Source organism: Chrysemys picta, chromosome 7 (assembly GCF_011386835.1).
Source record: "Chrysemys picta bellii isolate R12L10 chromosome 7, ASM1138683v2, whole genome shotgun sequence".
In the NCBI taxonomy this organism is placed as follows: Eukaryota; Metazoa; Chordata; order Testudines; family Emydidae; genus Chrysemys; species Chrysemys picta.
This window is the reverse complement of record NC_088797.1, coordinates 118,708,566-118,996,923: the sequence shown is the minus strand read 5'-3', so window position 1 is coordinate 118,996,923 and position 288,358 is coordinate 118,708,566. Positions and strand designations below refer to the sequence as shown.

The window sequence follows — 288,358 nt, the reverse complement described above, 5'->3', positions numbered from 1 at the left end:
ACAGCCCTCGTTGTTACCCCCACTACAGCAGTGACTGGCCTGCTGTGACAGCAATTAACCCCTGAACAGGAATGAAGACAACTGTAACATGGGGATTATGAGTCATAGACTCACTTAGGTCAATGAAGGAAGGGAGGAAGTCCACAGAGCTGGTTATGCCTATACAGGAGTCTAAACTGACTTGCATAAGAGCTGGGGATTAGCTTTATAGTTCCTTAACCTCATTTTGGTTTAAACTATTTAGCTCCTTCCACCTTTCCAGGTCCTTTCCCCCCATTCCCCACCCATCCCTCTCTCTTGTATGGACTTTTTGTTTGCATAATTTTAACTATTAAAGCCAATATGCAATTTTGCATTCCCTGGTGAGTCCTAAGTAAGGGGCCGCATCCCTGAATACAAACAAAAAACTAGAGAACTGAATGGTGCAACCCACCCCTTTACACTGAATTCCAGTGGGTCCACACTACAGTAGGTCAAACATTTTCCAACAGAACACGTTTCCATCTGAAAATCTGACTTTACTAAATCTAAATGTTTTGTGGGAACGTACTGATTTTGTATGTTAAAAAAATTGATGGGAAATGATCAAAACAGAATAGTGATAAGGTGACAATGTTTTCTTTTGACTTAATTGTGCTATAATTTATAGCAAGAATAAATACAAAACATTTTGATAAGGTAGAAATGAAACATTTCAGAATATTTCCAAACAATTCCAAATTTGGGACTACACCAAAATTTGAAATCTTGAATTTCCCTCAGGATGGAAATTCTGGTGTCTCCCCCCCCCCCCCCCCCACAAGCTCTTGTGCACATGCACACAAAAGAAACAGGTATTGTTGGTAGGGGATATATATCTTTGTAGGTTTTTCTATAATGCCTATAACTCTGTCCTCATCCCAGCAGTCTATTAAATTTGAGTGTGTAAAAAGATTTTAAATTTATTCCCATTAAGTTGGTGTTGAGTTTCCTGGCCCTACTGAAATCTGTGAGAGTTTTGCCATTCATATCTATGGAGCCAGGATTTTATCCCCTGAATTTGGGATAAGTGCTTAAGAAAGGAAAGGAAATAAATCATTTCACCCATTTTTGGGACAGAACAAAACAGCTGACTGACAGTGCATAACAGAACTACACAATAGCTTAAAGATAAGTTAAGCTGAATACTGTGTCTAAATAAAACTGCAGGAGGAATTTAGAGAGGCTGACTTGGAATTTGGCCAGGATTCTGGGGTGAAACACAGGCTCAGCTTTATGAAGAGACCCATGTGGTCTTCAATTATAAGCATGCAGGACCTTGGATTAGCATCTCCTCAAGATACAATGGGTGAAGTCCTGGCCCCAATTAATTCAATGGGAGTTGTGTTACTGACTTCTGTAGAGTCAGGATTTCATCCAACACCTTGCAGCAAAGCAATGTCCCCAGTGCCGTACTAGAGCATGGCTTTTGTACTTACAGGGAGCAAGGCTTTTCTTTCAGGTCTGCTTTCCAAATGCTGAGCACGCTCCAATCGGCAGATCATGGGGGAGGGCGAAGGGTGCATGTCACTCAAGCTGTGTCGATTGTAGACACATGATTGAGCTTCAGAATTAGTCAAACGGTCTATGCCTCTTAAAACCACAGGAAAAGTCTCAGCCTCAGTACTACAATAAGTCACCAAGTGAGAGAAAAGCTCTTAGATTAATTATTTCTGCTTTGTGACTTTAGATCAACAAATTTGCCAAGCCTAGAAGACAGGGTTGATTTTCACAGCTGTTCTAGGCTGAAGGTTTCTTTTACATGATGGATGTAGTCAACGTGGGAGCTGATGGGTTGTCAGCTGTAGAAAATAAACCTTAATTTCTTTCAAGACTAGACATAGCGTGTGCTGCTACCATCTCCATGACAGTAATTTACAGTCACCTCTTTGAGGTACTTCTATTTTCTATGCTCATTAATTCACCAGGGATTCTTTTTGGAGGAAAAGCACTTAAAATCAGACAAATTATAAGGTCTATTCTAGCAAAAGTGGCTAATTATAGTTATTGTCAAACCTTCTATTACAAGCAGTTACAGTACAGCTGCTTGTTAAATGGCAAAAATGCTTTTTGGTTAACTATTTTCTATTAAAACACTTTCCAAAATATATTACTTTGCAATGTAATCATTTTTATTGTCGTGTAGTATAAGCATAATAGTATTCTCTAGAGGTACCAGCCTTTGTTCCTATTGTGCTAGCCACTGTACACATGTATACACACACACACAGCTAGCCCCGACACAAAGAACTAAGCAAACAAGACAAAGGAAATACCATCATCCCCATTTTACAGAGGGGGAAACAAATACAGCAAGATTAAGTGACTTAATCAAGGACACACATGAAATCTATGGAAGAGCAGAGAATTTAACTCAGATCTCCTGAATCCCAATCATCAAGCCAATCCTCCTTCCTTCATTTTTTGTTTGTTCATTTTGTTCGTTTCAAAAGGAGCACTAGAGCTAGTAATTTTTGTAGCACTAATATAGTTGTTTCACTAATTAGTCCTTTATCAACATTTCCTTTTGCTCTCTCATTACCGGAAGCCTCCCACTAAAACTTTTGTTACATCCCACAGAAATACAGCTTCACACAGCAGAACAGATTCAGAGTCAAGCTGTTCATATGGTCTGTCAAAAGCAGAGAAACTATATAAATCAGTACTAGGAATATTCTTTTTTAAATATTTTGACTCAATACATGCTTCAAGGCTAAAGGATATGTACACTAACTTCTTAGGTATTTGTAAATGAGTTAGGCTGCCAAATCTACAGTATCTGTCCCTAGTGTGATTGAACTGATACTTCAATTGCCTCTATATGCCCTGTATCCACCTAAGACAATCCTTTCCAATATACAGACATGGCCAGTGAGTGGGGCTGGATTCCGATCACAGGAGTCTCTTAAAACCTCTGCCTTGAAATAACAGCCCGGCAATGGCAAAGGCTTAAATAAAAAACAAAACAAACAAAAGCCCTCTGCCTAGGCAAGGCTTCACTTGTGAATGGACTTATTATAGATGAAATCTCAGGCGAAATGGCTGAGAAATGAATTCAAAGCAGCATGATCAATAGTAAAATTGCCAATTTGTGCCTTGCCCATTCTGTCGTTAGGATGACTGAAAGTAGTAACAACGTGTGGCACAGGGAAACATGCAGCAAAGATGCCAGGAACCATTCATTTGAATTGCAAACCGGGGCCTACTGCCGGCACACACACATCACGTTGTTCACCCATCTTTTCTATTTTATTTTAAAGGCTGCAGTTCTGCCGCTCATGGTGTAAGTCACTGGGGGGCCTGATTGTGATCTCCCCTTACACTGATTCTAAACCACTGTGGTTCCATTAGTTCCACTTTTAACAGAGCCACTTAATTTACAATCACGTTCTCCATTCATCATCATTCGTCCAGTGTTACACCAGAGATTTAATTCAGTCCCCTCTATTTATTACTAATACTAGTTGAGGTGGACATGTGTTGTTCTACTTAAACAGACCTCAGTTCAGCAAAGCACTTAAACATGTGCCTAACTTTAAGCATGTAAGTAATCCCGCTAAAACCCAGGAGACTACTCACCTGCTTAGATGTAGGCACATGCTTAAGTGCTTTGCTGAATCAGGGTGATATCACCCATCTTCTACAGATGGGTCAGATAATCTGCATTGCCCCTCCAGGCTTTGCAAAGGCTTTTCCTTCATTCGCTAATACTGAATTCTATCAGAAGCAACCACCAGTTTTTGTCTTCCTGAGCCCATGATGCTAATTGCTCTTGGCGCTAGCACATGTTTAATGCATTTTTTTCTCTCAGCATTTGTTCCTTTAAAAATAAATGCCAGGGAAGAGGTTAGCTTTGTCAGACAGCAATAGTCAGCATAGAAAACTCAGCATTACATTTGCTTTTCTCCAACATGATGAGACTGGCCCAGTTTTCCATGACTTTACAGGAACAATCATCAGTGGGACAGTTAGTTTGCCAAGTCCCTTAGGATGGTTATCATCCAGATAAGCCCAGGAGTGCCAGCCTGTGCAACCCTACCAGTGACCTTCACATCCATCAGTTCAGCACCAACTGCAGGTCCTCTCCGTGTGTGTGTGTGTGGGGGGGGGAATAAATCTCATAAAGGAAATCACTAAGTGCAATGCTCTGCTTTTTCTCCAGTCCCATTGCATTCCATCCTAAGTGTCACAATTTAACACCTTGAAACCACAGCTACCATTGCAAATAAACACTTTATGAGAGCATTATTTTAAGGCACTGCAGCAGTCTCTCTCTCTCTCCTGCTGCTGCTACCAGTCAGCTAGCAAAGCTCACAACCCGACTGGCCTTCCTCAGACTTTAGTGGAAAGCAATCAGCATCTTCCAACTTTTTCCCCATAGGCCAAAGCTTGAGGCCCTCATTCAGTTTTTAGCTCTATCTTTACTCATGCAGGGAACCCCCCCCCCCCCATTTACTTCAGTACAGTTGCCTCATTAAAAGCGGAGTAAAAATTGAACCAAGAGCTCAGCACGACAGCGACAGGGCTTCTGACTAGTGACTGTATTGACGTACTCTGCATAACTGAGGGCAGGTCTTCACTATGGAGGGAGTCAATTTAAGATACGCAAATTCAGCTACGCGAATAGCGTAGCTGAATTCGACGTATCGGAGCCGACTTACCCCGCTGTGAGGACGGCGGCAAAATCGACCTCCGCGGCTCCCCATCAACGGCGCTTACTCCCACCTCCGCTGGTGGAGTAAGAGCGTCGATTTGGGGATCGATTGTCGCGTCCCGAAGAGACGCGATAATTCGATCCCCGAGAGATCGATTTCTACCCGCCGATTCAGGCGGGTAGTGTAGACCTAGCCTGAGTCTACCTACTCCTGTGATTTGAGACAGGCTCCCAGCTCAAGCTGCTTTAGTGCAGAGCGGCTCTCTTCTCCTCACGGAGTAGGCGAGGGGCTCACTTTTGGCTTTCTTAGAGTAGGCCAGTGCCTATGGACCACAAGGGTTCTGGTTTGAACTTTGGCGGTGGTAAAGAGCAGGATGGGAATTCACCCTCTACAGAGGGGATTGTGCTAATCTGTTTAGAGCGTTCTGGTGTCCAGCCACCCGTGTATGAGTGCAGAGTGTGGTGGAAGGACACCCATGTGTAAGAGGAATTTTTGCAATCAAAAAGAGCCAGAAACAGGTGGGGGAAGGGGGCGGGGGAGTACATCTGGTTGGCAGGGCTTCTGATACTAATTTGACAAAGTTAGATTTCACCTCAGGTAGTGAAAAATGAGGGGCTGTAAAACTAATGAATTAGAAGCAAGTGAAACTTAGGCAGGCCTGCATTTCACTTGTAAAAACAAAAAACCCATTATAGGAAAAAATAATAGTCATGAGCAACAACATCATTCTTGGAGTTAGGCTCAGTTGCAGCTGCGTCACTGTAGCGCTTTAGTGAAGACGCTGCCTACCACAATGGGAGGGGTTCTCCGGTCAGCATAGGTAATCCACTTCCCCGAGAGGCAGTAGCTAGGTCGACGGGAGAATTCTCCTGTCAACCTAGCGCTGTTTACACCAGGGGTTAGGTCAATCTAACTGCGTTATTCAGGGATGTGGATTTTTTCACAGCTGACCGACAGTTATACTAGCCTAATTTCTTAGTGTAGACCAGGCCTTAGACCCATGAATTAAAACCTGATACAAATGGCCATCAAAGTAGCACAGAAACGCTACATAAAACCAGCGCCATGCAGGTATTCATTGCAATCATCCTTGTGACACACTTGGCACAACAGCCTCTAGATCTTGGGTTTTTTTTTCCCCTATCCTCATTCAGCCAAAAGAAAGTAAAAGAAAATTAATGATTCTCGTTGCACCTTCTCCCTGCTCATTTGACGAGATGTCCCATTTCATTCTCCGTCTGCACTGTTGCAACATGAGAAATGCGTCCTTTCCTAGATAAGCAGAATAGACTCAAGAAACTAAGCCAGTTATACCCATAAGGACATAATACATCCTGATCTTATTTTATATGTCCTGTCTCATTTCCAGGTTTGTAATGGAGCAATTTACAACCACTTACATTTTTCCTGAAGTTTAAAGTGGATAAGGTATTAGTCTTCTCTTTGGTACTGAAAGATTGTGCAGTGTTGCAGTGTACTGGGACAGCTCTCATTAGGGAGGAAGCAGTCTCTCTCTATATATTTCCAATTAAAAAAAAAAAAAAAAAAAAGCCACACACCCCACCCTCCATAAACTTACAGCCAAAATTGCTCTGGTGTTTTTCTTTGCAATAATGCAAACACTAAAATGCAAGGAACAATGCTAAGACAACACTCAGAAAATACAATGCCAATCTTCAAATATCGACTCACTACCATTTGAACACAGGAATACCTTCATGGGACCTTTCCTATCTTCAAATCAGATTCTGCCACTCTTACTCAGGCTGGGTGGTACCTAATGGGGCAGCTTGAGGAGTCGGGTGGGTACTATTCAACCTGCATAAGGGTGGCAGTATCTGACTCCTAACTTTTTTTTTTTTTTATTATTACAAGGTGTCATGGATCTACAGGATCTGGTCTATGCCCAGCCAGGAACCAGTCCCTTGGGAGTGACCCCTTTAGTGCAACAGGCCCCAAAGAGCACACAGTTGCACAGGGACAGACCCTGACCTTCAAGTGTTTGAAACTGAGCCTTCAGGCACCAGCAATCCTTGTCTCTCTCCATGGCTCCCCGCAACGACGCTAGCCAAGCCAGACACCTGCAGAAGGCTGGTGCTGTACCCCTTAAGGGCACTGTGCTCTCAGTAAGCATTTGCAGTGACACCAGGCACCCTTTCCTTAACTAGGTAACAATTAGTCACCCGGGACACAGATTCTGAAAGTCCTTAGGTTAGTGCAGAGAGGCAAAGGTTAAGACAGAGTTCAGCCTACCTGGCCAACGCCAGGCCAGGGCTCCTTTGAGCCATGCTGGTATCAAAGTCATGTAGGCATGAACACGCATGTGGTCTCCCAAGACCAGCTCTTAACCCAGCCACCTGACATCTTTCCTCTTTGTTCTCCAGTTCCGGGTCTTTGCTTTGCTTCGCCTTGCAGTGAGAGGGGACAAAAACTCCTTCCTCTTGGATGTTGGTTGTTAGGCGTGAACATCCAGGTCACTGGGGTTCCCATTGTCTTTCTGGACGCTCCATTGATATGGGTTGGTTCCAGCCGGTCTTTAACAGCCCATTCATACCATCCTTTACACACTGCGCATAGCAATGCAAAGCACAGAGGGAAGCTAAGGCATAGATAGGAATCAGAATTATTACTAAAATTCTCTCTGTGTCACACAAGGGACATGCTTGTTGGTACCCCTCCGTCACTCCTAATCCCAACCATTCCAGGGTGCTAAAGAACCAGGTACCAAAATGGAGCTGGTTGAATTTTTTTCATTGGAACTTATTTGATGAAAAATGGGTTTTCAATTAAATGGAAATTTGGGGGAGGGAAGCATTATGTTGACAATTTGTAGATTTTCATTAAAAAAAATCCACAAAACCCGATGTTTCAATGTTCAGCAGCTGAAAAAGAACAATTACTTACCTCACAATAACTGTTGTTCTTAAATCTGTTTTGTCCATGTAAACCCCAGTAACTATGGTTCTTCCAGATGGTCTGTCCACATAAACCCCACTAATAGTGCACGTGTACCAGCAGTGTCTATCAGGGCCATGCCTGCACCCTGCATGGGCTTGTGCCTCCAGCATCCAAGGGCATATAGGACAGAGTGTACTCAAAGATCTCTGTGTTGCTTCTTATTGCCTGTGGTAGCAACAGGGCACGCAGCAGTGGCCACCTGCTCCCCCATAATATCATTTCATCAAATCAATGTTGTACATAGTTGTAATTACTGTAACTAGTTTAGGGACATTTCTGCTTTGTTAGCAGGCCCTCATTCATTTTCTCGAAATAGTCTCTCTCCTTCCTTCATCCAAGTACAGCTTGGCACCTTCCCACCTAATGGTGGAGCCTAAACTCTCTGGCTTCAAGCCATGGCTGTTTTGTGATTGACCTATTCCTTTAATTTATGGACACAGTTCTGTTTGGTCAAGAGCCACATTCCAGTCACATTCCTTCTCCACCAGAACTCGCTGCTCTGGGGATACCCGGCCCAAGCTCCGCCTACTGGAGCAGTCCAGATTCTGAATCGGAGGCTTTCAAAGACATTCCTCTGACTCCAAAACGGGACTCTGCTCCCAGAGATCCCAGTCCTTCAGCGGTCTCTATAAGTAGGGACTCTACACTGAATGCTCCATTTGCCGGTACTCAGAAAGGGTCTGCAACTCAGTCAGCCAGCCATCTTCAGTCTCAAAACAGAGTTTAATTTCCAACTGTTGCCAGGTGCTGGAGATTAGTATCACCTTCACATCAAGGCAGAGCTGAACATCTTTAAGGGCAACTCACCATGCTTATTTTGTTCCCTGGAAAGGTAGACATTAAACAACAAAAATTACCAGTCTCCACACTCTTCTAAACTACAGGCCCAAGGCCATAGCACCCTGGACAGGTTCGCAGGGCTGATTCTTTGCCTCATCCAGCTTCAAGTGGAACTAAGTGCATTCTGGCACCGAAGCCTGGTACCAACAAAAGCTTCTGGGATCCCATTAACAAAGCAATGGTAGAATTTGTAAGCATATCCGTTTGTTAATGTCTGTGATTTTCAAGTCCATGAGAGCTCCATCCATCCAAGCCTCTCTTCAGCCAATGTGAAAACAGACCATAAAAAGCAGATCTCTGTTTTTTGGCAGGAAGACCCAGGTTTCCACATAGTTCTCCCATTCCCTGGCCCAGCATCTGTGTCTCTGGATTTCCTTGGCTAGCTGCAAAGATTTTATTTTTAAATAAAAAGAAGAACAGGAGGACTTGTGGCACCTTAGAGACTAACAAATTTATTAGAGCATAAGCTTTCGTGGACTACAGCCCACTTCTTCTATATGCATCCGAAGAAGTGGGCTGTAGTCCACGAAAGCTTATGCTCTAATAAATTTGTTAGTCTCTAAGGTGCCACAAGTCCTCCTGTTCTTCTTTTTGCGGATACAGACTAACACGGCTGCTACTCTGAAACCTATTTTTAAATGATCATCTACCACCCTCTCCTGGAGGTCACTGCTTGTCCATAGCAGAGCCAAGCAGCAAAAATCAACCCTGAGGATCCAGTCTCTTGTGGAAGCATGATCCTGAGGAGGAGAGAAAGCTGAAGGGGGGTGGGGGGGGGGGGAAGAAAAAAAAAGACAAAAAGAAGGAAAAACTATGTTGTGGGACTCAGATATTGAGATGAAAAGGAGACACAGAGACTGGAACTTTAGAGGGAGGGGGCGGTCCATTACCATCTTGAGGTGAGAAGGACTGAGCTCACCATCTTGAAGGCACAGATGGTAAAGAGGAAAAAATTCCATCCTGCTATCATGCAAATTTTATGCAAATATATGTAGATATTCTCAACCTTTTCTATGACACAGTCTAGGTACCGGTAGGTCTGCTGGAAAGTTGGAAGAGCTCATTAAAGACCAGGGCAGGAAAAATGTTCTGTAGTAATGACAAAAAAAAAAAAATAGAAAGAAGGAAACACTAAAAAGATTTTGGTTTGCACAGTTTCAGTAAACGAGTCACCCTGTCAACAGTAGGACAAACTATAGTTGCATCTGAAGAGCATCCAGGTGAGAAACTGCCTTAGAATCCTCTCAGGTGATGTTGTTCTTGGTTCACTGAGCACGTGTTCTACTCCGGTTCAGGGAAAACAATGCATGCCAGCTTGCGCATTTGTCTGTAATCTTAATTTGCCTTCCGTAGGAAACACAAGTGAAACCCTCAGAAAATATTGAGAAAGATCATCAGTAAAATGCCAGGCAATGCTCTAAATGTTTGCTTCTTGGATCCTTGGGGCCAGATCCTCTGCTAGTGGAAATCAGTGTAGCTTCATTAAATCAAAGGAGCAACATCAGTTTACTCCATCTTAGGATCTGATCCTCCATTTCTGGATCATGTAAGGCCAAATTCAGCCCTGGCATAAGCGGCTGTAACGCCCACTATTTTCAGTGGGAGTTGTGATTGGCCATGCTCAGATGGGCCAAAACATAGTGTAAACCAAAATGCAAAAAAAAAAAAGAAATCCCAATTATATGTACTACTTATACCTTTACATTATATATGGTCATTCGTGGGAATTCATACACTTAAGTGGCACACAAATTTTACAAATAAAGTAAAGTTTGTTTGCGTTCTCCCTCCTTTTTAGAAGTCACTTAGCTCAGTCAACCCAAGATTCTCAAAGCATCAGACACTTTCAAAATAGGCTGTAAATAGCCAGATAAACGCTCTACTGGAGTAACCATGAGAAGCACAAGCCATTATGTTGACTGGTTTTAAATAATAAAAAAAATAATTAATAAATCTCTGCACGTTTCTTCGTTCAGGATTCAGGTGCAGTTATTTGCTATTACGTTGTATATTGGGTTTGTTCAGTCTAGAGAAGAGAAGATTGAGAGGGGGACATGATAACAGTTTTCAAATACATAAAAGGTTGTTACAGGGAGAAGGGAGAAAAATTATTCTCCTTAACCTTTGAGGACAAGAAGCAATGGGCTTAAAATTGCAGCAAGGGAGGTTTAGGTTGGATATTAGAAAAAACTTCCTGTCAGGATGATTAATCACTGGAGTAAGTTGCCAAGGGAGGTTGTGGAATCTCCACCATTAGAGGTTTTTAAGAGCAGGTTGGACAAACACCTGTCAGGGATAGTCTAGCTAATACTTAGTTCTGCCTCTCAAGGTCCCTTCCAGTCCTATGATTCTATGAAACTTAACAGAACAGGTTTGTCAGCGCTATACAAATGCTGCTAGGAACAGTATAACCTGAGGTGTGTCATTTAGCCAACTAGTGATGGAATCTAAGGCCTTGGCTACACTTACCCGCTAGTTCGGCGGCTGGCAATCGAACTTCTGGGTTCGACTTATCGCATCTAGTCTGGACGCGATAAGTCGAACCCGGAAGTGCTCGCCGTCGACTGCGGTACTCCAGCTCGGCGAGAGGAGTACCGCGGAGTTGACGGGGGAGCCTGCCTGCCGAGTGTGGACCAAGGTAAGTTCGAACTAAGGTACTTCGACTTCAGCTACGTTATTCACGTAGCTGAAGTTGCATACCTTAGTTCGAATTAGGGGGGTAGTGTAGACCAAGCCTAAGTGTTTGCACACTCCACCATCTCTTGATATAGTCAGTAACAAATTACTACCATTTGGGAAAAAGGAAAAAATCAGGAGAGGAACTGTGATTCAGAGGCACTATGTCTCCCCCAGGGTGACCCTAGGGGTAGTGCAGCTTTCACACCACACATTGCTCAGGGCTATGCCTACAGTCACAACCCTGAGGTGTTAAATTGCATCTCCGACATGAGCTCACCCAAAGGATTTTTCTCCTGGAGATATAGATATAGATTCCGGAGAGGGCACAACCTGAGCATTATCAAATAAGACTGTGTAGAAGAGGCCAGAAAGATTTAGAGCTTCTACAAAACTGAAACAATAGCAACCAATGATTTGATCAGTCGCACATAATTATTTATTGTTATTAAAAAGAGGATAGTCACCATGGTAACTAGAGCATCTAGTGGTTATGCGCTGTCTGTGAGAGAGAATACCTTATCATGGGATGATACACAGCAAATCAGCAAAATATCAGAGCTTTTCAGTGTTTCCAAGGAAATATTGTCCTCCATTTTTAATTTTAATGCTGAACAAGTTGTGCTTTTGCATGCCAGCTATTGTTCCTAATGACTTCAATTTATTCCCCCCCCCCCCTTTTTAAAGAAAGGACATTATCAAAGGTGGTAGAGCTACAATTAGACCTGCAGCACCAGCTGTGTTTTGGATCGACTCAAAAAATGAGAGAAATTTCAAGTATTTTACATGACTGGCTCCGGATACGACAGACTACCCTAGCCCTAAAAGAGTGTTTTAAGGCTCCTTCTGTAGAATAATTCAGTAGGGTTTTTTTTGTTTTTTTAAGAGGAAAGACATACTGTCTCATTACAGAAAGCCCTACCAACAAAGTGGAACCCAAGAAGCTTAGTACAAGAAGATTAGCTGGCCTAGCCCAAATGGACATTGAAAGACGCCGCTTCCCTACGTAGTAAGGTGTATGCATTTGGGTCTCTGGAATTTGCCTGGAAACCTACCATTTGAAAATTGCAGCAATATAATCAAAATCCGTAAGAAAGTTGTAATAAAGTAGCGTGAATGATTCAGCTCAACCAGACAGATTAAGCCCATGAAGGATCCAGATCAAGCATCATGATGCTTGTCCCTATAACAGAAGCGTTGGATATTAGAGTCTGTTCATTCTATGACCCAGTGACGCTCAGCTAAATCTGCCTATGTTTTAAACCTACAAACGCATATCTAGTCACAGAAACTCTTCTCATGTCACTGTCATCTCATTTTGTAGATGCCAAGCACCTTATAGAGCAGAGGTGGCCAACCTGTGGCTTATGAGCTGCTTGCAGCTCTTTTACAATCAAAGTGCGGCTCGCGGAGCCCACCCCCCATTCTCCACCTACCAGACTTGCCCCCCCCACCCCCCCCGCAGGACTTCTGCCTTGCAGCATTGGTGGGGGGGGGTAGAGGCTTCTGCCCAGCAGGGAGGAGGGGCTCGGGGCTTCAGCAGGAGAAGGGCTGAAGTCCCAAGCTCCGGCAGCCACACCCCGGGTCTCAAACTTCTGAAGATAGTATATATGTCTCAGAGTAGGGGTCGGAAACCTTTCAGAAGTGGTGTGCCGAGTCTTGATTTATTCACTCTAATTTAAGATTCCGCGTGCCAGTAACGTTTTAAGGTCTCTTTCTATAATATATAACTAAACTATTGTTGTATGTAAAGTAAATAAGGTTTTTAAAATGCTTAAGAAGCTTCATTTAAAATTAAATTAAAATGCAGAGCCCCCCGGACCGGTGGCCAGGACCCAGGCAGTACGAGTGCCAGGGTTGCCTGTGGCATGCATAGGTTGCCTACCCGTCTCAAAGGGTCAGTAAGTTTGGCCACCCCGTTATACAGTTTGTAAGATCTCCCTTTTTTGAGACTTACTGTCGTAAGTGAAATCAGGACAACTGAGGAGACTGTAAATCATCTGGCTTTACACCACCTAAACCTACCGTAGTTCAGAGTTATCCCCACTTTGGAATCAGCACCTGCTACAATAATGAGCAATAAGCATGTAGTTTGCTATTGTCATCTGGCTATTTTGGCCCCAAAGACCAGTTCACATAGCGTTAGCAATAGATAATGGTCTTCAAAATGTTCAGTGGTCCAGCAAAGAAAACATCCCAAAGTTTGGGTGCTTATTCAGACAGCCTGAGCTCATGAGCCAAAGAGATCAGATGACATGGCTAGTAATTTCTAACAGGTTATGAGTATCATTAGAACAGCATTTCTGGTGGCGCTTCTGTTTCTCTTGGTGGATGAAGTTAGGAAGGGCACACGGATGTGAAAAGTTCTAGCTGGAACCTCAGAAATGTTCTGGTTCGGTTCAAAATGTGCCTGAAGGTTTAGGATAATCCTTATTTTATCCTGCTCATCAATTAGCTCATTTCTACTGAGCTCATTCAGCCATTTGCTTCTTGTCAGATTTAACAGGAGAGAGGGAGACCTCTTAAAAGGGTGTCCTTGAATTTTTGTCCAACTTTTTAAAAAAACCCTCTCAAAAAAATCTTAAACATTCATTTAGTTTAATGAGAGGAGAGACAGGAGGGATTTTAGTCTCTCTCTGACAAGCAATGACCTTACTTTTCCAGATGTATTTTCAGTGTAAATTACATTATTGATTTAGAGAGACCCAAATGAAGAAATAAGAAGTTCTGAAGGACTGAAATCCATTATTTATTCTTATGGATGAATGGATTCCAGTCTGAAAGGCGCTTTCAGGGGACTAGTATAGGGACAGTAGATCAAACAAAACAATTTTTTGTTATCATCTCCCCCCCCCCCCCGAAAACAAAAAAAACTTTCCATAACTGGTAGGAAACTACAGAGAAGATTGAGAGGATGGGTGCTCGGAAACCAGGCTTCTTTAAAGACATCCAAAGTTGGGCACCCAACATCACTAGTAACTTATGGAAGTCTTGGCCACAGTGTCTTAAGAGATGGAAAGAATTGGTTCCTTCTTCTCTCCCGATTAAGAAATACCTGAGGCTAGCCGAAAGATTAGATGTTCAAGCCATTGCCAACAATGAGAGCCATATACAAACATCACCATCTGCTGCTGGCGTTTTAAGTGACGTGTCATCTCAGGGCTGGCTCCAGGCACCAGCATTCCAAGCAGGTGCTTGGGGCGGCAATCTACAAGGGGCGGCAGTCCATGTGTTTTTGCCCACCCCACCCCCAAGCAGCGCACCAAATTGCCGCCTGTGACAGCTGTGTCCAGCTGAAGACAGAAGCTGCCGCCGAATTGCCGCCGCCACGGAAACGCGCCTGGTGCCCTAACAGCACACAGACTGTCCCCGCTGTCCGCGGTGGCAATTCGGCACGCTGCTTTGGGTGGCAAAAACAGTAGAGCCGGCCCTAGTCATCTAACCCTGCTCAAAAGTGGACATTATTGACATGGTGTTTACAACACCAGTGGCAGATGGCACCCAATCTAGTCTGGGGCTACCAACTTAGGTACCTCCAGAGGAGCTGAACCACTGGTACCAACAATGGGAAATTTTTTCCCAATATCCCCTTAGTGTAGACAGGGCAATAAAGGAATGAGCCAGACTCTACATGAAGACTTGGCAGTACCTTTACACCCCACTGCCGGGGGTTAGTGGTATTGTTTCGTTTCAGCTCTGCAACACAGCAGCAAGTGAAACTTCTGAGTCAACAGAACGGAGGTGTAAATCGGAGGCATGTTTTGAGAACATGTGCTTGAGACATCACTCAAGTCTCAATCACAGAGAAAATGGTTTTATCCTCCAGGATGTTAGAATACGGCATAACACTGATCTGACAGAGGTATCAAGAGAGCATTTTGTCTATTACTCCACCAGGGGAGAGACACTTTTCCTCATTTTTATTTTAAGGACTTGTTGTACCAGGACTGCATCTATTTTTCACATGGGTTATTCCTTTCACTTCACATCTGAAATGTCTTGAGTAAAAAACAACTTCCATGGAAACGACACTTTGATGTCGTGCAACATTTTGCTGTGCCACCTGAGTGTCATTTCCAATCAGTTTGCTGGGGGAAAGAATCTTTCTGGGCTTGGGCCCAAGCCCACACTACAGCCACTTCTGTTTCAGATATCACTCAAAGCAGGAAACGGCCTACTGTCAAAATTGAAAGGGAAAAGCAGCTGTCATGATCTCTGCCTAACAGACTTCATTGATCTCTAGAGCTAGGCAGGGCACCTGTGGTCCACACTCCTTGGCAGATAGTGGCTAAATGCCACATTAGTTAGCAGCTACCTCCGCCATGCCTGATTGTTGTGTATAGGACAACTGGAATCAGGGGTGGCATTAGTCAGTACCACACCTTCCCCTATTGTGACTGGAGAAATAGCAGGGTATGTAAACTCATCATTTAGTGTGCAGTCTACTGAGATCTGTGGGACCAGAGTAACCAGAGCTGATGGCATCACACCAGGCTTCATATAGTGAAGTTCCCAGATCTGGCTCAATCCTGCAAATCCACAAATCTCTGTGGCAGCGCCATGGGTGACGCCAGGTACAGTGACGGTATGAACCCCTGCATGTGTCAATGGACAGTTTGAGAGTATGATGTGCTAGAGTGTTTTTGTCCATCCTGGCAACATAATACCAGAGAGCACGCAAAGCTGCTCCTGAACCTGGTGAGTGATTGGAGGAAGAGTACGGCATTTCACACAAAGTCAAACCACCTGATGGTCAGGATTTGGCACTGACCGCACATATGGAATTTTCGTAGATACTCCAAGTCTGTCTGTAAGAAGCAATACATGCAGTACACCAGTCTGACAGACAAAGTTCAGGATCTATCAAACCAGTCTCGGATGCAAAAACATTTCTGCACTATTAGTTAAGACCTCCCATTTGCTGCAAACATCTGAATTCTGCTTCTTGTGTAGGTAGATAAACACATCAGTGCCCTCCATGCTGCTTGACTCCATCTGCATCAGGGGTTCTGAGGGCCCAGCTTGGAAGTTCTGGACCTTGGTCTTCTGCCACGAAATGTTCAACCTCAGAGTCCAGCCAGAATCTTGGAAATCTTGAAAGACAGAAATAAAATTCTCCGCTTCTCCACAATGAAGGCAGCATTGTTAGCATAGTCTCAGTCAGTGAAGATTTCTTGACTAACCTTGATTCCGACACGCGGAGCGGCAAGTCCTAATATCCAGTTGATAGCTCAACAGAATAGCGCTGAGGTGAAAATGCATCTTATTACACAGTTGACGTTGCAGAGAAACACGAACTAAAACGCAATCTAACACCGGTACCAGGGTGAAGACTGCGCACTAGATTTAGCTGAACATCTGGGCTGCCATCTCCTTTCAGGGCAAGCCAAGATGCTGACCTGTCAACTGAGTCAAAAGCAGAGCCAAATTAACCTTTTGTGGGCCTGGTGCCAAACATATTTGTGGGCCCCTATGGGGAACAAGGGTAAAAGACACGAGATCGACACAGAAGTGGTCTTTGACACAGCACACAGATGCACAGATTTTATTTACAATATTTACAAGTTTAAGTTGCAGATGGAGGTGGCTGCCACTAGGGTACCAGCAATGGCAGCCCAAGGGCAAAAAGAATCCACACAAGTGCACATAAATTATAAAGAGAAAATACAAAATAAAACACAATTGGCAAAAAAAAAAGCTAACAAAAGCCAAAGCCGCCAAACACCAGCTATGTGGTGCTGCCACTAAAAGGGAACCTTCACACTATCTCACCCTTCACATTTCTCATATGAACTACCAGGATTTGAATTAAATTTTTGTATGAAATTGGGGCAGATTTAAAACATTTTTAAAAATAAAAAAAATATGAAAAAACCTTTCATTTTATTTACAGCGTCATTATTCATACTAGCCTTGCTTGTCCTTCCTTCCAGGCAGAGAGGCACAGAAACTAGGATCAGGACCAGCTGTGCCCCCAAAAGACCAGGCCAACCCTCCACATGGGACCAGACCCACATCCCTCTGCAGAACAACCCCTCCCAAACTGGACCAGATCAGCATCTCTCCCCAGACCAAAACCCCCAAGCTGGACCAGGCCCCCTTCCAGCCAGAACCAGATCAGACTCCTCTATGAACTGACCCCTCTTGACCCAAACCTCCCCACTGCCTACCAGAACAGGGCTCCTCCTGAACCTCTGTTCCCAAACCAAAGCGCACCTCCAAATCCCCAGCCAGAGCATTCTTGGGCAACCCACTCCAGAGCCACCCCCTGCAGTTGATCCGCCCCGTTCTCCGAACTGAACTGGGCCAGGCCTCACTTGGCTGCAGCTGGGCCAGGTACACGTCCCAACTGGCCTGGAGCACAGGTGGACTAGGGGAGCTCAGGGAGGCATGGGGCTCAAGTTTTCCCCATGGACATTGGTGGGGGGATGGGGCATGGGGGGATGGAGGAGGCTCAATCTCCCCGTGGGGTGCTGGTGGGGGGAGCTGGAGAGGTCTTGTCTCCCCCAAGGGTGCCGGTGGAGGGGTATGAAACAGGGGAGCTGGGAGAGGTCCAGTCTCACCCAGGGCACTGTGTAGAGGGGGTAGGGGGCACTGGGTCTCTCCCAGGTGTGCTGGTGGGGGAATGGCGCGATGGGGCTCCAGCTGCTTCGCGGGGCCCTGGCCGAGGGGGTTTACCTGGTGCAATGAGCACCCACTGGTCAGGTTGCCAATCTGCCGGGCACCGCAGCCACCTCCTGCCCAGCATGGTCCAGGGCCCCCGTGCTCCGCAGCCTCTGCATTTGTATATTGGTGGGCCCGGGACATGCGCATGGTGTGGTGGAGCCGTGTGCCCAGCACCTTCCTGCCAGTGCTGCCCCAGACCCAGAGGGGGCCCAAGAGCCCAGGGACAAGATGGGGGTCATGGGGGAGCCCAGCTGTCCACACAGCAGCCAGAAACCCCTGAACTGGGCCTGCCAAGCCCCGCCCACCCAGCACTGCCAAGTAGTATGATCTGCTGAGGGGAGGTGGGGCTGGACACACCACGCTGCCTCCCGCTCGCTTCCTCCGCACACCCTGCCTTTAGCTGAGGGACAGACAGCTGCTGCCCTCACCACACACACAACCCAGGATTCCCGAGTGTGGGCCTGGCCCCATGGCGCCATTGTAAACCCAATACTGGTCAAAAGCCACTTTGATGTCAATATGCCACGTGAAATGAATAGTTAAATGCTCAGTGCAGTTCAGCCCGAAGCCAGCAGGTAAGGACAGTGTCCATTGTCAATCGCCCAGTGAAACCTGATTACTGTGGACGACAGTGTTGAGGAGCGGCTGCATTCTACTAAACAGAACATGAGGGAAAAAGCTTTCTAGGGACTGATAGCAATGAGACAGGTCTATACTTGCCACGTTCCATGCAGGATCCTTTCCCTTATACAGTATCTTGAGTAGTTTAGTATCATCTGCAAATTTTGCCACCTCACTGTTTACCCCTTTCTCCAGATCATTTATGAATAAGTTGAATAGGATTGGTCCTAGGACTGACCCTTGGGGAACACCACTAGTTACCCCTCTCTGTTCTGAAAATTTACCATTTATTCCTACCCTTTATTCCCTGTCTTTTAACCAGTTCTCATCCATGAAAGGATCTTCCCTCTTATCCCATGACAACTTAATTTACATAAGAACCTTTGGTGAGGGAGCTTGTCAAAGGCTTTCTGGAAATCTAAGTACACTATATCCACTGGATCCCCCTTGTCTACATGTTTGTTGACCCCTTCAAGGAACTCTAATAGATTAGTATGACATGATTTCCATTTATTGAAACCATGTTGACTTTTGCCCAACAAGTTATGTCCTTCTATTTGTCTGAAAATTTTATTCTTTACGATTGTTTCAACTAATTTGCCCGGTACTGATGTTAGACTTACCGGTCTGTAATTGCCGGGATCACCTCTAGAGCCCTTTTTAAATATTGGCGTTACATTAGCTATCTTCCAGTCATTGGGTACAGAAGCTGATTTAAAGGACAGGTTACAAACCATATAGTTAATAGTTCCGCAAGTTCACATTTGAGTTCTTTCAGAACTCTTGGGTGAATGCCATCTGGTCCTGATGACTTGTTACTGTTAAGTTTATCAATTAATTCCAAAAACTTCCTGTAGTGATGCTTCAATCTGTGATAATTCCTCAGATTTGTCACCTACAAAGGAGGGCTCAGGTTTGGGAATCTCCCTAACATCCTCAGCCATGAAGACTGAAGCAAAGAATTCATTTAGTTTCTCCGCAATGACTATCATCTTTAAGTGCTCCTTTTGTATCTCGATCATCCAGGGGCCCCACTGGTTGTTTAGCAGGCTTCCTGCTTCTGCTGTACTTAAACATTGTTATTACCTTTTGAGTTTTTGGCTAGCTGTTCTTCAAACTCCTTTTTGACATTTCATATTAAATTTTTACACTTCATTTGGCAGTGTTTATGCTCCTTTCTATTTACCTCACTAGGATTTGACTTCCACTTTTTAAAAGATGCCTTTTTAGCTCTCTTTTATCTGCTTCTTTTACATGGTTGTTAAGCCACAGTGGCTTTTTTTTAGTTCTTTTACTGTGTTTTTTAATTTGGGGTATACATTTAAGGTGGGCCTCTATTATGGTGTCTTTGAAAAGTGTCCGTGCAGCTTGCAGGGATTTCATTCTAGTCACTGTACCTTTTAATTTCTGTTTAACTAACGCCCTCATTTTTGCATAGTTCCTGTTTCTGAAATTAAATGCCACAGTGTTGGGTCTGTTGAGGTGTTCTTCCCACCACAGGAATGTTAAATGTTATTATATTATGGTCACTATTTCCAAGTGGTCCTGTTATTATTACCTCTTGGACCAGATCCTGCACTCCACTCAGGACTAAATCTAGAGTTGCCTCTCCCCTTGTGGGTGCTTCTTGGAGCAGCTGATACAGGAAGTCATTTAAAGTATTGAGAAATTTTGTTTCTGCATTTTGTCCTGAGGTGACATGTACCCAGTCAGTATGGGGTTAATTGAAATCCCCCACTATTATCAAGTTTTTTATTTTGATAGCCTCTCTAATCTCCCTTAGCATTTCATTGTCACTATCAGTGTCCTGGTCAGGTGGTCGATAATAGATCCCTATTGTTATATTCTTATTAGAGTATGGAATTACTATCCATAGAGATTCTATGGAACATGTGGATTCATTTAAGAGTTTTACTTCATTTGATTCTACATTTTCTTTCACATATAGTGCTACCCTCCCTCCCCAATCCTCCACACAATCTGTTCTGTCCTTCCAATATATTTTGTACCCTGGAATGATTGTGTCCCATTGATTGTCCCATTGATTGTCCCCACTCCACCATGTTTCTGTGATGCCTATTATATCAATATCCTCCTTTATCACGAGGCTCTCTAGTTCACCCATCTTATTATTTAAACTTCTAGCATTTGTGTACAAACACTTTAAAAACTTGTCACTGTTTATTTGTCTGCCCTTTCTGATGTGTCAGATGCTTTATGTGAATGTTTCTCATCTGATCTGGCCCATACTTTATCCTCTTCCATCCTCTCCTCCTGACTAAAACCTAGAGAATCTCTATCAATAGACTCTCCTCTAAGAGAAGTCTCTGTCCGATCCACATGCTCCTCTGCAGCAATCGACTTTCCCCCCCATCTCTTAGTTTAAGAACTGCTCTGCAACCCTTTTAATGTTAAGTGCCAGCAGTCTGGATCCACTTAGGTTTAGGTGGAGCCCATCCTTCCTGTATAGACTCCCCCCATCCCAAAAGTTTCCCCAGTTCCTAATAAATCTAAACCCCTTCTCTCTACACCATCGTCTCATCCATGCATTGAAACTCTGAAGTTCTGCCTGCCTACCTGGCCCTGCGTGTGGAACTGGAAGCATTTCTGAGAATGCTACCATAGAGGTGCTCAGGTATCGATTCTTTGTCATTCAAATTCAACCTTAGAAATAACCGTCACACAGGGGATTAGTAATTACTGTATTTCTCTGGTGCCTTTTCTTGAAGAGGCAAATCTATAGTTTCCCGCAAAGCCATTTGTGTTTCTAAACTGCAGCATTATCTGCAAGTGCACTAATTTGTCAGTTCTATAAATTATTCCCTAAGCCGATCCGTCTCATACGGTGTCCCTAATCACTGGATGATCATGTTCTGTATTGCATATAATGCCTTCTAATGTTCTTTGATCACAATAACTAAAGTATTGACCAAGCTGGTTTCAAACAAATTATTCCAAAAGGAATTTCAGTTTCACGTTGAGGTAAAACGTACAGGAGATAATCAGAAGCAGAGCTTACAACATTTCAAGAACTGATGGCGAGATGGTTTAGTGTAAACCTGAATTGAGTATTTGTACTATCAATCTGGCTTACCTCACAAACTAAGCAGTATTGGGCTGATCCAGTTCTCACCTGGGAGACTTCAAACAAAAATTGTGTGTCCTGCAAGAAATGGTGTTAGGGACTCATTAGGTGACACTCTCCTGAATCAGTCCAGAACCAGTATCCTCACATGTAACGCATGGGCACCACACTATTAAAAGGTGCTGTCTTTCTGGTGAGATAGCAAACAGGAAACTGAACTTTATGGGGTCATTAAAGACCTCATAGGAGTTTTCAAAAAAAGTAAGGTTGCTAACACGAGTGTCCTGGCCAAACTGCAATGGAGTATCATATTCTATCTACCTAAATCCTAAATGCTCGTTGTGTTGTGTTAAGCAGTTGTTTTAGCTCCCTCAAGACGTGGATGAAGTGACTTAGTTCTAAAGGTTTCAGAGTAGCAGCCGTGTTAGTCTGTATCCGCAATAAGAACAGGAGTACTTGTGGCACCTTAGAGACTAACAAATTTATTTGAGCATAAGCTTTCGTGGTCTACAGCCCACTTCATCAGATGCATAGAATGGAACATATAGTAAGAAATATATATACATACAGAGAACATGAAAAGGTGGGGCTTTGTGATGAATAGCTGGTGGGGTTTGAGCCCTGGGAGGTGCAGATGCTCAGCATCTCTCAGTGTCAGGCCATATCTGAATCGGAGTTGTAAGCACGGAGAGGAAGATGGAGAACATAGAGACTATTCATGCACATGCATTATCTGTGTTTGAGATACATTTCCCTTCTCCCCTCCCCCATGCACTTTTCTTTTCCCTTCTCTATCCAACTCCCCATTTTACCCAGTTGCACTATTGCCACAAAAACTGAACAATGACATTTTGCCATTTTAAAAAGGTGAGAAGTCAGATGCTGGGCTTTAGCTGTAAATGTGTTAAGCAACTAAAGCGTCACTGCTAGGGAACGCATCCCTCACCTTGTGTGTTTTCTGTGCAGAACAAAAATTACAATAGAGGTAGCCCAGTTATTATACTTGCATCACAACAGTCTGCAGCCGCAGTCATGAATAGTTGCCTGCTAATTGTATATGTGCAGCATTTGGGAAGAGACACTACCTTCTATTCCAAATGCACGGCAAATGAACAATCTGGCTGATTGCATCTATCAATCTACTAAGTACGAGCCAGTCTGATATGTTCCATCCAGTAGGGGGCAGTGATATACCTCCCCCTCTAGAGATGGGCAAGCTTGCGTAGAAATATAAACTGAGTATTTTTTCTGAAGCAGTTAGTAAGATATTTTTCTGCACCATTTCCCATGGAGGAAAATAGTAAAGCATATAAATTATATCCAGATTTATACTTGTTAAATAAAGTTTTCATAGTTACCATTTAATAATTGTTTCGTGCTAATTAAAGTATCTTGTGCAGTTTGAGTTGATGTTGCAAATGACACTACACCAAGGACTTCTTAGCAATTCATCATATTGCTGAAATATGCGGGTATGTTTCATCCGTAGAATGGCTCCTTTCTAATTTACAAGTGAATTAGGTGTTGCCGTGCATCTGTGCTCCAAAGATAATTGCAAGACACTCTTTGCTTTCTATGTTTTTAATTCATGATTGCTGCAACAAATTTAATTTCAATAATAACTCTACATGGGATTCTCTAAGGAGCAAACCAGAAGGCAGCTCACACCACCGTGCACCCTAATACTGCTCCTTGTTTGCAGAGGGGATTGAGACATAGAACAAATATGCAATAGGATGTGCTTAAGACCCTTTTGTGAAGGAACATTTCCTTCAGGATGCTAGTCAGAAGAAGGACCGAGTGCTTTGACAGACGCATTGAAGGCAAATTCCTTGGTTAGGAAACAAGAGTGACGCTTGATAGGAATTTTTTTTTTAAACTAATGACTCAGATCAGTTGTCTGCCCAGTGTAGTTTAGATTACTTATGTAAAATTATGTGCATTACCAGGTTGCTTAATTCATTGTCATGTTGCTTAATACATCACTGGAAGGGGCTCAAATAGCACAGTAACAGGTGTGGAATAGGAACCCAACCAGAACAGAAAAGGATAAGAAAAATGTTGGATGGGATTTTCAAAAAAACATTCAGTGTTGGTTAATTTGCTCCCACTAAAACTGAAGGTTTACCATTGGTTTGAATCAGGTTAAAACTCAGCACTTTTGGAAATCCACATATGTAATGCTTAGCACACAAGCCTAAGTTTATATTGGTCATCTGAACCATGTACCTATACTCAGTGATTCACTGGCCTCTATCTGCAGTATGCCTATAATTTTTCCCCACACATGATTATAAAAATATAAATCACTAATAGATACAACAGAAACAGATGCAACAGATTTGTATCAGTATAAGAGCAGAATTTTGCCTGTGTTTTTCCTCATATACATCTGGCCCACAGTATCAAGCTGTGTTTTAATTAAAACAGGACTTGATTAACACCATCAGAACACATTCAGTCACCATAAGAAGTGTTTTCCCTACTAAACTAAAAATTCTGTGCCATGGAGTATATAACTACTTATGGCAGTGTGATAAATGAAGGGGCAGGGAGGTGGAGTACCTCCCTTTTATGAACACACAGCCAGCCAGCTATAAAATCCCTCTTGGTAGCTGTTCTCTACTTGCTATACCTGTAAAGGGTTAAAAAGTCTCACTACTATGCATAGTGCAAAAGAAGTGAGTGGGCACCTGGCCAAAAGAGCCAATGGGAAGGCTAGAACTTTTTAAAAATTGAAACAAGACTCCCCCTTTGTCTGTCTGTGGTTGTCTCACGGAGAGGAGACAGAGCAGCAATGCTTTGATCCAGGTATGGAAAAATCATCAGATCATGCCTAGAAACTACTCTTTTGAAACCCCAGATATGTAAATAGATCACGAAATGTCTAGGAAGATGCAATTCGATTTCTCTCTTTTGTGACTCCTCTGTGCTAAACTCAGATGCTTTTATTTTGCTTGTAACCTTTAAGCTGGACCTCAAGAAAGCTACTCTTGATGCTTAATTCTTGTAATTTTTTTTTAAATCTAGCAGAAAGCCTAAGTTCCAAATGTATTTTCTTTCTTTTTGTGTTTAATAAAATGTACCTTTTTTTAAGAACAGGATTGGATGTGTGTGTCCTAAGAGGTCTGTGCATATGCTGTTTAATTAGCTGGTGGCAATAGCTGATTTCCTTTGTTTTTCTTTCGCAGCTCTTCCCTGGAGGGGTGTGTGTGTGTGTGTGTGTGTGTGTGTGTGTGTGAGAAAGGGCTTGAGGGTACCCCACAGGAAGGAATTCCCAAGTGCACCTTTCTGAGTTCTCCAAAGGGGTTTTTTGCACTTGGGTGGTGGCAGCATCTACTCATCCACGGTCAGAGAAAAGCTGTAACCTTGGGAGTTTAATACAAGCCTGGAATGGCCAGTATTAATTTTTAGAATCCTTGCGGGCCCCCCACCTTCTGCACTCGAATTACCAGAATGGGGAATCAGCCTTGACAGGCAGTGATGGCCGAAGTTCAGAATCCGGAGGTTGATTTTGGAGAAACATTAAGATTCAACGCTCATCTTTGATTTGAACATCTCATTATATCAAGATTTTAAATACCTTTTCCAGTATTTCCTTGGCTTTGGCTAAGCATAGAAAATAATGGAAAGCACCAGACAAGATCTATGAGCCATGGGTATATATCCAGGACAGATAAGTAACCTAACAACTCAATAAAGCACTTCACTGTGAAAGCCCATGATTCTAAACACCATCATTGGCATTTTACACTCTGAAATGCAAGTACTCAGACATGAAAAACATCTCCTCTGACCACAGCAGTCTAATGTAGCTTTACTGTCACCAGGGCAGTGACCACATGGTGAGTCATAGTCCAGTTCCACCCTTTTTGACGTATTTTGTACAAACCAGGTTCTCCCTGACTCTCTCTCTCTTTGCATATCCACCACTTTAGCTCTTTTCTTTCAGCTTGAGATGCTTTATTTTTTTGCAACCATGTAAAAAGCTCCCTCGACTCTAAATAAAAGTGCATCTGCCCAGGCTCTGGCAATGGAGTATCTGAATAATCATATAGCATGTGTGATATAGATGAAAGAAACTAATGAGAAAAGCAAAAACTCTCCTTGTGTTTGTCTTGACTGCACACTCACAGGGGAAAGAACAAGGAGAACAAAGCCCATAGCCAACAGAGGACTATGAGAGAAGCATACATCAAACAAAACCCCCATCAGAGCAGAGAGCAAACTTCACTGCAAACACAGAGACTCACACGCTTTCTGCAAGCTTGAATTGGAACAGACTCCTTATGCACAAGTAAGTACAAACATTTCAAGTCTAGTTAAAGCATATCACGAAAACTAGACAAAACCATAAAGGCTAGGAGAGAACAAAAAAAATTGAGCAGGTATTTGAAAAGCCCATAGCTAAATTTGGAGACATGCTCATGCAGCGCCTATCATGGGGGTTCTCAAACAGGTTCGGGACCCGTCAGGGGTCACAAGGGTATTACATGTAGGGATGTCGCAAGCGGTCAGCCTCCACTCCAAACCCCACTTTGCCTCCAGAATTTATAATGGTGTTAAATATGTAAAGAAGTGTTTTTAATTTAAAAGGGGGGTTGCACACAGAGGCTTGCTAGGTGAAAGGGGTCACCAGTACAAAAGTTTGAGAACTACTGGCCTATCACAACGTAGTCCTGGCCTATGACTAAGGGCAGGTCTTCACTACGGGGAGGGGGGGTCGATTTAAGATACGCAAATTCAGCTACGCGAATAGCGTAGCTGAATTCGACGTATCGCAGCCGACTTACCCCGCTGTAGGGACGGCGGCAAAATCGACCTCTGCGGCTTCCCGTTGACGGCGCTTACTCCCACCTCCGCTGGTGGAGTAAGAGCATCGATTCGGGGATCGATTTATCGCGTCCCAATGGGACGCGATAAATCGATCCCAGAGAGGTCGATTTCTACCCACTGAGTCAGGCGGGTAGTGTAGACCTAGCCTAAGGCTCCTAGGTGGTATAAAAAAAAAAAAAAAAAAAAGATAATAATCAAATAATTCCCATTTCCAAAGAGACATAAAATGTTGGCGTAGACAGGAGATAGTGTGATGGGACCCGGCAAGGGAAAGTAGAAATTGGGGTAAAATGGTTTCATGGCTAATGCAAAGATCCAATTTCTTTTTCCTAGCCCATGACAGACTTCCGTGTGGCCCAGAACAAATCACTTAGCATTTCCGCATCACAGCTGACATGAAAAACTGAATGTGTTCATTTTGATTTGTACATGAATTCCTTCGCTCCAGGTAGAACAAAATTAATTTTGGATGAAACTATTTTTTCATTAAAAAAAGCAGATTCTGGTTGCCCGAAACATAACAAATGTGTGTCATTTTCAGCTAATTGTTTTGGCCAAAACAAAGAAAGAAAATGTTGAAAGTATCAAAATGTACCATTTGGACAGCATTAAAACACATTTTAATTTTTTGGGCTAGATTCACAAAGCGATTGAGGAAGAGGAAAATAAAGTGGTACCCCTTTCCCACTGTTTAGCACAGTCATTAGGGCACTCACCTGGGATGTGAGAGACCCCAGTTTGAGTCCCCACTGTGGAGTAAGGACTTGAATCCAGGCTTCTTGCCTCCCAAGTGAGTGCCCAACCACTCGGATCTGTGGTGGGTCTCAATCTCTCCTTCTGGTTCTAGGACCCTGCAGGGTGGGAGGTTCCCAGAATTCAGGCTGCAGCCCAGGGTGACCAGATGTCCCAATTTTAGGCATGTCCCTACCTCCTGTCTGGTCAGCCTAGCTTACACTATTGCCTGATGGTTAGGGCACTCGCCTGGGTTCAAGTCCCTGCTGTAAAGTGGGAGGAGGAATTGAATCTGGGCCTCCCACATCCCGGGTGAGTTCCCCAGCTGCTGGGCTGTGAGATGGAAGGGGAGTAGCAGCAGCACCAGCGACTTTTCTGTGACTCGAACCCTTCATTACTTTTGCTTTTATTAAAAATACCAAAAACAAAACAGTTGAACTGAGTCAAACACAACATTTTTCCAACTTTTTTCAATTTGCCAATTTTGTTTTGTTTTTATTCAGGTTGAACTGAAGTTATTAGAGAAAGAAGTTAGGATTAATTTAATTTACTGATGGTGATGCACAAGAGGGAAATACTCTAGTGCGACTCTCACAGCTGAGCCAGAATTTGAAGGATTGTCAGCTATTTAAAAAAGGACCATCATTTTACTTCCATACTGGTACAAAACCAGTGAGGCAATAAACATAGAACTCCACAGTTCTATTTTGTATGGTGTCACTTTTCAGAATTTAACATACTTTAGTGAAAAGCCATGCGTACATTTGGGTGTAAACCAGAAAAGTTTGAGAACCTTCAGGACTGCAATAATTGAGTTAATGAAGAAAGGACTTTTCTTAAAGGAAAATGCATTTAAACACATCACAATTGTTAATGCAAAGGAAATATTTATGAGATCCAATATCTGTCTTCAGTGTAACTTACAAGTTTTTCTGGGCATGTTCTCTTTCTTAATGAGGGGAAGCAGTAAAAGAAAAATAGATGGCTATAAGGGTTGAAAATAACCTTCGTTTTTTAATTATACCTCCTGGAAAAAAATATCTATACTTAATTTTTGCTTTAAATAAGACTTAATTACCTTAGAGTGGTGACATATAGGATCACATTATTGTTAGTTGCATAACATTATTACATATAGACTTCAAGAAATTGTTACAGAACTGAATGCTTGCAATCCTTGGACATAGATCTAGAGAGGGAGAGGTCATCAAGAATTAAAAGCTTAGTCCAAGCAGATCCTGGAAAAGTTAGTCAGGGATGCCACAGATAGGGTGGATGAAGTGCCTGGCATACACACAATATGGATGCTTGGTTCAGCTCACCACTTCATGAGCTCATAAACATGCTTACATTACACAATTTCAAAAGGCTAAAAGTAGCTAGCTAGCGACTGCCAGAAGGAAATTACTCTTTACTAACATTCTACTGTCTAAAAGTGTCTGTCAGATAATGGATACCATAAGTGATCTTAAACATCCCTGGTGTGACTCAAAGTCAATCGAGTTACATCACAGCTAACTTTGAATACTTATATTTTAAACCGCTGCACTTCCCCCCTCCAAAAACAAACAAAAACCACATAGCAAAATCATGGGTATAGTTTAGATCTGGCAAAACCACAGCAGTTAAGGATTGGCTTGGATCCAACCTCCCCCAGCTTGTGACAGTCTGTATTCACCTGAACACAGAATAGCTACCTCTACAGAGAGCACATAAAAATTTAAAGTACAGTGTCCTAAAAAAAAAAAAGTTACTGTTTCTCAAACAAAATGGGCCATTTTGATTACCACTACAAAAAGTTTTATTTTCCCCTCTCCTGCTGGTAGTAGCTCACCTTAACTGATCACTCTTGTTATAGTGTGTATGGTAACACCCATTGTTTCATGTCCTCTGTGTGGATAGATAGACAAAGTTCCTCTTCTATCTTGGTGCGTCCTGCACTTATTGGCAGATTTTCTTGCCTCAGAAATTCACCACGTGGGTTTGGGAACAGCCCAGAGACCTTCCCCTCTGGAAGAACCCACAGTCCAGGTCAATTGGGAGGTTTGGGGGGAACCCGGGCCCACCCTCTACTCCAGGTTCCAGCCCCGGGCCCTGTGGACTGCAGCTGTCTATAGTACCTCCTGTAACAGCTGCATGACAGCTACAACTGCCTGGGCTACTTCCCCCTGGCCTCCTCCAACCACCTTCCTTAGTCTCACCACAGGACCTTCCTCCCGGTGTCTGATAACACTTGTGCTCCTCAGTCCTCCAGCAGCACACACTCTCAGCTTCTTACTCCCAGCTCCTCATACTCACACCACAAACTGAAGTGAGCTCCTAACCCAGGTGCCCTGATTAGCCTGCCTTAACTGATTCTAGCAGCTTCTTCTTAATTGGCTCCAGGTGTCCTAATTAGCCTGCCTGCCTTAACTGGTTCTAGCAGGTTCCTGATTACTCTAGTGCAGCCCCTGCTCTGGTCACTCAGGGAACAGAAAACTACTCATCCAGTGACCAGTATATTTGCCCTCTACCAGACTCCTGTACCCCACTGGTCTGGGTCTGTCACAAATATATATATCTATCTTCCTACTGTATTTTCCACTGCATGCATCCGATGAAGTGGGTTTTAGCCCACAAAAGCTTATGCTCAAATAAATTTGTTAGTCCCCAAGGTGCCACAAGTACTCCTGTCCTTTCAACATACACTGACTTTCATCTCAAGTGAATCTTTTCAGATAAGATATCTCTCTTCTTTTCATTGTCCTTTGAATTCACCTGTTTAAACAGAACAGCAGGGAACTGCAAAAACAGTAAAAGAAATCCATTACAAGCATCCTAATTAACCCTCTTTCCATTTTGCCACAGATGTCACTCAACACCTTTTGCAGAGCCCATATAATTGAGGTCTTTTCATAGCTATCCCCATGGCATACATATAGTTCATGGATTCAGATGTAGCATACGTTAAAGGATATACAACCAAGATCCAAATACAAATACTTCAGTGACCGTAAAAGTTGGACTGGGCTCCCCTCATAAAGGGACATTTAACAAAGTCCCTGTACTTTTAGTTAATCAATAGCCAAGGATTCTACTAAACACACTTTCAGTCTCATGGCATGAACAGAGCTATGACAGTAAACACAAGTGGATGACAGCATATTTCCCATGCCATGAGATTAACAAGCAGATGTCTTCTTTCAAAAAGCAGGTCAGGTTGACCTCTTGCTTTGGAGCTCAAAGCAAGAGAGCTACATTTAGTCTAATGTTTCATCCTATGTGCTGCCTAGAAGGTTGTGGGGGATTGCTTTCTTTTTAATTGCTAATTCACTTAACCTGAATCTTTCAGATGCTTTTATATTTCACTTCTGGGCATCATTACTCAAGATATAGCCTCAATCCTGCAATCAGATCCACCAGCATGGATCACGGTGCCCACCCAAGTCCCACTGGAGGAGAAGAGCCTTATATCTAAACATCCATTTTGTGCCTTATGCCTGTAGTATGTTTCATCATCCCCATTGATAAAAGCCTGAAGCCTTCCTCTGGGAATTTTCAGATGAGACTCAATTTGCCCCCCCCCAGTCTTAATAATATCATTTACACATCAACACAGGAACAGTCCAGAAGTTATTATTGTTTAATATTTATACAGTGCCCTGTGTATGGCACTTCACAGAAGCAGAGTGGAGGGAGCTCTCTGTAATGTAAAGTGTAACAGATTCATCTGTGATTTGAGAGACTAGCTTCCAGCATAACAAACTGGTCAGCACATGTGTATCCCTCTGTGCCCACACTCCTCAGATACGAGTCTGTTATAATTCACAGGTTGATTCTTTAACTCCCAATTTGTGAAGACTTATGCTTTTAGCTCTAGAGTCGCTGATTCGATCACTGCTGTGGAGCAACATGGCGGTCATCACATAAGCAACCCGGGGCAGAAAACAGGTCTGCCTTTACGATCGTGTTTTCCTTTTCCAACTATGCAAATGGTACGGAATAAATATTGGATGAAATCCTGGCAAAACTCCCATTGACTTAATAATAATAATAATATATGGAGATATCCCATCCCATCTCCTAGAACTGGAAGGGACCTTGAAAGGTCATCGAGTCCAGCCCCCTGCCTTCACTAGCAGGACCAAGTACTGATTTTGACTTCAACATAGCAAAGATTTTACCCATTGTTTCCATACATAGAGTGTTTAGCTAACAAAGGGAATTGATAGCTTTTATGAAAAAGGTTATGTAATAGTTCTGTGTTATTCAGAAACACTTTAGTTATAAATATATTAAAGATCATGAAGCACTTTGTGATTGTACTGATGAAAAGTATTATATAAGAGCTAGGTATTATTACCCACAAACGATTTCTGCCCCTCAAATTGAGTTAACCCTTCAACTATGAAGAGAATGATCTAAACTACGGAAAGCATATGCTGCACATAAACTAAAAATATTATTTTCTTCCTTGGCAAGCACCTCATGTTATGCCAGCACATATAGTCCTAACTATCTAACAGCTAGGTATTATTATTATTACTAGAGCTGGTGGAAAATGTCAAACATAACAAAAAATATCACTAAATTTTCAAAAATATTTTGGCAGAGAACATTTGGTGTTTTGCAACCAGTTTATGGAGTAGTCAACATCTTCTGAGAAGTCAAAATTTGACAAAATATGGTCATGAAAATTTTCAAAAAGATTTAATTTTTCTGCTCTTTTGACAAACTCTACTTATTACATGTAAACTAGGATTTGCTAATTTAATGGTAATGGAGGAAAAAATTGTGTAGGTCACAATTTTGGGACATCATTTATAAAATCAGAAATATGGATATTAAGAGATAGTGTCAAAATTTATGACCATTGGTAGCTTAAAGTGTATTAGTGATGGGCAGACTTCAGAGGTTCTATTCAGATAAGCATCCAAATGTTTTATTGTTTTAGATGAACCTCAACTGAAATACCCACAGCCACCAGATTTGCAAAATTGGGCTGATCCCAAAAGCAGATTTATTCATGAGAGTTACACTATTTCCTGTTCTGACTGAGCTGAAATACCATGGAAAGACCCATGTATCCCAGTGCCGCCACTGCCAGCTTAAACCAGAAGAAAAAACAAACAAAACAAAGCATCAACATGATTGTTTTCTTTTTAACCTGAGGTTTGCTCAGGGTTTAGCTGATTGCCATACTTGGGGTCGGGAAGGAATTTTCCTCCAGCGCAGATTGGCAGAGGCCCTGGGGGGTTTTCGCCTTCCTCTGCAGCGTGAGGTACGTGTCACTTGCTGGAGGATTCTCTGCACCTTGAAGTCTTTAAACCACAAACTGAGGACTTCAATAGCTCAGACATAGGTTAGGGGTTTGATATAGGAGTGAGTGGGTGAGATTCTGTGGCCTGCGTTGTGCAGGAGGTCAGACTAGATGATCATAATGGTCCCTTCTGATCTTAAAGTCAATGATTCTATGTTATGGTTGAATATTCATTGAAAGTGATGGTTTCTTTAAGGTAAACAATTATAGATCCCAAAGTGCTAATTTTGCACTGATTAACCATTTTAGGAAGATAGCATGGTATAATAGTCTCAGTAATTAACTAAGTAGAGCGACCCATGTTGTCTTCTGGACTGCTCCAGCTTGCTGTGTGACTTTGGACAAGACATTAACCTCTGCTGATGACACACCAGTCATTAATAACAGTGTGTAATTATGTGTTGCATAATGCAGATGGCATGTAAATAGTTGTATGTGCATGCTGGAAATATGTTCCTAAACTAAGTTTTGGGAGCAGACTTGATAAACAAATTTGTCCTAGACAAAGGAATGTTTATTTGCCTGTGTCTTTAATGTAAATTGAACACGGTGATGCCAGAGACAATAGGCAGTTCATTTACATCTAAGATAAACACTAGTTATCTGGAGGATAAGGAAACAGCATGGCTTTCAGCATACAGGAGGACCCTCCACAGTCCCAACGCCAGGGGGGGCCTCCAGACTCTGGAGACAGAAACAACGAACTTCGGGGAGTATAAAGAGAAGCAAAAGGGCATCTGATTGTCCATCACTGAGTGAACAAAAGAGGTCAGTGCTCTTTGCATCTTTGAACAGTGGATCTCCAGCCATCTGAGTTGGTGATGCTGAGAAGTAGCTGTAGGTGAAAAAAAACAAACCCTGCTCTAGACAAAGATTGGAACTTACTAAAGCTATGTGTAGTCTCTTAGGAACATGTTACATTTTTGTTTTATTTGTAACCATTTTCTATTTCTACTCTCTCTGCTCACTATTCCTTAAATCTCGGTTCTTTATTAACAAACATTCTATTTTATTTTAAATTCATCTCAGTGCTGCTACATTAAGTGAGATGGGCATCCCCAGCTGAGCCAGCAGGCTGGTGTGTATTCTAGCTCTTTGGAGACAGCAGACTTGTTAATTTCTGTAAGTGTCTGGTGACCGAGGCTGCATGCTACAGCTCAGCCCGCTTCCAGGGAGCTCTGGAGCAGGGGGCACCATGTGTTACTCGCAAGGCAAGGAAAGGGCTGGCAGAGTCCTGAGGAGTTTATTAGGCTGGCTCACCGAGTGGAGTACCAGGGAGCGGACTCACCATTTAGCAGTAGCAAATGGCTCTCGCTGAGGCAGATGGGTAACAAGGTAGTTTACTGTTCTGGAAGCCCAAAGAAACCATCAGAGGGATAATAATGACCCACTTTTGTAAAGCATGACAATGCTATGCCAGGCCCCGCTTCTGCAGGTTGTTCGATGCTGATGGACCCCTGGGCCAGAGACTTCATTAGGACTCTGCATAGTTTCAGGAGTTTGCCCATGCAAAGCAGCTTGCAGGATCAGCACTTCTGCCGGGGGGTTTTAAACCCTTTACAAATCATGACCTTGCTGTGCTTTTGCTGCATTAAGTATGCAGCACTGCAACTTGACTATGGCCCAATTTAGAAAAGCACTTAAGGACGTGCTTAAAACTGAGCACGTGCTTAAGTCCCATTAAAATCAGCAGGGCTTAAGCATTTGCTTCAGTGCTTTGCTGAATAGGCACGGCTTGGTGACTCAGGGACAAAAGTGGGAGAACAGAATATTTTTTAAGCTAAAGCTGTAGGTTAAAAATTAGAGGTGGAAATATTTACGAGTTCATTAAAAATAGATATTTAACATTCTTCTGCATGAAAAGTGCCACTTCAAAGTGGGAGAGTATCAAAGAAAACTGATGGCTATAAAGACTGAAAAGAAAAGGGTATCAATTATTTATCAATGCTATTATAGTGGGGGTGGGAGGGGCAACCTACATCTGAGGTGTCTTAAATATTTACCCAATTGAATTGTTTTTGAAGAGCTTGATGAATTAGTACATTAAAAGGAGTGAATGTTATTTAGATGCCTTTATGCTGCTGTAGATATCATACTGGTATCTCATTTTTGTTAACTGCTCCATGCAGCTGTAGGAAGTAATGGCCCTAGTGCTTCAGGTGTAGCACTGAATTATAGTTCAAAAATTGATAAGTAAAAACGACAGCAAATCCAGACTGGTCATGCATTCCCTTTAAAGGAGTACATGACACTTGAAACCAGCTGTAAATCTAATCAGGGCCACAGTTGCAAAAAGAGATGCCTAAATTCAATCTATAAAATATGCATGTGTAGGCAAGAATACATCATTGCATATGCAGACACTAACTTGTGCATGCAATCATGGACAGTGTTTCAAGAACAACTTTTACAGGATACCTTCGCCACCTCAAACTCACAATTGTTCCTCTTGTTCTAACAGGATTTAATCCTGCCCACATATACCCTCCCACCCTGTGAGCCACTGGGCTAGATTCATCCCACCATTGACATGAATGGGCATTTGCCAGAGATCAATGTAACCTACTGATTTAATACAATACAGGGGAACATCATAATGGCTATCAGACCAGGGCACTCATCTTGTCCCCCTCTGAACCAGATGCTTCAAAAGAAGATGCAAGAAACACTAGTGGACAATCGTCTCATTAATTAGTGATCAGTTTGTGCTCTAAATTGTGAAGATTTAATTTGTATTTATCCACTGTGAACGTATAATCATGGAAATGTCTAATCTTTTTGAATTCCCAATGAAATATTATGGAAATAACTTCCACAGCCAATCATCCATGGTGCAAAGTAGTATTTTCTTTTATTGCTTTTAAATCGGTTGCCTTTCAATGTCAACAAGGGATCCCTCATTACTGTACTATGGAGAAGGTAAATGGAAGTGCCTGATTTACAGTCTCTATTCCTTTCATTGTTTTATATACCTCTATCCTGGTCCATCTTAGAAGTCTCTCTGTAAACTGAGCTGTCCCAAGCTATTCAGTCTTTCCCCCTCACTAATCCTCTTCCTGGACTGTTTTCAAAACCCCCATCTATTTCTGCTCTTTCGTTTTTGAGCTTGGTTGACCAGAACTGAGTGAAGTATTCTAGGCGATAGTGCAATATACATTCACATAAGGATGGAACACATCCCAAGGAGACCATCTCATCCATTGTGATTGACACCAGGAATAAACTAATCCAGGACATCTGTATATTCTAGACTCTATACTATACTGCCTGTAACATAAGAATATAAGAACATAAGAATGGCCATACTGGGTCAGACCAAAGGTCCATCCAGCCCAGTATCCTGTCTACTGACAGTGACCAATGCCAGGTGTCCCAGAGGGAGTGAACCTAACAGGTAATGATCAAGTGATCTCTCTCCTGCCATCCATCTCCATCCTCTGACAGACGGAGGCTAGGGACACCATTCCTTACCTATCCTGGCTAATAGCCATTAATGGACTTAACCACCATGAATTTATGGACATCCATAACATGTCTGTCCATTGCATCTCATGTTTGCAAAGCACCAAAGCATTCCTGTTGATGCTCAACAAATAACATTTATTATTTTTATGTTTCAGACAAGACACAGGTGTTTATTGGTGGAAGTTAGGCCCTGACCTCCTGAGTTAACTTTCATACGCAAACAGAGGAAGCTGCAGAGCAAGATTAGGCACAACAGAGAGAAAATTGGCCAGTAGAGATCCTTCCACCCTCTCCCTAACTTTATACAATACAATCAGAATAAATGGTTCAGTTTTGATATTAAACCATCAGAGAGGGTCCAGCAAGTCATTCTGACCAGGAGCCACAAAGGAACATGGGTATTGAAATGCTGAGTATGGCAATGGCTAGCTTTTAGGTGTCTTAAAAAAAAAAAAGTCACCAGAACAACACTATGATCCACAAAGCCTGAGTTAGGCACCTAGGCCTCCTGTACAATGAATTGGGAGAGACCGGAATTTTGGAGTACGATCTACAAAAACCAGCATGCTAGGCAGCTCCTTGCCTAAACTAGCCAGCAGGAAATGCCAAAGCCCAAGCCCCACTGCCCCAGGTGTGGGGGACAAAGCCCAAGCCCAAGGGCTTCATCCCCAGCTGTGGGGCTGTAACCTGAGCCCCACAGCCCCGGGCTGAAGACCAGGCCTGAGCCCCGGGCGGTGGGCTTCAGGCCTCAGCCCCAGTGTTGGGCCTCGGGCTTTGGCTTTGGCCCCGGGCTGTTTAACGCCAGCCCTGACACACTTTGGGGTCCCGACCTGCAGTTTGTATAGTGTAGCGGTTCTCAAACAACCAGGTGGGGAAATAGCTGTCTTACCTCCAGCCTCTGAGGTAGGTCACCTCCTGGTGACCTGTCTTCACTCCAAGACTTTAACAACATAATAGTCAGTATTATACATACCTCCTTAAATATTATCTGTACATACGTCTCACAAGGATTATGAGGACCAGTGGGATACTGGCTCTCGGTAGAGAGCGCACATGCCACCCTTCAATGAACTATTATGCATATATCCAACCTGTGATTCCTGTAAAGCCCTATGAACCCCCTGTGCCCTCTGCCAGCTGACACTGAGGGGTCCCTGGATCACACTGCCTTATAACCCTTAACCAAATGATTCAGGCACTCACCTGAGAAATAGCAGATCCCTATCCAAATCCCTTCTCGTCAGACAGAAGGAGGACTTGAACCTGGGATCTCCCACATGATCTCCCATAGGCTAAAGGTTATAAGAGAGGGGCTCCTCTTCCCCAAGGTCTGTTATTTTGTGTGGAGTTGGACATCCTCTGAGCATGCCCATCAGATCAGGCCTGGCACTCAAGAGAGGTGTAGGTGTTCCTCTGCCTATCTTCCCCCAGTTTGTGGATTGTTCTGGGGCATCTGGATGCCTAGAGGGAGACAACAGTGCACACCCCCAGAGGCAGAAACTTAGACACATAGGGAATTTCTACTGAAAAACCTCAGGTATTGAGTTTTGGCACCCACAAAGTTAGGCGGCAGTTGAGCAAGAGTTCGGTGGAGCGCAGTGGTGCCAAACAATGGCACTTAAGTACCTTTGTGGACACAGGCCTCTGTGCCAGCTGGAAACCAGGCAGGTAACCAGGGAGCACCTTTATGTCCCATCACACACACACACACACACACACACACCCACCCCAGAATGATTAAGGTGATAATGATTCACAGCTGTTAGTAACTTTCCCAGTTATCTTTTTCTGTAATGTTGTTTTAGGTCATCTGAGGCTAGTAATTTGGCTTCTTCAGCCCATGCTGATGTCTTCCCATTCAGTTCAGCATGCAAAATTACATATGCTGGATCTCTTTGCGGTTATAGAAGCAGAAATACTTTGTCTACCATCCGCACAGGCTTGCTTTGCTAAGTAATGAGCAATCTGGATGTAGCATTTTAACTGCAATTATAGCTTAATAGCATAATCATGGCTGAGACTCTGCATATTGCCAATAAGATGTTCAAAGGGTTTGTTTTATTAATATTTAAAGGCTATTACGCTGCAGAAATCCTGTGTGGAGCCTGGTCTGAGCGAGTTTAGATTTCCAGCTCCCAGGGAGTTATCCTGAAAACATAATTTTCCAAAGGTGCTGGAACGAGGGGTGCTGTTGCACCCCCTGGCTTGAGGTGGTCTCCATCATATAGCGGGTTTCCAGTTTAGTTCAATGGCTCTCAGCACCCTCACTATACAAGTTGTTCCAGCACCCCTGTAAGGGTCTCCTTTTCAAATGCAAATCATGTGTTCTCCATTAGGATCTGATTTGCAGAGAGGCTAAGAATGTCATTGGGAGCAGTGGACACTCAGCATTTCAGAAAGTTGGGCTCTAAACTTCAGTACCTGAGCTCAGGAACACAGTTCTTTTTTTGGATAAGACAAAAGCAATGAAGCAAGGTTTCCCCAGCTGGTGGGTGTTATAGGCACCTTACACAGTACTTTAAATATGGAGTCAGATCTTTAGCTAGTATAAAAGGTCAGTGCTCCACTGATTTTAAGTGAGCAGCTATCACAATTTACACCAACTGAGGCTCTGTCCCCAATTTTTGGGAGACGATGAAGTCCTGGCCCTATTGAAGGGGAATGGCAACATCCCATTGACTCCAGTGGGACCAGAATTCCACCCAGAATGTTTAGGATTACTTGTGAGAGACTCAGGTGTCCACTGAAGACACCGCCTCTCAGACTAGTCTCTGCTTTAGAGGTCTTATCCCAATCAGCTACCTAGGCAAGAAATGAACCCCTCCTCCCCCATCTGTGGAAGCAGACTTTCCAAAGACAACCTTACCTTGCTGATTTTGCCCCTGAGCCTTGCCCACCTCTCTGGCTCTCCCTCTTCTCTGGGTTTGCCAGCCCAAGCTCCCTCCTCCCAGGGAGTAACTGTAGGCTACTTGCCTCTATCCCCAGAGGCACCACCCTTCTCCCAGAAAGTGACTGCAGACTCCTTCCCTGCAGCCCCTTCTGTTGCCAGCCCTGGCTGATATAGGCCCTGCCTGTTCCCATCCAGCTGACCCTCTTCTAATTAAATCCCTGCTCCCTGTCTCCTTCTCCAGGTGCAGTCCGGGCAGTTCATTGGCTCACGTAGCCATCTTAACCCTTCCAGGCCTTGTGTGGGGTGGACACCCCCTCAGACACATCTTTTTCTTGAAATGGGGTAACGGTAATTGAATTGTGACTCTGAGAAACGGGAGACACATGCAGTGGAAACTTAACCTAGAGGCAAATTTAACCCTTTCATCCACAACCACGGAGAGTCCCTCTGGCAGCCCAGGGATCTTGCACGACAAGATCTGGATAAGCTGCACAACGTGTTACATAGCTCTTGTCCTGCATGGAACCCCTGGAGATAGGTAGGAGTTGGCATGGATGAACTAAAGGAACAATGGGACAAACCCAGAGAGCCTAGATACTCGAGTACTCCCTTCCACTGCTGGAGCAAAAAAGTCCAGGTAGGCTACTCTACCAGCCAAGTTTCTATCCCCATCCCACATATCTGGACCAAGAGCTAGGTTAATATCCCTAACTGTCAGGGTAGTTAAGCACTAGAACAAAGTGCCTAGAAAGGTTGTGGAATCTCCATTGTTGGAGGTTTTTAAGGACAAGATAGACAAACACTTAGGGATGGTCTAGTTATTACATAGTCCTGCCTCGAGTGCAGAGGAATGGACTAGATGACTTACTGATGTCCTTTCCAGTCCTACACTTCTAGGGTTCCTCTTTGCAGCACAGTAAGCCCATGGGAGATTTTTGCTGAACCACTCAGCTTAGCAAGGCCTCCCACTCTTCAAATCTTGCTGAGTGATTAGGTCTTGAGTACATTTTATGGGCATTACTCACATACACTTATATTTTTCCATTAGCAAGAAAGCATATTTTTCACACTGAATTCACCAATCCAGGTGGCTCCAACCCCCACCAACAACACTTTATATTTCTTTATTTAGACCTAAAACAGGATTTTCTTAAGGTCATGCCCAAGGCTTGAGTCTGGTGTGCTTCAGATAATTTGGTGTATCTGTTTTAGAGGTCTACAAACATGTCTTAGGCTAATTACTATTTGATTAAAACCAGTCTCATCACTAGAATCCCTACCCTTTCATAAAATTGGTTCCGCTCCCCACCCTCCCCAAAAAGCAACTGCTCCTTATTAGGGAACAGATCCTATTTCTCTTAAGCCCTAGGTAAGCTTGTTATGTCCTTACAACCCATCCTCCCTCTGCCCAGAATATAGTGTTTCAATATGTTATGTCTAACGTTTAACATATTCCTTTTCATCTAGTAGATATGAATGCATCTGAATGTTTCTAATAACCCAAAACATAATTGAGAAACATATTACATTCTGTTTAAGGGAATTTTTGCTGCAGACAGATAGAAACATTTCACAAATTAGTACAATGGCCAGAGGTTTCTTTTTAACTAACATGTTGAATAGTCAGTTTTTTCTATGTTAAATTAAGGATTCATGAATAAATTGACAAGTTGAGAGGAGAAGGATAACTATATTCAGTACTGTTGAATGTGTTTTCTTGTACGTGTACACTTTGCAAAAAAGATATTCAGTTTTAGCATCTTCTTCTGCTTACATTTGCATGATAAAATTTTTGGCTGTGTTAGTCAAATTTATTCACAATTTTTTTTAAACCAGCAAATATTTCTTGCTTTATAGAAACACTCCAATTTGCCCACTGTGGATATTGCATTCACATAAAATAATTCACAGTCTGACTTTGGAATCAACAAGTTAAGCCGCACAAATCAATTCAGTTCCCCCGGAACCTTCCCAGCCCAAAGCTTGTCCCACATCTTTATCCAGTTTAGTCCAGTGTGAAGTTTTAAAATCAGTTGTAATCTATGTATACTTTGCTCTAAACAGCAAACACTTTTTTAATATAGCAGTCAACACAAGACTCCACTGATCAAGGCCTGGGTGCTACCATACAACAAATAAATAATAATATATCTACTATAGGTTTTACTTTCATTTTTATCTAAGGTTCTCTTCTTATTCTAGTTCCTTTACATTCTTTTCACTTTCCACAAAGTCCTAGAATACTCCTGAAACAGATGAACCACATGTTCTGTGGTCAGACCATTTGACTAAATGCTCAAAAACTGTCCTAGTTAAAATCTCATTTCATTTTGCTAGCCGCTCAAGGAGTTAGTTAGAAAATGGGGCATTTGACATTGGCTGTTTAGAACTCTTAGTTCTCTCATCCACCTGTACATAAAGGATGGAAAGAAAAACAAAACAGACAGATAGTTCCTAAAAAGGACTTGAATGAATAAGATTTTCTTTGGCATATCCCTATAGTTATCCCTCATGCAAACAAATAAAACAAAATTAAAAAAAAAAAAAAAGACACCTTCCAACCCATACCCACCTCCAAGGGAAATAGTGCAGGGTTGTCAGCCCAATGGACTGAAAACTTCTAGGAGAGAATGGATCTTCTCACAAGGATTAAACTGTGAAAGATGTTGGAAATGCAGTTTGTAATTAGAGTTATATTACAGAGTCTCTCGCTGGGGGATTATGAAGAGGATATAAACAGCACAGTCACTGTAACTAAGGAGTTAGATCCGTTAGTTCAAATTATATGGGGCCACAATTCTTAAGGTGAAGACTGAGGGTATAAATCTGACTAGTTATCTACACATTTTTAACTAAAATCGAGAGAGAAAAGTCTCAGCTTCCTACAAAACTCCCCCCTTGCATTCCTGGGGCTTGGTACTGCCGTTTTTATACAGTGAGGGTTTGATCCTGCACCCATTCAAATGCATGGCAAAGCTCCCATGAGAGTGCCTTGATGGCACAGACTGTTCTAGGGCTCCACAGTTGGCAACAAGGACACACTGCTTCTCGTCCACTGTAATCCCCAGGTCCTTTTCTGCAGAACTGCCGCTTAGCCAGTTGGTCCCCAGCCTGTAGCAGTGTATGGGATTCTTCCGTCTTAAGTGCAGGACTCTGCACTTGTTGAACCTCATCAGATTACTTTTGGCCCAATCCTCCAATTTGTCTGGGTCACTCGGGACCCTGCCCCTACCCTCCAGCATATCTACTTCTCTCCCCAGCTTAGTGTCCACCAACTTGCTGAAGATGCAATCCATCCCATCATCCAGGTCATTAATGAAGATGTTGAACAAAACCGGCCTCAGGACCAGCCCCTGAGGCACTCCACTTGATACCAGCTGCCAACTAGACATCAAGCCATTGATCACTACTACTCCTAGTTCAGGGTATGAAACACAATGGACCCTGTGAGCCAAGAATTGAGAGGGAGAAGTAGACACATAGGTTCTTGAAGGAGGCACCATTGGCATAAGAGCTGGAGTTTAAGGTGGCATTTTTAGCAGCTAAGAAGGAGGACGTAGAACAGAAACAATACCATGGGATCAATCACAATTAAGCACCAGATATCATTTGGAGGGGTTAATTTCAAATAGCAAGCCACAGAGTAAACAAAATTCACTTTTAAAAAACATTGAAAAGCTAATGCACTTGACAAATACTTTTTGTGTCTGCCCAATGAAAAGGAAAGTAGCAACATTCACTGGTAATGGTTTTATGAATTAAATAATCAGCTCTAATAATTAGAGAAGCACCGGGGTTGTAGTTTACTTTTTTGTGACACTTATCAGCTGTTAGCACCTCCATTTCTCAATTCCCCTTGTCTCTAGTCTCCCAACAAATCATCAGGGAAGGTTCAAATAACATAATGCTTAAGGAGGATCAGCTTTTTCTAAGGGTACGTCTACACTACCCGCCAGATAGGCAGGTAGTGATCGATCTATCGGGGATCGATTTATCATGTCTCATCTAGACATGATAAATCAATCCCCGAACTCGCTCCCCGTCGATTCTGGAACTCCACCGCTGCGAGAGGCAGAAGCGGAGTCGATGGGGGAGTGGCAGACATCGATCCTGTGCGGCGAGGATGCGAAGTAAGTCAATCTAAGTCAATTTAAGATACGTCGACTTCAGCTACGCTATTCTCGTAGCTGAAGTTGCGTATCTTAGATCGATCCTCCCACCCCCAGTGTAGACCAGACCTAAGATGCCTGGAGAAGCAACACAACAGCAGCTATATATTTCCTTTGCTTTGGTCCTTTATGAAAGAATTTCCAAGCTAAAGAATTTGCAGCCCTGTGGATTTTGCTGTTTTTGCAGAAGTGCTTCACTTAAACTCTCCCGAGACTCTAATTCCAACAGCAGAGCAGGGTTAGAGTTATTTTTCCCCCACGTGTGTGTGAATGTGTTCCATAATGCATAAGTACAAATATAATTTGGGCTCGACTGACAAGAGGGACTTAGGTGCTTACCTGCCACTTTAGATACCTAAATTCAACATTTAAGTGCCAAAAACTCAAAACTTTCTGCAAAATGTTTTCTGACCTACTCCAGTGAGTTTTTTGAACTCCTGAGCCCTGGGAATGGGCAGAAAGAGACTCTGTGCTGGAGATGTAGCAGTGGCAAGGCAAAGTGAGTTACGTCAACACAAAGATTTTTTCCCCTGACACCAAACAAAAACCCATCAGGTTTCTTCTGCCTCACTAGTAAGTACAAAATCGAATGCCCTTGAGTCAAATGTGCTACTGCTCATCTTGTTTCTCAATACACCACATTCCAAATAGTTCTCCATGGAGAAAGGTGGGAGAAAGGGATAGAGGGCCAGATTTCATGCTGTTTACACAAAGGGGGGCATCAGGGAGCTCATTATAGCTCTCATTATCTGCCCTGGCTTGGATGCAAGTTGGAGTAGCCTAGGGGCTGCTCTAGTTTGCAGCAGCTGGCAACAATCCACCAAAGACTGTGGAACTCCATGCCAGGGGTATTCCCAGCTAGGGTTAGTTTGTCTACTTTATAGTGCAGAAGGAGAATCTTGTCCATAGTGTTAGAAAGTCTACAGCACAATAAAACATGGCATTTCTTTTCACTGCTTCTACCAATCTCTTCCCCCCACCCCAACACACATCCCTCCTCTGTTTCTAATGCTGCCCCCATCCCTTTTTAAAAATACTTTCCCTATTAACATGAATAAGTTCTCCCTACACTTGCTGCAGGGCTTACCCCGGTAGTCCACTCTTAGCCCCACATGTGCTTCTTCCTTGTGAATAGCTGACACTAAGAGAAGCGTTAAATGTTTCAGCTGTCGTTTCCAGCCAGAATTCATAGTTTATGTTCTGCACAGTTCTTTCTTTGCCTAATTAAAGAAACAGAAGCTCTACTGTACATTTTTATTGCTGTTTTCAGCTAAATAGCTTTCGGTATTCTATTACCTGGCGAAGGTGTGCTTCACTTAATAACTGTAAAACAAATTTGAGAATTAAAGTGAACTGGCTAAAGCTCCAACAAAACTCATTAACAGCAGTACAGTGACTTATAAATAAAAGTTGTACATCTTATGTACTGACCTGGGATTTTTGCATTTCCTGTTCCTTCTTTATTTTTTTATATATTTTTATTAGTTCTTATTGTTTAAGTTTTAAATAAAACTGAATGTTTCAAAATACATAAATGCATCTGATTGCATTCAAATTTTAGGGGTTGAGGTAGGAGAGGCAACATTGGAACTACAGGCTTCAGAGTAGCAGCCATGTTAGTCTGTATCCGCAAAAAGAACAGGAGTGTGGCACCGTAGACACTAACAAATTTATTTGAGCATAAGCTTTCGTGGGCTACAGCCCACTTCATCGGATGCATAGCATTGGAATTACAAACTCACAGACACCCCAGAATGTTGCATTTGGTCCCTGTTTGTACAGTGGGTCGTACTGTAAACAATGGATCCAAATACACCTGGACTTCGGGGCATTTGATATCCAGATGAAGACTTGAATTTTGCAACTTGAGCCCATTTCTCATAACGACTTCTCAAACCATAGTACATAATCAATCACAGGACAGTGGGGCGTTACTATGGTTCCATTCGCCGCACTGTTTTTCACAAACAAATGCCTAGCATCATCTCAGGCCGCCTTTTTCCTGTCAGAGGCAGATTGGCTGCAGTGATCCACTCATTTGTCACCTCTAAACTTGACTACTGCAATAGCCTGTCTGCTGGGATACATTAAAGCAGCAGCTCTAAATGACATGGCACACAGTAGTCCTTTTAAACAAGCCAAGGCAAGGGGGATGTATCTCTGTGCTCCGTTAACCACACCAGCTCCCAGGCCAGCACTGGAGGCCAGCTTCTCACCTGGTTTAAATCTCCCTTGCTCCATTGATTTTAATGGAATGATACTGATTTACACCAGTGGATAACCTGGCCCTGGTGTAGTCCTGATCTCACATAACATCTCAGGCTACCTCTTGGGGATCACTATCTGCCACAACAGCTGTGTACGTCATGGACACTGGAACTGACTGTGCATATCCATATGTTGAAACTCACAGATACTCAGATGTTAAACTAATCAATTTGTACAGCAAAATCAGGCTAACAAACCTGCAAATCAGCCCAGTTTTGCTGGAAGGTTTGTGACCCTCTCAGTCATTCAGAACTGCAGATATGCCACTGAAATGGAAGGGGAGAGTCCACTGATAGTTCAGGTTTTGAAAACCCAAAACCAGGCTTAGTTTGATTCAGGGACACAGTTGTCTAAATGCTTTTATGTTCAGAGGTGTGGGACATCTTGGATAAATCCAAACAGTTCAGACATCACTGGATTTAGAGATGTATCCCAAGTCACCTTTCTGACTCTGATCACTAGACTTATCTGGAGAATGGAATTTCCATTTAATGGGAAAAATCTGTTGTTTTGACATTTGTTTTCATCCCAAAATGGGACAAATTGAGATACAGAAACATTTCCAGAATAAAAAGTTCAAAGACATTCAAGTTGGTAATGTCAAAACAAAACATTTCAGCATTTCATCTTTGCTTTACAATTTTCCCATTTAAAAAAAAATCAAAACGTTTAATTGTAATTTTTCCACACATACAAAACAATTCTCGTTAGACTAAACCTGATATTTCAGCAGGGAAAATGTCTTGGTGAACAAAAATTTCTACCAGCTCCACTTGTGACTGTGTTTATAATGAAAGTTTATTTCCATGAACCTGACACAAGAATTAACTAGCCTACTATGTCTTGTTCTAAAAAATATACTAGTATTATTAAAAATCACATTTACGTTCACAGGAGACAGTGTGGTCTAGAGGACAAAACACCTGACTGGGGGTAAGGAGATCTTAGTTTTCCTTCTAGCTTTGCCACTGATCTACTAGGTGACCTTGGGCAACTCCCTTTCCCTTTTTTGCCCCTCTTCTCACCTCTCATTTAGTTATAATGTAAGCTCCTATGGGCAGGGTATACTATGTGTTCATAAAGTGTCTAGCCCAAAGGGACCTCAGTCTTGGTAAGGTCTCAGCATTGCTTTAATGCAAATTAATAACTATAATAATGTGCTCTAATTAGGAGGATGTGCTGTAGTTAAAGCTGTCTAAAGGTTCTAAATGAAGACCTTGGACCAGATTAGTCCCTGGTGCAAGAATCACAGAAGTTAAGAAGCTGTTCTCCATCTTTAGGTTACCTAATTCAGCTTCCTAATGCCAATGGTATCAACTTCCATTCATGTCACTGAAACAACATCAGGGATGAATTTGGCTCATTTGTATCTACTAGCCAATTACTTATTTCTCTTCGCCCCTCCCTGCCCAATATTTTTATTTAATGCAATCTAAAACCAATTATTTGTGTCTCTTTCAATAAAATGTGAAATTGTTTTCAGAGGTAATTATCACATTGTGCATAAAGTAGGGATTAGCTGGTGTCTGTATTATAGCAATTTGTACCACATACACATCTCTCTCCCAGAAAACAAGCCTTAACAATTAGCTATAGGATTTGTTTTTGAAACTACCCGCATAAGACATTAAAATGGATTGTGCCAAAATGGATGATGAAGCCTACAGCACAGTACACCAATTAAATGAGCAGTGAGTCAAGTAATTAATCATATATATGAACAAACTGTCATTAAGTTTAAGGCAGCGATTATCTTTCTTGGTTATGAAACAACAAATTGCCTATGGTTATAAAGATACACAGCACAATTCAGACCGCTTCCATGCCCATGGCTTTCCCCTAGATGAAAAATAAATGGGAAGTCAACTCAGAATTACAATAGCTTTTTACAGTTGCAGAGGGGCACCAAGCTAACGTTTGTTTCTCCCTGCAAGCCCGACTCATGATCAAAAGCCACAAGATGGGCTAGAAACAGAGCAGAAGTTCTTTAAAGTCCAAGGAAGCTGCTCAAGGGACTGTATCTGATGCAGGGATAACCTGGCCCGAGGCAAACAATAGAATGTCATGTCTGGAACTATTATTTTCTAACCCTCTCAGTGATAGTCCCAAGGTTCCCAAGGTGTTGCCAGTCATAACAATACAGTGTGACTCTACCCTTTGCTTGACAAAGGAAATGTTAAGGATGATAACATAGCTGAAAAGCTGAAGACAAATGACCTTAAACTTTAGGAACACAGCAACTCTGAGACCACGCTAATATAAAGAAATGTTTGATGTGCTGAAATTTCATCATATGCTGTTTTTTTTAAATATATCAGTAGTGAAAGATAATTAAAAGCAAATTAACCCAGCTAATAGTTCACAAAAGTAGGGAGTCTTCATTTTTCATTGTCTACACTCAATTAGTTCGCCAGTTGACTGAATTATTGTTCATGAGGGTATTTGGATTGATTAGCTCTTGCAATATATTCTGAGCTGCTTGACTCAATGTGCATTAATTACAAGATCTTTAACATAAGACATCATAGAATATTATGTACACAATAGGTAGAATCTTGGAGATCCTCTTTGTAATATATTGTAGGCTCATTTTAATATTTTTCTGGGTACTTCAAGAAACCCCTGTCTGGGTACTTAAGCATCTCCCAGGTTTTTGTGGATTTATCCACCTAAGACCTGTCAAGTATTATCCGATCGTACAGATGAGGAGCTGAGATACAGATATGGTCACACAGGAAGTTGGTCCCAGAGCCATCAATTGAACCCAAGTCCTGTTGCAGTGACTTAACCACAATCGCATCCTTCTTCTCTTATGCTGTAGACTTCGGTAACCTTTAAACCAAGTGTTTTCCTCAGGAAGGTTTGCAAAGTGCAACACCACCTGAGCCAAGCACAACAAAGTGACTACCAGCTTAGTTAGTGTTACCCAGGGTTCTTTCAACCCAAAGCTCTTGGTAACTTTTACTCTATGTGAGGTGGTGTCAGGAAATGGAGATATCCCATCTCCTAGAACTGGAAGGGACCTTGAAAGGTCATGGGTTTAGTAGGCCAATGCTCAAACCACTGAGCTATCCCCCCCCCTTTTTTTTTTTAAAGAAAAATAAATCAGGGGAAACACGGACGTCCAACCGATAGATGGTGGGCACAAACAGGACAACACGAGAGTGCTTTCACTTAAAGCTAAACTTTACTTAGTCTCAAGCACTTACATAGGGTTACCATACGTCCGGATTTTCCCGGACATGTCCGGCTTTTTGGGCTCCAAATCCCCGTCCGGGGGGAAATCCCAAAAAGCCGGACATATCCGGGAAAATCGGGACATGCGGGGCCGGCCGTGCGGGTGCTCGGGGGCCGGGCCGGCAGTGCGGTGCCGGGCCAGGCCGGGGGCTCGGGGGCCGGGCCGGCGGAGCGGTGCCGGGCCGGCCGAGCGGGACCGGGCCAGGGGCTCCAGGGCCGGGCCTGCGGTACGGTGCCGGGCCGGGGGCTCTGGGGCCGGGCCGGCGGTACGGTGCCGGGCCGGGGGCTCTGGGGCCGGGCCGGCGGTACAGTGCAGGGCCGGGGGCTCGGGGGCCGGGCCGACGGTGCCGGGCCGGGCCGGGGGCTCGGGGGCCGGGCCGACGGTGCCGGGCCGGGCCGGGGGCTCGGGGGCCGGGCCGGCGGTGCCAGGCCGGGCCGGGCCAGGGGCTCGGGGGCCGGGCCGGCGGTGCCAGGCCGGGCCGGGCCAGGGGCTCGGGGGCCGGGCCGGCGGTGCCAGGCCGGGCCGGGGGCTCGGGGGCCGGGCCGGCGGTGCCGGGGGCCGGGACAGCGGTGCGGTGCCGAGGGTGCTCGGCCGGGGGCCCAGGGGCCGGGCTGGGGACCGGCAGTGCTGGGCGGGCCGGGGGTGCTCGGCCGGGCCCGGGGCCGGCACCCCAGGGCCCGAGCCGACCCAGGCTGGAAAAGCCGGGGAGGACAGCCTGGGCCACGCCTCCCCCCACACCCCCCCTTACCTGCTTCAGGCTTCCCGCGAATCAAATGTTCGTGGGAAGCAGGGGAGGGGCCGGAGACTTTGGGGAGCGGGCGGAGTTGGGGCGTGGGCGTGGGCGGGGCTGGGGGCGGGGCCGGGGCCCCGTGGAGTGTCCTCCTTTCGGAGGCACTAAATATGGTAACCCTAACTTACACACATCCGCAACAAGATAGTAAAACACCCCCAACCCTTGATAATTACCGAAGCTGAGTGTGGTTCTCCAGTGGCACAGCAGTAGCCCATGTGCTGGTGGGGAACACAAGATGCATCCAGAGGGGGAGTCCAGTCCTGAAGAGTCCCCCTACCTCAAATTCCCCCCCCTTATTTATACATTAGTAATAGAATGCCATGTCCCTTAAAGAAAACTTGTTAAGCAAGTAGTTTCAATGGTCAAGCAAGAGGCTTCCTTCTGATTATTGATTAACCAGGTGTGGGGTTTTCCCAGAGTTTGCGGCCTTTGAGGCACCAGTAGACATTCCTGCTCTTCTAAAATGCATGTATCAGCACTTCAACACAATTCTTATCAGGAAGGACATGGGGTCAAGCTGCCCTTTCTGTGGCACCCAAAACTCCCTCCCCTCCTGCCTTGGTCAAGCTGAGTTTGCTACATAGCCACTTTATGGCCTGCTGACTTGGCTGCTTTTAGCAATAAGCCATAGTGGTTTCAGGCACTTTACTGGTTTGCCAAAATCTCCCCCTACATTAGGGAGGATGCTGAAGGACTGTAAAATCTTGGCTATTTTAAGACAACACCTCCAGTTTCCAGCTCGGAGACGTTGCCAATTGGTTTTGTCCATTCTAATGTGTAGCCATCACTTGTCAGGCACAAAAACATTATCAGAGCTGGTAGACCTATAGTTAGTGAGGATATATAGCCAGGAGACTAGAAGTTAGAATGCCTGGGTTAGTCCTTTTTCTGTCACTGTCTTAATGTGCAGCTGTAGGCAAGACACCTGACTTCTCTGTGTCTCAGTTTCCCAAATACAACACAGGGATAGAAACACTAAAGTTGTGTTGTGAGGCTCAACTAAGGTTTACAAAGCGCTTTGCTATCCTGAAATGAATGGGTGCAAATGAAGTGTCAAGTATTCTTATGCTATTCATTCTTCTCTACTCTGAAATACACAAGAAAGCCAATGTTTTGAGATCTACAGAGGAAAAGTGCTATCTGGAGCTGGGTATTTTTATTAGAGAGGAATTGTTGTACAGTTCCTTGCAATGGGGTTAGTCATCTCACATAATGTTTTGAAGGAGGAAAATCTAGCATTCTAGGATTGTTGTTATAAAGTTCTACAAAGGAGTACTGTAGTTTGAACATTGAATAGGTTCCAATTGTAGGATGGGGGACATTTAAAGTTTTCAGGATCAAGAGGTTGGCGTGCCTAAGAGTGTGCTGGTTTTTTAAAGACAAGGTGGCCATACTTAGGACCTATCAATCATGGCACAATCTTATTTAAGTGCTGGCTTATTCTTCTGTTTTTACTAACAGCACGTCAGATTTGTCAAATACAATAATGGAAACAATTTCACTTTTTATCTGAGAGAAGATCAGTCTGAAATCTGCAGAAACAATTTTTCATAAGAGAAATAAAAGTCTTTCAAGAACGCATGCAAAATATACCTTTAGAAGTACCTATTAAATTGTGTTTCAAACTAGAGGGGAAAACCCACAATTTCTATAGGAAATTACTCAAGATTTGTTCTCCCCTTTTATCTCTGTCTTAGGCTGAGTGTTTTTGAACATGTCTATTTTTCTTGCTTTCTCCAGCAATAGGAAGTCAGATTAGAGGCTATCTATTCAGTTATTCCAGTAAAAGCAGTCATTTTAAATTAACGAGCATGACCATTACTACATTAGAGGGCTTGAAGTATTTAATATTAATTGCTAGAGTCTTTTAGTTGATTATGCAACAGCAACAAGAAAATTGTAATAGGATGTCCAGATATTCCATATTGCAGCTGTCATTCAAAGTTTGGCATTAAATTATAGCCACTGCTTATTACACTTTTTAATTGTCTCATTGTTGCTTCTGCTCCCTCATCTGTGTTATAGTCTCCAGTTATCTCTCATCTCATACTTAGCTTATAATCGGTTTGGGGCAAGGACAGTCTTTTTTGATGTGAGTGAACAGTGTCTAGCATAACAGTGTCCCAAATGCGATTGAGGCCTCCAGCTACGACCACAACACTATGAATGGATTTTACTCATGACACAAGTTCACCAAAGGAAACGTAGCCAGAGATAGGAAAGTAGTTAGAACACCCACCACCATCCTCCAAAATGAATGTATTGGGGTAGAAAGGGGAGTTTTACAAATGAAAAGAAAAATATTTTTAACTTTTCTAGTGTATTAATCAAAGATGTAAGTAACACATGAAAGGATCCTTTGGGTCGGACTCTCAGAGGTGTTGCATTCCCATAACTCTACCTGAAACTCCTCTTGATTTCAGTGGCTTAGCAGCTCTGAAAATTCAGCCTCACACACACACTCATTTAAAAAAAAAAAAAGTGAAACACCTCCACCTATCATCTTCCTTCTTGCCACCTGACTCAGAGATCTTGAAACCCGATAGCTCCTGCCAGCGCTTAACCAAGCATGCCAGACCTGGGCCTTTGTGACAAATTTTGAGCAGTTTAGACAATTGGGATGGGATTTTCAAGCCATGGAGGGATAATTAATTGGCAATTGAATGGCCCAAATACCTTAGGTTGCTTGAATGTTTTAGCCTTTGTTTCAGTTCTTTAAGTGTCTCTTTTAAAGGATAGTTATTGCTAAGAATAGCTGGCTTGAACACTGCTGTCATCTCTCCAGAGAGTTGACACATCACAGGCAGTAGCTGTGCAAGATACCCAGTTAATGTGCCTCAGTCTTGACTCAGTGGGTCTATCAGCAGAAGTGAGAGTGCCAGTGTAGGCTCTCTGGTGAAGGTGATGGTTGTAATGGACACATGCTCATCCGGAACTGTACAGACACCACAAGTTGTTCTTACATAGACTACTGGGAGGTGAAAGACTCTGTACCCTATTATCAATTGCCAGGGGCTATCTGGCACAGGGCTCCTCAAACTTTTTCAGAGTAGTTCACATTCAATAGAGTCTAATGAGCACCTCCACCCCACCACCACTCAGGATCTCCTAGACCTCTTCCCCTTGCATTCCCTATCTCTTAATAGCCCCAATGCATCTACCACACTCACTAAAATGGACATGTAGAATAGAAAGTACTTTGTGCGTATTAAATTCCCTTTAAATGATATTTGGTAGCTGCAAACAGCAAGGGGAAGGAGCAAACACGCGAGCAACCAGCTGTCTTTGAACATCGTGTAATATTTCCATTCTTGTCATTATGGATGATGTGTTAGATATGTGGCATCTTTATCTTTCCAAACCACTCATCAGTATGGGGTTTCAGCAACAATATAAGTCTCCTGATAGCACAAGGATCTCTTCAAGCTAGTTCAGCCTGACAAGTAAAGAAAACAAAAAAAGAGCCAGATGACACACAGAGAGAATAGGCTTTGGAGTTCATGATAAGCCTCTAGGACATGATTAAAGATGTTCTGATGGGACTGGCTGTACTGGCACAGAAAACTCCAGGACGCTTTGTTTATTTTCCCTGAAATTCACATGCTGCCAGCTCACTGAAGACATGGCAAAGCTGGAGCAAAGAAAGGGAGTGGGGGGCAACAGAAGTTCTGTTGTTGGGTTTTTGACAAGTTCTCTTAAGCGTGATGTGCAAAATTCTCATTCCAGTCACTCTAAAATGGAGAACCTGCCTGCTGTGGAGCGTGGCTGTCCATAGCACTGCCACTGCCCCAGCATGGCATTGCCAGTGGTGTGCTCCCTGCCTGAATTCCTTCCACTAGGCGCATCTCCTCAGCTCTCCACATGCCAGTCTGTGTTGGAGGTATGGCTCCGCCCTACAGCCAAGTCACACAAATGTAACCCCTTCCAGGGTAGCAAAAACGTCCAAACTAAAAAGTCCCAACAAACAAAGAGGGTCCTTCTGCCTTCAAGGGCCCTGTGCCCATCCCAGTTCCAGGCCATCTGTGTAAGTCTTTCTGCCTCAAGGATAGGGTGCTAGGCCCCAGGCTGGTTCCCCTGGAATACCATTCTCAGCCCCTTCTGGGCTCTATTCCCTGTTCTGTTACAGAGCACTGGGCCCCCAAGGCTGGTTCCTCTGAAGTACCCAGACTCCTTCAGACCCTAGCTCAGAGAACCTACCTGCTGCCTGCAGTTCCACTCCCAACTGATTTTACTCTCAGTCCTTTTCTAAGGCTCAGGTATTCATGAATCTATCACTGGCCTTAACCCCACCTCAAGCTGGGAAGCAATGACTTAATTGTGGCACAGGTATGGCTGGCCCCAACTTCCCTTAAAGGGCCCAGTAACCCTGTGACACTACCCATAAAGGCAGGAGCCAGGTGTGTGTGATAGGGAGAGCGAGAGAGATGGACACTTCTTAGGGATGGACCAGGATGGGATGGCTCAGATCAAGGGCACATTCATATTGCTGCTCCTTTGCAAGGCAGCAGCAGTTCATGCTCCCTGACATCTTCCTCTCTCAATATCATGTGCCACGGATGCCAGCAAGTGTGCAAGCGTGCTGGGACAGGCTCCACTACCCATCCAGCAGAATAGAGCTGGTCCCCGTCCCCCCCAAAATGTATTTGATGGAACAATTTTCCATTGGAAAATGCAGTCTTTTCAAAATCAAAATATTTCATACCATGTCTGTTCTGATAAAATTGGATGAGAAAAGGTCAAAAATACTTGTTTGGGGTTTCTCATTTTGTTTTGACTTGTTTTATTTAGGCTTCTGTGGTATTAAAATGTCAGTGTTATTATAGCTAATTTTCAGAATTTCCATACCATAGGACATTTCAAAGTTTAAACTTTTCCCTCTCATCCAGAATGGAAACAAATGCATCACAATTTGCCATAGAAATTGGCATGCCGACCAACTCGACAGTACTCCATGCTCTTTTGGGTCCATGATGCTCCAGCCTACATGATAGCAAGTGAGCCATCCGTCTTCCTAGCCCTCTAAATTAGAATGCTGCCCTACTGTTTGTGCAGGAGTGAGTGGGAAAGCCCCCTGTACCCACTGCCCACATTAATGCACCCACATAGCATAAGGCAGGACCTGGCCTTTGGTCTGAGCAATTAAACAATGTGACTTCCTAGAACTCACACTATTTCACTAGGAGCACCGGAATGGGTTACCTAGGGAGGTGGTGGAATCTCCATCCTTAGAGGTTTTTAAGGCCCAGCTTGACAAAGCCCTGGCTGGGATGATTTAGCTGGGAATTGGTCCTGCTTTGAGCAGGGGGTTGGACTAGATGACCTCCTGAGGTCCCTTCCAACCCTGATATTCTATGATTTTAAGTCAGCTGAAAGCATCTGTTTGCATTATGCAAAGGACAGCAGTAATTTTGCCTGGGAAGGTAAGGCATACAGCACAAAGACCAGGGATTGCAGAGGAGGGTAAATCAATGGAGTTTATGGTACAGTACTACTTGCTGTTGAAGAGATTGTATTTATGATTAAGGGGGGTGATTATATTCTAATTTAAAGTCTCATCTAGCTAGCTTTTCTAGTAGGTTTCTTCATTGTACACTTGAGGGCTAGAGAGGACCTATTGTTAAGCATGATTACTACAGCATCTCTCCTGCTTTAATTCTGCACCTTCCAGGGGGGAAAAAAGGATAATTTAAAGGAAACACATGTCCCTGCACCCTCCCCGGGTCACTAATTCCCAAGTTCTCATGCAGTAAATCTGGAATTTTCCAGGCAGAGAACAGCCTGAGGACTTGGTGCTGCACATCCTGGGTAGTTTTATTTAAATATAAATTGCTCCTCCATATAGTGTCTTTAATAAAGCGGGTGCAGAAACTGCACAGCCACAAGAGTAATAAAACCCAAACATTCATCAGGACTGTTCCCTTCCCTTTGTGCCGTTCGTCACAATGTGATTTGAGCGACTGCCACCAGCAAGGAGAAAAAAAAAATACAGGGACAGATCCTCAGCTGGCGTATGTGGGCCCAGCACTAGTTAGTCCACTGGACCTGCACCCATTTACACCCGTGGAGGATCTGGTCCCTGGGCTCTCTCAAGCAGTGCTACCCAGAAAGTATATAAAATGAGTTTTAATAATGAAACTGCAGCCCAGAGTGCCTTGAAGCCAAGGATTTATTGTGTGGTGTTTAGAGCAAAGGCTTGGAATCCAAAGAAACTATTTTGTGAGGCTTTCAGGCTATGTGTGAGGCTAGGGAGAGATGCTGGAAACAGACACAGGAGAACCTGCTCGTGCACATTTAGGGCCTGATTCAAAGTCCACTAAAGTCAACAGGGTTGATGTCCATAGGCTTTGGATCAGGCCCTTAACCCTGAGGATACCAGAGCTGATCATGATTTGATTTGATTTTTTAACAAAATGGTTTTTCCACTGGAAAATGCTGATTTGTCAGAACAAAAAGTTTCCATAGAAGCATCTCACTTTTGTCAGGAAGGTTTCTCAGGTCCAGGATGGAGTTTTTGCCCGATTTTCAGAAGGGACTTCAACCTCTATCTCCCACATCCCAGGTGAGTGCACTAAACAATTGGCTATTCTAATAAGAGGGTGAAGGAATAACCCCCCTAAAAATCACAAGAGGAGGGATTCAAAGACTGCAGGAGTGAGACAAACTCTATAAGGCTAAGGAGTTTAAAAACAGTGAGCCTATGACAAATAGGAAGGCTCCGTTTGTTGCTAAGGTTCACTAAATCCTAAACAAAGAAATTGATGTCCCTGAATCTTCATTTCCCTCCTTTTTTTGCCAGATAAAATGTCTCTAGAAATGAAGCAACTGATGGCACAAACATAGATCACAAATGTGCTTCTCAGAGATGGGCCCAAGCTGCTGCCTTCAGATGTTAATCCAAATGATTCAAAGAGTGTGGGGTTTGGGTGTGGGATTTCATTTTGGCCTATTGTAGGGGCAGGGATTAGCCACAACATTTGCATCAAAATCCAGAACTTCAGGAATGTTTGTTTGGGGAAAGGAGAGAATGGCTGGATCACCAATACTTAGAGACATGGTGGGAGCTCACGAGAATGGTGATGTCTCTAGGAATCCCATTAAAGAGACAGAGAATTCATTTTTCCTTTGTTAATGTAGAACTTTCCAAAGAGCACTGTATTTAAGGAATGGCATTAACACAGGAGTAGACTCATGCCCCATTCTCTGTCTCATGCATATATAGAAAAAGATCTGTCTCGACTCCTATTCTGTTCCTGGATTCATGCATGGGTTTGGAGATTCTCTAATACAGTAACTCCTCACTTAAAGTCGTCCCGGTTAACATTGTTTCATTGCTGATCAATTAGGGAACATGCTCGTTTAAAGTTGTGCAATGCTCCGTTGCTTGCAGGAAGAGCCGCCCCTTGGAACTAGCTGGTGGGGGCTTGTACATCAGGGTGGACTGGCAGCCCCCCATCAGCTCCCCCTATCAGCTCCCCGCTCCCCTAAGTTCCCTATGCTGCAGCTGCCCAGCAGGCTATCAGTTGCCAGCATTGAGCTGTGCCTCCCCCACTGCCATGTTCTGCTCCTGCCCTCTGCATTGGAGCTGCTCCCTGAGACTCCTGCTTGCTGTACGGGGGGAGGGAGGTAGTGGGGGGCTAACGTCAGGGTGTCTCCCTCCCCCCTGCTCCTGCTTACCCCATTTCCATAGAGCAGGGGGTACACACAACAGGGTTCAGGACGGAGGGAGCTTCCAGGCAGAAGCTGCGTCTCAGCAAGCTGATCTAATTAACAAGGCAGTGTACTTAAGCCTGGGGTCAGCTACTCAAAGGGGAAATGTGCATCTCTCACTCTCAGACACACAGTGTGAGTCTGTCTCTGTCTGCTGTGCTCTCTCCCCTCCCTCCATGCCTGCTGCCTTGTAGAGTGAGGCTACATTAACAACCAGTTAACCCTTGAGGGTTCAGCCAAATGCTAGTTCATCATTTAGCAGTAAGGCATTCCCTGGGAAATATCCCACCCTCTGACTCCTCCACCTCAACCAAGCTTCACAATCATCATCGCTGTGTACCAGTATTAAATTGTTTGTTTAAAACTTATACTGCATGTGTGTGTGTGTGTGTGTGTGTGTGTATATATATACACAGTGTGTGTCTGTGTGTATATATATACACATATATATAGTCTTTTGTCTGGTGAAAAAAATTTCCCTGGAACCTAACCTCCTCATTTACATAAAATCATATGGGGAAATTGGATTCGCTTAGCACTGTTTCGCTTAAAGTCACATTTTTCAGGAACATAACTACAACGTTAAGTGAAAAGTTACTGTATTTAAGCAATATTGCAAGAAAAGAAATCCCCACCCTTAAAAAATTCTTAACTACAGACTTATTCTGGAAACTGACCAGAATGATACAGCTGTCCACTTATATAGCAGCTCAGAAGTGCTTGACTAGCCTCATACATCTCTCAGTGGTAGACATTTACAGAGCAAAACTCAGGGAGGTTAAGGGATTTATCCAAAGACACATCAATCCAGCAGCTCAGGTCAGGTATAAAACCCACGTGCTTGACTCCCTGTCCTGTGCAATGGATCACAGGGCCCTCCCTGAATAGGAAGTCGGCTCCTAACTTTGATGTAGCATGAGCCAGTGAAATAAGATAAGCTCTTCTAAGACATTTTATTTTAGATCAGTATTAAAGTCAATGGGCCAAATTCATCCCTGTTATACCATCATAGGCTGGAATGGTCTTACACTATGAATAAATTTGGCCCACTGAGTTTCTCCTCAAAGGCTATTACTATTAATAGGAAGTGGTATGTGTATTTATGCATAATTTTAATTTTAGAATAATGAAACAGCTCTGGTGGTTCTGGGGGCAGAGAAGAAATGAAGCTAAGCAGCAATAAAGGGGTACAAGAACAGCATATTTCTGAGGTTTTAAAAGAAGCCTTAAATCTTTCCTAAAGCCAACAGCGGGTGATCATGCCGCTTTCCAAAAGCTACAGTATGACAATGTTACATCGACAGGTCCCAAGGGGGCACTGTACAATGTGCCAAAAGGGGATTATGTGGGATTGTCTGCTCCTTTGAATACATAAAGGCACCATGTTTCTCTGGTTTGAATGCAGGGCACAACCATACTGTGGAATATTGTCGCTCAGCACAAGGTTTGCATGTTGATTCCTAAAGTACTTTTAAGTAAAAGATTCGCACTACGAACCACTTCTTAGCCTTAAACAAAACCCTCCCGTTTCCAAGAATCGGAATGGGACTCATCAGCTTGTACTAGCTTTAAAATTATTCCTGAAACATATTAGACACTATAGGTTGTATATTACCCTATAGTCATCCTTTGTACTTTCCATACAGGGTGAATTCCCCTGTGCTACTTACCTCATATGGTTGGCCCTGTAATGCAGAGATGGTGCACCAAGAGCCGTAGCCTCTGAACCACTCATCTTCAGAATCAGGCGAGGAGTCCTGCAAGAACATCATGCATGTGTGTCTGCATCTGTCTCACACATATCAGCACTTCTGCTTCCAGGCCCAGACAAAGGCTGGGTCAGAGGGTGCCTGAAAAGGAAAAATAATTCTTAAATTAATTTGAGTATTTTCAAACTGACAGTTTGGGGCTAAGTTGCATTTTGGACATTTTGGGGTCAGTTCTTATTTATCTCTTGGTTGTCTTTCATACCTGAAGATCATTAGATGCTCCAAGAAACCAGTCTTATGTCTGGCAGTCTGGGAGAGAGTCCACAGACATTAAAAATAAACACACATAGGGCCAGATTGTGGGCCAGTTTACATGGCTGCACAATTGAAACGTAAGCCAACCCTTTCCTTCCTGGAGCTGGCTGCCTGATGATCTGTAGAAACACTGGGGAAAGAGTCTGTAAGTGACTAGAAAGAGGTGGAGAATGGGAGAAGCTTTGTACCCTAACTTGCTGACTAACATAGCTATGCTGGTGTGAGGCCCAGGCCTTCGTCAGCTGCTAAGTTGCAATCGGGGGATGAGGAGAAGGGTCAGGAGTGAGCTGGGTCAGGATACCAGGAAGTCACGGTTAGGCCCCAGGTTACAGACAGCAATCAAATAACAAAATCACGGACAAACCATGCTCAGAAGCCAGAATCTAGGGTCTATCACAAGTAGGGTCTGGAGCAGAAGCAGGCTGTCTGTCTGTGCTGTTACTCAAACAGCTCCCCATCATGGCTTTCTGGTTTATATATGGGTACCGACCAATCAGTCGGCTATGAGGGCCTGACACTCAGGCCCTCCTGGGTAGCTCTTCCTGCCAAGCCTCACTTCACAGCGTCCTCCCAGGGACACCTAGCCTAAGTCAGAGGTGTCAGAAGCTTAGGACCCCCATCGTCCCAGGTTCTTACAGCTGGGGGAGGAAGACAGTATGCCGTGCCAGTTATAGGCCTGGTGCAGGATACTTCTCCTGTCAGGGGTGGCTCTATGTATTTTTCTGCCCCAAGCACAGCAGGCAGGCGGCTTTCAGTGGCATGCCTGCGGGAGGTCCGCCGGTCCCGCGGCTTCGGCGTCCCCGCTCCCAAATTGCTGCTGAAACCGCGGGACCGGCGGATCTCCCACAGGCATGCCGCCGAAAGCCGCCTGCCTGCAGCCCTCACAGCGACCGGCAGGCTGCCCCCCACGGCTTGCCACCCCAGGCACACACTTGGTGCGCTGGTGCCTGGAGCCACCCTGTCTCCTGTACAGCCATAGAAAACCAAGAGTTAGATTTTTGACTCTCAGAGCAAAGCTGCTCCAAGGGCTATGCATCGACTCACAGCCCATTGCTCAAGGACCACGAGAGAGCCCACAACAGTTAAAAAACTTGAAATATACCAATTTGTGTGGCCCATCTGTGGCAGGGAGAACAAAGCCTATGACCTTACCCTCCATAAATAAAGCTTGGAGACTTGGAGGAAATATTCCACTGCAATCAGTTTGGGGGCTATTGTGGGAGTTGACTAGGAAGCCGAGGAATTATGCAAGACAGATGCATTCATCTGTAGTTCCTGATGCCCTTCAGTTACTATCTACAGTCTGTATTTTAGGTATTTCTAATGTGCCTTTCACCACAGTGTTTTTTCTTTCCAAGTACTGTCAAAGCAAAAATGCACATAATCAGGAGTGTTGATGCCATTACCAAGAAGCACTCATTACAAAAATCTGTTTTCCACACTTATATAACTGATGCAGTTAGTTTCAAGTATAGTTCACAGGCCTTTTAAATTACTTTGAAAATGTGCCATTCACTTTACAACATCTCCCCACTTGGAAATAAAAAGGATGAATCCATGCTTTTGTTTAGAGGGTACATTAGAATTTTTTCTTGATAACAGAAGAATTTTCATAGCATCTAAAGTGCCATGATCTATGGCAGGGGTAGGCAACCTATGGCACGCGTGCCAAAGGCGGCACGCGAGCTGATTTTCAGTAACAACAAGGAGTCTGGTGGCACCTTAAAGACTAACAGATTTATTTGGGCATAAGCTTTCGTGAGTAAAAACCTCACTTCTTCAGATGCATAGAGTGAAAGTTACAGATGCAGGCATTATATACTGACACATGGAGAGAAGGGAGTTACTTCGCAAGTAGCAAACCAGTGTTGACAGGGCCAATTCAATCAGGGTGGATGTAGTCCACTCCCAATAATAGATGAGGAGGTGTCAATTCTAGGAGAGGAAAAGCTGCTTCTGTAATGAGCCAGCCACTCCCAGTCCCTATTCAAGCCCAGATTAATGGTGTTAAATATGCAAATGAATTTTAGTTCTGCTGTTTCTCTTGGAAGTCTGTTTCTGACGTTTTTTTGTTCAATGATAGTAACTTTTAAATCTGTAATAGAATGACCAGGGAGATTGAAGTGTTCACTTACTGGCTTTTGTATGTTACCATTCCTGATGTCCAATTTGTGTCCATTTATTCTTTGGCCAAACCGGACAGTCCCTTCACAAATGTACATGGCAGAGGGGCATTGCTGGCAGATGATGGCATATATAACATTAGTAGATGTGCAGGTGAATGAGCCCTTGAGAGAGAGCTCTCCCGCTGACAAAAAACTGCCACCCCACAAGAGCAGCAGCAGCTTTGTCGGCAGGAGAGCGCTCCTGCTAACAAAGCACTGTTCACACCGGTGCTTTTCATTCATTGTCTTTCGGGGAGGTGTTTTTTAACACCCCTGAACGACAAAAGTTTTGCCAATGAAGTGCCAGTGTAGACATACCCTTAGTTCACAGCTAGCGCCAGTGTGAATCTATTCCACATCAGCCTGCTGCCCTGTAGCTGTCCTTTCAGAGTGGTAGCCATGTTAGTCTGTATCAGCAAAAACAACCAGGAGTCCTTGTGGCACCTTAGAGACTAACACATTTATTTGGGCATAAGCTTTCGTGAGTAAAAACCTCACTTCTTCAGATGCATAGAGTGAAAGTTACAGATGCAGGCATTATATACTGACACATGGAGAGAAGGGAGTTACTTCGCAAGTAGCAAACCAGTGTTGACAGGGCCAATTCAATCAGGGTGGATGTAGTCCACTCCCAATAATAGATGAGGAGGTGTCAATTCTAGGAGAGGAAAAGCTGCTTCTGTAATGAGCCAGCCACTCCCAGTCCCTATTCAAGCCCAGATTAATGGTGTTAAATATGCAAATGAATTTTAGTTCTGCTGTTTCTCTTGGAAGTCTGTTTCTGACGTTTTTTTGTTCAATGATAGTAACTTTTAAATCTGTAATAGAATGACCAGGGAGATTGAAGTGTTCACTTACTGGCTTTTGTATGTTACCATTCCTGATGTCCAATTTGTGTCCATTTATTCTTTGGCCAAACCGGACAGTCCCTTCACAAATGTACATGGCAGAGGGGCATTGCTGGCAGATGATGGCATATATAACATTAGTAGATGTGCAGGTGAATGAGCCCTTGAGAGAGAGCTCTCCCGCTGACAAAAAACTGCCACCCCACAAGAGCAGCAGCAGCTTTGTCGGCAGGAGAGCGCTCCTGCTAACAAAGCACTGTTCACACCGGTGCTTTTCATTCATTGTCTTTCGGGGAGGTGTTTTTTAACACCCCTGAACGACAAAAGTTTTGCCAATGAAGTGCCAGTGTAGACATACCCTTAGTTCACAGCTAGCGCCAGTGTGAATCTATTCCACATCAGCCTGCTGCCCTGTAGCTGTCCTTTCAGAGTGGTAGCCATGTTAGTCTGTATCAGCAAAAACAACCAGGAGTCCTTGTGGCACCTTAGAGACTAACACATTTATTTGGGCATAAGCTTTCGTGGGCTAGAGCCCACTTCATCAGAAACATGAAGCGAAAAATACAGGAGCAGCTATAAATACATGAAAGGATGGGGGTTGCTTTACCAAGTGTGAGGTCAGTCTAATGAGATAAATCAATTAACAGCAGGATACCAAGGGAGGAAAAATAACTTTTGAAGTGGTAAGAGAGTGGCCCATTTCAGACAGTTGACAAGAAGGTGTGAGTAACAGTAGGGGGAAATTAGTAATGTGGAAATTAAGTTTAGGTTTTGTATTGACCCAATCACTCCCAGTCTTTATTCAGGCCTAATCTGACGGTATCACGTTTGCAAATTAATTCCAGTTCTGCAGTTTCATGTTGGAGTCTGTTTTTGAGCAGGTTGTATAAGATATATGTTGCCATTTTCTTCTATGTTTTATTACCTGCCTAGAGCAGATGAAGGTGTCTGACCTAGCACACTTTACATGTTCTATAGCAAGGCACCTCGTCCATCTCATTTGTGGGATTATGCAGTAGGTACCATACCAGGAGAGGAAATAAATCAGAGTTGAGAAACAGAAGTGAAGTCATCTCAGGCTTAAGCACTCCCTTTTTGTTTTACTTTCAGCTTTATGGTGAATTTGGCCATTTTCTATTTATCCCCAGGACAGGCAGCATGCGCTCCCCTCCATGCTGCCCTGCCATTGTTCCTCCGCCTGTTTCATTGGGAGGCCATTAATGGGTAAGACTAGTTCAGACTGTCTTCTCATTCCATTTTTGATATCCTCGTTGACAGTCTTGGATGGGAGGTCAAATGGTGGCAGTTTTGCGATGTGATCACCCATCCGCAAGGAATTGGACTGAGATTGTTTACTTATCCCACATAGACCAATCAATTATCAGATGGTAATGACATGCAGCCGCTGACCTGTGACATGACCTTGGGGTGAAAGCTCCATTTCCCTTCAAGCCCTTAATCCCCTCAATTACTCTGTTATATGATTGATCAAGCATGCCTGCGCTGGCTTATGGCATAAAGAACATAGAATCATAGAACTGGAAGGGACCTTGAGAGGTCGTCTAGTCCAGTCCCCTGCACTCATGGCAGGATTAAGTATTATCTAGACCATTCCTGACAGGTGTCTGTCTAACCTGCTCTGAAAAATCTCCAATGATGGAGATTCCACCACCACCCTAGGCAATTTATTCCACTGCTTAACCGCCCTGACAGTTAGGAAGTTTTTCCTAATGTCCAACCTAAACCTCCCTTGGTGCAATTTAAGCCCATTGCTTCTTGTCCTATCCTCAGAGGTTAAGAAAAACAATTTTTCTCCCTCCTCCTTGTAACAAGCTTTTACATACTTGAAAACTGTTACCATGTCCCCCCTCAGTCTTCTCTTCTCCAGACTAAACAAATTCAATTTTTTCAATCTTCCCTCATAGGTCATGTTTTCTAGACCTTTAATCATTTTTGTTGCTCTTCTCTGGACTCTCTCCAATTTATCCACATCTTTCCTGAAATGGGGTGTGCAGAACTGGACACAATACTCCAGTTGAGGTCTAAGCAGAGCGGAGTAGAGCAGAAGAATTACTTCTCCTCTCTTGCATAACACTCCTGCTAATACATCCCAGAATGATGTTTGCTTTTTTTGCAACAGCGTTACGTTGACTCATATTTAGCTTATAGTCCACTATGACCCCCAGATCCCTTTCCGCAGTACTCCTTCCTAGGCAGTCATTTCCCATTTTGTATGTGTGCAACTGATTGTTCCTTCCTAAATGAAGTACTTTGCATTTGTCCTTACCGAATTTCATCCTATTTATTTCAGACTATTTCTCCAGTTTGTCCAGTTCATTTTGAATTATAATCCTATCCTCCAAAGCACTTGCAACCCTCCCAGCTTGGTATCATCCACAAACTTTATAAGTGTACTCTGTATGCCATTATCTAAATCATTGAGGACGATATTGAAGAGAACCGGACCCAGAACTGATCCCTGCGGGACTCAACTCGTTGTGCCCTTCCAGCATGACTGTGAAGCACTGATAACTACTCTCTGGGAAGGGTTTTCCAACCAGTTTAGCACCCACCTTATAGTGCTCCATCTAGGTTGCATTTCCCTAGTTTGTTTATAACATTGGTGCAACTGGCTGCTTTCATGAACATCAGAGCGCTACTCTGAAAACAGGCACCATCATGAAACCTAAGGCATCTAGTTATGTTATAGTACGTATCCAGTAAAACACACCGGCTCCCTTTCTGGGCTCCATTCCAATGCCTATATACCACTCTGCTCTGTACATTAGTTGTGAATGTCTGGAGCCACTATTTTAGGTGGCCACTAGTGGGAATATAGCAAGGAATAAGAGTCTGGGTAAATAGGAAATAAAGGCATTCTTGAATTTACACTGACCATAGTGTCCTAGGTCTCTAATCTCTACACAGTGTACAAACAGAATCATACAAACAACCAACAGAACACCCAGGCCAAATGGCGGAAAGGGAAACAGACAAGGAAGCCCTCCAACCCAGCCAGAACAGCCTAAAAGCTGTATAGAGCTAACAGCAAAAGAGGCCGATGCAGGGGAGATCCCTGAGTGGAACAGGGCTGGTGTAATGGCCGTACACCACCTGTCCTAGCAGCCACCGGCCTAGGCATGTGCCAGTGCAGGCCTGAGGGTGGAGACAGAGTATTCTGGATGTTCCAGGCTGATGAGGTGGCCCCTTGGGGACTGTTGTAGTCCAGGTATAAGTTAGCGCAGCCCTTGAGCCTCCTCTAACCGATGATGACCTTGGATAAAGAGAACAGAGAGAGCATAATATGAGGAGAGATTGAAAAAAATATGGGCTGTTTAGGTTACCAGGGAGACGAAAAGCTGCGGATGTGACAGAGGTACGGTATTTAAATCATGAATAGGACAAATTGAAATCAGACACTCCTATTTACCCCTCATTATGGAAGAGCAAGGAGACATCCAATTCAATCGAAAGGGGACCACAGAAAAGAAACTCATTGTCAGAATGCCCCCTGGCAGGTAGGTATAGAGTAGCAGGATCTTCTTTGGCACCTCTGCCACCAGCTGCTCTAGTCCTGAGGTGGCTCATTTCATCAGATGACCCAGCACTCTGGCCAGGTCCTTCTGGGGTAACGTGGGTGAAGCACATCAATAGTCCAGCACACAAGCTCATCAACCTGACCGCAAGCTTTATTAGCCTTCCAGCCCTTGTCTCCAGGGTCTTCACGCCACGGTCCTCGGTAGGATGTAAGGGGGAATCCAGGCGCAGCCCCTGATCAGGGTTCCAATCCAGGGATGCCATAGGAAGCAGCTAAGGTCTGTCTAATCAGACCTAGTGCTGTCTCTCTGGACTGATTCCTACCCCAGCCTGTCTCTTGGCCTTTCTCACAGACCCTTTCCAAGCTCACTCCTCTGCAGATCCCAAAAAGGAGATAGATTAGTTACGGGGAACAAAGCAAATGTAACGGTCATGCAATCCCATGCTCTGGGTGTCCCTAAGCCTCTGACTGCCAGACACTGGGACCAGAAAACAGGGGATGGATCACGATGGTTACCCTGTTCTGTTCATCCCCTTTGAAGCCCCTGGCCCTGGTCCAAGCATCTTCCTTGCAGTCTCTAGGTTTCCCCTGGCCCCAGCGAGTCCTTCCTTCAGTCAGCCCTAGTCAGGCCATCCTTCAAGGGGCTGGCACAAGAGAGCCATTCCTTCTAATCAGCCACTAATGAGCTGGACTTTTCCTTTTTTTAATTCCTCCTTCCAGATTTGACACCTCTTGAAGGTGTCAAGGAGTGGGGTTGACTGAGCCCACAGGCTCTCATGAACCCCACCCCAGCCATCATAGGATTAGCATATCACATCTGCAAACACATTCAAAGTTGATACAAGGAAATGCTTTAAGCACCCCACATAGTTAACACATGAAACGCACTGCCACAGAGTGTCATTCAGGCCAAGTCCTTAGTAGAGTACAAAAAATTGTAAGGGATAAAATTCCTCAAGCTTCAAGGCATAAGCCAAACACTAACTGAGGCTAGGTCTACACTACCCGCCTGAATCGGCGGGTAGAAATCGATCTCTCGGGGATCGAATTATTGCATCTCCACCAGCAGAGGTGGGAGTAAGCGCTGTCGACGGGGAGCCGCGGAGGTTGATTTTGCCGCCGTCCTCACAGCGGGGTAAGTCGGCTCCGATACGTCGAATTCAGCTACGAATTTGCGTATCTTAAATCGACCCACCCCCCACCCCCCGTAGCGAAGACCTGCCCTGAGAGGTTAGGAATACATTGCCTCTATGGACAAGTTATTCTATTACAGGATTTCCTTACATCTTTCTTTCACTAGTGGCCATTCTCAGACAGAGGATATGGGACTGCATAGACCTCAAGTCTGATTCAATCTGGCCATTACTATGTTCTTATAGTTTTTATGAGGAACTATAGTCACATGAGGATTTTTATTTGCTAACCTTGAACTACTAAGTACACTCACACTTTGTTTTCTAACATTGTTTCCAAATGAAAATGTTGGCATTTCTCTCATCTCCTGCAATCCAAACCTTATTCCCTCAAAATTATTTTGCTGTATAAAACGTGACTAAATCTTCTCCAGTGAGGTTGTGTTTGTGCACTGATATCTTTTAAACAGTTTCCTTCCAATTGGTAGTATGTTAACGCAGCCTAAACATGCATCAGGAAATATTTAAGACAGATACACCAGAGAAAGGTGAGAGAGACATTGGCACGCACTAATGATCAATTAACATGTCTTCCCCTTCTTTCTGTGTGAACAGACTGAGGATGCTTGTGCATTGTCTTTGGGGTTCTTGACTGTGACAAGCCCATGACCCCAGTGACAGGGAGACCATAATGGCAAGGTGGTGCCATGCCAATGGGCTATCCCAGCGTGGCCATCACCATGGTAGCAGCTTTTAAAATGGCTCCTACTCCAAGACATTATTGCATTTCAGCTGATCTCTCACGCTAAGCCAATAGTTTACTCTTTTCAGCAGTCCATCTCTCATCAGAACTGAGTGCTTTTATTCCCTTTATCTATTCCCTTATTCCCGGAGTGCTTTTATTTTTACACCCAGTGCCTTGTTTTTTTATTTGAGGGAACTTCTTAGTAGCCGTGTTAGTCTGTATCCACAAAAACAACGAGGAGTCCGGTGGCACCTTAAAGACTAACAGATTTATTTGGGCATAAACTTTCATGGGTAAAAAACCCCACTTCAGCATCAGAAAGAAGTGAGGTTTTTTACCCACAAAAGCTTATGCCCAAATACATCTGTTAGTCTTTCAGGTGCCACCGGACTCCTCGTTGTTTTAGTGTCACAGGCAGTGGGGCCAGAAACAACCACTTGGGCCAGGAATTTATTCTTTACAGAAAAGCTTTGGGCCAAGACACAGCTACTGAAAAGGAGAAAGCAGCTCCTGAACCAAGGGTCGGTAGAACAAGGTCTCCTTCACCCCCCTCACCTTCATCTTTGTCTCATTTTCTAGGTTTACCTCCCTCAGACTTCCCTATGTCTCTTATTTTTCCTCCAGCTTTCTAACCTCGCTCTCGAGAGACCAGCTGTTCATCAACACTCCTGGGCCCTAACTCCCCTGAATTTAACAGCAGTTTTGATTGTGAACTGGATCTGCTTCCAAATTTCCCCACAGGCTCCAACTTAATAAAGAGCTGAACCAAAGCCCCAGAACCACCCTCTTTTCCCTTTGGGGAGTCAACAATCTGAATCCAGATCTGAATTCTGCACCTTGGCCTCTTATAATGACCCATCAGATCAGCGGGGTCTTCAAGACTCTTCTTTTCTTTCCCCCCCAGACAGAAAGGGAGTGAGTCCAGAAGAGCTGGAGAATGGACAGTCCCCTCCATTAACCACTTCTAAGTCCACTCAGGAGACTCTCCCTGTACTTATATTGTGGATCATTTGCTTCGCTAGTGGTCCCCATTGACCTTCTCTATCACGGTCTATCAACAGTCAGACAGCAGCAGAAGCATGGGCTGCTGGCTGCCCCCCTCCACGGCTCAGAGTGACACTCTGACCCTGAGGGGCCCCTAGTGACTGGCCCTGAGAGAACATCCAAGTCAGATGATGTCATCAGAATTTTGCCACCACCCCATTGGAAAACCCAATCCTCTCTACACTGTTGTCCAATAAGATCTTTTGCCTGACTTCACAATTCAAGTTCCAGCCCCTCTCCCTTCTTGCCCCCAGCTCCAACCGCCATTGGGCTCATTCATTCACCTTAGTTCTACTGGTTTCTTTACAGGTAAATTTACCTTCTTCCCCTGGAATCACTGGCCTTTCATTCCAGGCCCTCTATCCCGCCAGCTCCCTGGCTCAGAAAGTGTTGCCTAGCTCTTCTTCAAGCCTCCATTGGGAGCAGGCTAGAAGTATAGGATTTTGACAGTATTTCCCCCTCACCTTTGGGAGGTAATCCACTGCCCCTAGTGAAGTATACACACAGCAAGAGAGCAATATACACATACACACAAGATATAGGGAGACAGAGCCCTACACAACCTATGGTTCTTAAAGGTCCCATTCGACTTTTTGTAAGGCTAAGGGTTTACAACCTGGTGCCACTCTGACCCAAGTATCATCTGACCACTTAAATGCCCCCCCTTAGGTTTCAATTAGAGGCTGTACTCTCATTCACTGAGCTAGAGTAGTTTAGTCCCGCTATGCACTGTTAAACAGCTTCTGGTTCCACTCCAGTGATGGAACTGATGTGAAGTGAAGTGCTAAACAGTGTCTGGTTCCACACCAGTGAAGTGATTCGATATTGGCCTAATTCACCGGAACCTCATGAGATTTTAATTAATATTTATACAGCATTTTAAGATGCTCAGTTAAAATGGATGCTGTTATAAAGCCTCTTCAACACAAGTGCAAAATCTTAAGGATCAATGATGTTTCAAGTGAGTCCAAGACCCACGTCCTTCCCTTATTTTTTCCACAATAATTCTGCCACCTGTGGGCTAAAGGATAGTAACCAATGGCTTCATACTACTAGCACCATACACATTAGTATGGAGTGAGGAAATCCCAGCCAAGGACTACAGGGGACACCTCCTACTCTTACAAAAAGTGGATTTTTTAAAGGAATCTGAATGACACTTATATGATAAACTGCATGGAATTGAATTGCACCCCTCCATCCTTTCTAACAACACTGGATGCTAGTAAGGTGGTCAAGCACAGCTGATGTGGATGAGGCCTGTGCTTCTGAAGCCAGGAGAATTGGTCCTGGGAAGTTCCAAATGGCCATGTTATGCATCAGAGCGACAATAATGAAGACCTTTAGTGGTCACAGATTTGTTACAATTGGGAAATAAAAGCAATCTTTAAAAACAGTATTTTACAGAGTGGGGAAACATGGGCACTAGCATGTATATATTTTTCAAGTCTCATCTAGAATACAGAAAGAAAACACAGAAAAAGAGTGTGTGTGTGTGTGGGGGGGGGAAGGTGTCTGTTCATCTGTACTGGGAAAAAGAAGAAATCCTCCGGAGTGTAGATCTGATTAATGTGCAATGATTTAGCAGCATATGATATAATTCAGCAAACAGCCGGAGGCAAATGCTGAGCACAGAAGCATGGCATTGCTTTCTTATCATACCTCCCTCATATTCCGTAAAGACAAGGTTTTTCAAGTGTGATGCAGAGCTTCCCACAGCAGCCAGCTCCCTGTTGCATGACTGTAATGAACCTTCTACCTACCATGTGGAGTCAAGGGTCTGGAGAAGCTGCTTATAAAACAATAACTTCTACCTTGCTGTTTTTTACAGTTATTTCTAAGTGCATTTGGGAGATGATAAGAAAGCTGATCCCGTTCGATAGTAAGTGCCACATCAAGTATTCCTACAGTCTCAGTGTTCCTGAGTCAGTCCCAAACAAGTCTCAGGGCTGGTCTACACTGGGGGGGGGGAGGGGGAGGAATCGATCCAAGATATGCAACTTCAGCTACGCGAATAGCGTAGCTGAAGTCGAAGTATCTTGGATCGAATTACCTGGGATCCACACGGCGCGGGATCAATGGTCGCAGCTCCCCCGTCGACTGCGCTACCGCCGCTCGCTCTGGTGGAGTTCCGGAGTCGACGGTGGGCGTGTTTGGGGATCGATATATCGCGTCTTAACAAGACGCGATATATCGATCCCGGATAAATCAATTGCTACCTGCCGATACGGCGGGTAGTGAAGACATACCCTCAGAGTGGTAGCCGGGTTACCGGGTATTGTTGAACCATATCAGGGAATTTCTGTATTAGAACCATAAAGTGTATAACAAGTCTGAGGCCAAGAGAGACAAGGGGTAAGACTGAATTGAGTTGAATTCCCCCACACCTTAGGCCTCTTGCTTTTTCCATTTCTGTGTCTCTCCCTCTCTGTGAGAAACATGCAAGGCCAAACTGCTAATTGTGTTCACACATCCTAAGACAGAAAGTCTGTTCTCAAAAAGGAATTAGGCTTTGCAAAAACAACTAATTGTTCTTCAAAACAGAACACAGCTTTTAACTTGTTTGCTCTGTATGTTAAAGTTTAAGTAGGATTTGCCACATCCTGAGAGTTGCTAGAAGTTAAGAAATAGTAAAGTAATAAGTGATAAATGGATGTTAAAATAGAGGATGTATGTGAATGGATGCTTCATTTAGATAAAGGATAAATTGATTTAGATAAAGAATGAATGGTCAAGGAAGTGCCAGCCTAAGAATTACAACTCCAGTCTCGACTGGCTGAAGAATGCGCAGACCGACTAGAGATAACCGGATGACCCCCGGAGGGCAGGCCGGAATCCACCCAAGTGCCCCCCCACCCCCGGATGGATGGCTGAAGACTCGGAAGAGTAAGATAACTCTCAGACATTCAGCCATCAGGGATGTGCCACCTGCTAATTGATAATCACCTCAAACAAACATCAGCAGGATGAAGCAATTCCCATAGACTTGTATAAGGACAAAATCCTATAAGAACAGACTCTAAAGATGGAAAACTTTTGAGTCTGGTTCTGCAACCACCCTCCAGGAGCATCTGACGTGCATCTGACAAGGACTCAGCTCCGCCCTCATGTGCAGGCTACCTGGCCAGTGCTCTGCCACGAGCAACCTCTAGGCTGGTAACTATAACAACTCTGCAGAGCTTGTATGAATGAGTGTGTGAATGAATAAGGAATGGTAGTGAAATAACATTACATTCCATATCCTGATTTCTCGCTCTCTCTCTGTATTTACAATAAACCTGGCATTTTTGCCTCAGCCCTCTGATAAGATCCTGTTGGTATTATTTTTTTAGTGTAACAGTATCAGCAAAAACAACAGGGTTTAGCCCACGAAAGCTTATACCCAAATAAATGTGTTAGTCTCTAAAATCCCAAACAAGCCTCAGCACAGGCTGCTCCACACTGAGCTGTCAGTGTGCCTCAAAGGATCGCTGGGAGAGGGCTCATCATTCTCAATGCTCCTTCAGTACTGGGTTGCTCTCCTGGGGATGGCCAACAATGCTGCCATTAGGACTAACGCTTTCGAGAACTCCTATTTACTTTGGGTACGTCTATACTTACCTCCGGGTTCGGCGGTAAGTAATCGATCTTCTGGGATCGATTTATCGCGTCTTGTCTAGACGCGATAAATCGATCCCGGAAGTGCTCTCCGTCGACACCGGTACTCCTGCTCCATGAGAGGAGTAGGCGGAGTCGACGGGGGAGCCTGCCTGCCTGCCGCGTGTGGACCCGCGGTAAGTACCTTTAAGTTCGAACTAAGGTACTTCAACTTCAGCTACGTTATTCACGTAGCTGAAGTTGCGTATCTTAGTTCGAACTGGGGGGTTAGTGTGGACCAGCCCTCCGGCAAGCTTTGGATCAGGCCCTTGGTGATGTGGACACCTGTCCAAATAAGAACAGGCCGCTAAGCTTTCAGGGAGCCTAGCCCGCACTCCTGCAAACCCTGATGCACATGCTTAGATTTACTCCTGTAAGCAGCCCCATTGAAATTGGGACCCTAGAAGTTAAAGGCTCTGTAATTCATTGTCAGCACCCTGAGCCATCCATAGCTGAGAAATTTGGGCAATTATGTTGCAGCACGTAGCCCAATAGGACCTAAAAAGAAAATCTGTTCGGAAAACAGACTTTTCTCCCTCCTGCTGTTCGTGGAGTGCTAAAGTCATGTCAGAGAGGTCACACTGACTTGTTTTTAGTCTCTAATAATTCTCACTCGGATTGATTTGAAATAACCATCCTCAGCTCAATATTGAAACCAGCAAGAGACAGCCTCAAAGGAAGAAGCGTCCATGTGGCAGCTTGTGCATCCAGGTGACTGATCAGAATCCTGGCAGAAAGACAAGTGGCTTGAACCCAGGCAGGTAGAGGAAACAAAAGGGCATTTGTGCTGCTCTAACGTTAACTGGTTCAGTGCTGCCTTGCTAAAGACTACACCTTAAAAAGTCATTCGGGATCTGAAATTAGTACAGCAGCTGGCTGCCTACTGACTAGATGGCATCCCTCATAGGGAGGGCATTGAACCTGTAGCTGCCAACCGATAACCTTCAAATTTGCCTCCTCCCCTGTGCAATGCCTCTGCAGATGTGATCAGCTCAGCTTTGTAAAACGCCAGCTCCCTCATTGAATGGGAGGGGCCTGGTGGCAGGACACTGCCTTGGGCATTCATTTAGATCTAGTTTGTTTCCCATGCATTTACGGATGACTGTAGAGGAGCCAGGGCTCCAATAGACACTTATTAAACATTTAAATAAACAAATTGGCTCCTTGCACTAGGGAAAACATACACACCTGATGCTTCCCCTGACATCCCTACTGAAATGCCAATGTTTCAACTGAATGCTGGGGCCAAAAAGATATTCCAGCCTCTACAGAGAATGACTGCAAGGTTAATTTTTTTCATTCTTCCACTTCCCCGCTCCTGTGGACCCTCCCCTTTCTCAAATATTTGATTTGGAGTTTGGAGGTTCACTAACATAATTCCTTCGGAAGTGGCCTAATAGCCCTGCCACAGATTCTCGGCTCTCGTTTCCAGAACAAGGGGAAAAGATTAGGAGACTGATCCAAAGGGCACTGAAGTCACCTGCCACCACATGGAATCCACAGCCCTGAGCTGGGCACCCAGGTTCCCACTACAATGCATGGGGAGAGTTAGACGTCTAAGGAAGGGATCCTCAGAAGTCAGCCAGCTAAGCTGCTAATCAGCAGCGAAATGCCAAGGGCAGTGAGCGGGGTGGGGAGAAAAAAGGGGTTTAGGCTCCTACGTGGCTGACCGGCCAGAGACGCACTTCCCTTCATTCAGGATCCTCAACCACCAATCCTTCCTGGAGATCGGCACCTAGAGCTGACCTGGCTTAGGCAGGCCGCACCCTAGGAGACGAAAGCATCTTTGTCTCCTGCTCATGCCTGGTAGCTCTCTCACACTTGCCTTTGTTTCCCTGTGCCTCCAGCTGTGCTGGCCGCCGCTTCCCGTAGTTCCCATTGGCCAGGACCGGCGAACTGCGGCCCCTGGGAGCTAAAGGAGGCAGTGCAGCCGGGCAATCAACGTAAACAAAATGTCTCGTGGCCCGCCAGCAGATTACCCTGATGAGCCACGTGCCGAAAGTTGCCGACCTCTGACTTAAACTCTATTCTGAGAACTTAAGTGGTGCATAGGCTATAGCTACCTATCGGAGCATTTTATTCTGCCACCCATCATGGTAGTATCTGAGTTCCTTCCATGTACAATCAATAGCAACTGCAAAGTCTCCAGACTTCTTGAGTCTCTGGGACTTCTCCCTTTCTGGGAACAAAATCCTTTGGGGGGCAGGTTTTGCGTTGGTCAGGAGTCAGGTGTAGAAGGGGGTTGTCAGCGGCGCAAATATCTTTCTTACGGCGGAAAGACTTTGCCTGCCCTCTGCATAGGAGTGAATTTAACTATGGGTGCCTAATTTTAGGTATCCACATTTGGAAGCATTAGCCTTACTCGGTCTTCAACTTGGCTAGCCACTCTTTAAGCTGTGTCTGACAATACCTATCAGTCTTATAGGGAGTAGAAGTGCTGGTAAGCTTACCTGCTGTTTGAAAGGGGATCCAAGTTCCTTAAATGAAAGGAATTATGGATGGTTAAAGTATCATTCTCCTGGGAACGGCCTTTATTTTTTTTTTCGTGGAGATTCAACAGAAGCAACAGGCTGTGGCTGTTTAGAAAACCAGGAAGTAAAGTGTAAAACGGTCACACATTATCGCAGCAAAGAGATACTGCTGCTTGCAAAATTATTATTAGGATGCTATTTAATGAAATAGTAGAATCTGGCCACACAATCCAGCCATCTGCTCTTCCAGCACTTCATTAGAAAAACTCCAGTTACCTCCCAAAACTCTGCTAGTCAGAGCAGGAGCCTTTCTGCAGAGGATGCATTGCCTCATCCGCTCATTCATGCCTTTCTTGCTTCCGGGATGGATTACTTTAAGCCTTTACTATCAGCCATGCCTGGTTGCCTGCTAAACTGGATGCAGGTGGCATTCAGCATTGCCATCAGCCTTGTTAACAGGACTTGATTTACAGCTCATAATTTCCAAGTCTTGTTTTACAGCCTCTGTGTTGGCTGCTTCTCACAGGGAGAGAGAGAGAGAGAGAGAGAGAGAATTGGTTTCCAGAGTTCTCGCTGACTGGCGCAGAGCTGGCTGGCCTTGGTTTTGTTTACGGCGCTGACCTTTGAACACCACAGGCCAAGCTTCTCAATCACCTAAGTGTGGCTACTGCCAAGCAGCTGGCACCAATGCTTTTGGTAGTTATTCTCCCAAGTTCTGAAATACCGTAGCATGCCAGTGCCCACAGGAGCAACAGAATCAGCAGCTGGGGTGTTATGCACTGCCCATACAGTAGCGGAGAGCAACGGTTTCAGTTAGAGATGAGCCCACGGAATTTTATCCATGCCATTGAGGTTCAGACCTGATTTTTCTTTTAGCCTTAAGGCTGATGCAAATGTAACCTGTCCCCCTCCAGTGGCTAGCGCATGTAGAGAGCTTTACAAGTCTACTGCTGACCGGGGCCTTTAACTCAGGCAGTAGAGGCTCATGCTCATTAAATCCAAACATGCTGGGGTTGACAGCCTCACCTTAAGTGACTTACCCAAGAGTCACGGTGGAAGGCTGTGGCACAACTGGGAATTGAACACATTTCCTATGATTTAACCACAAGAGCATTCTCATATATCCTGCCTCCTCTGCATAATACTACAGAGCAAGAAAAATCCACAAGGTCCCTGACAGTGGAGATTTATTAGCCATGTTCTTCTCAGTTGCGAGAAAGCCTTTTCAAGTTTCTTGGGTTTAATAGCTACTTGCAGAAGACAGGAATTAAGCTTGGCAGAGGGCAGAAAAACTGGTTTCCCTCACCCCCCTACCCCCATTTCTTTATCCAGCTCCCTGTTTTTAGAGGAGCAGCCGTGTTAATCTGTATCCACAAAAAGAACAGGAGTACTTGTGGCACTGTAGAGACTAACACATTTATTTGAGCATAAGCTTTCGTGGGCTACAGCCCACTTCATCAGATGCACAGAATGGAACATATAGTAAGAAATATATATACATACAGAGAACAGGAAAAGGTGGAAGTTGCCATACCAACTCTAAGAGGCTAATTAATTTTGTAGTGATAATCAAGATGGCCCATTTCAGACAGTTGACAAGAAGGTGTGAGGATACTTAACATGGGGAAATAGATTCAATTTGTGGTTTTGTGAGACTAGTGTTTTCTTGTAGAGACAAAGCATAAGCCTATGAAAGCAGCTTTGGAAATCAAATGGTCTTTGTTTTATAATTTGATCCAATGCAAATAAAAATGATGTTTGTATCCTGCTGCTGTTTATTCTCTGGAGCTCTTTCAAACTGCTCCCCTAGCAACTTTACAAACAAGACACAAGTTTTCGCCTTCCCAGCAAAATACTGACTACTCCTTATGGCGCTAACTCCCACGGTGCACTAGATGCTTTTCAAATGAGGATGAAGACAGAGACCTTGCCCCAAATCTGTACAGTTTAAAGCCTTGACCCTCCAATGAACCCCACCTGGTCAGCCTCCTGCCCACGCACAGAGCCCCACTGAAGTCAGTGCCACGGAAGCCATGGCATAAAATAGATTTTAAGTCAGACAATTTCACTGTGGTTGTGAGGGTGCACCAGAGCCTGCCCATGCAGAGATCATTGCAGGATCAGGCCCCAGGATCCGGTTTGAACTCTTGCAGCGTGATACGTCTCCAATCATCTTGAACTTTTTCAATGCCACAAAAGGTTCCAGGCAACCCCCTTTCAGTAATTTTTGTCCCTTGTCAGCAACCAGTGCATGGACACGTTATCTAAGGCTGTTGTGCCTACTATAAGCAGGCAGCCCATTCAGCCACTGTTGGATATATCGCTGTCCAAGAGCCATTCTCTTTCTCCACTCCCCTGCATCTCTTCAGTAAGTGGCAGTGGGTAGTCATTGAAGCACCTGCCATGCTGAGTCATTCAGTTCTACTTGCCTTTGGCTCCTCATTTTATTGGTTTCACAGGAAGAATCTCTTCTTTCCCCCTCACTCTGGGTTGGGATTTGAAGCACCTTTGCTGTGAATACAAATCGCCGGTTGGGCTTAATGCCACAGTTTGGTTTGCAGCCTGCAGAGCTCTGTCTGTATGGCTGGAGGAAAGCACAGCAAGCCAGGCACATTCGGTGGACCTATGCGCTGAAAGCTGGGGCAGCACATTCACTAAAAGTAGGGTCAGTTGCACAAGGGCTGGGTTGAATAGAGTTGAGAAGGCTCTGATCCCAGACATGTAAAGGGCTGTTGACACTGAGAATACTGGAAACAAGAGGGGGAAAACCTGAGATATCACAAGGGAATGTTTGTTGTAACAGGATTAGGACTGCAGGAATAATTCTAGGAGGAATTAGCTGTTACAAAGTTAATTTGAATGCATTATTATTGTAGCCACCCTGTCCCAGGGTATGAGAGAGACAAAGTGGGTGAGGTAATGTCTTTTTTATGGGACCGACTTCTGTTAGTGAGAGAGACAAGCTTTGAGCTTACACAGAGCTCTTCTCGATTTAAAAAGGTGCCCTCTAGTGGCTAACGTAATAGCCCTAAATTTCCCCCCGAGGAAAATTAGCTTAGTGCAAAGTGGCTTTATACTTCAGCTGCAGAGGAAGTTCCAATCCTTTTACAGTTATACTTGTATTAAAACTACTATTTCTCCTCCACAATCAACGTAATTGTCAAATCACTGATTGCCCATTATTTATTGAAAAGAAACAAAAATTCTGATCCCATACCATTTACAGTAGGGAAAAATAGTCCTATTTGGTCATAAATACGCATGTGGTCAGGTTAGACAAGAACATCACCAACAGGGCTAATGTAGTCCCTTCCCAGTTCAGTAATCATATCTGGGTTTATGGACCCTGGAAGCAGAAGTCAAAGTTTCATGCACTCTCTGTCAAGGCTTTTCTAATAAGAGTTGTATCGTCATGAGTAAACAGAGTTTACCCACTTCTCATTTGGGGAATATGGAGATTAGTTTAACCACTTTCTTCTCTTTTCTTTACCACTACATCACTGTGAATAATATACAGGGACCAGCCCTGAAAGATTCTGGTCTATATCATCTCTATATCCCACCTCCCGATTCTGGGGCCAGATTGAGACTGGTTGAGGCCTCAGTGATATTTAAACCTGCTCTAAGTTATGACTAGCTGCCTCAAGGGGGCATTTCAGCCCCTGTCTATTACCAGAACATAGCACCATTCCCCCTTCCCACACCTACTTACTGCGAAGAGAGACAAGATAGAGCCCCGGCTGCTGACTTTATTCCACTGGAAGATTCCCCACCTCAAGGGTATCTCATTGCTCATCTCAGTCCGCTATACATGCTTGCATCAGTAGGAGTCAGAAGAAACAGCACAGTGGGATGTTCCAGGTTGCCTGAAGAACATAGTTCACATTTGGAAAGTTCCTTCACAATGAGAGGACCAGCACAAGGAAGTCCTTGTCTGTAACTGGGGCCCTTAGGCACTACCCTAATATAAATAATGAGTTGTTTTTTTCCCCAATGAAGTCTTGTAATTTACAGAAAACTTTGGAGATCCCAAAACTCTATGGAGAAGTCCCTAAATCCATGTGTGTCCAGAGCCTCTGCCATTTCCTACAATATGGTAATTTTTGGGTGAGGGGGTTTCATCTGAAAAGAATAAGCCAGGGGATTTTGTCCTGAGTTGACAGCCCCTGTAAGGCTGTCTATCCACCGCAGGGCAAATAGCAACGCTCCTATGCTTTCACCCATGCTGCACAAGAACGTGCAAGGATTTAACCGATGTAACTCTGCGTGTGGTTTCGGTGGCATGGCTTTCACGTGATCCAAAGGAAAAGCAAAGGACCAAAATGAGTCTAAGCTACAAAATTCAGATCTTGGGTTTCAAACGCCTCACAGTTTGGGGGTGCTAAGATCCAGGCTTTGGGTGTGGGATTAATCTCTGAAACATGTATGTATATGGGGGCACGGAAAGAGGAAGAAAAGAAATGCCCCTAAGACAGCCAGCCTCTGTTTGTATTACTTATTTCTTACCTCATGGAGCAGTCAGAATTCAAATCCATATTTGTAGGAGCTGAAGACCTATCTACCATAAGGTCTCTTCCTTTCCTGGAAGTTGGTATTTCGAGGTGCTATCGCTCAAGCAGTTTGCACAAGGCAGCCTGGTTGTTGTGCTTCTAAAAATCGATAATGGCTACAGATAAAAATCAGCCCCAAACCATACGCTTTCCATGTTAAGCAAACGTTGTAGCTGGTTGTCGAGAACATAATAAATTGGGGGGATTTTTATTTTTTTAAATGAGTGGCCTTCAGCCTGACATGTACTGCTACTGTCCTTCCAGCTGATAGGACTGCAACTGTAGATGAAACTGCAACGCCACCTAGTGGATGGAGCAAAATTAAGCGGCGTTATTTGGAATTAATTTAATCATGAAAAAGAAATAAAACTTTCCTTTTGAGAAAGCCATTTAAAAAGTACACGGACTGAATCTTCATCTCATTTCAGTCAATATGATTTTTTCCAATAACTGAAATGGCATCGAGATTTGGCTCTTGCCTGTGTTTTAGATTGTGTAGGGAGGGGCTGTGTACAGCGCAGAGGGGAATTGGGGCTGCCAGTTGATAGAACCTGAGTGTGCGACCTGTGCAAGTGCTGCCATGCTCTCTGCAATTATTACTTGTGTTCTAGTAGCACCTATGGGCCGCAATGGAGATTGGTGTCCCCTTATAATAGCGAGGGAGAGTCCATGCCCTGAAGCGCTCATAGTCTAAATCAGGGGTTGGCAACCTTTCAGAAGTGATGTGCTGAGTCTTCATTTATTCACTCTGATTTAAGGTTTCGCGTGCCAGTCATACATTTTAACGTTTTTAGAAGGTCTCTTTCTCTAAGTCTATAATAAAGAACTAAACTATTGTTGTATATAAAGTAAATAAGGGTTTTAAAATGTTTAAGAAGCTTCATTTAAAATTAAAATTAAAATGCAGAGCCCCCCAGACCGATGGCCAGGATCCGGGCAGTGTGAGTGCCACTGAAAATCAGCTCACATGCTGCCTTTGGCACGCATGCAATAGCTTGCCTACCCCTGGTCTAAACAGACAAAGTGTGAGAGGAAGCAAGTATTACTGAGTAAAAATTTAAAACCTGAGTGACATAGGATCCTAAGGGCCAGGCTATCAAAAGTATTTTGGTGCCTAAAGATGCACACATTCTCCCACTGTAGAGAGGATGCAAGGGGACAGACACATGACGTGTGTTAGTCACGTTGCTTAATGCACTACTACAAGGTGCTCAGAGACTATGGTGCTGAGGGCAGCATGGTAACCTATACAGAACAGTAGCATTTTCAAAAGTGCCTAAGCAGGGTAGGTGTCTCACTTGCTTAGAAGCATTTGAAAATCCCTATTTGAAAATCTGGCCCTTAAGTACCTTTTGAAAATGATACTAAGGCACTTAAGAACTAAATCCCATTGGCTTACGAGGAATCAAAGGCTCCTAACTGCCTGCCACTTTTGAAAATGGGCCTTAGGTGCTTTAGAGACTTTTACCCATGATCTCCATTTTATAGATGGGGAATCAAGGCAATGAGAGATCAGGTGACTTCCCATAGCTCACACAAGGAGTCTGTGGTAGAGCCAGGAATTGAACCCCATATCCTCTGAGTCCCAGTTGAGTGCCTCAGCCACAGGACCTTTTTGAGACCTCAGCCTTTCAGCCTCTTCTTACACTACACCTCTTCCAACAAGCCTACGAACTCTAGCTCTCCCCTCAGGGAGGCACATTCAATATCCATTTAATAACCGCAGCAAAAATCACGGCACTAACAAGACATGTGCTATGTATCACTGCCCATGCATACTGCTTTTTGTTGCATCCCTGCATCTGTGTGTGGCCTGCATAGGTAATAAACCCCCAGAGGTAGGGACTATTTTTTTACACATCCAGGAAGCGCCAGCATTCTTGGCACCACGCCCTATAATAATAATGGTAACTACTTTGGCAGTTATCCACTTGAGCTAGATTTCAACCATGTACCTAATTGCAAAGGCCTCTGTATTCTGATCCCTGATGCCCATGCTGTACCTCAGCCTTTCAGCTCATTCCAAAATGTATAGCATTGACTCACTTTCTAGTTTATCCTGAGTTTTCAGTAGTGCAGAATACACGAGGCTATTGGAACAGCAACGTCCAAACCCTATTGCATAGTTTTGATCAAATTCCTTAATAAAATAAAAAAGCAAGGCATTAATAAAAGATAAGGGAACCACAGAGTGCATTGCTGAGACTAATCTTTTAATGGCTGGAATGGATGTACAAATTGCTCCAATTTCTAGCTAGCATTTATCTTTTGCTCTTAAATATTAATAGCCAATTTGTACTTAATTTACTTAGTACAGGAGATGAACTACATGTGTCATTAGATGGAAGAGTTCAACATTGTTCAATGATATTGCCTACTGAACCAGCAAAGGGAACATTTTATATAATCAATGCAAAATAAACTCAGCATTAACTCTTCAAATACTGAGTAGATGGGTGTATCCAGAAACAGTAGTTTATACTCTAATCTAGCTATACATCTTTGTTTCAGATTTACCTACCTAATATTTGAGTTATTTTTTTATAGCTGAATGAGGGTAAAATTTTAAATAAAAAATTAAAAATGCCAAAGTGATTTAGGGCTAGAACTGGTCAGAAACAAGCATTTCTGATCTGTGGAAAATTCCAACATTCCAAAATTTGTTTTTGTTTGGAACAAAAAGCCAAAATTTTGGAAATTTTCCATGAAACCACAATTCTAAAAAATTTCAATTAGGAACGATCAAAATGTTGTTTCAAGAATATCAAAATGTAATATTAGCTATACTATCATGTAATATTAGACTATATATAGATATTAAAATATTTTAATATGTTCAAATATTTTAATATAAAGTAAAAATTAAACATTTACCTCACTAAAACAAAATGTTTCAACATTATCAAAACAGGAAACTTGCAATGATTCATTTAGACTTTTTCCTGTAGAAAATGTTGTCAAAACTGACACATTCCCATGCAATGTTTTAATTCCAATGATATTGCATTTTCCCAGGAAAAACTATCCTATCAATTTTTTTTCAAACCAGCTCTACTGAAGAGCTTAAGTCCCATTTCCATAAAGGACTTACATGCTTCTAAAAATGTTACCCTTAAGGTCCTAAGTGCCTAAGGTCACTTTTGAAAATGGGACTTAGGTTCCTCAGTTGCTTCGCTGCTTTTAAAAATTTTACCCCATGTCTCTTCTATTATTTAAGCAGGGATGTATCTGATTGTTAAAGAATAGGACTGTGAATCAAGGTTGAAATTCTGTACCCTTTGAAGTGAATGGCAAATCTCCCACTGACATCAGTGGGGCCACAACTTCACCCCAGGACTCTGGGATGTCATAGATTTTAAGGCCAAACAGATCATGATGATAATTTAGCCCAACCTCCTGCATGACACAGGCCACAGAATTTCATCCAGTGAGTCTTGCGGTGGAGGAAATTAGTCACCCTACTACAGGTCTGCTTGGTCCTAGTTTTAAAGCTGGATCCGAACCCAACCGGGGTACAGCTGACTCAAACCTGACCCAGGAGTGTTGAGTCCTTTTCAGACCCAATCCAGACCTGACACTTCCCTCAAACAGGTATCAGCACTGTCGCCACTGCCTAGTCCTTCAGACTCAGACTCGTAGGGGTTTCCCACAATCCATCTCTGGTCGCCTCCTGCCCATGGGGTCGATGGGGAAGCAGCTATGCGCCCCACGCTTGCTGGCTGCACTGTGTGTGTGGTGAAGTGAAAGGCATTGCAACTTGTCAGCACACGCACTGTACAGCACACAGAGCGTGCAACGTGGGAGGGGGCACTCAGCTGCTGCTGCACTGACCCCACGTGATCAGAGACAACTTTAACCAAGCTTGAGAGGATTGGGCTGATTTCAGACCTGACCCAAATCCTACACTTGTAGTCTGGTCCTGTTGAATTGCAAGGCTCTATTCCCCACCACATGAGTGAATACTGTCAAGTGCAGCTGAACTGTGAGATGTGGACTAGAAAACATTCTGTACCCTGGCATTCTGAATCCATTCCTTAGAAGTATGATTTAGTATTTCTATTGCATTAGCCACCTGAGGACTCCAGAGATTAGGAACCCATTGTACGAGGCACTGCATGAATAACACAGACATTCCCTGCCCCAGAAAGCTCTCAATGTAAGATTTAGACAGTACACAACAGGTGAAAAAACTAACAAGTAGGAGGCGGAATGAGGAGGGAAAAGGTAACAGAGATTGCAAAGATCATCTACCACAGAGCTCTCAATAGTCAAGAGCCATTATGCTATATTCACAACAACAGAACTGCATTTTGAAATATTAGTGAATGTGCCAGATCATCTAGCAATGACTATAAAGTTTGGGCAAGTCACTTCACCTCCCTGTGCCTCAGCTTCCCCATCCGTAGAATATTTATTTCATCATGTGCTATTAATAGCCATCAGTTTTCTGAGATATATTTTAAAACATTTTATTCAGGAAAAAAAATATTACTAGATTGGTCTGAATCTTTCCACAAAAGAAAGACATATACATAGGGTATGAATGCCATTTCAGTTAGAATCGGTCAAAAAAAAAATCCAATTTTATTTTTGAAAATAATTTTGAATGAAATTATTTTGTTTAAATTTTTCATAGAACAAACTGATTTTTTAAATGAAAAATTCAAAATGAAACACATTGGTTCATATTGAAATTTTTGTTTTGGTTTCGTTTTAAAAAATAACCATTCATTTAGTTTCTTTAGATCTGACTAAACCCTCGATCATGAACTTTGGAGTTTTAAAACCCGAAACAAACATTTTCTTTTCCTTTCAAAAATATTTGCCAGAAATTAAATAATGTTATTCCACCCGCTTTCCTAAAACTGCATTTTTGACAGAAAAATATTTAGATTTAAAAAAGTAATCGACCAGCCTTGATTTCAAATAAGTGAGTTTAGGTCCCCAAATTGCAATGCTAAATTGTTGGGTAACTAAAGCAAAGAGCTACAATAGAGAGACATGTATGTAACTAAAATGAGGAGCAGTTGGATAAATCATCATGATGATGCTGAGAGACTAACCCTATAGCAAGAAGGAAGAGAGGATTTAGCTGTGGGACCTGGAGGCTATAAATGGCAGGACAGAATGAGAACAGCAGAGTTCCTGATGATTAACTGTAATTAAGAGGGAATATCAACATTGAAAAAGGCCTTTAAAGACTTCTGACTGGTAGTCCCCATCCTGCAGAGTAACATAGGAAGCTTGATTCCAGAAGGTGCCCAAGTACATTGCTACCATAATTAGGCATCAGCTAAATTTAGGGCAACACATACTAATATATCCAGAAGGCGAGGCTGCAAAAACTTGCCACAGACTACCACAAGCAAACTGCTTAGCTGAAAGAAAAAACTCACACCCAATGGCTTAGCGGCCCTTTCTCATTCCCATATGAATCCTGCACACACAAAGGCAGGAGAGTTAGCTCGGGTGTGGCTAGCACTACTCTTCTTGTTTGGGTGACTAGAAAAGGGATGAGAGGTGAATGTGCGGGGAATAAGGTGGGTCCTGTTAGTTTGAAAAACTAATTTGAACCTGTCAAGCATGACAGACGGGTCAATCACCAATAAAATCGATGCAGTTGTGACTCAACTGCTGCTTAACAATTTTTTGCTGAATACTATTTGTATTGCAGCAGCACCAGTGAGCTCCAGTCACGGATCAGGGGCCAGATTTTCAAAGGTAATTCGATGCCTAAAGATGCAGACAGATGCCAGGTGGGACTTTTAAATATGCCTAACTCCTAATGGGAGTTAGATGCCTAGTGGGATTTTCAAAGTTACCTAGGCACCTATCTGCATCTTTAACCACCTAAATACCTTTAGAAATCTGGCCTCGGGGCCCCATTGTTCTAAGCACACTATGAACACAAAGGCAGTCCCTGCCTCCAAAGACCTGACTATATAAACTAGCACTCCTCTGTTTAAGACTCAGTATACACCTATACCTTAAATGCTACAGCAGCACTGGGACAGGAGAGATTCTCCTGTCAGAGTAGGTAATCCATCTCCCCGAGAAGCATTAGCTGGGTCGACGGAAGAATTCTGCATCCACCTGGCACTATCTACACCAGCGGGTAGATCAGCATAGATACAGCTCTCAGAGGTGTGGATTTTTCACACCCCTGGAGACCTAGCTATACTAGTGTAGACCAGGCCTCAAAACCAAGAATAGGAGAAAGAACATTTCAAAGCACTCACACCCGCTACACCTGGCATAAACGGCATTAACAAGCCAGCTGAAAAAAGGTTTATTTCTAAATTAGGAAGCAACGATCATTTAAAAATATCTTTAAAACTTCACACATGCATCAGAGAAAGCGTGTGCGCCTTTAAATGTCATGTCCCGATCTCCAGCTGTGTCTTGAAATGGTTTCTCTCCTTATTCTTGCACTTTATAAATACAGCTATTTTTGTTTCATTTTCATCCTTCCTTCCCTCTTTTCTGAACAATTAAGAGAGATTCAACCCCTTCCACCTCAAAGGGCGAATTTAATAATTCACTTACAAATGGCTATTGCCTGTCTATTAATAGATTGTAAATTCTTCAAAGCAGGGACAAAGCTGGCTACGGAATTTAGCCATACAACTCCCACTAATTTTGATGAGATTTGCATAGCTAAATCCACTCATTCAATGGGGGGGGGGGTTTGAAAATCTTACCCATTGTCTTTTTATGATCTGTAAATTACCTACAAGACTTTTGGGTACTGTTAATAAATCAAACGGCATTGCTGGTATTTCCCCCACCTCTTACAGCATTCTGTTCTCTACAGGTGGAAAGTGCTAAACATGATTACATACCTGGGAGTATAAAAAGTCTAAGGTGGTGTGGAAGAGGGTGATATTGTTTTCAGGTCCTGAAACTGGGATTTATCCCTATATTTATGGCTTGGATTGAGAGATGTTGCTCACCTTCTATCAGCGAGAATTCTTATTGATGGAATGGAGCCCTGGAGTTTCACTTTAAACAGGTGCCATGAGGTCATTCCTTTTCTTTCATTCTTTATGCTTGCTACAGAATGGCTGAATGCCTGGCTCAAAGAATTTATGCTAATAGGTAAATAAATGGTATGAGATGGGAAAATACTGATCACTGTATGCAGATGATCCAAGTAACTAATACATCAGCTTTTTGGTACTCTCTGTGGCTTCATTCTAAAAGAGGGACTGCCTAAAGGTTTTTCTAAAGAGGACACGCCTGACTATTCAACGTCTGGCAAATATTTTGGAGCGCACGTCCAGCCAACCCTCAAACCTTCATAAACCACCCTTCTCTGGTGAAATAGCTACAAAAAGCTTATTGAACAATTTCAGCTTATCCTGATATTCTAGACTTGGTATCATTTAAAAATGAACGTCCTCCCCTGTTTAATGATCTTGTTCAGGACCTTCCAAGAATGGCTTTTGAGAATCTTAAGAGATTGCAAAATAACTTATCGCAATTGGCATGGGAAGAGAAGGGAGAGAAAAATACCAGTGGAACTGTTACATCCAAAAAAAAAAAAAAAAAAAAAAGGCTAGTGAGAGTTTTAACTTTCCTAACTTATGTGTTTGACTGCATATTGTATTGGTACAAGAATGATAAACAACACTGGATCATTATAGAGCAGGTCTACGCTATTAGAATATATTCCTTATTTACCATAGTCTAATTACATTCGATCTAAATTTACAAATCCATGTGAATTACACTAGCTCCTCTAGCCTTTCCCCCACCCTGCTCCACTCAGGTACCCTGCTCAGCTCCCAGCGGCCAGGCCCTCCTCTCCCAGCAAGCTAGAGAAAGACTCTTTTTGAGCTCCTGGCCCACTGCCTTCTTATAAGGGCCAGCTGGACCCAGATTGGGGCATGGCCCCAACTGTGGCTGTTTCCCCTTTCAGCCCAGACTTGCCACTTACCCCAGCAGCAGCCCTCTCGCAGCCTCAGCCCCTTCCCTGGGGCTGGTTTAACCCCTTCAGGGCCGGAGCGGGTGACCACCCTGCTACAGAGACCATATGAAACAAAGGGTAAGGCACTGAGCTAGCTATCACTAACCCTGGCAGGTATCCCCATCTGCAAAATGCTACTGCTTTTTAATGCATTTAGATCTACAGGTAAAAATATGCTATCAGTATAAGTGCTATAATTATTTATGCAAACTACTTGTAGCAATTATACCATTAGCATTTGCTTGAAATCATGCATTGTATGATTTTATTAAGATGTTAAAGAAAAAAATAGTGAACAGAGTTTGAGCATAGAAGTTTCTGGTTATCAGGGAATAACATACAGATTATCGAGGGTGCAAAGTTTGGTTTAAGATAAGGTGGCATGAGGAATACATAATCTGCAATATCCCCGATTGGGGGTAAAAGGTTGATGGGTCAAAAGTACAGACATTGAGATAGGAGGGTATGAAGTTCATAAAGTGGCTATGTTCGGGTGTGGTATCTACACTCTGCTTTTCTTTCTGCAACTTTCAGGAAAAAGGGACTTAGCTGACTACCTAGCCCAACCGCCTGCATAATGGTGGCCACAGAATGTCACCTACTAATTCGTGCAAGGAAGAGGATTATTCTTCTCAAAACAGAAATTTCTCTCTTCTTGGGGAAGTTGCACGGCTTTTCTGGTGAGCTGCCCCATCTGTGAAATAGGAATAGTACTTTGCCTAGCAAGTGAGAGGCCTAATTAATGTTTGTAAAGCAATTTGAAGCAAATCTAAGTATCATTCAAGTCAATGACTGAGATAGGGATCTTTAACCTATTAAAAGCCAAGGGCTACTGAAACAAGGTTTTGTATACAAGAGAACACCACAGGATTCAAATCAAAAGATCCTTTTAAATCAGCATGACAAGATTTTATTACAAGCAAAACTGAATTTTTGCTTAATTCAGATATAAAGGGTTTAATCGAACATCTTGGGGTTTAAAAGATTGGGAAGATGCAAGACATTTAAACAGAAGATAACCTCTATATAGGGTTATTAGCGATAAACATTATGTTTTATACAAGCCATTAACAATAATTGCATTTTAGTTTCCCACCTAAGCCTATTGTTCCCAATTAATTTCTTCTGCATCTCGCCTGCATGTGAATGTGTAGCTAGAGGCCTCTTACAAAATCAGGTGTGGATAAAAGTTTAATTGTTTTGCACTCAGAGTGAAAGAAACACCCTTTGGGTAAAAATCTGCTAGGTAGGTATATTACATTAAAGTCCTATTCAGGCTTATTCATGTATTGGCTGGGTGCTGGCAGTATTACCATAAAACAGCATAAAATATTAGTTTGTAAAACAGTTTGCAATTATCCCTATATAAAAGGCTGATCAGTAGGATCAGAATTGTGAGTCTAAACACAAGTTATGTCTACCTTGGCTAGCTTACCCAGGCTAGCTTGAATCCAGCTAACGTGGGTAACAATAGCAATAAAAACAGGGCCATGAGTGCCTCAGGGCAGGCTAGCAAGCTGAGTACATATCCAGGGTCCACACCAAGCTTAAACTATCTGTGCTGCTGTGTCTTCACTGCTATCGTTATCTGCATTCGCTGGATTCAAGCCAGTTTGAGTAAGCTAGCCCATGCAGAATTTTTACTATGTAGACATACTCTCAGACCAGTTTGGAGTGTGGCAGGGGAAAGCAACAGACTCAACCTGTGTAGAAGTGTAGTGGCCAGTTTTGGTCAAGCAAGCAGAACTTACAGCCTCCAAAAGGGAGCAACAGAACTGTGAAACAGAGCCTTTGTGCACAGGGGAGAAAGAGACAAAATGGAAGCACTCTGCTCTGGCACACGATATGCAGCAGCAACTCAAGAGGATGCGTAGTCAACTCTGCAGCCTCTGAGACCATTCAGCTCCTGTACACACTCCCACTACAGAAGAAAGAGGCCCCCTCATCTATGATCCAATTCAGCAACCAACCATCAACCCTTCTCCCACTGCTCCAGCATAAGTCCCATCACCAACCCCAACTTGAGGTCTCTTGTTCTAACCCACATTTCCACAAGCCTTTGTAGAAAATGGTGGGTCATGGGATGATTGACTTTTAAGGGTCATGGACCAAAAAAAAGGTTGAACCACTAGCTTTAGGTAAAAGTTTTATTCTTATTTTAAGCCGCTTCATCCATTCCTACAGAGCAACTGGCTACTTCAACATAATAGTATATAAATACACTTACAGCAAAAACCCAAGATGAGCTGCGTGTATATCAGGTCTATCTAGCCTAATACCCCATTCTGATGATTGCTAGTACCTGCTGTTTCAGAGGAAGAAATCCTGCAGTAGGCAGCTAGGGAATAATCAGTGCCCAGGATGAGGATTAGTAATTTATATTGGGAATCTCCCCAGTCCTCCATCCAAAGTGCTAAGTACATTCATTTCCATTAACTCACAATACTTATAAAAGCAGACTTCCATATGTTTAACTTAAGAAAATATTTGGTGGGGAAAGAAGTTACACAGAGAATTGTTTATTTTATCACTTTTTTAAATCTTTAAAAAGCATTTTAATTTGTTTATTAAAATAAAACTACAGTATGTCTCTGTGCTTCTTACGACAGATACAGTGTTACATGTAACAGGCAAAGAAATGTGGTGTTAGTTTCAAAGTAGTATAGGCAGGACTCACAAATACAGACACACAAGTAGCTATATTTTACAGCACCTTACAAGAGAAACAAGGTGGGTGAGGTAATATCTTTTATTGGACCAACTTCTGTTTGTGAGAGACACAAGCTTTCGAGTTACACAGAGCTCTTCTTCAGTCTGGGAAAGGTACTCAATGTCACAGCTAAATACAAGATTGAACAGATTGAATATGTGCTAACTGCTTGTGCTAACCTAAGAGATCATTCAAGATGTAGTGGTCAGTTAACACCCCTCTAGTCATAAGACAAAAAGGGGGAGTTATTGGGTTACAGATTGTTGTAATAAACCATAAATCTAGTGTATTTAATAAGACAATGATTTGTAGCATCTACACTACACCAACAGAATTTGGTCCAGTAAAAGATATTACCTCACACAATTTACCTCTCTAATATCCTAGGACTGACACTGCATAGCATCTTGCAATATAATTTTTGTTTTAAATAGTATGATTCTGATACTCCTTTACAGAGCACGTAATTAGTTAATGCTCAAATGCACTTTTGAGCTAAACATATTAGAATAATGCCCATACTATCAAAGACAAGAAATATATGCTTATTATGCAGTCATTGGTAGAGATTAAATACGCTAACAAACATATAGACCCGGGGAGAAGGGAAGGGTGGGGAGGGGGGGAGAAGAGGAGGTGGAGCTCTACACTTCAACCAACAAATAAAGTTCACAGGACATTATGTGGAAAGATTTGTTATGTTTATACTTTATTGATAGACCCTAATCCTGCAAAGACTTAAGCACCTGAGTAACTATGCTCATGTGAGTAAAGTGATTTGTGTGAATAAGTCTTTAAAGTATTGTGACATTTCAGGTACAAACGCTTATTTATATTGATAAAAAATTATGAACTCTGAATCCTTTCTATATATTAGCCAAGGAGGCTTCAGAGTTAAAGACTCTAAAGGCCCATATCCAGTGTAAAAATTCTGTAGTGTTACAGTCAGTCAATTTTTTAATCTATGCATTATTTTCAGGGAAAAGCATAACCATTGCATGCCCTAACTTCACATGCCTATAGACAGACATATACACATCCATTGCAGAAAGCAAAAACTTCCTGTGTCAGCACATTCATAATATATCATTCCCCCATATGCTGAGGTTTTCAAATTGCAGCTTTTTACAGGTTTTAAAAGCATATTTAAAAAAAAGCATATCCCCCTCTCTTTACTGTAGGTATTACTATTTATTCACAGGCATGTTATCTCACCCACTCACCACTTTATACGAAGTGGAATTTTAATAATCGAATCCAGAAATCATCTTTAATTGTGACACCTAGCAGTTACATCCTGGTGACCACACTAGTCCCTACACCTCATATCTATCTAAATTAGGCAGAACATTTTCATTAAAATTAGTCAAGTTTCAACTGCTTCATATTGCTTTTTTTTTTTCTCCATTTAGTTAGCACACAGTCTTTAGTATAGTATACACTTCAGATTTACTGAAATGGAGTAAACTGTGAGAAGTTATTTATTTACAAGCACCTCGTCTGTTTGACCTTAAATGGAAGCCAACAGCTAAGCAGAGACTATATCTGGTGAACCAATAGTGCATATTAACTAGGGTGAGATGAACCTGTACTGTAAGCAGCTGGTCGATTTTCCTAGGAAGGGGTATATTTCAGCTACTATCCTGACGAATAAAGCAGACGTACATAAAAACAAAAGCAATTTTATGGTCAGCTTTCATCTATAAATCAATGCAACTTCGTTTCAGAATCTCTTCTTTTAAAATGTTTTAAAGAGCCTGTTTAGTGACAGAAAACATGCATAATAGTTCCTCTCACAAAAGAGAAGCGATAATACTAACAAACCATACTCTGAAATTTTCAATATTAATAGCGTTTAATCAGTAGATTTATAGAACTTTTTAATTAACAAATGTGCAGTAAAAACACCTTACTCCTAAAGCGGATTCAAACTGCGTGCAGCAGTTCTATGCCGGAGTGATTGTGCAATGCATTTGTCATTCAAGTGAGCTTTTCCCATTATTACAGATGATTAAATTAAACCACAAATTTTGTAACCGTAGTGCTTGTTTTACCTGCAAGGGCAGGATGGAGGAGTTAAATGAAACAGTACACTGATTGAAATATTTGATTTCTCACGTTAAAAAAAAGGCAATCCAAAAGAGAACCCACATTTCACCAACAAACCAGCTCCACACATTCCATAGATTTATTGCTTTAGCTAGCATCAGCTGAGTGAGACTGCACTGCAGAATTAGGGCTTGTAGTCCGATCTGCACCCATGGGGAGTCAAACTGAAGTCCACGTGGGCACAGAGGACCAATCCCAAGGATACGATTGAAAGATCAGGGGCCTATTTTATTTATTTATTTTAAAGATAGAACCCCCAATATTAATTTAAAATTCCCAATTGGAACAAAACCAAAGATGAAACATTACCACATTTTTCTGTTTCCAGAGGTCAAAGCAATTTAAAAAACTGCTCACTTTGTAACTCAGCAATAGAAAACAGAATGGGAACATACTTTTCTTTAGTTTAAAAGGTATTAGAGAGTTCAGTTCCACAAGATTGCAGTGTTATTGCTGAAAATTTTAGAGCCAAAATTAAAGTAACTTCACAAAATAAAATGCCAGCCATCAGGTAACAGCACTGGGGGAAAAAACCTTCTGGTTTGCGAGCTACCCCTAAAATTCTCTGTTTAAAACAAAAGACTGTCACTGTATTAGCTAAACAACTTTTTTTTATTAGATACAAAATTTAAGTGGCTAGAATACATTCATGTTTTAGGCAAATTAATTCCCTATTTCTAGTAAGGGTAAGGGACAGCAAGCCCTAATAAAATTGTGCTATCACATTCTACCGTGACAACAGTGTTTAGCGCAATTTTCCATTGCATTATGCAGTCCCGATAGCACTAGTTTGCTACGCAATTGATTGTTATTCCCATTAAGATTTTGGCATTTATTCTAGATGCTAACAATTATGAAAAACTATGGCTTTTTCCATAAAGTATGCACTGTCCATGCATATCTTTATAAACCATTTATTTTAAACAATAAACCAGACAGGAAGAGGATGACAAATTTTCTGAAGTAACAGCTTTCACTTTACTTTTTTTTTTTTTTTGTCATAAGCAGTGTTTCCACTCAATTCAAGATCTCAGGGCTACCTATAAATCACTATCTGCATTTGTGCACCTGTCACAGTCATTAGTCTTTAAAAGTAATTATGTAAAATGTAACACTGATAAAATGTCAGTTTTCATTTTAAATCTAGTTTTACATTTTTTTTTTCTGCAAACATGACTGATTGCTTGCATCCAAAAGTGTCACCTGTTGTATTACTGTATTATCACATTACATAAGAAGGCACTGTCTTCCAGTGGTTCAAGTCAGATAAGGCCTTACCAAACAAACAAGGGCACCTTATACTCTGAAGGACTAGCAAATGCCCTCAAGCTTTGACACAAATCTTAGAACTTGTCTTCGCCTCCCTGGCAAAAGGTACTAAACATGGTCTACAGTACAATGAAGCTCAGGATGAATTCCAGTAGTTTTTGCCGGTTGCGCTGAGGTAGGAAAGTACTGCTCAGTTCCAAAAAAGTCTCTCTCTTTTGTTTTGTCTCCTTGAAAACCTAAAGGGAAGGATGAAGACATGCCTCTTCATTAAAATCTTCAAGCAGAGTCACTTATTTGTAATGAATAATGTACAGCAGTTTATGATCTATTCTAACTAAGACCTTGGGCCTACAATAAACATTCAAGCATTGAAGCCCCACGGTTGTTGAAAGTTATAACAGGTGGAAGTCAAAAGGCTAGAGTTAGTCATCTCTAGAATCCCTTCTTCACTCTAGTACATCATACACCATAAGGACATTATTCCATGCAAATCCTGAAGAGAATTCTGTTTGCTGTGATTTCATGCATGTGATAAAGAACAAATGACTGCTTACTAGAACCAACTGTAAAGATTTTTCTTTCTTTCTAGCAACATCAGGGATGACACTCCTTTTAGATATCTTAAGAATCCAGGTATTGTTGGGATTTTAAGTAGCATGGAGGAGGAAAAAGTGATTATTCCAGAGATACAAGCTGTAATTTGGAAGAGAGGTCCGAAAAGACCAATCTTGTGTGGGGAGATTCTTTACAAGCTTATTCTTAAGTACAGAAACATTAACATTTGTTATTGGAAACAGAAGTGTTCAAAATGATGAGATGATGTAACAGCAAATGACAAATGGTCAGCTTTTAGTTAACACAACAGACTACTTGTATCCATCTGCATACATCAGATATATGAAAAACTACATGAAAAAGTATGCCGTGTATGATAATCAGACAAATAATAATAGGAAACAATGTGATTAAAGAAAAATAAAAAGAACTCAAACTTTGCAATGTTTACTTTCAAAAACAAGAATCAGAATTAAATATTATGAGCAGATGCGAGTAACAGATGTCAGCTAGTTCCACTACCCTAGCAGCCCGGTATATTAGAATAAATATGCTGCATTTGATAAATGCATTCATAAGTCAGCATCCCAAAGTGCCTTTAACAAACTGTAGAAATTTGCCTTCATTCTAATAGCCAGCTTAGTACTTCAGAAGTCATGGCCAAAGAACTGAAAGGGATTCAGTAACCCCTATCCAGAAATATTCTTTGCTTTGTCCCTTTCGACATAAAAAAGGCAATATTCAGTATAATCTTAATTTTTTTAAAGCTGTATGACATTGAGGGGTACAATTAAAAAACAATCAATCAATCAAGGTGCTAGTGATAGTATGGAAACTCCAGCTTCATCTAGTTATGTCAGGGAGGATCTCTATCTTCATGGTATCTCCTGACATTTCAGGTTCACTGGGACACTGCTGCTATTGCTGTCTGGAATACAGTTATTTAGGAATGGCAGAAGAGCTCTCTCAGTCACTGTGACAGTCCTGGAGAGCCGGCATCTGGCAGGGTCTTTCTGTGCATTCAGGATTTAGATGGAATGTTAATTTTATGGCTGTTAGTTCAGGCAAAATCTGCTGGAGGGGTTGGAAAGTAATGGAAAACAATGAGCCAAAATCTGTTGACTAATATTTCTGTAAGTTTTTAATACTATGGGGAAGTGCTTAATTACTATTGTGCTATGTATGTCAGTAAAGAGACATACAAATAGACAGCTAGCCTTCCCTCCTTCCCCCTGAGCACACTGAGGAGTGGTATCATCACAGTCCAATACAGCAGTACTCGACCTATAAAGAGAGAAAGTAGCTGGCATCCTGCCATACTAGTCAATTTCTCTTAGCAGTAGGACGTGCAAAAGCAGAAGTGCAACATTATACTTCCTCTGCAGCCCTAAACTTCAAAGACAGGTAAACACTTACAAAGCACAAGAGGAAGACCTATGCAGAAGCATTTGCTTGAAAAACATTAGCAAGGGCTGATATTGCACAGCATTCACGCACTACCCAAAGTTTGCCTTTGAGTCACTCACATTAAAAGGGCCCCAACAGTTTCAACTGAAGAGGAGAAACCTTTGATTACAAAACACTTACCCCAATATCCTTAAAGACCTTCACTGCATTTTTCACAAGACAATAGGTGGCACTCTCAGCTGTGCGGAGGGGGGAGGAGGGGGGGAGAAATAAACAAACACACATTTCAGGTCAAATATAAGACACTGGTACTAGGAAAAATGAGAGTTCTGCATCAATAACTGAAATACTGGCTCCGTTTTAGCCAGAGCCACACTGCTTGACGTACCATACACTGCAACGCTCTTCTCTGTCCTGGTTATTAGGTACTTGTGTAACTTATGAAGGTATTCTGTTTCTGACACAGGACCACTGAAGTTGTGCATAAAGATGGCAGCTGAGCTGTAGGCCTCAAGTAAAGGCCCCAGTAACCTTTGCAGGAAGGTGATGTACTGCTGGTGTTCTTGGGATTGGTTCACCTAAATTAGGGCAGCAGAAATGAAAGTGAATGAAGCTTGCAGAAGTGAAAGATGGACAGGTACACAGTAAAAGCCAAAACACTGGATACAGACAGACAATCACTTGGGAGAACAGGAGGAGGGACACAAATTACAACAGTGCATTATTATAGCAAAGCCAAAAGTGGTCTGATGTATGAAAAACTGCTCTACAAATCACACTTTCACTAGTTTTTCCCCAGGACATTAACAGTGTAGCATCTTTTTTCACCACTTTAAAAGGTCATGATGCTTTGCAATAAATAGCACAATCGCAGTTCATTCTTTCACAGAGATGAGCACCAGTTTCCAAATGAGTATTTAACAAACCCAAAACTAGTGTCACCACTATAAAAACAAGCAAACAAAGAAACCAAACAAACCAAGGACAAAACTGGCAATTTGTTTTCCAAGAAGAAACAATATAATTGAACTTCTAGCAAGGAAACTATAGACTATGTACACTGCTACCTCGATATAACACGAATTCGGATATAACGCGGTAAAGCAGTGCTCCAGGGGGGCGGGGCTGCGCACTCCGGTGGATCAAAGCAAGTTCAATATAGTGCGGTTTCACCTATAACGCGGTAAGATTTTTTGGCTCCCGAGGACAGCGTTATATCGAGATAGAGGTGTAGTAGCTTTTTGTATCAAGAAATCGTATCTTCTGACATGTCTTGGGTCACAAATTAAAAATGTACAAACATGCACAAATATAAAACACTGTACACAAAGAACAATACACCACATTTGACTCAGAAAAATATGCACTAGCAGTATATGCCCACCTTGGGTACACTCTGTTATTAATAATACAGTATAATTTAGGACCCTGTAGGATACTAAAGCCTGTACTAGTTTTCACCATAATGGCCATTCCACCCTAGTTATGTAGACTTTGCCAGCAGACTATTTGAAGTCTCCTCACAGAGCTGGTCTTTTTTTTTTTTTTTGGGGGGGGGGGGGGGGGATGATTTACTGATTGTAGCAGACTATTGCAGACCTTAATGCTGGGAATGATCAGAAAAAGAGATCTTATTATTTTCCCCAACTGAACTTGTAAACTAAGATTTACTTAACTTTAATATAACAGGCCTGACTATTACTGTTAGGCCTATATACAGTACCTTCAGGTAGCAATCCCTCTGTTCTTCTCCAAAGTCACTGTCTTCATCCTCCTCATCACTTCTCCAAGACAAGGGTTCAGGAAGCTTTTTACTCCACTGCTGCTCTGTAAGGCTAGGGCTAATATCCTCCTGATCATCTTGCTTAAATCAGAAGTTGGGTGAAGGGGGGGGGGGGGGGAGAAAAAGGTAACTATTCAGAAAAACAAATCCAGGTGACAACCAGCACTATATTGTAATCTCAGGTGACCTGATATCACAGTTTAGGGATTTACCAGTACTTAACACGCTGGGGCTCACAATGGAGGATGAGCTGGCCAAGATCCAATCCACACAAGACTGAAGTAAGTGGACAGAAACAAATCAGAAGAATTGGTAAAGGTTGTTTCTTCTCCCTTGACTGGGAAAGTTTCCCATCACATGAAAGAGAGGGGCTGAAGTTGGAGAGTCTTACTGGATCCTCACTCAGGACTGGAACTTCAGGAGGCAGCAGATGTCAAGAGAACATTTGCTTCACCTGTGTTTCTCTAGGAGGTAGGACTTTATATTTTGGATGTGGATTTCACTACAATGATCTATAACTTTATCAACTCAAGGATGGATTACTCAATTTGCTTTACATGCTGCTATACTTGAAGACCAATTGAAAATTTCAAGCTAGTACAGAATTCAGCAGCAGGTTTGTTAAGTGCTACTTATCTCTTGTAATCATGTGCTTGTTGCATTTGTCTCCATACTCTCTGCATTGGTTGAAAATTCAAAGAGTGGGTTTTAATCTAAAAAGCTCTAAATGATTTGTTCTGAATCCCTGAGATACAACACTAGGAGAGAAGTGGTATCAGATCAGCTGAGCTACCTTAGTTAACGTCACTCAGTTTAACTTAGGAGGGGACTGCTGGCAATGCATTTACAGAGAAGTGTCCTTCACTCAAACTCACTTCCCCATTTGCAGTAAGAGGCTCTGAGTCTGACCATCAGAACATGATGCAAAATATATGTTTCCTCAGGCTTTTGAGAGGGGCATATGTTAGCGAGAGTGTCAATGAGGTGGCGTTTATTCTGCCATCATGAAGGGCTTAGGAGAGTTCATTTGTCTCTGGCTTATTTTCTTGTAAAATTTGTTAATGTTTGCAATATGCATGTGCCCATGGGAAAGGAGTCATGTTTAGAAATCTCAAAATGGCAAAGAAAGCACACACAAAAATTGTATATATGCTAAATCAGGTACCATAAGAAAGACACTGAAGTTTACAGTTAGATAATTTCTGACAACATAGGTTTCATCTGGAAGTGCTGAAGCATAATTCCATGTTCTACTTGATCTCATTTCCAGGCCTGTATCACTCTGAATGTCTTACATTTTCAGTAAGAGGAATGTACCATTCTCCAATGAGTATTTTATCCTCTCTGGGGAGGTCGTCCTGGTTGAATAAGGGGGTTTATTTTTATATTCCTGTTATTTTTTTTCAAGTTCTCTTTTTAGCTGAAATGAACTGCAGTGGCTGAGGTTTCAACATATTGAACCCTTAACTGAGTTAGCTGCATATGTAGAAACATTAATTTTACTTAATTGGGGATAGACAGCATTTGACTAGAGGTTGACTCTTGTATGTCACAGACAGGGAAATATCTACCTACAACAGGAAGGGTATTCAGTTTCTTTTCAGACTAGAAAGAGAGAAGGAAGCAATAAAACCTCACCATGACACTGAAGCTAGGTCTACACTACCCGCCTGAATTGGCGGGTAGAAATCGACCTCTCGGGGATCGAATTATCGCGTCTCGTTGGGACGCGACAATTGATCCCCGAATCAACGCTCTTACTCTACCAGTGGAGGTGGGAGTAAGCGCCGTCGACGGGAAGCCGCGGAGGTCAATTTTGCCACTGTCCTTACAGCGGGGTAAGTCAGCTGCGATACGTCGAATTCAGCTACACTATTCGCGTAGCTGAATTTGCGTATCTTAAATCGACCTCCCCCCTGTAGTGAAGACCTGCTCTAAGAGTCTATTATTGCCACTGGGCTTGGCACTTTACAAAGACCTGTGCAAATACTTAGGGGCTTGTGTGGGATCAACATAATATCAATATAATTAAGAAGGAGACTATGGTCTTACAAAATGGATTAAAGGCATGAGAGTGCGTTAAGGTCAGACCAAGCTAACTAGTACTGAAAGTTTCAAGGCAAGATTGGGGATGGTCAGGATCAGATAGCGTAGAAGTATCTGTAGGAGGAATTCATTTGGTATACCGAGAAACCCATCTCACCAAAAAGGAATTCTACCAAGCTGACACTCCCTATGCAGGTGTGTAAAGAACTAACCTGCAACAGAGAAGCGACAAGGCTCTCTACATTATACCTGTTTAGACAGTGATTTACTAGTATCACATGGAGACTGAGATGTGCCAGAAATGCTCCATCTAACAGATCAATGTATTGAGGTAGGAGCCATTTTGGAGAAATGTTCCAAAAGGGACAAACTGTTGGTAAAATATGTATCTTCAGAAGGATTATAATCAGTCAGAGAGAGGGTTTATATATTACAAAAGCTCCCTCAAATCTTGATGAAAATAATCAAGGATGTGACAGTTTAGGATTCTGAACATTGCTGTGTTAGATTCAAAGAAGGGGCTTGCAAAGAAGTCAAGTGGCAATTCTGTTCAGTAATCAGGCAGGTAGCATGGCTGACAAGTTGAAGTGAAAATATGACTGACTGAGAAGAAGCCACTCTTAACTAGGAAAGATTATTAAAAAAGGGGACAGACACAAATTGACATCTGACATCAGCTTTACTAGTCTGATGAACAAAATCACTGTAGTAGTAATAGAGTAAATTAGAAATTATTACATGTCCTCAGAAGCATGAAGCCCTAGAAATTTCAAGTAGATGCTCAAAAGTAAAAGGGGACTTGAGTCTCATTGACTCACAATCACACATGGGTAAGAAACAGTAGAGAATTGCTTCAAGATCTCATGAATGCGACGCAACTGGACTAAGACTCTCCAAGAATTCTTATACTGAGAGATGTGACTAAAATGAGATTAATCCTATTCCTGCCTGGAAGGATTCAAACACTAGCATAACAGAGACTGAGTACAAAGTGTTCACCTTCATGCAATCCATGGGAGAGAGACAGACGGGTCTTTGTAGAAAATGAAGTAATCCAATCTTACTGTAATTGAGGATTTTATTTTAAATCAAGTAAAGTCAATGATAAAGGAAAAATGGATTAAAGAGATACGACGTGTTAGGAGAGTTTCAGCTCATCATGTTCAATAGAAGAGGACAGTGGAGTCAAAGGGAAAAAGAGAAACCATGAAAAGCTAAGGATGGCAAAATAAAGTTCAAACTAACATGGCAGTCAGATAGACCTAAATGTTCAGGTATCAGCTGTAAAGAAATAAACTGGAAAAAATAAAAATAAAAATAAGTTGATGCAGAAGCCAGAGACAACTGACAGGCTTCTGTAGATCACAGATATAGGTTTCCCAGAGGTTAAGTTGGAAAAGTACCAAGACAATATACCCCAATTGTCCTAAACAGGGAAATGGCGATTATTCCCCACAGTTTGCCACTAATAATGTATACTTTTTAATTGCATTAAACATGAAGTCCTTAGTTCTTCTCTTTCGCCTGGTATATAGAAGATATCTACACTGTGTAATGGACTTGCTGTGTCTCTCAGGGAAAAAACAGACTAGATAGTCCTCAGGATTACACAGATAAATGAGTTACAAGGATGCAAGGTGCAGCAAATGGGATTGATAGGATAGACAGCATCAAAAAAAAGAGAAAACATTAGTATATATACACAACTGACATGAGCAGTGGTACAGCCTGGAGACAATACTTGAAATAAATCTTACAGAAAGTGATGGTGAGATAGTATTGGGAAAACTGTAGAGTATCTGAGAGATTAAGAAATAATCCTGTTAGTCTGAACTGAATGGGCAAACGGACTAAGGTAGAACAACCCAACCTAATAGTTCTGGTCATGGAAAGTACCTGAAAATGAGTAAGGTATCTAAAATTTCAGCTAAGACAGTAACAGAATCACGCAAGCCCGTGCAGAAGAAATAGGAAATAACAGTATCATTTGATTTCTTAGTATCAGAGTACAGGACGGTGTTCTGTTCATCTGGCATTCAGATACCACAATGGAGGGGCCTAATATAAAAACCAAGACAGATCACGTCTTGGTACTTATGAGTGTCATGACTGTAAGGAAGTTTTACACAGCAAATAGATATGGATAAAAACACGCTGAGAAATCAGATATAAGACAATCAAGTCAAGAGAAGACAGACAAGCATTATATATGACCTGTAAGCCACTTCTATCCCAGTTATTGATGGTAATGACAGGATGGGAGACAAACGATATAGGTTTATAACAAAGCCCCTAAAACAAGACACATGCTTTGAGAGGCAAAGACATAACAGACATTTAGGCCATTATACACACCTATTTTTTTTCCTGGAGCCTGGAACATTAAGTAAATAAGAATAGGATTCAGAGGACAAGAAATGCTTCATGTAGAGACTTCATTGTAATACATGATTATATGCCAACATTTTATGTATAAATGTAGGTAACACATCCAGAAAACAAGAGAGTTTTAGAGCCAGAAAAATCTGTCTCCAGAAAACAGGTGAAGTGAATTCTACCTATGTAACTACACATTAAAAGGGGAACTTGGGATACCACAAGAGGTGCAATGGAGTGGAGCTGAACAAGGGTCATCAAAGCACAGGATGTGGATCTAGTTTCCCCTTCAAACAGGAGAACTAAAAGAAGGAAGCAGTCAAGTATATTTAACTGTCTTATTTTTTCCTCTACTTTATACTTGATAATCGTCATGGAGCTGTGGTATGATTCTGACATGGAAAAAACGCAACATGATACATTAAGCTTTTACTCACCTATCAAAAAAATATTGTGTTAAGAAATTCCCTGATGGACACAAATCTGGAAGACAGAAATTATTGCCTCCATGCTTAGTCTAGCCGTGCTGCATTTGCTGCAGGACCGTAGAACGTGGGAAGTAAAAATACCTTGACACTGCAATTCCCCAATCCCTGAAAGCACCAGGAGATCCTGGAGCAAACTAGAGCTGCCTTATGGCTGCATCACCTGTGGATTCCCACATATCAAGGGAATCCCCAGTTACCCCTGGTCCCTTTTAGCTGCTGTACCAGAGCAAAGGGACCATACGGGAGCTAAGGATGACCTGTGTTACGTAGTGATTGAAATTTACAAGGACTTCAATATTAAACTGTATCACCACAGCCCACTTTAAGAGTTGGTGTAATCATCATAAGCAGCACTAGCTTTATTAGGATCCTGGTCCCATATATGTGATCATCCATAACATCAAAAAGTGATTCTGCCAAAATACCTTGTGCTTTAAAATAAAAGAATAAAGACATTTCAGTTTAGGATTTCCTTAGTCGTTATGCACTTCAAGTGAAAAAGTGCCAGTTTAGGTACTTGGAATAAGGCATATAGTTAGTGAGAAGCAAAAGGATTCCATGACTGCAGGCAAAGTGGAAAACAAAAAAAATTTAATCATCTTACCTCTGCCACCAAAAGAATGCCATATTGTATGAACCTTTCGACTGCCTCATGGCAAACTTGGTATAACATCTGACAAGGCTTAACAAAAATAAAAAAAGTTAAAAAGTTAATCCTTTATAAATTGTTTTTCCCTAGTCAACCAGCATATTTTTTTAGACATAACAATGTCCCTTTTAAGCAAGTTCCTCAATTCTTATCAACGCTCCCACTCCATTAGTGCATGTTTTATTCTTTTCTCGCCCTCATGTACACTTCAAAAAAAAAATCATGAATGGGATGTTTAAAATTAGACTGGACAAAGCATTTGAGATATGGAAAAATCTTTCACTGGCAAGGAGCTGGACCAGGTGACCTAACAGAACTTTTACATCTTATTACTATTATTTTGTTAACATGAATAAATGCTAATCATTGAGCCAGTTTGGAACAAAAACTCCATTAATATAAAAGCTGCAAGACCTATTCCACAAATTCTCCTAAAGTTTAAAGAAACTTAGAATCAAAACTGCCCTACTTCTCAGTGGTTATAATCTGGTGGGGAATGTCCACCAGATTAAGAAAAAACAAAAATCATTAACCTCCAAGGCAGAATAAGGAGCATAAATTTGTTAATCAGCTCTATTCCTCAAACTGCACTGCACCCAGACAAGAAATCAAACATAATTTATGCTCCATTCAAACAATAAGAAAGGAAGAGGGGGCTGGGAAACTGCAGCAAAGTTTCCCAATATCAGAACTAAATCTATAAGAAGAGGAAATGTATTTCTAAGATTCTAAGTGGACACTTACTGAAAACAGCAGGAAACACATTATCTTTTAAAAACAAAAACAATCAGTGTATTTATAAAGTTAAAACAGCGGTATTTGCAACGGTTCCTTTATTGGTTTACATTTGAATAAGGCATGTCAAGTCATGGGTAAGATCGCTGATAAATATTTGATGATGTGCAGTAGGACGACTGAGGTATTCTGTAACTTGGGAAAATGCCTTTAAAGTCTGGAGACCTGATTTCGATTTGATTCCAGTCACACGTGCAAAGAGTTTGGTAGTCTTGATTTCACAGTTTGTTTAGAACAAAGTCACTGTATAGTCTGGCAGGCAGTCTCTTCGCAGGAGAGGCCTAGTACTAGAATAGCAGAAATATTCCAAGCTCATAGCCAGTACTATCAGTTTCTCACTACATGAGCAATAGGTATTCACTACATACATAGCAAACATCTAAACCATATCATGAGCACCATGTTGATTGATGTCTCCCCTGGCTCAGAAAATCTCAGATAATGAATTGACTTGTCAAGCTCACTTCATTCATGTTATTTGTCTAGAAATGGTTTCAAGTGAGCTAGACTAATTCAACTACATAATTGAAAAGTAGAAACATTTTGACCCTCAGCCATGCTATGGATCCAATAAGTTTTATTGAAAGTAAACATATTAAGACCGAACAACTACATTAGAAACAGAGTGCAGATAAAAAAACAAAAAAATCCATTCTATTTAGAACAACGAAGACAGACACTAACAGAATGGAGTTGAAGTTATGGACAAGTACTATGATAAACTTCACTTACCAAGGATATAGCCCCTTCATTGGAGAGCAGGTGGCACAAGCTGGCGGCTTTGCGGACCAGTTGTTCTTGGCTAATCAGGTTGGGAGAAACGCCATTGATGCCATTTCTATACCTTTTACTCTGCACTGCATGAAGACTGCAGGCTAGCGCAGAAATGTGAATACAAGGGTGGTTAGTTTTCCTACAGAGCTTTTTAATAAGGGAGACTTAGGTTTGTATAACTCTCCTGTTAATAAGCTTAAAAACTGACAACCATTACACTTATAACTGAAACCTATCAATTGACAAAAGCAAAATCATCCCATATACATGAACTACAATGGTGCACAACTGAAGGAAACAGATTTTAAAAGATAAAGCTACTAAAAAATAAAAGATTATACCACCGTGTGTAAAAGTTAAATAATGAAACTCTGAACTGTGATTCTGATCCAATCATTAACAAGAATTAAAAACAGTCACGATATACCCTACCTCTGGAACAAAAGACAGAAGAGGAAGTCACTATCGCATTAGTGATCAGTTAATGTAAAACTAAAGCAGAATCTTATTAAAATTTTCAAGATAGGAACATCTGCCATGCTGGATCAGATCACTGGTCCATAAAGTTAGGTCCCTGTTTCTGGCAGTGGCCAATACACGGAGACTGCCAAGAAGAATGGACAAAAAAAAAAAAACACCCACTGTATTCATTCAGCTATTTGTTTAATGGTGAATATGGGGTAAAGGACAGGTGGAATAATTTTCTGACCCAAGATAACCAATTTCCAAACAATTAAGTTATTTCTGTGCAGGTTTTGCTTCATATATTCCTTTTGGGGGAGAAAGGATTTTAAAAAAAAAAAAAAAAATCTTCATACAAACAAATCTCCTCCTGCTAAAAACTAGTACATACCAATAATGGCCTCTTTGATGAAGACGTGCAGTACACCATTGCTGTAGAAGTTGAGTTCAAAGACAGCGGGAATAGTTGTGCTGGGAGTGATGAAGAACTCATTGTTTTGGCTGGTGTTTGTGATATTTACACAGTTCCCCAACAGGTGGATGGCATGCATGACAACATCTTCAGAATTTCCTGAAAATCCCAAGTCAAAGTCACGGGCCAAGACCTCCTCCTTCATAGAGAAGAAGTCTTCCACCAGCTTGGAAAGGTCAACTCCCTGAAGAAGCAGAGTCACAAGATTAAATAATGTAACCCTAACCCAAGACAAAATTTTAAGAGGACAGGTTAAACTTATTTGCAATCTCCAAACACAGTAAATAAGTCAAACGCATAATTAATTTATAATAACCCAAAGCACCACTTATCACACGAACAAATGTTTTCTTCCAAAGCAGACTTGGCCAAAGTAATCTATGACTGTGCCACCTCCAACTGGACTGCTGCAAAATGCTTTACATGGGGCTAAACCTTAAAATCACCCAGAAACTACAGCTAGTCCAAGGTGCGACTGCTTTGTTTGCTTAATAGTGCATCTCACGGCCTATAAAGCCCTAGCAGGGTCAGAGCCTGTGTACTTTAAAAATCTCATCTCCATCACCTGCCATTGTATCATATGATCACCTGAGATATTTTTGCTAACAGATCTATTGTTTAATTGATAGGAGGCTCGAGGAAGAACATTTTCTCAACTCTGGAACTTGCTTCCCTTCTCAGTTTACCATAAGCCATATTTGCTGAGCTTCAGATCCTGTCGCAAAGCACATCTGTTCTCCCAAATTCTCTCTATAGGAAAAGGGAATGATTGGATTGAACTGGAAAGTGATAGTACCCTAGTTTGGGCAGAGTCTATATTTTGACCATTTCTTCTCATTTGTATGTTTTATTTTAATTTCTGAACATGTACCTAGAGCTCTGGATTGGTGTGTTGATGAGGGATTTTAAATAAAATGGAAAAGAGAGTGTAGCAATGAATACTAGTATCTTTCTTTAAGAGCCACACATTAAATTTTATTTGAAAATAAACATAATAGTTCAGCAATTCATCCTGCTAGAACTGATTTGAAATAACTGAGCTAAAAAACAAAACACAAAGCCACCCAGTAGCAATAAAAAGGAACAAAATTTTTGCTTTTAAAAATCACCAGTAAGTCCTGAAATTAACATGGGATGACAGTTTTTTTTTTTTTTTTTTTTTTTTTTTAATTTTAGGAAAAGGTTCCTTTTTTTCCCCAATGATAACTAGGATTGGAAGGACTTGATTTCTATCAGGAAAAGTCAGTAAACAGATTTCATCATACATATGCAAGCTGACAAAAATATTTACATTGATAATCAAAATGTATGGATAGGCAAGGAAAGAAAAATGCTGCTTGAGAACTTATTAGAGTTTGATTTAAGGATATTTATTTTGTATATTTTGACATGTAATGTTGACAATTTGTGTTAATGGTTATGTTTTATCTTTTTGAATCTCAGCATCTACTGTCATTAAATAATTAGTCTTACCCCCCCCCCCATTAGCACGTAATAATTTTCCACAACTGAACATTTTGATAAAAAAATTAAAAATGCTTTTAAAAGCCATCAATATTATCTGTCAAAATTATAAAAAAAAAAAAAAATTGAATTCTACCAAGCTTAATGGTAACTGAAAGCAAAGTAGCACAATATCTTTAAGTACCCACCATTAACTGGAACACCTATTATAATAAGCTAGCTGAAATCTCTTTCAAATATTATTTCAATGTAATATTGAAGTGCACACTTTTCTCACCACTGGAATTTTGCAATTCTGCATGAAGGTAGCATATGGCTATTTCAGCAGCAATATAGCCTTACCTTCCTGTGTCGGTAGAGCAGCAAACAGGCAACTATGTGTGTTGACATCACAGCACATGACTTGTTAGCAGCTAGAAGCAAACAAAACAAAGCTATGCTGACCTGTTAAGCATCTGAAATGCTTAACAAGTCATTAATATGGCATAAAATGACAGTAGCACGAATCAACTAATAATTATAGTTGGCCCTTAGACATTTCTATAGGGCTTTACATTTTCAACAAGCTGTAGTGTACCGTAAGGGACTAATCAAAGAGCAAAAAGCCAGGAACTCTAGAGTTCCAACCTACCCAGTCACTAACTTGCCATGTGGCCTTTGGCAAGTCACCCCAACTCTCAGTATCTCATTTTCTTCATGTGTAACATGGGGTGATTACACATACCTAGCTAGCGAAAGTGCTGAGATGATTACTCAATGTTTTGTAGTACTTTAGAAATGTAAAACATGAACTGACTGAAGTGGTTTTAATTAATAGGCATGAGTGAAGAAGTCTATCTCAAACATTTGCTAAAATATACATAACTACGTACCATTATCTATAGCTATATCTTTGTTTACATATCAGATCTGGTGCCTAAGCTGCATATTATAGAACCTACAAAACCGGACAATGGCTGGATAAGCAGATACACAAACTCAAGTAATTCTTTAAAGAAATGGTGATTTCAACAGCTCTACCTCTGGGGGCAATTTCCTACTTATTGCCAAAAGGAATGTAAACGCACAACAGTTGACGCAAACACTTATAGCAAGTCAGCAGCATCCCAGAATACAGATCTAAAGAACGTAAATGTATCAAAGCAAATGAAATAAGAATGCCATAGAGAGACAATTTCCTTTAAAAAGGGATGAGATTTTAAGTGTTTAAGAAAACAAAATTCTTACCTGAAAAGAAATCACCCTCAGCCTAGTAAAAATGCTATCAAATGGTAAATTAGTTAATGCAGTCAGAGGACCAAGATATACAGTCAATACATATGATTGATTCTATACTTACTGAACAATATATGCTCAGCCAAGTTGGCTATCAACTGTCTTCTAAAGGGCTCATTGGATAAATCCCAGGAATCACCCAGTGTAGCCTCCGTAACTTCATCCACAACATCGTTAGGCCTGAAGATAGCATAAAAATAACGTACGGTGTGAAAACATGCAAGTCTTGTCAAACTGTAACCTACATTATCATCATTTACATACATTAAATGAACTATAATGCACAAATAAAATCAGACATTCTAACAAGGATACAAAAACGTCTTTAAGCATTACAAGTCCTACAAAGTTCCCATTAACTACTTTTCTCAACATATTCCAGACTCTTTCTTCATGTTATAACACATATTCCTAGAAATTCTAAGAAAAGCAACACAGAGTATTCACTTTGTTCTTTGGCTATTCAGACTTCTCCATTACATCAGACATATCCCACAACCCTTTCCTTTAATGAATACAAGCAACAAAAAAACATATAATGCAAACCTTTTTAGAATAGAGTTTTCAGTCCAGCTGTTTTGCATATCAAAGCAAGGGTATGACATGGCATGACAATGCTTTAAAGACAAATGACTTACTCAACTTCTCTTTACAGGAACCAATTAGTACCACACAGGCTTAGACAAGCCATGCAAATTACTCAAATTAAATATAAAATAGTCTAAAATTCAGGAATATCTCCACAACACAGTTTCACATTTCGAGCAAAAGTAATTAACAGACAGGAGCTCACTGACAATAGCACTGTCAATCACTGTATTGTGCTGAATCAGACATCGTTAGTGAGTGAACGAATGTGCGCCTTTCATCTTAGAGTAATTAGAAATAATATCTGAATTATGTGGGAGATTTAAATAAAGATACATTTTAAAATGTGTCATTTTCTTTCCTTGTACGCTCCTATAGAATTAAAATTTATTTAAACCAATTAAGTTCACTTGAAATTATTCTAAAACTATACAGAACTTAACAGAGAATGATAGCATTCCTATAGTTTATTTGAACAGGAGTTCTACAGCAGGGATATATTCTTCAATTTATTAGAATGGTATAGGATAGTTTAAAAATCCTAGAGTAAAATTTTTGTGTTTGTGTTCTATTTTATAGGATTTTTCCATAAGGGTTACATGGGAAACAATTTCATTATTCGTAAGGACATAACTACCAGACACTACTGGAAATATATATTAATCCAAAAATACTACCAAAAAGGTTCCAGAAAAACATCCTACCGTGAAGGAAGTATAGCTGGTAACAGAGCTTGCTCCAAAGATAGCATGGCGGGCATAGGTTTTTGACTTTGGCTGTCTAGGTATTCCTGTAAATATAATACTTATTTGTACATTTTCCCATTAATTGTAGCATCCAATAGCTAATTTTGCTATCTTATTTGTACCAATCAAAAAAAAAAAAAAAAAGCAACCATGAAAGAGTAAGTACGGGGAAAAAAAAGGTGAGATAGTGGAAAGATCACTACAGTTTGGTGGTTCTGTCTGGAGTTGGCATCAGGTAGAGGAGAACCTTTCCCTCTGAATAGAATTCTGAGTTTGGGGAAAATACTGCAATTAAAAAAAAAAAAAAACACCACACACACAAGGGAAAGATTCCCTTGCACCTCTTTGGCAGAAACTGCCTTAGGGATACATCTTGCACCATTAAAGTGAATGGGAGTTTTTCCATTGATTCGAATGGGAGCAATATCAAGTCCCCAGTGGAGGAGCAGCATATGGATGACATTAACGGTCTTATACTGCCCTTCTCACAGACTCTAGCATACGGGGCATCTCCACAGATGAACACCACTACAGAAATTCTGGCAGTGACAAACTACAGGCAATGATGGGGAGACTGCTGTAAATTAGACTTCCCAGAATCCAGGCAGCAGGAAGGTGTCTAGAAAAAAAAACCACCTTTGCCCCGCGTCCACTTGGCTGTATCTTCTGTGCTGTGTTTCTCAGGAGGTACAGTACATGACTGGACCTCAAGAATTCTACGCTTTTAACAAATAACCTTTAAAGACAGAAGTTTTAGTTATCACTTAAGTTACTCTGACTTCAGGACATTATGTTCTTCTGGTTCAGCAAAAATATTTACCTTCAAGCAAAGCTACGTAAATAATTAGGGGTAAATTTTCACAGACAGCTCTCTACTCAGCTTACACCGCATGCTCACAAATGCCTTACAGTAGTATATGTATATTACATCAACATTATTTCCATTATCAAACTCAATCTCAGCAAAAAGATATCCAATTAATTTGACCGTGTCTACTTTCTATAAACCCAGGCTGAGTGGAAAAGTTTGGGATGCCAAAATTAGCTATGTTTTTCAAACTGAAATTCTGTACATTTTAATACATATTGCTGAATAAGACCTAAACATAAAAAACTATTTGACAGTCAACTACTGTACAGGAAATATATTTCCCCATTTTTTTTGTACAGCAATACACAATTGATCAGATGCCTCTTTGGGAATTTTTACTTTCCTCTATTATTGATCACTCCTGCAAGATAGATACTGGCTTTATGTCCAATGACCCCGTCTGGTCTGACATTCTGTTATAACACTCAAATCTGTACTGGACTTCACACCATGGATGGACACCCTATGAATCTTCTCAGGGGTATCAAATAGTGATTTTTTTGAAAAAAACAGCTTCATTGCATTGATAGGCTGAAAACAGTACTTCTGTGCCAACAGTTTAGTTGTGGTTTCCTGCATTTTAAAGCAGCTAAGAATTCATAAGAACTTAAAGTGTTTTTATGGATATGAAACTTACTTTTAAGGAAAATGGTTGTGCAAAGTCTACTCTGACACATCCGTAATTCTTCCGCAGCATTCTGAAGACTCCTCTGGCTACGCTCCAAAGGCTTTCGTTCTTCTTAGGCTTCCCCTGCACAACATTGAAAAGCAAAACCAATGTTCGTTTGCAATTAAAAGTTCATTGATATTTAACGGAAGCTTAACCACAGTTACAATAAATCCAAGTCTTTTTAAAAGTCAAAGAGTAGAGCCATGACAAAAGTCTAGGGAATCATATGGCTTTTTATTATTTGTATTTGTTAAGTGATGAATTTGTATCCAGTGATATACAAGACTCAAATATCAAGATAGCTCTCTAGGTCAAGGACTTTCATGATTCATGTTACTTTGCATTTTTAAATCCGACACAAAAAGTTTAAGCACTCATGGCATAGCAGTACTAGCACAAAAATCAGATACATTTTTACTTAACAAACAGAAAACCCCATAGGCAAGACAATAAGTCTTCAGTTGCTCCTTACCAGCTGTTCATTGTTATAGTGACCTTCAATGATGCGATCATAGGAGATTCCCACAGGTATAATTAGTATGTCTGGGGTGGCATTTGTGAAGAGAGCATCTACCACCACAGATAAGAGACCTGCTCTGGCACAGGATGTTTTTCCACTCCGAGAACGTGTGCCTTCCAGGAATATCTCTAAGAACTGCTGCTGTCTAAGCAACTCCTCTATGTGCTAAAGGGATAGTGAGTAAAAGAAAAAACAAAAAAACTAATGATACAGACATATCTACACAGAAATGCACTGTTCCATATCAGCAATAGAATCCTCTTTACAAAACTGGAGCCAAGATAAATCCAAATCTGCATGAATAATCATGAATTATAACAGGAAATTAGAGTTTTACACAAGTAAATTAGACACCTAAATTATTCTCTTCTCTGGATTTCCCAGTATGGCCCATCTTCTAAATTGCAAGTACATCTTTCTTTTTGTATCTTGAATAGTGCCAAGCACATCAGCACATACATAAACAAAATTTCAATGAAGTCAGTAGGGTTACTCTCAGGAGTTCCCAAACTTTTGTACATGTATGGCAGGGTGGCATGAGAGCTTGCTGGAAAAGATGCACCAACATCCTTTTAAAAAAATATTTTGGTTTCAAATGAAAAGTGATCCCATGCACTGCAGTACATCCTACAATGCCTGAGAAACAAAACACTCTCCTGGACACGTTCAGCAATTTCGATGAGTAACACTGTACGACCGTGTCATCATAGTAGCTTTATTTAGCAGGGGGTTGAATGCTGTGGGAACTGTACTCTCAGGTGGTGCACAGCTGGCTAGCTTTTTGCTGGGCCTAGCCTTGCACCAAACCACACAGCTCGAGCTACTGGGGAGATTCTGCAAAGTTCCATATAACCGTGCCAGAGCTTCTCTCATCTGAAAAGACACATGAGTGCAGAGCCGCTGCAAAACCTACAGTTGCAGGGAGCGTGAGATAGAATGGCCCCCCCACAGGAAGCTGCTGCAGGGGGTAGAGAGGGAAGGATTGTTGGCCAGCTGCAGTGGATAAAAGCCTGGCTACGGGACTAAGGAGAGCTGCCTGGTTGTTCACCAGGACAGCAGCCAGCTGGCTATAATTTGAGCCTCCTCCCAGCAGGGGGAGCCACTGTGCAGCGTGCCCAGCGTTCTGCTGAGGAGCAAGATGCTTCGTGGAGCTGAAGCCCCTCCAATACCAGCCAAGACTCCCCACATCTCTCTATATCTGCCCTCTGACACACGTGCAGCCTTCTTTGTCATGGCGCGTCTCTTATTCTCTCCCAGAGCGTCTCAAAATATTTAATATTTTTCTCGATTTAAATTTTGTAAAACAGGAAGCAAAGTGAATTCTGGCTACTGTTCAATAATAATCCCGATAAAATTAGCAGGAATTTAAAACTCAGATTAGACAAATTAAAAAGAGTCAATCCACTGAGTGTAGTTAATGGCATATCATAGCATATCAAGACAGCATTTATGTTGTTTAATTGTTTAACATGAAAGAAATAACGGCTGCCTCATTATGTTTCTTTTTGATGCACTGTCTTAAAAACTTGAAATGTTTACAAAGGATGTTATAATTACAGCTGGTTAGGAACTTTTAGATTAAACCTTTTACGAAAATGCTGATTTGACAACACCAAAACTTTTCATGGAGAAACAGCGGTTTCAATTCAACTTTCACCAGAAAGGTTTTCCATCATGAAGTTTCTTATCAATATGAGACACCCCAGAATAGCATAATCTAGTATTATAGCACTCTGCCTTTTAGACTAGGAACTTGAACCTAGGTTTTCCAGATCCCAGATGTGCGGTCTAACCGTAGGGCTACTAGCTATTCTAGAGTGGTCTCTTTTTTTACTACAAATTTTTGAACTGTCTTGATTTCATGCCACATCAGAATATAAACAAATGGCAAAACCTCAACAGTTTTCACAAAATGGAATTATTTTCATGCCAGCCCTAACTATAATTGAACATTTTAGGTTTCTTTAGGGATATATTTTACCATAGAGTCCAGAAATACTTAAATTAAACCTACTGAGACCTAAAACAAATGTGCAAAAAAAAAGAAAAAAAAAAGTGTGCATGTGGTACTTCAAACACCAATTAAGTACATGAACAAATACAATTTGGGAACTGCTGTTCTAGATTTACCTTAGTATAAGTAAAATCAGAAGCTGTCCCAGTAGGCCTAATTTTAGTGTTAATTTACACTGAGGGCAATCCCATATCCCCATTAGAGACTCACACAGGGGAAAAATTTGATCCTGACAGGTGCTGAACACCCTCGACTCTCATGCACTTCATAGGTTCAGGACCTCACTCAGCACAGAATTAACATTTTCTCTCTAATGTAACAAAACACACATACACATGCTAAAATCAAGATAATAAACAATTTAACTTTCTCATCAGGCAATGCTGTTCAAATTAATGAAGTTACAGAGAACAAACTTACATTTTCCCGTCTCTGTGACGATTCAAATTTTATATTCGCAAATTAAGAAAAGACACATACCACATACAGCAAAGCTCTATAAAGGACATCTTTACGTCCGTGAGGGTTCTCATCCAACCTCCTCCGAATGAAAAAGCCTCCCAGCTTGCGGATCAATGTGCTACAAATCAACAAATGATTCTATTCACTGATTTTAGTCAAATATGAAAGGAGTGGAATGTATAAACCAGCCAACAGCTTCAGGAAAAAATTAGATGAGGCAGAACAATGTGCATATCTCAGCCATTCTCTCACAAATGAAAGACAGGAAGAATAGTCTAGTGGTCAGGGCACTAGTCTAGGACCCAGGTTCAATTCCCTGCTCTGCCAAACTCCCTGTGTGACCCTGTAAAATGGGATTAAGAGCACTGCCCTCCCTCACAGGGATGTTGGGAGGATAAATACACTACAAATTCTATGGCACTCAAATTTAATGGGGGGGGGGTGCATATAAATACCAAATATAAATAGATAGGGAGTGCTCTGGGAGAATTCTAGTCCCCACATTACTGCCAAATTTCAAATGCTTATGTGAGTGTTCTCAATCTTTTAACACTTGACATAACTTACAAAGATGAGGGCTGCAGTATTTAACTTAAACAGCCCTCTGTGTTCAAAGTTCTATGTTGCCTGCCACTAACTGAATACACAATTTCTCCCAAATCCCAATGAGTCTCCACAGATGAAGGGGAACAAATGCTCTTAAACTTGTGCTAGCCCCCATTTATCAGCATTTCTTCATACACCCCTTCCTCAGAGCGACTCAGTAACTAAGTCTCAACACAATATTCTTCCTTTTCCAATTTCCTTAACAAAGAATGTCTCTAAAGGATTTTGCAAGACTCTCTCTTGAATAAGATCAAATAAGACCAAAGTAAAGCTAGATAGGACCGAAGTAAATTCCAAGGTATGACCACAATGACCATCACAAATCCTAAACAATTTGGGGCAGATCCTCAGCTGGTGTGGAGCTATGACAATATACAACAACTGAGCATATGCCCCTTTGGCTTTATTTTTGAGAGCAAGTTAAAGTTTAGCTCAGCATATTATCCTTACCTGAAGATGGGGATGTTGAGGTTATTCCCTGCAGCAATGTACGGTGCTTTGATGTTATGGCAGAAAAGAACGAATGTGAGGAGCAGATAGTCGATGTGAGATTTGTGAACAGGCAAGAAGATAAGAGGCAAATTCATCTATTTGGGGGTGGGGGAGGGGGGGGAAGAAAAAAAGATGAAACAAAATTAATGGGATACTCTGGAGCAAAGAGCAGATTACTCACCTTGTGCAGTAACTGAGGTTCTTCGAGATGAGTGTCCCTGTGGGTGCTCCATAGGTGCATCCCTGCACCTTTGCTCGGAGAGTTTTACAGCAGTGCCCATACGGGTCGTGTACGCGCGGTACCTACCTTGTGCACTGTTGTCTGTTGAAGTGTTGCGTGTGCGACACACACTTCTCAGTTCCATCTCCACCTCAAAGCCTGTACCCAGCTCCGAAGTAGAGCGAGGAGGGTGCGTAGTGGAGCACCCACAGGGACACTCATCTTGAAGAACCTCAGTTACTGCACAAAGTGAGTAACCTTCTCTTCTTAGAGAGGTGTCCCTGGGGGTGCTCCGTTCCAGGTGACTGTAAAGCAGAACTATATAAAACATACAAGCGATGTTGTCGGTCATCACTAGTACGTGTTGGTTTTGTATGAACGGTAGGAAGTGGAAGCAGGCATTGCACACAGCGCAAAGTTCCAGGAGATTTGTGTGTAACCCAGTCTCTATTCTGGACCATAGCCCCTGAGCTGTGCGATGTTGCATGTGTGCTCCCCACCAGACGAGGAAGGCATCTGTCGTGAGCAATTATGACAGAGGGTCCTGTGTAAACATCCTGTGCTGGTTGTGTGGGTGAGTCCACCAGATTAATGATTCCTTGATCTTGTGGGGCATTGTTAAGAGGATGTTCATGTTGTGCTTGTTTGGTTTGTACACTGTTGACAGCCATCCCTGCAGGCAGCACATGTGCAAACATGCATGTTTGATCACAAATGTGCACGCTGCCATTTGGCCCAAAAGTTGTATGCATTCGTGGGCTGTGGTTTGTGGGCTGCTGTGCCCTGTGGCTGATTGTTTGTATGGAGTTGAATCTATCCCGCAGGAGTGATCCATCGCTGTTGTGGAGTCGAGAAAGGCGCCCTCGCTGTTGTGGAGTCGAGATAGGCACGGAAGAATACCGACTGTTGGGTAGGTTCTATCGTTGATTTCTGTGTGTTTATTTGTAGGCCGAGGCTGTGGAAACAGCTTATTGCCATTTGCATGGAGTGAACGGCTTCCAATTGAGTGTGCGCCTTGAGGAGAATCGTCCAGGTAAGGGAATACAATTACTCCTTGCTTCCTCATATGCACTGTTGCCACTGTGAAGATCTTGGAAAAGACACGGGGTGCTGTTGACAGGCCGAAGGGTAGCACCTTGTATAGTTAGTGGTCCATGCCTAAAGTAAATCTGAGAAACCCCCTGTGAGTGGGGTATATCACCACATGAAAATAGGCATCTTGGAGGTCGAGGGCTGTAAACCAGTCCCCGTTCCAGCGCTGGTATTATAGTTGTTAGAGTGATCATCCAAAATCTTTGCTTCCTTATGGGCTTGTTTAGTCACCTGAGGTCGAGGATGGATCATCATCGCCGCTTTTCTTTTGGGTTAAGAAGTAGTGGGAGTAAAATCCTTTTCCCTTGTGTTGTTTGGGGACCAACTCCACTGCCCCCAATTGGAGGAAATGTTCTACCTCTTGGCACAACAGTAGTTCGTGAGAGGGGTCCCTGAAGGGGTGGGGTTGGGGGGTATGGAAAGGAAAGGGATGTATAGCCAAAGTGGATGACTTCTTGGACCCATTTGTCAGTGGTAATAGCTGCCCACTTGATGTAGAAGGGGCGTAAACAGTCTCCAAAGAGTTGGATGATAGTACCATGCGTTGGAACCGGCGAGAGGTCTTCTAGGCCCTCAGCCAAAGCTTCAAATTTGTTTATTGGAGGAAGGAGGCTGAGACGCCATTGCTGGTAGTGGGCGATGATGTTGTGGCCTTTGTCTTTGTCTCTGTTGTTGTTGCTGCTTGTATGGTCTCTGCTGAGTATAAGCAGCATATCTGGGGAATTGGTATGGTTGATACCTGTACTATCTTCTCCTTGTAGCAGGGGTAAGGATGCCATGGGACTGGAGTGTGGCTTGCGAGTCCTTCATAGTGTGAAGAACCTCGTTGGTCTTAGCAGCGAACAGCTTCTCTCCATCTAATGGGAGGTCCTCCACTGTATTCTGTATTTCGCGCGGGAATGTGGAAGATGTGAACCGCAATGCCCTCCGCATGACTATGGTTGTGGATCTGGCTGCAGTGTCAGCAGCATCTAGTGAAGCTTGCAGCACCGTGAGAGCAATGGTTTGATCTTCAGAGACTAATAATTTGAACTGTTGTCTCTTTGCCGCCGGAATGTCATCAATAAAATTGTTAAACTTAGCATAGTTCTTATGGTCATACTTGGCCAGTAGGGCCGAATTATTAGACACTCTGAATTGGAGCACAGAGGAAGCATAGACTTTTTGTCCGAAGAGGTCTAGCCTCTTGCTGTCCTTATCCGAAGGGGTAGATCTGAAATGTTGTTGCTTGCCCCTTTGGTTGACCGCCTCCTACCACCAGTGAATTAGGAATTGGATGTGTAAATAAAAATTCGGATCCCTTAGATGGGATGTAGTATTTTCGATCAGCCCTTTTACAGGTAGGCAGGACTGTGGCTAGTGTTTACCAAACTGATTTTGGCAAGTCGATGATAGCAGCATTGATGGGCAATGCTATCTTAGAGGAGGAGGAAGTTTGTAAGATGTTGGTTAACTCATGCTGAGTTTCCGACACTTCCTCAAAGGCGATCTTAAGTTCGTCGGCCACTCTTTTAAACAGATCCTGAAACTGGGAAAAATCATCCGCTGTTATACGTGGTGCAGGCATTACAGCTTCATTAGGAGAAGAGGAGGAATTAGTGGGTGGCAAGGTGTCAGGGGTAGTATCTACTGCCTGCTCTGCCACGGGGTCCCCCTGTATGTCCTCCTCTGCCCTGTATGAAGGTGGAGGCGGGGATTTAGATGCTTCCCTATGAGGGGGCTAGGGTCTCTGCTGTGGCGTCTTCTATATGACCACCAAGGGCTCCAATAAGACCAGTGGCCTGGATAGGGCATGGGAGGTCCCATCCATGGGTGTCCATACCAGGGAGGCATGTCACGGTCATAGGATGATCAAGACCTGGGTGGTGTAGCAGTCGTGGGTGTTCTGACAAGGGAACAGTGGTGAGGGGAGAATACCCCTTCATCCTTGTCGCCCTCATCACTGGAGAATCACAATGGAATTGGAGATAGGTGCTGATGTGGAACTGATGGTCTCGGGAAAATGTGGGTAATGAAGAGAGGAGTCTGTGGAGTGAATGAGACAAGCAAATCCCTATGATACAGAAAATGGCGTGGCACTGATGGTGTGGTGCTGTGAGAAGTGTTGTTATCTGCACCGTCGGTACGGAGGGCTGCGTGGGTGCCAGTTACGCTGATGTTAGCGCTGTGGTTCTGGAGGTGTTAGGTTGCAGCGCCAAGGCAGGAGTGGTCACTGGTGCCGTCTCCGTCAGAGGCGCCGGCGGTGCTGTGGTGGAGGCTGACAACTTGGAGCCATTAGCCTCGGTACCGGGGCAGAGGTGCCGGTGGAAGTCATCTTGTGGACAGTGCCAGAAGTGCCTGGAGTATCATATGTGCTGAGGCGTGGCACAGTCAGCACTGATGAGAGCGATCTCATTGGTGACCGTTTTTTATTGGTCTGCGCTCTATTAGACAATGTAGAAGGTGGTTTTTTGCTGGTTCCATCTATTTTGGGGAGCTAGGTAGTGAAGGAGCCGGTGACCCAGGGGGCTGTTGTCCTGGGTCGGAGGCCGATCTCAGGAACTTCTCCATGAGTAGGAGTTTCAGCCCAGGTCCCTGTCTCTTCATGCCCTAGCTTTAAGTTTGCTGCAATGGGCACACTTCCAGGAAACGTGAGATTCACCCAGACAGCGGACACATTGTGAGTGTCTGTCTGACACTGGCATTGCCTCTCTACATGAGGTACACGGTTTGAAACCCGGTGAGCCTGGCATAACAGTGGCTAGTATCTAACTATGGGTTGAAAGAAAAAAATGTGGGGGGAGGGGGCGCACACAGAGGGGAATAAAAAAAACGAAACTTGGCACTAAAATACTAATGGTATAAACTGGCTAACGCTAAATAACTATTTATTGATCTGACTAAAAACTAGATATGAACGGGACTGCGGCGTTCTGTCTGAGGCCAGAGGAGTCCGGGTCGCACACACGACACTTCAACAGACAACGGCGCGTGAGGCAGGCACCGCGCGTGCACGACCCATATGGGCACTGCTGTAAAACTCTCCGAGCAAAGGCGCAGGGTCACAGCTACACCTGGAGTGGAGCACCCACAGGGACACCTCTCGAAGAAGAATTTTGTCTTCTAAAATTTCTTTCCCGAGTAACACCTTAGATTAGTAAAACTGAAGGAATTTTACTTTACACTTCTCCACTTATTTGCTTTGGCAGTGAGAACAAACTAGGCAATTGCACTAACAATGTTTGAACTGTAGGCACTGCAGGGAGCAGTAGAATGACCTTAGCAGGTTCTTCAGACTTACAGTATCAATGCAAGTATAAGACAATTATTTGAGATGTGCCAAAATTTTCCACTGTCACTGTAAACAGGTGGTTGACTTGTTTTGTAAAAAGGTAACTTAACTTTATCTATAGCAGTTTTCCCAGACATTGTACTCCAAAATGCTAACAGGGTAAATGATTAAATAAGGAAAAAGCTGCAATTTTATTGTCACTGCATACTATTATGCAATGTTGCACAAGGTCTCCAAATACTCTCAGTAAAGTTCCTTAGAAATCAATGGCGCCTCTCTCTCATTTCAGTGCAATTATTTATTACTTGACAGTGTATGGGTCATACAGCACCTTTCTGTGGTAAATTCTGCATGAAAGGTGTAGAATTTCAGGATATTGTGAAATGGGAGGAGTAAGGAGACTGGTAGAACTTGAAAGAATGCTTATAATACATTTAAATAAATAAGCAAGCAGTAGGTGAGGCACTTTGCAGACAAGTATGAAGACCAGGTTATTCCTTGAAGTCTACATTTATAAGTAGTTTTTAAAAGTTTAGTAATTTATTAGCCTGCAGCATGTATCAGCATGGTGGGGGGAGGGAGAAGAGAGAACGAAAACATTCTACAGTGGTGTCAAGTATCAGAGGGGTAGCCGTGTTAACAGTGGGTCACATCAGACATTACACTCAAAAATGATCCTGAAACTTGAGACAAAACCAGAACTTGGCTTGGTCTTTTAGGGTGCTGGGAACACACAGCGGAAAGAGCACAATATCTATAATATCTACGATTATCTAATAAAGATGGGTCTGTTGAATGGTATGTTCACAGAACTGGACAGCATAGGCTCTGAACTAGGGCCTGATTCAGATCTCATTTAGACTGGTATAACTTCACTGACTTCAATGGAGTCACTCCTGATTTACACCAGTGAAAGTACCATCAGAAGTTTCCCCACGTTTTAAAACTTTATGTAATTTTCTTACCTTGGTGGCTGCTTTGACCATCTCCAATTGGCCTTTGTGGATCTGAATGTTCCAAAAGAAGCTGTTGAATAATTTCAGTAACACCCAACCAGTCAACCTAAAGGTGAAAAATGTTAAACCCAAGAGAAGTTTAAGTTTCATTCAAAGTGGCCTTCCTGTTGTATTGCTTTTATAACCAACACTGTCACATACATATGTAGCGTTTGCAACACCAGCTGGTCAGTGGCGTTGTTGCGGGCATAATCAGGGAGAATTCCTTCCTCACATCTCTAATGATCAGCTTGCACACTGAAGCATGGAATTTGATCATTCCTATCTTAAGATTCATAACTAAAGAAAAATATTGTTAAATGGACTATTGCTGCAGTAACTTACGATCAAGATGCTGAAACTGATTTAGGCAAAAACATAGAGGGTACCTTTGGGCTGATGGCAAGCAGCTTAATTCAGGAAAAAAAGTATATTTATTTAATTTTATCATATTATTTGTAACTTGGAAAGCCCACGGATTCTGTGTGTTCAAATATGAGAGTATGATTACGCTTCCTTTTTAAGGCTAAAACCTATAACCCTAATGTTTTGGGGTGGCATTAGGGCCAGCGTTAAAATAGGAATCTTTAGGCTGTGCTCATGTACAAAGGCAAAGACTGGGGATCCTTCCCCTGATGCTAGGCAAGCATAACCATAGTTTGGTGAAGTATTTTTATTACCTGATCAAAGCAGGTGAGACGTTTGCCACCATTTCTTGGAGAATCCTTCTAGCTTTTTTCTTCACTTTGCTGATGGCCTTGAGGTCTGTCTGAGTACCTACAGCACTTAATACAGAAGCCTCCTCTACAATTGCCTTCTGCACTCTGATTTTAAAAATAAAACACAAGACAGTTCTGTAACAAATGAGTTCAGCTTATTGACGGCTTCTAGAAGGAATGAACATGGGCAATTCTATGATATAACTATCGCAATAAGTTGGAAGATGGAAGAAAACGCACATTGTGTTTCATTTGCCATAAACTGAAATTCAATGGTCATCTAAGTTTTGATTAAATACTCGTAAAATGAAATGGACCAATCTGCAGGTAAACTGGGATCAGCTGGTCAATGATTTGCAGAAACATATTTAAAGTTATAAATACAGAGGCAAATATCATTCACTGGCTATCACAGTTAACCCTTGACAGAGCATGGCAAGTGCTGGCCTTTAATAAGTTTCTCCATTCCAACAACACATCTATAAAATATAAAATTTTAAAAGCAAGGGTCTGATAGCTCTCAGATCAATGGCTGATGTTCAAAGTATTCCTTAAATTTGTGTAAGTACTCCTGGATATTATGAAAGTCAGCTCAGAAACTGAGTGAATTAGGAATCCAACTATAAACACTAGTTCAAAAAGCTACTACAGAATGAGAGCATAGACTATAAATCCACCTCTTGATAGGAGTAGGGCCTATTATGGTTGCCTCTTGTTTTGTGCAGAGCTTTTTTTTAAAATCTGTAATTAAATAAAAAGACAATGCTTGTATTTTTCTTTTTTACTGCTTTAGCAAACTCCACTTATCTTAACTGAAAGATTTATGCAGTTAATAGTTTACACTTCTATAGCACGTGCCATGTTAGGTTCCCAAAGTGCTTTACAAATATTAACCAAACTTCACAAAATCAGCGAAATAGGTACACTTTAATGGGGGGGAAATGAAGCAAGTGATTAAGGAACTAAGTGAGCTTCCGTACTTGTCCAAGATCACACAGCAAGTCTGTGGCAACAGAACACTAATCACCCAACAACCTGTCTTGTACTTAAAAAAAAAAAAGATCTCAGGTAAGGCCCAACTCTGGAAAGTGCTGAGCACTCCCATTGATTTCAGGGGGAGTAAAAGATGCTAAGCCTTTTGCAGAATTGGACTGAAAGAGTGAATGTGCTGCAGAGCTTCTTTTGCCTTTTTTCAATCCAGTTATAGTACTAGAGGGGAACAAATCCTGACTTAACAATTAGCTTGATATTTCATTTGGAGTAGATTATCAGAGACAAGAGAATTATCTCTAAAAGATCCTTCCCAAAATATAGAACAAATTCCATGAAAGAAGTTCTTGGGGATTAGACTACAACGAATGCTTCCCCTTTTACAAGCCTTCATTCCAGTTACACCAAGAATATCTGACACGTTATGAACTTCGATCTAGATTGCTCCAGACTGTTATGTGACATGCCACCTTCCTATTATTTTTAGAATGTTTCAACTTATGGTCACCTCAGTTGATCATTCATTATTAGCTGGAAAGCTAGAGATAGGGCACTACCAATTTCACGGCCGTAAAAAATGCGCCACAGACCGTGAAATAAGCCCTTCCCCGTGAAATCCGATCTCCCCCTGGTGCTAGGATCCCCCAGCCAACAGGGTTCCTAGCTCCAGCTGGGCTGGGGAGGGACAGGACTTGGCCATCCCCTGCACAGCTGCTCTGAAGGGTGGATGGGAAGACCAGACCCACCTTGGGTGCCTCCCCCTGCTGCAGGATGCTCTGGGACAGCATTGGGTACGATCTTCCCTGTGCTGCTGGGAGCGCCCCAGCATGGGGCTCCTAGCTGCTAGTCCGGGCAGGACAGCACTTGCTCTTTCCCTGCAGAACTGTTCCTGGGTATCTCTCCCGGCTGCAGAGAGTTCCGCACCCCCTCCACCCCACTTGCTTCCTGTCCCCTTCCCTTTGCAGCTGCCTGGGGAGGGGACATTGACACTTTACTGCAGCAAATCACACACAGGACTCAACTCACTGACTGGAAGAAATGGACATTTGGGAGATTTTGTAGTGTTACAATCTCTATTGACTGCCTACAAAAAGCCATGTGCAATTACTGTAAATTGATTGTTCAAAGTAAAACAAAAACCTCAGAAGTGATTACTGCAGCATATCCTGTAAAAGAATTTGGAAGCCAAATTCTACATGCCGATGGTGACAAACTATTTTGTACAAGCTGCAATGTTTCGTTGGATCACACACGCCGGGCAATGGTTCAGCACCACAGACTCGGAAACCCATCAAAGCAGAAAGATGGCTGCAGATAATGCATTGCTGGTAAACGAAAAGTTAAAAAACATTTCTTCTCTTTTTAAGAAGGTGACAGAGAGCTCCGAGACCTGACATTTAGGTAGAATGGAACTTGTGGACGCATTTGCAAGGGCTAATATGCCATTGGATAAACATGATCACCCAAAGCTGTGAGAGTTCATTCAACGGAATGTACAAAATGCCAGTTACTTACAAAGTGCGAATAAGCTATGACAGGACTAACATCCAAAGGTTTTACTACACATTTTGAGCAGATGAAATCTCAAAGTAACTCATGAGAGTCTTTTGCAATTATTTTGGATGAGTCCACAGATAAGCAAGACAACTAGATACTACATGTTCTGTTTGATTTTATTTCTGACAAGGCCGAAGATGTACTGACAGGAAAGCTAACAACAATGCTTGCCGACTGCATTTATTTGGATGCTTTGAACTAAATTACAGTTTCCCAAGCGATAATTAAAACCGTTTTAAAATACTTTTTCAAAGTTCGCACTGTATCTGCTGTCATAAGTGACAATGCAACTTGCATGACGAAATCTTTCTAATTGGTTCTCCAAGGTCTAATGCCAAATGCTGTCCATATTAGATGTAATGCACATATAATTTCTCTTGTCAGGGAGCTATGGAGATGCGAGTTTGGTAAAGCTGAGAAACTGGTCAGCTACATTACAAAGATCTTTAAACACTGCCCTAGCTGCAAACTTTGATACAGGCAGCACATTGCAAACATGACTAAAATGACTGAAATTGGGGAACAAAAAATTGCACTTCTCCGAGAGCCAGTAAGGACTTGTTGGAATTCCTGGTTTCGGGCTGTATAATACCATACAGCTCACCTGAAGTACTCCTCTGAGTTAGTCTCAGAAGAGCTGACACTGACACCGAAATTGCAGGTTTTAACAACACTGTCAACCCTTCTAAATGATGCTCAGCTGAAGGAGGAAGTTCAGTTAGTTGCCAAGAATGCCATAGGACTCATGAACTTAATCACTAGGTTTGAATCTCAACGTGTCACAATCCACCAAGCGTACAACAAAGTAATGGATGTACTGTTCTGGGCTAAAGCACAGGCAAACGAAAATCACTCTGACAATGCTGAGTTAAATGCCAGTGCTCAGCAAGTGTTTCTTGCACGGCAAAGAAACTCAGACAATACTACTGCTATGGGGAAGAGCCAAGTGATGTAACAAAAACGGCTCCAAAGTTTCAACAACCTGCAGCAGGGTTCCTAAAAGCGGTGTGTATTTTTGACCATGCACAAATGCACCTGTTGACGGTGGATTTAACCTTGCTTAATGCAATCCCTGGCTTTGATAAGAATTGTAAGCTGGAGATGCCTGCTCACAAAACTATTGTGAAAGACGTGGACTGTAGTTTGCCTGTGCTACAGTTTTGGAACTCAGTGGAAGGCAGAATCCCCCATCTTGCAAGGCTAGCTCGGCGCTGTCTGACAATTCCAACAAACTCCGTGGATGCAGAGAGCAGTGTCTAAACACAGGCAGGTGTTTTCAGCACAGAGACAGGGAATGAAGAAAGACAGTTGCTGGATGCTCCATGCTGACATTCAATTAATGACATTTGAAACCAGAATTTCCCCCCCACACACACTTTTTTTTTAAATCATCTTAAGGCTGTGGATCTCAAGTTTGAGGCTACCAGTTGAGATCACTACCATACTAAACTGTCTCAGATGCCCATATCTACCAATCAGGGAGTTGAGCCCTCTATGTTATTTGCTGCTGTAAAGTGTCAATCAATAAATCCTGTCAAGTTCACATGTCCTTTCGTTATTTTATTGAAACAAGCTAATAATTGCATCTGGAAGGGGGGGGGGCACACCCTGTACAGAAATCCCTCCCCCTTTGGCGCGATGGGGGCAAGAAGTGAATGGGGGGGGGCAGGCGCATTGCAGAGCTTTCTGCAGGCAGGAGAAGCACCAAGAGCAGCCGTGCAGGGGAAAAGCAAGTCTTGTCCCTCCCAGGCTATCTGGGACTAGCAGCTAGAAGCCCCTGACTAGGGTGCTCCCAGCAGCATGGGGGAGATCAGACCCACCTCCACCTCTGGGAGCTTTCTGCGGCTGCAGGAAGTTCCGCGGTTGCTGCCTTCAGAGTCCAGCTCGGAAGGCAGCACAGAAGTGAGGGTGGCAATCCCATAACCCCCCTACAACAGGTTTGTGACACAGACCCCAATCCCCTTTTGGGTCGGGACCCCCACGGGTACAACACTGAAATTTCAGATTTAAACATCTGAAAATGTAAAATTTACCCATTTTCAAATCCTATGGCTGTGAAATTGACCATAATGGACCGTGAATTTGGTAGGGCCCTAGCTATATAGATCTACTATGAGCCTGGTACCAAAAGCTGCAAAGGGCTCCATAATAGTTTATTATACTTAGGTCTTGTCCACATGGGATGTTAATGTGAACCTATAGCACACCAGCTTGCGATGCACTAATGTCCCATATAGACAAGCCCTTAATATTAAGTTTATTGTATCTGTACCAGCAGTCACTACGAAGATATGGAGGCTGATGTGTAAAAACCTCACCTTCCCATAACTAGTCTATACAAAAGTTATCTAGCTTAAATTCGAGGGATGGGCTGTAATAGATACTGTACCTTCTATTATTCTAAATATTCTAGCTTTCAGAATTTGCTGTGTTGTCATTCTGTAACAATCTTTGATTAAATGTAATATTATGCATGAAACTGGAAACAGATACAAAAACACAATGTTGGCTTATTTAGCACATCTTACCTGCTGCTGTTCAACACATTTTCTGTCACATTGCTGGCAAACATACTCTTATGCACATCTCGTTCTTGCACAAAAAGAACATAACAGAGCCTTCTTGCCAGCCACCCTCTGTACCTACAACGTAAGAAAATTAATCATCAAAATGTGTCCCCAAAACATTTTCAACTTATAAAAGAATAATTTTATTGTCAAACATTCACATACATCCAATGAAAGGTTACAAAAGTAGGTAAAATTCTTTGAACAGCTACCAAATAGCTTCTGTATTTTCTAATACATCCGAAAATTAACAGTGTTACAGACAAAATAGATATAGATCACAAGCTACGTGGGAAGAAACCCAAACCAAAGCAACAAACTTATGGAACGCTGGTGTGATAACATTTTCGCACAATCATAAAAAAATTGCTACAAAAGAACATATCTGCTGGTATTCTCCTTGGTTACATCTCAGAACTTACATACATTTTGGCTGTCTGCCCAATTCATGTAGTGCCAAGTTTTAAACGAATCAGTGACCTTGCTGTGAGCAGCATAAATCCAACTAACATTTGTCAGCTTCTTATAAAAAGATAGAGGCTGAAATTTTTCAAAGCTGCCTGAGTCAAGTGTCAATCCTCAACCGGAATTCAATGGAATTTGGGCACTTAACTCCCATAAGTGCCTTTGAAAATCCTAGCTGGAATTGTCCAAGGGATCATAACACACACTTTGGATATATCCAAATTGCAGCTGAAGATTGGACTGCAGCACAGGTAGGCCTGCTCCAGTACAAGCCCACCAAGGACTCTTGGTATGAATTCAGACTGCAGGTCCGCAGCAGGGTCCATGGTGCTGCATCCTCACTACTACTGTTATCGCACTAGCTAGAGCAGGGGTCGGCAACCTTTCAGAAGTGGTGTGCCGAGTCTTCATTTATTCACTCTAACTTAAGGTTTCGCGTGCCAGTAATACATTTTAACATTTTTAGATGGTCTCTTTCTATAACTCTATAATATATAACTAAACTATTGTTGTATGTAAAGTAAATAAGGCTTTTAAAATGTTTAAGAAGCTTCATTTAAAATTAAATTAAAATGCAGAGCCCCCCCAGACTGGTGGCCAGGACCCGGGCAGTGTGAGTGCCACTGAAAATCAGTTCGCGTGCCACCTTCGGCACCCGTGCCATAGGTTGCCTACCCCTGAGCTAGAGTAAAACTAGCACAGATATGTCTATCCATCCTGCAATTAAACCTTCACATGTGTAGACAAACCTCGTGTCTCTCTTTTCTGCTCAAAAGTTTTCAAAGGCCTCTTCTTACATTTTACATACCTTGGCCCTGATCCTGCCAAAACTTATACACCTGATAATTACATGCACTGGTAGTCCCAACAAGTAGTCATTTGGGCTCCTCGCATGTGCAAGCATTTGCAGGATAGTCATTATTTTAGCCCTTCTGATCCACTCCTCTCCTCCTCCGTCCTTTGTTCTCCTAATTCCTTTCCCTTGACACAGATCAATAAATCTCTCCTCCCTAGAATAGCTACCATATATTAACACTACATGCATCCACAGCTCCTATCATCATCAGCTGCTCAGCACTTTTGCATATCAGGCTCCAGGTATCTCAAGTTGGGCACCAAAAAAAATTGAGAAACACACAGTTAGTGGACAGTTAAGTAGGTTGCCCAGCAACACATAAGCAGAGGAAGGGACAGAATCTAGTCTCTAAAGACAGCATTCAACTTCCTTAACCACAAAATCATCCTCTCTCTTCCTGCAGTTCCCTGACTCATTCAACCCCATCTTGGAGGCTGGGATCTTCCAAACAGCCACATTCACTACACAGCCCTCATCCACTCCATGGGCAACATCTTTCCTGTGAAGTGAATGAGACAAGGGTCCTGCATTCATATCATTAAAGACTGTATCATACTAATGAGGTACAAGAGGCAGAATTAAAGTTGCATGGGCAACCTAACTTAGCATTCCCTAACTCAGAAGCAATCACCTTTACAACTTAATGATGTTCTTTTACACAGACATGGATGTAATGTCCTAGAAGTGGGGGTTGGTTTTCATTGTTGAGGGTTTTCTTAAATAAATTTAATTTTTTTACCATTTTTCTTATGTGCAACTGTAATAATCCTACCCCTTCATCCATTGTCAGCAGCATATGAAGCCTTCACCTTCAGCAGTGCAGCACAACTTGAGCTACAAGAGTGACTGAACTAGGTGGCAGCAGAAGGCGGCTGTTATCCTGGTGGACAAGGAAAAAGGGTGCTAGGTCTGGGGCAGGGTCAAGGGGATCCTAACCTCTCTCTCTTCCCCACTTTCCTCCAGGTGATAGGGGGAACTCCTTCCCGACGTGGTGCCCCCCAAAAAGAGGGAGGATGTGAGCCACAGGGGCTATAGGCTGGGCCATGAGGGGGAGGGTTGTTGGCAGGGTCCAACCCAGTCTTCTGACCATCTCCCAAAAGGCTGATGGCTCCTGAGGTTGCCAATGCATAGTGTTTCTGGTGCTCTGGCACCACCGTGAGACAGGTCACAAATTAGACTATTCATGTTCATTTTTTAAATTTGCCATCATGCCCAAATTTTGCTGTAGAAGAGAAATGATGGTTTTTACAAGCTTCTCAGAGTGAAACCTGAATGGAATTTCATGGGATAAAGAAAAGGCACTTCTCTGACCCCAGGGTTTTCCTCTGGCAAATTTCAAAATCCTGTTCCAAAGTATATGGATGTGGTCCAGCTTCCAAAAACAGATTGCAAGAATCTTTTATAATGGAAAGTGTCAGGCAACCTAAAGATAGAGGTCCCTGCCACCTCCTCCTATAATTATTAACAAGGTATTTTGTTTTGTTTTAATGTACATACAGTGCAGACATACATATAACAATTATAGGAATTTGCAAAGTTATTTTGGAGATAAAAGCCTTGCTAAACTGTGGACGAGAAAAAAAATAGGTTAAAGGTTTTTTTAGTATCTTTTAAAGCACTTTTTCGGCAACCCCATTTTCATTGCTTTTCCTTTTTAAAAAAAAATTTCTTGGTGGGGTTTTTATATTCATCTTAGGCTTGGCAAGATGGTCAATTGACTGATCAAATAATGTCAACTTACCACACATTTCACCACGGTCAAATATTGTCAAATATTCCACCAAGAATGCCCTGATCAGCAGCCTACATTTCTGATTGCATCAGGATGCCATTCTTTAATTTTTTAGAACTTCATTTCATTGAGTTATTTTTACTCAGAAAAATGTGAAACACAAGTAACTTTTTTTAAAAAATTAGGCATAGAGTGTGTGTATATATATATATTTCATTTTGAAGTAAATGAAAATGTTTCTGTGTTCTGCCTGCCTGCAAAGTTGATTCGCCTGATATAATTAGCAGAAGATTCTGTAGTATTCATTGTAGTATATATATATATATATTTCTAAGCCTACTGTAGACCATAACGTCTTACTCTTGTGTCTTACTGTTCTAATAAATTAGCACTTTAAAATATTTGACCATTTTTGACCTTATTTGACAATATTTGACCAGTCAATTGGCCAATTCTTTTTGGACCAGTCATATTCCCAATCCTAATTAATTTTAGGGCAAAGTTGAGAAGGGAAATTAGTTGCTATCAAACAGCTTAGTAATTGTGAGTATGTCATCAGATCAGCACAGAAATATTACAAAAGCCTGTCAAATATTGGCACATTCACTATGAGGCTTAGAAAAATAATCATGCAAATCTCTACTCTCTAAATGGGCAGTAATGGCTATCAGACAGTAGAGGAAATTGCATACTGTATACATAGGGATAAACTGTATATTATGTAAATTAGATACCTGCAACCAATTAGAGCACAAGGATTTTCTGTGGGAAAATCTGTAGTTAGGAATCAGTAACTCTCTAGCATCCTTCGAATCAGATTGGCTGAGAATTCCATTTCAGTAGAATACTAAATTCAAGGGAAATGCTACACTGTCAAAAGGAAGAGGGGCTGAAATAAAATGATAAATGAATAAGTTATTACTGGATGGTATTCATTCAAGAGTTCCAAAGGAACTTAAGGTGGTAGGCTGAACTACAAACATTCATTAAAATCAGTGAATATAGTCAATCTTCACTAGCAGTTAGAAAAATCACTCTTTTGATTTTGAAAATGAGCAAATGTGGTATGAAAGTTATTGAGAGATTAAATATGGGACCTCAAAAAATCATTTACACGTTCACTACAACTACACTGTGAGTTAAACACATTTTGTTGTTTAAGGAAAAATGGTTCGATGAATCAATTGGTTTTACATTCCTATTTTACAGAACCCTGAGCTATCAAGACCACTCAAGGATTTGACCTTTTTTTATTTTTATTTTAAATGGCATTTCAGATATTTTTCAGTATTCTAGGCCACTGATTACACACTCAAAAAATAATCAATTATATCAATAGACAATAGTCTCCAGTATTAACCTCCCTCTCTCTCAAGCACAACACAACACTACACTGTCTTTCTTTCACTCAGACATTTTGGCTCGTTTCCTCCAGTCTACTAGCCTGTCCCCGTTTGTTCTGAATCTACAATGAATACTACAGAATCTTATGTTAATTATATCAGGAGAATCAACTTTGCAGGCAGGCAGAACACAGAAACATTTTCATTTACTTCAAAATGAGAGTATCATTACCTTAAGACAAAATTATAAAAATCAAACAAAAATGCATTATCCAGTTAAATACCTTAAACACACGTATCAAAGAGCTGTACTTTGCTATCATGGAAGGACAGGGTCAACCTAGAACTGCTATTATCCTATGTATACCAATAGTGGCCAAAGTGTAGGCTCTGGGCCAAATTGTTTGGGAAATTCAACAATGCAGCCTTCAGTCACACAGTCAACCCAAGGATGCAACAGCCACTTTCACCTTTAATCTATTGCTGCTCTCATCATTAATTCAGATCAATATCTGTGGGGCATGCACACTGTGACTCACACCCCAATGCATTAAAGTCAAAGGGGATTGAAATCTGCTTTACTTTATGCAAACTAAGTGCCATCTTCACACTCCTTGTATGCAGCCAATGTAGCTAGACAACCTTGGGACTGCTCTGAAGTATACAAGCAGTTCACACAAACTGTCCGTAGTTAACAGCGTGCCAAGACAGACTACAGGTTTTATTGTTGCTATAAATTCGCACAGATTCAAGCATACCAAGAAAGCATTCTATCCCTCCGGAGGTTGTTAAATGTTTCTTGGTGATTTCTCTGCCAAGAGATCCAGTAAATTAGAAAGACAAAGAAAATGTCATTAATTATGCTGGAAATAGTTTAACTTACCTTGTGTGCGTTTCATTGATATAGATAACATTGCGTAGGCCCAAAGAAGGGATACTAGCATTGAAAAGTTTATCCTACCAAAACAAAACGAGAGAAAAGAAATAATTGGAAGGCTTCTTTCTTATATAAGAATGGTCATTTCTTCACATTAACAATAACGTAAATTGTTTTTCCTCTTCAAATATGAAGATAAAGTGGCAGAGGTGTTATGTGACTTGTCCATGACTACAGAATAAATCAGTACTAGAGCTGGGATTTAAACTCAAGAGGCCCTATCTCCCAGACCTTTGCTCAGGCCACATATGGGCCCGTTCAGTTCATCCACGATACTTTACTGCACCTAGAAAACTCAATGGTGCCTCCCACTTGGAAGTGGATGAGGATCAGGAAATGTAATGAGCGTGGGTATAAGTAAATGCACGTCCCTATACAGAAGGAAAATAACCCTCACTTTTTAGCATGGGTAACACTGACAATCAGTGAAAACCACAGAAAAACAAAAGAAAGGTTAGTTTAATCCAAACTGGTCTAACCAGTCTAATCTCTTAAATGGGAAAGCAATGGGTGCTATAGAATACTAGAAGATAAATGCAGGCCATGAGCTGTTCAAAAACTTTAAAAAAAGTTTAGGCCCAGGGAGGGATGGATAGCTCAGTGGTTTGAGCATTGCCCTGCTAAACCCAGGGTTGTGAGTTCAATCCTTGAGGGGGCCACTTAGGGATCTGGGGCAAAATCAGTACTTGGTCCTGCTAGTGAAGGCAGGGGGCTGGATTCGATGACCTTTCAAGGTCCCTTCCAGTTCTAGGAGATGGGAATATCTCCATTTAAAAAAAGCCAGAATATTGTATTATGAGTAAACTACATAAACCAGCACTTGTACAAAGACAAATAATGAAGTAATGATTCAGACTGGAACTTGGTGTAAGCAAGAGAGATACTCCATATAAACCTTACCCAAGTCAAACCCTCTGGCTCAAGCACAGCGTCTGCGTGAAAAGGTTTATAGTTAGTACTGTGGCCCATTTTGATAGCCAAGAACTGAAGGTGATCCTCCCTCAAGTCTAGACATTTGCTGTAACAAGTACAAAACCTGCATTCCTGTGACTTGCTATGTAAAAATAAATAAATGTATAGGAATCATTCAGGTCGTAGGAAGGGAGAACTCATTCAAGAAGAGATTCACAGCCCACTTATCACCTCCCACCCCAAACAGAAGATGCCAATAAAGCAAATCATCGCATAGAAAACAAGTAGCCTTTTTTGTTGTTGTATTGCCAACCCAGACAAACAATTTACTAGTTCATAGAAAGATTCATGAACATGGCTGAAACAGGAATGGAAAAGAACTCGGAGAGGAACACCACCAGGGAACGGAGTGTTATTGTATTTGGGTGGCAGTGTTGCTTAATGGATAGTGCACTGAGTGGGATCAGGATACTTGGGTTCTCTCTCCAGCTATGCCAATGGCCTGTTGGAGAAGTCACTTCACCTCTCTATGCCACAGTTTCCTCATCTATAAAATGGGGATAATGATACTGACCTCCTTTATAAAGCATTAATAGCTACCGATGAAAATGCTATAAAAGATTGATATTTTTATATTTGCTATTTCCCTTCTAGAACATTAAGCAACAAGTGTATTGTACAACTATGCTTTGAGGTTAACTAAAGGATGTCTGATACCACAGCCACCTTTCAATGCATTGCTACAATACAATTTACAAAGGACATAAAACACTCTGCTGCAGGTATTCCCCTCAAATCATATGTAGCATGAAAAACCAACCTCAAAAAATCACTGGACTAGTGTCAATTGATCTAGTATTTTCCCCTTCCTTTTCAAATTTAACTTTAAACTGAGATTCTCATCTGAAAAGTGACTGTAAAAATGGCACTGAGGTGTTCCATATGTATTCCATCACGTTAGGTATGACTAAGGAGATCATGGCTATGTAGTGTCCTCGAATTTTGCCCTCATTTACACCTAAGCAACCCCAGTGGTTTTAGTGGGGCAGCACAGGTATAACTAAGGGCATCATTCAAAGAAAATGGGATTAAGTGGCCCTACAAATGGACCATCAATAACAAGTTTAATGCTTGAGTCAGAGAAGAAACCAGTTCACTCTCAGAACTAAGCTGGCTCCACAGACTAAACCCAACCCAAAAATATTTTTGATATGGCAAGTTACAAAAGCATTGCAAAAGCATATGAGGCACAAAACCCTTAAGCGTACACAAGAGGCGGAATCAATTTATCTAGGTCCTTATATTGTTCCCCATATCCTACCAAAGATAGTTCTTTACAGTGCATTTGGGGTTTTAATCCCCTGTATCCTTTTGTCATTATTGCCCATTCCTACTCTGGCGGCAGGAGTTAACAGAAGCAAAAGTGTTCTTTTGTAACTGAAGTCAACAAATACAAGTTACTGGCCTCACTACAGGGGTATCTGGATAAAATTTAAGGATCGGTGATATAGAGGAGGTCAGACTAGAATCAGATAATCTAATGGTCCCTTCTGGCCTTAAACACTGTGAATCTATGAAATATAATCGAATAAAGATAAAGTACATATCTGACAAGTAAAAATGTGCCATTTCACACAATCACACCTTCAAAGGAAGCTCATTCACTATAGTTAAAAAGTTTGGCAGAACACTTTTTAAAGTCATCTTGCAGACCATCTGTTACTTGAGCATCTGGATACTGCTCCCAATGGACAAAACATCACAAAAACTACTCTAACTGGCACTTCTTGTTCCAGGCTCAGCAGACAAGCCAAGAATTGTCTGGGTCTGAAAACACAATTGTCTTCTCAAACCTACATGTGGTTTCTTCAGATCAGTGGTGAAGCATATTGGAGAATACAAGAAGATTTCAAGACCAATGGCCAGACTGTAATTCTTCTATGGATACAGAGAAGACGTTAAAATTTCATTTTTGGCGATTAATACCTTTCATGAGCATTAAATTTACATCAATAACATGGATTTTAAATAATCTTGCACAGCAAATGAGTTTTTCACAAAACTCTCAAATACTAGTTCTCAAACAGAATTTAGTGCAGGGAATTCTGCACTGGAAGACAGACAAGACATCACAAAAGGTCTTTTTTATCTCCAAATGTTATGACAATGTTTTGGGAAAGGTAATCTTAACTACCAAGCAAACAAAAGAGAAGTAACAATCAACCTCCCTGTACAGATTAACAACATTGTGACCTTAATTCTGAAAGTGAGGAAACTATTGTAACTCCATACATTGTAATCATGTTTCAATTTCTTATTGTCAAACATAATCCAGTTCATAATCTTCTTACCCGGCTTTGAGGAGTACACATGTAGCAACAGCGTCCAACAAATGGCCTTTTTCTGCTCAGTAGTGTCTCTTTCCATTTTTTCCATTTTAAAGTCGCAGATCGGAAGACAGTAGGCCTTGAATTGCACTCTCCCTTGGAAAACAACAACACACCACAGCGTGAAGACACAAAAAATGACAATTATCCACTATTGAGAATTTAAAGATTTTAAGGATACTACCAGGTACCACTTATTTTTTTTAAATCTAAGGCCAATAGAAATGTTTTTGTAATTTTTTTTTTCTAAAATTCCAACTAATACAATCAAAAAACCCTACATTCTGCTGCATTATTGTACTGATGCCTGCAAAGCTGAAAATGAAATTGACATTAAGCTAACTAGAAACAGATGAGAAATTAACCAGTGTATTTTGGTGTTCAGAAATGAGAGAAGTGTAAAAAGTTAACAGAAAGTATAGTGAACAGTAAATCAGATTTCATTTTAATAATTTAGGGTTGTTCATAATGTAAGCAAAGAAATTTGAATTTGAATTACTTGCCAGACAACGTCCTTTTAAAATTGTAAGATGACTGAACATATAAGAACGTCACCGACTCTACAGTCCTTATAGGTTATGTTTCAACAGCCACATGCAAAGTAATATGCAAAAATAACTACTGTACTAAAGCCTACTTCCTCATGCTGATTCTTAAAGCTTCCCAAGTATGGGAAATCAGTAACAAGAAACCTGGAGTTTTCTTTTATATGATGAATTAGAAAAACAAGACCATGTCATTCTTAACTACAACAGCAACATGGTTAAACATACATAATTCCCACTGAAATCAATGGGAATATTACTTGCCTCTGGATGCAGGCTCAGGACCCTTGTACTCAATGGAATTACAAAATCATCTTTTATAACATTGATATAAAGGGCAGCCATATAACCCAAAAGAGAGAAAACAAAATAAGCCCAAATATGTTAAAAATGACACATGAAAGGGGAGCAAAGCAGACTGCAGCCAGTACCTTCAAAGCGGCATACATGTTAAAAATCTTAAATATGGGTTATCATACACTCAGCTAGAAAACCACATCATTCAGAAATAACCAGAAGTTCATATTAAAAATTGAAATGTTCAACAGGTAATAGCATGAATTGACTAATGTTCCTACCCTAAAGAATTTTTTTCAGAAACGAAATAAGCATCAAAATGCTGTCCTTCTACCAACCCCATCTATTACCAATACCACCACCAAACTGTCAACATTCAAGCTCAAAACCTTGATGTCAAAACCCTCACATTTAGGCCCTTTCTAAAACCTGCTACTACTTTCTCTATAAAATCCCTTCCTTTCCATCTTGTGCATGTCATTATCCCCATCATCAGAATCTTGTCTCAATTACTGCCCCCTGCCCCCATCCTCTCTCTCAACTCTGACCATTTTCCAACTCTTCTTCTGTATCAAGTTCCAAGTTCAAACTTCTCATCTTTAGAGCACTGCACAATTCCACCCTGCCTACATTGCTACATCATCTCCTCCTATTCCCATGCTGCTCCTTATGCTCCTCCCAACCTACTCTGTTCACTGCCCACTTTGGATATTCCAAATCCTGAATCCTTTTCCACAACAGCCTGTACAACTGCAATAGCCTCCCTATTAATGTCCACCAAGCTCCCTCCAGCTCTCCTAAGAAACCATGTCAAAAACTATATCGAATTATTAATAAATATATCATGAGGCTCTAAGGACATTAACACCATTGCTTTCTACACCTGACAAAATGAAGGCGTTCTACTGCCTAGCAATACCGGTCTCTGCCACAGCATTGTACTCTTGGTTCATCACCAATGTCTAAGCCAAGTACTGGAAGAAAATGTAATGTACATAGGACATAATGTACATAGGAGATAAAATGCTTATCCTCACTCCTCACAAAAAGAAATGAAAGGGAAAAAAAAAAAAAAGAAAATTCCATCTTATACTTTAAGGAAAAATAAAGCAAATCTTGAGGACTGACGTCCATATTTTTACTTACCCATTCTTCACTGGAGTGCTTACATCTAGTGATAGCATATTCTACTGAAGAGGACAAATAGGAAACATCTATTGTTCCAAGGGACAAAGCAGCCTCATCCATGACACAGGACAAATTTAAGACCATGGGCTAAAAGGAAAAATGTGTATTTTTGTGAAGGGTAATTAACAATTCTAAATAATTCATCATAAATTGGCTTCCTGTATCAATGCATCTCTCGCAAAATTCCAGGTTGACTCTCTCGGGTTTTGGTACAAGCAGCTGTACCAACACAGTAAATGGACAAAATAGCATACTCAGTATGTCTAGATGAAGAGATCCATTAACACCTTGCCCATATTGCCTTGTACTAACCCAAAGGATACTTTTGCTCTAGAAGTTACTCACACTCCTCTATAGGACATAGCTCTTTTATCAATTGTCTCTGGGGGACATCTTTCTTCCATAAAGTCTTTCAGAAATGTTTTCTCCTTGCACTATCAGCCAGCGTATTCCATGTGTCTGAGCTAGACTAAGTGTCCAAACTAGATTTAAAACTCCTTGGGGCAAGGTTCATACTATATGTCATGTATAATTCCAAACTCATTACTGGCACTAATAAACAATATTAAAAACCCAACACAAGTCCATATTGCATGTGGAGAAGCCTGCATTAAGATAATCCTTTTTAAATAGAATATTTCATCATCAATATAATAAATTCAGTTAATATCACTCCATGAAAGATTAATAAGCCAATAAGTCAAAAGCATTAAAAGAAGAGAGTGTTACAATGAACACTTGCACAAGTCAGACATTTTGAAATCAAGTATTAGTATTCACTACAAATTGTGATTTATATTTCATAAAATAATACTGTATATATTGAATATAAATTTATATGAGTGGATGCTGATTCTTTCATTTATTACCACAGAGAAATATTTTAAAGTCCAGATCCTGCAAATACATATAGGAGTACTCTCCACTGAACTCAATGGGCATATTTTTGTATATAAATGTTCGCAGGATCAAAGACTAAAATCACTAATCCAAAATTTTACTTCATTTAATCTCCACCCCAGGCAATCAACCAGCCTCAGCACAGGGAAACGGACTAGATGAAGTCTGGCGGTCCCTTTAAGCCCTACATTTCTATGATTCTAAACAACCAGTCAACCCTGGACCCATTGTGCAAGCACTCCACGCACAAAATTCTCAACTTCAATGAAAATTTTAAACTTGGGCATTTTACAGAATTAGGCCCTTTGGCCCCAATCCTGAAAAAATTTATTCATGTGCTTAACTTATACATTGCGAGTACAAAAAGTTACATGTGAATAAATCTTTGCAGGTTCAGGGCCTTGATTTGCCTTTTGCTTTACTGGGTCTTAAGCACACTAATACTCTAAGTAGCCCATAAATACAAATACGATGCTCATACATATTCAGAAAGATATGTCCCCTAATTCACTTCTGGGTCACCTTGGCCACATGTGTGTGCATACACAACCACTTGAAGTCAAACACTGGATATAAAAAGTTATTTAAGCAATGGCAATTTCATACATAAATCTACAGAGAGAAAAAATTCTTCCAGCACCTAAACCCCATTGAAGAGCTTATGCTCTGAACCAGCTTCAATAAATATGTCAATCTAATGTGAATCAGCATGGCATAAAAATACACAGCAGACTCAAATGATCTGCCAAAAATAAAAGTACAAACGCTGAGCATAAGTATATGGTGTAGAACGTTCCTGAGCAATAGGGGGGCACACTGCCAAGGGGACTGCGCTGAGCTCACACAGAGGCAATGTCAAAGGAGGAGCAGACCATATTGGCAATGAAACTGCACTGTCCTACTGAAGCTCACGTGGAGTTGGGCAACGGCTATGACAGAATCAGCAAGGTGCAATAAAGGTTTGTGGCTCCATTGGTCTGGAATGAGTGAGCAAAAAGGTGTGTGAGAGGGCAAAGAGAAGCCAGTCTTAATAAGGTTCCCAGCATCTAATTCCAATCTTCAATACGGAGTACAGCCTGAATCTCTGCAGCTCACTGAATGCTTCATCCCATTCCAGCCCTCCAGGAAAGGCAGAAGCAACCCATAACTGCCCCCCTCCAATACACACTAACTTCCCCTGCACCCTCCACACTATACCCCCATGCCTCTACCCCCAGCATGCATCCCCCACACCCACTACACACACACTGTCCTCCGTGCCCCCACCCACGCTATTCCCTTGTGCCACACCACCCCAGGCATGGTATTCCCTTGTACCACACCGCCCCCACCCATGCTATTCCCTCTGTACCCTCCCCCCATCTCCCTGGGACCCCCACACTAGGACCCCTGTGCCACCTCCACCCATCCCTGCACCCTCCCCACACACTATACCCCCATGCCTCTACCCCCAGCATGCATCCCCCACACACACTATCCCTTGTGCCCCCACCCACACTATTCCCTTGTGCCACACTGCCCCCACCCATCTCTGCAAGCCCCAAACACTATTCCCTTGTGCCACACTGCCTCCATTCACCTCTGCAAGTGCCCCACACTATTCCCTTTTGCCACACTGCCCCCACCCACCTCTACAAGCCCCCCACCCTATTCCCTTGTGCCACACTGCCCCCACCCCCCTCTGCACCACTCCCCACCCTATTCCCTTGTGCCACACTGCCCCCACCCCCCTCTGCACCACTCCCCACCCTATTCCCTTGTGCCACACTGCCCCCACCCCCCTCTGCACCACTCCCCACCCTATTCCCTTGTGCCACACTGCCCCCACCCCCCTCTACAAGCCCCCCACACTATTCCCTTGTGCCACACTGCCCCCACCCCCCTCTACAAGCCCCCCACACTATTCCCTTGTGCCACACTGCCCCCACCCCCCTCTGCACCACTCCCCACACTATTCCCCTTGTGCCACACTGCTCCCACCCCCCCTGCACCCCCCCACACTATTCCCTTGTGCCACACTGCTCCCACCCCCCCCTGCACCCCCCCCACACTATTCCCTTGTGCCACACCGCCCCCACCTCCCTCTGCACCCCCCACACTATTCCCTTGCGCCACACCGCCCCCACCTCCCTCTGCACCCCCCAACTATCTCCACCATCCTCCCTGCGCCCCCCGCCGGTTAAGAAACCTTCCCTCTCACCGTGCACCGGGGACCCGCACACAGCGCCCGCCCCGCAGCTCGCCGGACGGCACCGGCTCCCGGCCCCCGCGCTACTCACGGGTCTGGGCCCCGGCTCCTGCGCACGCTCCCGGCGGCGGCCGCGCCAAAGACTCTGTCAGAGCCTGGCACAAGGACCCGCGGCGGCGCGGGCCTGACGCGATTCCCGAGCGCCCGTCTCCATGGTGCGGAGCGCACGCCGGCCCCGCCCCCTCCCCTCCAACACACACACACACACACACACACACAGGGACACTTCTAACCCCGCCCCCCAGGCAGACCCAGCACTGAGTCCCCCACCCCTGCACTGACCCCCGCCTGTCACTGCCCCTCCACCCCAGCATCTCCAGCCCTGCATTAACCCCTGCCCCTGTCACTGCACCTCCATCACCCTACACCCACCTCCATTCCTCCAATCCTCCAGCTCCTGGTTGACCCCTCGCTGCATCTCCAGTCTCCCACACACACAACAGCATTTCCAATGCCCCATTCCAGCACTCCCCATTCCAACACTAATCCACGCGCACACACTTGTTTATTAGTAGTAGTTTTACAGTACTGGCTTGAGGCCTAACCAAGATCAGGGCCAGCTCCATCATGCTTGGCTTGATACAAATATATAGCAAGAGACCATTTATGGCCCAATTTTCACAGACGTTGAGCACTCAGAGCTCCCACTGATTTGCTTAACACTTCTGAAAATAAGGCCATTTGTGACACACTAGCGCTAATACACAATTATTGATGAGGTAACATTAAAAATAATCACTTAGTGTGTTCAGTCTCTTAGAGAAAAATGCATTGGGATTGGTCGTGTTTTTAATAGAATGGCATAACTGCTTACTGATGATTTTACATATTTGAGGAACCATGAGAAATCTGATATCACCTGGATGGGGTAATATCACCCATGTGCTGATTTTAATCACAAATTATTACTTGAGGCAGTGATGTAATTGTTTAATCCCTAAAACAAATATTGCTGAAACATTGGCTGGTTTATGGTAATTTTGCTTCCAAGTCAGAATTGCATGAAAAAGTTATGTGGTATGATGTTTATATTTGTTTAATGATTTACTAGTCCTGAAAGCTGGATTTATATTGAAAATGGAAAAATCACATGACATTCAAGGCAAATGGCAGAGAGGAGAAAGAACTCAGGTTTAGTGAATGTTTATTGAGGTTGCTAGACACAAATAGATCCGGGACTGGTAATTCTTCCTGGATTTGTAGATCCTGGATTAAAGACAGCCTCCCTTTGTCCTAATCTGAGCTAAGTATCCATGGAAGGGATTGCTACTACATTACCATCTGAAGGTTGGAGTCTCCATTGCCATGCACTGTGCAAAGTGGGTATAAAGTGCTACCAAATCAGAATAACAGTGTTTTTCACCCATTTTGCACAGGTTTAAAAAACTACACGGTGCAAGAGAACCAGATCCTGGTTGTTTCTGATAGCTGCCAAAAATAGTCCTAAATTTCTGTCAGATTTACTTTAGCAAAAATATCCACAGATAATACCAGCACTTGCATACTTGTCTAGCCTTGCCCTCCCACAGCTGGAAGCCTGCAGGAAAATATCAATGTTGTGTTACAGTTTATACCTAATGGAGAATCTCCTTTAGCTCATGTGACAAAGGTTCTACTTTTGGATCCAAGTTTCCTTTAATTTAAGGCTCAGCAAGAAGAGGTTTCAGAGTAGCAGCCGTGTTAGTCTGTATCCGCAAAAAGAAGAACAGGAGGACTTGTGGCACCTTAGAGACTAACAAATTTATTAGAGCATAAGCTTTCGTGGACTACAGCCCACTTCTTCGGATGCATCCGAAGAAGTGGGCTGTAGTCCACGAAAGCTTATGCTCTAATAAATTTGTTAGTCTCTAAGGTGCCACAAGTCCTCCTGTTCTTCTTCTTTCAGCAAGAAGAGGGTTTTTTTCATGCTGTTGCAATGTTGTCTATACAGAAGACTGAAGCAAAAGAAAACCTGTTTTTCAAGTTGCAAATACATAATATGAAGACATAATCTGGTGAAATTTAAGAACACAAGAATGGCCATACTGGGTCAGACCAAAGGTCTATCCAGCCCAGTATCCTGTCTACCGACAGTGACCAATGCCAGGTGTCCTAGACGGAGTGAACCCAACAGGTAATGATCAAGTGATCTCTCTCCTGCCATCCATCTCCACTCTCTGACAAACAGAGGCTAGGGACACCATTCCTTACCCATCCTGGCTAATAGCCATTAATGGACTTAACTTCCATGAATTTATCTAGTTCTCTTTTAAACCCTGTTATAGTCCTAGCCTTCACAATCTCCTCAGGCAAGGAGTTCCACAGGTTGACTGTGTGCTATGTGAAGAAGAACTTCCTTTGATTTGTTTTAACCTGCTGCCCATTAATTTCATTTGGTGGCCCCTAGTTCTTATATTATGGGAACAAGTAAATAACTTTTCCTTATTCCCTTTCTTCACACCACTCATGATTGTATATACCTCTATCATATCCCCTCTTAGTATCCTCTTTTCCAAGCTGAAAAGTCCTAGCCTCTTTAATCTCTCCTCAGATGGGTCCCGTTCCAAACCCCTAATCATTTTAGTTGCCCTTCTCGGAACCTTTTCTAATGCCAGTATATCTTTTTTGAGATGAGGTGACCACATCTGTACGCAGTATTCAAGATGTGGGCGTATCATGGATTTATATAAGGGCAATAAGATATTCTCCGTCTTATTCTCTATCCCTTTTTTAATGATTCCTAACATCCTGTTTGCTTTTTTGACTGCTGCCGCACACTGCATGGACGTCTTCAGAGAACTATCCACGATGACTCCTAGATCTCTTTCCTGATTAGTTGTAGCTAAATTAGCCCCCATCATATTGTATGTATAGTTGGGGTTATATTTTCCAATGTGCCTTACTTTACATTTATCCAGATTAAATTTCATTTGCCATTGTGTTGCCCAATCACTTAGTTTTGTGAGATCTTTTTGAAGTTCTTCACAGTCTGCTTTGGTCTTAACTATCTTGAGCAGTTTAGTATCATCTGCAACCTTTGCCACCTCACTGTTTACTCCTTTCTCCAGATCATTTATGAATAAATTGAATAAGATTGGTCCTAGGACTGACCCTTGGGGAACACCACTAGTTACCCCTCTCCATTCTGAAAATTTACCATTTATTCCTACACTTTGTTCCCTGTCTTTTAACCAGTTCTCAATCCATGAAAAGATCTTCTCTCTTATCCCATGACAACTTAATTTACGTAAGAGCCTTTGGTGAGGGACCTTGTCAAAAGCTTTCTGGAAATGTAAGTACACTAATCTAAGTAACAACTTGTTACTTCCTTTTTAATGTATCTGTGTCCATAAAAACATGGGATCTCAGCCAAGAATAAGTCTATAGGAGGAAATGTTTATGACCTTCAAGAGATCAAAATAATATTACGGAGAGTGAAAGTTCCCCAGCCCTAATTAGGAGACCATGTTTCCCATAGTGAATTAGCATATTTAATCTCCCCCACCCCCGCACCCATCTATCCCTACTGCCAGTTCTTCCATTATCAAACTGCCAATATTTTCAAAAGTGACTAGTGATTTTAGGTGTCTCTGGTTTTGGGTGACCCACTTGAGACACACTGAAGGAGCCTAATTTTCAGAAAGTGCTGAGCACTCACTCTATGAAGCTCAGGTTCCTGGAAGATATTTCAACAGTTGGGCATCCAAAAATCCAGGCACCCAAAATCATTAGTCACTTTGCAAATGCAGGCCCGTAAGACTACTGAACTTGTCTGTATACTAACTTTTTGATGGGAGGATTTCAGCAAAAATGGATTGAACTTTGCTCTCACTTATAACCACTTAAGTCAAAATTCGGTGATGAATCCTGGTCACGCGTCACCTGAGGCATGTTGCGCAAATGCTAAGAAGAATTAAACTACTGTGGACTTACATTTATATAACTGACAGAATCTAGCCCAAGTGGCCCTCTTAATTATGAGAAAATCTGGTTTTGATTTTGATTGCTACATAGACAGGTTAACGTCCTCCAGGTTACACTTATACTACTACTTCCTCCTTGACTTCTGTGGAATGGCACAGGACATACAGTGAGAGAAGAATTTCCCCTTTGATTCTGTGGGCCATATTCAGAGTTGAGTTTAAGTGAATCTAAAGGAGTTTATGATGCTGTAATGTGCAGCATCTCCCTGCCCACCCAAAATGTATTACATTCGTTTAAACTCCCTTAAACTCTCCTGGATTCAGACTATGCTATATGCTAACTAATCCTTTAGATTAACATACACACATGCATTTACCAATTTACAATCGCCTCTGAATTTGGACCAGTAAAGCTAATTCCAAGGGTGTCTAAATTGTAACTTATATACTGAGGGGCCAGATGAGAGGATGTATCAGGAAGAGCAACATATCTGGGAGGAATTTAAGAATGAAATTAGGTCACCGCACTTTCCTGCTGCACACCTTTCTGCCAACTCTTTGGCGTGTAAATTACACTAGCATAGATTCCCTTGGACTCACTATCTGGCTTCTTATCAGGACCAGCATGTCTTAATAATATGAGGTGATGTTCATACTTAAGTCCTTATTTTAACGATAAACACAGGTAGAAGCTTGCTCTTCCTAGTGGTGACCAGATACTGCAGAAGAAAAACAACAGGAGAATTAAATTCTGTTAAACCAATGCCAGAAATCAATCATCATTTTTAATTAGTGGTGAGAGTCTGTTACAACCTGTCTTAAATGACAGTGCTGTAATTAAAACTGTTTTTATTTAATGCTAGTATTTGCAATAATCAGAGAAGAATACAAATAAATGTTTCAGAGATGGTACTGTATTAGTCAAAAATAGCTTGTCTGAATTGATACCTATATGGGTATTGTAAAGGGGGGAAAAAAGAGAGAGATTGAGATTCTGGCAAAATAATCCTGAATTATAAAAGGCTGATGTATTGGGCCAAACTCAGATACATACAGGCAAGTCACATTGTAATCAATGGGAGTTGTCTGCATCCAATGGGCAGAACTTGTACTTAGAACTCTTAATACTGACATCTCTCATTATATCATTTATTTCTACAATGCCCTTAGTTTACGTAGTTGAAGGCACAGACATCCAAGGTCTCTCCCCAAAGAGTTTACAGTTTAAGGGCCCTATTCTTCCACTCTTCCTCCTGTTGAATAGTAACTTGCTTCTCAAGTAATCTGGTTGATTTTAATGGAATTACATGCAGAGTGGGGAACCCAGAAATGTGACTAAAGCTAGCAGAATAGGTCCCTAAATCAGAGAGGAGTTAGAAAAAAATGGCTCAACAACTGGATTATGTTGAAACAAAGAAGCAGGATTCAGAGTTTACCTTATTTCTGAATACCTAAGCTATTTGAATATCCTATTTTCTAAGAAAATGTGTAAGTGTAAGGGAATTACATTTTTTATCCACATTAACTTATCTAAGCATTTCCAAACTTCATAGCATTTAAATGTTTTAACTGTAATTTCTAGGTATGTAGATTACACTAGCTAGCAGCCTTAATTTAGTTTAGTACACAATTCCACCAGTTACAAGTACATAACTGCTTTTCTTCTTATTAGTTTCATTTCACACAGCATTCACTAACATGACATGAGGCCAGAGACTGCTTTCAGTTTCACTCATGTAAACCTGGAGAAACTTTACTGTCTTCAATAGTGTCATTTTAAATTTACTCAGAGATTGCAATCTCACTCATGAAGTGTAACAAATGTGCTAATTTGCATTACATTATGGTTTTTTGATGAAGAATTATCATGCATTAAAAAAAACTATTTAGTAGACCCTGGAGATGATTCTTCTCTTGCTTACATTTTTAGACCAGTATAACTCCCCTGACTTCAACAAAATTACACCTGATTTACAACAATATAAGTAACAGGAGAATCAGGACCTCTCAGTCCTCTCAGCTTTAGTGGCTTTGTCATCGTTTTTATGCTACATTTAGTGTGTGTTCACAGTCTAGTTTATGGGGGAAATGGCTAATCTATTTTGTTCCATTGGGAAAGAATAATAAGTGGAAACTTTGCTTCGGGGTCTCAGAATTTTTTTTTTTTTAAATACTCAAGTGTAGTTTATTCTGTGCAATAGCTCTTATTCCAAAGAGAGACTTAAGGTGCATTTGTGATATGATTTTAAAACTATTTCTCCTACTTTTGATAATATTACTGCATTATTTGTTCATTGTAAAAGGAATACAAAGGTAATCCAGTCACTCATCTGAAAGGGTGCTGGAACCAGTTCTTTGGAAAAATTAAGCCTGAGCAAAAACTTTTTGTACAGCAGGATACACTTGTTTAAAACCTCAATTTTCTGAAGAGTAAAATCCCTTCAGTATTCAGCACTTGCAATTTATGTGTTGTTGCTATGGTCTCAAACAAATGGGGAAAGTTTTGGAATGTCATGGACTTTCAGGGCTGCATCAGTTCCAAAAATTCAAACATAGTTGTCTTTTGACACCACAGAACAGAGACTCTATCCCACGTCTATTGAAATCAATGGCAGTCTTGCCATTGATTTCAATGGGAGCAGGAGCAAGCCGAAGGTTTGCCAATTTTTTTTCTTCTTAAATGAATGTATTTACTATGCCACTGAGTCCAGGGAAATAATTTGCATATGATGACAAACTGGCAATCCCCTTGCTTTATGTGAATATTATATTTTGTGAGATGCTTTGTTACATAGCAGTTTTCCAAGTAGAATAAAGCTGGCAAGATGGGTATATTTTTTAATCCTTTTAACAATTCTTGATTAGTCCCCAATTTACAATTTTAAGATTATGTTGAGCATTAAAACTTCCAAAACATTATCTTATTGGGAGAGAAATACTGTTTTCTATCTTATTGGGAAAGAAATACTGTTTTCTTAAAGTCTATACGCATTATCTGCTCCTGACTGGCTTTTATCAGTTCCCATGATGTCGCTTTCACTAATGGAGACATGTTTACAAAAGAGAGCAAAGTATCCTGTTTAAATAGACACTTTCAAACCAGGGAGTGCTACAAAAATTTGGAAACCAAAAACTGTGTGATTAGGGAGTAAAGATACATACAAAGAGCCATTGTTTTCAGTGACTCAACTTGACCTGAGACCATGAACAATAAAGGAGATGCAATTTGGCAGTGGCAAGCTTCAATGCCAATGTTATTACTTTTTGTATACAATGTATGAGGAACATTTGAAAATGGGGAGAGGCCATGAAATTGACAGATAAGGCTGTAGGTTCAGCTATCCCCTATGTCTCATTTTAAGACAGATGATCCCCTTGCATCTATTTCACCTCCCATATCCTGAAAACTAATACAAAATGTATTACAAGTACAGTGACTCTCTCCTGTGTAACATAGCACATTGAGGTTTTTCCCCTTCCAACTATCATTTTTGTTACTGAAATCTTGGCACAATAAAGGTCATTTTAGCCATCAAATCTACTTCTAGCTTTTCCCTTTTATTTGTTACTCACTTTACGTTAGCACAAAAAGGGTTTTGTTCTAATCAAAAGTATTACTGGATTAAAACCAGTAGAACTGATAGGACAGTATGACGAGCTGTTAAACTTGCAACCACAGCACCAGCTGTACATTAAACAGTTACAGCAAAAGCATTTAAAAATGTCTCCACTTTCCATATGAATTTCTTAGTATGTTTTAAATGAGTGCCAGTGATCTTAAAACACTTAAAACAACATTCTTCTAGCCAACAGACCAGATGTAGCACTGACTGCAAAAGATGCAAAATTCCCTAAAGAAAACCTCCCTGCCTCATGCCTTTGCCCTGATCTAGAGAGGCAACTTACTAGGGACAAGAAGGGGGGTATTTCGTATATTTAATTCAGCCTTTGGCCTTCTTTGCTGAAACCACCAGCAAAGATGTCAGTGTTACTTGTGACTTTTTTTTTTAAATCTGAAAAACTGTTTAAAAGAGAGTGAGCTAAGAACACCAACTCCTTGCATAGTGGCCATTGGATAGCTTTGGGTAAGTAAAGAATCATATTCATTGTTCCCTTATATGTCAATTTGTAAATCAGTTAAAGAGCAGTATATGTTAGGAAGCTGTGGTGTATTATGGATAAGACTGGTTTTGTGTCAGTGTTCACAGATGTCTCAGGTTCCGCTGACTTCTTTGTTTTCGTTTTCAGGGCCCCTTGCCTAGCCCCCTGAAGGGGCAAGTGCAGAGATCCATTTCTTCCTGTTCCAAGTGCCTGGCCTCCTGCCAAGAAATGAAGAGCTGCTTTCCTTCCCTCTGGGGATACCCTTATTGGGAACAGAAGAGGAGGAAGCATGAGACTTGGAAGCTGTGCAGATCATTCTGGAAACAAAAAAAATATATCACCAATGAGTCACAAATCCATGATTTTATCAACATTTGCCATGCCTCATGTGCAAACCTAACCCTCATGCCTAGCACAACCCCTGATTACAGAAAGACCCTCAACAAGTCAAGATGCGAGGGGGCTTTCTACTTCTCCAGCGTTGTGCTAATGTGGGGTTGCTTTTCTTGTTGGGTGTTTTACAATAACTCAGACAGTACGACCTGCCACCTGAACGTTAGAGTCTGCTTGCTGGTGCTTTAGTGGTCAGTTTTCCGAAAGGAGATGGTTAGCTTTTTGGAAATATTTGGTAAAACTTATGAAAACTTCAGGCAGCCTGAATGATCAGATTCAGGCATATTAATTCTTGCACAGACCACTCTACATTTTATAATTCTCAGCTGTCCCACTCAGAGCACTATAACCCCCTCATTGCCTAATCCCATATTGCATCTTTTGTGCTGCAAAGGACATGAGCTATCTGCAAAAGCCAAGGGATACAAAGAGTTTAAAATGTTAACTAGCTGCTCCACATGGGTGCCCTAAGAACTTTGTGGTTAGGACTGGATTTCTGCATGGATCATTGAGATCTATGGTAATACAGGAGGACCACACACTCCTTGCCTCTCCTGACTCCACCTTCCCTTCCCTTCCCTTCCTATGCTAAACTCTCCCCACAGAAGGGAGAATGCATTGGATTCTATGTGCATTTAAATGCATGGAGAATTTATAAACACTTTTTCCCCTGCAGGAGGGGAATCAGCTAGACCCTAAAATGAAACTATTCCTCTAAATCAGCTCTTTTGGGAAATACTGAGAAACGATCAACGACTAATTAGAACTGACTCAGTAGGAACAATGAATTTGTCCATAGTGCTAGAGAGATGATTCGTGACATGACAGATAAGGTTATATCAGCATTTCCATTAAAAACTCCTATTTTCAGAGATGTACTACTAAAAAATAATCTGTTCTATTCAACATACAAGAGGCCTAACATTGAGCTCACGTATGCCAGTAGAAATTAGGAGTAATTCCATGGCAGTTGCATCAGTTTTACATCAATGTAAGTGTTGATCAGGATCAGGCCAAACAACTGAGATTGTGAATCTCACCAACATTTTTTAATTCTCTCTCTTCTAGGCAAGGAAAAAACCTAGTTAATTTCAGACACCAATTTTGCAATCTATAAATTGTTAAGAAATGTTTTGTTGCAGTTTGTAAATTTTCCAAGTTATGATTCCATTGCCCGGACTGGCTGACTGAATAGTTTAAAAAAAATACAACACACAATGAGATGTCTTTTGTTTATAGAAAAGACACATTCAGTGCTCTGCACTAATGACCAAATTTTGCTTTCAGAGATGTTTATACATGCATCCACCTACAGATCCTGCCTTTACAAGTACCATCTTTTTTTCTCACTTTGTTACGAAGTCCTGACACTATCAGGGCCGGCTCTAGGATTTTTGCCGCCCAAAGCAAAAACAATTTTGGCCACCCCTCCCCCCGTTCTTTAATTACCCCACCCCCCGCCCTGCCTCAACTCCGCCCCTTCCCCAAATCCCCAGGCCTGCCTCCTCCCCCCAGGCTCTCAAGCCTAGGAGGGAGGGGGAGAAGCGGCGCCCGCGCCGCAGCCACTCAGAATCTCCCCCCCCCTCCCAGGTTTGAGAGCCTGGGAGGGAGGGGGAGATCCCGAGCCGCCGCGGCGCGCGAAACATCTGATTTGCGCGCCGCTGCTCCCCCTCCCTCCCAGACTTGAGAGCCTGGGAGGGAGGGCGAGTAGCGGCGTGCGAATCAGCTGTTTCGCGCACCGTGGCAGCAGCAGCGGAGGTGAGCTAGGGCGGCCGGGGCACATTTTTAGGGGTGGCATTCTGGCGCCGGCCATGCCGCCCCTAAAAATGTACCACCCCAAGCACCAGCTTGTTTTGCTGGTGCCTAGAGCCGGCCCTGGACACTATCATCTCACTTAGTGAGATCAACCTCAGCTGAGTTGTGTTAACAGCAATTTTCCCACCATACAAGCCACATGGATATGGTGTTTGTGCATCCATGATGCCTACCAAGCTACTCAGCCATGTAGCAATGCCTTCTAAGAAAATTTGAGCAGCCATCCCCATTGCCTCTACAGGGAATAGAGCATGCAAAGGATGTGTGTACAACGTGGCACCAGCAGCAGATTAGGCATTGAGCTCTGGGATGTCCTACTGCAGAGATCATAGAAAGAGGGATTACCCATTTCAGTTCCGCATATGAGTTATGTGTAAATAACTCATGAGTTATGAGTTAAGTTGATGAGTAAAGTTACTATTTTTGGCATGGAAATAGTTAGTAATTTCACAGCAGAGGTACTGGGGATAAAATAAGTAAAGGAAAGGTAATCAAATAATGTCGTTTTTGCTACATCACCATACACAAGAGTATAGTAGGGGTGCTGAAAGGCGAGGCCTCAGAGGAAGGGTGGGAGAATGAGCCCACCCCACACTCACCCTGCAGTGGCAGCTCCCCTCCTGCAGGGCTGGTCCAGCTCCCTGCTCCACACTCTGTGTGTAACCCAGCAAATGGAGCTGCAACGCCACTCCGGTTTGGCCCATCTGTCCCTCTGTAGATGGAGACAGATGAGCCAAACCTGAGTGGTGCTGCGACCCCATGCACCAGGTCACACCATTTGGCTTGGGGGCCATTTCCAAGATTTCATGGACTTTATTTAAATTCATAATTTCCATGACCACAGTGACAAAATCGTAGTCCTAGTTACGAGGTGCCTTTCATAAAGTAAAATAGCCATGTGTTATGATCTTGGTATAGAAAGATATCATGTTTAGAGCCAACCATGTCACTAAATGGTTGCAAGTTCAATTAAGCATTGTAGTGAAGATATAGCATAGATAGGGCTTTTCTCAATGGGGATCAAACATCTACGATTTAAAAATTTAGCCTAAGGCCCTGCGTGCACCACGGGAATCTCCCCACTATTGCTTACATTGGTTCAGCTTTTCTAGTAGTAACCCTAGCAGCCGTAGTGTACATGGGTCAGAAGCTACCACCAATGTTTTTAATATCATGTTAATTAGATGTGCTCTGACAGTGTGTTAAACACATCAGCAACACTAGGAAAATATATTTTATAGGGCTGTCGATTAATTGCGGTTAACTCACGCGATTAACTAAAAAAAAATCACGATTAAAAAAATTAATCATGATTAATCGCAAACAATAGAATACCAACTGAAATGTATTAAATATTTTGGATGTTTTTCTACATTTTCAAATATATTGATTTCAATTACAATGCAGAATACAAAGTTTACAATGCTCACTTTATATTATTATTTTTATTACAAATATTTGCACTGAAGACGCGCTATGCCATCTGCACTTGCCCTGAAGAGTTTAAGGAATTCCAGCGTGTGAGTGTTTTTTCATTAGTATTAACGTTTTACACCTCATTCGAGCTGTTGTTTTTGATATTTCAACCATAGTCAGAAAGGTATTAACTAATTTCTAGGGCAGTAACTGATGAGTTAAGAGCAGTTAATAAATTTAAACTCTGAATTAGTCCTTTTTGAAAATCATGAAAACTCTTTTAAGTAGTCCCTTTCTACCTAGATACATATGTTGCCCCCCCCCCCCCATTAGACTATTTAGACTATAAACTCTTCGGGGGCAGGGACTGTCTTTTTGTTCTGTTTGTACAGCATCTAGCACAGTGGTCCATAGCTCGGGATCCTAGGGACTACCACAATATGATAATAGTTACCATCGAATCTAAGCAACTTGAACATTAACGAAATTTATGCTCAACCCCTGTGTCAAATAGGGAAGCATTTTACACATGGGCAAGTGGGCAGGCTATATGACTTGCCCAAGGTCACACGGGAAGTGTGTGGCAGAACCAGGAATTGAACCCAGAGCTCCTGAGGCTCAGTAAGCCCTCTTTCAAAGTGAGTTAATATTTGCAACAAAAAATGTGTTTGTGGATACAGGTTACTTTAATGCAAAATAATTCAACTTACAACAAATTTCAAGTGTAGCCCACCCCCATAGGTGCTTTATCCACAAGACTAACCTCTTTGAGTCTATGAAGTGAGTTACAGGTAAGAACAGCTAACGGATCCTAACTGAGTGCGTGGCAGGGGCCCAGTGCTAAGGGTTTGAACTGATTGAAATATAAATGCAAAGCTATGAATGGAAAAGAAAAAAGGTAAATTGGGTGCTATCACTGAAAGTCCATGACAACTTGAAAACTGAGAAAAGGAAGTTTAAAATTCAAAAAAGGATTACCCTAAAATATTTCTTTTATGCCTATTTTGGTTTCAGTCTGAGAGTCACACTTCGTTTGAACTCTCCTAAGTATGTCTGTCTATTACTCTGGTCCCCAGTCCTGCTCATTGTGACGTCTCATGTTCCTAAAGCTAAGCTCCTAGGTAAGTGTGATGGGGCTTACAGTCCCCACGCAGAGACTAAAGGAGCGAAGGAGCAGTACTAGGCCAAGAAGGCTCCACCTCTCAGCAGTTACAGCACATGCTCCAAATGGAGCATCTGCTCAGAAGGGGACTGTGATAGCCAATCGGGGAGAAAGAATAGAGGAGAATCTGTCTGAAGGGAGGAAGTCAGTTTGCAGATTCTGGAGACAGAGCAATCCACAGGAGAAGGGTCTGGACTGTGGGTAAGATGCCATCTGGCAGGGTAGGGGCCTGGCCCTTTCCCCTTCCCCACTCCCTATTGAGGGAGAATAACTGAACACTGTGAAGAGAGCTGGGGAATACTTATTTGACCAACTGAGCTGCTAAGAGTGACTGGGAACTCCTTGCTAGGGGTGGATGGGGGCTGTGACCATGCCCCAAACTGAAGGAGTGTAGGGAGGTCAGAAGCGGCCCAGAGGAGTCTGATCAGGTGCACCAGGAAAAGGTGGCTGAGACACTCCATGCTTCTCCCCCTTGGAACCCAGTGGAGAGGAAGGGCACAGTTCCTCCCACCTTCTCCCCCCAGCCCTGGTGCAACTGGGAGAACTCTGGAGGAGCAGGGAATGACAGACTGTAGCTTGACCACTAGGCCTGCTGACTGCCAGGCAAGCCCATCCCAGGACTTTGGGGGGTGGAAGATCTGTCGAGCTGCGGTTTGCCCACTAGGCCTGCTGGCCTCCAACTAAAACCTGCTACAACACAGTAAGTGTTTGCAGGACTGGGGCTTTAAAGAGATACTCATGCTGCCTTCTAAATATTCTATCACAGCTTGTGTTCAAAGCCAATTCCATGCCATCCTTTGACTCTCTCCCCACAACACTGATCCTGCTCCAATGCCAACATGCTTAAAATGAATATAGAATAAATGTTACAAAGAAGGCTAGCACTGTTGTTGAGTCTGAACTTTTGATGAGCTTAAACTTAACCCAGACTTGATGTCTCTGTCTGAACTTTTAATCAAAGCTCTGACCTGCGAACTACTCATGACACCCCCCTCCCCTTAAGTAGCCATCTCCCCTTTTCTCTTTTTGAATTTACATTTTAACCTGTTTTATCCTGTAGAATCTTGATTGATTATACATGACCATTATGATCTGTTAATCACTTTGTTTACTTCTGTGTATAAATATTGATGCTCACTCCTAATAAACTTGCCACACTTACTCTGAAGCTTTTCAAGCTAAGGATAGTGTGAGCCCGTTGATCAACGAATTGGTGTCTGGTCTCTGACAGATTGTGAGCCCCATACCAACTCCGCACAAACTCGGGTGCTGGAGAGGTGAGTGAGGACTTGCTTTTTACCTAACAATTTGGGGGCTCGTCCGGGATTTCCTTCTGGTGCGGTGCCTCTGTCCAGTGGTCAGACCACTCATATACGAATTGGCAGGCGCCACGGGAGATTTCTCCTAGCCAATTCAATATTGAGGGGTCGTGTACTGGACAGCAGGGTAAACGCCAGTTGGAGGGCTCCTGTCAGACACCATGGGTCAAGGGACTAGCGTGCCTCTTGAGAGTCCGTTGGGGATTGTAAATAAGTTATGGAACGAAGGGAAACTCCCAGTACAGACAGGAATGTCTAGGAGGAAGTTGTACACACTGTGTGTAAGGAATTGGACTGGGTATACCGCGGTATTGGCCAACCCGGAGATGAGGTGGCCTTCGTATGGCTCTTTCGAACAGGCTGCCTTAAGAGGAGTAAGGAGCCAGATCGAAAAAGACCATCCGGGACAGTTATGTTACTGGTTTTGTTGGGACACAGCAGCAGAGCTGTGGAAATCTTTAAAAATTATGGCAGTCAGGTATTCTCCCGAGAGTGAACCCACTCCATGTTATTTCGATGAAGGGTGTAAACCACGGCGTGTTTTGACTCGTCAGTTGGTCCCCACTGCACCTGCCCCTATTCCTCCGCAGGGGGACTCTCTCCAGGGTGCAGAGGGGAATCTGCAGGACTCCAGGTCGGAATCTCTGCAGAGGGATAAGGGGGAAATGGAAGGGCACACCTCGGGAGGAGTAATTACTAGGCAAAAGATCAAGCAGATGCAGCAGGTTGCATACCCCTCCCCTGGGGACGCCCAGAGGGTCCGGTTGCATCCGCAGATACTTACACCAGGGACGAATACACCCCTGCACCACCAGCTCAGCCCGTTCCCCAGGCCTGGATCAACTACGGGCAACAGCAGCAGCTGCAGCAAACTCAGCCTCCTCAATGACAGTACCCCGGGGGCGAAGGCAAACAATGTGATGGTCTTATTTCCTTAATGTCTTTAGCCGGCTCCTTCCTCACTTTCTCCCCTCCCAGCAAAGAGCCTCGTCTAACCCTTTCAGTCCAGGGACTGCCTGTCTCCTTCCTCATTGATACTGGAGCTACTTTCTCTCTTTTAAATCATGCCCCCTCTCCCTGGCTATCCTCTGAGGTTAAAACTGCAACTGGGGTGGAGGGCAACCCACAGTCTCTGGGACTCACTTTGCCTCTAAATGTTATTTATGCTGATAAATGTTTTTCTCACCGTTTTCTTTTTTCCCCAGCTTGTCCGATCCCTTTGATGGGCCGGGATTTACTCTGTAAGCTTGAGGCTACTTTAACCTGCACTCCTGAAGGGGTAGGATTATTGATGACAGTGTTAGGAGATTCGGCCCCAACTCAGGGTAATTGGGAAACCCCCCCCTCTCTCTCCCCTGACCTCACTGACTTGCCTTTAACCCTCTGGGGAATTTCTGACACTGATGTTGGCCTGCTCCTTTCGGCAGAGCCAGTAAGGATTCAAGTGAAGCCCTCCTTAACCCCCCTGTCAGTCCCTCAATACCCCCTGTCGCTGGAAGCCCGGGAGGGCATCCGCCCCATTATCGAGGGATTCATTGCACAAAAGCTAGTCCGCCCTCAGCGCACTCCCTGTAACACCACTATACTGCCTGTCAAAAAGCCTCCTAAAAAGGACGGAGACCCTATTCGTTGGCGCTTTGTACAGGATCTACGGGTTGTTAATCAGTATGTGGTCCCTCTTCATGCAGTAGTTCCTGATCCAGCTACTATCATCAGCCAAATCCCCTGGGATGCTGAGTGGTTCACTGTTATTGACTTAAAATCAGCCTTTTTCAGCATTCCTGTGCACCCAGACTCTCAGTATCTCTTTGGTTTCACCTGGGAGGGACAAAGTTATGTCTGGCAACGACTTCCTCAAGGCTACAGAGACAGCCCCACGATTTTCAGCCAATGCCTCCGCCACGACTTGGAAGGCTTCACCAGTCCGCAGGGATCCACGTTAGTCCTATACGTAGATGACATCCTATTAGGTAATCGCGAAGAAGCTGCCCTCCGCATCGATGGTAAGGCACTTTTATTATACCTACACACCAGAGGCCACAAGGTAGACCCTAACAAGATTCAGTGGGTCTCACAGAAGGTCCGATATCTGGGCTTCCTGTTAACCCCAGAGGGAAGACAAATGGACCCAGTCCGCATAAAGACTATCCAAAACTGCCCTCTGCCAAACACCAAGAAACAACTTTGAGGTTTCTTAGGATTAATTGGCTTCTGTCGCCCCTGGTTGCCGTCCTGCGGGGAGTTAAGCAAACCGTTCCACCGACTCACTGCTAACCTTGCTCCTGACCCTTTGCAGTGGTCCCCGGACACGATCCAAGCCTTTCAGTTACTCAAGGACAGTGTGGCCTCCTCCATGTCTCTCCGCCCCCCCAATTACAGCAAACCCTTTCACCTTTTTGTCCATGAGAGGGGCGGAATTGCTAGTGGCGTCCTTACCCAGCTGAGCGGGCCCCACCATTTCCCGCTTGCTTTTTACTCTCAGCAGATCGACCCTGTCGCTCAGGGAACCCCATCCTGCACCCGGACTCTGGCAGCAGCTGCCCTGCTGATCACAAAGGCAAAGAGCCTGACCCTGGGTCATTTTACCACGGTTTGGACCTCTCATGCCTTGTCAGCCCTTCTGCGTAGGGGCACAACCCAAGTCTTTTCGGCCCATCGTCAGCATCAGCTAGAGGCCGAACTCTTAGAAGACACTAACCTAATTTTTGAAAGGTGTGGGCCCCTTAATCCAGCTACCTTGCTTCCTGACCTGCCAGTCCTCCAGGATCAGCATGACTGTGTGGAAGTAGTTTATAGCATCTTACAGATAAGGGACAACCTGTTTGACGTGCCACTGGACAACCCTGATTGCATCCTCTTCTCGGACGGAAGCTCCTTCTATGTTGATGGCAAGTGTTTCACCGGTTATGCAGTCACCTCTGAATGGGACATTCAAGAGGCCGCCTCACTGCCAGGCAACTGGGGAGCCCAAGCCGCCGAACTCTATGCCCTGGCCCGAGCTTGCCAGTTGGCCCCTGGTAAGACCGTTACCATTTTTACTGATCGCAAGTATGCTTTTGGAGTTGTGCACTGTCACAACCACCTCTGGAAGTTTCGAGGTTTCCAGACAGCTGCCGGTAAACCCATTCAGCACCTCCCCCTCATCCACAAGCTTTTGGACGCCCTCCAAGAACCCTCGGTCCTGGCTGTAGTTCACTGCTGGGCCCATACTAAAGATGATAGCCCCGTCACCCGTGGGAATGCCCTGGCTGACGCCTCCGTCAAGACGGCTGCCGTCTTACCCTTAGCCATGCCCATGTTGGCTATTGCAGCCTCCTCATTTACTCCACCGCACCCCGTACCAGTACCCGCTGCTGAACTACAGTCGTGGGAGAGCCTCGGAGCCACTCTGGTCAAAGGAACCTGGCTTATGCCGGATGGCCGAGCCTGCCTCCCTCGCTCCACATACCCCGTGGCAGTTCGCTGGCACCATGATAAGGGGGGTCACTACGGCACGCACGCCCTTGTGGACACCATCGCTCGCTTTTGGTATGCTCCAGGCATTCAACCCTACTGCCTGTCAATAGTGAAAGCATGCAGCACATGTCAGCGTAATGGACCTGCTCCGCCTCTTAAAAAAATTAAGGGTGGAAGACCTCCGCCTGCTGCTCCATTTCAACATCTTCAAATTGACTTTGCAGATATGCCAAAGGCTTTTGGGAAAAAGCACCTCCTTGTTTTGGTTTGCCCTCTGACTTCCTGGGTCGAAGCTTTTCCTACTGCTAATTGTACTGCTGCCACAGTGGCGAAGATTCTCCTCAGAGACATTGTACCCCGTTTTGGCATCCCTCTCGTGCTTGACTCAGATCGCGGACCTCACTTTACTGGTCATGTCCTTGGCTGTTTAGAACAAGGACTGGGCATTTCACACTCCTTTCATACACCCTACCAACCCCAGTCTAGCGGGAAAGTTGAACGTATGAATAGGGAGCTTAAGTTTACATTGGCTAAATACTGTCAGGAAACAGGGTTAAAGTGGCCTCAGGTACTTCCCTTGGTCCTGTTTCACCTTCGTACTCGCCCAACCCGTGTATTGGGATTATCCCCCTTTGAACTGCTCTATGGACACCCCCCTTTCAAAGGCGGGGCGCTACCACGTGCTGATGTTTCACTATTGGGAGGGGATCATATGACCGCGTGCCAGTTTCTCTCCCTACAGGCTCGCCTCCGTACCCTTTGGAAAGCCTCGCAGTTTTCCCAGACCGTGCCGCTGGAAGAACAGATCCACCCGTTCCAACCAGGGGACTTCGTCTGGGCCAAAAAGTTCGTTCGTGGCGACACCCTCCAGCCGAGGTTTACTGGACCCCACCAGGTTCTTTTAACAACCCAGACTGCAGTGTTCCTGGAAGGACGCAAATCCTGGATCCACCACTCCCACGTCAAGCCAGCCGTAGTGGACCACAGTGACGGACCAGCAGCTCTTGCCACCACTGAGGACACTGCCTCCGACCAGTGGACCAGCTTACCTCTTTCAGACATCAGACTTAAATTGACTTGGCAAAAATGAGAGGACCTTTTATTCTGACAACTGTATGTTTTTTATTATGCCTTTTTAGTTTATTTTCTGCTTATGAAGATAATGCTTTTATTAGATATTCCCACGAGGTTAAAACTCGTATTTTAGGAAATAGAAGTAATTGCTGGGTATGTACTCAATTTCCAGTAAATGCAGAACAGGGACTCCCCTTCACACCCATTCCCCTGACCACTGCTAATATGACTTGGATGCCACCGGCTAGAGTAAAAGATCCAGTCCAACACAATCTTACATGGGACAAAACAGGAGTGCCAATTAACAGATATCTCAGGGTAACCAATCAGACAGGATCACTGTGTTTTGTTAAAGAAAAGGGGTCAACTTTTGTGGGAACAAGTAAATGCAACATGTATTTTAATGGCACCGCCTTTAGTAAAAATCTTGGCTTCAAGCCTTGCGCATCCCACTTATCCCATATGTGGATCCCTCACCCCGATCCAACTTTTTCATGGGTGGGCAGGCCTTCAGAGTCAGCTTTTAAGAAGCCCTGCTCAGATCACGAGAGTGTCCAACTAATTGCTAAGGGACATACGATTGCCTTCTACAACTGCTCAAGCAGTACTACACTGCCCTTTGAAAACACCACTACCAAATTGTGCCTCTGCAGTTCGCACAACGACCCCTCTGCGTTACCAGCGGAACAGTGGTCCAACGGGTGGTGGGTTACCTCCTACTTTGAGAAATGGAATACCCGAAACGCATTGTATGGAACATACTGGGTGTGCGGGCCCAAAGCTTATTACTTTCTCTCCCCTGATTGGGCAGGGTCATGTTATTTAGCGTGGCTAACACCGCCTTCTCGCATCTCCCTCACTCCCCCTCATTTTTCCCACGTTCGTAACATCCGTGAAACCTTCAGAGATATTAATATCCGTGATGGTTTGTCGTGGCAGCGGTGGGCTGGTCTCATTAGCTTGAGGGGTGGTGTCATCCGTCTACAGGGACTACTAGAATCTTTAACCAATGAAACTGCGACCCTATTTGAGAATCAGGCCGGGGAAATGTCCCAGCTGCGCCAGTTAGCTTTGCAAAACCGAATGGCTTTAGACATAATGTTAGCAGCCCAGGGAGGAACTTGCGCCCTCATAAATGAAGAATGCTGTGTTTTTGTAAATGACACCTACTCTGACACTTTTCAATGTACCAAACATCTAAGGGAAATGGCTAAGAACTACTCCTCTGGCCAGCCACCTTATGATTGGTGGGGAGCCTTATGGAATTGGCTGCCTGGATTTGGGTGGGTTAAAAAACTCTTGGTGGGTATTGTTGGGGCCATAGTAATCCTTATAATACTGTGTTGCTGTATTCAGTGTGTCCCCTCCCTCATAGGCTCATGTGGGTCAGTTTATTCTTTTCCTACTTCAGCCAAGGGCCTTACTCTCTTCGAGTTGGCCCAGGCTGAAATTGCCAAGTGGCCCTTGGCTCCTTAAAATGGGGTGTAGCTTTTGGTAAATAGTTATCCCAAAGCTACAAATGGAGGAATGTTGAGTCTGAACTTTTGATGAGCTTAAACTTAACCCAGACTTGATGTCTCTGTCTGAACTTTTAATCAAAGCTCTGACCTGCGAACTACTCATGACACCCCCCTCCCCTTAAGTAGCCATCTCCCCTTTTCTCTTTTTGAATTTACATTTTAACCTGTTTTATCCTGTAGAATCTTGATTGATTATACATGACCATTATGATCTGTTAATCACTTTGTTTACTTCTGTGTATAAATATTGATGCTCACTCCTAATAAACTTGCCACACTTACTCTGAAGCTTTTCAAGCTAAGGATAGTGTGAGCCCGTTGATCAACGAATTGGTGTCTGGTCTCTGACAGATTGTGAGCCCCATACCAACTCCGCACAAACTCGGGTGCTGGAGAGGTGAGTGAGGACTTGCTTTTTACCTAACACTGTGAATGCTGTACAAAAACCAATAACCTCATGACCTTCTACTGCGCAAATCTTATTCACATTTTATCATCTCCTCCTGTGTTCTTGTCAGGTTTTATCCAGTCAAAGCTAAGAACATTGGGATGAAATCCAGCTCCATTGAAGTCAACAGCAAAACTCCCATTGACTTCAATGGAGCCAGGATTTCACCCTTGGTGTTTTATTCATCTGCAAAGCACCATAAACCTCTATGGCTATGTATAAGTGATAATCTAATAGCTATAAATCCTCCGTGACCAATTTTGAATTCATACATCTATCTCAATTAACATAGCTCTGCAACATTTGTCTTATATAATGTATTTAATTAAAGTCATTACATAAACCATGTATTATTTGTAACCTGGACAAGGTAGCTCAAAGACATTGCAATATATGTAACATTATGTAATAGACATGCAGGATAAAGAATCAAATATGCAAGATCACACAAACTCTGCTAAGAACAGAACAGTCAAGCCACTAGACAGGATCTTGAGTAACAGCTGCAAGTAGCAACAAGAAGCAGTAGGGCTGGAACTAGGGGTGCTGCCGTACCCCCTGGCTTGAAGTAGTAATAACATACACCAAGTATTGGTTTCCATCATCAGCACCCCTAGCAAAAAGTGATTTTCAAATACCAAGAAATAGAAAAGGTGTTTTGTGCTAAATGCCTTTCATGATATGCTCCAGATTTCAGCCAGTGATACCATAGACGATCACTTCAATGCAGATTGATCCTTCCAAAACTAATAAATATTTCTTATCAAAGACAATGCCTCAATGAGAACATGCATAAACTGGCAGGAGAAACTTATCTCCTTACAATTCTTAATTTGCAAATCATCCTCCTCCATTAAATTTAGGTGACACATAATTTCTCTATCAGTCCCTTTCATATTCTCTTTTCAGTTTGATCAAAAATATTAAACAGTCTCACAGACCGTAGCTTTTTATTTTAAACTTTATGACCTTAAAAGCATGTTGATATTAAACTTTTTACTAAAACATACATACACAATGGCATATCTGTACTGACTAATTCCAACCTTTTCATCTAAAGCATAGTCATCATTAACAAACAGATAAATATCTGTGATACACAAGTATATTTAACACCCAATCCTGCTATATGTATGTTCTTAAGTTATGCAATTGCAGAAGTGTTTACAGGATAGGGGTTTTGGATTGCAACTTTCTTGAAGCTAATATGGATTTATAAAGTATTTTACTACTCTGAAGGGAGAGCTCAGGAAAATTCACTTACCTTATATCCCTTTACTGAGTATTACTGAAGACATGATAAAAATGGTCATTAATTATAACTTAACTCATTCATTACATTCAACACAAATATTAACATAGATCTGTGTGCTTAAATTTAGGCACCTATATCCATGTGGATAGACCTAAAAAAGTGGCCTAATTTTCAGAGATGTTGAAAACTCAGATTTCCCATTTACTTCAAAGTACACCTCTACCCCGATATAACGCTGTCCTTGGGAGCCAAAAAATCTTACTGCGTTATAGGTGAAATCGCGTTATATCGAACTTGCTTTGATCTGCCAGAGTGTGCAGCCCCGCCCCCCCCCTCCCCCGGAGCACTGCTTTACTGCGTTATATCCGAATTCCTGTTATATCGGGTCACGTTATATCGGGGTAGAGCTATAGTGAAAATTTTGGACTCTCTTCTAGAGAAACAATACTCATTTTACATGAAATGGGATAATATAAGAAACCTCTCAAAAAAATCTGTATTTATAAACACTGCATGGTGACATAGTTTTTATGGATCAGATTCTGATCTCATTTATACTAGTATAAATTGGAATGGCTCCACTGATTTCAATGCAATCATTTCAAATGTATAGGTGCGTAAGATCAAAACCTGGCCCTCCGGCCTTTAAAAGAAAAAACACTCAAGTCTAACATCAAATATTGCACCATACAGGATAAGACAAGTATTTCTTTTGGAAGGATACTCAGATTACTACAGTTAGATCATATACCACATTTAGAAGAGAGACAATTATTTCAACATCACAGTTAATAAACTAGGTTGGTGAACATTTAACTATATTTATGCTTTTTCAGATCATGCAACATATTTTAAACTAAATCAAATTATTTTTTCTTCTTTGTGAAAGAGCTTTTTTTTTCCCCTCAGACATATTAGATGAAATTTCATAGCAAGAGCGACATGCAGAATACCAGCAAAAGTTGTAGTATTAGATGAAAGAAAGCAGGCAAAGAAGCTCGGAATGCAACAAAATGCTGAACAAAGATAAATCTGGCTATTTCAAATCATTGCGCTCCTTTTCAAGCCAACAGCAGTACTGGGAAAGGAAAGCCTCTGATTTTTTCAAAGCCTGATCAGAGTCTGACTATCCAACTTTGCTTCTAATCATCTCGTCTATTTTTAGGAAATCTTTCATTCCCCATTTTTATGACTCTCTCCCCCAAGTTCCAGTCACTGAAGCCACTTGAGTCACTGATTTAGTAGGTTTCAGAGTGGTAGTCGTGTTAGTCTGTATCAGCAAAAACAATGAGGAGTCCTTGTGGCACCTCAGAGACTAACAAATTTATTTGGGCATAAACTTTCGTGGGCTAAAACCCACTTCATTAGATGCACGGAGTGGAAAACACAATAGGCAGGTATAAATACACAGCACATGAAAAGATGGGAGTTGCCTTACCAAATGGGGGGTCAGTGCTAACAAGCCAATTCAATTAAGGTGGAAGTGGCCTATTCTCAACAGTTGACAAAAAGGAGTGACTACCAAGGGAGGGAAAAATCACTTTTGTAGTGCTAATGAGGCCAATGTAATCAAGGTGGCCCATTTCAAATAGTTGATAAAAAGGTGTGAGTATCAGCAGAAGGAAATTAGTTTTTGTAGTGACCCATCCACTCCCAGTCTTTATTCAGGCCTAATTTGATGGTGTCCAGTTTGCAAATTAATTCCAGTTCTGCAGTTTCATGTTGGAGTCTGTTTTGGAAGTGTTTTTTGTTGAAGAATTGCCACTTTTAAGTCTGTTATTGAGTGTCCAGGGAGACTGAAGTGTTCTCCTACTGGTTTTTGAATGTCAGGATTCCTGATGTCAGATTTGTGTCCATTTATTCTTTTGCGTAGAGACTGTCCCGTTTAGCCAATGTACATGGCAGCAGGGCATTGCTGGCACATGATGGCATATATCACCGGGGCGGCTCTAGCTTTTTTGCCGCCCCAAGCACGGCAGGCAGGCGGCTTTCAGCGGCATGCCTGCAGGAGGTCCGCCAGTCCCGTGGATTCGGCGGCATGCCTGCAGGAGGTCCGCCCGTCCCACAGCTTCGGCGTACCTGCCGCCGAATTGCCGCCGAATCCGCAGGACCAGCGGACCTCCCACAGGCGTGCCGCCGAAGGCTGCCTGACTGCCGCCCTTGCAGGGACTGACAGGGCGCCCCCCGCGGCTTGCCGCCCCAGGCACGCGCTTAGAGCGGGGCCTGGAGCCGCCGCTGTATATCACATTGGTAGATGTGCAGGTGAACAAACCCCTGATGGTGTGGCTGATGTGTCCCTTGAATAGATATACGGACAGAGTTGGCAATGGGGTTTGTTGCAGGGATTGGTTCCTGGGTTAGTGTTTTTGTTGTGTGGTGTGTGGTTGCTGGTGAGTATTTGCTTCAGGTTGGGGGGCTGTCTGTAAGCAAGGACTGGCCTGTCTCCCAAGGTCTGTGAGACTGAGGGATCGTCCTTCAGGATAGGCTGTAGATCCTTGATGATGCACTGGAGAGGTTTTAGTTGGGGGCTGTAGGTGATGGCTAGTGGCATTCTGTTACTTTATTTGTTGGGCCTGTCCTGTAGTAGGTGACATCTGGGTATCCTTCTGGCTCTGTCAATCTGTTTCTTCACTTTACCAGGTGGGTATTGTAGTTTTAAGAATGCTTGGTAGAGATCCTGTAGGTGTTTGTCTCTGTCTGAGGGATTGAAGTAAATGCGGTTGTATCTTAGAGCTTGGCTGTAGACAATGGATCATGTGATGTGGTCTGAATGAAAGCTGGAGGTATGTAGGTAAGTATAGCGGTCAGTAGGTTTCCAGTATAGGGTGGTGTTTATTTGACCATCGCTTATTTGCACTGTAGTGTCCAGGAAGTAGATCTCTTGTGTGGACTGGTCTAGGCTAAGGTTAATGACGGGGTGGAAATTGTTGAAATCCTTGTGGAATTCCTCAAGGGCCTCCTTCCCATGGGTCCAGATGATGAAGATGTCATCAATGTAGTGCCAGTAGAGTAGTTGTTAATTTACTACAGTAAGTAGTGAGGTGGCACAGGAACAAAAATGTGTTTTGACTCTCAACTGAGTGATGCCAAGCTAATGGCTGGCTGGAAGTAAAGGGTCTAGTGCATACAGTGATGCATAAAAAGGAAGTGTGGCCTAATAGCTAGAGCATGAAACTGAGAGTCAGGAGTTATGAGGTCTATTCCTGGCTCTCTCACTAATTCATATTGTGACCACTGGCAAGTCACTTAACCTCTGTATGCCTGGTTTACCACTGCTGAGAAAATAATGGCTTTTGTAAAGCATTCTATAATGCTCCTGTGAAGGTTGCTACACAATTGGGAAGTATTATTATGATTAATTATTACCTCTTGTGATGAATCCCAGCAGGGGTCAGCAACGTGTCCGTACATGGACACAAGTGTCTGTGGTAAAAATTTTGAGGTCCGCGGTAATTTTTCAAAAAATGTTGAATGACTGAATAACATAACCCCCACAATATCCGTCACTAAGTACAGTAATTTTGTCAAGTGTCTGTCACGCAACATGGTGGTGCTGACCCCTGCATCCCAGCGGTACACAGCATTGTGGGGCACCTTGCTACCACCTGTCCTTAGCGTGAGGAAGCTTTGGTTGAGCCTGCCGAGGCCAGCTTGCCATGGGCAACACAAGTATTCACCTCTTAGCCTATACAGGCTCCCTTGTCACTCTGCCTATTAGCCATAGGCACACTCCAACCCCCAAACCCTTCAAGTAACGCCCTGGAGTGCTCGTCCCTTCTCCATGGGACACCCACAGTGTTTACTGATTTACTGCTCCCAAATGATTAGTATGCTCCAGCTTACCAGTTACATCTCAGATCACCACTCCACTTAACACACAGCACTTAGATAAGTTTATAGTGAAAACAAGTAAAAGTTTATTAAATAAAGTATAGAGATGCAAACGATAGCAAGCAGAAATGTTGGAAACAACTGGTTATATATAAAATAAAATCATAACATGCATTCTAGAGGATAGACTGAGTTAACAAGATACTCTCATCGGTAATAAAGTATTGTTCACCCATGCTTTTCAATGAGGCAGACTGTGATCCCTTTTTCATGAGACAAGCCATGTCCCCTAAGTGAAGGATACTTTGCCTCTCCTTGCATTCTCCTCATGTACCATGTATTCTCCTTCTTTGATCTTAGTCAAAAACAAGGTACCCTCCTGCTACATATGCCTGCCAATAGATTTTGTGATCTTGCAATTGATTTTGCAATCTTGATTAGCTGGTGGCTCAGGATGCAAATAGACTAACATTATGAAGCACCAAATACACAATGAGCAGGCATAGATAAGCATCTACCTCCTCCTGCCTGAAGAGAGCCTGGCTGAAGCCCATCACCTCCGGTGACCTGCCTTTAACATTAAGGCTTTAAGAACAAAATTTCCAGTGTAAATACATAGCTTCTTAAATGTTATCCATGCAATAGTTTGCCGTGATTATGATAACCAGTGGGCTACTGGCTTTCAATAGAGCCACCGTTTGGTGAATTATTGTCCATAAACTTCACCCAGAGAGTCCTGTAAAACTCTATGCTTCCCTGTGCCCTCTGCCAATTGGCACAAATAAGTTCCTGGGTTACACCATTAAAGTGGAGAAATACTTACTTTCTAGGGTGTGGTCATGTCTAATTAATGCTTGTTTGTAAAAGCCTTCAGGATAGTTGGATGAAATTTTCTATAAAAGAGAAGTATGCAATACATTGACAAATGTTTAACAAAACACACACCATCATCATTAGAGGATATTGCTACTCCGGATGATAGGGAACACTACCCAAAAGACATGAGCAGGGTTGGGTTGCTTTAAACTAATCATACATTTTCACTTGTTTGTCAATTCAAAGCCATGGATTTTGTGTGCAACACCTTTTTCCCTACAGTTGTGGGTACTCCAGGTAAATTCTAGACTTATTTCTATTAATCCAGCATCTTTCCTTCAGGCATTACACTTTAGTGCATTCCAACCAGTTTACTTATGCAACATGTGCTCATTACTTGATGGATACAGTAAGCTATAATTTGGTTTAGTTTGGGACAAAATTTAAAAAAACCCACACACCCCTGCTCTCTTCTATAGCCTTTTAATGATAAATCCAGCACTAGTTTTGAGATTCATAACCTAGAACAATGACTACTGATACCCAGACAGTATCCTGTCACAGGACACAATAAAGATACTGCTGGGAAAAGGAACTATGCTGTATGTAAACTCTAGATGCAAAAGGCATTGTAAAAAGGAAGAACACACCAGCTCCAAGTCCATTATTACCTAGGACTTTTCTGTCCTTATCTGTTTGGTTTAATTAAGCAGAGCAACATCACACTGTGTTTTGCTGTCCTATGCCAAACAGCCTGTCATCTCTGCATATCCCCCCTTACATCAGCAGCTGACCCGAGCACTTCCTTTTATAGGCCTTTTCTTCCTGTTGACTGGTTTGCAAGCGAACAATGGTGTCATTATTTTAGCAGCCTCCCTTGTAGCAACGTAATTAAGGTTGTCTCACTGTGTCGAAGCTACTATTTGAAGTGATAAGTACATAAGGTCACAAGATTTGGATTGGAGCTGACTGAAAACATTTCTAGAAAAGTTCACACAGAATTGTTGACCAACTGGTATGGTAATGGGGACCTCATAGTCTCATGATTTTTTCCAGCATTCAAAATTTCACACTGAAATACCATGGCAGCCATTACCACACTGGTGAATTCTGAAACACCACCATATCGTCGACCCAGCCTAATCAGGACCGAGGCTATGTCTATACCTGGAGCTGGAGGTATAATGGCTTATGCTAGCTGTCATCAGTATAGTGTGATAAAATAGCATAGCTATGGTAGCAGTGAGCAGCAGCACAGAGCGTCTGACCTGAGTATGTACCGACGGGGTCTGGGTGACTTTGTAGTCGAGGCAGCTAGCGCATACAGCTGCTCATCACTGCCCATGCTACCTCAGTGACACTACTATTTTTATCACACTAGCTCTCATCAAGCTAGTGTGAGTACCTTCTTCAAGCTGGGAGTCAGATCCTGAGCACCAGGTGTAGACATAGCCTAAGGGTACGTCTACACTACCCGCCCGAATCAGCGGGTAGCGATCGATCTATCGGGGATCGATTTATCGTGTGTAGTGTAGACACGATAAATCGTTCCCCGATCGCTCTCCCGTCGACTGCTGAACTTCAGCAGTGCGAGAGGCGGAAGCAAAGTCGACGGGGGAGCTGCGGCCGTCGATCCCGCACCGCGAGGACCCGAAGTAAGCAATTTTAATTCAATCTAAGATACGTCAACTTCAGCTACGCTATTCTTGTAGAGTAGACCAGGGGTCTGTGTCAAGCAGTCCTGGGTTGTATGCCCATAACAGGTATTTTACTGTTTTGGTTCCGTTTTCTTAATACTTTTCCTGGCCCATTTCCAGGGAGGAACATTGTCTGCCAACTTATTTCTGTCACTTATGAGGAATACATTTCTTCATAGCTATGAATGATTTATGACTCATCAGGGCCACGTATTATGTGAACAATAAAGGATAGTGTCCTTCCAAAATGTGTGACACCCATGAGGTTGTTTAAAGTGAAGGGGTTGTTTACTAAAATATCTGGGTGTAACCCAGAAGGAATGTCAATGCTCTTGCAAGCAAATGTGAATCTGGTTCCTTTGGAAAACTGACAAAAAATAGCAGTATGAATTTCATGGCTCTCTAGCATGGTGATGGCCCTTAGCCCTGTAGGGATAGCTCATGGACCTCAAAGCATCTGCAGAAGATTGAAGTGTTCACCAGGAAGGCCGAACCTTCTAACGTACCCTGGGTAGAGCATGCCATGTGAAAGCATGGCTTCCACAAGTCCATACCACCAGTGCATCCCTGTCTGCAGCTTACTCCAAACTCTCCTCCAAGGCAGTGTGAATGCATAGAAATGAATGCCGAAAACTACTGATTTGCCCACTTCTCTTCTACAGTTCTGCACCATTTACACCCAACTATATCCCCATGCCCCGAGGAGCTCCAGCCATGCATAGTTTATATGGAAGATTTTCCAAGGGGTTGGCGAAAAGATGGATATTACTCCGCTTAAGAAGGCCTCTTTTTCCGTGGATAGATTTGTGAACAGTGGGTTTTCCTACTCATGCTATAAGCTTTTGGAAAAAAAGTCAGCATTGCACATGTGCAGTACAATATTTCCACTAAATTCAGTTATCGTGCAGGACTGCTTACTGCAGAATAATATAATTTACTCAGAGGAGTGAGAGAAGTCTCACAGCCACTAAAAAGACTTGCATGAGAAGTAAGAATTATTCATGTAAGCAATGGTGCAGAACTGGGAATTAGTTACGTAAGTGTAGTTTTGCAATGCTGGAGTTTTAATCCTGGAGCTAAATAGGTATGTATGTTTTGACTACACAGCTGTAGAAGTAGAATGTTCAAGCATTTATAACTTTTTAATTTGTAAATGGTAATTTTCCAAACTTAGTTTATCCACACAAAAAAAGAAACAGTGCTCATTAAGGCCTAATTACACTCTGTAGTGTATAGGATACCCTTTTAAATAGCCTGGGAGTCCACAATTGGCCTCCCGGTCTTTTGTATGTTTACAAAGATTTTAAAACCCAACAGAACCTAAGTATTATTCATATGATGATGTAATTTCTACTACCCAGTGGAAATCTAACTCTATGACCTCAAAAGCCAAACTACAAACAATCTGTGGCCTTAATTTAGGCACGCTGAGCACTTAAGCATATATCATAGTTAAGTGCTTAGCTGAATAAGGATGGATTTAAGCACATACTTGAAAGTAAACGTATGCTTATATCCTTTGCTGAATTGGGGCCTATAAGGGGATAAGTATCTTGCTATACATCTGACACACTTTATAGGACATACAACCAGGGCACACTGAGTAAGCAGAAAATGAAACAACAAATGGGCCCCAACAATGCTCTCTGTAGTACTTATCTAAGCATAATTGTGCTTTCCCTTGTTTTATAAATTTTACTCTGTTACAATATATCACTGGGAGGTACTTGTTATTTGGGACAGTTACTGGATGGTGCAGCAAGAGAGGAAAAAGTTAATGGATTTTCAAGGACAACTAGTAGAGCAATAGATAACTGCCTGGATACCAGGCTATGGGCACAGACACGACAGTAATTCTGTACCATTCAACAAATGATGGATTTACGATGAACTGTGAATTCATAATGACTACGAGTTAGGAGGTGGTGTTAGAAATATGCCTGTGGAATTCCATAGTGTGGAGTTCCATAAAAGGTTTTAAATAATATGAGACTGGGATGGACTCCTGGCTCCAAAACAAGCTTAGTTAAAAACCTTTCCACTGTATCACAGCATATTCCAACATGCCTCATATGTAATAGAGAGAGTCCGACAAGTACTGAGAGAGCAAGTAAAAGCTGAACTGAACTGATTGGTAAATTGGATATTATTGTGTGAATTCAGGTATCATCTTGGAATAGCTACCATCGCTACCATAATAAAAGCAAATGAGTTAAGGGTTTGTATAGATTCAAGAGATTTGAATGAAGTCCTCAAATATTTGCACTACCCCATGAGAACAGCTGAGGAAGTCACATCTAAACCTCAAGACACCAACGTGTTTGCATCTCCGGATTCAAGCCAAGGGTTGTGTCAGCACTGACTTCAAACAGGCCAGGTTTTCACACTACACTAACTCCCCTTTTTGTCAATACACTTAAGTATCTTCCTTTTAGGATGGCCTCAGCACTTGAGGTGGACCTAAGCATCAAATCCTGGATCTTCGGAGACCTGGCTGGGATGGATATAATTATAGATGATCTGCTGATTTGTGATGGGAATGATCAACAACACAATTAGGAGTTGTGTTGTGTTCTGTGACACCAAACGAAAGGACCTGACACTGAATGGAATCAAAATACCAGATTGACCTGAATGAAGTCAGTTATGTGGGGACACACTTAGAGTATGTCTACATTTACCATGGATTGACACTGTGGCGATTGATCCACCGGGGGTCGATTTAGCGGGTCTATTGAAGACCCGCTAAATCGACTGCAGATCACTGTCCCATCAACTCCAGTACTCCACCAGAATGAGAAGCATAAGGTAAGTCGATGGGAGTTTCTCCCGTCAACCCAGTGCAATGTAGACACCGCAATAAGTTGACCTAAGCTACGTCGACTCCAGCCAAGTGAATAACGTAGCTGGAATTGCATAACTTAGGTCGACTTAACCCCGTAGTGTAGACCTGTCCTTGGTGACAACAGAGTTCAAGTGAACACACCAAGAAACAAAAACAAAACAAGCTCATAAGCAAATGTACAGATGGAAATGCCCTGAAATAAGGAAGCTTTACTAACACATCTCAGCAAATTCATTGCTAATTTATCCCAAGTGCACCACTTAGAGTATTATTTATTGTTTTATTACAGTAATGCCTAAAGGACTCAACTGAGCTCAAGTCTCATAGTGCTAGGAGCTGCACAATTACCTAGTAAAGAGCTCCCAATCTAAACAGGCAAGACAGACAGAGGGTGAGAAGGAAAACTGAGGATCAGAATGCTGATGTGACTTTCCTGTGTGCAGCTGGTGATCAGCACAGCTAGGAATAAAACCTGAATCTCATTACTCCCAGGCCGGTGCTATTACCCATTACCCTACGCTCCCTGTCCTAGAAGGCTGCTTGAAGATATTCCAGTCCCATTGTGCACAGGGAAGGGGAAAAAGAAAAGTCTTGGAGAATTGAAAAAAATTGTGTCACAGCACCACCTTTACTAACATATTTTTAAATTAACAAAGAGACTAAGATCTCAGCTGATACAAGATCACATGAGTTGCTGGCTGCCCTTCTGCAAATGATCTGATGGTGGCATAAGCTTCTACTTCACTGACTGAATCACCACAGAACAGGATGATAAAGAAAAGATAGTAATGGGATCTGATTGCAAATGGTTTCGTAAATGTTTTTATGGGCAGAAAACAGTAGAAGCAGAGATCATAAAACTTTGGAAGCTATGTTAATAGAAACCTTTGTGCAAATCACTGGGTAAATTTCATCAAATAACAGTGACATTGCAAAAGCATTTGTTAAACACAATATACAGGCCTGGAAAGACGTTTATTATTGCAGGGATGCTTTCAAAGGTGCCTATAAATAGTGAATGCAAGATGCTGCAGAACAGGAGGATGCTGTCAGTTGGCACACCTGGCCTACAGCGCCCCCTTCTGCCTTAGTGTTACTTTATAGCACCCTGCTTCAGTTCCCTTCTTTGTGCTCCTTTAATAAACTCCCCGCAGGCTTTATTTTTGTCCAATAACGCCCCTCCTGTTTCTCCCAGAGTCTAATTTATTGGCATAAAACACAAAACAAAGCTCAGTCCCTGTCCTCTCTTCTCCCACCTCAAGTCTGCTCTGCAGCTCTTCTCTGCCTTGGCAGGCCACCCTCAGGAAGTTTTTCCTACTTCCCTGGAGTCTGCTCCTCCTGGCCCTCAGCCTTCTTCAGCCCTCTCTCTTTCACACCCAAATCCCTTCCCTTACCTCGCTGAGCTGAGAGAGAAGTCCACAGGTAGCAACTTTTTGAAGCCTGCAGGGATCTCTCTCAGTGTCTGCACCTTTCTGCCGTATTCCCTCTTTCATAAGGCCCAGGTGCCTCCCCTTAAGTCTCAATTGGACAGCATGTAAACAGTCCAGCTTCTTCTTAAAGGAGCTAGTCATCCTGTGATAGATGTATATACAACGCAAAGATTACCCCATTCCCAAAACAACATTAGCCCAAGCTCAACTGAGAAACACAGAATGACTTAATCTTACAAGAGCTTGAAAGACTAGTTCAAAATGAAACTAATGTAAAAGCACAGATACCTCCAACCACCAAATCCTGTTGGGATTATCAAGATGAAATTGCTGCACGTGATGGAATCATGTTTTAATATCACACAGCCTGAGCTCAGAAATGCAACGCATAATCCACAGTGGGTGTTGGGATGTGTAAGAACAGATCCCAAGACGTCCTGGTCTACCCAGTTTTCAATGTTGTCATCAAATATAATGCAGCCAGGGGTGATAATCTGCAATAAATACTGGAAATAGAATGTTCAAGAAACATCGAGATTCCTGATCACCCTTGGAAGGAATGAGGTTTTGGAAGGAATGAGGGGCTCTGGGAGCAGGATGACTTTCTACCCTGTAACACATTGCCCAGCAGACCCGCTATGTTCTCATCCTGCAGAGAGTTAATGCAATTTAGCATTACTAAGCAGCTGTCGGGGGAACCCAACTATGGCAGCATGGCTCCGGAAGCAATGGAACTATGGAGCGATGCTACTAGGTAAGGAGTCTAGGCAAGAAGCCTGTTTCAGCAAAGAGCGAAAGGCCTCCCTCCTACCAAATTCTTCAGCGTAGATAAGCTGGTAAGCAGAACACTCAGAGAAGGGAATCAGCATGGGTAAACCTGAGCCTACACACTTGTCGGTAGATGCATTGTGCAGCTGTGTAAAACTCTGAAATGACACCCAGTTAAATGGTGTGGATCAAATGGAGGCGTTACCTGTCATGTTTTGTTTGTTTTTGAATTGCCTGTAACAGTATTATAATTACACTGTTACTTTTATAAGTGGTTATAGAACAAGTTTCATAGAAATGACTTACATTTCAAACTTGAAACAAGGGCACCGGTACCTACTAATGGAGGACACGTCACTGGGTAAGTTTGTAAACAGGAAGAAAAAAAAAGAGGAGGGGAGATTATAACCAATTAAATATTTCATTTATAGCTTGCACAGTCTTAAAAGTATATTAATTTTTGAGGTGCGTAGTCTCTGATGGGGACCTACGGTGATGTATTTGTGATGGTTCTCGGGGTACCCAGGACTGTGAGTCACCTTATTACTCCCTGCCTTCACTGTGAGGGAGATTTGTTTGCTTAGCTGGTGTCAGGGCCGGCTCCAGGCACCAGCCGAGCAAGCTCGTGCTTGGGGCGGCAGATTCTACGAGGCGGCATTCCGTCCAATCTTAGGGCAGCACAGCCGCTTGTTTTTTTTTTTTTTGTTCGCCAATCGTCCTGAAGGGGGCGGCAGTGCAGAGGAGGGGAGCGCCCTGCTGGGAGAGGGATGCGCGCTCCGTCTGCCCCAGACAGTGCCAGGTCTGTAGCAAGCCTGGCAGGGCAGCCCGCGTCCTTCCCTCCCCGCCGACCCGAGGGGCGCGGAGCCCTCCCGGCAGGCGGCGCGGCAGTCGGGGCCGCGTGGCGAGCGTCCTGCTGAAACCCTGGCTGCCCCTCTTCTCTTCCCCCCCCAGCTGGGACACGTCTGCAGCGCCAGGAGTCCCCCTGCACCCTGGCTCCAGCCGCGCCACAGGGTTTTTGTTTTTGCTTTGCCATTCTGGCCGCCCTGATTTTTTTTTGCTTGGGGCAGCAAAAATGCCAGAGCTGGCCCTGGCTCTTTAACACCCCTAGCCTGGTTAGCCACTCAAGCACCCCCTTCTGGGCAATGGGCTTACTTTGCTTCGCAGGTTAACAATAGGTGCAGCCCAGTCCCCGAGTCCCTTTCCCTGTGATATCCAGCCCCGACATGGACTACTCACAGAACTACTAGGTCTGCTAAAAGAAGAACAGGAGTACTTGTGGCACCTTAGAGACTAACAAATTTATTAGAGCATAAGCTTTCGTGGACTACAGCCCACTTCTTCAGATGCATATAGAATGGAACATATATTGAGGAGATATATATACACACATACAGAGAGCATAAACAGGTGGGAGTTGTCTTACCAACTCTGAGAGGCCAATTAATTAAGAGAAAAAAAACTGAAGTGATAATCAAGATAGCCCAGTACAGAGAGTTTGATAAGAAGTGTGAGCATACTTACAAGGGGAGATAGATTCAATGTTTGTAATGGCTCAGCCATTCCCAGTCCTTATTTAAACCGGAGTTGATTGTGTCTAGTTTGCATATCAATTCCAGCGCAGCAGTCTCTCGTTGGAGTCTGTTTTTGAAGTTTTTCTGTTGTAATATAGCCACCCGCAGGTCTGTCACTGAATGACCAGACAGGTTAAAGTGTTCTCCCACTGGTTTTTGAGTATTTTGATTCCTGATGTCAGATTTGTGTCCATTAATTCTTTTGCGTAGAGACTGTCCGGTTTGGCCAATGTACATGGTCTGCTGTTCTCAAAGGAACAGTATACACACCAGCTTGTAAGATTCAGTTCAGGACCAGCCCTTTGCTTAGCAACAACACGGCTATATTTATAGTGAAACCAAGAATAAGTTTATTATCAAAGGCTAGAGGTCCAGGAGATAGTGAGTAAGGATATTGAAAACAAATGGTTACACATAAAACAATCATCATGCGCTTTCTAGAGACTAAACTTAACTATCAGGTTAGCCACCTGTCTAAAGAAGTTTATCTCACCCGAAGACCTCTGCAGCATTTTCACCCAAAGTTGGCAGAGATCCTGTTTCAATACTGTAATACACATTGTTTACTTCCTAGGTGCAGAATGAGGGGGTGTCATCTTTTTCTCCTACATACACCCCCAAAGTTAATTGTCTGCACTCAGAGACAGATAACCACCCGCGCATTGTTTTTCTTTCTACTGCTTCCCCATTGGTTTCACATCTCTTCGCTGACTTCATATGTACATGGGCACCCTTTGTGCTAGCTTACAATGCTTAATTTACGTCTAGATAGTCAGAGAGGTGAATACACCTCTCGTCTGACAGAAAACCTCTTTTTTCTCCTCTGCTGGTGAGTCATACCTTGATACAGACTCCAAGCACATATTTTCAATGTATATACACATAACTCCTTACATAATATTGGTACATACATTTCACAATGATATTAATGACCAGCATGACCCCAGCTTTCATTTAAGACCTCACTATACATTATTTGATGACCCAGAATCAGGACAATCCCATAATGTTCTTGCCAGTGGGCATTCAGGAGTTCTTGGATCACAGTATTAAATTCCACTGTGCAACTCTGTAGCAGTGCAACATGATTAGACCCTCCCCAGAGATAGAATTCATGCATAAATACACCCTCACTAACATTGCAATGTTGATTCACCTCTCTATAATTAGAAGCTCAAATAAGAGATGTTCTGGTATCCAAATACAAACTACACACACATGTTTATTCTTGTTTGTACATGCACGCATACAAGACTTTGAACGAGGGCCCACGTCCCTATATATTTGTTCTCTGCGCCAAATTTTACCACTCTTTCAAATGAAACAACTCCATTGATGTTTGCCAGCAGTCAGTTGGGCCTCCCATGTTATTTCTTTTTTTCTATTCATGTGTACCCTTTCATTTCCTTCTCCTTTCACTATTTTTCAAAAACGGAGAAAACTCCATGCAAAGAACTATATCAACTATCTCAGAGATAAGGTTACCCTTGGCAGCAAGTCAGGAAGATGACAGAAAGCTTTCTGTCAGACAAGACTAGCAGAGTGGAGACATCAGATGCAGCCAGCTCCTGATGGTCTTAGAAGCTCTGCATAGCAAAATAAAGGGCAAAACCTCCCAAAATAGAGAAAATTAGTCAGAAGTGCTTGTGCTGCCTCTCGTCATCACATAGGTTAGGCTCTGCCAAACAGGAAACCAGAGTGTGACTTGTGCAACTTGTGACTTATTACTGTGAGACTTGTGTGACCAATCTCAATTTTGAAAAATTTCCTTCTGGATTCTGAAAAATGTTGCACCATTGAAAACAAAGCTTTTCTTCTAGAACATTTTTGCCCAGCTCTGATAAGAATGCCCATCATGGTGGGAGTGTAACTTAAAGCAAGGAGCTGAGGCGGCCTTATTTTACACTTCCCCATTAGTCACTTAGTGACTGTTTATGCCACCACTAGGTTGCTTTAACAGATCTTGCCCCTTGACAAGCTCCTGGATTGGCCACCCTGCCTTTTCCAGCCACGCCCTCCACCCCTTCCTTACCAACCCTGCTGAGTGACTATAGGACATAGACTCCTTCTGCTCAAGTTTCAGATTGGCACATCTTGAACTACTTTGGCACAGAGGTCTTTTTTTCTAACTCGCACTCAAAATGCTACTTGACACAATGATTTGCATCACTAATCAATTTAGCCTAGAGACCTTGTGCCAAATTCTGCTCTGAATTTCACTGCTGCACTCCAGATTTACACAAGCAGAATTTGGTTCCCTAATTCTACATTTCCTGCCTTTGGACTGCTTGATTTCTCAGTTCTAAACTTGTATGAAAGCTGGGGGGGGGGGGGGGGGGGGGTTGCACGTAATAGAAATAAATAATATGTCAGATAAGAATTAAACAGGAAATATCTTAGAAACCTCAGCCCACAACTCAAACCGAATCTGAACTAAACTTGGATTTAAGATTAAACAAAGTTTTTCTTTTTTTAAGTTTGATTAACTCCTTTTTTTCCCTTATCCCCCCCCCCTCACCAACACTAATCACTGTAACATGATTGTGCCCCTATGGTTCCAGCTGAATGCTGCAAGAAGGGCTTGTCTTGTGTAATTTCTGGCCAAGACCAGAAGCCGGAAGATCCAGAAAAATCTCACATGAAAGCTTGTTTTCAGAAGATTTCCAGGCCATTTCTGTAGATCCAAGAAGTTCAGATAGTTCAGCTAACCATCTGGGGCTAATTAATTCCTAGTATATCTTCAACATCAATGGGTTACCGAAGGAATGAATCTTGGCAGATAAAGTTCTTGAGTGCTTTTCTGAATCAAGTTCCAAATCTTTATCCAGTTTCACCCATCATTAATATCAAGCCTTCCAAACAACAGAACCATCAGCATCTTTGTGATTAAACACCAACAATACTTCTAATGTAATATTAAGTCCAATCTTGCATATCTTGTGCATCTAAAACTTTCATTAATTTCAGCTGGAGTTTTGAATGAGCATAGAATTGGGCTAATTGCTTACTAAAAATTTCAACATATGTACATATAACACATACACACACACACACACAAAATGACAAAAAGCAAAAGCAAAAACACACTGGAAAAATTTCCTACAAATCAAAGGAACTCTTTGCAATCTTCATTTATACATAAATATAAGAAATTTATTCCAACTAAGAAGCACTGGAGAGAAAAGAAAAGCAAAATAAAGAAAGAGGGGAAGAATTGGTGTCTGGAATCTATAGTCCTACTTGTGCAATTACATGTTAATTTAAATATCCCCCTTTGTAAATTGTTCTTTATTTCCAGAATTTTCTTCCATTTCTCTCAAAAATATATCATTCAATCTATCAAAAGAAGCTAATTCACCCATGCACTGAAAGCAATCTTTTCAAAGAGGTGGATTTGGATTCCACCACCTACACAGCTGTGCATGCATATTCATACATAGAACAGCTAATGCAATCCACTTTTTGTTTGATTGTGATCATTCTTTTCCCCAGTTGAAATCAAGTGAGATATTTTCATTGCACATGTAATAGCAAAGTATTACATCTCTGGGCGTAAATAATACTATTACTCCAATACCTTTAGAACTATAATTACTGAAAATAATGCCTATACACCTGATACTACCAGGACTATGCACTGAAACCAGCCACTGATGCTACGGGAAGGTTGGATGATAATTATACAGTTAGCCTGGATTTTTTCCCCCAAAAACCACATTTTAAAAAATACCACAACAACAAAATCATCAACTCACATATAGTATCCTTTATAAGTGTGTCACTGGGCACTTCATACTAAAAGATGATTAAGGCCCCAGTCCTGCAAACACTTCCATATGTGTTTAACTTGTACCTGGGGCTGCTCACATGCTTAAAGTTAAGCGTTTGCTGGACTAGATCTTAGGGACTCAATCCTACTCCCATTGGAGTCAATGGCTAAAATCCCTTTACCTGCAATGGAAACTAAGTCAATCCCTAAAACAGTAAGCAGAAAATCCCGCCTTCATTTCCATACTATGCATTAACTAAAGTTAATGAGGGTCTGAGTCAAGGCAGAATTTAGCCATAAACATTTTTAAAACCATCAGAAGGAACAACAGACACATGACTACAGTTAGTTTTGCTAGCCAATGACAAGTGCTACTGAAAATGGATAGATTGGCAGATAGGTAAGCTGTTACCGCCTGGGCACAAAGAATACAAATGGGAAGTAAGCTGCCACATAATTAAAAGCTCTTTCCTCCTTCATGGTTTAAATTGTAGCTTATATCAACAATGTGATCTGTCAATTTTTTCCTCAATGGTTGGCACTGAATATAGCCTCAGACCCAGACAGCCATAACCATGAATTGACCTTAAGGTTAGGTAGCAAAATACTGAAGTGAATACAGGATTTGATGGGGTGACAGTGTTGGGATCTTAAAAGTGGGCTGATGTGTTCAATCATCAGATTATTGATAAAAATGCAGGCTGCTGGGGTCTGCCCACATGGTAAGTACGTACAAAGAAACAGAGGAGGGGTACTATGAAAAAGTAAAAGTGTTTCTCAAGGATTTCTTGTTAAATAAAAGGTCTCAACTTGATGTCTGGAAACAATAGCAAAATATTCTAGCTGCAAAATGGGAAAGCAAATCCTTTAACAATTATCTCCCTGTGACATCCAAACACTTTATGGTGTTCTGTACTGCAGTCAATGGGCTCCAGGAAATATGAATAAAAGGAATCACCAGTTTGGATGGTCCATTGAAAAGCTGATCAGAAGCTGACAGCAGAGGGCCAGATTCTGCCATCCTTACACTGAGTAGTACCTTATTCATCGAGTAGTCCCACTGAAATCAACTCAAGAAGTAAGGTACTACACAACGGGACTAAGGGCTGCAGATATCAGGCTTATATTTGGATGTAATTTTGTGACATTGCCTGCTCATACCTTAGCAGGCATCTTGTAAGCAGCGAGAGGAGAAATCTCAGCATGAACATTAACAGAAGCAGGAGACTGTTAGGCAGATGATGCCCCAAACTACAAAATAAAGAGGCCAGTCCCTAAAAATAGCCTAGTAACATGTAAATACAAACAACAATTACCCTAATCCTCATCCCAGAAGCACACCTGTGCAGGCTCAGATATGACTTGGCCCTCAGCACTGTTGCTGAAACCTGATTTCCGTAGAACTGAAATCAAGCAAAAGATGTAGCTGAGAGCTCAAAAAAAAGATGGTAGGCCAGATCTTCAGCTGGTGTAAATCAGCATAGCTCCCCTATGTGCCAAAAGCGTACTCTGTTTGCTAGCAGAGCAGTCGGAATGATACTCACTCGTTACTCCGTCCATTGTCAGATATTTCCCCCACACTATTAACCAGTTGCATTAATGGTCAAACACTGTTCACCACATAAAAAATTCCATAATTCTTTCTGTCAACACTCATCCTGCCACACTGCTCCCTACATTTCCATGCACATGCACTCTCCAGAGTTCCCCTCCCACCTATCCTCCACCATCCCCCGCTGTCACACACCAGGTCATCCTGGTCCTGCCCTCCACTTTCCCCTCCATGCACATTCACAGTGTCCTCCACCTTCCCGCCCTCCTTGTTGAGCTGATGATGGAAGAGAGAATTTTTGAAAGGAAACATTTAGGATTCATGAAACTGAAAGTTTATCTGTCAGCACTGTCCAAAAAAACATTTTTCCCCCAGAGAATTCCATGAAAAAATGCCTTTTTTAAATTCAGATATTTTAAAATGTGTTTCCATCCTGAAATGGTGAGGATAAGAAGCCTGATGCCTGAAATCCAGGTCAGGTATTCAAGGCGGTGGGGTTGTATATTCAGCACAGGCAAGAAGTTGATTTAGTGGCAGGGTGCAGATGGATTTGAAGGGAGATAAGAGAGGAGGAATGTGTAGTACTGATAAGAGAACATTTGGCAGGAGCAGGGTATTAGCAGTGGGAATGGAGAGGGAGGGCATGAGAGGTTTCAGGTATTAAATAACTAGAGGTGTCAGGAACTTGTGTCATTCAATTCCCCTCATGGTCAATCTGCTTACTCAAAAAAAACCAACAACCCACTCCACCTTTTTCTTTGATATGACTGGAGTTTATTGGGACATATAATAAAGTGGGATCTGGTCCAGTGTTTGTTTGCTCCAGCCAACATGATGCAATACTAAATAATAATCCAGAAGGATCACTTTGTGACTAAGGCATTCAGGGGCCTGGGATCGATTCCCATCTTTACCACAGATTTCCTGTGACCTTTGGCAAGTCACTTAAAGAAACTGAATCACAGAAAAACTATCTGTAAAATGGGTTCATAATATTTATCTAAAGGACCGTCGGTGTTTTGAGGCTGAATTAATTCATGTTTGTAAAGTGCTTTGAGAGTCTTAGATGAAACATGCTGTATACATGCAAAATAGTACAATCTGCAAATCTAAAATCTGTCCCCCTCCAGATTCAAACCATCACAACACAAAATAAAAATAATTAGCTCTGAGGTGCAAGTGTAACCCACACACCTCCTAGGTGTGGCGTTCTGTCCCATCTAGTGGCACAGAGAGAGAGAGAGAGAGAGAGAGTGTACACCCTGGTCTCCAAACCCCGTACACAGTCTCTGAGGGCCAGGAGCTCCTTGCACCGAATGCACACATATGCCACCCGTGTACAGGGCAAGTATGTAACCCACACACCTCCTGGGTGTGGTGTTCTGTCTCATCAAGTGGCACCGAGACCACTTAGAGAGCAAGATTAAGGAGTCTGCTCTACAGCCTTAGCTAATAGCCATTTAGCTCCAGAGGTCCCAGGTTCAATCCCACCTACCGACGTCTGTTGGTGTTACACAAGCACTGTAGTTCCCCAAATCTCCAGTTGTTTTTTCCAGGCAGCTTCAAGTAGGAGCCATTAGAGAGTTGAAACTGTCTTAAATTCTCAAAACTGATTAGTGATTTTGGATGCCTCTATTTTTTGGGTGCCCAGACTAAGACAACTTAATGGGTCTGAGCATTTCTGAAAATCAGACCCCTTTACTGATTTCTCAAGTTGGGCACCCTAAATCGCTAGTCACTTTTGAAAATTTAGCTCAATGGATTTTACTCACCTAGAACTATCACTTGCTGCAATCAAAGGATCATGTGGAAAATGCAGTGATGGTACTATAGTCAAAAGTATGCCACTCTCATAGCCACAGAAATCCCCCATCCTCACAATTTAAAACTCATACTCTCTGCTCTTTCTACCAGCTGTTACGCTCTTTGCCCTTGGGCCTTGAGACTAATTAGAGACAGAAGGAGAAGTAGAGCAGTCTTTGGATGGTTGCCTCACTCCATTCCTTTTCTCTGCTGAAATTAAAAAGCATCTGGAATCAGCAGTTTGCAGTGTTGCTGGAGCCTTGTTGGTCCCACGATATTGGAGAGACAAGATGGGGGAAGTAATGTCTTTTATTGGACCAACTTCTGTCGGTGAAAGAGACTCTCTTTCGAGCTTACACAGACAAGGAGCTGTTCTGCAGACTAAACTTGGTTTCTCCTCCATACAACTCAGTTGGAATGGAGTGGTTGCAGGGAAAGTGTTCTACACAGCAAGGGTCTTAGAAAATGTAGTATTGGGAAATCTCACTTTTCCCTCCGAAGCTGAAATATTAAGCTGCAAGTGTTAAGGCAGGAATTATTTTTCCATCCCAAAATATTTTTTAAGGAGGAGTTTTAACTTCCGCTCCCAGTTCCTGCAGACTGCTGATTTAGCTGTGGCAGGTGAAGCACCTCTATGAGGCTCTCCCAGGCACCAGACCCAGTGAGAGTATCTGACCTTACAGGAATCGACTCCTTGCGGGAGAGGCACCTCCTGGAGCAGGGAGAACCAGGCATGCCCCTGCGTGGGGGGCTATTATCCTCTAGCAGGAAGGAATGCAGAAAAAGGTCTTCGTTATGCCTCCTCCTCTTTTCCTTTTTTTTTTAAACTGAAAAAACTTAGAGCAGGAGTGGCCAACCTGTGGCTCTGGACCCACATGCGGCTCTTCAGAAGTTAATATGCGGCTCCTTGTAGAGGCACTGACTCCATAAGGAGTAGCTCTTCCCCTTACTTCTCCCCTGATTTCCAAGCCAAGCAGAGGTCAGCCCTAGGGGTCCTGTCTACAGTAGCCTGGCAGACTTAGACATGGGCAGTGGACACGTCAGAAGCTGTAGTGCGGACAGGGCTCATGCTTTTTCACCATCAAAGTCTGAACTCTGCCTATAATACAGCTTTGGCTGTTACCACCACTAATGCAGCTGCTATGAAGTTTGCTGGCATAGACACAGGCACAGGGGGAAAAGGCGGGTGGGGGAGAGAAGGGGGTGTTTTGCATGTCACCACCACTTAGGGTTACCATATTAAAACATTTAAAAAAGAGGACACACCACGGGGCCCCGCCCCCCCAACTCCGCCCCTTCCCTGGCCCAACTCCACCCCCATTCCAACCCCTTCCCCAGAGTCCCCGCCCCAGCTCCGCCCCCTCCCCTGAGCCCCCGTATTCCCCTCCTCCTCCCTCCCAGCCACGCGAAACAGCTGCCCGAGTACTACCGGCTTCACGGTTTGCCGGGCAGCCCCCAGACCCTGCGCCCCCGGCCAGGCGCTTCCCCAGCGCAGCCGGAGCCCGGGAGGGGAAGCGCCCAGCCAGGGGCGCAGGGTCTGGAGGTCTGGGGGCTGCCCAGCAAACCGTGAAGCCGGTAGCGCTCGGGCAGCTCGGCTCTTCAGCTACACAGAGCTGAGGTGTCTGGGGGGAGCTGCAGCAGCCGCCATCGCCGGAGCCGCTCTAAGGTAAGCGGGGGACAGGCAGGGCCGGCTCTGGCTTTTTGGCCGCCCCAAGCAAAAAAAATAAATAAACCAGGGCGGCCAGAATGGCAAAGCAAAAAAAAAAAAAAAAAACCTGCGGCACGGCCGGAGCACGGGTGCAGGGGGACCGGCTGGGGGGATGGGAGGGGAAGGGAGTGGGCGGGAGAGAGAAAGAAGGGGGCGGCCAGGGCTACAGCAGGGGCGCTGCCATGCGGCCCCCCCTGCTGCGCCGCCTCCTACTGCCTGCCGCGAGGGCTCCGCTCCGGTCGGCGGGGAGGGAAGGAAGAGGACTGCCCTGCAGGGCGCTCTGGTTCTCCGTGCCACCGCCCCCTACAGGGCGGCCGGAGCGGAACAAGAACAACAACAACAAAAAGCAGCCGTGCCGCCCTAGGATTGGGCAGAATGCCGCCTCGAACAGTCTGCCGCCCCAAGTACCAGCTTGCTCAGCTGGTGCCTGGAGCCGGCCCTGGGGACAGGGATGCCGGCAAAGCATTTTCCCGGACATGTTCAGCTTTTTGGCAATACCCCCTGGACGGGGATTTGAGGACCAAAAAGCCGGACATGTCCGGGAAAATCCGGATGTATGGTAACCCTACCACCACTTGTCTCCATATCTTCTGCAGTCCGCACACCTTCATACCAGGCAATAGAGGGAACCATGGACTCCTTAAGAAACGGAGATGTTTTAGTCATAGATTGCAGTAGCTCAAGCGCAGAGTCCAATTAACTCTAATAACAAAACATTTCTAAAGTTCGCTCTGGGGTAGATTTTAACAGGAACCCTGGGGCAAAAATAGGAGCAACTAATCCCCTGAATTGACCCAGTGCTCAAATCCATCACTACAAGCATTTCAGATTCAGTTAAACTTTATAATGTTCCTACATTGTTCAAATCTTCACTGGTGACTCAATATGAAGATACCCGTCTAGCTTTCCCTTTAGCTATTAGTTTTCACAGTGCTACCAGCTGCACTGAACTATATGTTCCTGTGTTAATTATTTCAGATACCTGGGTCCAGATTCTAAACTGACTGCAATAGAGTTACTCTGGATCTACAACAATGTAATTGAGGTTAGAATCTGATCTGTGGCATTACGTACACTCAGTTACAATCCTTAAACTCCATGATCCCTTGGAAATTAATCAGATTCTGTACCACTTAGGAATTTTAATGGGAGACGAGAACTTTGATAAATGTCAGAGAAGGTAAAACGTTATCTCCCTGAGGCAGGGAGCGATAAGAAATGGCTTTGATGTGCCATAATTGAGAAAAGGGAAAAAAAGCGCTTAGATGACCACAATGTTCCCTTGCTCTCTTGGATTAAAATTACATTCTTCCTGTCACTAAAATGCCAGATCACATACTCCCTGCAGTTACATCTCTGCCACTGGGAAACAAAGCAAAAAGAGAGTAAGTGCTTACATTCAAATATTATACATACACATTTTCTTTTTTTTTTTACTATAACCTGGTTACACATGTGGGGAGACATTCTGTGCTGGTCGTGCAGGAGGAACAGCACCAGTTGCAGTTGAGATGATGTGAAAGCACACGTCCTTCAAATTGAAGGCGGCGTACCAGTCTCCCAGATCCAGGGAGGGGATGATAGAGGCCAGGAGCTTCACTAGGAAGTGGCTCAAGTCTCGCAGGTCCAGGATAGGTCACAGACCACCCTTGGCCTTTGGGATTAAAAAGTAACGGGAATAGAACCCCTTGCTCCTGTACTCTGGAGGAACAACCTCCACCGCACCTAGCTGCAATAACCCCTCTACCTCCTGTGCGAGCAGACTCTTGTGAGAAGGGTCCCTGAAGAGGGAGGGGGAGTGGGGGAGTGGGAAGGAGGGGTAGAAAGCAACTGAAGGGGGTTGGTGTGGGAAAATTCACAGATGTAGGGGAGTGGGAATATGAGATGAAGAGGTGTTGGGCCTGGCATGAATGGCAGAACCACGGGGCAGAGGGAATTAGGTCTTTTATGTCTGCAAGTGGCCTTGTTAAAATAGCCTCCAGAAACCCTGGCCCAATCTATAAGCAAACCCGGGATGTTACCCTTTAGCTCACTTCACTAATCTGTCTGCCTAAGCCTCAAATTCACATTGTTTACCTTTCATAGCCAATCATTTTGGACTTTTTAAAAAAAAACAATTACATTTGTATCCTCACACTTAAAATGCACAGCCCCTGCACAACAAAACAGAGCCTGAATTATTTATTGCAAGTTTAGGGCCCACCCCAGTGCCAGCTGAAGTCAATAGGAGTTCATTGACCATTGGATCAGTCCCCACGTGATCTCAACTCAACTTCATACAAAGCCATTTCTTGTTTGCATTGGTGTTGTACAAACATATACTGGAGAAAGACAGTCCCTGCCCACAAGACCATACAGTCTAAAGGAGAAGGAAGGAATACAGCATACAAGCATACAAGCAAAGCAAAAGCTATTTATATTTCTAATGATCACCGTAAAGTATGATGCATGATCTCAAAAGAAAGAGCACCAGCACTCAAAAGCCACTTAATAATTCTTCATCATGCATTTATCAGGCCCTGGACAATAAGAGACTGTCTCCATTTGGGATGTTATCAACCTGCTGGAAATCACAAACATTTAAAAATTAGGACGACAGAAGGCTAATGGTTACAGTGTATTAAGCAAAGTAGGTCCTAGAATGAACTAGTGGGATTATGTGGCTTGGAAAACAAGAACTTTGATTCTAATCAGCAACGGCTATTGATAAAAGTGCAAAGGTTCGCGTTTACATTTTATACGGGCTGTGATTTGAGAGGACAGCACTATAGATACTGATGGAAGATTGTTTGATAACAGTGAGTAACTGGATTTTAACTGGAGGTATTAGAGAGAGCAGACTAAGGTCTGAGTGTAATACGGAGACTTTACACTTCTATAGCACAGCATGGGCAAACCCAAACTTTCAAAAAATCATGATTTTTGGAGCCTAACTTATGAGTGGCTTAAAAATCATGAGATTTTTAAAAGAATGCATTTGGAGTCCTGTTTATTTGCCTTCCAGCTTTTGAACCTTTAGGGTTCTTGTTTTCACGCGCAAGGGCTAGAAACTTACTTTTTAAAAACAAAAATAAAAGCTGAGATTCTGTTGTAGTTACAGGATGCTGAGGCCTACAGGCTACAAGGAAAAACATCAAATTTTGCAAAACTCACAATAAATTGGTGAGAGTTTGCAACACTGGTTAGTAGAGACTTTCACCAAACCATCTCAGAGCATTGCGCATTAACTGGATTAGGCCTTGAGTTACCCCTTCAGCAGCAAGGCCCAATTATTGAAGGACAACTTTGTTTAATCTTGGAATTCAGACCGTTTTGTGAGTCTCCTTCAGCACCCAGTGACCAATCCAAGTCCTCAAACAGCAGCACACGCTGGTCAGAGGCTCCTGTGAAGGCCCAGTCCAAGCGCCCCCCACACTACTTTGAAACAGGGAGCTCCCAGCTTACATAGTTTACATAGCTAATCACACACGCACACACACACACACACACAGAGCAATAAAATATTCAAACAAATTCAGAACTAAGCATCAGCAATATGAACCCACTTCTAAGACTCTCCTCCAGGGGCCTCAGGCTTGCAGTCCACCCTCCAGCTACACACACACACACAAAGTGGATGTGCATGGTTATACCCACAGCATCATAGCAGTGGGTCAACCTGCAGCACAAAAAGCTCAAAGGTGACATTTTCATACTTGGGTGGCAAAAGTTTGGCATCTAAATCTAGATAGAGGCACTGAAATACATGTGCCCTGGCTGTCAGAGGTGCTAAATAGGCATAGCTCCCACTCAAGTCACCAAGTCCAGGTCTATATCACCATATCCAAGATCGGAGGCTAGCCACCACTGGATAACATATGGGAGTGGGGAAGGTGGCTGTTTCCAGAGTGCCCCCCTTGCAGCAGGGGTGGCCTGCCAGCATCTCTGCATCAGTTTCCCTTTAGTCAGTCTTCAGCCTATTCTTGTTTTAGTGGCAACTTGCTGCCATAGACATGACTTGGCCTTCCTGCCAAGCTGCTAACAAAAGGCCACTCATTCCAGGGTGTCCAAGTCCAAACCAAACCGAGTGCAAAGTCTTCACCCCACTCTCCAACTGGGCCTAACCCCACCTTCCCAAAGGGTCGGTCTTTTCTGTCCTCGGGGCTCAGCTTTCACCCTTCCCAGGTTCCTTTCACCTCTCCCCTCAGTCCTGCCTGGGCTCCTTTGGGTTGCCCCCTGCGCTTTCCGAACAGCTACTCCTCAGCCTTCCTGTCTGGAATCTTCTACAGGCCTCTGTCTGCCTTGTACTAGCCTCTGGCTCCCAGAGTCTTCTGCACTCCTCTTCAGCCAGCTCCCCCCTACTGGGCTTCCTTTCCCTGAAGTCCGACCCTGTCCAGGCATAGCCAGCAGGGCTAATGGAATAGAGAATAGAATAATGGCGCAGGCTACCCTGTTACAGTGTCCAATGGAACAACGTGCACTGTGGTTTTCTCCTCCCTGCCCACTCAGATCAAAGCAGCACTGTTGTGTGCCCATATTCCCACCAGCAATAGTCCTGCTGACAGCTGCCTGCCTAGATTATACCTGCTAGGAGAACAAAATCTTCAGGAGAGAAAGCATAATTCTCCTCCAGGTCCTGGTGTACATCCCCAAAAGCACATACCAAGCCCAGCTATATTCCACCCCAGAATGTTCCTCCCTCTATTCCCTCATGGGGTTTTCTGGGAGCCTGAATCAGAGCAGACATATCTGTGCCTTGCCCCCCTTTCACATGATCAGCGGCTAGAGTAGCTCCCTCCTTTTCTATTTCTTATTCTATCGCATGGGTATTTTGGTGGATTAGGATAATGCACAGATTGCATAATGAACTGGGATGTTGTCTTCAGCAGCTCTTAAAAATTAATTCAGCTCATAAACTGGGAATATGTGAAAGAGTTCTTGTTTAGACTTGCTGGAAGGTGTATGTTCACATGCGCTAGCCCATGCCCTGTGAAAGGGCTGGGAGCTTAAGTTCCACGTGAGTACTTGTGGTTTTGGCACGAAGCCCTGCGTGTTTGGAAAGCCTGACTCTCCAGACACTAAAGAGTAAAGAATATAGGCCAAGACCTTTGAGAGAGAATAGATATTTTGACCAGTTCAATTTTTTGGGTGACCAACTTGAGACATTAAAAAGGGGCTTGAATTTCAGTAAGTGCCGAGCATCTGTGCTCTGAAAGTCAGGTTCCTTTTCACACATCTCAGGTTAGGCACTCACAATCAGTAGTCCCATTTTTGGATCAATACTTTTTTTGCACGTGTAAAACATGTTTCTGAAATAGCTAAGTATATGCTGGTTTCTTTTCTGAAGACCTGGAGTTCTGAATGTCTTCAGCCTTATATCAAATCAAATGCCATGTTTTAAGTCAGTTGGAATGATCAGACACTACAGTAAGGCCAACCTCTGTACTTAAGCACCTTTCCAAAAGAACTAAGCAGCATCAACTACAAAGTTACACTAGTTGGTACATTCGGTTTTTCCATTGGTGTAAACAGGAAAGAACTGTAGATTGGATGCTTTTGCAGTCCCATTCCCTCCTCCCTGCCCCCGATGACTCTCATAGTGCTAATTTAGGCCACCAAATACGAGACAAACTATGGGGTGTGTGTTCAGTGGAAAATGTGTCTGTCTAGTGTTTCTATCCTCCACAACTATTCAAGGATGTGGCCACTTTAAGAAGCGTCCTCTTCCACTAGACTGAAAATTCCCCAGCCCATACACCTGTCTCTGAGCCACTCTGAGTTTTTATTGTGTACCCAGTCTCTGTATTACAATGGTGGATTTGGCATACAGGCATTTTAAGCAATGGTGACAGCACTTTCATGCACACCACTCTGTAAGCCTTTTAGTTTCTGTTATCGCTACCACAGGTCTTGATCTTTTCGCAGTGTAGAAGAATTTTTAGTGGAAGGGGAGGAAGGAGGGAGAATGGGTCATTTGTGTCGTTCATTACTTTAACTGATTTTCTCAGGTTGGCAGCCAGCACTGGCACCAAACCTATTGCTCCAGTAATGTTCTTTTTTTGGACAGTCTCCCAGTAGCACTGGAATGTTGCCGCAGATATGGCAACAGCACTGTTATGCCTCTAACTCGCCATGCGCTAGTACGAGACAATCCATCAAGCCTTTCAGCGGGAGATCTGTAGCTGCTGTCTTAGCCCATCTCTGTTCATTATGTTTCAGAAGAGAATGAGGCTGCATTCCCCAACTTCATGCCCTGCAGCAAACGAGCCGGAGAACAGTGAGATGGCAGTACAGCGCATAAAAGAAAATATTAAAAGCCAGCTCCTTCCCTGGTGTAAATCAATAGTAGCTTCCCTGGCATCTGAGGATCTGGCCCTAAATGTGCCTTTTAAAAAAAATTAATGGCAAACTTACATTGAAACCTTATAGTTTAATGAAATGAAATCACTACCCAATGTGACAAGTTAATAGAGCTGAGAAAATAATGGATTTTTCAGTTCAGGGACCAAATAAACAAAAAATCCAGTTCAGTTTGAACCAAAACCAAATGTTTCCAATATTTTTCATTGCTTCAAAAACTTTTTTTGAATCAACCAAAATAGTTTCAGTCAACTCAAAATGAGGAGTTGGGTTTTTGTTTTTTTTTAGTTTTTCATTTCAATTTAGTCCTTTGGGGTGTTTTTCTCCTTTTTTGTGTTTTTTTTTTAATTGCCCAAATTTGGAAATGAAATGTCATTTCAAAATGAAGAGTCAAAATGAAGGATTTCAAAACAAAAAACTCAAAACAAAACATTTCCAAATGGTCCCAACAAAACATGTTGTCTATTTTGAAAAAATATTTTTAGGGTTTTTTTTTCTTTTTGGCCAAACTTGTTTGCAAATATGGGTTGGATTTGACCAATATTTTGGAGTCCCCAAAAATGAATATTTTGACAAAAATTCTATTCGCTGAAAAAAAATATCTCCCAGCTCTACTAGTTAGAACTGAAAGGGTATGTCTACACTGCAACTAAAACCCCATGACTGGCCTATACCAGCTGACTCGGGCTTGCAGGACTCGGGCTGAGGGACTTTTAATTGTGGTGCAGACATTTGGGCTCAGGCTGGAGCCCGGGCCCAACAACCCTGCGAGATGGGAGAATCCCAGAGCTTAGGCTGCAGCCCAAGCCTGAATATCTACACTGCAATTAAACAGCCCCATATCCCAAGGCCGCAAGCCTGAGTCAGCTGGCACGGATTAGCTGCGGGTGTCCAATTGCAGTGTAGACATACCCGGAGAGTCCCAGTGGAAACAAATTCCCAGGCGAAAACTTTGTACGAGAAATTTTAAAAGAATATTAATTTAAATTGGATGATAAAACTGGGTATATACTACAAAAATCACATTCGTGAGCAGTCATTCCAGTTACCAACACATGTTTACTAATAGCATGTTCACACCACTTTTAATGGGCCATCATGAACATTCAGGCGAATGACTGGTTGATATAAATGTCTGGGTAATGGTTATTCTTCTCCTGTATTCACACACACCACACATCAGGGAATACCTGCATGGATTAGAGTAAATGCTTTCCATTATCCACCTGTTTAATTAGCTCAGCCATCCAGTCAGGAAACAGAAAGACCATCATGTGCTCAGGGGATCGACCAATCACACACCATGACTAACATTATGAAGAGCTGACGCACTCAATTCCCAAATACTCCATGGACTGAAATTTATTTACGCTACCTGTTAACTGAACAATCACTAAAAACAAATACATTCAGACAAATCAGGGTTTGTTGCCGGATAATTCACAAGAAAAGAACAGGTCTAACTTTGTGGGTAAACTAATGGATAATTGGATCAGAGGGGTAGCCATGTTAGTCTGGATCTGTAAAAAGCGACAGAGTCCTGTGGCACCTTATAGACTAACAGCGAAGTGAGTATTCACCCACGAAAGCTTGTGCTCCAATATGTCTGTTAGTCTATAAGGTGTCACAGGACTCTTTGTTGCTTTTTAATGGATAAATGCTTTTAGAGGTTAATATACTTTGTACTTATGTAGATCTCCTTTCATTCAAGATCTCAAAGCAACATATAAGTATGAAAATAAGCCTCACAACATCCATCCAGACTAACTACTCTCCTAAATAAGGACTACTAGGGTGAATAAGGATGGCATGATCAGGCTGCCAGGCCCAGAACCTGCAAGGTATTGGCTCCTACCTCCTGTTGAAATCAATGGAAGTTAGGAGCTTAGATACCTTTGAGAAGCTGGGCCTCAGTTTTTAATCAGTCATCTATCTCTTAGGCAAAACTCCATGGAAGTGAATAAGTACTTCAGTATTTGGCCCAATTTTTCTATAATGTGCTTTGAAACACAGTGCTCAAAACAACATCAATAAGAAGTGGAATCTAGAGTTCAGGGTTATAGGCCAGATCTAATTCCCACTGAAATCAGCTAGACCCTTTCCATTGACCCCAGTTAGAATTAGATTAGGCCCCACAAGATCATTGCTTATAGATATGAACATCCATCAGCTTTATTCTCTTATCCCGTATAATAAAAATCAGATGTCATAATATTCATCCCATCATAGACTAAGTTCCATCATATAACACCCAGACAGTAAATGTTTGCTCAGCTCTCAGTCAAAGGAGGGGACCAAAGCAAAAGAGACAAGCTGCCGTTTTAGGTTAGGTTCACAACAAAGCTTTCCATTTACTTCTTGTTGAGATTTTTACTGATACGTACACTGTTAAAATGTTGCTTAAATTAAGGGGAGGGGCTGGGCAAGGAGTCTCAGTGGTGTACTTTGCTATTTAATGAGCTTTCATTTTATTTTTTTAAATTACTCCGAGAAATACAAACCTCCCGCAGGTCTTAACCTTTTATCAGCCCAGGTATCAAATACCGGCTGGCCCAAGTACATTTTGTGCAGTCCTTGTTTCTTATGCAAATACAAACATCTATAGACCAGTCTGCACTGTAGTCGAATTTGTTTCATGGACTTCATTCTGTTTTGTACTTTTCACCTAAAAGGAGTATTAGGTAGCTAGAGGCTTTCCCCTCCCCCATGAGGAGATTGTGTGAGATTTATTTTCTTCCTAAAATTATTGAGATAAATCCATCTGGGTGTAATTCTATTGAAGTCAGTTGGGCTACCTGAGGGGTGAATATTTTTCATCACCCTGCTTCAAAGAAAAAGCACTATTATGTAGGTAATCTTCATGTATTTTAAGTGTTTCTACTAATGCTATAGGATGATCAACCAAAAATATAGGTGCTTCTGTCTTTGTCAGTCAGGGTGTTTGTATTATGCCCATACCTACATAGCTCTTGATCAAATCTCAGTTAAACCCCTTGAGCCAAAATCAGCCCAAATCCAACTCCACTGAAGTCAATGGAGTTGCACTTTGTCTACCACAAGGCTGAATTTGGTTCCTTGAGTCTGAAGTGGGAGGGGCAAACTTGCGAGGACAGGCTTTCTCATGAGTTCCTTCCTCTTGTGTTTGGGCTGCACGTACCCTGTCTCATGACGTTTTGACAGTTATGTTTCCAGTTCCAGGCAAAACTAGGAAGTAGAGAATCACAAAAGCAATGACAACAATAAGCTAACCACTCTCTATCTCAATCTCTCTTTTTTGTTTTGTTTTGTTAAAACACACCCACCCCAAACGTTCCATTTAATTTTGATCAAGACATGAGTAGACATTTGGATTTGGGCTTTATAAAGTGACATATAGATCTGGATTTTCAATATCACTAATTCCAGGATTTCTGGTCTGGGCCCAGGCTCTCTGTAATTGGATTAAATCAGCTGACTCATGCTCTCTAGTTCTTGTATAATGGACTATTCTTTAACTCAGTTGCAATGACAGTGGACTAGGGTCGAGTGGCCTGATCTTGCACGTCAATACATGTGTAAGTAATTTCATTTAAATCAATCGATAACGATTTACGGAATTGGGCCCATGAGAGCAAAAGGAACAGCCTATTTAATATACTCTGGTCTAGTCTTGCAATTTTTATGTGACTAAAGGTTGCGGAGTCAGGCTTGTGGCTTATTGTTTGAAATATGGAATAGGGAATCGTTAGGTCCAGTATTCCACTATTTTTACTTTAAATATCATGGGCTATATTGTACCCTCACATTGTAATGAAATCATTGGGGAGTTCTGCTTAAAAATTCATAGCCTAAGATGGCCCCAACATTTTTACTATTAAGAAAATAGTGTTTATATTACTATAATTCCACATTAAAGAGACAAGGTGGGTGAGGTAGTATCTTTTATTGGACCAATTTCTGTTGGTGAGAGAGACAATGTTTCGAGGTTACACAGAACTGAAAATTAGGACTCAAACTTGTCTCTCTCACCAACAGAAGTTGAGCCAATAAAAGATATTACCTCATCCAACTTGTTCCTCTAATATCCTGGAATCAACACAGCTACAACGCTGCATACTAGAATTCCACATAACTCATTGCTTATTTTTAGACCCAGTTCCCCTCCAGTACACCCCAAGGACAAACTGTTTGTGATATTTGTGACTAACTCATCTCCTTAGGAATAAGAAGGAGAAAAAAATGGCAGGAGTAAAAAGTATTTATCAAAAAGAGAAGAGGGAGTTGCACATCGCATTAGAAATGCGAATACACATTAAAAACTTCCCTAATACTAATTCACCATGTAAGGAATCACTTTAGTTGTATACATCTTATTGGGAAAAATCTAGGCTGTTTTCTTGGGGGGAAGTTTTATGAAAAAAATCAAAATGTGGAAGTTGTTTACATTTTGCAGAATTCAAAATAGAGCAATTTTTTTCCATTTTTGCAAAATTGTTAATTGATGTTTTTATTGATACCATTATCAACACATGTAGCTTTCTGAAAATAAGGTTTTCAGACAGCTTAAATATTTCAATCAATGTTTTGATAGCAGTTTCGCGGTTTCTGATACAAATCTTTGACAAAAATTTGTAATTAAAAACAGTCAGCAAGAGTTTTGCAAACAAATAAATGGGATGGGCGGATTTTTTGCATAATTTTCATTTTGAATGAAAGGCTATTTTTTTTTAATTTAGCTATTTTTCTTTTGAAAAACTTCAACCAGCTTTAGAAAAATCCTCACTGGACATCTGCACCCTCTGAAGTCCCCAACACAGTGAAAATGCCAACTTCCTGCTGTGTAGCAGGCTAAGTTCCCTGTAAGCTGCGCGGACGCAGGCTATCAAGAGCCGCACAGGCAGGGAGAGGAGCCCCTCCCCCCGCCCCAGCCCAGCCCCACCGGAACTGCCACAGCCCAGGAGAGGCGCCTCTTCACCGAAACAGTCGCAGCCCAGCCCTGCCCAGCCCCGCCCTGTCGGAGCTGCTGTGTTTGGGGAGAGGCGCCTCTCACCTTGCCCTGAGCTGCTGCAGCGAGAGAAGGCTGGAAGGAGTCCTCTCTCCCTGCCGCAGCCCTGGAGCAGCCTGCATCCCAAACCCCTCATCCCCACCCCACCCCAAAACCCGTACCCCCTCCCGCACCCCAACCCGTGACCCAGCCCTGAGCACCCTCCTGCACCCCGAACCCTTCATCCCTGGCCCCACCCCAGAGCCTTCGCCCCGAGCTGGAGCCCTCATCCCGCCGCATCCCAACCCACTGTCCCAGCCCTGAGCCTCCTCCCACACTCCGAACCCCTCGGCCCCACCCCTACCACACATCACCTCCATATCGGAGCACATAACAAAATTCTTTCCGCAGATGGACGTAAGAAATTAGAGGGAACACTGGTAGCAGGGCTAGAGGGCAGGCTCACCACCTCCTAGTATACAGCCTGGTAAAGGACAGAATGTGGATGAGCTACAGTCATGATCACTGGGTCTCTATATGATCTACTGTCTCAAAACACCGTGTCGTGGGGAAGCCACAGGTTACATGTGCCGCTACCCACATACATTTGCAGCCACAGCTGGCCACAATGCATGGTGTATATAGGCCTTTTGATCTGGCTCTCTGCACAAGGGTGGCTTTTACCCATTATGGACACTTTTCTGGGATTAGATGCAAAAGGCAAGTCCCACCTAAGAGAATGTATTCCAGCTTGGATTCATGCTAGCCTCTGTTAAAGGATAATAAAATCTACTGACATATGAAAAAAGTGGGCTGTAGTCCACGAAAGCTTATGCTCTAATAAATTTGTTAGTCTCTAAGGTGCCACAAGTACTCCTGTTCTTTTTGCGGATACAGACTAACACGGCTGCTACTCTGAAACCTGAGATATGAAAGAGCCCCAACGCTGGCAGATAATTTATTGAATATTCTCTCCTGTGTCTGAGTGACATTAGAGGATGGGATTTTCAAAAACACCCAAGCGAGCTAGGCCCTAACTCCCATAGATATTCGATAAGAGTTGGGCATGTAGCATCCGTGACCAGGATGTGGGCCATCAGGCCTAGTGGTCAGAGCAGAGAGGTGCCCAAGCCAAGGATCACGGACAGAGGCAAAGCCCAAACTGAATTTAGCAGCCAGATGCCAGAGCCAAGGGTTAGACCCAAAGTTAGAGGTCAGGAATCAGAGCCAAGGGTTAGACCAGGTAACTTGGAGTGAATTAAGGCAAGAGCAGGGCTGGACCAAGCAGGCACAGGACCTATCATAACTGTGGGCAAATGCTTTGAGCAGCCAGTGAACTGCTGCTGCAGCTGGTCTGAAGAGTCAGTCTGCTGCTCCGTCCAACCAGTCCGGTGATGGAGCGAATCAGGCAGCCTGCTAAAGGCTAACTGCACTTCTTAGATTGCCTGGAGAGTGGGTCTGCTGCAGGCCCTGCTTCCTGACACATAGTTCCCTTGAGCTTGTTTGAAATTCTCACCCAATGAGCATTCAGTGTCTTTTAAGCAAGCAGATTTCAGCCAGCAGGCAACTGGCTTTCTGCCAATAAATAAAAATCCACAATCTTCCAACCTAAGATGTAAAATAAATTTGGTGCAACTTTCATACTGTTAGCAGACTTCTGTTTGAAGACCATAATAAATATGTTTAAACCTCATTCAAATAGCGTTAATAATGTCTAATCTAGAGCAGGGAAACTGAACTTTCCATTCAGTTACTTTGTACAATTCTTTTTGACCATCCTACCCTATTGGATACTACTGGTTGATTGAGCTTTAACCAAAGATGGGTCCCTTTCACAAGATGGCCTATATAAAGTGACGATAACGCCAGCTGGATTCATTTGAAAGAAAGACATCTTGGGAAGAGCAGATACACAGCTAACAGAATAAAACAGGGAGAATGAACACCTGAATCCTTTGCCTGTTCTTGTCTTGTAGGTATTATATTCCTTAAACTTCTTATAGGTGCATGTGATTTTGTTAAAGGAATTGTCACTTGGATATCCAGTATAAACATTTTATATATTATTAGAAAAACAGGCTGATTGATTGAAAATGTTTTTGTGTTGAAAATACTAATTCCAAGGAAAAAAATCGTTTCTCTATCTGGACACATTATTGGCTAAATGCTACTTGTTATTTCTGTGTGCTGAGTGATCTGTAAGCTAGAGGAATTACCTAAAAAGTGTCTAGTATGGAAAAATACAAGTATTTGATCCTGCAAGCTGTTCTGTGCTGGGAATCGTCTGCATTGGTGCAGAGTAGTTTGCAGGTTTGAGGTCTGTGACTGAACTCTTAATATTATTAATTCATATTGCTATTTTTCAAACCCAGAGGCTAATATTAAAGGAGAAATCTCATCATTGACTCAACTGCTTTGCATGAGAGAGTGAGATATATATTGCAGGATAACAACCAGCCGAACTGAATATGGGAATAGTTTCTCTGGTTGGCTAATAAGTAAAGTATGTATTTTTACTCACCTCTACACTTCTTCTGTACAATTAGCTCTTCTCTCTTTTCTTATTTTCTTGCTTGATTTTGTTTTTCCTGCTTGTCTTTTTTTCCTTCATATTCATGGTCTAATTTTGATTCATTCATGTTTGTAGCTCTTTTGTTCTGTGACTTTTATAGGAACAAAAAAAAACCACAACAAAACCCTACCAGTGGTACAGATCCATTACTAGACTCAGATGCTAAAATTCTCAATAATGACGCCAAAGAGGCAGAAGTGCTCAGTAAATATTTCTGAGCGGCAATTGCAATCAAGCTGGATGATGTATCAATATCACAAAATGATTTTTCCAGCAGTGACTAGGGAGTATGTTCAACCACATCTACAATTCTATGATTGCAATTAATGGAAAATTTCAGACATTTTCTCTTTTTTTTAAAAATCAACATTTCAAAAAAATATGTTAAGACCCAACAGCATTCTAAAAGGCAAACTCTGCTTTTGTTACCAGTGTATCCTCGGCCCCTTGGAAGAAATGGTGATTGTTGCTCTTTATCTGCTGAACATCTTGGTTCAAGCCTTCGCAGCCCCTTGCAATCCAAATAAAGCAGGTAAAATAACTTCAATTTATTTTTCTAAATAAGATCTTCTCTCACAGGTAAAAGAAGCCAAAGGATTTCTGGTTAGGTAGCAATGAAATATCTGTCTTGCGGGATTTAAATTATAGGCTCTAAAGTTTTTAATTCTGGCACCGTTTTTATTGTTCTGACTTTAGTCTCAGCTAGCACAGAAAACAAACTAAGACCAAACTAAGGAGCAGTCACAGTGTATAAAGTTAAGCATGTGTGCATCTCTGCAGGATCAGGGCCTAAAACAGCCCGGAAAATAGAAATGAACATAAAGCATTCTAACATATCAAGGGCTACATCCTGCAGCTTGCCACATAAGCAGGCGTTACTCATGTGAGTAGTTCCATTGACTCCAGTTGGACTACTGGTGTGCCTAAGGGTTTGTAGGGCTGGAAACCTAACATATATAACCAGGGTACTGTACTGAGGGGGAAGTAACTTTCTGATCCTCCACTGAATTCTGCCTGGGAGCCCAATTGATTAAGTGCAGGACTGGGACCTTGGCTTGCAACTTTCAAAAATTAGAGAACATGTATTAGAAATTTATCCAGGATCCTTAGAATATGAAGTATCACTTTATCTGCATGTCCACTGCGTGTATGTCAACAAAATGGATCAGCAGGAATCATTTCCATGAGCTATGGATGAATTTTAACAGATGCGCATGAGGAAGGAGCTTTACTCATGTGAGTAGCCTGACTGAATTCAGTAGGCCTACTACTGTGTGCAAGGTTACTTGTGTGGGTGGGTGCAGGATCAGAGCGCAGTTACAGGGAGGATGAGGCTGGGAGTTTTGAAAGTTCATTGGTTTAAAAAAAAGTGGAAATTATTAATGTCTCCACAACTACATTCTCAATCCTGTCTTCCTTGAGCACCCACAACTCAAAGCAAAGCCTGTGGATATGCAGTGAATTCAGGATCAAGCCCTATGTATCCCATAAGCAGCTGTGTTCTTTGGTTTCAATTTTCAGCCCACTAGTGTTTAGGCTGCTTTTACTTTTTATATATTCAAATTCATGCAACCTGATTCCACGTAAATAAGACGCACTATCCCCGCAAGACCAAGTAAGCAACCCTATAGCTGTGATGTGTAATATCTGTACTTCATCTTCATGTTCATGTCTCTGTACTGATCATTATTAAAAAGGTTGGTCTGTTTCATCTTTTGCACACTGCATTTTGGCTTGAAAATTGTGACAATGATGTTTACATTGGCGCTGTATCTACAGCGATGGGTATTAATATACGAACTTTTAGTAATAGTATGGCCTGGATCTAAAGCTGCTATGGATAGGTGTAGGTCTACTGAAGACAACAAACACACTTGCCCAGGTTATTTTCAGTGAAGTCAATGGTGATATGCTAATTGACACCAGCTAAGGATCTGGGCCCATAACATTAATGTACTCTAATCTGACAAATTTCATTGTAGTACGATTTCACTTCATTTTTCTTTGTTCTTTGATTAGCTGTTCTAATTTCAATAAAATTGACACAAAGGGTGAAATTCTGGCCCCTCTGAAGTCAAAGGCAAAACTCCCCCAGACTCCAATGGGACAGAATTTCACCCAAAGAATTTAGATTATTATGGTTTGCTCTATAGATTTAGGCTAGTGGATTGGATTTTCAAAGTGACCTAAAGGGGTTTAGCCAGGCAAATCCCAATAGATATAAATCCAATGGGATTCAAATGCCAAACTCCCATGGGCCTCAAACAGGCTTCCTTTAAAGTTAGTAGATAAACTTCCATTGACATCAGTGGTCCTAGATCAGTTTGAGGTAATCCAGTTTAATCCAGTTTGAGGTAAAGGCAGGTCCGAATGTAAACTCCAGATGTAAACACTACCCGCAAAGTTCAGATCTAGATCAGTCTCAGCAGGAAAATGCAACTTAGAATACCTGTATTTTTTCCTTTTAGACATCATTTTGGTGTATTGCTATCCTAAAACCATCATTACAAAAATTCCCGAATGTCCCTATGGATGGGAGGTTAATCAATTGGCTCTTGGAGGCATTTGCTACAATGGAGTTCATGATTCGGGATACTACCAATTCACGATTCCAGATTTATCGCCCAAAAACAAGTCCTACTGTGGAACTCAATCAGAGGTAAGTACATCATGGGCAAAAATTCACTTCCCAAGAGTTGGCAGATACTTTGTACAGCCTAGGCTCATTCCAAAGCCCACTGACGTCAGTGGAAATATTCCCATGACCATTAATGTTCTTTGGATCAGGTTATATGTGCTGTAACTGAGGCAGAAAGGATGTAATCTCTGACGATTTGTCAAAGGCTCCAGTGCTTTTCAATATCATGGATCACTGACACTTATGTGAGAAGCCAGATGGTCCTGCATTCCTGGCACAGCCAAAATGCATATGGGGTTTGGTCCACATGCAATTCATCTATGTGTGCATGTACTAACATTACAGTTTTCATTACTTGTGTGCCCAGCTCTCAGCAAATGGGGCCTCAAGGCTCTTCTGTAACACAAATGCATAAAGAACCAGAATAGACTGTATGCTGATCATTTATGACACGAGAACTGCCTTTTCCTGTTTCAAACGTCAGGCAGAGGTCCCTGTCTGCATCCAATTTTCACTGCCGGCATTTCTCTCTTTGTCCCCCCCGACTACAGTTTAAAAACCCTATCTATCACTTCTACAACTCCATCATCTCCAATGACAGCTCGGTCATTGTGAAGAGCCAGCCTGTGAATTACTCATTCACCTGCACGTACCATGCAAACTACTTGGTCAACCAGGCTGCCTTCGACCAAAGGTAACTCCACCAGGAGGAACGGACTCCCCCGTTTTCAGCACGGGGCTGGCTCCATTATCAATAGCATATGTTTCAGTCATACGACATTTTCTCAATTTTCTAGAGTGGCGACAGTCCATGTGAAGAATGGGAGCTCCGGTTCATTTGAAAGTGAATTATCCCTCAACTTCTACTCTGTAAGTGCTCCTTGTCATCCGGTAGTTAGTCTGTCAGAGCCTGCACACTGGGGTGAGTCCACTCACTTCATGGGCGCCGTTCCATATTTCCACCAGCGTCCGTGAGAAGGGAATCCAGCCATAAGAGGGGGAAAGCCCTGGGAAAAGGAGCACATATCCTCTGTTTTGTACGGTACTGAGCACACGGTCACTATGTAGCAGCTAATTAACATGGGAATTATAGGGAGTCCTTATTTCTAATACATTAAGAAGGATCAATCTAGATGGTGGCTCCTATACCATTTTTAAAACACATAATGTCCCTTTGTGGCCCAGATTTCGCTGACGAGAGGCGTGTTTCTCTCTTGCATGGTTACAGATTGGATTGGTGTCAGAAGAAACAGCCAAACTTTGCTTCTAGCCTAAACAAAGAACAGTGTGAATCCACAGACACGGCTGCGATCCTCCAGTCTCACTAAATATAGAAGCCCCTTTCATTCCTCCTGAAATTTGCTTAGCTGTTCTCTGATGAGCTGGCTGTTTAGTGTTCCCCGGAGATCTTTAGTTCACACTGGATTTGATTTCCAATGTTTGCCCCACGCCAGCAAGATTTTCTTTTAAAGTTCTACCACCTTTTCAGGGGTCCGGGGCGGGGGAGGGGAGGCTGTCTGTATTGGCAGAGCAGCAACCAATCCCTGAATCTATTTCCATCAAATCACAGGGTAAGTGGAGGGTAGCCCAGTAGCCTAGATTTTACATGAATAAAACGCAACACTAATGACTAGTAATGATATGGAGCCAGTTCCTGAGGCCAGGCTATGGGGAGGCTTTGCATATGGATCGTCTGCAGGGCTTGGACAGATGGAATCTTCCCCTATACATACTGGAGTTAGGGTACCAGTGGAATCTTCCCCATCCCCTCTGGTTTTAGGGAACCAACAACCAAAGGCATTGGTCCCTGCTTATGTTTGTTATTTGTGGTGTGTGACTGATCTGTTAAGTACCACAGAACCACAGTGATGCTAGTTCCTTGCTGAATGATGGGAGAATAACAAATGATGGAGAATGAACAAGATATTTCCAGTCTGTTCTTTAGCCAAGTTAATTATTTGAACTAAAATTCTTGAGGTTCCAAGGAGGAGTCACAAACAGCCAATAGTCCTCCTTGAGTACTCACCGATCACAAATAATGACCACTATGAATAAGGGTAAGGCTAACTCATGACATGTATTGGCAAAATATAAGTGAATCACTACTTTGTTTGGGCTGCTCAAAATATTCTGAACAAAACATTGCCTCTTTAGAAAATGGGAAAAAGCTCAGTTTTGGTGGAATTTTCCATCAGCCCCAAAATAGCTGCCATGGTACCTCGTGGGAGTTGTAGTTCCGAGTCACTCATGCCCCCATTTGCCCAAGTGGGCCCAGCTTCCAAGCCAGACTCACTCTCTCATGAGACAGTGCAGTTTCTTTTCTCCTCATTGCTGAGCTACTGTCACAACCAGAGTGGTCAGACTTAGTGGTCAGAGCGGGAGTCAGGCCTGGTCGGGTCCCAGAAAGCCAGAGTCCAAGACAGGCCAGAAGGCAAAGCAAGAGACAGGTGTCAGGAGACAGGCAGAGTCAGAAGCCGGAGTCTCAGGTCTCTTACACACAGGGTCTGAAGCAGAGGCAGGCAGGCAGTCTATGTTGTTTCTTAGACAGCTCCCTGTAATGGCTTCCTGGCTTAAGTACTGGTGCCAGTCCAGATAGTCAGTGGGCTGCGAGGAGCTGCCACTCAAGTCCTGCTGGGCGTTACCTCCTACTGAGCCCAGCATCTAGGGTGACCAGACAGCAAATGTGAAAAATTGGGACAGGGGGTGAGGGGTAATAGGAGCCTATATAAGAAAAAGACCCCAAAATCGGGACTGTCCCTATAAAATCAGGGCATCTGGTCACTCTACCAGCATCACAGGGTCCTCCTAAGCTTCCTGTGGTGATGCGATAGCATCAGTGACCCAGAACCCCCAGGTTCTAGCATGGCAGGTTCTTACAGCTATTAGAGTGCATCATAGAGCAGGGTTAGACCAGATTGTAGTTTGAGGGGACATACTCTGTATGGTGCATGAGGGCCTATAGGGAAGAATAATGGAATAAGGGACCCAGAGCTACAATCCCCAGGGGGGCACTGCAGCAGTTCATAGATTAACATTGAGCAGAAAGGAAATGAAACATTATGTTTGGATTGAAACAGAATATTCCCCCCCCCCCCCAAAAAAATTTTTTTTTGGAACTTTTCATTCAGTGAAAAGCTTTGATACTTCATTCTCATCCCAATTCAAGATGAAAAGAAAAGGTCAAAATATCAAAATGTCCTGCAGGATGGAAATTGTTTTGCAATCAGCTCCATTCTTTGTACTATTCAAACAGCTCCAGTTTGGGGCAGAATATTGCTTTAGCACTAAATGGATCCTCCCACCTCTGCTAATCGCTCTCATGGTGATGCCAAATGGCTCAGAATGAAACTAAAAGCATAAGGGGCTTGAGTTTCAGAACCATTTGCATGCAACTACTTTGATGGCCCTTTGTGCACACAGACTCAGTAACAACATGCCCACACAAGCATTTGCACCTGCACAATTTGGTATGGGCACCTATGAAAGTCATAGTGAAATAAACAAACTGGGGGAAGAAACTAATAGAAAAATCAACGTCAAGTGGTACAGGTCAGGAAAACCAGCTTCACGAGTGCAGCTCATTGCAGGGTTAGGATTAATGATGCTCAAACCCATTTGTAGCTTCAGCCTTACTTAGAGGTTCCTTCTGTTTCTTGGCAGAGCATGTCATAGTATCTATGCTGGCATCTTAAAACATGTTGAGTTAGGCTTGTGGCTGTCTCGGGCCTTCAAATATGTTAATCACCTCAGGCCAAAGATAACAAATACCTTCCCCAGTGTCTTCAGGATGGTTAACATTACCTTGTGTTGTAAAAAAGGCTGTAGAAAATTCTGCTTTCTCCCAGCAGAGGGCAGCATGGAGCCCTACATTTTCCCTTCCAAGGAATGTGCCAGGGCCCTCCAAATAGAAAGCACCTGCTGTTTTACAAAAAAACAACATGTCAATAAGTTGCTACTGGGATGAGGCCAATGCAGCAGATGTGATGGAGTGAGTGTACTTGACACGAGGGGCAGGGGTGCGCACTTCAGCGGTTCACTGCAGGAGGGATTTTGCCTGACTCAGAATTCTTCCGGCCGCTCCTGGGCAGCTCACACTGGAGTAGGAGTTCCCCCGTCCTTTAAACGGATACTTCTGCCTCCACCTCCTACCAGCACTTTCAAGGGACTAGGTAGCAGCAGGAACTTTGTACCATGATGCGTTTCCTCAGCCACCGAGTCAGGCAGGCAGGATTAATTCCATCCCAGCCATAAGTACTGTGTTCTTATCCCTCATCCCTCACCACCTTCTCTTGGCCATCTTTGTGGGTAGTGAGTGTCGTAGAGCCTGTGAGGATTGACACATCCAGTTCCCCGTCATCCATTCTTCCTTCTGCAACAAGGCTAAGCAATTATAAACCAGTGTAGAGTTCTTAATGTCACGGAGCATCCCATGGTTGTTAGCCTAGGTACAGTCTTTAGGGTTAAGTTCAATACAGGCGGCCTATTGGATATTTCAAAGCTATAGCTACAAGAGACAGCTGTAATGTCTCTAGGCTTTTTTTGTCCAGAGGAATGTGAGAAAAAAGTGCTAGAGAATGAGAAAGTTAGGAAACAAAGCGAGGGAAGAAACAGATGAAAGATGGCTCTGTGGAGCTTTGGGGCTGTGTATCTATCTATCTAACCAGACAGATGGCGCTTTGAACTGGACACCACACTTTTGTTTACACAGTTTCAGTCTCTTACTAGCTTTGTTTTGCTACAGTGCAAGGAGAAGCTGTTAGGCTCAGGGTCCCATGGACGCCAGCATGCAAACCTTGTCAGTTCAGCAAAACACACTCAGACCGTCTTTTGCAGAAGCCTCTTCTTTCTTGCTGGACATAAACATAAGGTAGCCGGCTAGCCCCTTTCCTGACAAAAGGAAGATGGTTTCCTGAGCACCCCCTGCAACTCGACTTGGCAATTTAAGCCTTAATCATGTTAGTGACTGTTGTGATCTGACATTATGGGGGAAATGCTGTTAGCAAAGATGGAGAGATATAGTGATATGTAAAGCTAATCGTGTCTGATCCCATATCAGAGCACCCCCGAGCAGGGGTGAAAGTCCAGTGACTTACTGCTACGCTGGGGCCAGCTCTGGCCCCGGGAAGGGGCAGGGCTTAGGGCAGAAGGGGCGTGGCTGAGGGAGTCAGAGCCAGCCCCAGCCTAGCCTGTAAGGTAAGTGCCGCCCCCTGGGTAGCAGCAGCAGCCCAGGGCTCTGGGGGCTATTTAAAGGGCCCGCAGCTCCCCTGCTTCTACTGCCCCAGCCCTTTAAATAGCTGTGGGAGCCCTGGAGAAGTAGCAGGGCTCCCGCAGCTATTTAAAGGACCGGGGCAGTAGAAGCAGCGGGAGCCCCGGATTTTTTAAATAGCCCCCAGGGCTCCAGCAGCAGGGCTCTGGTGGCAATTTAAAGGGCCTGGGGCTCCAGCCCTTGCTGGGAGCCCCAGGCCCTTTAAATTGCCCCCTGGGGAAGCCGGGCTGCCCCGGTACGGCAAACCGGTTCTTGCCGGTACACCGTACCGGGGCGTACCGGCTTGTTTTCACCTCTGCCCCCGAGCAAGGGAATCCAGAGCTCTGAACTCTATTTTTCTGTGCTTGGCTTTATTACATAATCACATCTTTGCTTTGGAGGTGTTACTAATGCACGCTGCCTCTTTCTCTCAAAGAATGCCAAGTTTTCAAGTAAAAAAGAAGCTCCCTTTGTCGTTGAAACCTCAGAAATTGGTTCAGATGTATTTGCTGGAGTGGAAGCCAAGGGGTTAAGTAACAGGTATGAAACATATTGATTTACAACCGGGAACTGTCACTGACAGTTAGTTGCTGATGTCGGTGTATTGGTTGGTTTCCTCTCAGGTTTAAAGTAGTTCTGAACAGCTGCTGGGCAACACCTTCATCCGAGTATTTCTACCAAATCCAGTGGCCACTGATCACAAAAGGGTAGGTAGTTGTATGAGTGAGGCCAAACGATGTGTTCCTTGGATGGGTTACGTGAATATTAAGTTGGGTGTTTTAAGGTCATGTTTGTTCTGGTTGGCAAAGCGTGATATTGGGAACTACAGTCATACAAAGTGTGCACAAGAGGGACTAGCCTTGCGGTTTGAGTAGCAGCCTATGAGTTATGGTACTGAGGCACATAGTCCAGGACAGATTAGGTAACAAGCTATTACCTATTAGAGGACTGTGTTGTCCCTCCAATGTTTGTAAAATCATCCAAGGATGCCAAAAGTAAGAAGGTTGCATGAAGAAGCTGTATCACATTCTGCTTTCACTGACACCCAAGCAACCCATGTATTCCCCTGCATGTCAGAATGGTGCAGCTAAGAGCAGAATGGCTATCAAGATGGGTTCAAGCAGAGCATTATGAATGCCTGTCTCACTCCGGTCTCAGTCAAAGGGAGTACCCTGATACTGCTATTCGGAGAAGGCTAAAGAAAGCAGCGCATCAGAAATCTAGGGCCGATAGGCCTTGCAGCTGTTTCTGCTCTCATGATGCTTTTCAACGTGCAATCTAGGTGCGCGACGGACAACTCTATCTTAGTGCATGAAAATGGGAAAAACAGCCGGGCCACCTTCCAGTTCAATGCTTTCCGGTTCCAAAACATCCCCAAACTGTCCAAAGTCTGGCTGCACTGTGAGACACATGTATGTGACAGTGAAAAGTTTTCCTGCCCTGTGGTAAGTCCTTCTGCTAAGAATTAGAGATGGGCCCAAGCAACAAAATTCAGATCCAGGGTCGTCAGCCCCCAGTCAAGTGTTTGGAATCTGGGGGTCTGGTCTGTTTCTTTGCTCTCAAGAGAAGTTTCTTCATGGTTATGTTCTGTCCACTAGAGGGAGCCAAAGCAATGCACTTGTAAGAGTAGCCGCTGGAGTCAGCACATAACTGTCCCTTTATTGAGTAGGCTGATGTCTGCATTTCAAGTTTGATTAAAGGTTTTGGTGCAAATTCAGTTGGGGTTTTTTTTATGGAAAAAGTTCAGTGAAAGATTTTATAGAATTTTTTTCAGGATTTTCCACCATCAATAGAGCTGAGTGAAAAAAAAACTATCACAATTTTGAAAGAAACAGTAAAAGAAAACAAAAATCACACGTCTTTTTCAAAAAATGTTCACTGTTTTTTCCAACCAGCTCTATGAAACTTTTGTAGCCCTGATCCATGACATGTAACTAAGGCCAGGAAACAGTCTCCTACCAGTCCTGCTGGATGTCCCACTTATCACATGGAGCCAGAAGTGAACAAAATCATTTATGAAAATAAAGCAAACAAACCTCCCTGAATGGATTCACCAAGGGCAAGTCATGCCTGACTAGCTTAATTGCCTTCTATGATGAAATAACTGGCTCTGTGGATGAGGGGGAAGCAGTGGACGTGTTATTCCTTGATTTTAGCAAAGCTTTTGATATGGTCTCCCACAGTATTCTTGCCGGTAAGTTAAAGAAGTATGGGCTGGATGAATGGACAATAAGGTGGATAGAAAGCTGTCTAGATCATCAGGCTCAACGGGTAATGATCAATGGCTCCATGTCTAGTTGGCAGCTGGTATCAAGCGGAGTGCACCAAGGGTCAGTCCTGGGGCTTATTTTGTTCAATATCTTCATTAATGATCTGGAGGATGACGTGGATTGCACCCTCAGCAAGTTTGCTGATGACACTAAACTGGGAGGAGTGGTAGATACGCTGGAGGGTAGGGGTAGGATACAGAGGGATCTAGACAAATTAGAGGATTGGGCCAAAAGAAACCTGATGAGGTTCAAGTGCAGAGTCCTGCACTTAGGATGGAAGAATCCCATGCACTGCTACAGACTAGGGACAGAGTGGCTAGGTAGTTCTGCAGAAAAGGACCTAGTTACAATGGACAAGAAGCTGGATATGAGTCAACAGTGTACCCTTGTTGCCAAGAAGGCTAACGGCATTTTGGGCTTTATAAGTAAGAGCATTGCCAGCAGATCGAGGGACACGATCATTCCCCTCTATTCGGCATTGGTCAGGCCTCATCTGGAGTACTGTGTCCAGTTTTGGGCCCCACACTACAAGAAGGATGTGGAAAAATTGGAAAGAGTCCAGCAGAGGGCAACAAAAATAATTAGGGGACTGGAGCACATGAGTTATGAGGAGAGGCTGAGGGAACAGGGATTGTTTAGTCTGCAGAAGAGAAGAATGGGAGGGGGGATTTGATAGCTGCTTTCAACTACCTGAAAGGGGGTTCCAAAGAGGATGGATCTAGACTGTTCTCAGTGGTACCAGATGACAGAACAAGGAGTAATGGTCTCAAGTTGCAGTGGGGGAGGTTTAGGTTGGATATTAGGAAAAACTTTTTCACTAGGAGGGTGGTGAAGCACTGGAATGGGTTACCTAGGGAGGTGGTGGAATCTCCTTCCTTAGAGGTTTTTAAGGTCAGGCTTGACAAAGCCCTGGCTGGGATGATTTAGTTGGGGATTGGTCCTGCTTTGAGCAGGGGGTTGGACTAGATGACCTCATGAAGTCCCTTCCAACCCTGATATTCTATGATTCTATGAATCCCTGGGCCTGGAATGGAACCTGACAGAGAGCCAAGCTGGTGGTTTCAGTACTTCCAAGTATTCCCATTATCAAGGTTCAGCTGCCACAAATCTTCTGCAGCCGACCTGAGGGTGTAGGATGGGGATTGTTTCATTGGCAGACACAAAGAGCTCCAGGAGTCTAACAGCTGGTGAAGCCCATTCTGACCAGGAATCCCAGCAGCGTGTCTGCTGCAGATAAGCTTGAACCAAGGTAGTGGCTCTGGGGTTACAAGCAATGTATTTTTCTGGAAACCAAAGTTACCATGTGCAGCTTGTGTAAAAATAAACAAGTTATGCGATCTGGAAGGGGCAGGGCACAGGCAAGATAACTCAGGATGTAGTGCAGCCTGCCCCCTTTCCACCCCTCCCTCTGAGCTACATCCCGGGGGACTGCAGCAGGGGTCAGGGGGACTGCATAGGGGGGCACCAAAATGTCTAGGGATGGCCCTGTTGGAGTCTGTCAGGTTTCCTTTTAAAATGCAAAATACAGGGACTGGCCAAGATTTCATTTTCTAACAAAGGAAAACTGCAGGGTTTCTTTTTTCAAATAAATGACTGTCTGTTCTTTTGAGCCATGTGAAAAACGAAAACGACGCACCGAACAAACCGGAGGAGTTCTAGCAGCGGAATTTGCAGTGCACAGTAAGTGTGGATGTTTTCTATTTGGAAAGGAGTTTCTCTCTCTTACAAAGTGTCAGATATGGGACCAGTCAGTCATTCTCCAGGCAGGGATGACAGTAAGAGGGAGAGGTACTGCTCACATATAAATCTGTCCCTAGACAGAGAATGGAGAAGATTAGCAGCAGTTAAATAACAATCTTTAGACTTTGGTGGTTACTTGGAAGGGTTGAATTTTGCTACAGTTGCTGTAGAAGGACCAATTCCGAAGTCCCTCCATAGATAAAGCAACCATAGAGTTCAGCGACTATAATCCTGAAATACACATGCAGCCTGGGTTAAGGGGCTGCATACAGAGATGGTCCACTGTGGTGGTGGGGGGAGGGGAGGGGGGAATTCTCCCCTAAGTCTGCTGTGGGCCAGAGAAGCTGTGCTGCAAGTGTTTCTATGGATAAGCCGCTTTGGCTGGTGGATCTGCACAACTGTGGATCCCAGGAATATCCCCCCGCCCCAACACACACACACAAATGTAGCTCAAACCCATCACATCTGTCCACCTGTTCCTACTTCTCCTTAGAGGAGGCCCAGAAGTTAGCACTCTTAGGACTGTAGGATCCAGCCCTCACATGCAAGTCTTTTGGTGCAGATGCTTTGGCCTAATTCTCATTTAGGGTACGTCTATACTTACCTCCGGGTCCGGCGGTAAGCAATCGATCTTCTGGGATCGATTTATCACGTCTTGTCTAGACGCGATAAATCGATCCCGGAAGTGCTCGCCGTCAACGCTGGTACTCCTACTCCGCGAGAGGAGTACGCGGAGTCGACGGGGGAGCCTGCCTGCCACGTGTGGACCCGCGGTAAGTTCGAACTAAGATACTTCGACTTCAGGTACGTTATTCACGTAGCTGAAGTTGCGTATCTTAGTTCGAAGTGGGGGGTTAGGGTGGACCAGCCCTTACACTAGTGGCCCTTTACCCCAAGGTGGCAATTAAATCAACACCGACTTTACAGCCCCTTTATGCTACCTGAGTGGTATAAAGAAGCCTTTAGTGTAAATGAAAATCCTCCTCTCACTTACCCTGGTGTAACTTCACCGACTTCGGTGCTCTTGTTCCTATATGCACACTTGCATCAATATAAGCAAGAGGAGAATTAGCCCTGGAGACGGGAGGAGGATTAGTCCTGTTCAGCATGAAGCTCACAGCAGAGATGTTAAAGCCATGAAAGAAAATACTTAGCAACATGTGACATACTTACTGCATGTTATCTGTTCTGTTCCCCCTCATCACACTGCTGGACTTTGCCTTCCTTTCAACAATGCCATCCAATTGTTCTCTTTTCTAATATTATACAGGCGGAGGTTTATCCAGTCACTACAACTTCTCAGGTAAAGAGCAAAATAAGACACCAAAAATGCCCAGCCCAGAAAGCAACCGTCCATATCGATCCCGTATGCTTTTTTAAAAACTTGTAAATCTACTCAGAGCAAACAGAGTTCCTACAGAAGAAAAAGAGTTTTCAACATCAATTTTTATTTTGCAACATTTATGTGGTTTGTTTCCTTTTTTGGCACTTGAGGTACCTTGGACAGTGAAACTAGACCTGTCAGTTGCCCTTTCTGTCTAGTGTCAGTTTCATTCTTGTTTTCATGCAGTAGCCCAGTGGTCTCCAAACTTTTTTGATCACGCACCCCTATCAGTAACAAATTTTTGAGCACACACACCCTGCCGTGCCGCAGGGCCGGCTCTACCATTTTTGCTACCCCAAGCAAAAAAAAAGACGCCCGAACTGCGGCGCTCCTCCTGCTGCGCACCCCGAAGGATCCTCTTGCGCATCCCCTGGGGTGCGCACACCCCACTTTGGAGACCACTGCACTAGCCCTATGCTGCTGCGTTTGGGGATTTCCATCACTACAGAAGAACGTTCAGATGAAGAAACAAACCCACGTTTCCACTATCTTACAAAAAATGCCACGAAAACATTTCTGTTCCTGGTTGGATTTGTAACACACATTTCAAAATCTAAATATTAAGCCTAACACACAGACTGCGTCACTTTAGGGAGCTCAGATGCCAAGGTGATGGGCACAGGATAAGAACCTAAACAGAATTTAATGTAAGACATCTGAAGGTTTCAGCTGAGAACTTACCTTACTCTTTGTGATTTCCTTGCAGCTATTCTCAGTCATCTAATCTTCATGCTTGGAATCTCTGCTGTTTTACTGTGAGACACAGCCCAGCTGCAGTTCTTAACCTATTCCTCCTCCCCCCCAGCCCAAACACATTTTGTAACTGTACTATTACTTAAAACAATGTTTATTTTACTCACGGGGGGCAGGGAAACTGTATTGTTTTACAGGAAAAATAAATAAAACATGGCTTGATTTTTTGTTTCTATAATAATGGGAAATAATGACGCTGATCTTTCTTCCCCAGTCTCTGCAGTTATGTTAGAAAAGTGAACAGCAAGGGCTTACACATGCTGTTCACATCTCCCCTTTGAACTGGTGTGGTGCGAAACGGTGCTTGTTTCTATTATGCAAGAAACACAGGGGCATGGCTAACTCAGCACTTCCCAAAGCGGAGCCCCCTTCAGAAACAAACGCACAAACAAAAAGCCCGCCAGTTGTAGCCCCCTTCCACTGGGTTTTGTTAAAGATTTCCCCAGCTCAGTTTAGGACTCCATCCTGCAAGGGGCTGAGCACTCAGCCATGATCCAGTGGAGCACATGAGCTGTCCCACTGAAGTCAATAGGATTATTCATGGGCATTATAGGGGGGAGGAATAGCTCAGTGGTTTGAACATTGGCCTGCTAAACCCAGGGTTGTGAGTTCAATCCTTGAAGGGGCCACTTAGGGATCTGGGACAAAATCAGTACTTGGTCCTGCTAGTGAAGGCAGGGGGCTGGACTCAATGACCTTTCAAGGTCCCTTCCAGTTCTAGGAGATAGATATATCTCCATATATTATTATCAGGATCAGGCCCAAATGCTCAGCACCATACAAAACTGAGCCCTCGCACATCTCCTGCACCTCCCCTCCTCTACCTACCCTTTGTTTCCACCAGGGGTCCGAGCACCACACAACGGGAAATGTTGCATTCACTTGCACCTAGAACCATGTTAGCCGTAAAAACTGACTCTGTGGAGAAGTAGAACAACATAATCTAGCATGGCTCCATATGTACAGACACCACTGTTGTCGGCAAGGGTCACGTGCATGACCAGCAGCACAAAAGGCACAAATCCTCACCCCTTGAACTAGAGAAGTATTTAAAGTGCAAACTCCTTGGGGCGGGGACTCTCTCTCACTATGGATAGCCAGTCAGAAGGTGTGATGGCAGCACATGTAGGCATACCCAAGTTAGACGTGCTCAAGCTAGTTCACTAAAAACAGCAGTGGAGTGGCAGCATGGGGCTAGCCACTCCTACATATGGAGGGTTCCAGGCAGACTTCTAACTGGGGGGGGGGGCTATCTGCTACGTTGCTTTTGTTGAGCGAGCTAGCGCAAGCAAATCTACCTCCGGTTTGTTCTACGGCTGCCACAAAAGCGCCTCCTGACTGCAGTGTTCAAACAGCACCTCGTACAATGGGGCCCTGATCTCCGTTGGGGCCCCAAGATACTATCACAATACAAATTATAATAGTAGCAACAATTCTTAGCTGTCAGTTGGTGGCAGGTATTTATCACCTCTGGGACCTCCCACTAGAGGGAGACATGACCATTTCCCGGGAGTGAGATGTGTTGGGCTGTAGAATAGTGTCTGATGGGAAGTGATGGAAGGTCTATTGGTTGACACATTTGAAACCAGATTGAACAAAACACTTGAAAATGTCCAGAAAGGAACATTCTTCCAGTGGGCCAGGAGATGGATGGATAGGTCTTTCCACCAAACTTTTATGTATCTATGATAAAAGAGACTAAAATGAATACAGTAGGTACAATCAGTGTTTATTTGCCCCCATTCATCCCAGTGCCAGCAGTACACATATCTATACATACAGTACCAAAAATACATAACTAAAACAAGAACATAAATACCGGAGTGGATCAGCCCTGAGATCCACCTAGTCCAGTATCCTCTCTCCAGCAGTGGCTAGCACCAGATGCTTCACACAAAAGTGCAAAAAGCCCTGTGGTAGAGAGATGGGGTAATCTGCCTCACATGCCAGTTTTATCCTAATCCCTAATCAAGTTTGGTTTAAAGCCTGAGGCATCAGGTTCTATCTCCTTTCCAATGCACTTTGTTTGCATTCACTATCCTAATTCTGTCTGTTCTTTGTTAGCTATGTAACAATGCTGTCCCTCTTTGAACCCTGCTAAATTCCTGTAAGAGCTGCATCCTTTTCAAGCTACCATTTTAATATGCTTGCCTTTTCTCCGATTCATTTACTGGGATCATTGCTACTGATGCTATAATATCCTGTTATGGTTCCTCCATTCCTCCTTCCCACTCCCTCCCAGCTGCACCTGTTTGATACACCTTATCTGACTCTAGGCTCTTTGGGGAGGGATAGCTCAGTGGTTTGAGCATTGGCCTGCTAAACCCAGGGTTGTGAGTTCAATCCTTGAAGGGGCCACTTAGGGATCTGGGGCAAAATCAGTACTTGGTCCTGCTAGTGAAGGCAGGGGGCTGGACTCGATGACCTTTCAGGGTCCCTTCCAGTTCTATGAGTTAGATACATCTCCATTAAAAAAAAAAACAACAACTTTGTAATCATACACAGCACTACCACAATGAGGCCCATGCCCTGGTTGAGGCTTCTGTGCTACCAGAATTATATAATTAATAATAATTAATAATTCATTTGACATTGCACATATAGTACTTAACCACTGTAAAAAAGCTAACATACAATTTCAGTGTTAACCTATTACATGAACTATGGCAGCACATGAAAGTCAACACCGCTAACGCTAATGCGGTGGGGAAGCCCTGAAGTAATTCTAATAAAATACGTTTCAAACTTATTGTCCTCCTTATTCCTTGCTAGAGTATTCAGAGATGATACTGTATGTCCACTATTCTCAAATTCTGCACAGGTTCTCTCTCACTCTGGGCACCATTTGCCTAAATAGGTGTAAGGCATCTAATATAGGTAGTTTAATTTATAAGTAGCTTAAAGCAAGGATTCCTATTAGCTGAAATAAGTGACAAACAGAATCCACCATGATGACCTCTGACATAATAGTATCAGATCAGACTGTATTTACCCTTTTGAGCCTATAGTGCACACTCTCCAGACAAATTGTTCTAGCTAGGTTGGGTTTACATTAGGTGGATGGATTTCCTCACTTAGGCCTGTTCATATCATTAAAACTGCCCATGGGAAGACATTTCAATGAGATGTTCCTGCTTTGAGATATTTCCTAGGCCACAGCAGATCCTGTTGAATGTTTTAGAGATTCACAGAGCATCTTGACTCAAAAAAAAGTTTCACGTGGCTTTTTTCCTTCTTTATTTGCTCACCTTCCCTAACACTAGGTTTCAGCAACTCCCCCCAGCTGCTTTCCTGCCTAAAGCTTTCTGCCTGTCCATGCCAGAAGGGATTAATGTGCTCATGTCATGAAATGTGAAGGTTAGACAGTATTGGCTCTGGGTCTACCCTGCACCTTCACCAAAGGGAGGTTCTTTGGTCTACGTTGGTTATCTATCCCTGTATCAGAGGTCTGGTATCACAACTCTTGTGTAGGATGTCTGAACTGAGTTCCCTTGATAGGTTCATTAATGCCGCTACTGACTATACAGCAGCTATTATTTTGTACCAAGGTGAGTCTCACACCCATGTGTTCCCAGGAGCTGAGTGCGTCACAGAATTCCCACAGTCCCTGCCAGTTGTGGAACCAAGCGTCTAAGTGCCATTCCGCCCAGCTGATATTACACCGCTCCCGAGTTAGCCCACGCAACCAGCTGCATGTCACAAGCTACGAAGTTTGGATCCTGATCCCAGTTTGGATCTGTCGTTCCCCAAAATTCAGAAGTGATTTGGCATACAGATCCTTAGGAGGTTTCAGCCAAGGCAGTCCCTATCCCAAAGGGGGCAACTCAACCAGTCTGGAACAGTGTGTACAGGCTGCAATGGCAACCCAGCTGCTATTCCCAGGGAATCAAGGAGTGTTCTGACCTACAAGGGAAAGACCTGTAACATTATTTAATGGGGCCTGTAATGCAGAGAAGTGAAAGTGCACGTAACTTTCATTTTGCTCATCTCCCTACTGCACATGGTTGTTAATTTCCCCATTTAATTGGTGTTTACGTTACTAGTATCTGAGGGTTCATTCTGGAATGTGGTGAGAGATTGTAGCCCATGTTGTTCACAACAATCTATTTCGCTTTTACGAGAGATCACCTTCCAAGACGAGAGAAGACTGGGGTCTGCTGTGGTGGGTGGGGCAGGAAGACTTTTGTCTTGAGCTCTAGTTCTGAAGGTCTCTGCCTTCAGCAGTGCAATGTCTGAACTACGATATTAGTCTTCCATTCATTCCATGTTCCAGTCAAATGGCCTCCGTTTATATTGTGTTCAGTATCCCCAGCAACGAGTTCCTCCTACTGCAACGAGAAGATGATGGTCATCCAAAGTGTCAAGAACCACGGGGAGAAGTAGCACAATACGATTCAATTTTCAGTGCAGAGGAGATGAGGACTTCTTTTATATGGGTGACTAACTTATATCAGGCCTGATCCAGCATGGAACCCTGCTGCTGACTCAGTTTCCCCTTCTTGGGTTTCTCAAAAACTGCATCCAGTGAGGCTAATAATACCCCTTCTTGGGGTCTGGGTTTATTAAGACATCACCACAATTATAAAAAAGCAACATGTATAATAGCAGCAAAATCAAGTCTTTCTCCTGTCTCCCCGCTCCAGTTTCTTAAGCCCCTCGCTGGGCTTCTTTCCAAAAACCCAGCTCCCCCTGCCTAGTGTTTCCTCAAGCCTCTTCCTTTGACAGCTGTTACATCTCTCGAGGTTTCTGCTCCTGCCGTTAACTGCAGGTTGTTCCAGCCAGGCCTTTTCCTCTCGCTGATGAGGGAAGCCCTTTTCCTTGGTCTCTCTCCCCAGATCTCTGCAGGCCTCTCTCCCCAGATCCCCTTATATCAGAGGTTCGGACCTCAGCTCTCTCTCTCTCTCTCAGCTCTCCGCATCCCTTTGAGCAGGGCACCTCTGCTAGGTCCCCTCTGGGTTTGTCTGGAGAGCCTTCTCCCAGGTCTGTCCTAGCTCCTGATCTCCCTTTCTCTGAGGGAAAAGGCTCTCTCTTATAGGAAGCCCTGCCAATGGGTTACCATCACATGATGCCTGGTCACCTGACCCAACCATTGGCTGAAGTCCAAACTCATCACCAGGGTCCTGATGACAAGGCACAGGTGGGGCTGAGTCCAAATCCCTTAAAGGGCCAGCCCCTCTTGTGACAGTGATTTTCTTCCAAAAGGATCCCAAAATGTTTTACAAATGGATTCAAAAACTGTAGCTCCAATTCTGCAGTCCGGGTGTGGGAGTTTTGCTCATTGAAGTTAAGAAAGGTTTGGCCATTTCAGGACTGGACTCTTAACACATTGTAAGAATTATTTCACCTCAGTCTGCCCTTGGTTCGAATGTGGCTTAACACTGCATAGCCACCTAGCCTAGGAATTTAGGGTGGTCCTAATTCTTCATTCCCTGAGCTGTCCTCAGCCATCATGGAGATTAACAGCTGCAATGGCTCCCTCATTTCCAGGCTGCCTGTGCTTGGTATAATGGGCCTTACACCAGAAGAGGATTGGGTGTAGCAGAGCTCTGCTTTGCTATGCCTCTTCCTTGCCCCATCTCACCCACATTCTCTCATTCCCCTTACTCTGGATGGGAGGGGAAGGCTGGTGTACACCAGTAGAGAATTATCCTGAACAGGGTGGATTCTTCACTGGCATTCTCTAGTTTTGTGGTCACTTGCAGCCATCGGTGCCACACAAAAAGGCCTTTGCAAACCAGAAAATCTGGCCTTTTGGGTTTTACTTCTCAACCAAAAGGCAAAAATATCTTGGGGGGAAAAAAATGCCAATCTCCAAATTCTTGATGTGCCACAGCACAGCGGTGCAAATGTTTCCTGATCTTTTTGCTTCCTAATTATATAAAGCTTTCGAAATGCATAACATACTTTCTGTTTCCAGGATGTTTTTGGTGGGCTATGCATATTAATGCATCATCAACTTACAAGTGGTGAAGATGTTTCGCTCACCTCTTAAAGATTACACTGAATAGCTTTGCAACATACTCTCTGTCTTGTCTTCTAATCAACTAGTAAGAGAACATAAATAGGAAGATATAGAACTGCATCTGCTTTGAAAGGGCATCTCCTGGGGGTAGATATAGGATTTGCCAAGGTTTTAATGCAACAAGCCAAATAATCCTAATAGGGGAAAGACTGTGGGCCAAATGAATTGCTCATATAGACTTACTTATGTCATCAGTTTATGACAGAATTGAAATTTAACCAGTGAATATGCTATAACGTGGTGCAAAGACCAGTTTAATTCCCTCTATTTCTTATGTACCAAAGGTCATATCCTACCATTGATTTTTAAGGAGAACTTCCCATTGGCTTTAATGGAGATTTCTTCATGTGCATCTGTGACAACTGCCATTTTGGTCATGACCAGGGATTGAGCCAGGGAGCTCCAAAACCTTTACATCTTGAGTTTAAGTACTGGCTTATCATTGGGAGCTTTAAGAGACTCAGATGCTGTGTGGATTGGCCACACTAATACACTAATACACACTAAACACTTGGTTACACTTCTATGCCAGCATAGATCCCAGGTGGATTGAGTTTCAAGTGAGTCTAGGAGTTAATGGGCAAGGAATAACCGGCTGTTTTCAGATTTAACAAGCAAAACAGTGTGGCTTGAAAATGTTATTGTAAGCGATAATCCCATCTCATAGCCCAGGAATTGTTATTCACAGTCCTCATGAACCACGATGCCATTACACTGCCGTGCCTCTGTTGAACTCAGACTGTCATACCGGAATGAGAATATTTGGATAACACACAATAGGGTCAGATCCTGAACAGCGTAATTCCACTGCAGTCAATGGAGCAACGCTGATATAAACCACCCGAGGAGTCAAGTTAATGACTCCCAAATCTCCTATATTTCATTAAGGATACGTCTACACTGCATGTTTCCCAGCACAAGCAGACAGACAAACACTTGCTTTGCTCAAGGTAGCATGCTAAAACTAGGATGTGTGGACAGTATAGCACGGGCTAGCCACCCGAGTATGGACCTAGGTGATCAGGTAGGCTTGTACTCTGGTGTCTAGCCCGTGACGTGCTGGTATTCTTAGCTTGCTAGCTCAAGCAGAACTAGTGCATGCCTGTCTACCTGGACTGGGAGGTACGCTCCCAGCTGCAGCACAAACATACCTCCTAAGAGGCAATGCCACGCGAAGTAGCTTCAATTGACCCACATGTTAGATCACTCCTCCAGTCCTTGAACTGTATAACTGCATTATCAGCATACGGATTTAACACCCTTCCCTACAGAAACCTTATCACTGTCTTACCTGCAAAGTTTCCTTCCAACGGCCTCACCATTTGTCACTGAACTCTGGGAGAGCCAAGTGAAGGTCAGCTTTTCCTTTTAACCAAAACGTTCTTTGTTCTCCTTTTCCCTGATAACAGAAAGAAGTGAAAGTGGAGTTGTACAAAGAAATCAGGGGCGGGGGGGGTGGAGGGGGACCCACATTGATTTTAAGTAGAGTTGGCCAAAACTAGGAATGTCTGGATTGTGGGATAATTTGGTATTTCAGAATTTGGTTTTGTTCCAAATTGTTCAAAGTTTCCCCCAAACTGGAAATCTTGGGGAAAGGAGACATCGTCATGTGGCGTTTTCAAAATGAAATGGGCTCCCTGGAGCCATGGCCACCCCTAGATGTGCTGTCACCCAGGATGGAAGACATTTTCGGTGTCTTCCATACTCAAAAGGTGCAATTAAAAAAAAAACCCAAAAAACAAAACAAAAATCAAACTAACTCCCTCCCTGCCTCCAGGGATTTGACACCTCCAAGTGCAATGACCCGGTGCCCCACAATGTCAGTGCTCAGGGCAGGCATCCTGACTTCCCACCTCTAAGACCAGCCCTGTCTGAAACCATGGCTGATACTGACTGAAATTCCTACTGTGCTTATGAAATTGACACGCATGTTGATTTCAGTCAGCAGCTGCCTGGACTCCCAGTGTCTGTAGCTGCGGGGCAACCCCACCACAGGAACTGCTTTGGGGCAGGAGACCCCAGGCCTTCCAGACTCCCTGACCAGCTGGGTCCTAGGGTTGCCCACTTGGAAGCCCAGGGTCCCTGGCCCCAGCCAGGGACCCTAGAACTCAAACCATTTTTGTCAAACATTTCAGGTTTGAGAAATGGGTATTTTCCAATGAAACTGTTCCATTGGAAAACTTCTGGCAAGCTCTAACTGTAAGGTCTTTGGAGCAGGAAGCATCTCTTGGTTATACCTTGGTACAGTGGCTAGCATGATGAGGCCATGGTCCCTTACTGGGGCCTCAAGGCACTCCAGCAACATAAGCAATAAAGAATAGTAATATCAACAGAGCATGACAAGGTAGAAACCATGCACAGGATCTAAGAATGTGAGATACTGAAAGGGCTGTGAAAGCACAAAGACTTCACATCACTGAGTCCTGTTTTTCTGGATTGCTTCATTCTAGTTTGCAAAGCACTGTCCTATGTTAGGCAGATGGTTATCATATACAAAATGATGGCGGTGTCTGATTTAAGTCACACCATAGTACTGAACACCTCAACATGTTTGTTGTTTTGTTTTTACACTGATGCATTAACATCAGTTCATATCCAGGAAAGCATATGTTCTGCATACATTGTACGTCCTTGAAAATTCCTTCATATGCTGTCAAATATATTAGATCTACCTATTTGGCATGATAGGCTCCCATTCTGCACTCTCAATGTTCATACCTTTACTGTTATGGTCCCTCTTTCTTGCAAGTCATACCCGCCGATGGATTGCAAGGCATTAGCAGTGGTTGTGGAGACATGGATTCGGAGAGCTACAGCAAAATAAATCTATTTACTTATTTTATAAATGTATATGACTGGCTGGCTGGGGAGGATTAACTCGTTAAAGGGGCAGGATCAATCTCTTTAGAACCTAATGTTTAGCTTCCTAAAGGTTGTGTTTCATTTTTGGCCCGAATCTTTCCTCCTGTTCAGAAGGGTTTGTAATTAAAATTTAGGCTTTAGTCTGACTCCATTTAAAATGAAGTCACTTGTCAGAAACAGTTTCCAGGGCAAAAGCACGGTATTTATTATATAAACCTCAAACTTTCTCTTTTCATATTTGGTATTGTAACATCCATGGCTATCTAGGTCCTTGCAGTTGTCACTACGCTGCACAATACGGTCATTCAGAGCTTCATGGCATCAGCGGGAAAGAAATGAGCAAGCAAAGACCTCTCCATGTAGCACAGTGGTTCCCAAACGGGGGTTCGTGAACCCCTGGGGGTTCACAAAATGTTACGGGGGTTCTCGGGAAAAAATTCCCTAATGGCGGACAGAACTGTCCATAGGGACCCCGGGCAGCACGGGCCAGCAGCCTGGAACTTTGGGGACTTCCAAGAGCTAAGCAGATCAAAGCAAGCGTATCTATCACGCCGAGGAGATTTAAACTTCAAGACTCCTTTTACGAAATAGAAAGGGAGGTGTATATTTTTTGCTGCTTTTAAAATTAAATAGGCTGCTACTGTTGTTTTTAAATTATTATGAAGAACAAGTTTAAGCTTTGTTGTAACGTGCATTGTTTGCCTGGACTGCTCAAGACCTGAATGCTTGTGTAGGAGGAACTCTGAGTTGGCTTCTTAAATACCTTCATGCTGTTTCACATCTGATACTCCTTGATGAAACACAGGAGCCAGAGGCTCCTATGGGGGGGCAATGAGGGTCACATGCCGCCCCCACGACAGTGTGCCTCCCTGTGGGTCCCTGCCCTTTTTTTCCAGTGGCCCCCGTGGACCCCCCCACTTTTCTGGCAGTGCCCCCCCAGGCCCTGAGGTGCATGGGGGCTTTGCCCCCGCACCTCTTTTTTCTACTGACACCTCTGATAGGAGCCTTGTCTTATAACAGGCTTAATCAAAAGTGATACAAGGTACAGAAGTGAGATCTTGGAAGAGTGTTGCTGTTTTCATAATGTAATAAAAATACTGTAATGATAAATAATAATTAATAAATAGTGTGTAATAAGCATGTCATAAAAACAAATTTCATATGTCCAAGATCAATGCTTTTATAATTTACACTGAGGTAAGGGAGAAAATCCATGGAAATATTCATTTTTAGGGGGGGTTCACGAGACTTGACATTTTAGTGAAAGGGGTTCGCGGGTTGTTAAAGTTTGGGAACCACTGATGTAGCAGTATAGGCTCTATGATGCACAGTCATGTGTGTCTGAGGGCAGTAACAAACATACAAAACACCATGTTCATTTTAAGTTCTTCAAAGATTGAACATCCCAGCTGGTTGTGAAACATGAAACATTGTCACTGTGGATAGCAGTAGACAGAGCAATGAACTGGGACTCAGGAGACCTGGGTTCTATTCCTGGCTCTGGCACAGGCCAGTTGGGTGAGCTTGGGCAAGTCACTTCACCTCCATCCCTCACTTTCCCCCACTGTAAAATAAGGAGCATGATTCTGACCTCCTTTGTAAAGTGCTCTGAGATCTGCTGATGAAAAGCACCATGTAAGAACTAGTTGTTATTATCCGACAACAATGATCTCAGAGGTAAGAAACCCTCAGGGTTCATCAAACTGGGTTATCAGAGCATTGCATGGCAAAGGTTTGACACAAAAAATGTCAATTAACAACGGGTTAAGTGTAACACTGCCTCTATTTGTGGTTAAAAAAAATTCCATGCAGGATGACTACAAACTCATCGTAAATGGTACCTACGCAAACTGGTACTTTCCATCCTTGAGGCTGTATTAACAGTGTCTCCAAACAGGCAGTACCGTGGCATTGTGATTCCCACCACTCCTGCAACAACAGGTCCTAAAGTACAAAACAAAGCACAAACCATGAAGCTATCAAGACAGCAAGTGTCAAAGCAATTTTGCCCCGCACTGGGACTCCTAACTAGGCACTGGAGAAGCAGTTTAAATGAAAGAGTGTCATAGTCTCCTATCTCGAGCCCAAGCATGGGAATGTGCAACTCCTAAATTCTAATCCCAGCTTTGATGCCAACTTCCATTCTTGATTTGCGCAACTCATGGCTTATTGTCTCAGTTTCCGCAACTGCGAACATGGCAACAATCCCTAGCTAATCTGACTGTTGCTGTAAAAACTAATATGCGTACAATTTCTAGCTCTGCCAGGGGCCTGCTGGGTAACCTTGGACAAATCACAATCTCACTACGCATCTGTAAAATGGGGATAATAATACTGACCTCTTTTGTAAGGCTCTTTATGATCAATGGAGGAAAAAGAGCTAGGGATTATTAAAACACCATAGAAATGCTCTGTTGTGTCATTAGTACAGAGACATGTATGAAGATCAAAATATTTAGGCAATTATTTCCCCAACATTTGCAGTTGTCACTGAAACACCCTGAGAAAGGAACATAGAAATTGTCATAAGAATGGCCCTGCTGAGTCAGACCAAAGGTCCATCTAGCCCAGTATCCTGCCTTCTGTCAGTGGCTAGTGCCAGGTGCCCCAGAGGGAATGAACAGAACAGGTAATCATCAAGTGATCCATCCCGTCTCCCATTCCCAGCTTCTAGCAAACAGAGGCTAAGGACACCATTCCTGCCCATCCTGGCTAATAGCCATTGATGGACCTATCCTCCATTAATTTATTTAGCTCTTTTTTGAACCCTGTTATGGTCTTGGCCTTCAGAACATCCTCTGGCAAGGAGTTCCACAGGTTGACTGTGTGTTGTGTAAAGAAATACTTCCTTTTATTTGTTTTAAACCTGATGCCTATTAATTTCATTTGGTGACCCCTAGTTCTTGTGTTATGAGAAGGAGTAAACAACATTTCCTTATCTACTTTCTGTACACCAGTCATGATTTTATAGACCTCAATCATATCTCCCCTTAGCGATCTCTTTTCCAAGCTGAAAAGTCCCAGTTTTACTAATCTCTCCTCATACGGAAGCCGTTCCATACCCCTAATAATTTTTGTTGCCGTTTTCTGAACCTTTTCTAATTCCAATATATCTTTTTTGAGATGCGGCAACCACATCTGCACGCAGTATTCAAGATGTGGGCACACCGTGGATTTATATAGAGGCAACATGATATTTTCTGTCTTATTATCTATCCCTTTCTTAATCATTCCCAGCATTCTGTTCGCTTTTTTGACTGCCGCTGCACATTGAGTGGATGTTTTCAGAGAACTATCCACAATGACTCCAAGATCTCTTTCTTGAGTGGTAACAGTTAATTTAGACCCCATCATTTTATATGTATAGTTGGGATTATGCTTTCCTGTCATACTAAAGGAGACAAGTGGTCCATCTACAACAACATCCTGACTTCAACAGGACCAGATGCTTCAGAGTAAGTCTCAAAACGTTCTATAGCAGCAGGCAGTTGTGTAATAACCTGCCCATAAGGGGGATTTCTTCCTGACCTCTGTCAATTTGAGAACCTAGGCCTCCAACATCCCAGCCCTACATACACTGGGCCAAAAAGTTATAGGGGACGTGGCCTTCTCTTCCATTTTTGCAAATGAAACTATTCGGCAAATTTGTGTCAAATTTTTGAATAAGTTTCATGTTGTCTGAAACTGCATTTTTCAGCAAATAAACTATTCATCTGAAAAATTTTGCCCAGCTGTAGAAATTACAGCTCCAATGGTAGGTAATGTTATAGTTCTAGGCCAGTATTTGTGAGATGACCTTGGATACATGCATTATCTTTTCAGGAAGAGTCCTACCACTGAAATGTATGTCTAAATGATCTTGCTGGTATATGCTGCATTGAGTTTCCCCACAAACTCTTCTGTCAGCATAGACTCCAAGCTGTGCCAGCATTGCTTGGATAGGAAATGGAAAGCACCAATTAAGAATGGAGGTGTCATTCTTTAGATGAGTACTAAAGCGGAAGCCCAACGTTACTATAATCATTGTAAAATGTTTGCATAGCACTGTACATTTACATGGTGATTTACAAACACAGGACAGAGCACTCACTGTTAGTGCTTCTGAATGTCTTATATTAATGTTCTACACCTCGATAGAACCTTTCAACCACGGATCTCAGAGCACTTAAAAATAGGAACTAATTAATCTCCCCAGCAATCTGTAAGGACACTGAATGTTAATATTGCCAGCCTCCTGATGGGGAAACTGAGGTACAGAGCAGTTATGTAAGTAGTCAACGTCAGACAGCAAGTCATGGCTGAGGTATGAAGAGAATCCAGAATTCCTAACTCCCTGTCTCATGCTGTAACTGCTCAATATGTGCTACAATGATATAAGGATGAACCCCATACCCAAGGTTAAAACAAACATTTGGCCACCAGTTCTTTACTCAGGCAAAACTCCAAATTAAGGTTGAGGGGAATTTTGGCTGAATTAGGACTGGAGGATAAGCCCCCTTAAAAAATGCTCTCTGGTCTCATCTTAACCTGATGCTTGATTCATCCTGAGGTGAATTATGAATTGATGCAAACATGTGAATTATGTATTTGTGGCTCAACTTATATGGACCGAGAACAAATCTCAGTATCGGAAGCAGGTGAGACTCACGCTACTTACCTGTGTTAATGCCAATCCGCAGCTTCAGCTTCTCTTCAGGCATGTGCTCTATCTTGAAAGGGATCATTGCACTGAGGAAGTGCAAAGACATTGTAGCAATTTCCTCAACGTGCTTCATTCCATTGCGGATGGGAAGGCCACTGGCAACCATGTAGGCATCTCCGATGGTTTCAACCTGTAGCAAGGAAAACCAAGCACTTAGGCAGCACGTTACGTGTCTGCGGCACAGGGCAAATAGCAGCCCATAGTAAAGTTCAGAGGGGCAGCCGTGTTAGTCTGTATCCGCAAAAACAACAAGGAGTCCTTGTGGCACCTTAGAGACTAACACATTTATTTGAGCATAAGCTTTCGTGGGCTAAAATCCACTTCATCGGATGCATGCAGTGGAAAATACAGTAGTAAGATATATACACACACAGAGGACATGAAAAAATGGGTGTTGCCATACCAACTATAATGAGAGTCATCAATTAAGGTGGGCTATTATCAGCAGGAGAAAAAAAACTTTTGTAGTGATAATCAGGATGGCCCATTTCCAACAGTTGACAAGAAGCTGTGAGTAACAGTGGGGGGGGGGGGAGAGGGGGAAATTAGCATGGGGAAATAGTTTTTACTTTGTGTGATGACCCATCCACTCCCAGTCTTTATTCAAGCCTAATTTGATGGTTGTCCAGTTTGCAAATTAATTCCAGTTCTGCAGTTTCTCGTTGGAGTCTGGTTTTGAAGTTTTGTTGTTGGAGTATTGCGACTTTGAGGTCTGTAATTGAGTGACCAGGGAGGTTGAAGTGTTCTCTGACTGGTTTTTGAATGTTATAATTCTTGACCTTTGATTTGTGTCCATTTATTCTTTTGCATAGAGACTATCCGGTTTGGCCAATGTACATGGCAGAGGGGCATTGCTGGCACATGATGGCACATATCATATTGGTAGATGTGCAGGTGAACGAGCCTCTGATAGTGTGGCTGATGTGATTAGGTGCTATGATGATGTCCCTGAATAGATATGTGAGACAGTGCAAACTAGTGGACTAAGCTTAAAACCAGGAGTTAAGATCTTCTACATTCTAGTCATGGTTCTGCCACTGACTGCACTCAACCACCAACAATTGGAACTATATCAGGTCAGTGATATTAATGGGTTTTGGATGCAAGTGACTACAGATTGGGGAGCCTGACTGAGTGCTCTCTCGCTCTCCAGGAAACTTTCCTTGACTTTGATAGAAGTTCTGCAAACACACTGCTTGCAGGACTGGGCCCAGCAATTGTGCTGCCTGAGAACCCGGGGAGCAGCGTGTCTCACCTTGTATACGTCATACGTTTTAATGATGTTATCGAACAGGCTGTACAGGTCATTCAGGAGATTAACCACTTGCAGGGGATTGCTGAGAGAACACAAATTGGTGAACCCAACAATATCTGAGAAGAAGATGGTCACAGAATCAAAACTCTCAGGCTCCACGGATTTCCCAGCGATGAGCTGCTCTCGGATGAAGCTGGGACAGGAGGAGAAAGTGATCATTTCCTCCATGTCTGTCTCTCTCTCTCTCTCCACCTCAGAATAAATCCATTTGGCCTTAACATCCTGCGTGTTTGGGAAATACACCAAGTGGCCTGTTTAAAGCACTTTTAAGCCTGCCTTAAAAATCCCCAAACCAGATTCAATCTGGATTTACACCAGCTTCCACTTTGGCAAAAGGTCCCCAAATTAAAGCATCTACTGGAGGGAAAGAGGGTGCGACAGAGAAAAGTGGCCACTTGCCAGAGAGGTGTGTGAGGGTGAAGGTCAGTGGAGCACAAGAAGTTGATGGCATTAAATGCGTTTTAAAATGATGCTGGCTAGCCTGAATCCAAGCTATACCTACAAAATATTTGACAAGGCGTAAGGGAGCTGGCACGCTTAGACCACAACTTATGTTGAACAGTTCAGTCTGATTGTTTCCTACTGCTCCTCATGTCTGGTGTACCCGGCTGTAGTCCTTTGTCTTAGAGACTGTCAGCTCTTCGGGGGAATAGTCCTTTTGTTCTAGGTTTGTACAGCATCTAGCACAATGGGCCCCTGGTTCCTGACTGGAGCTTCTAGGCACTATCACAATATAACGAATAATAATAATTCATTGCTTAATTACCATTCATTAGTTAGTGCCCGAGGCTGTACTAGCAGTGTTTAAGTGACAATAGTACTTTGCAAAGCATTCTGAGATACACTGAGTATGAAAGGCTCTGTCTTGCCCCAAATTCTATTGTCGACAAACTTATGAACGTACAAAAGTTGTTTGATTACCTGGGCAACATTGCTGACAAAAGTTTATCTGTCTTTTTCTTCTCTGCCACCAACTGGGCTGTCCTTTCTTCCACCACGTCCTCCAAATGATTGGCATACTTTTCCAGTTTGTTTACCATGTTATCCAAGATGCTGATGTGGCTAATGGAATTGCTCAAACAAATATTGTTTTTAATTTACCTAATAGCACTAAGTACACCTCTACCCCGATATAACGCTGTCCTCGGGAGCCAAAAAGTCTTATCGTGTTATAGGTGAAACCGTGTTATATCGAACTTGCTTTGATCCGTCCCCCTTCTCCCTCCCCAGAGCACTGTTTTACCGCGTTATATCTGAATTCATGTTATATCGGGTCGCGTTATATCGAGGTAGAGGTGTAATACAAAATTTTGATGGGAACTGTATTCCACTTCCATTTCCATCAAAGATCCCCTCTAGCATCTAGAGTTCATGGGGGAGAAATGACTTCTGATACTTGGCTACTCCCCACTATGGGCCTGTCATCAGATCTCATAATTTAACTTGGATAAGAAATATCCATGGAGACTATCCATGCTGCAGTTAATGTGAGTACTGACCCAATGCCCCCGCATAGTCTTCGGGAGCACTGTGGTGCCAGAAGTGACAATTTTCAGATGAAACATCAAATCAAAGTCCCTTACAAGACTCAAAGTGGTATCCTGGCATCCCGGCCAAATTCCGCTGTGGATAATTATATGCTAACTACTTAAAAATACCAACAATTTAAATATATTTTTGTCTGATTGGTTTTTTACATATTTATTACTGGTAACACTTAAGATACTGTATGTGAAAAAGATTAGAGCATAAAAGGCCTGTTTTTTTTTCAGTCTATTTTGACAGTACTTCGCATATCATTAGTTTAATGATTCCTCCTGTATAGCCCACAGTTTCCACCATGTGAGTCTTTCACTCAAGAGAGGAAAGAAAAACATTTCACCACTAGGAAAAATGTGATTGCGAAAATGCAAACATTGACAGGGAGGAGCTACACTTCTGGGAAAGAACTTTAAACTCTCTTTTAAAAACTGACTAGATTTCAAGTTAACTACATCCATTTAACCCCCACCCCACCCCTCAACTGTGGTTTCAGCTGGACATTATTCATACAATGACAGAAATGTAGGGCTGGAAGGGCCTTGAGAGGTCATCTAGTCCAGCCCTTTGTGATGAGACACGACCAAGTAATCTAGACCGTTCCTGACAGGTGTTTGTCCAACCTCCAGTGATGGGATTCCACAACCTCTCTTGGAAGTCTAGTCCAGAACTTTACTATCCTTATAGTCAGAAAGGTGAGATATTGGGAAAATCTAACTCTTTATTTTCCTGTTCTAAACTATCCTGCAGTGGTGCTGTGGGCTGTTAAACAGCTGCTACATCCCATCTCTGATGCAGCTGCATTTCAGCGATGTGTGAGTAATCCCTATGTAATGGATGCCATCTATAAAACACTTTGGGAGCCTGCTGGATGAAAAGCACAATGTATATCTGGTATCATTCTAAAACAGGTAAGAAAGACTCACCCTTCGGGGCTTGCATCTCTTAACCCTCTCTTCACAGAGGAGAACGTTGGCCTTCTCCCTGGATCTTCATCCCAACACGTTCTAAGCATTGCAATGATCCTTTCACTGCATTTCTCTGTTGACAGGGATGGCCGCAGTGGGACGAGTACAGTTGGGTCCCTGAGTCGGTTTATTATCTCTGTATTTAGCAAATGTGATCAATCAGGATTTGAGTCTATTAATTATTTTAGTGTCCCTAACTTTGGAGCAAATTGTCCTGGTCCTTAATGCAGGCATCTGAGAGGAGGAAAAACAGAGACTGCATGGAGATTCCCTTTCTCTTATGCACCTCACATAAGGGTCAGAGCAAATCACAGTCTTTCACCTGGATGAGCTTAGGGTCTGCTTCTTCTATGCAACCCATGCAGCTGGCTAGTTTAGAAGAAGGAAGCCATTTGTACCATCCCACAGGCAGTGTTCACACACCCTGGAGTGCTGAGGAAAATTGTGCCTCCAAATCAGTCTCTATAGATTAATGCTCTTTCCTCTTAGGGTATGTCTACACTACCCACTGATCGGCGGGCAGCAATCGATCCAGCAGGGGTTGATTTATCGCGTCTAATCTAGACGCGATAAATCAACCCCCGAGCGCTCTCCCGTCGACTTCTGTACTCCACCGCCGCGAGAGGAGCAGGCAGAGTCCACGGGGGAGTGGCAGCAGTCGACTCACACTGTCGTTATTCACGTAGCTGAAGTTGCGTAACTTAGATCAATCCCCCCCGTAGTGTAGACCAGGCCTCAGATACAGGGATTTCAGAGTGTAGTTGTAGTAACTTGGTACATGCCATAATACTGCAGGCTGTTGAGTAGCTCCAAAGTGTGAATGGTGTGGTGTTTTCATTGGTACTATGTTCAGCTGAGCAATTACTACACTTCACTTTGCTCTGATGCATTTCATTTGCACATAAAGTCAGATAAAAAGGTATATAGAGCCCTATTATCTGAACAGAACAGACAACATGGAATTTATTCAGATCGATAGAAGGTCAAACAAGAGAGACAGGTTTTCCTAAAAGTAATGCACCTCAAGGAGATACGATATGTGGATTATAGGAGTTTGTGGGAGAAGACAGTTGCTGCTGTATTTGAATCAAAGCTAAACAAAGCAACTGTGATTTTTTTTCTTATAATGCGGGAAGCAATGAGAAATAGTGACAGGAAATCAATACAAGGTTAGGAAACCAGTATGGAACTCTTGCTCAGATTAAGTTCTAAATTCTTATGCTTTATTAGGCAAAGTTGCAAAATCACTTAAAACATATATACAGTTAAGCCTGTGTGACTCTCCAAAGACCAAAGGTGTCTATCCTTAGCAAGCAGATAGTTATGCAATACAATTATCGGCCTATACTCATTCATAATATTCAGCGTACAAAAAGTCTCTTGCATCCCAAGGGTGCATCTACTCTGCAAATTAAAGGTGTGTTCCTAACTCAGAATAGCTAACCCGCTCTGGCTGATCTGGGTTAAAATAACATTAAAGAGATGGCAGCGCAGGTTAAAACCTATACGGGAGTCTGAGGTTGAATGCTACCTGCTAACCTGAGTTAGCTGTGTCTTCACTGCTATTTTAACCACAGTTAGCTAACACGGGTCACAGCTAATCTGAATTTTAAAACACATTTTATTTGCAGTGAAGACCTACTACATTTAGGGTAACTCCAGAATACAAAAATGTGCTCACAGAGGGAAGACCATCTGGAAATGGAGTACAAAGAGAGGAACAAAGTTCTACCTTCTGCTTCCTTGTTCAGGTCTTGGAACGGGCCATCCTCATTGTTATAAATCAGCTCCCTCATAATTATAGCAAAGCTGTAGACATCCCCCTTTTGGGTCCCATGGAATGGAAATTCCCCCATCCTGAGCAGTTCTGGGGCTGTCCAATAGAGATCTACAAGGCAAAATAGGAAACAGCAAGGAAGTCTGTGCTTCAGCTGGGTCAAACTCATCATCGGCAAAGAACAGGCTAGACAGCCTTTTAAAATTCTGAACACTATTTGGGATGGTTTGTGCTTTTATAGTGTCATCCAACTGAGAATTTCTCTGCCGCTTGCAGGCACTCATTCATCCACACAACACCACTGCCTGGTAGCTAGCTAGAGAGGGGCAGGCAGCAGCAAGGGCGCTCCTTCTCCCCCCCGCCCCCGCCCCGAAGTGGCAGCAAGACCCCCTTTGGGAGAATAGGGGTAAAAACAGAGAATGGGCTCCCAGTAGCTGGGAGGGGAAGGCCCACATGTGGAGTCCTCTGTCTTGCCGCCCCAAGCAAAAAAAAAAAAAAAAAAGAGGGCCGCCCTGCCGTAACACCCTCCCCCCCGCCCCGAGCGCCGCACCACCCTGCTGTAACACACACACACACACACGGCGCACTGCACTGCCGAAACACACACACACACGGTGCGCTGCACTGCCAAAACACACACACACACACATACCCTGGGCGCCGCACCGCCAAAACACACACACACACACCCCGGGCGCTGCGCTGCTGAAACAAAAGCAAACGAAAAAACCCTCAAGCGCTGCCCCGCCGAACCAAAAAAAAAAAAAGAACACTGACCGCCCCCGACACCCCAAGATTGGCCGCCCCTTACAAGGTGTCGCCCCAAGCACGTGCTTGGTCAGCTGGTGCCTGGAGCTGGCCCTGGTCAGGGTCACAGGGTGGCATAAATGAAGCAGACCTAGCTCCCCTGTGCTAGAACAGGGTCTCCCAGTTCAGCCAATTAGGAGGGGAGAGCAGCACCTGCAGCCATAAAGAGCCAGGCTGTCTGGAAGCGCGGGGGCAGGAGCAGCAGGAAGTTCCCTGGGAAAGGCTGCCAGAGCCCCCCCAGAGGCGGGGCAGTGGGAACCGGCGGGTGAGGGACGGGGGGAAGAGCCTCCTGGGTGGTGCTCTGTTAAAAGAGCACAGAAGGATCTTGCAACAGGCCCTGAAGCGGAAGGAGGGAGGTCTGAGTAAGGCAAAGGTGGAAATCCCCTGGGAGTTTTAGCTGAGAGTGGGCTGAGGAACTATTTTGGGATTTGTTTGCCTACATCTGGGAAATAAAACTGTGCCTGGAAAGATACTCTGAGTGTGGTAGTGAGGCCTTTGTGGACTGGGGAGAAGCCAGCACCTTAGAGGGTGGTATCGGTATGACTCCTCACAGCTGTGGCCCTTGGAGTAAGCACCCTGTTCAGATGCATGAGGCTGTTAACACGTCTCAGAGCTATTGTTTCAGCCACCTGCAGACTCAGGCAGACTTCACTACATCAGTTGCACTTGAGTCACATTTTCAAGCTTTTCTTTGCAACTATGAAGGATAGAATGGGGGGGGGGAGTTTTACCCCTCTTTTTTTTCTTTGCCTTTATTTATATAAAAAAAGTGATTCTCCTGTAATCAAATGATTCCAGAACCTAGGGCTTTAGGCACAGGTCTGTAAGAACATAAGAATAGCCATACTGGGTCAGACCAAAGATCTATCTAACCCAGTATCCTGTTGTCTGTCAGTGGCCAATGCCAGTTGCCCCAGAGGGAATGAACAGAACAGGTAATCATGAAGTGATCCATACCCTGTTGCCCATTCCCAGTTTCTGGCAAACAGAGGCTAGGGACACAATTCCTGCCCATCCTGGCTAATAGCCATTGATGGACCTATCCTCCACAAATTTATCTAGTTCTTTTGTGAACCCTGTTATAGTCTTCACCTTCACAACATCCTCTGGCAAATAGTTCCACAGGTTGGCTGTGCATTGTGTGAAGAAATACTTCCTTTTATTTGTTTTAAACCTGCTGCCTATTAATTTCATTAATTACCCCTAGTTCTTGTGTTATGAGAAGGAGTAAATAACACTTCCTTATTTACTTTCTCCACACCAGTCATGATTATATAGACCTCAATCATATCCCACCTTAGTCGTCTTTTTTTCCCCCAAGCTGAAAAGTCCCAGTTTTATTAATCTCTCCTTCTAACGGAAGCTGTTCCACACCCCTAATCATTTTTGTTGCCCTTTTCTTAACCTTTTCCAATTCCAATATATCTTTTTTTGAGATGGGGTAACCACATCTGCACGCAGTATTCAAGATGTGGGAATGCCATGGATTTATATAGAGGCAATATGATATTTTCTGTCTTATCTATCCCTTTCTTAATGATTCCCAACATTCTGTTAGCTTTTTTGACTGCCACTGCACATTGAGTGGATGTTTTCAGAGAACTATCCACAGTGTCTCCAAAATCTCTTTCTTGAATTGTAACAGCTAATTTAGACCCCATCATTTTATATGTATAGTTGGGATTATGTTTTCCAGTGTGCATTACTTTGCATTTATCAATATTGATAAATGTCTATAGCATTTATGCCTCAATTCATCCACAGCTACCGACCAAAAATTATTTACCAAAATTATTCACCAAACATTTTCAAACAACAAATTGTAGAAAATCATAAGCTGCTCAAAGACAATTATTGAGCAAAATAGAGACAAAAACTGATCATATGCATTATTTGCTGCTATTTGCTCATCTATAGGCAGCATTACTGGAATTAAAAAAAAAAACCCTCTGTAATTTCCAAAAGCTGTGTTCCAATCACCAATATTCAAAGAGGTGTTGCAGATAAAATGTGTGTGAAGACCAGTATGAAGGAAAGCATCCGCTAGAGGAATCCATCAATCGTTGTTTTGGTGCATCCCTTGTGCTTGTAATTCTTGTATAACCCACTTACCTGCATAGTTGGTATTTTTCTCAGTAATTACTCGGTATTTCTTTCCATACTTAAACTCCCATAGCCCAAATCCACACAGTTTCACTTGCATGCGACTATCCACCAAACAGTTAGTAGGTTTCAGATTTCCATGGGAGTTCAATGGGCTTCTGTGAAGAAACAACATCCCCTACAAAAACAGGGACCGTGTGACTTTAGAGTGGTGGCTATAGAAGCACCAGCCAGAATAAAATACCCCCAGTGAATGGCGGGGGTAGTTGTGGCTGTCAATGCAACAAACAGCAAATGTAACCAGCTCTTGGCTCAGCTGGTTCTGGTCAGAAACACCAGGGCTTTCGTCCCTAAAACTCATCGTACCTATGCTAGTCTTTTTTCCATTACGTTGTCCAGGCTATTTGTAGCAATGGTCTGCTTTGGTCAAACCCATCCAGAAATCAACTAGTTATGCCCACATTTTGTCTGGATAGCCACATTCTTCTATCACTGCTACTGTTGTCCTCATTCCCTCCACTCACCCAGGGTATCTGGCCTTACGTTAGGCCCCGATCCTGGACATTGTTTTCACAAATCCCTTTGCCCACATGGAATCTCTGACCTCTCTACCTAGATGTCTTGGGTATTTAATATCGTCCCTGTGACAGACTGACAATATCATTCTATACCCTGGACAAACCTGATGGACTGAAGATAAACTTTCCTGAATTAAGCAACAAAGAGTCCTGTGGCACCTTATAGACTATCAGATGTATTGGAGCATAAGCTTTCGTGGGTGAATACCCACTTCGTCAGACGCATGTAATGGAAATTTCCATTCTTAATTCAGATCCAGACTAACACTGCTACCCCCTGATACTTTCCTGAATTAAGTTAAACCTTATGGAGTTTGGTTTGATATTTTGGGGGCTCATTGTATTAAAAATGCAACTGTGTTATTGTAGAATTGTATGTAACTCTTCCAGGAATACGGAGATGGTAATGTATTTCCTCTGGTTATTGAAACCATCTGGTGGGGTCCACATATATTAGTTCAAACTGAATCCTCCAGGGACCAACAGACAAAGGCCTTGGCTACACTTGGAAATTCACAGTGCTGCCGCGGCAGCGCTGTGAAGGGTGAGTGTAGTCGCGCCACCAGCGCTGTGAGAGCTCTCTCGCAGCACTATATGTACTCCACCTCTCCGAGGGGAGTAGCTTGCAGCGCTGCAAGCGAGCGTGCAGCGCTGCAGGCACTGATTACGCTGGCGTTTTACAGCGCTGCACTCGCTGCGCTGGGGGGGGGGGGGCGTTTTCACACCCCTGAGCGCAGCAAGTTGCAGCGCTGTACAGCGCCAGTGTAGTCAAGGCCAAAGAAAAGATTTTTGGTTAAATAGCCTGTTTTCAGACAGGCTCAGGGCACTATTTCTGCTCTAAGAAGAGCCCCAGTTCTTAGGGAAGGTTTGGAGAAACTTGGCTTGCTGAGGGCCCAGCCCCAAAAGACTGCATGCTTGTTCTGAGCTGAAGCGGTGATGAACTTGGTACCACAAGGAAACCCCTTGGGCGCATAGGTGCTGGAACTAGGGGTGCTGCCGCACCCCCCGGCAGGAAGTGGTTTCCATCACATACAGGGTTTACAGTTTGGTTCAATGGCTCTCAGCACTTCCCCTATACAAATTGTTCCAGCCCCCCTGCTTGGACAGAGTAGTGAAGGACTGTTCCTACCAGAGCCCATGTTGGGGTAGGGGTGATCTCTGGTAAGCTTGTTAGCATGCGTGTAGGTTCTTCTAATGATTTTAATAGGTTTTCTCTGTAATGCTTTTACCTTGAGACTCAAACAGGCTTGCTTAGAAAGAGCTGTGTAGTAACATAACTGTAGGCAGTCGTACTGCTAACCGTCTCTGAAGACAAAGCAAGCAGGCCTGCTTGGGCAGTGTGGGAATAACAGTACAGTCATGGGACTGTGCAGCCTGGAAATACCCCAGTCAGCCAAGAGCGAGACTCACCAAGAGAGGTGACGGGCAAGGGAGCTGGAAACCTGACAGTGCGTACCCTTGCTGGACCACTGCAGAGAAATACAGGCGTGGTTGCTCTGAAATGTGACACTCCCCACCACAATAGTATGTGAGCACCTCACATTCTTTATCGTATTTATCCTGACAACACCCTTGTGAGGTAAGGAAGTACTATTATCCCTATATGGATGGGGCACTGAGAAACAGACTTAGGCCCAGATTTTTACAGGTATTTAGGCATTGTGGCACTCAGCATTGCAATGCCCAGCTGAATTAGGAGCCTGTCTTGTTTTCAAAAGCGATTTAGGAGCTTAGAGCTTAAATACCATTGTAAGACTCTTAAGTGCCTAAATCACTTTTGAAAACAAGACAGACTCCTAATTAGTTAGATATTGTGACACTGAGCACTACAACGCCTTTAAAAATCTAGGCCTAGGTGACTTGCCCAAGATCATATAGGAGAGTCTGTGGCAGAGATGGGAAATGAACCTCTCTCTCCTACATCGTAGACTTATGGCCTAATCATTGGATCAAAACTTTAGCTTACAAACTCTTCAGGGCAGGCACTTATTCCTACTGTGTGTTTGTACAGCACCTAACACAATGGAGCCCCAATCCAGAGAGGCCTTTTTCCACTGCTGTCACACAAACAAATCATTTTACTTAGCACTTTTCATTCATTCCTTACTGAAGAATGAAATTCATGACTAGAAAGGTGTGGCCTATTCCTTTGGATGTGGCAGGATGGCCATACTCCTTCCTGCCCGCCTTGGGAGCATGAGCACCTCAGCAAGGGGACAGTCCCTTCACTTCCACAAACCAGACAAAGGAATGTAGCAAAATATTTGCCTGGGCCAGGTGAATAAAGCCAGGTTACAAAAGTGGCTACGTGAGTCACAGGCCACGCACTACGGGTCTTCAAGTAAATGACCAACAAGTATCAGAAACAGAAGCAACCTCTTGTATCATTTGGTAATCTTTCCCCCTTTCTCCTCACTCCCATTTTGTGTCTTAACAACACACACAAACCAGAATCGGACTTTAACAAGAAAATCGGAATGGAATTCCTTCCCTCCCCCCTATTTAGTAGCATCTATAAATTTTCAAGCAAAAATTTTGCTTTTGGAAAACAACTCTGTACAAATGAAAAGAGAAACATGTTAAAATAATGGTTTTGTGTATTATTTATTACTGTTGTTCATATTGCAGTACTGTCTAGAAGCCTCAACCAGGTTAGGCTTCCTTTGTGCTCAGTGTTGTATGTAGTAAATACATAAGTACAGCCGTACTGGGTCAGACCAAAGGTCCATCGAGCCCAGTATTCTGTCTTCCGACAGTGGCCAGTGCCAGGTAGGGTGACCAGATCACAACACTAAAATATCGGGACACATTGGGGTGCCGTCAGCCCCGCCCACAGGCCACCCCTGCTCCTTCCAAGCTCTGCCCCACTCTGCCCCAGGTCCCGCCCCTTCCCCACTCTGGGGACCCTCCCCCCACCACCCCTTCCTCATCCCATGGCCTCCCGCTAGCTTGCTGCGTCCCTCCCCACCCCCCCACCCCGCCTGCTCGCCGCTCACTCGCCTCTTCAGCCCACCTCCCGCCTATTCCCACCCAAGCATCCGCCTTCGCTCCACCCCCAAGTCCCCAGCCCTGCCCTGCCTCTTCTCCACCTCCTCCCCTGAGCGTGCCACATCCCTGCTCCTCCCTCCTGGAAAGCGCTAAGCGCCACCAAACAGCTGTTAGGTGGTGGGAAGCGCTGGGAGTGGGGGAGGAGTGGGGACATGGCTCATTTGGGGGGAGGGGGGAAGAAGGAGGCAAGGAGGGGGGAGCTTGGCTGCAATTTTTCCCCGTGGGTGCTCCAACCCTGGAGCACCCACAGAGTCGGCACCTCCCTCCCGCTCGCCTCCTTACCTGAATATCGGGACAAATGGCGTCCCAATTGTACATTGATCGGGACGCAGGACAAAGGGTTAAATATCAGGACATCTGGTCACCCTAATGCCAGGTGCCCCAGAGGGAATGAACACAACAGGTAATCATCAAGTGATCCATTCCATCGGCCATTCCCAGTTGCTGGCAAACAGAGGCTAGGGACACCATCCCTGTCCATCCTAGCTAATAGCCATTGATGAACCTATCCTCCATGAACCTATCTAGTTCTTTTTTGAATGGCCGGTCCAGTCCTGAAGAGCTTACAATGTCAAACAATTGTCTCAAAACCTTAGAACTTTTTACATTTTATTTTTAACTGTCCACCCCCTTTTTTTTCCTATGTGTAACAAATGTTTACTTTGGGGTTTGTTTAATGGTGTAAGCATAAGTCACTGCAACAGAACTCCAAATGAATGAAATAAATACATGCAATAAAAGAAGGATAATTTGCAATAACAACTTCCTCAACCCCCTATCAAATGCAAACCCAACACTTCCATCTGGCTCCAGCGGGATAGTGTATTATTCTCATTTTTGTCTCTGACATGTTCAAAGTCCAGAGCAATAAGCGTTTCTAGGCTCCATAACTTTTTCAAGAAGGTTTTCTATCAGAAAACAATTCAATGTCGTACTCACATTGACTATATCATAGGCGAGAGAGAGTTTGAATATCCAGTCCAATTCAATATCAGAGTTCCTCAAAATGTCCTGAAAAACAAAAACATTCAGAATGGCATTGGACTGGATCTCATCAGACTGAGATGCAGTGCGCACATGGAACTGAACTCAGCCTATTTGCTCTGTGAACGTTTATTGGAAACGGAAAACTTATTTCCTAATACATGTGTACGGGTCTCCAAATCAGCGGTTGCTGAGAATAGTCTGTATGTATCGCTATTGGGCAAGTGGCAATTACAAACTTGATCCCATATTTACATACAAATTCTGTAGAGCTTTATTACACAATAAGTTACAGAAGCTGGGAATGAGCGACAGGGGATGGATCACTTGATGATTGCCTGTTCTGTTCATTCCCTCTGGGGCACCTGGCACTGGCCACTGTCGGAAGATAGGATACTGGGCTAGATGGACCCTTGGTCTGACCCAGTAGGGCCATTCTTATGTTTTATGTAATAAGCTGAGTAAATAAGATGTTTCTTGGTAAATAAGATGTCCTAATACTCACTGCCTCTGTGGTGTAATGTCTGTTTTTTTTATTGTTGTCCAGGGTGCTATTCTGCTTCTCCTATCTGGTATTCACAAAATGCTCGCACATAAGAAAGAACTGAACACTAAAGCAATGAAGATGCATAGGAGTAGGAAGGGACATGTGCACTTGAAGTCCTAGCTATTAGAAGCTAGGAAAGTCCTGATATCAACAGAGCAAGAGTAAGCAGCAAAAACAGCTAACAAACAAAAGGTGTGTGTGGGGGGTGGGGGGGGGAATATCAGTCCTGGCTGACCTGGCTAGAGCTCAGAACAGCTCTTTTGCAAGCTCTCTTACAAGTCAACCCTAAGTTTATTGATGTAAATGATGCTGGTGTTCTCACCTTTAGGCTTCCTTTCTTGCAGTACTCTGTAATAATACAGATATTGGGAATTTCAGTGCATATACCAAAGAAGGCCACCAGATTCTCATGCCTCAACTCGCGCATCTGAAAGCAAAGAGGCCTCGTTAAACACATTTGTTTACATTACAGCACCACCCCTGAGTTGTTCCTTAGTCATCGTTTACTACAAGAATCCTACAAGGTAGAAATGAAAAGGTCATTAGCTCATCCTTGTCCAAACCTGGCTAGTTCAGGAATGCCTCTACAATATATTTTCTATTCCTGACATTAGTCTTGCTTCAGATGATTCAAGCATTGGAGCTTCCACCATTTCCAGGAGTCTATTCTAGCCTGATAGATCACCACTATTAGTACAATCCCCATTATTTCAGCTTTATAGCTTCTTCACAGCCCCTGAAAATACCCCTTTGGACCATCCTAGACAATTCCTCTCCCTTCTTAATGCTTCTACCTTGAAGATGGAGAAGGTAGTTATTTCCCTGGTTTATCTTCACAGTATAAATATTTAGTCCTTTGGGGCCAGAATCTGACACTCTTACTTACATTGAATAGAACCATGAACCATGATTAGACCCACTGAAATCAAGAGAATTACTTCAGGAGTAAGATTAACACTCAACATGAGAAAAGGTATCACAATCTGGCCCAGGAGCTCTCCTAAAATGTCAGTCCCTCCTGTCACTCAGTTAAGTCCTATTTGTTATTGGTCTTCTCCTCCAGCTTGTCAATACCTTTCTAATATAGAGGTGCCCAAAACCAAAATGCATGACACTGATGAAGCCTAAGTAGAATCCAATCTTCTCCCAAATTCAACACCGACAAAATATTGAAGGCTCTGGATGTGAATTTCAGCTTGCTGAAGATAGATGGGCCAGTTGCCGGATTCAGCAGTACTTACAGTATAGAGAGAAAGAGAGAGAGAGAGAGAGAGAGACCTATCACATAGAACTGGAAGGGACCCTGAAAGGTCATCGAGTCCAGCCCCCTGCCTTCACTAGCAGGACCAAGTACTGATTTTTGCCCCAGATCCCTAAGTGGCCCCCTCAAGGATTGAACTCACAACCCTGGGTTTAGCAGGCCAATGCTCAAACCACTGAGCATTTCATTTCAGTCGGGCATAGGAGGATCATGTTGAGGTTGAACCTTACCATCTGAACTTCATGAAGGACTGACTGTTTCCGAATCCAGGCATCTGTTTGGTTGTCAATGTACCTGATTGCAACAAGAGTTCCCTGAAACAAATATTCAGAAAGGTGGAATCCAACATACAGTACTTTAACACAGAAACTGTTTGGAAGAGAGCTGCACAAAAAGGTTATGAAGGCACCTATGAGAAAACATAGCATGTGCTTAGAAGTTTAGAACCACCATATGTTAAAATGGCTAAACGTATCTTTCCCTGTACAGACACGCAGCCATAAGAGATGACCAATATAAGCTTCATTGTACGAGGTATTGGATTACTAAGTTGCCCAGTGACAAAGTTGAAATTGCCTTTTAAATCAATTTTTAAGGGTTCTGAGGGAAAGATGCCAAATTTATATTGGGAAACCAGCTGACTGTAACAAAGCATGGTAGTCAAATGAAGACCCTGTGCTAACAGTCAAATTACCAATGGTTGTCACAGACGATACAGTCTGGAAGTGGTTTTAATTTAGGTTCTCTTGTATAACATTCTGCCCAATGATGTTAATCGATATAGCATATCTTTTCAGAACAACTTTCTGCAGATGAAATAATGTACTCATAGAGGAATTACCAAGAACTGTAATGCTGTCATAGTATATATACTATATTATATAGCCAGTAAGTTAAGACTCATAAGATACGTCATGCTTTTGGAAGGCCAATTATGCTACCCAAAAACTCTGACTCCATCTCTGCGAGAATTTCATATAGGACATTTCTGCAATCTGCCATTTTTGGCAAAGCAGAGCTGGACATTCATCAGCAATCTTAGTAAATTAGTGCCATCAGTTTCACAGTCCTACCTGTGAATCCTGAGAACTACTGTGACTTTTATTCTTTTGGCCATCTTGTGCCCTATTCACCTGTACAGAGCACCCAAAGCCGCACAAAGGAAACCAAAAAGGACACAGTTAACATAACAGAGCAGAAAGTACACCTACTGAAGCTCACCTAATCTCCCTTTGTAGTCGTACCTGGTAAAGACCTATTGCAGTATAAAATACATCTTTCCCCTGCTTGTCCTTCAACCCAGACCGCCAATTGCTTGAAAATATCAAACTGGACCCAACACTTTCTTGTCCTTTAGACACTGGTGTGCTTGTTTGTGATAGCTCAAAATGATCCTTTAGGAGAAAACACAAGAGATGTGATACTGTTAAAACTTCATAAATAACCTAGTTAAATTTTGACAAACCTAAGACTTGCCCATATTGACAAAGACAAACTGATGAGGAAGAAACCCAGTAATGGGTTTTCCTGCAGTGCTTACCATAAATAATAAAGACAAAACATAGGTAATGAAAAGCAAGATGCCATCCAAACCTGATGTAGAAGGAAATCACATACGCTAAGGGCTTCACTCCTATACAGAGGACCAGCACAAAGTACATGACCCACAAATAGAAATTGGCAAAAAAAAAATTCATGAGAAATGGTTGGTTTTTTTCCCCACACACAAAAATGCAGATTTGGGTTGACCAAAACAATTCACAAATTCAGATCAATTTTGGCCAATTGTTCCAGTCAAAAAAAAAAAATCAGAAACGTCTTTTCTTTTTGGAAAAATATTTTATTTTGGTATTTCCCCCAATTTTACTTTTAATAAAACCATGAAAACATTTTTTTTAAATGAATTTTTTTTTGACTTTTTCAGTTCTCTGAAAAAGATAGAGAACAACCATTTCTGACTAACCTGAAATATATTTTTTTAATTTTTCTGTTCAGCCAGTGAACTGAATAAATCGGTATTCACAAAGCTCTATTTTTAAGCCCTGAGGGTTATATGTCCAGGGTTGACACAGAACTAATATGAGCCCTCTCCAAACAATTTTCCTCTGGGTAGCAGTGAATTTCACCTATTAGTGAGGAATATGCTGAGAAAATGTTTTCGAAATCATTGGGGAAAAGTGTACCCGACATAACACTGCCAGGCAACGCAGATCAGATCACCACAGTATAAGGACCCAATCCTGTACTGAGCATCTACTGCTGCAAAGTAATCACTCCAGATTCCATCAGTGTAACCCAGGTCATGGTTTGACCCATTAACTCCTTAGGCCCTGATACTGCAAAGTACTCAGGTGCATGCCTAACTTCAAGCACAAGAGTAGGCCTATTGATTTAAATAAGACTACTTAATGCTTAAAGTAAGGACATGCTTATGTACTTTGCTGTAAGTAAATTTCTCCAACGTCATGACAAAAGCCTCTGTTTGTCAGAGGATGGAGATGGATGGCAGGAGAGAGATCACTTGATCATTGCCTGTTAGGTTCACTCCTTCTGGGGAACCTGGCATTGGCCACTGTCGGTAGACAGGATACTGGGCTAGATGGACCTTTGGTCTGACCCGGTACGGCGATTCTTATGTTCTTATGTTCTTACTAATTGCTAAAATGATGACAAATTTATCGATCCCTTCTCTCAGAGAATCATTTATAACTAGTGTGATTCCTGGTATTTCAAGGTCTTGCTTTACCTTATGATCTTTAAGCATAATAATATCATTGTAGTTTATTTTCCACCAGATGTCATCCATTTGCTTTTGTAGCTTCCTTTCCTGGATCTTTAAAAACACCATTATGCTGGCAGCTCCTGAGGCGGTTACCAACAGGACGACAATCAGAATGGTCACTGGCGTACCTGTTAAAGACATGATACAGATCATCCCCAGCTATATGGAGGCAGAGAAAAATCTTGATGGCACAACCAAACAGGTGATTTTTTTCAGGAGTGAGTTGTCACCTTGCTTCACATTGATATCATATGCTTGGTTGATCCCTGGTTCCAATCCAGGGGCTTTGCACCACTCAGGCAGCATAAAACAGCTGGAACACCAATTTAATTGGCTCCTTGTGGAGAATCCAGCGGAATAATGCCCTCCTAACATTTCCTACATAGCTACCCACCTCCTGACTTTCAGAGACGCGGATTACTCACTGCTCAGACTGGCTTCAACTGGAGATGTCGGTGCTCATCACTTGTGAAAATCAGCCCTAAGTGTCACTAGTTGTGAACCCAAAAAATGGGTATCACCAAAGATTAGCTGACACCTTTTCAAATACTAGCCTACATTTTCAAAAAAAATCTAAATATGGATGTAGTACTGACACCTAAATAATAGCCTAATTTTCAGAAGTCTGAGCACACCATAGCTCTACTTATTTAAGTGCATAAATATGGATTTAGGTATGTAAATTTAAGTATCCGTTTTTTTAAATCTTGGTCCTAAGTCTCAGCCTCTCTTTGCCTCAATTTCCCTATAAAATGAGGATGGTATACTGTAGACACACTCACAAAGTTTCTCCTTTTCTGAGGTATTGTGAGATTTCATTAATTAATGTTTATAAAAACCTTCTTTGATCTTTGAATGAAAGATGCTATAAATAGCAGCAAAGTATTTCCTTTGTCTCTTTCCCCTGCCCATGTGCCCAAGAGTGCTGATCTCATTAAGTATGACCATACTCACTTATAACTGAAGTTTCACACTGTTCATTATAAAACCCACAGTACGGTCTGTCTTTGGGAGGAAAGTCAGCCAGCCAGCTGATGTAGGCAATTTCTGTGGTTGGGCTATAGATGGAGACAGATAAATGTAAGTGCCCATTTCTATCGCCTGTCCTCCTTTCCTAAAGTTATTTTCCAACAGGGAACACAAAATTGGCATCATTTCTAAAGCTCATAAATACTAGAGCTGATCGGAAAATGTGATTTCCCCCCCACACACACACACAAATTTCTACCAGAAAAAAAATCCTTTTGAAATATTTTGATCAAAAATGTCTGATTTTCTGCAGGGGTTTTTGAAATGAAATGGAACACATATTTTGTTATAGAATTATAGAAACATAGGGCTGGAAGGGACCTCAAGAGATCCTCTAGTTCAGCTCCCTGTGGTGAGGCAGGGTGAATTATACCTAGACCATCCCTAACAGATGTTTGTCTAGAAATCTCCAATGACAGGGATTCCACAACCTCCCTTGGAAGCCTATTCCAGAGCTTAACTATCCATATATAGTAGTTAGAAAGTTTTTCCTAATATCTAACCTAAAGCTCCCTTGCTGTAGGTTAAGCCCTTTACTTCTTGTCCTACCTTCAGTGGACATGGAGAATAATTGATCACAGGCTCCTCTCAGTCTTCTTTTCTCAAGACAAAACATGCCCTGTTTTTTACCTTTCCTTATAGGTCAGGTTTTCTAAAGCTTTTATCACCTTTGTTGCTCTTCTCTGGACTCTCTCCAATTTGTCCACAACCTCCTTAAAGTGCGGCACCCAGAACTGGACACAGTACTCCAGCTGAGGCCTCACCCCAGTATCAAATAGAACAGGACAATTACCTCCTGTGTCTTACATACAACACTCCTGTTAATACGCCCCCAGAACAATAATAGCCTTTTCCACAACTGCATCAGTGTTGACTCTCATTCAATTTGTGATTCACTCTAATCCCCAGACCCATGTCAGCAGTACTACCACCTAGCTAGTTATTTTCCATTTTGTAGTTACACGTCTGATTTTTTCTTCCTAAGTGTAGTACTTTGCTCTTGTCTTTATTGAATTTCATCTTGCTGATTTCAAACCAATTCTCCAATTTGTCAAGGTCGTTTTGAATTTTAATCCTGTCGTCCAAAGTGGTAGCAACCCCTCCCAGCTTGGTGTCACCCACACATTTTATGTGTGCTTTCCACACCATTATCCAAGTCATTAATCAAAATATTGAATAGCACTGGCACCAGAGCAAACCCATGCAGGACCCCACGACGCATGTCCTCCCAGTTTGACAGCAAATTACTGACCACTACTCACTGAGTACAGTCTTTCAACCAGTTTTGCACCAACCTTATAATACTTTATCCAGATCATATTTCCCTAGTTCATAAGAATGTCATGTGGGACTGTGTCAAAATGCTTACTAAAATCAAGGTATATCATGTCTACAGATTCCCCCCATCCTCTAAGCCAGTAACTGCATCAAAGAAGGAATTAGGTTGGTATGGCATGATTTCTTCTTGACAAATCCATGTTGGCTATTACTTACAACCTTATTATCCTCTAAGTGCTTACAAATTGATTGTTTGATAGTTTATTCCAGTATCTTTTCAGGAACCGAAGTTCAGCTGATTGGTCTATAATTTCCTGGTCCCCTTCCCCCCCGCCCCCTTTTTAAAGATAGGTACTACGTTTGCTCTTCTCCAGGGCCGCTGGATCGCGTATAGTGTAGATGCGATAAATCGATCCCCGATCGCTCTCCCATCGACTGCTGAACTCCAGCTCGGCGAGAGGAGGAAGCAAAGTTGGATGCGAAGTAAGTAATTCTAAGTCGATCTAAGATACGTTGACTTCAGCTACGCTATTCTCGTAGCTGAAGTTGCGTATCTTAGATCGATCCCCCCCACCCCCAGTGTAGACCAGGCCTAAGGGGTTCGAGATTGATTCAGCTAGTTCCTTAAATACCCTAGGATGAATTTTATCATGCCCTTCTGACTTGAATACATCTAAACTTATCTAAATATTCTTCAATCTGTTCTTTTCCTATGTTGATTTGCATTCCTACCTTCTTGTTAATATTAACTGTGATAAGTATCTGGTCACAATTTACCTTTTTAGTGACGACCGAAGCAAAATAGGCATTAAACACCTTAGCCTCCTTGATGTTGTCCATTATTAGCTCTCCTTCCCCACTAAATAGAGGACCTACATTTTCCATCATCTTTCTCTTGCTTCTATATATTTATAGAACCTCTTCTTCTTGCCTTTTATGTCCCTTGCTAAGCTCATTTAGCCTTTCTGATTTTGTCCCTACATATTGGTACTATTCTTTTGTACTCATCCTTAGCAATGTTTCCACTTACTGTATTATTCCTTTTTGAGTTTCAAGTCCTTAAAGAGCTCCTGATGGAGCCATATTGGCCTCTTACGGTTCTTCCCATCTTGCCTTCCTATCAGGATAATTTGCTCTTGCCCTTTTAACATTTTTTCTTTGAGAAATGGCCAAGTCTCCTGAAACTCTTTTCCCCTTAGATGTATGTTTCTTTCAAATCAATATGTAGAAACACAATGATTTTTTTTGCTTCATTTCAAATTCAAATATATTTCATTTCAGCTTTTTAAAGCTGAAAAATTTTAAGTTGCTAAATTTTTAGATATTTCCCCTTTTTTCTTTCCCCCTTTTTTGCTCATTGACAAAAAGGTACAACATGGGGGGAAGCCTACTTTTGAGACCTTTATACTATTTAAAACCAGTGTAACACATTTGTACAGTCTTAAACAGCAAAACGGTGCTAAAAATGGGATTTCTCACCACTTTCCAACACTTCCTTAACATTTCCCAACTTCTGTCTGTTAGCAAACAGTTAAAGTGTTGAAAATAACACATTCAAAGAGAAAGAAACACTTTCAGCACATAACAGTGTCCCCTATACTTTGTTGCTCTTTTTCAGCTGCCGAAGGTTGGAAAAAGGTCAGAAAGTGTGTGCATGGGGCGGTGCAACTACCAGTGAAATGAAAATTTTCAAAAAACCAAAATATTTTGTAAAAATCAAACATTTTTATTGAAACCCTGTTTTCCAACAGGAAAGTGTTTCACTGGAAATTATCCACCTGCCTGTAATTAATACTCTTTAAAAAAAAAAAACACAACCACCCTACTAATTATAAACATGCTCCAATCTGGAACCTGCTAATGGACTATCAGATACATTCAGTTAAGGTTGGCAATTGATTTCCTTTCAGCAGAGCCATTACTTTCAGGTGATATTGTCTGCTTGTGTAAGACATTTTCATGTTAACAAAGTTTGCTCTAATAGAAAAGACAAGTGGAAACAAGGATTCATGTTTCTCAAACTGAGATAACATGCCATATTTGTATACATGTAACTTATGTGTGTGACCTGCACTACAGAAAAGAGGCCACCTTCATATGAGTTCAATATCAGAGCATAACCTTGTCATACACAATAAGACTAAAACTCAAAACATATTCTACTTATATAAGGCTCTCTCATTTGCTCTAAGCTCTGAGAAGTTATATCTGCAGCAGTTCCAAGAACAGGGGTTCTCAAACTGTTCTCAGGGGGTCACAAGGTTATTACATGGGCGGGATCGTGAGCCTGTCACAGCCTCCACTCCCAAACCCCACTTTGCCTCCAGCATTTATAATCATGTTAAATACAAAAAAAGTATTTTTAATTTATAAGGTGGGTCGCACTCATAGGTTTGCTGTGTGAAAGGGGTCACCAATACAAAACTTTGAGAAACACTGTCCTAGAATTAACTCTAAGGCAGTACTCTCAGAAAATCTTGTGTTCGCATCGGCCACTGAGCAGTCATGTTCACAACCAGTGAATTTCACCCCTGTGCAGAGGCTCTGACAAGGCCTATGTAACACATACGCCCAATATTGAGGGCTTAAGTACAACTTCAAGGCCTTGTGCTTGCTCTCTGAACAGGGGTGACTTATCACCCATAAGCTACTTTCAATATTGTATTTTCACTTAAAAATATTACCCACAGTACCTGATTGTTTTTCTCTCGACATCATAATTAAGAATAGGAACGAACTGTGATGAATTCCCAGCTTTCTGCAGACAATATACAGAGTAATCCATCCACCTCTCACCTGATTCATCGATATACACCAGGCCAGTAACCCCTAGAAAGATAAAAGAGTACATAGCATACTCACTCAACACTGCTGGGCTTTTTTTGGTTCAAGGTTAATTCCATGTTCCTTCTTTAGCACTAGTAGCTAACAGGCTGGTGGTGGTAGGGAGCTGACACCCAGCTAAGTACAAGCCAGGCACCCTCCAAAAGAGCCTGCCTGAACCATAGCATAGACCTAAAAAGGAGGGCTGTAGGGCCCTGGAACCAAAGGGAAGAAGTGTAGGAGTTCAAGAACCTGAAGACTGGTGGGCCGGAGAAGCCTGCTTGAATTGCGGCACTGGCCCATGAAGGAGGGTTGTGGAACCCTTTAAACCAAGGGGGAAGGAGTTGTCAGTTCAGGAGCGGGGCAGGACTTTTCTCTGGGAAGACTTTCTGTGAGAAAGCCTTTCCAGAGAAGCCAGGGGCTGCAGTGGGACTGGTAGAGCTGCCCAGCTCAGAGGGAACTGGAGGGGAACCAGGAACCTGATTTGCAACTGGAGTGAACTGGAGCTGAAGTTGTCTGGTGCCCAAGTAAGCTTCAGGGACCCATTTTCAATAGAAGACGACACCCTGCTAACTATGGAGCTGGTCAACATTTTTCAAAGTTAAAAATGTCAAAGCAATTTTGGAAACAAAGAGTTTATGTAGACAAGAAACAGTTCCAACTAAAGCAGCTCTGGGTATGTAGTGCCCACCTACACCCCTTCCTTACTTTCTTGGTATTTGGTTTTTATAAACCCCAGCACAATAATGCTTTGTTACCATTTCTGCAAAAAGGGGAACATGGGAAGTACACCTTGGCCAGCACTAAAACTCTTTCTTTGTTTGTTTGTTTTTAAATGACAGATGTGGGGGTCGCTAAGAGCTAGTGTTTGCTAAGGTATAAAAAGAAAAGAAAAATGAATGATTACAAGCAAGCCACCATTTTAGCAAAAAAAAAAAGTAGGATAATATTTCTAGTTCTCTGGATTGAGTTCCTCTGGATTTACACTCTGATAACTGAGAACAGAATCCAACCTTACATACCTTTGTAAAACTTCTACAATTCATCAGTATTTAAAAATGGTTTTAAAAAAAAAGGATTAATTTGAACTAAGATGTTACTTTGCACACTGCCCAGAGAAAATCAAGAAAATCTTCCCTCTAAGACAATAAGAAGTGTGCTAACTCATGAGAGGCTTAATTTCAGTCAGTTGCATGTGATTGACAAAGTCTCCCCATCAGCAGCTTACCATACAAACGAGTTTTGTTGTAGCCTTTCAAAGTATTGACAAGTGCCCGTCCATCGCTGATATCTTTGCCTTCTTTTAACATTTCCCTTATGGACAGGGCATAGAGCAGGACTGCATCGTGCAGGTAGGCAGAGTAAGAACTCACCTGAAAAGTGCAAGATGGAAAAGCAATGTTTCAGCTTCAGAGATAAAGGACTTAGACAGAAGGTCCTTCTCCCTAGAGAATGAATATAGGGTTTGCTTACAAAATTTCCATATAAACGTTATAGGACTGATACTAAACCTTGGGATCAAGTATCAGAGGGGTAGCCGTGTTAGTCTGAATCTGTAAAAAGCAACAGAGGGTCCTGTGGCACCTTTGAGACTAACAGAAGTACTGGGAGCATAAGCTTTCGTGGGTAAGAACCTCACTTCTTGCATCTGAAGAAGTGAGGTTCTTACCCACGAAAGCTTATGCTCCCAGTACTTCTGTTAGTCTCAAAGGTGCCACAGGACCCTCTGTTGCTTTAAACCTTGGGACAAAGTCAACAGTGAATTTCTGAGCCAAATTCAGCCCTGGTGTAAGCAGGTGCAATTTTCCATTGACTGCAATTGGAGCTGTGTCTACATACATACGAATTTGATCCTCTGTATAGAAAAGCAACCAGGATCAATGTCCAGATAGGATGGCATGAGAGTGAAGGAAAACCTCTATAGAAATGGTTCAAGTCACCCTTCTACTTAACTGGCAATATCATCACCACCCACTGAAAATCAATAAATGGGTGACCCACATGTGTTTCTGATCTCAGGCCACCTCATTCAAGTAAGTACTCCTGGTGGAATCAGCAGAACTACACACCCAAGTTGCACAAGAGGGAGATGGCCCTTGGTATGAACTGAACCCAGTGGCCGCACGTGCAGCAATTAGAGAGGACCATATCAAACCTCTTCTTCTGAAGCAAGTGAGCTGTAAAATGGCTGTCCCTTCAGTTTTTCATGGACCTGCTTCAGAAAATCTGAGTACATAGTGTATCCTCCATAAGGGTTGAGGGAAATCAAAAACACTGGCTGGTAGGCTTCAAGTACACTGCTGTTCTTCTCGCTGCTCAGTGCCTGTTTCAAAAAATTGTCCTGAAAGAGAAAAATGAGTTGAGGGTACAGTAAGTGGCTTAAAGGGATGGCGCTCTTAGTTCAAAGTGCAGTTACTGAGCTTGGGCTTGAACTGTGATCTGCTAGCACAAACTGGGGTGCAGAGTCAGGGCCATCTTTACTGTACGTTGGTTTATAAAGATTTCTTGCTACACCATTTTTAATGTCAATTCTCTGCTGGTGACAGGTTCCAGACTGACAAAAACAAGTGCTAATAAACCATCTTGGAGCAATACTCGCCAGGTTGCCACTGACCTGCTGCAAAACGAAGAACACAAATTTCCCATTCACCAGCCCTAGATGTTTGGCTTCCAGCATGATAGACCTAACATCCGAAGAGCTGCAGATTAAAACAATAACTGCAAGAGAAAAAGGTGTGTTTAGTCATTTGCTCCCCATCCATCCACCAAATTAAAAAAAAAATGGACAAGACAATCAGAGCTGCCAATCAACACTAGGATGATTTTTAAAAAGCTGAGTTAAATTACATGGCTCATGGTTACACATTGAACATATTTATTGCTTTAGCCAGCATGGACTGATGTCCATCGAAAGCTCTTTGTCATGGACTTGTTTAAATGAAACATGCATGGCTCACTGGGGCTTTCAGTGGTCGCTAGAAAGTAAGGAACGAGGATCCTACACACTTTACCCACTACTTACTCATGTGAGTAGTCCCATTGAAGTCAATGTGATTTGTCATGGGAGAAAGGGTGACTGTTATGAATAAGGGTTGCCAGGGTCGCAGGCTTCTCTCTGCTACACAGTAGAGAGGTAGAAAAATCTGTATTAATTTACTCCAGAAACAAAATAGCAAATCCACTGTGTAGCTCAAAACACACTGAGTGGTACATTCCCACCAATAGACACATGGCAGTAACCAAAGACAGCCATGAAACATCTGCAGACGCAAGTGGCAATTTGAGATGCTCAATACATTTCCTCACAGAAAGTGTTTTTGGTTGTTTTGTTTGTTTTTGTTTTGTTTCTGTTTTTTGTTCTTTGTCAAGGAGGGTTTCAATACAAAATAAAAACATTGTGGAAAAAATTATCAAAGACATTTTTTTTATTTGCAATATTTTTAAACAAAAATTCCTGAGAAAAAAGAAAGTGATTTTTTTGTTTTGAAATTCTGGATTCCTGCCTACCACCACCATCCCCCCACCCCCTCTCCTGCTGTGACTTTCTGACCTTTAACTAACTTGTGTCAGTGGGAAAAGAGTAACAAAATGTTCTCTCTGGCAGTAAGAGAAAGTAACAATTTCACTGCTAAGTGGTAACTGTAGTAGTGTTACTTTTAAACATGAGATGTTATCCACCCCACACCCTGCAACTTTCCCATAATTTCTTACTGTTTCCCAGTTGGGAAAAAAAGGGGGGGGACAGGAAGAAAGTGCATATTGGGGGAACCCTTACCCACAAAAATCAGAATTTCCCAAGAGGGAAATTTCAAAAAGATATTGTTCTTGTGTACATATGGGGGGGGGGGGGGCATCAGTTTTCCAGCCACCTTTAGAAAGGATATGTGGAGAAGTCCAGCACATGGAAATCTCGAAGCAAATGCTACATAAGGCATACTCCCCATGTAAGAATATATACTTTCCAGATGGAGTTATTTGTATCACTGTGGTGCCCAATGGAAACAAACAGGTTGAGGTCACATTATACTAACCCTTGTAGTTCCCTTGCATGCAAGCATTCGCTAACGCTGATAGCCATATACAACCCGAGTCCTATATATACACACACAAATCACATCCCGCTGTTGTCGGTGGGACTGGGTGTTCTAGAGAAGCTAGAGGGCCTGACAATTCGAGCATCACATGAAGAGTCCTTTTTTCCTGAGTACGTGAAAGTCAGCAGGTTGGGGCATGCGCCCTCCACAGGTTTCCTGTTTCCCTTCACATTGCTGACCCTCATATCAACGAGTTGACTGACCATGACCCCAATTACTCCCACTCTTTATGAGGTACACATTATCTCTTCCCCCTCTGCACTGATTTGTATTGTCATGGCCCTAAACAGTCAGATGAACCTCTGTAACCGGATCAGAGGAATTCTGCCCCTCTTCTGATCCTTTGCTCTTCAGAATAGTTCCTCTGACTTATGCCACGTATCGCCTATGCAGCTCAAAAAGGGGCAGTAGGTTCTAGTCTGCCTTGCATTCTTGTCTTCTGAAGTGCTAACTTTGGTGTCATAGAATGGCATTTGTAGGAGGGATTTATTGTACTGTCAGTTTCACATGTGGATATTTTCTATGTAGTAAGACCAATGTACTAAACTTCAGTAAGTAAAGCAAAATCCTTATGCTGCATCTTGTCATTCTCATCTAGTTACAAAGGGAAAATCAGAACACACTTCCAAGATGCTGTAGGTGCCAAAGAGAAAGTCAGTAGGAACCCTGTCAAAGATCAGCTTCTCATGAGCCTAAGAGTGAATGGAAATCACCCAGCTGGGGTCTGTAGCCAGCATGGCAATTGGGCACAGCAATTATATTCAGCTTCACAGGTTTTCTGATGTAACATGTTTATTTGAGTTAATATCTTTCTTCATTTCTCCTTAAAGATGATGTGCTAATAAGGGAAGGGTGTGAAGGCTAAATATAAGGAAAAGCTTTCTGTAATCATGCCGTTCAAAACACAAGCAGAAAAAAAATTGTCGTCTTGTAGCTGCAAGCAATAGGCAAAACCTGCTGTTTGCCGCAGAGCTAAACCCTGTGCTGTTGTGAAATAATTCTCATCTACCCAAGCGTTTGGATACTGACGTTCCAATGGGCACACACGCATTTTGCTTCAGAATTCTGCACTGCCACAGCAAACAGCTTTTAAACCGGATTAGGTTTCTGTATAATAAGGATCAAGAAGAACCTTGATGCACATACTTACAGTAATATAACAAAGGTCTTCCATTGTTTTAGTGGAAATATTTCAAACATTCTTTTTTTCCCAAACTTTATTACATTTTTTAAACCAAAAAAATAAAAAGTCGTGTGAGTTCAAAAACTGTTTTTAGTCAAATTTTGTTTTTGAAAACAAAAAGTTTATCAAAACCCAATATTTTTAATAAAAACCAAATTGTGTTTTGCTTTTTAACAGAAAACGTTGGGGAGTTGTTGTTGCTGTGGGTGTTGAAAATGTCGGAAACGTTGACCAACATTAAAATTGTTCACAAAAATGGTTGAAAAAAAATGATTGATGAAATATTTTTGACCAGCTCTAGTTAACATGTCAATTAATTTGTTTTGGACAGGTTGTCTTCTCCTCTCACCTGTGACCAGATTTGGAAAAGCTGTGTCCATAGGCAGAGTTTTCATGAATCCAGAAAGCTGACCTGTGTAACTGTGCCACCAGGGAATACCGACACACACTGTCAGCAGCGTGATGGGAAGGACACGGTGTCCATTGAATGGCAGGGAGAGAGCTTTCTCTATTTCTATGAGCAACTGGAGCTCCTTGCATGATTCAAGTGTTTTATATAGTCCTATGGGCAAGTCCCTGCATGTGTGCAGCCCAAACAATCAGGCTGAGCCTTGGGTGGCTCAGGGCTTGTCTACACTACCGTGCGGGGTCGATCTAAGATACGCAATTTCAGCTACATGAATAGTGTAGCTGAAGTCGACATACGTAGAGCTACTTACCGCGGTGTCTTCACTGTGGTAAGTCAACAGCTGATGCTCCCCCGTCGACTCCGCTTGCGCTCCTTGTTCTGGTGGAGTATCGGAGTCGACGGGAGAGCGCTCAGCGGTCGATTTATCGCGTCTATGCTAGATGCGATAAATCGACTCCGGCTGGATCGATCGCTGCCCGCCGATCCAGCGGGTAGCGTAGCCAAGCCCTTAGTGTGGAGAAGGATGCCCCAATACCATGAAGTGGGAGAGTGATCTGTGCACAGGGGACAGCATAGAAGAATGTGTGTGTGGAAGATGCAGACAAGCAAAGGGGTCGGGGAGGAGAGGGACCGCAGACAATGAGCTAAGAGATTGGCTAAGTAGGTGGAATTCAGGAAATTCTGATATTTTGCCATTTGTTTTTATTCCAAATTGAGAGAAAAAGTTGAAATCTCAAAACTTTCTGTAGAACAAACACATTCCAAATGAATATTTTGATTTGGAAGTATCAAAACATTTCAATCAACACACCTGAATTTAAACATTTAATTTCACTTTGTCAACTTGAAACAAACCCATTACATTTCCATTTGGGTTTACACTAATCTCTACATCCACCTGAGCTGTTGCGGTTCATTATGAGTGCAGTAGCTCTAGATCCCTAATGATCCTAGTGATTCCCTGTCCTGGATGCGCCACGAGGATATGGCAACAGGGAGGGACCATAGTGTGTCACGGCAAATGTCGTCCAGCCAGGCAGCTGGGCCGATAGGGGACAACGGGGAGCATGAGAGACTTGGAACTACAACTCCCTTGAGGCACTGGATTGGATTAGGACACAGGTCAATGCTAACCCAGAATAACATATTTCTCTTATTCATTTAGATGGAAACATTTCATTTCAACAAAACCCCTCTTTCTTATGGGAACACATTTTGTTTCAAATTTTTCAACCCGTTCTAGTCATTTCCTGTTCACAAGCCACGTTTAACCCTTTGATTGGTGGAGAGAGATCTGTAGCTAAGTCCTTTAGAAGTCAGTTTTAACGGGGACATACCAGCTGCCAAAGGGCTATTTTAGAAAAAGAAGTCTCTAACGCCATTTAACGAACTAACGAGTTTATCAAACAAGTTTAGCTAACCAGACTTGCAAATTGTTGTTGGTCCATTTGTGTGTTATACACGGCTTTTAGATCCCTTTCCCTGCAGTAGTTGGCAGTCACAGCAGTGCAATTCACTTTAAACTGAAATGAGATCAGTGTTGCATACTGGGAGTTCTTTTGTTTGCTGCTATTATGTAGTTATGACTGCATTTATCTGAATTAACAAGGATGCTGAAATAACGAATAAAAGGAAGAGTTCTCCAGTAACATTAAAAACAAGTCAACATCTGGATCACTCTTCAGGGCAGAGAGTGTCTCCTGTTCGTACACTGTGTGGTGCCTAGCACAATGATCTGTGCTAATCACAGTGAACCCAGTTAAGTCAGTGTAGCTGTGTTTCCAGGTTTCACTCACACTACACAATCTTGCTGCTGCCCTCTCACCCAGAGGAGAATGTTTCCTATTGATAGTGCCTTGCATACCTTACTCCACAGCTAGTGAGAACATATCAACCATCCTCTAAGTCACTCCCAACTGAGCATATGTGTGCGTGTGTGTGTATTAGAGAGAGAGAGAGAGAGAAATAATTCTAAAATAATAATGCAGAATATACACTAAGAAGTAGTCAATTCAAGCTTCCTGACAGAGTTTCTTTCCTTAAGCATAAAAATGAATACGCTCCATGCAACGCTGTGCATCTCATTTCCTCTGACCTACATATGTGAGACAAGCTAAGGGCAAAATTCTGGTTCAGCCAGGTTGATTTGACAATCACATTCCACTCCCATAGTCTATTCCCATTGACATGTTATTACAGAAATATGAGTCAATATATACTCGGGGGGGGGGGGGGTATGAGCATATTTTTGCTCTAAGTGGACCAATAATTTAATTGCTTTAATACAGCGAGCCATATTTTGCTCTCCAATTGAAGTCCCTAGGTAACTAAGGGTATGTACACTGCACACTAAGCTTTGGTCTACGGGACCTAGGCTTGTGGCTTTGGTATTTCCAGGCCTGTGCTTGAGCATCCATACTGGATTGTAAACCTGGGTTTAAAATGGCTGGAGTCTGGTCTCACAGCCATGTTAATGCATCTATACTGCACTACAAAGACTTTCTGACCTGGGTTTGCAGCCTGACATGTATTCACACTGCAAAATTACTGGACTTAGAGCTAAGTCTCAGGGGGGCTCAAGATCTGAGCCACCCCCACCCTCGGCAGGGTCTTAGGACCTAGGTATTGAGTGCTTGCTAACCCAAGTCAGACTGGTTTGTTTGTGGAAGGAAGGGAGGCTTGGACTCAACCTTGAGTCAGAGCCTGGGCTTTGTATGCAATCTAGACATACCCTAATAGCCAACTATGTTTAATAAAATTATACCAGATAAGCTTCCAGATTGATACAAGTGATGTGTTGTAGTAATTTTTCATTCATCTGTATTTGGCAAAGTTCTCCATGTAGTCCCTTTAAAGCCAGCCAGTATAAAACACTTTTAAACTGGAACTTACTTCTGGCAACAGACGATATGTATTTGAGGTTTTCCTGGTGGAGACTTGGATCTTCTGTGCTGTATCTGACTTTAGCAGTGATAGTGATATTGACTTGGAGTTGGTTTTCGACAGACATCCAGAGTTCATCAATTTTCTCCCCGGTGGAAGCATCAGATGAACCTCCAAATAATCCAACATATTTCCAGCCAAAATATTGCAGACTTTTATGCAGAACTTCCCCTATCCTTTGCAGAGGGGAGACAAGTTTGACATAGGTGTCATATAGATCTGCATTGTCCAGCTTTGCACTCTGGCCAACAAATCCAAACCAGGGGATATTCCAATGAGAAGCCAGCAAACCAGTAACCTAGACAGCAACAAAAAGTGTTTTTTCAGACATGTTATTAATAATGTCAGTATTTAAAATGCAAAGGTTAGACTGATAAGTAGAAGTGAATTGTTTTGCTTAAGAAGGGTTACTGGCATCTGCTTCTCCTCTGACACCAGTTTAACTCAGAAACAGCCCCCATATTGTTACAGAACAATGATGCTATATAGCTGAAGAACTGGCTTATCCTGTGTAAAGCCCAAGAACTGGGGTTTAATATTGTATGAACCAAATTAATCTCTGGTTAACTCCATTGACTTCAACATTCCAAATTCTTCCCTCACCCCTCAAATGAAGTTCTAAGAGCTCGACTCATGCCACAAAATGAGGATTCAAATCAAGATTTTGGACATCCCCCTGTCTGTGGTTGTTCGATACGGAGACTTAGTTTGGTCCATTACAAAGGTAGGAATCATTTTCAAAATTCAGAACAAAAGATTAGTAATGACTATGCAAGTTGCACAAATTCACACTGTGCTGGTTACTTACATAAAGCATGTTGCATTGTTTCTGCTCAACACAGGCTATTTGAAATTAGTGCATAGTCAGGATTGAAATTCACTTTTCTTGAGAATTCACAGTACTAAACCTTGAGTACTAGGAAGTTCTTAGAATGAAAACATGAAAGTATAAGAAATATGGTCAAATCAAAGTTCATTTTAAATTCAAATGAGGACAGAAATATTTCATGCTGCAGGCGCTATTCTGTGGAAAGAGAAAGTTCAGTGGTGCCAATTTGACACTTCATTAATGAAGTCTATTAAAGGGGTCCCGATGATATAGGGATCACTGTAAAAGTCCAGGTAGGTTTCTCTATTGCTCAGGTAACCCATACCATTGATAATCAGGGATCATGGGGGATAATACTTTCTCCAGTGAGCATCTCATGTGATTCTGGCTGCCAGCAGAAGTCAGTCTGAAAGTTTTTCTGCTCTTCTCTCTACCCACAAAGTCAAACACAACTAACAACGAATAACACAAACACACATCCACAAGTGTAGCCTCCTTGTAGGCTTTATGAGTCACTTCTCAAACAGCGTTCCAGCACCACCTCGTTGCTGAGCTGCTACTGTGGGTCCGTGATTAAAATTATTGGACAACTGAAATTGCACATATGCTCCGGCGGGGTTGGGATTCACTGCTATTATATTTGAATTGGTTACACAGGATGAAATTCACCCGTGAACAGCGGAGAAGAAAAAGACCACTGTGCCATGTAAGTCCCACAGAACAGGCTTTCCATTGGCTCTCTGCAAAAAAGCACAACCTTATTCAGTAGTTTACATTGAGTCATATTGCTGTACCTCTACTGAGCAGTGCTTATTTTCCCATATTTTATCCCATGCATTCATGGCCATGCATCTCTTTAAATATTTTCCCCAGTGACAAAAGGAATTTAAATATTTAAAAGAGTTGGGCATCACATAGAGCTGAGCACAATAAAAGGGAGACTTTTTTTCTCCCAATGCTCCTCCCAGGCCCCAATTCTCCAGCTTCGGCTCCCTCCCTGCTGTATTATTATTCATTATTATAGGGGTGCCTAAGGACGCCTGTCCAGGATCAGATCCACTTGTTGTACAGTCAGTCCATGAGGAGACCCATCTCTGCCCAGAGGACGTTAAGGTGGGTTGCAGGGGATTGATGAGAGAGTGGGGGAAGGAGGAGCTGAGAGACAAGCAAGCAAGTTTTTGTATATTAAGCATAGATCTCTGCTCACCATCCACCTAGCCAGCTCCTCATTTCCCTCTCCACCTGCTTCTTTCCCATGGCTCTTGGTAGGGGCCACCTGCTTGCTGACTCCCCCTAACTGTGTGGGCCCTTTGCCCTGCACAAACCTGTGCCCTCCAATTGTCTCTACAGCTCTCTCTGGGAGACCCACCTCTCCTTTACATCTCCCAGCTCCTTCCCCGTGGTGTGGTTCCCCCAGCCCTCCCATGCACTCCAGCTCCCCTCCCACTGCACAGGAGCAAAACCCACCCCACTCGCATTTCCCCATACACTCCCTCTCCCCCCATATCCAGTCCTGATTATTTGAAATATTTTGCAGTGAGGGAATTGATATGATCTGAAAATCACTTTCCCATGTCACAGGAATAGGCTTGAGAACAGGAAGCAGAAAAGGAAGGGTCAGGAAGGAAGGGGTGCAGGGCCAGGAAGGATCAGGGAATCAGGATCAGAAGGGAAGGGGTGAGATCAGGGATTGGGAATGGGTGGCTGGGTAGGGACTAGCAAGGTCAGGGAAAACTCCAATATGACCCTGGATCCAACTTCAATACAAACATGCTCCAAGCAGTTGGTGGCCCCTTAGAAACTGGCTGCTCCCACAGTGGCCTCTAAGGTAGTTGGTCCTAGAAGCATCTTACTGAGACACGCGGCTGCTGTCTCAAAGTCTGATCTCCGACCACTGCCTATGTAGCTGAGCCTCGGAGACAACAGGGGATCTCCCAGGTCAAGAGACATGAAGTTAACTGGTGTGAATGGGGAACTGGGGATAGGGAGTTGAAGAAGAAAAAAGAGAAAAGAAAACAGGAAAGAGAGAGAAACTACAGAATAAAGTAGATCTGCTAGCATCTGTACCAGGGCATAGCATGAGGGGCAGAGGGCGTCAATTAGTTATCTATCACCAGCACAGGGAAATTACCCTGTTACATTGATGTATAGTCCCAAGGAGAGTAGCAGAAACACCATCAGTTGGTATATTTAAACTAGAAGGGACCATGCACTAAATGGACAGGACTAGGGAACAATCCTGCAGCAATGGCATAGAAAGTTGAACACGACAGACTTTTCCAAGCCCAATTCTATAATTCGAAGCAGAAATCGTGAGGGGGGGGTGTTAATCCCACAGTATAATGGATCCTGCTTATTGTGAACTTTGATATGGCAAAGCTCTATTTGTAGTCAAAGTCCCAAATTGTTTCATTGCCATGCAGTGTACGAACTGTAGCTCTGATTACAGTGCAAACAAACCTGCACTTACCCAGGAGGTAATGCACATCTCAAAAAAAGCTAGTTCTGATGGGATTGGCAGGCCAAAGAGATTCAGATGAACGCTTGACCGTTTGGATTCCAATCCAAATAGAACAAAAACTCTGGGCCTTTTGCCTATCACTGCTTACAAGTCAGCTTTAACATTCCTACTAAAAGGTCTTCAGTTGTTCCCAGCAGATTTTAAAAGAACAATTTTCACAACAACAAAAATCAATCCTGTTTACTCTCACTGAGGTTTGGCTTTCGACACGTGAAACTTACTGGTGTAAAACAAGAAGATTTGATTTACAGAAAGAATTCTATTAACTAGCCAATTATATTTAAGTGGCTTCGTAAGCAGAACAGCTGAGATTGTCAAAGCTGCCCATAGAAACTGGCAAACAACCCCGGTAGGCAACTTTCAAAATAGCCTATGGGAATAATTTAATATGGGCACTTTAACAATAGACAGTAACATATCATTCTTCTATCCTGAGATAAGTTGGTGGGGGGAAAAAACTGTATAATAGCCTGGATATATCTGATAGACACAATGTCCTAGATTTAGTGCTTTTTGTTAGGAAGTATCACTTTTATCCTTTCCATGATTTTCATTAACTTTCAGAACTGATGGTTTCCTCCACCCCCAAGGAGCAAATATCTTAATTTTATTTGTTCCCTTGACTTGTACTCTGTGCCCTAAGATCTAAGCACACATGCAAACCAAAATACTTCTGAGACTTTTAGACTGACAGCACAACTAAAATGCTCCCTGCCCATCAGAACTGATCACATTCTCCCCCTCAACACATCCCTCCTCAAAAGCCTGTGAAAGCCTTGCAGAATGCTCTGAAAGCCAGCACTCTCAGGCTGTATCAGACCAAGGACGAAGAAAACAAGTTCCAGAGTTGAGAAGAATTCAGGGGAAACATCTTCCCAGCTGCCACTTTCCACAAGCCGCTGTTCACTCAAGCACCGGCACTGAATTCACATCTTTAAGATAGCCCATTAAGAGATTTATAGGTCAAACACAACTCCCCGAATTAATCAACTCCTAATGACAGCAGAAATACATACAGTACACAGCACAGCAGGGCCGGGAGAGAGAAAATGGTGGGAAGTCACACACTACCTCAGCTGCTTCTGAGCAGACAGGTCCAAACAGGGCCGAAACGTTCTCCGTCTGAACCTGATTGATGAAAGCATTGACGGACTTCTTGGCATCACAGCCGCAATCAGCATAAACAAAATCCAAGGTGTAGTTACCCAGGTAAGATGGGTCTGAATTGACTTTCTCAATGGCAATCTGGATAGCTGAGCCCAGCTTTTGGGCACTAAGTGGGTGGGAAGCATTCCAAGGCGCTTGAAATGCCACAATAAGCGTAGACGTTTCCAGTCCACGATCGAAAGCATTAGCAAAGACCACAGCAATAAGTGTTATTACGGTAGCGTCGTGGATAGGAATCAAATTCAGAATGAGCCTCAGTATATAACAAGGACCCATTCCGAGATCCATGCTGTCCCTTAACTAGCAGCACATCAGCAATTTGGAAGATTTCACTTTCCTCCTGCTCTTAGTGCTACTTATACTATTGGCTCTAATCACAGCACCAGCTCCTTTGCCTGTGACATGATTTTAATTAAACAATGCTAATTAACTGAACCCTTACTCTCCAGAGCATTTTGCAATCTATCCTTTCAGTAGGATCTTTACTTTGGACTTAGTGCTACAAGTCAAGTCTGTTCAAATATTTGACAGCTTTCCGTTCATTGCATTTAAGAACATAACATAAAAACGGCCATCCTGGGTCAGACCAATGGTCCATCTAGCCCAGTAACCTGTCTTCCAGTGCCAGGTGCTTTAGAGGGAATGAACAGAATAGGCAATCATTGAGTGATCCATCCCATCTTACTTTCCAAGCAAACAGAGGTTAAGGACATTCAGAGCATGGGATTGCATCCCTGACCAGCCTGGCAAGTAGCCAGTGATGGGCCTATCCTCTGTGAATTTATCTAGTTCTTTTTTGAATCTGTTATAGTTTTGGCCTTCACAATATCCCCTAACAATGAGTTCCACAGGTTGACTGTGCATTGTGTGAAGTACCTCCTTATGTCAAGTATCAGGGGGTAGCCATGTTAGTCTGTATCCGCAAAAACAACAAGGAGTCTGGTGGCACCTTAAAGACTAACAGATTTATTTGGGCATAAACTTTCATGGGTAAAACACCACTTGTCTTCTTCAGATGCACTCCGTGCATGTTTTAAAAGGGACAGCATGGATCTCAGACTCAGTCCTCATATACTCAGGCTCATTCTGAATTTGATTCCTATCCACAACACTACAGTAAAAACACTTCTTGCTTTCTTTCGCAGTCTGGCCTAGTTAGAAAGAAAACAAATGTGTATGCCTCACATAATATAATACTGTATGTGAAAGAGAGAGGGACAATACATAACACTATCATCAAGGTGTATACACGCTTACTGAGTAACTGCGCATTGTTACCCTTGTTCTTCATCACCCTAGTTTGTTGTGTCAGCTGTTGTGTCATGTCAAAGGCAGATTGTACCTTCTTTGAGCAGGAACTCTCTCTTTGGTTTGTGGAACACCTTCCACATCTTTGGGCACTCAATAAGTAATGAAGAATTTTACAAGCAAATTGAGTTGGCTGGGGGCAAAAATGGGGGAGGAGGAGAAATTCTCACAAATTTCCCTCCCTGCCTTCATTTTATGGTCAAAATTTCAACATACATAGACTTTTTCAAGCCGCTCTAGGAATGAATGAACATGCACCATTGGAGAAACCATTTATACCTAAAATGGAAGAGTTTCCATACAACACAGGTGAAACACCCGTGTAATTTGGGCACCCTGGTTTGCTAACAAAACACTTTGTGTGTGTGTATTCTGTGCTAAGAGAGGATGGCAACCAATTTGATAAGTCTGAAGAGTAAAGTTCTTGACCTGGAACCGCTCAGGTGGTTGGGAAGCGCAAGCTTCCCCACCTGCCCCAGCAGTGAACTAGAGGGCCCTTTTCCAAGCATGAAAGACTACGCCAGATGAAGCTGCAGACAGCACCTTTTCTTCTCTATGCCCAACACAGTGTGAGGGGGCATTGTGCTGCTGGAGGTTACATTTTTAGGAGGAGATACAAAATTAACAACCCCAAGGCCCAGTGGCCATTTTGCCATTCAGCCCTGTCTCTGCAATTTGACCATGAAAACTTGAAGTGATCAAGAGCCCATGGATACTCAGATATTATGCTGACAGGGGTCACACAAATACCTAGACAGAATGAGTTGCTTCCTTACTTTCATCAGTGCATTCTGCCTGCCCTGCTCTCACATTCTGCATTTCCTTGGCTTTTAACTTGGAGTTCTCTCCACTGCAGTCACAAACTCTGGAATGGATATTTAGGTCACTGAACTGGAGTCACGTTACAGCTTTACTTGCTTCAGTGCATGCGACACACTTTTCACGAAACAGCAGATCCTTGTGTCGCAACTCAAGTGGTCATATATGCTTGCACATACTAAGGCTCTCCTTTGCTTGGTTGAGCAACTGATACTATATGGAGACCCAAAACAGATTAGAACTGAAAAAGGAAATCTCTTATTTCAGTACAGTTTCACAAAACTAATCAGGCTCAATCTTGGGAAAACTTCCTCACATAATCCCCAACGCCCTGCAGCAAGCTCAGTACAACCTGGGGGCTTCTAACAGTAAATCACTATTCTCACATTGGCCACCAGATGGCAATAAGCAGAACAAAAATACCTACATCATTACAATATCAAACTACAGATATCTGTTCTAGATGTGGCCATAAAACTTCTGAGGAAATAGACAAGGTTGGTTTTGAACCTTGCTAATCCCATTTAAAACCACTCCATTTATTCACTACCCTTTCCCCCCTCCCACTCTATTGTTTTGAACATTGTCCCTTGCATTGCACACATTTGTCAGCCATACAGTTTGCAGTTATGGGCTTTACCCACTGCTGTTAGAAAAAGATAAGCTGATGAGTTCCATTCAAATCTACAAGGTACAACACACCAAGGATTCTTTTAACAGGTGTATCAGCAAGAGTAAAGCAATGTGTTTCTGTCTTTTTATTCCTTTGCTAATAAAATCTATCTGGCTTCCCAAAAATCATTGCTCTTGTAAGAACAACACATTCTCCTTCAGTCAAACTCCAAAAAGGGACCAGTTTCATCCATGCAATCAATGGAGTTACACCAGCCGTGAATTTGGGCCCAACGTCTATTCTTCGGTTGGTGGCAACTAGATTAATGGGAACCCAGCGTGAAGAAACAGAAATTGCAGAACTTCCAGGGTATTTGGAAAGTCTTTGAAAGATATTTTGGTGGCAACAATTGCATCACTACAGAGTATCATCTTGCACATAAGAAGTTCAGAAATCTCAGATTTTTCTCCTAATGAATCAGGCAGGTGGGAATTGTTTAAATCATGTTCGCTGGAATAACTGTTGTTTCAAATACTTTATAAAATCAACTCCTAATAAACATGACTTATAGGTTACCAACCATGGGAAACATTAATTCCTTGAGTTAGAAATCAATCAATCAATCTCCTTTTTCTTGTCATATGCTTCCCTAGACTGCAGCATATGCCTAGTATAGCTGAATACAGATTTTTCTATCCAAGAAAATTGTTTCTTTAAAGAAAGCCAGGTAATTTCAGCCCAGGAAGCCTTATTTGACTGCTCCTTTGCTTCACAACCAGTGAACGTGAACAAATTCTAAATTCATGACTCTTAATGAAATAATTTTAAGGCATCTAAGTCTGGGGCTTAGGTCCCTTAAGTACCTTTGTAAATCCCTCCCTATGTGCCTAAAGATAAGCTTCTAAATCCACATTTAGGCACCTAAGTACAAGTGACATCAGTGAGATTTGCTGACTTTTCCAAGGCTCTCTGAAATCAGTGGGCTCTGAATAAGGTCCCTGGAACTAAATCCCAAGAAGTGCTGGGCACCTGCAACTCTCATAAGGCCATACCTTGAACTTCACAGATTCTATCCAGTCCTTACCCAGGCAAAATCCTGAATGATTCAATATCAAGAGTTTAGCCTACATAAAAAGAAAAGATTACTTCAGTGGCAGTTATAAGCACGTCTCAGGTTTCGGATTCTGGCGAATACTGTAAATACCCTCTGTGTTTATAATGTATACAATTTTGGGTAGTTATGACAGGTTTCTCTGCTCAATCAGTTTTACCATGTTGTGATTTTACTGACATCAGTGGAGCTATTTATCCAGTCCTTAAATCAGAGATGGACCCAAACCAAAGTCTCAGAAGTTTGGATCTTAACTTCAAGAGTAGGCTTGCTTTAGATGGGCCAAGCCTCGATGTCGATGTGTATTACAATGGAGTTTGTTGCAGGTTACTTGGACATTTGTGCAAAAGTTAATGTCCTACACAATTTACAGTGCTAAGACTTAGAAACATTCCAAATGGTCTTTAATCTCTCCTCATCGAAATATTACACGTCAGATATTGCTCTCTTTGAACGCTAGCTTTTTTTTTTATCAGTGAATAGTCCCAAAGTCCAAAGCCACCCCTTGCTTCTACTTTAATTTTCAGTTGAGTGGTCAATAACCAAAGTCCCTTTCAAAAATTGTTGTGCCTGCCCATGCTGGCCATGTCAGATTTCTTTCACATGCTTTATGCTTACAGCGGGGAAAGTTAAATATGCTAAAATATCCAGAACAGTATGGGGCCAAATTCTAAGTGGCACCTAACACTTAGGCGCTCAGCACCTTTTAGGATTTGGTACCTGATCAGTGAGAGTCAAAAGGGTCAAGGCAACACGATCAAGCCACATGTGAACACTCATCAAAAAGTAGAGATCAGTTAGCTTCAGAGGAATGGCTGAGACTTCTCGGGTAAGCAGTGTTCATTCTCATTTGGAAGCGGGGCACACTGCAATCTTTACTAACTGCTGTAAAACAGGACTTGAGCACAGCTTTTTGGGGCCGCTTTGCCTATTCACTTTCACCAGCCTCCATTGCAGCATTAAGCTCTCCAGGAGGAGATGCCCACACGGTGTTTCTTTGCAATGAACATCCGTGGCTCAAACAGCATCAGGTTTACTGGACTCCAGAGTGCACAGTCTGCATGGTGGCACTGCTGTTTTCACGGGTCACATGGAACACTGGAACCCATGTTACACTGGCTAGTGTTGTGGTGTGGCCTACATTCATTTGATAGAGATTAAGCAGAGTCACCAAAACCTTTCGCTACCGGGAGTCCCATCAGGGCCACAGAGACAACACAATACATTTTTCCTTGAGGAAAAAAATAGACAAATTCTGATCTTGGTTATACCAGGATAAGTCCAGGGAAACACCATCTATTTCCTGACTGAAATCAATGGAGTTACTCTGTCACAGTGGTGTAACTAATGCTATGTCTATGCTACAAGCCAAGAGCGTGATTGCCATCTCCAATCGTATACACTAGCATTGCTAGTCAACAGCCAGATCAGAGCAGCACATCCAGGAAGCATACAAAGTGACTGTAAATATTCGAACACGTGTGCAGTCTATACGACCTGGGCCGTTTAATGATATGTCTATCTTTTTATGAGACAGCTCTGATGTAGCAACAATATTACTGGTTATAAACTATTGGCACTGAATTAATGTTACTATCAATCAGGCAATTATCGCTTATTTAGGTTGATTAGGGATTAGTCTTTTATTGTTTAATAGCCAATTGCATTTTAACAGATTTCACAAGACTAATAAAGAAAAGGCTAAAGCAATGTGCTTTCTTGCCTATTAAACATACATAGAGGAGCAAGGGATTAAACTTCAGCCCTATGCACCAAGTAGAATCTAAAGGTCGTTACATCTTACCATCTTGGGCTGATTGCACAAGCTCATCAATACAGCTGGTCAGGAATTTGAACAAACATGTTTTTTCATCAAAATATGCTGTTTCATCAAAGCCAAAACATTTTACGGAGACCTACTGATTGCAACACCATTTGCAATGAGAAGGTTTCTGTGGTCCAGGGTGGACTCTTCCGTAACTTCCAGAGACACAGACACAAGCCTGTCTTTCTGATCTGACAACAGTCGTTCCACACAATTCCACTTTGCAAAATATTTTGAAAGATTTTGTTTTCATTCCAATGTGGAAGTAAAAGTCAAAATCTCAAAAGTCAAAACCAGAGGAGTTGTCCGACAGACAGTTAGAATCATAGACTATCAGGGTTGGAAGGGACCTCAGGAGGTCATCTAGTCCAACCCCCTGCTCAAAGCAGGACCAATTCCCAGACAGATTTTTGCTCCAGATCCCTAAACGGCCCCCTCAAGGATTGAACTCACAACCCTGGATTTAGCAGGCCAATGCTCAAACCACTGAGCTATCCCTCCCCCTACTCAGCAAGGATGGGACTGGGTCTGGAAGTACTTTCTTTCATAATACACATTTACAGTGAGAGCTCTACAAGATGCATACATAGCCCATCATCTGTACTACAGCTGGATGAATGCTGGAGGACATTCAGTTGGCTTTTTAGATGCAGTTTCCTCAGTAGTGCTCTGGCCCCTAGATTCATGCTCCTCTGTCAAACAAGCTATCAAATTTTACAGGCAGAAATTTCACAGAGGGCAAGTTTCAAAGTTGCTTCCACAAGTCTTGGACAAATTTTGAATTTTTATGCTTATTTAAATAGTCAAGGTGGAATTGGTTCCAATCAGGAAACATAAATAAACCATGTGATTTATATCACCAATCACAACTAGACAAAGGACGAACATGCAATATTGAATACGTGCAAAGAACTATGTGCAATCAACCCAGAGAGTTACAACAAAATGGCAAAAAAAACCCTAATAATTTTGAAGAAATAACCTTTCAAAAATCATTTTCTGCTCAGAGATATTTCACAAGGAGAAATGAAGGGCAAAGCCACTGTGTAAATTATAGGTTACAAGTCATTTGATCAGCTCTAATCAATTGAGTTCAATTCCTTATGGTTCCTACCACTTCAACTTTATTTCATAGTTCAGTGCTCTTAGGGGAGAGGCACTCATATTAAGATAAATTCAGTGTTAGATGGCACTTCTCCACTTAAACCTGTGACAGGAACTGGATACTCATACATTAGAGCACAGCTCACAAAATACTATCCTCCAACGGTTTTATTTAAATGTATGACCTAGGGAAATGGTTTCCAAAGGGCCTGATTGGCTTAGAAGCTTAAGTCCCTCTTTTTAAAATGACTTGGGCACATTATAAGTCCCATTGACTTTCAGAGAGACATGGACTCAAAGACACCTGTCTGTCTCTTTAGGCGCACAAGTCCAGTGCTCATCTGCCATAGGCTAAGTCCGCTAGGCAACAACGTTACCGCTGATCAGCATTCACAAAGCTGCCTAAACCCTCACCCCTACTCACAGCTAAAAGCAGCTCAGAGCCCTAGCTGAGCCTAATGTCCTAGAGGCCTTGAGAGATTCTCAAACTAGGCAGGGGAACACAGCAGGACCTGATCCTGTAAATATGCTCTGAGTGCACCTAAGACCTTGCATGTGTCAGACCCTGCAGCAAGAGGGTCAGATGAGGCCATCGATAGATGTGGTGGCTGCCCAACACCGGCACAGAAGGCAGTTGAGAGAAACCTAGAACAAGTGTGAGAGAGGTATCAGGTGCGAGCAGGAGACAGAGATGGTTTCAGCTGCTAGTGCACAGGCTAGCTAAGCTCTGACCTGGCTTAGGTACCTAACTCCAGAAGAGGGTTTGCATCTGAGAATCCAGAGCAGAGGGAGGCTCCCATGTCCCTCTCCTTTCCCTGCCATTTCACTCTTGGGTTGAATTAAAGAATTTTGGGGCCCTCTGTACTATGGCAAATGGGGGCCCTCCTACCTTCCCTGCCCTTGGGGTTGGGATCAGATCCTGCCCCATGGGGCTGGGAGATTGGGTCATGGAGCAGGTCCTCAAGGAATCAATTTTGAAGCACTTAGAGGAAAGGAAAGTGATCAGGAACAGTCAGCATGGATTCACCCAGGGTAAGTCATGCCTGACTAACCTAATTGCTTTCTATGACGAGATAACTGGCTCTGTGGATGAGGGGAAAGCAGTGGGCATGTTATTCCTTGACTTTAGCAAAGCTTTGGATACGTCTCCCACGGTATTCTTGCCGGCAAGTTAAAGAAGTATGGGCTGGATGAATGGACTGTAAGGTGGATAGAAAGCTGGCTAGATCGTCGGGCTCAACGGGTAGTGATCAATGGCTCCATGTCTAGTTGGCAGCCAGTATGAAGCAGAGTGCCCCAAGGGTCGGTCCTGGGGCCAGTTTTGTTCAATATCTTCATTAATGATCTGGAGAATGGCATGGATTGCACCCTCAGCAAGTTTTCAGATGACACTAAACTGGGAGGAGTGGTAGATACGCTGGAGGGTAGGGATAGGATACAGATGGACTTAGACAAATTAGAGGATTGGGCCAAAAGCAATCTGATGAGGTTCAAAAAGGACAAGTGCAGAATCCTGCACTTAGGACGGAAGAATCCCATGCACTGCTATAGACTAGGGACCGAGTGGCTACGCAACAGTTTTGCAGAAAAGGACCTAGGGGTTACAGTGGATGAGAAGCTGGATAGGAGTCAACAGTGTGCCCTTGTTGCCAAGAAGGCTAACTGCATTTTGGGTTGTATAAGTAGGAGCATTGCTAGCAGAACGAGGGATGTGATCATTCCCCTCTAGTCGGCATTGGTGAGGCCTCATCTGGAGTACTGTGAAATAGAATTTTTTCCTATTTCTATGTCCAGTTTTGGGTCCTGCACTACAAGGGGGATGTGGAAAAATTGGAAAGAGTCCAGCAGAGGGCAACAAAAATTATTAGGGGGCTGGAGCACATGACTTATGAGGAGAGGCTGAGGAAACTGGGATTGTTTAGTCTGCAGAAGAGAAGAATGAGGGGGGATTTGATAGCTGATTTCAACTACGTGAAAGGGGGTTCCAAAGAGGATGGATCTAGACTGTTCTCAGTGGTACCAGATGACAGAACAAGGAGCAATGGTCTCAAGTTGCAGTGGGAGAGGTTTAGGTTGGCTATTAGGAAAAACTTTTTCACTAGGAGGGTGGTGAAGCACTGGAATGGGTTACCTAGGGAGATGGTGGAATCTCCTTCCTTAGAGGTTTTTAAGGTCAGGCTTGACAAAGCCCTGGCTGGGATGATTTAGTTGGGGATTGGTCCTGCTTTGAGCAGGGGGTTGGACTAGATGACCTCCTGAAGTCCTTTCCAACCCAGATATTCTATGCTTACCTTATGGAGGGTGGGAGGCACTGGGTGGTCCGATCCCCAGAGGATTGGGTCCTGCCCGTAACACTGGGAGGCCTGGGTGGGGGGGGGGTGTTGGAGAGTGAGCCCACCCCACACGCAACCAACAACAGCTCCTGTCCTGCATGGCTGATCCAGTTCCCTGTTCTGGCCCTTTGGTTCTCACCGCAGCATGCAGGTGGGGTCCTGGCCCTGTGACATCCTCGCCCCCGCTTCTTGGCCTCTGGGTTTCCCCCACCCCAGTCATTGGGGGTCCCCCTGAGATGGGGGTCCTGTGCAAGTGCACATTGGTTAATCCAGGCATGCCTGCCTTTCCTCTCAGCTTGCTGGTTTCTGAGGGTCCCTTCATTAGGTATCTGTCTGTCCCAATGCATTGTATGGGGAGCTTGGGTTCTTAACTTGGGGCTGAGGATTCCCCTAGGGGACAGGCATTGAAATGCTGACTGGAGTAATGCCTAAATACCTTTGAAGATCTAGGCCTAAGTGCTTAGGTCACATTTAAAAATGGGACTTAGAAACCTTAGGGACTTCTGAAAATGTTAGATTAGTGCGTCTTAGGTCACTTGTTGAGTGCTTTAGAGGTCAGCTGTTGACCTGAGGACACAAACACGAGCTGTAAGGCAACATTCAATCAGGAGGAATGAAGCCTACGTACAGTACTCTGCTCTGCAGAGTCTCAACATAGAAGCCTTTCAGTGTTTGCAAATATGTCTGTTTAATGCTGCATTCAAAACGGAAACCGGTTGGATAACTGTTGAGTTAGTAATTCAACAAAACACTTGCTCCACTCAAGGCCCAACCTGTGTGATTAAGGGATGACAAATCCACAGTTCAGAAATGCTTAGACTTCCTGGGCCATGTTAGTAGTGAACTTATCAATGGTGTGGGTTGATCGTAAAACAAGTCTCAGTGGGTGTAAGGTCATAGTGAAGGAACGTAACTTGCATTGATTTAGCCTTCAATGGATGTGCAAAGGCCAAAGGAAAAAGGGTGCTGAAGGAAAAGTAATTATCAAGAAAGTGTAAGATCAAGTGTGTGTGTGTGTGTGTGTGTGTGTAGATATAGATATATAGGAGGGGCATGGACAGACTACTTTATCTTACATCTTTTTGTTAGTACTTTTTCTTCTATGCTCTTCTGTACACCTCACACCTCCTATCTATTCAGGGGACATCATCATAGGACCTAATCACATCAGCCACACTATCAGAGGCTCGGTCACCTGCACATCTACCAATGTGATATATGCCATCATGTGCCAGCAATGCACCTCTGCCATGTACATTGGCCAAACCGGATAGTCTCTACGCAAAAGAATTAATGGACACAAATCAGACGTCAAGAATTATAATATTCAAAAACCATTCGGAGAACACTTCAGTCTCCCAGGTCACTCAATTACAGACCTCAACGTCACATTACTCCAACAAAAAAACCTTCAAAAACAGACTCCAATGAGAAACTGCGGAATTGGAATTAATCTGCAAACTGGACATCATCAAATTAGGCTTGAATAAAGACTGGGAGTGGATGGGTCATTACACAAAGTAAAAACTATTTCCCCATGCTAATTTTTTCCCCCTACTGTTACTCACACCTTCTTGTCAACTGTTGGAAATGAGCCATCCTGATTATCACTACAAAAGTTTTTTTTCTCCTGCTAATAGCTCACCTAATAGCTCACCTTAATTTATTACTCTCGTTACAGTTGGTATGACAACACCCATTTTTTCATGTTCTGTGTGTGTGTGTATATATATATATATATATATATATATATATATATATATGTATTTTCCACTGCATGCATCTGATGAAGTGGGCTGTAGCCCACGAAAGCTTATGCTCAAATAAATGTGTTAGTCTCTAAGGGGCCACAAGGACTCCTGTTCTTTTTACCTCCAAGTAAGATACTCTCAGTCCAGGTCCTCAGCCGGTGTAAATCAGTATACAGCCGCTCTAACGAAGTTGATGGAGCTACACCAATTTACACTGGCTGAAGATCCAGCCAGCTAATTGCTGTGCACACCCCTGAAATACCATATTACTCTGTCAGTTGCACACGGGGCGATAAGAGGCAAAGTAGTGTTAAGTTACGCTATTATGCCACCACTGAATTTGGCCATAGACTGACAAGATTAACATATATGCATCCGAAGAAGTGGGATGTAGCCCACGAAAGCTTATGCTCTAATAAATTTGTTAGTCTCTAAGGTGCCACAAGTACTCCTGTTTTTTGATACTACAGTGAGTGCAATTACATGAGAGAACTACCTATGTTGGGCAACAGTCGCTCAACTTTTAGGAGAAGCCTCTCTAAAGTCTATCGTGGTATTTTGGATTAAGACTACCGAAGGCCTTAACGAAAAGGGTCAATATTGGTTCACTGATTCACATTTAAATAAAAAGCAACAGAGGGTCCTGTGGCACCTTTGAGACTAACAGAAGTATAGGGAGCATAAGCTTTCGTGGGTAAGAACCTCACTTCTTCAGATGCAAGGCATTCTGATACATTTAAATAAATAAATTTAAAAAAGACAGACAGATGCACAAGACTGCAGCCAGGCCTGAATCAACATGCAAACTGTACTATTGTAATTTGTAACCCTTCAAAACACTCTGCTACAGTAATGGCTTAACACCTTACACATAACATTGTTGTTTCTAGAGCCAGCCCCAAAGTCACTGATAGAGTGGGACCTCTGCTTGAGTAAGGACTCGGGATTTGGCCCTTAGTGTTTCAGACTATTAGAGGTAAATCCTGAACTCAGTTCTTGGCTCAAGTAACCAAACCGGGCTCTGACAAATGCTCGGACATGGTGGTAGGCCCGTTCCCCAGGCTCTGAAGCAGTTACACTGAGGATCTATCTATCTAAAGTACATAATGACCACCCATCACCATAATATCTGAGCATCTTCCCATCTTTAATATATGTATCCTTACAGCACCCCTGGGAGGTAGGACAGTGCTATTATCCCATTTTACAGGGAATCTATGGTAAACCAGGGAATTGAACTCAGGTGTCACTGGACCAGGCTAGCATCCTAACCATTGAACTGTGCTTCCTATCTACAATCCAGTGACTGATGTGACCCACTTACATAGCACCCCATGCTGGTGGGGAGAGATAAGGATCTCCACAAATCAGTAAGTCCTTGGACCCTACCATGGCACCTCTATTCCTTGTGCATTGCTGCATTAGGAGTCCCTAGGGACCGAACTCCCTGCCAAAGTGCACTACTCCATTGATTAGCAAAACTGTACAGGTTCCACTGCAAAGGGAATCTACACCTCTGCTCAGGCAGGGGCAGGATTTGCCTCTCCCCGTAATGTCTTAGAAAGGCTCTGCTCTAATGAGGTTGTAAAGGGGTAGGGTATTATAATCTGGTTGCCCATCACAAACACATAAGAGGCTCCCATTCTGAATCAAGCCACTCTTGCTACATATCCCAAGCACTCAAAACAAATGAAAGCCCTATTAAAGCGCGAAGCGCTTAGCTTTCTCTGGGCTGGTGTTAGCTTTTCAAGGCGTGCTCTTCCTTTGTAAAGCCATTGGGTAAGAATTGTATGTTTAACCTTTTGTTTAAATTGACATTTCTAACTGGCTGAAATTACTGCTCATATTTAATCAGGGACAATTACTGCCTTTGAACCTGTTGCAATGCCGGTTCAAAGGTTACCGAGGAGCGCTGTCACCTGTTTATTAAAGCAGCACTGTTGATGATTTCAGATACAATCCTGCCACAGGAACAGTCTGTGAAAATAACAAGCCTTATGCATCCACTTGGAGCTGAACTGCAACCTGAGTAGGACATAAACCTTGCACAAGATATCGTGTCCCTCTCTTTGGAAAAGGTAAGCTCTGTAACATTCTTTCTCCTGGTTGGAAAATGGTGCTTTTAAATTCCTTTATGGAAGAATTTTAAAGGGATATTAAAATGGTAACAGCCCCCCATTCTCCCATGCAAACGCAAAGCTCCCATAACAACCCACAATATATGTTGTTAAAGGCAAGAGATGAGTGATTACTGGGGTGTTTAGATTTCTGAGGGTTTATGAGATGAGTAGTGCTGAGGTCAGAAGAAGCATACAAGCCAATCACAGTAATACGACATGCCGGAGGGAGAGCTATCAAATAAGCTTCCTCTTACTGGGTTCCTAGGTGCCATAATGGAAATAAATAATAATCCCTCCTCATTATTATATTCTCTCAAATTTTTTTACACTGTAGGGTGCCTTTTCAATCTGACAGGAAGCTGTGTTTCTGCACCATGACAGAAACACAGCTTCCTGCAATAAATACTTAGCTTTTGTAGAGCACTGTGTCAAACTCTTTGAGTTCTTCATATTCAAAGTATCATTCCCCCTCTGCTCACTGGGGATAAACAGAGGGACAAAAATGACATGTTTTGCCAAAAATCAACTAGCAAATGAGAGGCAGGGGTGGAAAGAACTTGGGTCTCCTGACTCCTAGCCCACTGCATCACACTGCCAGCTTTGAGCAATGGAATTATTGATTTCAATAGCAAAACAAAGTCCTTGTGCCTGTCTGTTTGTATACATAGACTGCAGTGACAAGGGCTATATGAGAGACCCATTTTGATCTATTTTTTTTAAATAGACAAGAATGGATTTACACAACATGTGGTTTTTCCACCACATTGGGAATGCAAACGATTGACAGGGCAGGGAAATTATTTAAGCTTTTTATTTCCGAGAGATGAGACAGGGCTAAATCGACCTCTTCTCTCACACACCTCAGATCATCAGCACACTCACTAAAACTTAGGAAAGTCCTACTCCAGATCTGGAATCACCTCCAAACACAGGTGTGGTAACAGTACAGAGTGAACTGTGGACTAAGCAAGTATTTCTTTTTGGTTTATTTGCACATTTTGCTATTTGCTTTAGCTAAATAGGTAACTTTGCCACCTTTGGACAATTGCCCTGTTTCCTTGTGTAAAAGCTCATCCTAACCGCTCCTCCATCACAAACACTTCCATTGAGGGAATGCAGTCAATTACACAGCTGTTCTCAGAACATATACAATATGTGCCACTGATTTGAATTACTTACCATCTGTACTTACACCCATGGGTATTGTTTTCCATTTTAAGTCCATTAAGAAGGCAAGAGACTGAGATTTGTGTGCTTGTGCTTCTGGTCCACTTTGTCCCTTTAAAAAAAAAAATTTTAACTGGAGTCAGTAAAACTTGTTCCTCCTTTTCTGAGAGCTGGATTTGGCTCAAACCATGTTTGTTTTTTAAGCTGGAAGGTCATCATGTAAAAATTAACAATGTTCATGTCACTTTCTTGTTCATTTGCTTTTAATAAACACTCCATTTTCTGACCATAAATGCACCTGAAGTGGCATCCAGGAAACTCCTAACATAGGCCTGCTTTTCCCATTTGAGCATATATACCTGTGAACTATCTGAATTCGGGAGAGCAGCTAGGGCTAGGCAGAGCTGAACACGGCCAAGTTTCATACACAAAACAACAAGTTACATTTCTGAGATATGCAACTATTCTTCTACTAGAAATAGGGAAACGGTTAAATTACTTGCCCAGTCACACAGCAAGTCCATGAGAAAGCCCATTTCCTGTTATGTGCTTTAATCACAAAAGCACACTCCCAAGGAACAGAAAAGATTAATAATGGCCCACATCTGCACTGGTTTATATCTAGGGTAGCCCCATGGAAGTCAATGAGTTTGTAGGAGATACATTTGGGGACAGAATATGTACAAAGCTTGTGTATTAAGACAGTACTTATAATAGTGTTTTCTTTAAAGTACCTTGAGCTAAATCCACAGCTGGTGACAATCCACAGCACCGAGTCCAGGATCTGATCTCTGGGCTCAAAGAAAGACTGCTGAGTGAAGTATAGCCACCAACAGCAAAGAACAGCTGTTCTATTCCTTTACCTTTGGGAGGGGAAGGAGTGTAAGAGGGGTCTATAGACTTTTGAGAAAAGGGACATAACCCCAAGGATTTCTCACATGCAGAAAATCACTCTGATGGGAAGAAACTCAACTTCACTATTTAAAATTGTAGGGTCTGATTAGCTACTACCTTATACCTTGCAAAGTTATTTATAGTTGTGGGGAACAGGTAGAAACTATCACCAGATCAGCATATTAGCACCCTACACAGGTATAAGCAACTATAAAAACCCTCTATGGCAATAAGAAAAAATAATAGCCCAGGGCAAAGGATATTCCAGTAGAAAGGATTTTATTTTTTAACCTCACAAACAGTAGAGCAACACGATTATATCAGCATACAACAGTAAATATTCTTTAAATACAGAAAACTACTAATACTGAACATACAACAGAGTTTTTGTTAACAAAAAACAATCTCAAAGTCACAACTACATCAAATGCTCAAGATTTGAGCTTTAAAGGCTTTCTTATCTTTCAGCTGGTCCTTCAGAAATGTACAAGCTCAATCTCTTCCCTATCATTCCCTAGGAACCATTATGTTCTCCAGCCTAGGGTCACTCTTTTATAAGATCCTTTCCCAGCATGCTCTTCTGATTACTGGTTATTTAAACCTGGCAGAGACAAACAGCAGTTAGTCCTGAGGTGTACATTGTAGTGTTCTATAGGTGAGTAACAAGTAGTAGTGCTTTTCTTCTAGAGGTAAGTTTTCCTACTTGTAGTTCTTGAGGAATTAGTACTTTTTTTTCATTGGCTGTATTTTCTTTGTATCTATATTAAAAGCTTTAATGTATAAGTAAATATAACTTTACTTCCTTTACTATCAAAGGTTTAACTTCTACTTGTGGAGATGTGCAATTGTAAAGGTGTACTTGGCTCTAAAGAGCTACTACCTCCACTGATAAACTTAATGGTGCTAAAAAAAATCAATAGAGCCTGTATCCTGGCAAATGTACAGGATAAGTAAAAAGACCTTAGTAACTCATGAGTCTGAATAACTGATAGTTACTACTGCTCTGCATTTCTTGTGTCGCTATAAGCAAGATGTCTAACCACTCTAACATCCCTTAGTCCTTAAGGTGCTATAAAACTTTTAGTTGCTTTTTACAGATCCAGCCTAATATAGCTACTTCTCTGATACTTGACATTCTAACCTGGTTTCCCCACTAACACTTCCTTGCTTTCTCCCTTCTTCCATTTAAGGATCTCAAATAAAAGGATAAGTCGCTAGTGCCTAAAAGGCCCTTTAATCTATTAGAGTTCTAAATATTAACTACCTTAAAACTGAAAAAAGCTTGCCTATCTAAAACTAGCTCAACAGGGTCTCACTAGTATGTAGGTGTCAACCAAGAAAGATAGTAAACTCCTTCTGACTAGAACCTTAAAGGAAGATAAACTATATTAGTGATTACAGCACAGGACTGGTAATCAGAAGACCTAGGTTTTGTTTATGACTTGTTTATATAATCTCAATCAAAACAGGTCTGTCTAGTCCCTCAGGTTTCTAAGTCTACATTATAGCCATGTTAATAAAGCACTTTGTATCAGTATAACACTGAGCCAAAAAGCTTTGGGACATCAGATTAAAAGGACCCTTCACCTGCATTTGGTGAGCAACGTTGCTTGGAGCTATCTCAATTAGCCAAGGCCCAGAAATTACTGCTATCTAAAAGGAACAGCATTATTCACCAACTTCAGAACAGGGAATGCTCTCTTGAGGCTTTCTCCTTTGCAGTAGAGGAGACCAATGAATGAGCTTCAAAGAACACACAAGTTATAGCGAAGAGCTGGCTACAAGGAGGGAGTGTTGTACCAAACTCTCCATTTTGAGAGTAAAATGCCAGGTTTGAGAATAACTCCTGGATTTCTGAATGCCTTAAAGGTTTCTTTCCCTGTTTTGTAACTGAGCTTACTAAACTGCTAGACAGGATCCTGAGGAAAGCCATTCATGTTAAACATGAGGATTCATTCCCCTGCTACTCTTATGCTAGTGCAACTCCAAAAAGTCAGCTGTATTCTTCCTGACTTTCATCCGTGTGAGGAGAATTGGGCCCCTCTTATCCTTGGAAAATATTTAATGCTTATGTTGTATTTCATGTGTCCAAAATATCTAATCTTCATATCCCCTCTAGGAGGATGACTGTATTTACCCTATTGCTCAGTTGGGGGAAAACTGAGCCAGTAGGCAAAATAACCTGCCTGTGATAGCAGATACAACTAGCAATTGTTCAATCACAGCCTTGTATTCCTCCAAACCAAGCCACTCTGCTTCCTGCTTGTAGATTTCCTCTCTTCTATGTGACTGGCTGGATATTGAAAACCTAATAGACCCTGTGATTCAGCAGCTGAAGGAAAGATTCTAATTTCCTGCTGCAGGAGCAGGACTGAGCCCTAAAAGGGATTAAGGAAATCGAAGGTAATTTGCAAGTGAACTTACTCTGGAATGAGCCCTACTGCATCATTTGTGGGAGCAAATAACTGATGGGCACTCATGTAGGTGCCAATAGGACCACAATCCTTCTGTTCACCCTTATCTCAAAAGAACCACAAGTGTCAAATGGCCACCATGAGTAAAACTGTATGGTGATAGAATCCTAGAACTGGAAGGGACCTTGAGAGGTCATCTAGTCCAGTCCCCTGCACTCATGGCAGGACTAATTATCTAGACCATTCCTGACAGGTGTTTATCTAACCTGATCTTAAAAGTCTCCAATGATGGAGATTCCACAACCTCCTAGGCAATTTATTCCAGTGCTTAACCACCCTGACAGTTAAGATTTTCCTAATGTCCAACCTACACCTCCCTTGCTGCAATTTAAGCCCAATGCTTCTTGTCCTATCCTCAGAGGTTAAGAACAATTTTTCTTCCTTCTCCTTGTAACAACCTTTTATGTGCCTGAAAACTGTTATCATGTTCCCTCTGTCTTCTCTTTTCCAGACTAAACAAACCCTTTATCTTCCCTCATAGGTCATGTTTTCTAGACCTTAAATCACTTTTGTTGCTCTTTGTTGGACTCTCTCCAATTTGTCCACATCTTTCCAGAACTGGACACAATACTCCAGTTGGGGCCTGAGTAGAGTGGAAGAATTACATGTCTTGCTTACAACACTCCTGCTAATACATCCCAGAATAATGTCTGCCTTTTTTTAACAGTGTTGCACTGACTCCTATTTAGCTTGTGGTCCACTATGACCCCCAAATCCCTTTCCGCAGTACTCCTTCCTAGGCTGTCATTTCCTATTTTGTAGGTGTGCAACTGATTGTTCCTTCCTAAATGGAGTACTTTGCATTTGTCCTTATTTAATTTCATCCTATTTACATCAGACCATTTCTCCAGTTTGGCCAGATCATTTTGAATTTTAATCCTATCCTCCAAAGCACTTGCAACCCCTCCCAGCTTGTTATTGCCCACAAACCGTGTACTCTCTGCTATTTAATTCATTGATGAAGGTATTGAACAGAAACAGACCCAGAACTGATCCCTGTGGGACCCCACTCATTGTGCTCTTCCAGCATGACTCTGAACCACTGATAACTACTCTCTGGGAACAGTTTTCCAACCAGTTTTGTACCCACCTTATAGTAGCTCCATCTAGGTTGCATTGCCCTAGTTTATTTATGAGAAGGTCATGCGGGACAGTATCAGAAGCTTTACTAAAATCAAGATATACCACATCTACTGCTTCCCCATATCCACAAGGCTTGTTACCCTGTCAAAGCAAGCTATCAGGTTTGTTTGACACTTTTTTTTGACACATCCATGCTGACTGTTACTTGTCACCTTATCTAGATGTCTGCAAATTGATTGCAGCAACATCTCACTGATATTATGTGCCTAATCTTAAAGTTGCCTATGAATTCAGTCCTAGTCTGTGACTTCCAAGTGAAGAGAACATAAGAGGTTGTCTGCTATACTGTATTGCATCACCATTCCCTGATGTGGTGTTGATTCCTGTGGTGTAGGCACATCTGTAGACCACTCCTCTGATCTTGTAGGCCACAGGTTTCACAGATTAACCCTTACCTCTACATGGCTAAAGATGATTCTGACCACCTGCATTACCCTCTGCATTAGATTTCCACCCCACCCTTTAGTCTTTTATCCTATTAGGAGAAAAACACTAAGTCAAACTTTCAAATCCACAGCTCATGAGTGGAAGCATACAGCTTTATTCCCTCTAACTTTCAGCCTTTGTGGAAATCCTTTAAAAAGGAGTAAGGTATAATAAACAGTAACCTACAGCCTTGAGTACAGCAGTGCAACTGATACCTTTTATCAGAACAGTTTTATCACAGTGGTAAGCCTTTGTACTCTGATTCTGGTGCACATTATCCCTGACCATTGATCAGGCTCAACAGTCATGAGTGTACTTTAGTGGTCTATCACTCGATTACACAAAACAACTACCTGTAGACCAAATTGAGGGCTACTGGCAATACCAATTAAAGTGGAATTTGAGCAGCTGAGGCCAATGAGTTGCAGGTGCTCAAGAATGTCTCAGGCTGTGACCCTGCAGTCATGACCTTCTATTGATACACATGATGTCTCTACTCACCTGGCCTTTTCTCTCTTGTGGGAGAACTGCCTCTGCTTGACTCTAGGCTCACTACCAAGTAGAGGACTTGATTTCAATGCTAAGTATTCCTGGTTGTCTTGGTGTTTATGGCCCAGACTTGGCCCTTGATACTCCATGGTCCAGATCCTGGCTGGAGCTGGGCAGCTCCTCTATGCTTCATATCTGCAGATGATTAAGTGAATCTGTAAGGAGAACAGCCACCTTATGGTGAGGGAATCAGGTCAGTTACATAACCCTGTTGTGCCACTGGGACAGATGCCTTGTTTGGGCACTGGGGATGACCTCTGAGTCTCTGAACATTAGCAGTGTTGTGAAGAGTGACCAACAGAAGGACAAGGGGACTCTAAAGAGGCCACATACCCCTAAATTGTGCTTCCTGGGGAGACCAGTCAGTTGGCTTGAAGAGTCTTCTCACCCTCTTCTCTTCTTCCCCACACCCCCAACCATCCTGGGACTCAATCATCCCAGTGACTCATTTACACCTTTCTGCTTCTGTATAATACCACCTAATCATGTCTCTTCAAAAATCAAGGTTATCTGGGGGGAAGTTGGGCAGGGCATCATTTCACTCCTTCTCTAACTATGCTGGACAAAGACCAGAGATGAACCTGGCTCTGCCTTGGACTGTTAGAGAAGGTGAGTAACCAGTTGCTCAGTGAATCAATTCTTTTCATTTCCTGTTTGCATAGTAAATGACAGTTGACTTGGTTAGAGTGCACTGACTAATCTAGGTGTTAGCTCACCAAGTGATTTAGACTCTAAATAATGAAACTGCATGCACTTGGCAATCTCAAGACAGTGCTGAGATTGAGATCTTTGGTGCTAAACCTGCTAAAGGTCAATTTTCAAATGAACTTTAGCACACTTTTCAGCATGGTGACTAGCTGATGACAATAGTAAGTGGGTGACTGTTGGGAGGAGGATCATGAAGGCAGTGAGCAGATGGTCTTGCTAGCTTCCCAGCCAGATGAAAATCTCTAATAGCCCACATTGGTCAGTACACGCTAAAGCGCAGAACTCCACAACAGGGCCTGAAGAGTTGGCTTGCCCCTCCCCTATCAAGGGGCTGCTGGGGATTGATTTAATCCCTTGTACTAGCTAGATAAGCCCTTGCTTCTATGCTCTTGATTTCCCTGGAGCAAGTTGGGGAGCAGGAAGGTGCTAATCAGGCTCCAGTTGCCCCTAGAATGCCCCTGTGTCTAAAAACTAGGCTCAGAATGTGGATTGCATATCTAAAATGACTGGGCTACAACAATTAGCTACTATTAATAGCTATGTGTTACTATTATACAAGTTAATACTTTAATTTGTAACATTTCCTGATACTTCCTTAAAATACTGCTGAACTTAGTCTTAGAATAGGAACTGAAAACAAGCTATTTGGGCTGAAGTCTTCCATACCAGATGTCTGCCTGAAGCTGATAGTTTTTGGAAACTATCAGCTAAAACAGTTCTACTTTCCTCAAGGACAAGTCTAGAGGAAAGGTTGTCCATACAAAACTCAACTCTTCTGTGGGGGAAATTAGAACTTCCCACATGCTCTGGAGCAGGGACTCGTCATTTAGCAGGAGGGTGGCCTTAATAGTGGGGACAGGAAGAGGCCTGTCCCCATAAAAATGATCCAATTTGACCAAGTTGTGAACCTTTGGAGAAATTGCAGTTTGCATATACTCAGATGCCACAGTTTAGGCTCTGAACAGTCTGTACAGAGCATGCTCCAGCTAGGGGTCAGACTTGGTCCTGGGAGTGTTTTGTTTCAAATATGCCAAGGGAATCCCCTACTTCCTGACTGGAAAACCAGTGCAATGGAGATAAACTAAATTGTATAGTTTGGACTATGAAATGTAAAAAGTGGCTAGGGATAGCAAATGTAAGCTGTCAGACTTCAGGTTGTTTGACACAACAGGAATCCATGCTTTATTTTATCTGCCATGTGCTTGTTTCAGAACAACTTTAACAATCAACAGAACTGACTTAACCATTTAGTTAAGGAAAGACTGGGGCTGTAGGCTCCTTCTAATTAGCCTTTGTGTTCGCTGCTGAATAAGTCTGTACATGCAGGAGAATTAACACATCAATTAGATGTGAAAAAGGACACCATGTTTTCCAGGCTGTAGAAATAATGTTGAGCCAAATTTTATGCCTGGTGTGATCCAACTAACATCCTTGGTTTAATACCCAGGATGAGTTTCAACTACAGTAAAACCTCAGTTACAACCTCCATTCCTGAGGTGTTTGTAACTCTGAACAAAACACTATGGTGGTTATTTCAAAAGGTTACAACTGAACTTTGACTTAATACAGCTTTGAAACTACTATGCAGAAGGAAAATTCTGCTTTCCCTTTGTTAAACTATTAAAAATAAACAGTAGTGATTTTTGCTTTTTTGTCGCTGCTGCTGCCAAATGAAGGGGGTGGTTGACTGGCCAGTTTGTAACTCTAGTTTTTGTAACTCTGAGGTTCTATTGTACAATTTCAAGATGGCTTTTGCTTGTTTTCAAAATCTTAACTCTGCAAAAAGGAGTAACTCCTAAGCAGAGCTGGTCCAAAAACAAACTTCCATCTTGTGGGGGAACTCTGACATATCTCAGATAAGACAAAGTCAAAACACCTTACAAAGCCAAATCCAACACATTATCCTGATGCTATCAAATTACTCCAATAAGGCTGCTGTGCTCCTGTCATGTTTTTTATTGAAATATTAAATTGGACAAAACTGCATTTTCTGACAACTGGTCTGTCAATTTTTTTTGACTGTCAGACGAAATATTTGTATTTCATAGTGACTAGCAGCCCGAATCCTGGACCAGGGCTACAGAAATGCAGAATGAAAAGATGATCCCTGCCCCCAAAAGCTTACAATCAGAGTATAAAATGACATGTGGATACAGGCAGACTGCCTTGAGAGTACAAGGAAACAATGGGACAATATTACTCCACATGATCAGCTGTGGTCTGAGCAACCCTGTAGCCTAACTGTTAAGTATGAATATAACATTGGCTTTAATTTCAAAGCCCTTGTTCTGTCCTAATTTTCACTCCATTAATCTCCAATAATCCATGTAGAATCTGACCCCCCCCCTCCAAAAAAAAGTTGGAGAAAGGTGCTATTTTGTGGCCTTGTCCTCCCCATTTTCTTTCAGAAGCCTGCCCTTTCTCCTCCACTAGAAACATTTGAAAGCAGGTGGGCAAAAATAGCATAAAGTGGACTTGGTGCAAACTTGCACAGTGTGTATATTGCATTCTTTGCAAAGAGTACAAGCAACATTATTTTAAATAAGTTGTTTGGGGGGGGGGGGTTGAAGCATGCTTCAGCAAATCCCCAAACTGTACAACTGTGGCATATATAGTCTGCACATCCTTTACTAGTCCCACACGCAACTTGGCTAAAAAATACTAGTTCAGTTTCTAACTTAACATAGAGTGAAGAAAATACATTTGGGGAAAGGGAACAAGCCTGCCCACAATCAGAAAAAAATTAGCCACATAAGATAAGACTTAATATCTACTAGTCAGCAAAAAGCATGGCGTCCCCACTATTTAAAGCTACCAGGAAAGCAGCATTCTGCTCTGGCACTATATAAAGACAAACATGGAAACTCAGAACCAGATCTAACATCCCAGTGATCAGTTGTGCTAAAATCCATGGTGATAGGCAGCAAAGTCAGATGTGGATCTGAACTCTGGGTATTCAGGTTTACTTGCTGTGAAACTAGATCTGGATTCTGACTTCAAGCCCCTCCTAAACTTGATGGGAACTGTGGTAAGGGGTCTGGTTCAAGCCCATGTCAAAAATCTTGAGTAAAATAGCTAGTTCCAAGCGGATGTTGTCTAAACAACCTGACCAACTTGAAGTTAAAGGCAGAATCAAGAATTGGATCTAAATTCCTTATTCGCATTCCAGAGCCTTGCCCCACGTCCATCCTTCTCAAGAGCTGTACATGCACATTCTAAATCACCTACAGAAAGCTATTGAGACATAGGGTATGTCTATACTACTGTAGAATCAATGCTCCAGGGGTTGATTTTAGCAGGTCTACTGGGAGATCAAGATGTAGCTCAGGCATAATTTGCTCTTTGGCATTCCAGAAGTGTACTACATTACTAAACAAATATACCACTGTAACTCTTGTGGTCTTCAGGACCAGATTCTATCAACACAAACTACCAGTCTTGGCATTTTTCCTGTAGAGGGAATAGATACTAGCTGGACAGCTATTAAATTATATTTCCTTTTTTTAATGCAAAGATGAAATCTGCAAGGCAGAGCAATGACAATTTTAAGCTAAAGTAAGACTATGTGGGTGGGGGTAGAAAGGGCTAAAACTTCTCAATCCATATAGCTGCTCTGCTCAAGACTTATCTGAAAACCTGCCCTTCCAATCCAAAAGACTCCCCCCCCCCCCCCCCCCCCTTCAGTGACAGGGGAAAGGAGACTTCATCTATTCTCTGCCTCAACCTTCCCCCACTCCTAGCCACTTCTTTCTTAGCAGCTGCCTTTTCTTCTAGTTACTTAACATTGCAAGCATTCTCTAGCAACCAGCATTAAAAAAAAACTACCCTTGACTTCTCCTTCCACTCTTGCAAAAGGACTAAGGATAGATGGGAGTCACCACTGAACTCCTTTGACAAGCAGCTTCCAGCTCTTGCCTTTCTTCCCCTCTTACTGTTCAGTTTGGAGCTTCTACTAACTCACTGCATTACTGAACCAGTTTGGGGCAAGATCTGGCTAAACTTCATGGCCTCTAGCCCCTCCAAATATTTCCACTTCTTTCAATAGTGGTAATCACCCAGTCCTAATGAAACCACTTCTTCCTCTCAACCTCCTACCTTTTTCCCCCCATTTAACATTTATCTTAGTTCCTGAGTGAGGAGTCTATTGGTGTTCAGTGGATGGAGTAGGCTTACTGGATGGGTGACTTGAGAACTTGTGGCCCTACAGCATTGCATAAGCATGATGTCAATTACATACTGAAAGAGGATGTCTTCAAAGGCAACCCACTTAACTGATTCATGCTACTTGGCACCAATAGCACCTGTCTAAACATCTTGCATCTTATTTTGTTCTTAAAATAGCTATTCACATTAATCATGGAAGCCATAACACTCTGCTAAACCTTTTGTTTCTCTGCTCAGGTCCAACACCCTGGTGGTGCTGATCCAGCACCATGATTTGGATACTTCATTTCTTGTTTTCACCTCTCCCAACACCAGCATTGATTGGCCTTATTACTCTTGGAGTTATAATTTTCTTATGGGTGATAACCAGACCAAAGACCATTTCACCTCCTATTGACTTGAACAACCAGTCAATAGGAATTCAGGTAATGCTCCCGTTGCTTAATAAGTAAAATGCTTAATTCTTTGACTTTCAAGGGCATCTAGGCACAACTGAAAACTTTGCCTTGGGTAAAAGTTAATTTAAAAAAAACCCTGCCTTGTATTTTTTTTGTGTTGGGTTTTTATGGGAGCTAAAAAAAAAAGTGACTTAAACTAGGGGAATTTCTTTCAGTCCTCCAATCTGCGATCTGGCCTAAAATTATGGGGCGTGTGAGCATGATTTACCTTGGGTAAATCTCAACTCTTAATTCACTTACTTTAATATTATGCCCATAATAAGGGGTGGGCCATTGTTAGCTGTGACAAAACAAGCAACATCTAGATCACTTGAGTGGTACTAGTGGCAATTACTCAATTTATTGATGAGTTCATTGAAATACCTATCTGATAACCTGTCAGCTCTGAGGCTAAAATAAGTGCAATATTTCAGAATCTACCAGTTGTGTAAACACCATGGCTGTCTGATCATAAAGGAGGATGAAGTAAATTTACCTAAACTTAAGGTGGCTTTCTAGTCTTGGAGACTACAGTGGATGGATTCATCCCCACTGAGCAAGCAGACAGAAATCTAGGAGGAAGTTAAATCCTCCTAACTGATTGTAGGCTTGTGTGTTAAAGCTCCCCCTCAAAGGGTTTTGGGGAGAGGGTTGGAGGAGGAAGTAGCTGCCTGTCACACACCTGACCTTCAGTTCACTGCTCTGTAACCACACTTACAAACATGTGCTCTGACCCTAGGGAGGTGCCCGAAGAAGTACTTTCTTGCCAGAGAACAAGCTGCTTGCTTATTACTATGAGGATGCCAAAACTATGTACGAGGCCTTCCAAAGAGGACTCCATGTGTCTGGTAAGTAGATATTTGTTCTTGAAGTTGCTTTTAAGTACTTCATGTGGGTCATAAGTAAATGTTTGTTTCCAGCTACATAGACTTAAAGCCAGAAGCGATGTTATTGTCTAGTCTAGGTCCAACTAAATTGTCTCTTTTGGACATTCTCTAGGAGAGGGTTCTGACTGTGTGCATTGATTGAATTCAATCTAAGGGGCTAAGCCACATACTTCAATGAGAGCAAGACTATGCTTTAAATACAGACCTAAAAAGCCTGGGATAGTAACTCCTTAAATAAAGGAATAATCAGCCTTTCAGATTCGCATTTATCCAAATAAACAATACCGCCATCTTTCATACCCCTTCAAACTGCTCTCAAGATGCCAACACCTCTCATAAACTTGTTAGATCAGACCGTCTCAGATCTTTTTTAATATCCTGCCAATGTAAGAATGCCTTCAATAGACTGGACAAAAAGCTTTCTAATTCCACAGTCCAAAGCTATGAAGCTTCCATCCATACTGTTGGAAACATTATGGCAGAAGAGATAAATCAAGGTTTTTCTGATTAACACAACTTGGTGTCTGTGCCTTCAGGACACTTGACCACTACTGTGGGGGGGGGGGGGGATGTGAATTTTTTAGTGTTAATGCAGCCTATGGCTCATGTATAAAGCCTTGGGAGAATACTATGCTAGGAAAGAATTCTTTTCATTGCTGAACAAACTAGTCCACTACAAAAAGTACAAAAGCAGTGTAAACTCTTCATATGCAACTGAATTCTGAAGAAAAGCACTTCCAGTCACTTTGTTTTTAGCATCTTGTGCATCTAGTTGAGAGGGAAATGTGTAGTGCAAAGTATGGGTAATGGTGTTCATTGTGGCTCAGTGCACAAGCCTACAGTTTCACATTAACCAACATGAGTGGGTGGGAACTACTAGTAGCGGTGTATGTTTGTACACACTTGGCTACAATCAAAAAGCCCTCTTTGTTTGTTTGAAGGTGACATTGAGGTTTGCTAACTGAAGAGCAGATCATAAGCTTGAATTTAAATGTCTCTACATCCTAGTATAAAGGAAAGAACCTGAACTCTAATCCAGAGAGGATGCCATTACTCTGTGTCCAGATATCTGATTGAAACTCAGAGTGCACTGTAGCTAGGTAGCACTTATCTGGAAAGCTAAGATGACTCTGAGCTGGAGACTGCATGGCCAATTACATGTTGAAAGTTATTTGATTTTTAGCTGCAGTCATGAACTGACCCTGACTTTGGACAACATGTGCAATGGCCATAAGTGTCAGTCTGTCTTTTAAAATAGTCCTGTGAATGGCCAGCAGAATTGGATGGTATTGCAGCTCCCTGAGTAAGTGAATGGAAGTTCTTGAATAGTGAATAGGTGGCAAATGCTAAATTCTTAATGCATTTATTATAGGGGGCAGCATGTAGGTGTAGTTAACAGGTGTTTAACTACAAGAAATCCCCCCCAAAATTGCAAATATCAAAGGGTACAAAAGAGACAATCCCAGCCAGAAGCCATTCAGAACTCTAATCAATAGTTGAATACTCTTGATCTGTCCTGAAGATCAATTTGCCAGA

General features: G+C 42.8%; 4 protein-coding genes and 2 long non-coding RNA genes across 14 annotated transcripts in view; 2 read left to right on the top strand and 4 right to left on the bottom strand.

Annotated features, from left to right (window-relative positions):
* Nucleotides 1-78,232: 78,232 nt before the first annotated feature.
* LOC112060347 (uncharacterized) lies at nucleotides 78,233-81,211 on the bottom strand. Its single transcript, XR_006175648.2, has 3 exons — nucleotides 81,117-81,211; nucleotides 79,027-79,373; nucleotides 78,233-78,386 (listed from the first exon to the last, which is right to left on the bottom strand). It is a non-coding gene; the product is annotated as an uncharacterized LOC112060347 (long non-coding RNA).
* A 10,374-nt stretch (nucleotides 81,212-91,585) lies between these two features.
* Nucleotides 91,586-140,051, bottom strand: GPAM (glycerol-3-phosphate acyltransferase, mitochondrial). Of its 3 annotated transcripts, none has more exons than XM_065552505.1 (21): nucleotides 139,895-140,051; nucleotides 136,674-136,802; nucleotides 134,650-134,781; nucleotides 131,333-131,406; nucleotides 126,015-126,128; nucleotides 120,901-121,044; nucleotides 120,191-120,287; nucleotides 114,601-114,737; nucleotides 113,563-113,662; nucleotides 111,021-111,233; nucleotides 110,516-110,629; nucleotides 108,966-109,051; nucleotides 107,738-107,853; nucleotides 106,741-106,811; nucleotides 104,854-105,118; nucleotides 103,959-104,101; nucleotides 102,387-102,464; nucleotides 96,813-96,953; nucleotides 95,478-95,667; nucleotides 95,270-95,328; nucleotides 91,586-93,363 (listed from the first exon to the last, which is right to left on the bottom strand). In XM_065552505.1, the coding sequence occupies exons 2-21, from the start codon at nucleotides 136,797-136,799 to the stop codon at nucleotides 93,247-93,249; spliced, it is 2,517 nt and encodes an 838-aa protein (XP_065408577.1). In that variant the 5' UTR covers nucleotides 136,800-136,802; nucleotides 139,895-140,051; the 3' UTR covers nucleotides 91,586-93,246. The 3 variants fall into 3 exon arrangements, with proteins under 3 accessions (XP_065408577.1, XP_008171728.1, XP_065408578.1); XM_008173506.4 differs by having other exon boundaries at nucleotides 139,816-139,965; XM_065552506.1 differs by lacking the exons at nucleotides 136,674-136,802; nucleotides 139,895-140,051 and adding an exon at nucleotides 136,076-136,157.
* A 4,466-nt stretch (nucleotides 140,052-144,517) lies between these two features.
* LOC122174183 (uncharacterized) lies at nucleotides 144,518-180,152 on the bottom strand. The gene is made up of 2 exons (XR_010589330.1): nucleotides 179,996-180,152; nucleotides 144,518-148,183 (listed from the first exon to the last, which is right to left on the bottom strand). It is a non-coding gene; the product is annotated as an uncharacterized LOC122174183 (long non-coding RNA).
* On the top strand, nucleotides 173,204-211,622 carry TECTB (tectorin beta). 4 transcript variants are annotated; one of them, XM_042855237.2, is made up of 11 exons: nucleotides 173,204-173,472; nucleotides 197,821-197,920; nucleotides 199,857-200,047; nucleotides 200,578-200,720; nucleotides 200,797-200,896; nucleotides 205,708-205,811; nucleotides 205,895-205,978; nucleotides 206,554-206,716; nucleotides 209,152-209,221; nucleotides 210,552-210,584; nucleotides 211,372-211,621. In XM_042855237.2, the coding sequence occupies exons 2-11, from the start codon at nucleotides 197,845-197,847 to the stop codon at nucleotides 211,422-211,424; spliced, it is 1,017 nt and encodes a 338-aa protein (XP_042711171.2). In that variant the 5' UTR covers nucleotides 173,204-173,472; nucleotides 197,821-197,844; the 3' UTR covers nucleotides 211,425-211,621. The 4 variants fall into 4 exon arrangements, with proteins under 4 accessions (XP_042711171.2, XP_042711173.2, XP_042711172.2 ...); XM_042855239.2 differs by having other exon boundaries at nucleotides 200,824-200,896; nucleotides 211,372-211,619; XM_042855238.2 differs by lacking the exon at nucleotides 173,204-173,472 and adding an exon at nucleotides 196,366-196,788 and having other exon boundaries at nucleotides 211,372-211,622.
* A 1,542-nt stretch (nucleotides 211,623-213,164) lies between these two features.
* LOC101944291 (guanylate cyclase 2G-like) lies at nucleotides 213,165-242,796 on the bottom strand. Its single transcript, XM_065552502.1, has 15 exons — nucleotides 242,678-242,796; nucleotides 241,176-241,325; nucleotides 240,162-240,245; nucleotides 238,993-239,097; nucleotides 238,079-238,150; nucleotides 233,523-233,691; nucleotides 230,559-230,714; nucleotides 228,785-228,962; nucleotides 227,241-227,381; nucleotides 226,260-226,452; nucleotides 224,960-225,134; nucleotides 222,148-222,246; nucleotides 220,159-220,250; nucleotides 218,732-218,839; nucleotides 213,165-215,746 (listed from the first exon to the last, which is right to left on the bottom strand). Exons 1-14 carry the CDS (start codon nucleotides 242,777-242,779, stop codon nucleotides 218,756-218,758), a joined length of 1,800 nt encoding a protein of 599 aa, XP_065408574.1. The 5' UTR covers nucleotides 242,780-242,796; the 3' UTR covers nucleotides 213,165-215,746; nucleotides 218,732-218,755.
* Nucleotides 242,797-273,696: 30,900 nt separating this feature from the next.
* ACSL5 (acyl-CoA synthetase long chain family member 5) overlaps nucleotides 273,697-288,358 on the top strand; it is a 35,976-nt gene continuing 21,314 nt past the window's right edge. The window contains exons 1-4 of one of the 4 annotated variants that reach the window (XM_065552500.1): nucleotides 273,775-273,931; nucleotides 278,304-278,437; nucleotides 285,736-285,923; nucleotides 286,675-286,783. In XM_065552500.1, the coding sequence (XP_065408572.1) occupies nucleotides 285,768-285,923; nucleotides 286,675-286,783 (265 nt within the window). In that variant the 5' untranslated portion in view covers nucleotides 273,775-273,931; nucleotides 278,304-278,437; nucleotides 285,736-285,767. Of the gene's footprint in view, nucleotides 273,932-276,552; nucleotides 276,690-278,303; nucleotides 278,438-285,735; nucleotides 285,924-286,674; nucleotides 286,784-288,358 lie in introns of all 4 variants that reach the window. The other 3 variants (XM_065552499.1, XM_005293906.4, XM_065552501.1) reach the window with 3 other exon arrangements.

Coding starts and splice junctions, on each gene's coding strand:
- GPAM (XM_065552505.1), bottom strand. CDS start 136,799: ATGGTCTTAAATTTGTCCTGTGTCATGGATGAGGCTGCTTTGTCCCTT. Junction 121,045..126,014: donor AATGTGTTGAACAGCAGCAG/GTAAGATGTGCT, acceptor TTTTAAAATCAG/AGTGCAGAAGGCAATTGTAG. Junction 109,052..110,515: donor CACAACCATTTTCCTTAAAA/GTAAGTTTCATA, acceptor TTATATTTACAG/GAATACCTAGACAGCCAAAG.
- TECTB (XM_042855238.2), top strand. CDS start 197,845: ATGGTGATTGTTGCTCTTTATCTGCTGAACATCTTGGTTCAAGCCTTC. Junction 209,222..210,551: donor AGCGGAATTTGCAGTGCACA/GTAAGTGTGGAT, acceptor AATATTATACAG/GCGGAGGTTTATCCAGTCAC. Junction 210,585..211,371: donor CAGTCACTACAACTTCTCAG/GTAAAGAGCAAA, acceptor ATTTCCTTGCAG/CTATTCTCAGTCATCTAATC.
- LOC101944291 (XM_065552502.1), bottom strand. CDS start 242,779: ATGGTGTTTTTAAAGATCCAGGAAAGGAAGCTACAAAAGCAAATGGAT. Junction 238,151..238,992: donor GCAAGAAAGGAAGCCTAAAG/GTGAGAACACCA, acceptor TTTGTTTTTCAG/GACATTTTGAGGAACTCTGA. Junction 226,453..227,240: donor TTGTCAGCAATGTTGCCCAG/GTAATCAAACAA, acceptor CTCCTGTCCCAG/CTTCATCCGAGAGCAGCTCA.